The sequence below is a fragment of the Giraffa tippelskirchi genome, chromosome X, assembly GCF_054371585.1.
Source record: "Giraffa tippelskirchi isolate mGirTip1 chromosome X, T2T-mGirTip1v1.2.pri, whole genome shotgun sequence".
Classification (NCBI taxonomy): Eukaryota; Metazoa; Chordata; class Mammalia; order Artiodactyla; family Giraffidae; genus Giraffa; species Giraffa tippelskirchi.
In genome coordinates, this window is record NC_137289.1 from 3,918,873 (window position 1) to 4,207,230 (window position 288,358).

Sequence of the window (288,358 nt, forward strand, 5' to 3'; positions counted from 1 at the left end):
CCCCCTTCCCCCCAAAAAACACATCTCCTTAGCCTGGAGCACAAGGTCTGCTATAATCTCCAACTTAACCCTCTAGCTTGCCCCTCATATACCTTCATCAGCCATTCCGAGATCCCCATCTTTCTCTCAGCCCACTCTTTTTCACTGCTTCATGCGTTTGCTCATGTTGTTGACTCACCTAAAAAAACTTTTGCTCCTTCTTCACCACCCAAGTGATGTGCATGCATGCATGCTCAGCTGCTTCAGTCATGTCTGACTCTTTGCGATTCTATGGACTGTAGCCCACTAGGCTCCTTTGTCCATGGGATTCTCCAAGCAAGAATGCTGGAGTGGATTGCAATGCCCTCTTCCAGGGGATCTACTTGACCCAGGGATAGAACCTGCATCTCCCGTGTTTCCTGACATTGAAGGTGGATTCTTTACCGCTGAGCCACCAGGGAAGCCCACCCAATTGACGATCTCCTATAAATTAAGTTGCTGAAAAAGACTGCTCATCCCCCAAGACCAAATCAGAAGTTGCCTCAAGCTAACGTGGCAGAGGAATAGGATGGGGACACCACTTTCTCCCTCACAAATTCATCGAAAGAACATTTGAAAGCTGAGAAAATTCCACAAACAACTTCTGAAGGCTGGCAGAGACATCAGGCACCCAGAAAGGCAGCCCATTGTCTTCAAAAGGAGATGAAGAAGTCTTGAGGCTACTGTAAGTATAAGACTGAAAACCAGAGTCAGGAGGCTTAAGTCCGAAACCTGAGAAAACCAAAGAACTCCTGACTCCAGGGAGCACTAATCGATAACAGCTCATCAAAAGCCTCCATACCTACACTGAAACCAAGCACCACCCAAGAGCCAACAAGTTCCAGAGCAAGACATACCACGCAAATTCTCCAACCACACAGGAACATAGCCCTGAGCTTCAATATACAGGCTGCCCAAAGTCACACCAAACGGATTGATATCTCAAAACTCACTACTGGACACTTCATTGCACTCCAGAGAGAAGAAATCCAGCTCCACCCATCAGAACACTGACACAAGCTTCCCTAACCAGGAAACCTTGACAAGCCACCCATCCAACCCCACCCACAGTGAGGAACCTCCACAATAAACAGGAACCACAAACTGCCAGAATACGGAAAGACCACCCCAAACACAGCAATATAAACAAGATGAAAAGGCAGAGAAATACGCAGCAGGTAAAGGAACAGGATAAATGCCCAGCAAACCAAACAAAAGAGGAAGAGATAGGGAATCTACCTGATAAAGAATTCAGAATGATGATAGTGAAAATGATCCAAAATCTTGAAAACAAAATGGAGTTACAGATAAATAGCCTGGAGACAAGGATTGAGAAGATGCAAGAAATGTTTAACAAGGACCTAGAAGAAATAAAAAAGAGTCAATATAAAATGAATAATGCAATCAATGAGATAAAAAACACCCTGGAGGGAACCAACAGTAGAATAACAGAGGCAGAAGATAGGATAAGTGAGGTAGAAGATAGAATGGTAGAAATAAATGAAGCAGAGAGGAAAAAAGAAAAAAGAATTAAAAGAAATGAGGACAACCTCAGAGACCACTGGGACAATGGTAAATGCCCCAACATTCGAATCATAGGAGTCCCAGAAGAAGAAGACAAAAAGAAAGACCATGAGAAAATACCTGAGGAGATTAAAAATTAAAAATTTCCCTAAAATGGGGAAGGAAATAGTCAACCAAGTCCAAGAAACCCAGAGAGTCCCCAACAGGATAAACCCAAGGCAAAATACCCCAAGACACACATTAATCAAATTAACAAAGGTCAAACACAAAGAACAAATATTAAAAGCAGCAAGGGAAAAACAGCAGATAACACACAAGGGGATTCCCATAAAGATAACAGCTGATCTTTCAATAGAAACTCTTCAGGCCAGAAGGGAATGGCAGGATATACTTAAAGTGATGAGAGAAACCTACAGCCCAGATTACTGTACCCAGCAAGGATCTCATTCAAATATGAAGGAGAAATCAAAAGCTTTACAGACAAGCAAAAGCTGAGAGAATTCAGCACCACCAAACCAGCTCTCCAACAAATGCTAAAGGATCTTCTCTAGACAGGAAACACAGAAAGGGGGTATAAACTCGAACCCAAAACAACAAAGTAAATGGCAATGGGATCATACTTATCGATAATTACCTTAAATGCAAATGGGTTGAATGCCCCAACCAAAAGACAAAGACTGGCTGAATGGATACAAAAACAAGACCCCTATATATGTTGTCTACAAGAGATCCACCTCAAAACAAGGGACACATTCAGACTGAAAGTGAAGGGCTGGAAAAAGATATTCCACGCAAATGGAGACCAAAAGAAAGCAGGAGTAGCAATACTCATATCAGATAAAATAGACCTTAAAATAAAGGCTGTGGAAAGAGATAAAGAAGGACACTACATAATGATCAAAGGATCAATCCAAGAAGAAGATGTAACAATTATAAATATATATGCACCCAACATAGGAACATCGCAATATGTAAGACAAATGCTAACAAGTGTGAAAGGGGAAATTAACAATAACACAATAATAGTGGGAGACTTTAATACCCCATTCACACCTGTGGATAGATCAACTAAACAGAAAATTAACAAGGAAACACAACCTTTAAATGATACAATAGACTAGTTAGACCTAATTGATATCTATACAACATTTCACCCCAAAACAATGAATTTCACCTTTTTCTCAAGTGTACATGGAACCTTCTCCAGGATAGATCACATCCTGGGCCATAAATCTAGTCTTCGTAAATTCAAAAAAATTGAAATCATTCCAAACATCTTTTCTGACCACAATGCAGTAAGATTAGATGCCAATTACAGGAGAAAAACTATTAAAATTTCCAACATATGGAGGCTGAACAACACGCTGCTGAATAACCAACAAATCACAGAAGAAATCAAAAAAGAAACCAAAATATGCATAGAAATGAATGAAAATGAAAACACAACAACCCCAAACCGATGGGACACTGTAAAAGCAGTGCTAAGGGGAAGGTTCATAGCAATACAGGCTTACCTCAAGAAACAAGAAAAAAGTCAAATAAATAACCTAACTCTACACCTAAAGCAACTAGAAAAGGAAGAAATGAAGAACCCCAAGGTTAGTAGAAGGAAAGAAATCTTAAAAATTATGGCAGAAATAAATGCCAAAGAAACAAAAGAGACCATAGCAAAAATCGACAAAGCCAAAAGCTGGTTCTTTGAGAAGATAAATAAAATTGACAAACCATTAGCCAGATTCATCAAGAAACAAAGGGAGAAGAATCAAATCAACAAAATTATAAATGAAAATGGAGAGATCACAACAGACAACCCAGAAATACAAAGGATCATAAGAGACTACTCTCAGCAACTTTATGCCAATAAAATGGACAACTTGGATGAAATGGACAAATTCTTAGAAAAGTACAACTTTCCAAAACTGAGCCAGGAAGAAATAGAAAATCTTAACAGACCCATCACAAGCACGAAAATTGAAAGTGTAATAAGAAATCTTCCAGCAAACAAAAGCCCAGGACCAGACGACTTCACAGCTGAATTCTACCAAAAATTTAGAGAAGAGCTAACACCTATCTTCCTCAAACTCTTCCAGAAAATTGCAGAAGAAGGTAAACTTCCAAACTCATTCTATGAGGCCACCATCACCCTAATTCCAAAATCAGAAAAAGATGCCACAAAAAAAGAAAACTACAGGCCAATATCACTGATGAACATAGATGCAAAAATCCTCAACAAAATCATAGCAAACAGAATCCAACAACATATTAAAAAGATCATACATCATGGCCAAGTGGGCTTTATCCCAGGGATGCAAGGATTCCTCAATATCCACAAATCAATCAACATAACACACCACATTAACAAATTGAAAGATAAAAACCATATGATTATCTCCATAGATGCAGAGAAAGCCTTTGACAAAATTCAACATCCGTTTATGATAAAATCCCTCCAGAAAGCAGGAATAGAAGGAACATACCTCAACATAATAAAAGCTATATATGACAAACACACAGTAAACATTATCCTCAATGGTGAAAAATTGAAAGCATTTCCCCTAAAATCAGGAACAAGGCAAGGGTGCCCACACTCACCACTACTATTCAACATAGTTTTGGAAGTTTTGGCCACAGCAATCAGAGCAGAAAAAGAAATAAAAGGAATCTAGATAGGAAAACAAGAAGTACAACTCTCACTGTTTACAGATGACATGATCCTCTACATAGAAAACCCTAAAGACTCCACCAGAAAATTACTAGAGCTAATCAATGAATATAGTAAAGTTGCAGGATATAAAATCAACACACAGAAATCCTTCGCATTCCTATACACTAACAATGAGAAAACAGAAAGAGAAATTAAAGAAACAATCCCATTCACCATTGCAATGAAAAGAATAAAATACGGAGGAATATATCTACCTAAAGAAACAAAAGACCTATATATAGAAAACTATAAAACACTGGTGAAAGAAATCAAAGAGGACACAAACAGATGGAGAAATATACCATGTTCGTGGATCAGAAGAAACAATATAGTGAAAATGAGTACACTACCCAAAGCAATCTATAGATTCAATGCAATCCCTATCAAGCTACCAATGGTATTTCTCACAGAACTAGAACAAATAATTTCACAATTTGTATGGAAATACAAAAAAAAAACACCTCAAATAGCCAAAGCCATCTTGAGAAAGAAGAATGGAACTGGAGGAATCAACCTGCTTGACTTCAGGCTCTACTACAAAGCTTCAGTCATCAAGACAGTATGGTACTGGCACAAGGACAGAAATATAGCTCAATGGAACAAAATAGAAAGCCCCGAGATAAATCCATGCACCTATGGACACCTTATCTTCGACAAAGGAGACAAGAATATACAATAGAGAAAAGACAATCTCTTTAACAAGCGGTGCTGGGAAAATTGGTCAACCACTTGTAAAAGAATGAAACTAGAACACTTTCTAACACCATACACAAAAGTAAACTCAAAATGGATTAAAGATCTAAACGTAAGCCCAGAAACTATAAAACTCCTAGAGGAAAACATAGGCAAAACACTCTCCGACATAAACCACAGCAGGATCCTCTATGACCCACCTCCAAGAATATTGGAAATAAAAGCAAAAATAAACAAATGGGACCTAATTAAAATTAAAAGCTTTTGCACAACAAAGGAAACTATAAGCAAGGTGAAAAGACAGCCTTCAGAATGGGAGAAAATAATAGCAAACGAAGCAATGGGCAAAGAATTAACCTCAAAAATATACAAGCAACTCCTGCAGCTCAATTCCAGGAAAATAAACGACCCAATCAAAAAATGGGCCAAAGAACTAAACAGACATTTCTCCAAAGAAGAGATACAGATGACTAACAAACACATGAAAAATTCTCAACATCACTCATTATTAGAGAAATGCAAATCAAAACCACAATGAGGTACCATTTCACACCAGTCAGAATGGCTGCTATCCAAAAGTCTACAAGCAATAAATGCTGGCGAGGGTGTGGAGAAAAGGGAACCCTCTTACACTGTTGGTGGGAATGCAAACTAGTACAACCACTATGGAGAACAGTGTGGAGATTCCTTAAAAAACTGGAAATAGAACTGCCATATGACCCAACAATTCCACTGCTGGGCATACACACTGAGGAAACCAGACTTGAAAGAGACACGTGTACCCCAATGTTCATCGCAGCACTGTTCATAATAGCCAGGACATGGAACCAACCTAGATGTCCATCAACAGACAAATGGATAAGGAAGCTGTGGTACATATACACAATGGAATAATACTCAGCCATTAAAAAGAATACATTTGAATCAGTTCTAATGAGGTGAATGAAACTGGAGCCTTTTACACAGAGTGAATTAAGCCAGAAAGTAAAACACCAATACAGTGTACTAAGACATATATATGGAATTTAGAAAGTTGGTAATGATAACCCTATATGCGAGACAGCAAAAGAGACACAAATGTATACAACAGTATTTTGGACTCTGTGACAGAGGGTGAGGGTGGGATGATCTGGGAGAATGGCATTGAAACATGTATATTATCGTATGTGAAACGGATCGCCAGTCTGGTTTCGATGCATGAGACAGGGTGTTCGGGGCTGGTGCACTGGGATGACCCAGAGGGATGGGATGGGGAGGGAGGTGGGAGGGGGATTCAGGATGGGGAACACATGTACACCTGTGGCCGATTCATGTCAATGTATGGCAAAACCACTACAATATTGTAAGGTAATTAGCCTCCAATTAAATAACTTTATATTAAAAAAGAAGTTGCCTCAATTATTCAGCTTTCTTAATAACTTTTTATTGAGTATCTACTATGTGCTATATACTCTTCTAACTACTGGAAGCAGAGTTGAACAAAACAAATGAAGCTTTTAGCTTTAGTGAAAGAGAGAGATATAGATCAGATGAGCAGACCAATAAAGACAAATGACATCTGGGCTTAGAGCTATGACAGGAGCATCTGGGATGCAACGAGAACACATAATGGAGAACTTGATCAAGTATAGGAGGTCTAGGAACTCTTTCTTGGAGAGCTAATGCATGAACCGAGACCTAAATAGGAGGAATTACCTAGGTTTTAGCCAAGGAGACCAATATGTGCAGATGCTTTGAAGTACAATGCTCATCTGTGTTTCAGAAAGAGCCAGGGAGTCAGTGTAGCCAGACCATAGTGGAGGATGGGGAGAAAGGCCAAACACGAGGTCAGAGAGGTAAGCAGAAGCAAGATTAAGTAGGGTATGGAGGCCAGGAGGAAGAGTTTAGTCTTTATTCTTCATGACATGGAAAAACTGGAAAGTTCTGAACAGGAGTTACAGGCTATGTAGAGATCCTCCTGGCTGTGGTATTGGGAGTAGACTTTGAGAAAGTTGGCAAGAACAGAGGCAAAGAGACCACTTAGGAGGATAGTGAGTCATCCAGATAAGAGATGGTTGTAGCTAGGATCAGGATGATAATAGTATGGATGGAGAAAAGGAGATATTTAAGAATTAGAGTTGACATAATTAAAAATATATTGGGAAGTGGATGGGATGTGGATGGTAGAGATATTTACTGAGTGGAGAATACAGGACAGGAGAAACAACTTAGAGAAGAACTTGAGTTTTGCTTTAGGTCAACTGGAATGGAAAATGATCACATTAGCTAACAGGTCCTTTGTGCAGTAGAGGACATTCTGTGTTCCAGGTTCCTTTTTCTCATTTTGCATGTCTTACCTCATTCCTTCTCAAACCCCTTAAGGTACATGATGACTATAATGATGGTGGTGATGAGTTTCATTTTTTGATGAGGTAACTGAGTCCTATAGATTAAATAATTTCACAGCTAGTCAGTGAAGGAGAAAAGATTTAAACTGGGCAATTGGGCCCAGGAGTCTACAGCTATGTACAAGGCTCAGGTGCTATTAATACTGAGTTTGTTGCCTTACAAGGTCCAGCGGGTGATTAGAGCTATGGATCTGGTGATCAGAGGAGAGGTCTTGGCTGGAGCTAGAGGATTAGTAGTCAAAGACACAGAGGTAGGTCATCACTGAAGCCACAGAAGGCAGATGAGCTGGCCTAAGGGAGAAATCACCAGTATACCTTGCCTTCAGCTTCCCCTTCCCAGCATCTGCACATCCATTCATCCAAAGATCATTCGAGAGGACCATTCAGGGCATGTGTCTGATAAGACACCACGATTATGGACATGAGGGAAGCCAGGTTCCTGCCCTCAGTATACTCACAGTCTGCTGGGGAAGACAGCAGAACTCACAGCCAGCTTGAGTAATGCTTCATGGCTAAGAACATTGGCAGCGGGGGTGGAGTTGAGATGTGGTCCCAGAGGATAGAGATATAGAGATACTGATTCTGTTTCTCTGGTAGAATCCTTTAGATAGATGATTGACTGATAGGTAGATTGATGGATGATAGAGAGATAGATGTAGATTTATTGAAAGGAATTGGCTTACTCAATTTATTGCAGTCAGTTTGTGACTCAGTTGTGGGGCTGGCTAGGCAAGTCTGATAGCCATATGACAGGCCATCAGGAAGAACAGACTGGAAACTCTCAAGCAGGAGCTGATGCTGCCATTCATAGGTGTGACTTCTTTCTCACAGATACCTCAGTTTTTTCTTGAGGCCTTTCAACTGATGGGTTGCGGCCCACCAAAATTATCAAGGGTGATCTCCTTTACCTCAACTCAATTAACTGCAGATATGAGCCACATCTAGAAAACACTTTCACAGCTACACCTTTACTAGTGTTTAATTGAATAACTAGAGGCTATAGCCTGATGAAGTTGACACATAAAACTGCTCAGCCATCACAGTCCCCACATTAGGGACATTAAAGAGCTTTTATTCAACAAATATTGAGTGGTCTTCAGGCACTGAGCACACATTAGTAAACAAGCTAGCCCTCATGGAGCTGACAGCCCAGCCTGGTCTATGCATTGGCAATTGTGCCCTGTTAGGGATATTTAATATAATTTAGTTTAAATTAAAAGATGCTTGCTCCTTGGAAGAAAAGCTATGATCAACCTAGACAGCATATTGAAAAGCAGAGACATTAGTTTGCGAACAAAGGTCTGTCTAGTCAAAGCTATGGTTTTTCCAGTACTCACATATGGGTGTGAGAGTTGGACTATAAAGAAAGCTGAGCACTGAAGAATTGATGCTTTTGAACTGTGGTGTTGGAGAAGACTCTTGAGAGTCCCTTGAACTGCAAGGAGATCCAACAAGTCCATCCTAAAAAAATCAGTCCTAAATATTGGTTGGAACGACTGATGCTGAAGCTGTAATAATTTGGCCACCTGATGCGAAGAACTGACTCATTGGAAAAGGCCCTGATGCTGGGAAAGATTGAAGGCAGGAGGAGAAGAGGACAACAGAGGATGAGATGTTTGGATGGCATCACTGACTCAATGGACATGGGTTTGAGTAAACTCCAGGAGTTGGTGATGGACAGGGAGGCCTGGCGTGCTGAAGTCCATGGGGTCTCAAAGAGTCGGACACAACTGAGTGACTGAACTAAACTGAGGGATGTTTATTTTCTTTCTCCCCATTGGACTGTGAGCTGCATGCATCTCCAGACTTGGGGCTATGTGTGATTCTTCACCTCCCTCACCAGGGCTCAGCACAGGGACTAGCAGCTAGAAGATGCTAAGTAAGTTTTAAGGCGATGAATTTGTCTCTGTGGCCATGGGAGAAAGTGTACATAGATCAAGCATCTTAGCCAACAGCCTGTTTGAACCATGGAATATTCAAGTGGTACAGAGCCTCAGCGATCACTGTGGCACATTCCATTCCTTTGACATCAAATGGCCCATGTCCCTCAACATAGTCTTTCTTTGGCCTGCCCTAGGAGCTTTTGTGCAGCTGTCATTCTGTAGTAAAGCCCACCCAAAAGCTCTTCCACCTTCTGGAACATAGCCTCTGGAAGGCAGTCAGAGAAGTTGAGCCTCTGGTTTGGGAATTCCACTTTGGAATTCATGATGTACCCGTTTGGCCCAGGCCAGGTCTTTGAAAAGTCAACATATGCTTTGTTTATCACTTACAGTGCACAATGGAAAGGTCTGGGACCCCTCAAAGAAAGACTGGATAAGCATCTTGTTCCATTGCTCTTTGAGCTTTTAGGAAGGAATTATGGCAGCTGCTCCCTTCACAGAGAGTGAAGAGGAAATTGAGGAGCCAAGACAAACATAGAGCCAACTGGATCCTCAGCGGGTGGACCAAGCCCAAAGGCCCTTGTCCCAGGGAGCCTCACAAATTGGAGTAGAGGCAGGACAGCTTTTGCTGATCAGAAGTAGAGGCACAGTGGCCTCGAACCTCCAGGCTGGCCATGAGCTCTACAAGAACGTTTCACATGCTAGTGCTGATTCCTAAGTACAGCAATAAGAGTAGGTGTCTAGGTACTGTTTTAGCAATTTGACCTGGCTACAACAGAGAAAGGTGAGATTTTGTCTTTTAGAAAACATTTGTTGTTGTTTAGTCGCTAAGTCATGTCTGATTCTTTGCGACCCCATGCCAGTTTCTGCAGCCCATGGGATTTTCCAGGCAAGAATACTGGAGTGGGTTGCCATTCCCTTCTCCAGGGGATCTTCCCGATCCAGGGGTCGAACCTGCACCTTCTGCATTGGCAGGCAGATTCCTTACCACTGAGCTACCTGGAAGCCCTTTGTAAAATATACCTTGTGACAGAGTAGAGATTGAAAAACTAGTCTTTCCATCCCAGATAGTTTGAGAAGAACTGCTCTAAACTAGAGGCTCCCCAGCCTAGGGGTGGACTCAGCAGGATAGGAACTGGCATCTGAGTTTTTAACCCACTCCCAAGTGAGTCTGAAGTCCACCTGTGAACCAGTGGGCCAGTGTTGTAGAACCATCTCCACCTCAAACATATGTTCAACCTCCACCTTCCTGTGGCCACACAACAACTCCTTGCATACCTCCAGGGCCAAGGAGGGTACCCATTCTGAGACAGTGGCCCTGACCTTGAAAAAGTGCTTGCTCAGATGGAGCTGGATTGCTGATGGGTAGCTGGGCCCTGTCAGACTCCACTGGAGTGATATCTATGGTCATAGGGTGCCTGGGTCAAGTCTTTCCACTGACCTGCTGCTCAGGCTAAGTCCCTATTTAGATTCCTAGCCCCTCTTCAAGGAAGTCCTGCTGTGCACACCACCTGTGCCTACAGAGCCTACTGCTGGTTTCCTCACTGTAGTCACCAGAGCCACCATGTCCTTTTCTCCCTCCTTCTGACCCATGCTTCTTGCTTGTCTGATAGAATGTGGGAAAATTTGATGTATAAAGATTCATTCAACTGCAGTGTTCACTGAGTTGCCATGGCCACTCCTGCAATGTGCCCACATCTGACTCTAGAACTATTTCCACTGTCTCCCAAACCATCCTCTGCTTTGACCACAGCCTCCTAACTATGCTTGATGACCTCCTTTGAAATGCCTATTGGTTTTCAGCTCTGTCTCCTTCAAAGCAATTCTGGTTTTACCATCCCCTTACCTTGTCTATCTGGGTGGAGACTGAGTGGCAAATGTTTGTGCTTTGGAGCCTGAGTTGTCTATGGTCTTTGAACACCGTGTGTTAGCATAGCATGGTGTTCATAGACAAGGACAGGGGCTCAGAAAGCTACCACCTGACTAACTCACTGGGCATCTCTGGAAATCCCTACCCCTCTTTAAGCCTCAGTGTCCTCATCTGTAAAATGGGGCTACCTTCCTCAGAGACTTCTTTAGGGTTCTGAAATAAAACAAATGGCTTGAAAGAACTTTATCATGGTTGAAGTATTAGTTGCCATTAAGGAGTAGCTCTCCTCAGGACCCAAGAGGAAAGTGGTCTTTCCATTCTGCCAATGCTGTGAATTTGTTTATATGGGAATTAAGAAGAAATTGACAGAATAAAGGCCTCAAGAGACGTGTCAATTTGTATAGAAGAACAAAGAGAAAGACTCATCTTAATAGAGCAAAGAGAAAGACTTGTCCTACTAGATAAGATATAATACAAAGTTAAAGCAAATTTTTTAAAAAGCAATCTGTACTGGTGTAGAAAAAAAAATGATCCCAAGGAAAATAATAGCAATTTAATATATATGTTAAAGTTGGAACAACAAACCAATAAGCAAAACAAGGGTTTTTAAGTAAATAGTGCTGAAAAAAATGGTTACATTCCCACTTCACACCACAAATAAAAAGTGATTTCTGATGGATTAAAAAACCTAAATATAAAAGGTAAAACCAAAAAGATATTGAAAGAAAATGTAGAATACCTTTAGGTCTAGGAGAGGATCAGACTGAAAATAAAACCTTCAAGCCTTACAAATTGATAGGTTCAATTAAATAAAAGTAAGGATTTCTACTCATAAAATGATATCATCAGGAATAAAAAGATAAATGACCAAGAGGTGAATATATTTATGATGTCTAAAACCAAACCAACAAGAGGGGATTGTTCAGAAAGAAGACAGGAGTTCAAATTTTAAAAAAAGGAAAGAAAATCAGAGAAAGTATTTAAACAAGCAATTTGCATAATAGCCAACAAACCTGGGGATGGATGCCCAAACTCACTAGTAATCAAGGATACGCAAATAGAACATACAATAAGATTCTCTTAGCCCCTATCAGTTTGGAAAGCATTAGAAAGTTCAAAAATACCAGATGTCAGCAAGGACTAGGTGAAACCGGAGCCCCCGTGCCTTCCTGGTGGAACTATAAGCTGAACTACCTTTTGACACATGTGCACCCACGGCTGATTCATGTCAATGTATGGCAAAAAACACCACAATATTGTAAAGTAATTATCTTCCAATTAAAATAAGTTAATTAATTATTTTTGAAAAAAGAAAGAAAAGTAAGGATCATAATATCTACCTCACAGAGTTACTTTTTTTTTAACTGAGAAAAGGACATGTATCTAAAAACTGTAGAAAACAAAAATGAACTAAATGCAAAAAAATTAATTTTTATTGGAGAGTAGTTGATTTACAATGTTGTGTTAATTTCAGGTATACATCAAAGTGAACCAGGTATACATATACCCACTCTTTTTTTAGATTCTTTTCCCATATAGGTCATTACAGAGTATTGAGTAGAATTCCCTGTGCTATACGATAGGTTATTCTATATATAGCAGTGTGTATATGTCAATCCCTATCTTCCAGTATATCTCTCCCCTACCTTAGTCCCTAGAAACCATAAGTTTATTTTCTACATTTGTATCTCTACTTCTGTTTTGTAAATGAGTTCATTTGTAACCCAATTTAGATTCCGCATATAAGTGATATCATGTTATTTGTGTTTCTCTGTCTGACTCACTTCACTTAGTATGATAATCTCTAGGTTCAGCCATGTTGCTGCAAATGGCACTATTTCGTTCTTTTTTGACCTACTCTTTTGGAGAGAAAACCAACAGGGCTTAGTAGCATTAAGTACATGTGTACTCTGATCCACTGAGCCCATATCTGGGGGTCTATCCCAATGCAGGTCCCATTGGAACATGTCCAAGGAGGGCCATGGCATGAAACTGGGGACAGGCCATTTTTCCATCCACAGGAGAATGGATAGTATAAATAGAATTCTAAGCAGCAATTTGAAGTAACCAGATGTATGTGCAACGTAGAGTGATCTCAAAATTATAGCACTGGTTTTTTTTCAAGCAAGAAACAAGACAAGATTTATAGCACAATAATATTTATGCAAATTAAGAACACATACACAAAACAACACTATATTTTACAAGAACACATACATATTCAGAGATGCATCTCAAATACATTAGAGTGGGTGTCCATGAAAGGGAGGAAAAGAGGTGAGGATCTGAAATAAAGGAGAAAAGACATAAAAGGAGAAGGGGTCCTCATATACTCCTTAGGTGATTTTAGTAGCCAGCCCTGAAATGAGATATACATTTAATTCAACTCTCTACACCTGAAGTCCACAATAAATCTCAGTAATAAGTTTTTTTTTTTAAGTGAAAAGAAGGGAGAGGAAAATTGGGGATGGATGCTTCATGAATGTGAAGTTTACTTTGGGGGTGACAAGAATGTTCTAGAACTAGACACGGGTAATGGTTGTATAACACCATTACCATCAACACATGAATGTACTAAATGCTAATGAAGTGTATACTTCAAAATTGTTAAATGATGAACTTCATGCTATGTGAATTTTACCACAATACAAGCAAAAAAAGGGAGGTCAGAAGAAGAGCAGAAAGGAAGACAAATCAGCCATTCAGGGCTCCTTAGAATGCAATCCACTGCCCTTGACTCTCCTAACTAAAACCCTGTGTCCAGTCCACTGGTGCTCAAGGCCAGTTGCCCCACTGCAGCACAACAACCTCTTGGGCCTGGGCCAGGGCCTGTGCAAAATTGACGGCTGTGCCCTGGGCTTGGGGCAGGAGGCCTGGCTTCTGGCCCTAGCTTGGCCAGTGCCTCCTTGGGGAGCTAGTCCTGGCCCTGTTTACCTCGCAGGCTATGGCAAAGCTCAGGTGGACTGAAGTGTGGGAAGGCACTCAGCACCTGATAGAGAGCTGCACTGGTGTAAAGGATTATTGCGGATTTTTATGACCATGCAGAATTGCTCACAATGCAATTTCCTCTCCCTTATACTTTCTTGATATGGCAGCCAATTTCCATTTCTGTGACTTGGGACTTTGAGGACGCAGTATCGCAATCCTTACCCTCTTCCCTAGGGCTTTCCAAAAATTTGGTCATTCTCCTGATGTCAAAACAACGACTGAAAGACACGCGGTTCAGGGGGGTGGTCAGGGGCCAGAGCTCAGAGTCCATCCCTCAGACGCAGGACGGAGCTCTGAACCTACAGCATGTGTTTGCAGGTTCACGTCCGTGCACTAGGCTGCATGCCTTCATCCTCACCCTGCTCAGAGATGACCTTAGGGGGCCAGCTCTGGTAAAGTGGGACACTTCGAGGCTATAGGACAAGCTGCTGAGAGGTGAGGATATTTCCTTTCTTTAGACGGGTGCTGACACATCAGAAAAGACCCTGATGCTGGGAAAGATTGAAGGCAGGAGAAGAAGGGGACGACAGAGGATCAGATGGTTGGATAGCATCATCAACTCAATGGATATGAGTTTGAGCAAGCTCCGGGAGATGGTGAAGGACAGGGAAGCCTGTCGTGCTGCAGTCCATGGCGTCGCAAAGTGTCGGACATGACTGAGTGACTGAACAACAATAAAACCAGCACTTGCGGCTCTATATTTGTTTGGAGGTCCCTACAGTTCCCTCACTGGTGCTACTGGGGCTCAGGGTGCTTAAGAAAGCAGCCCTCCCCAAGGTCTTGGTGTTCAAGTCCAGAACCTCTGGTCGGGGAAGATCAAGGCTGGAGCTGGTAATGCTAACATTCTAACGTGTGCTTCTCTTACTAGAAATGTCTGGTCCTGTCTTTCTGCCTGGACAGGTCCTAACCATCCTTCAATACTTCCCCTAATTCTCATAGATAAGGTTGGTCCCTGCTTCCCTGGGCTTCATAGCAACTATTCACTGAGCCCCTACTGGGTGCCAAGCACAGTGCCAGGACCTGGGAGTACAAAAGGGATCCAGATGTGGTCTCGCACTCACAGAGCTGGCAGTCTAGTTAGGAGAGAGAGAGAGAGAGATGGCATAAAGGAAGAAATAAAAGAGGACAATAGAAACAAGCAGTGCTGGCTGGAAAATTAAGATGGGATGATGAAACAGAGTGGCTAAATGGCCACTTTAGAATGGGTGGCCAAACATAGTGACATTTAAGCTGAGGACTGAATATCAAAAATAAGCTGGTAATGTACAGATTGAGAGCAGAGGATGCAGACAACGGGAACAGCAAGTGATTAAGCAAACATTACAGAACCTCTGCTACCACAAAACAATGATAAAACACACAATGCCTTGGGCAAAGTACCCTGCCGCCCAGCTTGTAGCAGAGATGAAAAGAAAACAGCGGTCAAAAAGCCACCCCCTCCCTTCAGGGCTTTGGACGTCTGCCCCCTCGGGTTTGCCTTTTAGCTCATCCATTTGCTTCTGGTGGACAAGAACTCAGAGTGCTGGAGCCCTGGCCCTCCAACAGGAAGTACCTTGACAGAGCTGGCGAGGGAATGCAGAGACAGTAGACCCATGTGCCAGGGGTAAGGTAGTAAGTCTGCTACTTACTTGCCACACATCTGTGACAGATCACTTAAAGGTCCTGCACCTTGGTTACCGTCTGGGCAAAACTGGAAACCAGCTTGTTGAGTTAACGAGAGGCTTCAGTGAAAGCACATATGTATGAATATAGGGCCTGAAGAAAAAGGCACCTTGATGAGCCAGTGTTACCCCAGCCGAAAGACCATGGAAGTCTGTTACTCTGCTTAACATGAGGACCCCGAGGCCCAGGCTTGCCAAGTGTCACCCTAGATTTGCTGTTGGTCCCAGGTCTCGGACAGCATAGGTGTAAGCCCTAGTTGGCCTTCAGTGTCCCCTGTACAAGAGGCTTGAGACTGTGTTTGTGCAGCCACCTCCACCCCCGCTCCTTTGGGTCCTTTTTGAGTCAACAGAATGCTGTTGCCACTGTCCTCTGGCAGGGCTGGGCACAAAGACAGAAATGCACGCAGTAGGTGATGTGTGAGCTACGTCCACAGGAGCTCCCCTGGGCCCTGGGGGGCTCTCTGTGAAGAGCAGAATCCTCGTTTGGCTAGAAATGTAGCTGTAGGGGTCCACAGCTTTTCCTGCTCTGATGCAGAGCTCGGGACTGGGTTGTTCTAGGGTCCCCACCACCTTTAGGAATCCCCCGTCCCCCACTGCCTCCTTTATGGTGAACAGCAGAGGAAGTAGCTTCCCAAGAACGTGTCCCCTACTGCCCCATGCCCAGCTGCAAGCAGATGGACACAGTAGCAAACTGAATGGAGGCGGAGGACAAGGTAAGCGGGAAATGGAGGGCCGGGACATGGGCCTCAGGGCTAAGAGATACAGGCAGGGGCAACGGGCAGCTAAGGATGTAGGATATGGGCAAGGATGGCCAGGCCCTATAGGAAGAGGCTGGCACGGAGGGCCGTCCACCCAAGGGAGGATCCTAGAGACAAAAGGGTCGTTGTACACAAGATCTGCTTACAGCTCAACCGTGCTCCTGCACAGATGGCTCATCTCTGGGGTTGCCATCAGAAGCAACTCCCATTGATGGCACATTGACCAGGAACCCACTAAAACCTAGCAACCTTCAAGGATCCCCTTCCCCGTTGTCTGGGCTACAAGCATCAGCAGCCCCATATGGCACCTCAGCTCTGAGCCGGTCTCCCCCTCCTGCCTGACTCCCAGGGCTTGCTGTTTCCCCTGTGCCCCAATGAGTGTCCCTGAGGCAGTGCTTAGGACAGTTAGGGGGGTGGAAGAGGGCTTAGCTGCTCCCAGGATTCTGCCACTTGGGATGCTGGGAGAAGTAGAGGGGAAAGAGCAGGCAGGGGTTCAAGAAACAGGAAAGGAGAGACAGAGGAGCACAGGGCAGGGAGAAGGAGCTGGAGGGGCAGCTTGGTGGAGAGAAGAAAGATGAAGAGAGTTTGATGGTGGAGGGAAGAGCTGTGAGGAGGGAAAGACAGATGGTGGAAGGCAGAGAGACCAACACAGAGCAGTAGGAACAATGAGAGGAGAGGAGCAGGAGGGGAGAGACTGGGAAAGGAGGGCAGAGAGTTTCTGAAAGAATGACCAAAGGTGAGCAGACGAGGGTAAAGGATTCTGAACACAGGGATATGGAGAGGAATAAGAGATGGGGAGGAAAAGGAGAAAAAGGATGGGATGAGGAGTGGAAAACAGGGATGACGACAAGAGTAAGGAGCGGAGAGCAGCCTTGGGGGAGACAAGGAAGGAGGGGGAGGGAGGCAAAGGGGCAAAGAAGAAAGGAAGGAGAAAGAAGGAGCAGGAGAGAGGCAGAGGAAAGGCCAGAAGGTGCAGGGACAGCATGAGAGCTATTGAGGGAGAAAGAGGGGAGGAGGGAGGAGGGGCAGGAGAAGCAGGAGAAAGAGGGCAAGGGGCGCAGGGACCGGGCTGAAGAAGGGAGGAGGGAGACAGCAGAGGAGAGAGATCCAGGGAAAGAAAGCCAAAGAGGGTTAAAGGCAGGGGAGGACCACTTCAAGTGGCACCTGGGACCTGGGTGTGACGGATGACTGGCCAAGCCTGTGAAGACCCATTTCAAAGAGGATGTGACCATGGCCAGCTGGCCAGGCTCCCGGGAGACACCATGGCATTCCCCAAGAGTAAAGCCAGCATACTTGCACGAGCTGCCAAGATTGTCTCCACTCCAGAGTGACACTTGCACCACTCCTCCCCTTAGGGTGAGCCCCACCACCCCGCAGAGCTGTGCACTCAGCGCTGGGTATTGGGTGCTGCCTGGCTTCCGAGGAAGTTAAGTTGTGCCAGCTGTCATCATTGTGACCATGAGTCACCAGAAGTCTCCTGCCTTCTCCTTCCCTCCCTGTCTCCTTCTCCCCTTCTTTCTTCCTCCACTCAGAACTGGCCACAGCCTGACCTCCCCTGCAACTCCCTCCATGCCCCAGTGAGCCTCACAGTGGAAGCCAGGCAGAACCCAGTTGTGTGGGGCATGCTTCAGAGCTGGCCACCCCCTGCAGCCCCCACTCCTCTGTGTAGCAGGGGCAAAGCTGCCTCCAGCTCCAAGTTGTGGCTTTGCAGGGCCACGAGACCAAAGGACTACATGTCCCCAAATGCGAGGAGGGCATGACACAGAACTAGCTGTGGTCACTGGCTATAAAAAAATATCCTTTTGAAATAACAGGCAAATATGAACTAATGGGTGGGATTTATGTGCCATTAAGAAATGACTCAATGCATGGCAAGATTTGAAAATATAAAGTGGAAATTTTTTTTTTCTTTTTAAAGAGGCAAAAATCAAATTCCAGGCAGATTCAGCTCAGAATCTTCAAATGTCACCCATTAGTGCTTTCTCCATGTGGCTCAGATGTTATCTCCGCACTTAGGTAAACAACCCATCAGAGACCTGGGTTAGGGGGCCACTGTGAGGTGGCGGGGGAGGGGGCCCAGGAGCAGCTTCCAGGTCACATGCCCTCAGCAACCAGGGCACTGACCTGCCCACACCACAGGGATCTCCTGTGGAGAGCGTCGGAGCTGTCCCGTAGCGGGCACAATTAGCTCTCAGCACGTCTGCACACCACAGTCACAGCCTGCCTTGTCTCTGGGTCAAGGGAAGCTGTTTTCTGTTTCACAGGGTCAGAACTGAAAAGGAAGCACAGGAAGGAAGAGCCTGTGAAATAAGCTGTGTTCCCGGGACTCTTTGCAGGCAAATTTCCTCTTTCCCAGACCCTGTTTGCCACCCCACCAGCCCCTGCCCCCACCCCACATCTGCACAGAACTGGTTTATCTCCTGAAACCACTCTGTGCTATGTATACACTGGACACCCGCTTGTTTCCTAAAGGGCCATCCATTTATTTCCTAGGTTTAGAAGGAAACACAAAGCCAAGCACGTTCAAAAATAGAGAAATACAGTGGTTTCTTCATTCTGACAACCAATATTCATTGGCATCTACTCTGCACCAAGCACTCGACAGAGACAAGGAGATGGAGCCACAAGAAGGGACTCAATTCAGTGGGGCTGGGGGATCCCTGGAGCCCCCCAAATCAGGGTAGCTTTAGGGAAGGTCAGTTTCAACTTGAAAACTGGGGAACCCGTACCAGCCCTTGCAAAAGAGGGGTAAGGAGGGAAAGGACAAGGGCCCTGAGTGGCTTCTGTGCCCAGCAGGAGGAGGCAGCGATCCTGGCCACCATGGTGCACCCCAAAGAGCTCCATGGTCTGCAGGGAGGGCTCTACTCTGCCTCTCTTTCTAAGCACATTGCCCATCCAAGTGCACTGCGATGAATCGATCGGCAGAGGTGACTCACAGGCAGACAGCCAGCGTGGTCACCAAGCCCCGTCTGCATTCCCAATTTGCCTGTTCGGGGTTGTTGTCTTGCTAATGTTATTTACCAAGCCCGATGCCCCGAATGCCTGTCCCCGGGCCCCTACGAGAGCCCTCCAACCATTGCCTCCGGACGCCTGTCACGCCTTGTCACGGCCTCCCTGAGTTCAACAGGTCTGGGTAGCCTGTCTACAGACTCACTCTTTGGGCCGCAGGAGCCAGGAAGGCAGCTTAGTGACCCCAGCCCCACCCTCTCAGAGCAGGTCCCAGAGGGGAATAACCCCCGGCTACCTCCCCCCTGCCTCTCCTCGGCAGGAAGCGGGTGTCGACAGGGAGGGAGAGAAGGGGCGAGGGGCGAGGCTCGAAGGGATGGGAATGCGGAGACCTAGGGCGGGCGCCCGGGGAGACCTGCCATGCTTGGTGCCTACGGCTGCCCATCTCTCAGCACCCAAACCCCTTCTCGCCCGGGGGTCTTGGGGTATCCGCGCTCCCGGGAGTCCAGGGCCAGCAAAAGTGTTCCTGCGACGTGGAGGGTGGCCAAGGGCTTGGAAAGCGCCGCGGCGCGCTCCATCGGCGGAGCGAGAGCGCCCCCACCATGCCTTGTGACCGGAGGTGGAACAGCAGCGGGGCGAGCGGTCCTGAGCCCAATGCAGCCTGGCCAGCGGGGCACCTCTCAGACCGGACACCTCTCAGGGCTAGCCCAGGCGGCTGCCCTCCCAATACCAGCCTCCTGCCCACCGCTTCTCGCTGGGCCTCCAAGACCTGGGTCCCAAGGGCTGTCTCCTCCCAGCACTAGAGGGACCAGCTATATCTTGGTGGGACTGGGGCAGTTCCACCTCCCCAGAACTAGAGTGTTGCAGAGACCTTACTGGTGGTACAGATAAGAAAACAGAGGTTGCAGACTCAAGGCAAGCCTTTGTTCGTGGAGAATGCCAAGAACATCTGATTATTACCATGTCACCATTGCCCCCATTCAACACTAGCCCTAAACTCTCTAACCACCCAGCTTGCACTCTTAGACCAACAGAGAGTCCAGCTAGACTGCAGGCACTCAGACCCTCAGGAGTATTACGGACCCCAGTAATACCCACTCCTCCAGCTGGCTTCAGATTCCACAGCTCCAGAAAGAAATTGGAAGGACTTGGATGTGGCACAGGTCCAGATTATGAAACTGAGTTGGCATTTAAATGACCTAATAACAAACTGCCCAAATTTTATTTGCTTACTCAATTCAATAAAAGAGAAAAAAGAAAGCCCATCTAATTAAATACATTGATCTGTAGAAACTGGCAACTCTGAAAGTCTGCCTGAATGTTAGCCGTTTGACAAATTTGAGTGATGCAAGGGTATGAGTGGAAATAAGACAAACCCATTCTCCTCCCACCCCCAGAAGGGCTGCAGGGGGCCCTGAGAAATGCATTCCTTAAAATAAGTTGAAAACTGAGCCCAAAAGGGGAAGAAACTTGTCCAAATTCAACCAGTGAGGCCAAGTTAATTCTAGGGTCTGTGAAGCCCAAAAGAGCATTCATTGGGTTCATGCACCACTCCAGCAACAGACTGGGACCCTTGCCTTGCTCTTCAGCATCCTTCCCCCATTAGCACCTTGAACCTCGACTGGCATATCACCTTGCTGGCCCAAACAGCTCCTATGCATCTTTCAAGACCCTAGGAAAATTTCAGGTTCTCCAGGACAAATCTGTCCATGGAGGACAAAACAGCAACTTGCTCAGACCCCCTTAGAGCACTGTCCAGTTTGACTCACATGCGTACAACTAAGTGGAAGGTTCTGGAAAAGGACAGAACCTCACCAAGCCTGGAGGAGCCAAGAAAGGATGATTTGATTGGAAATAAAGACAGTGTCTTCTTCCTCAACTTCCCCGCTGTGGGAAGCTCCAGGTTTCGAAAGGTAGACATTTGCAGGTCCCCAGCACATTCCTGGACACCCAGGCCAGTGCCACTATCAGGCCCTCCACAGGCACGGCCCTAGTTCCAACCAGAGCACTGAGCCTGTTTGGACTTGTGCTTAGCAAACCTTTTAGCTAGAGATGCATTTTCATCACCCTCCTAATCGGGGCTAGCTGGTGTCAAGCCCTAAATCAGGACTGGCTTGTCTTTCTAGGGAGATGTCTGCCTAGAAGCAGACTAAGAAGCAAAATCATTTAGTCCTTGGCAGCTCTGTCCATGCCAGGGGGAGGTGACCTGCAGCTGAACCCACAGCCAGTATGGCAAGCCATTGCTCATGGTGGGACCAGATGGCACCCCATGCCTGCCTACGCGCACTCCCTGTTTAGCTGAGCGGATTTCAGTGCGGCAACAAGGATACCAGTGTGGAGGTGACTGTGGCCATCCAGGAGAGAGCTGGCAGTGTCCCAGACTCAGGTGGGGCTGGTGGAGGTGGGAGAAGTGCATGGATTCTGATTTTATTTTGAGAGTAAAGTAGAGAGTGTTTCCAGGCTGATTGGATATGGTGGATGAAGCAAAGAGGGGAGTTCAGGATGGCTCCAATGCTTAGGCCTGAGCAACTGAAACGGTATACATGTCATGACTGATGTGGGGAGGGTGGGATAAAGCTGGCTTGGAGAAAAGTAATTAAAAGGTGAGTTATGGCCATCTTCATCTTGAAACACCATCATCCATGCTTCACCTTCATGGGTCATTGGAATAGTTATTTATGTAATCCTTTAAATCGTCTTAAATCAGCTCTCTTTTTTTAGCTCCATGCTAAGGAATAATATCCATAACAATGAGTGTTTTGTGGGTTAGTAGTATTTTTTCTGAATACACATTAAAATAGTAACAACCAGGCCCCCTTGCAGTTCAACCCTGATATTTCTTCTATACCCAGCTTCTAGCCGGGTCTGGGCACCTGGCACACACAGACTTGGACAGAACCATTGGCTTTGAAACCCAGGACCATCTGAGGGCATCTAAAGGGATCACAGCAAGGCATTTAGGGAGACAGATGTGGTCATACAGCTCAGAAAGGCTCCTTGAGGAGCCACCTAGCTGCCTCCGCGGGCACCCCTCAGCCCTCTGCTTGGTTAGGGGTTCACAGAGGAGAGCCCACCACCCTTTCCTGAGGTCCATGCGCCCTCTGGTGGCCCGGTCCCTTGTCTCTGTGCACCGGGGGCTTCCTGGCTCAACATTTCCAGAAGAGGGGAAACTTCTGCCTTGCCCACTGCCACCCCCCCCACCTCCCCCCGCCCCGAGAAGAGGGCAAGAGATCACACTAGCTTTAGGCTCCAGAGTGAGGGACAGATAGATGGTGCTGAGTCTGGGACTTGGGCTGGGCCAACGTGGGGGTGGCAGTCTGCTAGCCAGGCAGGAGCCACTGAGGGTCAGACCGAAAGGGGAGGGAAAGTGGTGGGCAGGAGAAAGGGCTTTTGTTTTCTATAGAAGGTCATCAACGCAGAGAAAAGCAAATTCATGACCATATACCAAGAGGGCAATTTACCTTCGTGGGTATGTTCAGAGGAAAAGAAAAAACATTCCAATTTAAACATTTTTTAAGAGCAGGGAACTTCAGACTGTGCTGAATAAAAATGACACATAATGGAAAATATACTTCAGTTCTTATATTACAGCCAGTTATGGGAGAGAAGCGGGGGTGGCGGCCAGAGACAAGCAGGAGACAGTCACGTTGCTGCAGAGAGAGGAACTGAGGAGGGAGCTGGGCAGGCTGACAGGGCACACAGAGAGAAACGCTGTCTGCCTAGGGTCCACACCCAGGTGCTCACAGCGGCGTCCACATGGGGCTTAACATAGGTGCCCATATACACACATTCACACGCTCACATGCCCCGAGCTGCACGGATATTCCTGCTGTTGCTCCTTCAACCTTTTCTCAGTGAACAGTTGGTAAAAAATCTGCCTGCAATGCAGGAGACACCGGTTCGATTCCTGGGTCAGGAAGATCTGCTGGAGAGGGGATAGGCTATCCATTCCAGTACTCTTGGGCTTCCCTGATGGCTCAGCTGGTAAAGAATCTATCTGCCTGCAATGTGGGAGACCTGGGTTCGATCCCTGGGTGGGGAAGATCCCCTGGAGAAGGGAAAGGCTACCCACTCCAGTATTCTGGCCTGGAGAGTTCCATGGACTGTATAGTCCAGGGGGTTGCAAGGAGTCCGACAGGACTGAGCCACTTTCACTTTACCTGTGAGAGAGGTTGTCTCAGCCCTGCCCACAGAGATCCCACAGTGGAAACCAGATGCATCAAAACAGACCCCACCAGGTGATAAAGAGCCAGGACTGAGACTCACGAGCAGCCTAGAGCCTAGACTCACGATTGCCTAGTGTGGGAGCTGATTCAGACAAGGGAACCTTCTCCCAAAATGTGGTACCTGAGCTGAGAACAGAAGGACCAGTAGGGCTTAAAGTGAAAGTGAAAGTGGCTCAGTCATGTCCAACTCTTTACTACCTCATGGACTATACAGTCCATGGAATTCTCCAGGCCAGAATACTGGAGTGGGTAGCCTTTCCCTTCTCCAGGGGATCTTCCCAACCCAGGGGTCGAACCCAGGTCTCCCTCATTGCAGGTGGGTTTTTTTTACCAGCTGAGCCACAAGGGAAGCCCAAGAATACTGGAGTGGGTAGCCTAGCCCTTCTCCAAGGGATCTTCCTGACCCAGGAATCAAACCAGGGTCTCCTGCGCTGCAGGCAGATTCTTTACTAACTGAGCTATGAGGGAAGCCCTGGTAGGGCTTAGGCAGGCAGCAAAAAAACAGCAAAGGGGATTCCAGGCAAAGTCCTGGGTAAGGGGAAGAGAGAAATAAGGGGAAAAGAGATGGGTTGGGAGGGAGGAAGGGAGAGAATCTTAATAGCAGAGTGGAGCAATCACCACAAAGAGTTCAGAGGAATTTATTAACTTGTAAGCGTCTCTACTGCAGATGTTAACTTGAAGAGTCATCCACCCAACATCAGCCTCAGGGCCTCCTGAGAAACGCTCTGCATGGAGGGGTGATGGCCAGGCTCCTGCCCACCGCCTTCTCCAGGTGCCTTGCCTGCTGGCCAACTGCTAGTTCGTCACTCTGTGCCCTGGGGTGGACTGGAGACCAGGAGCATCCTCCTCCCCCTGGTCCAGAGAAGACCACAGGGCTGCCACTCTGGGTTGGCAGACAGACAGAGGAATCAGCAGAGCAGGACTTGGAGTGAGCATCTCCTACCTGCCCCCCTCCACACCTTTTTCCTGCCTTGGGAAAAAGACACTGGGACCCTTGCTAGGTGTCTGCAGCCAGTGTTCGAACTACATACTACTGCAGGAAAAGAACCAAGTGGGAGGTAACTAGAAGCAAAAGAGCCTGGAGAGATGCTCCTCTTCTCTTCCTTCCTCAAACTTAGACAGGCTGAAGCTTCTGGAAGCCGAGCTAAGCACAGTCTGTGTCCTGCACAAGATTTTGTTAGTTGGACTTGGAGGAGGGCTTCTGGATGATCGAGCCCTAACCTTCCAGCAGAGAGAGGCTTCTGGGAGAATTCAAGGGGATGTGGTAATGCATATATATGTGGGGACCTACACAGCTCTTCCAGTCCTGGGGTCAAGGCCAAGGCTGGAGGGGCAATTGGGCCAAGCCATTATGGCTTCTCGGCAGGTGGCTCTGGGCTGTTCATCCCATCTGACAGGTAGTCATCCTCATTATTCTGTTTCATCTTGGTTTCCAAAACTGTGATGCGCTGCTTGAGCTTCTGCTGGGCTCCTGTGTACTCGGCCAGCAGGCGGGCAAAACGAGTGTACAAGGTGTCCATGTTGGTCTCCAGCTGTTCTAGCTTCTCCTGCACATCTACCTCCATGCTGGCTGCCACCTCATTCTCATCCAACAAGCCCTCCTTCATCAGAATCTCCCGGCCTCTCTCCTCCAAGACCCTCTTGGCATCAGGGTACTCAGTCACAGCTTCCATAAGATCATCCTTGGACAAGCAGAAGAGATCAGAGTAGCCAAGACTGCGGATGTTGGCTGTGCGCCGATTGCCCATTTTGCTGCCCTTAATATTAAGGATACTGATCTCTCCAAAGCAACTCCCAGCCAAGAGCAGGGCATACTGAGTGACACCATCATCAGCCACCACTGCCAATTTTCCCTCCTTGATTATGTACATCTCCTTCCCAATATCCCCCTTGCGGCAAATGTAGTCCCCAGGGCTGAAGACCTGAGGCCGGAGCTTTAATACCAGTTCCACCAGCAGGCCAGCCTCACAGTCCTGAAAGATGCGCACTTTCTTGAGTGTGGACAGGTGGACATTGATGGCTATCTCAGCCCTAAGCTTGGCTGGCAGGTTTTTGAGGACTTCTCGCTCATCCACACTCTTCTTATTGGTCCACAAGTAGTCAAACCACCTAATGACCTTGGCTTCCATTTCCTTGCTGACCTTTCGGAACTGCATATAATGTTTGACAGCATCAATCTTGGCCTGGAACTCAGCCCGGGTGGCATTCATGTTGGAGATCATGGAGCCCACATTTCCCACGATGGTGGCAAAGATGAGGACACCAATCAGGAAGTCAAAGATGACAAACAGGTACTCCTCGTCCTTTACAGGGGGTGGTGTCTCCCCAACGGTGGTGAGGGTCAGTGTAGACCAGTAAAGGCAATAGATGTACTCCCTAGACAGGTAGCCATACTCAGGGTCAGTGATGTTGGGGTAAACCCAGGTGTCGACCCCAAAACCGATGGACTTGGAGATGGCATAGTAGATGCAGGCATTCCAGTGGATGATGACCAAGATATAGAGGACCAGGTTGCTGATTCGGAAGATGTTGGGGTAGCTGGTGCGTGTCTCAGTGCGGTCAAAGAACTCAAACATGCGGGCAAAGTGTAACAGGCGGTTGAAGCGCACCTCAGGGTTGTGGATCCCCACAGCAAAATAGACCAGGTCCGTAGGGATGACAGAGGCCACATCCAGCTTGAACTGCATGGTGTGCATGTACTTGTCCCGCAACTTCTTGGTGTCTGTCACCAGTAGCCCCTGCTCCAAGAAACCTAGTGGAGACACGAGCCAATGTATATCACCTCTGACTTCATACCTGTCCCTCCTAATAGACTAACGCTCAGGAAGGAGCATATGATCACTGAACCCTCCTTCCCAAGGAGGGTATAGGAGGCTCACACAGTATAGCTGGCCATAAGTATCCTAAGAGATCACCCCCAGATCCGAAACTCGCTGAGCATGTAGGGAAGTTGAGATTCAAAGAGGGAAAGGCTTCAGCCTGTGTCCCAGCCAGAGAGTTGAGGCTAACACCGTGCCAAGGGGATTTCCTGAGAATTTGGATTCAAGCCTGTAGACTCAGGGGTCATGCTCCTGCCTAGGCATCCCAGTTATCACTTACCTGTGCGCAATCGGATGAAGAGGTCTGCGATGTAGACCACATCTGAGATGTAATCCAGCACCAGCCACACTATGTAGTAACCTTTCTGCAGGTCACTGAAGCAGGCTCTGCAGGAAAACAGTGCTGGGCTTCACCCTCAAAGCCATCCAATGACTCCTGAAGTCCCCAAACCGATTGCCCACCACAAGCATGTCTTGGGAGGGCCACCAGGGGCACTGATGAGTCACAGTCAATCTGCTGCCCAGAAGACACGGATTCACAAGCAACTCCAACCCTTATTATACAAAGACTTTGCTCTTGAACATTACTTGTCTATCTGACCCATTGGACTGTGAGCTCCATGGAGACAGAGACCACCTCTTAGTCCTTACAACATACCTGGTGCCCCATGTGCTAGCCCAGAGCACATCTCAGCCCAGGATTCAAGTGCTCAACAGAAGTGAGTTGAATGAAAAATGAGTCATTGGAAGAATGCCCACAATACACAGCTGACTAGCCTCCATGTTTGGCTCTTCAACACACAGCTCCTGAGAACCCAACATGAAGCACTGGCCAACCCACCCAAGAGAGAGTGGTAGCTGGGCTTAGACTCGAGGCCTTGGGAATGAAGAGAGGTTGGAGACTGCAGGAGAGTGTTAGGAGGAATTGAGTCTTGATGCCTGGGTGGGTAGGGGCCACGGGAGAGGGCAGAGGAAGGGATAGAACCCAGAACGACTCAATGAGTGTACAAGTCAAAGGTAGGAGCACTTAACTCTGACTACTTGGTTACACTTCGAATGAAACCCATCCCTCCCCCTGGTGCACAAAGCCTGCAGTGCTGGCCTGGGCCTGCCTCTCCAACGCTTTACCTGCAGTCCTCCAAACCCTCTCTCATCACTCAGGTCTTAGCTAAGGCACCACCTCCTCAGAGAGGTCCACCCTGACTACCTTTTCTCTAGTATCAGTAGCTCCCTGTCTCCAGTCCCTGAAGTCAGCTTGGGCACTGGTGTATTCAGGTTCCCTGTCAGTGTCCTCATGAGCCTGCGAGCTCCAGGAGTGCAGAGACCATGCGTGCCTTGTTCACACATGGTCCCCAGTCCTGAGCACTGAGCCTGGCACCCATTAGGTGCTCAGTTAAATCCCTGGTGAATGAATGACTGAGGTAGGGTGAACTCTGTGTCCACAGCTGGACCAGGTTGCTCAGGCCACCCCCTCCCAGACCACTTTCTGCTCACCTGGCCACCAGTATGCACCAGTTGTAGAGGACGGGCAAGGCAATGAGAAACAGCCAGCGGTAGTACCAGTCCCCGGCTGGGTCCAAGACAAAGAATTCAAACTTCTTCCTGAGGAGACACACAGAGACCAGGCTTGGGAACCAGCTCCCCAGGGTGGCAGCACCCTGTCTCCCAGAGACCAGAGGACCCTGAAAATGCAGTGCCTGGCGGGATGCCCAGGGTGAAGCATGGGTTTTCTTAGGGCCTCATTTATGAGGAAGCCACAGCCTGGCATTGTGCATCTAACTAGAGCTTGGTGGGTAAGAAACAGCCTTCTTCTGATTCTGACCCTACATGGGCCCGTTGGGAGAAGGCAATGGCACCCCACTCCAGTACTCTTGCCTGAAAAATCCCATGGATGGAGGGGTCTGGTAGGCTGCAGTCCATGGGGTCGCTAGAAGTCGGACACGACTGAGTGACTTCACTTTCACTTTTCACTTTCATGCATTGGAGTAGGAAATGGCAACCCACTCCAGTGTTCTTGCCTGGAGAATCCCAGGGACAGGGGTGCCTGGTGGGCTGCCATCTATGGGGTCGCACAGAGTCGGGCATGACTGAAGCGACTTAGCAGCAGCAGCAGCAGCAGCAGCCCGTTGACTCTTGTGCCCTCTGGAGGCCTCTTGACGAGAGGGTACATGAGGGAGAGTGCTGTCGCTGAGGCAGGCCTTGGGCCCCAGGGAGGGACTTACACAGCATGGTGATGAGGGCTCAGGGCAGGTCCCCACATCCCTCCTGGGAAGAGAGAGGGGCTCTGAGCAAGTGTGCTTCCTGCCTGTCCCCGCTGTTTGGTCTGGCCTCCAGCTCCTGAATCACTTTTCCAGATGCCGGGTCCTGCCTTGGCAGGAACGCTTTTCCTCTACTGGCCAGAGGTGGGGAATGTTGGCCTGGCCAGACATCCCCTGTCGCCTACTCCTTCCTCAAAGTACAGGCCCTCCAGACCTGCCTTCTCTGGCCTCCCTACTCACTCTGTCTTGCTCACTTTTTTCGGGGCCTCCCCCTCCACCAGCCAGGCAGCCCCCAGCATGGCCTCTTCACACCCCCACTCTGCACTCACATGGGTGCTGGGGTTGACATGGGCTCCACAGCACTCTCTAGTTGCACCCTCCTCTGCACCCTTGGCTGAGTCCTCTTCCCACCCACATCCACGTGCCCTTGCCCCTTGCTTCCTGAGCAGCAGGAGGAGCTCTGTGAATCGGTGGCGAAGGTGAGAGGAGACAGCAGAGGATCCCACGGCCGGTGGACCACTGGCCATTAGAAAGACTTTGGGCACAGACCATGGAACATTCTAGAGTTGAAAGCCCAGCAGGCCTCCCTGGCTGTGGTCTGAGGAACTCCACCGAGCCCTCCCAACGCATGCTTGGGGGGCCCTTCCCATCCCTCAGGCTGGACTGCTGTACTTGGTGCCCTTGCCCTCGCCGTCCTTGTCGCCTTTGCCGTCCCCTTGCTGTGTTGTCACGGTGTGGAGCTCAGGCCCCCGGAAACGCTCAAGGAACGAGTCAGGTCTAGGCTCCTCCTCACGGAAGTTCCTGTTAGCCCACTCTCTGAGGACTCCCACCAGACGGGCAATCCTAGAGCAGAGAGAGGGAGCATGAGGCATAGGAGACCTGCGCTTTGGAGAAAGGACCCACGCCCAGGACAGGGGATGGGGCTTGGGCGTGACTCAGCCCAGCAGCCTGAAGAGGCTACTCTTGGAAGACTTCCTGTAGGAGGTGCCATTTCTGTCCATTCTGAAGAACAAACACGGGGTCTCTGGGGCAAAATGGAGATGGAGCTGAGGGAGGACAAGTCAGGAGAAAGATTGCTTCTGGCTTTCTGATTTCTGCATGGAGCCTACAACCCTTGGCTGGAGACCTCAGAGCCCTCCACCTGAGCCCCGCTGCTGGGAAGACAGTCTCCTCCTGACACTGCCACAGACAAGTCTGAAGAGAAACCTCCACCGGCCCCTCAAAACTTGCTGACAGGAGCCTCCTCTAGAGGGAAAAGTTGAGCTAGGGCAGGGCTGACAGGGCTTCCCAGAGGTCTTGTTAGAAAGGCCCCCTGGGACCTAGAGGACCCCATGATCTGACAGGCCTCGTGGGAGGGAGGGGATAGTAGCAGGGCAGTGGTGAGACCCACCTGCGGAAGCCACCCCTCCTCTGCGGGGGGGCGTCCATCTCTGCCAGTCGCTGTAGCTCTGAGGAGGTATCATCGTCAGCCGCAGACTGTGGCCTGTAGAGGAAGGAGCAGAATTGACTGAAGCCTTTTTTTGTTTGTTTGTTTTTTTCTGGGCATGCTTCATCTCCTATTAGCCCTCCCCCTTCCTGGGAGATACCTAGAAATCCCATGGTCCTTTTAGAAGCTGCACTTGAGCCAAGAATTGTTTACTCTGTGACAATGAGGCAGAGCTGGGAGGAAGTAGCAGGCTCAAGGCCATCTCTGAAATGATCCAGCCTCAACAGACTCACCGGCTACTGGCCCTGTGGTCATCTTTGCCATTGGCCTTGATGGTAGGGGGGGCATGGTGGTTGTGGTTATTGGCTGGGGAGCTCTTCACGCCATTGGCTTTTTCTGTCATCCTCCATGTACAACCAGGACCCTCACCTGCCAGGGAGAAGCCCAAAGAAAGTTCACAGAAGACCCCAGTACCCACCTAAGAACCTCAGGTGAGCACTGAGAACAGCACCAGGGCCTGGTACCCCGGCTCCCCACAGTATTGCTATGGTGGTACAGGGCAAGATGCTGGTGCTCTCCCCGCCCTGACAGGTTATTTAAAAGGCAAACTGTGCTAAACTGCAAGGTGTGTTTCTTTTCCTTTTACTGGAATGAATTCTCTGACGTGTGAACAAAGCTAAAACAAAACAAGCAAAAATCTGTTCAGCCATCTTCTGGCGACCCTGTTTGCAGCTATCTGGCAGAAACTGAAGCCACTGAGCACCTCCAAACCAGTCACTGCCCCCGAATTCCTGCCCTATGAGAGGAGATGTACCTCCTTGGCCCAAAGAAGCTGTCACTTGCCTGCTCAGCTCTCTGGTTCTCCTCAGGTGAGAGTCCTGCCTCTCACTGACTTCTTCACCAGGGGCGTGGACTCTGGGGGCCCTTCCTTTAAGCTTCAGTCACATTCTTTCAAGCACCCTGAAGCTGAGGAACAAACAGTGGATGGGGCAGAGGGTGAGACGAGAGAAGGGAGAGCAACCACAGGCTCTATAAGAAGTGGTATAAGTGAATACTTTCTCCTTTGGGCTATGGGGAGCTTTGTAAGGGCTAAGCAGGAGCATGACAAGGACAGTGTTATATTAGAGAAAGAGCCTTCTGACTGCTAAGTGGAGGCTGGCCTGGAGGGAGTAGAGAGGTGGAGGGATGTGCAGTGGAGAAGTCTGGAGAAGACGGTGCAGATGAAGCCCGAGAGAAGGAAGAAGCCACTGGGGGTAGGGATTGAGGGAGAACAAGTAGGCGAGGTCACACAGGAAGGGCTCTGGAGAACACCAACATTTAAGAATTGAGCAGAGGAGGAGACAGCCACAAAACAGACCGAGAAGGAGCATCCTGAGAAGGAAAAGTCCAGAAGAGAGACCTGGTGTTCCACATGTGTCTTGCACGGGGTCAGGGAGGTGGGACAGCCCTTCCGCACTGAGGCTGCCCTGCCAGATTTGCTCAGAAAGGATGAGCACACCCCACGGATGACCAGTGGCCCCAACTGCTGGAGCTCCTACTGGAGCCCAGCCTTCTCCAGCTTCGGAAGCGGTCTCCATGGTGATGGCAGGTACGTCAAGCTCTGCAGTGAGTGGTAATAACAAGCAGCCTCAGAGCCTCTCACCCACTGCTCCCTGTGGGAACACGTCACCAGGATGCTAATGAGGGCACCTGAGGGACAGGAACTGGCATCCCTGTGTCCTCACTTGGACCCGAGAGGTGGCCAACCATGGCGACAGAAAGTTCCAAGCAATGCAAACAAAGCTGGGGCCACCTGCACTAAGCAGGCTTTTGGGGCTGGCCTCCTGGAAGCCTGAAGCTGAAGAGGGGCTGGAATACAGGCTCAAGAGTGGTATTCAGTAGAGCCCTGTTCAGTGGCTGAATGGCTGGGGTGGAGCAGTGGAAGTAATGGTTCCGTCCATGGCAGGGGTGTAGAGGACACTGATGTGGGAGGTGGGACCCAGAGTACAGAGTGAGCTCTGCTTATAGGAAGAAGGCAGAGGAGGCCAAGGCCAGCCCAGGGAGGCTGCAAACCCCAGGCCGAGGAATCGGGATAGCTTCTTGCTGATAGAGAACCAGCATCGGCCGTGTTTGCCAGCACTCGGACCCCTCCCATCCTTCCTGGTCATCTACAATAGCAGTGGCCCTGAGCCCACAAGGGGGGGCAGCCCTGGGGGCACATGACAAGTTGTATGCCGTCTCTGAGTTTCTGGCACCAAGACAGATTCCTCTCCCATGATCTCTGCTTCTTCTCTGCTAGAAACAGACTCTTCCCTCCATCTGGCTGCCACCTACCCTGCCCTTCAGGAGAACTGCCCCTTGGGCCACTCACGGGGAGCACCTGGGCGGTCAGCTATCCACGGCCCACAGGTAGCTAGGCCAGTGCTTCTGGTCTACGTGCTCACTCCAGAAAGTTCATCTAGTCCCAGGCTTCAGTTACCATCACGTCCCCACCCAGGCGTCTCTTCCAAGGTGCCCACCCATCTCTCTAGTTTCTGCCGGGCCTCTTCTTCTTTGAGGTGCCTCAAACTCAACCTAGCTAAAACTCAACTTGACACCTTCACCTACAAATTGGCTTCTCCTCCAATTTCCCCACCTCAGAACATGGCCTACCCTCTACCGAGTCACCCAAGCCAGAAACCTTCAGTCACCACCTCCAAGCAGTTTCCTTCTCAGTTGATTATCCCCTCTACAAAGTGTCAAAAAATCTTTCCATTCACTGCCCTCTGTCCCCAAGACCCCGGGCTAGTCTCAGCATTTCCAGTCACCCTCCAGGCCTGGGGCAGCAGTCTCTGAGCAGCCCCGTGCTCAGTGGGGTCTGAAGTGGAGGGGAGATGTGGACACCATCAGGGTTGCTGGCAGTTCAAGCTCTCAGAGAGCATAAGAGCAGAGGAGGAGGCTGAGGGGAGAGTTCTGAGGAGACTATGGAGGACAGGCCCCAGGAGGAGTCTCATGAAGGGAGGAGCCTGAGATGAGAGCTGGAGCGGCCCTGTGTCAAATGCTAGGGGCCTCACTGGCTACCTCATCAAAGGCAGAGAGGGCATGTTTGCAGGGTTTCAGATTGAATGGTAGGAGGTGAGGGAGACAGTGGGAACTAGGAGATGTAAATTTGTAAACTTTTTTGTGTTGCTATTATTGTCACCATTGTACAGAAAGGACATAGGGAAGAAAGTGAAAAGGTTTGAGGAGGGATTCGATAGACCGTGAAAATATCTGTGCTCATAACCCCAGTAGATGCTACTGGTAAAGAACCTTCCTGCCAATGCTGGAGATGAAGAGAGGAAGGTTCGATCCCTGGGTCAGGAAGATCTCCTGGAGGAGGAGATCTTAGTATTAATACTAACCCACTTAGTATTCTTGCCTGGAGAATCCCATGGGCAGAAGAGCCTAGAGGGCTACAGTCCGTGGGGTCGCAAGGTGTCAGACATGACTGAGCGACTTAGCACACACCTAACTACAGTTAGGGCTGGAGCTCATGAAAGATGGATAGAATGGGTGTGTCCAGGGAACAGAGGATGTGAGAGGTGACTTATGAAGAGCACGGAGCAGAGGGGCTGGATGAACAGGCCGGAAAGGGGAGGAGGTGACAAGCAAACATGTTAGATGCAGCTAGGGAAGAGTGAGAGACAGGTGAAGAGGCTCTCTCATGCCAACGCCCAGCATTCTCAGCCAAACGGGAAGGGTTTCATCTTCAGAGGCATCAGGCAGCAGTAGATGCACTGGGGAAACCGAGCAAGTGTCTGCACAGGGCTAAGCTGCGTGAGGAAGACAGCAAATATAGTTGGCAAAGACAAGAGATGGATAGCGAACGTAGACAGGAGGGAGGTATTCAAACCAAGAATATGTGCATGCATGTTAAGTCACTCAGTCGTGTCTGAGTCTTTGAGACCCTGTGGACTGTAGCCCACCAGGCTCCTCTGTCCATGGGATTCTCCAGGCAAGGATACTGGAATGGGTTGCCATTTCCTTCTCCAGGGGATCTTTCCAGCCCGGGGATCGAACCCAGGTCTCTTTACGTCTCCTGCAGGTTTTTTTACCACTAGTGCCACCTGGGAAGCTCCAAACCAAGAGTAAGTCACCCTATTTCCACAAAACAAACAAACAAACAAAAAAACATCAATCGTGGTGCACTTCTGGGTCTCTTTTCTCCTCATCCACAAGTTGAACATCCAGCCCAAGACTTTTACAGAAACCCCAGCCTGGTCCCAATAGTCTCTCGGACCCTGGCTGAAAGCATTCTGAGGCTGATTCCTTCAGAGATGTTAAGACCAGGAACAGAAGAAACAAGTTAGAAATACAGCCAAGGCTAGAAGCCAGAGCTACTACCTTCCAGTCTGTGGCTCATTCAAGTCCCACTGCTGCCCAGTGCCCTTTTACCCATTCATCCATCCCATGCATATGGCCAAGACACCTGCTGTGCACCAGGCCTCCAAGGGGCTGGGGTGAGAAAGATGAGTCTGCAGAGTCTCTGACCTCAGTATTTCTCCGAGAATAAAAGGGAAAGCCATGAACACAGTTCATCCTCAGAGTGACTTCTCTGTCCACATCTAGTCATTTCTCAGCAGCATTTGGCACAGTTTAGACACTCTCTCCTTGAAGTAATGGGTTCCATGCTCTTGATTCTCCTCCTGCCTCACTGGCCACTTCTTCTTAGTGCTTTCTGATGAAGCTTCCTCCTCTTTCTTAGTTCTAAACTTTGGAGTGTCCTGAACTCGGTGTTTGAGTAGATGCCTTATCTTTTCTTTCTTCATCATTTCTTCAACTGGTCTTCTGGCTTTAAACACATCTGTATACTGATGACTTGCAAATTACAACACCTGTCCAGCCTCTCTCCTGGACTCCAGTTTATCTCCCTGACATTACCACATGAATAGACATCACAGGCCGAATATGTCCAAAACTGAATAGTTGATCTTTCCCCTCCAAATCTTATCCTCCAATACTCATCTTCATCTCAATAAAGGTGATGCTGTTCTCCCAAGTCAAAAACTGACAAGGACCTACTGTATAGCACAGGGAACTCTACTCAATATTCTTATATCTTATATGAGAAAAGCATCTGAAAAAGAATGAATATATGTTATATGTATAACTGAATCACGTTGCTGTATACCTGAAACTAACACAACATTGTAAATCAACTATACCCCAATAAAAATGTTTTAAAATACCTTACAGTCATACTTCACTCCTCCCTTTCTTTCATACCTTCTGCTGCTGTTGCTGCTAAGTTACTTCGGTCATGTCTGACTCTTTGTGACCCCATGGACCCGCCAGGCTCCTCTGCCCATGGGATTTCCCAGGGAACAATACTGGAGTGGGTTGCCATGCCCTCCTCCAGGGAATCTTCCAGACCCAAGGATTGAACTGGCATCTCCTGCATTGGCAGACGGGTTCTTTACCACTAACACCACCTGGGAAGCCCCTTCATACCCTCACACCTATGCGATTCATCTGGTCATATGCAATTCATGTTGTCTCTACCTTCCAAACATACCCTGTATCCAACCACTTCTCACTGTCTCCACCATTAACACTTTAGTCCAAGCTACCATCTTTTCTCAGTGTCTGGCACATAGTAGATGCTCAATGAATATTTGCACTTTCCCTGTCCATTACTCTGTCTCTCTACTTCTATTACTCAGATTAGACCTCTGCTATATCAATTTGTTGATTTTAAAGGAGTATATGACAGTTCTGCTTCTGAAGAAGATGGAGTAACAGGGGTCAGATATACCCTCCAGAATGAAATTCATAATGTGTTGCAACCACTTAAAGTTTACCAGGTATACAAATAATTTCTCCAAAATAAAGATCAAACTACCAACCAAAATAAACCCCAAACTGACACAAATGCAAAATTACTGGACAGGGGTATTAAAACAGTTAATATAACTGTATTGCATATGTTTGAAAAGTTACATAAGGGTATAGAATATATGAAAAGACCCAAATCAAACTTCTAAATACTAAAACTATAAACTATGAGATAAAAAATATACTAGAGGAGATCAACAAGAGATCAGCTATTTCGCAAGGAGCTATCAGTGAACTTGCAGACAACACAATACAACTATTCAAAGGGAAGCACAGAGGGGGAAAAAAAGAATAAGAAAAAGAAAGAGCAAAGCATCAGCAAATTGTGGGAAAATTTCAAGTGGCTTTAATAGAGGTATAGTTGAAGTTTCCAAAGGAGGGAGAGGTAGAAAATGTATTTAAAGACATAATGGCCAAAATTTTTCCAAATCTGATTTTTTAAAAAAACTACAAATCCACAGATATAGGAAGCTCAATGATACCCAAGAGCAAGAAGCATGAAGAAAGCTACCCCAAGGCACATTGTAATCAAATTGCCCAAATCCACTGATAATGGGGAAATCTGAAAAGCAGCCAGGGAAATAAAACACATTATTCATAGTCACAAAAGTAAGGATGGCATCCACTGCCCAGTACTAAAGATAAGGATAACAGCAGAACCTCGTTGAAGAGCTTCAGGCTTTCCTTCCAACTCCCAGTTGGAATTGGTCCCTTGGACAAGGACAGCTTACTTTGTCCCAAATCACACTCAGTGCATCGCCACTGTCGGCCTTTAAATATTTGTGACTGACTGAGCCTTCAGGCCTTCAGCTTCTGGCCTTCAGTGCAGCTTGGCACTCAAACTTCTCCCCAAAGAGTATGTCCATGCTCATTCTCCCCATGAACCACTTTGCCAAGATCTCAAAGTCCTGGGATGAAGCCCGAGTCCAGACTATGCCAGCCCTCTTGCCAGTACCCCCTGGAGAGGTAAAAGCACTGCCCAGGACAGGCATCAGCGTCTGCTTGTGATGCTCTGTATCCCTACACAGCACTGGGGCTGCCTCCTGGGAGCCGCTCCATACATACCGGTGGAGGGAAGAAAGGCAGGCAGGGAGGTGGGGAGGGAGACATACAGGCTAAATCTTGGTACAGCTGAGAAATCTTAGCAAACAGAGCTCAGAAGAGGGAACTAACTGCTGGTGGGTGACACTGGTTTCAGTGGATCTTCCCAAAAGGCTGATAAAACCCTCCGGGTGACCAGGTTTCTCAGCTTCTTTTATAATTCAGGCCATCCTGGCCTCAGATTCAAGATAATACCAGCCAAAATGTTTCCACTGTGACTGAGAAGGGAACTCTTCCATGGCAGACAGCCCAGAGAAGCAGACGCTAAGTCCCAGCCAGAAACTAGTGCCCCAAATAGTCAATTCTAGCCAGTGCAGTAGAAAAAATCCTAAACAGCAGGCAGAGAACAGTGCCAAGGGAAGGGTCATGTGCATCACGGGTGGCTGGGAGGTGGGCAGGCAAGCAGACATTGACAAAGAGAAACAAGAGGAAGCTAGAAGACAGGTGGGGTGTAGGGAGCAACTTCTTGTTCAGGAAGCAGCTACCATGGGCTACTAGCACTTGACCTAAGTTGACTTCTTTAATTCTCATAGCAATCTGACAAAGCTAATGTCATTACTATCCCCATTTTACAGATTCACACCTAAGCAGCATGGCTCCGAAAGCACACTTAACCACAGGGCCAGCCTGGAAGGGACTTGGGCCTGAGTACTAGGAGGAGACCTGTTCAGTGCTGCAGCGGGCACAGCAGTGACCCTTGTGCCCCAGGTCTGGAGGGACAGTTAGAAGGGGTTCAGCTGTGGAAAGGTAGCCCCAAGCTGGGGGTAGAGCAAGGGCTTGGCACTCAGTGGGCAGGCATGGGTCCTTGGTGCCAATTTGCCTCTGGCTATCAGCAGCCACCCTGCAGTCAGGCTCCAGGCTAGCACCTCCTTGGAAAAGATGCTTGACAACTATCTGTTGAATGAATGAAATCTCCAGTGGGACACAGGGAAAACAGGGCTCTGCCCAACAGGTCTGGCAGAACACCATTCTGGGTCACTTCTTTGACAAGGGACTGGAGCCTTTAGTGTGGACACCATCACATCAGAAACTTTCTAAACTTGGACTGCTTTTGCCACCTGAGGCGTTATTTCTTTATAGATCAATATGGAACTGGGGCAGTGTATCTGACACCAGTCATAGTCAGCCCCCACCCCGCAGGATACACTGGACCGTAGAGATAGCAGCCCATGCCCCTAGCCTCTGCTGTCCTCACTGAGAAGCCCTTCCTGAGCTCTACCCCCCCCACAGGTGCCCACAGGCCAGCTGTATCTCCTAGAGGCAGTCACTGGGCCCCTAGACTCAATGTGTCCCAAACTGACATGACTCTCTGACCTCAGCCCCAGCCCCAGTGCCTTATCTTGAGAAAAGCACATCTCTCCCTATCTATGCTCAATCTACAAACCTGCTGCTGCTGCTAAGTTGCTTAAGTCGTGTCCGACTCTGTGTGACCCCATAGGCGGCAGCCCACCGGGCTCCGCCGTCCCTGGGATTCTCCAGGCAAGAACACTGGAGTGGGTTGCCATTTCCTTCTCCAAACCTAGGTAGGAGTCATTCTTGACATTTCCTCCCCATCCTCAAATCCTATTGGTTCTACTGCTGAAATTTCTCTCCAGTACCTTCTTCTGTGTCTATCCTGCCTGCTGATGCCCCAGGTCTAGCCTCAACCCTGTCATAGTCTTCTGACTCATTGCTTCTTTGCCTTCATATTCCCAGCCTGTTCTCTCCTCTACCTTCCATACCGCCAGGTTGAGTTCAGTAAGTCCACACCCAGATCTATGTGTCACTCCTGCTTCTAAAACCCATGGACAGAAGCCCTCACCAAAGAAATAAACTTCATCAGGGCAGGGGCTTGTCTGTTTTGTTTCATCACTAAGTCTCAGAGCCTAGCCTCATGGCGAGCACGTACATATTCTGGATGTGTTAACGAATGAATGAATTCCCTAAACTTGCTCTGCACATTCCCAATCCATGCCTTGTTTCGTGTTTGCTTTTCCCCACTTTATTTGCATCATAGACTTATCATGTCCTGCTCACAATTTCCATGCTTTTCTGTCCCTGGTGAGATGATCACATCCATGCGAGTAGCGACCAGGAGTACCTTGTTCCCTGTTGGGTCCCAGAGCCAAGGAGAGTGTCAGGTACTCATTGAATGGATTGAAAGATCATCTACATAAAAAAGACAAACTCTGTATTTGGACACTAAAACCCCTTCCTGATCTGACCAGAGCCATCTTTGAAGCTTCATCTCCTGTGAAACCATCTCATGTTGGAGCCTGGTGGTGGGGGGAGGTGGCTGGGGCAAGCACTGGCAGTTTTGAGGCCAAGGGCCCACCAGGCACACACCATGTCAGCCACAGATGGGACTCAATTCCATGCACATGTGCACAGCGCAAGAACTCAGGGACCCTCCCTCTGGAGAAGTCAGCCACCATTTGACAAGTGATACTAAAAGTTCTATGCGTGCTCCACCAGCAGCAGGGCCCAGACACTGGCAAGAGATAGACTGAGCTGGCTGTCCACACTAGCTGCCTCCTATGACCACAGTCTGACATGGATGGAGCAGACACTGGCTGGTCTGAGCTCAAAGGGACATGCAGGGCAAGCTCAGCTGGAGGGCCAAATGGGGAGCCTATCCCTGCCCCAGGCCTGCAAGCTGGTTCTGGAATCTTCCGTCAGGCAGAAGCTGTAATGGGCTTCACTGTAGAAATATCTGCCAAAATGGCAGTGGGGCTGGCTCCCAAAGCCTGAGAGACCCACAACGGGTGCCCTCCTTCAAGGATCTCCTGAGGATGGCGAGGTACAACTCAAAGAGCTGAAAGCAAAGGCTGCAGTCCCAGCAGAGACTATGGGAGAAGCGCCACATGTACATTGCCCTGCCCTACATCCATTACTCCTCACATGCAGGAAGCCAGGGAGCTCCCAGCGGTGCAGTCCCCGTGCTCTGACCTCGGATGCCCATAAACGCCCTGGGCAGGCTGGCAGTGGAAGCCGATGCAGCAGGTGAGACCCACAGACTCCCCCCTTTCTCCCACCCCACCCCTCCTGGCCAGGTGCGCTCTTGGCCCCTATATTGTCCCCTAGGAGGTGGCAGGGTGGTTAGAGCACAGGCTTAGAGAAGGCCTAGCCTCACACATACTCAGTGCCTCCATACCCCTAAAGCACCCAGGGTTTCATTCATGCACTTGGACAAGGAACAAAGTCCCCCCACACAGCCACTTTCTCTCAGCTCCCAGGACAGGCCAGGCACACAAGGGCCCATGTCAAGTCCAGCTCCAGGATCTACACACATAGGGCTCCAATCCTGACCCTAAGGAGGCCATCGACCTTTCCTCACCAGTCAGATGGCTTCTGAGGCAGGGTGTCCCTTGGCCACAGTCAGCATCTATAGGTCTGTCCAAGAAGCTTCCAGTCAGAGACGAGCCCTTGGGGGTTCATCAGCACCAAGGGACAGTAGAGACCTCCCAAAGCTCCTGTTCCCAGACCAGGGGGATCCCTGAACCTCCACGCAGCTTCTCAGCCTCTCAGTCAAAGAGCCGCCTCCCCTGCCTGACGTGAGCAGGGGAGGCTGGCAGTGGCCCAGAGGAGCCCATGCCCACAGCTGAGGCGAGGTTGAGGCCTCGGCCCAGGGCAGCACTTGCCCACTGGAGAAACAGTTCTGCCCACTGGCTGGATGCCTGACCCTCTCACTGTGGGGCCCGCACACGCCAGGCTGCCAGCAGGTGAGAGCTGGATGCTAGGCTGCCTGGCTGTGGAAGCTGCTCGTCTGCCCAGACCCAGGAGCCAGCCCCTCCCAGGCTCCCTGAGGAGCCCTCCCTTACATGGAGCTCGTACCGCTCAGGGCTTTGTGTCTGGGGACCCAGAGTCACCAGCTCACCACCCCCAGGCACCTGCCTCCTGGCCTTGTTCACAGTCCCAGCCCACCTACCTGGCCAGAGGGCAAGCCAGGTGGAAACTTGGGAGAGACAAGAGGTACTTGGGGTGGGGCAGGGTGGGGGGGAATCCATTCCTTCCCCTCTAGGGCTCCCTGGACTTGGCGTCCAAGAGGGGCCGGAGTTGGGGAAGCGAAAGTGGGCCAGAGCCCTTAAGTGGCGACTCAAGAGGCCCGGATTTCTGGCTGTTGCCAGGTACACAGAGCCCCTCCACACACCCTCCCACCTCCCACCCCACTTGCCCGCCTCTCCCAGCTGCTGAGACAAAAGGACCCGGAATATGTTGAGTTCCAGCTTCTGGAAGGGCTGGAGGGGGTTTGAGGGCCAGCCCAATGGAACAGGTTTATAGCTTTCCCCACGTGCACACACGCGGTAAACAATCCACCCATGAATACAAGAGACATAGGAGAGGTGGGTTCTATCCCTGAGTTGGGGAGATCCCCTGGAGAAGGAAATGGCAACCCACTCCAGTATTCTGGCCTGGAGAATTCCACAGACAGAGGAGCCTGGTGGGCTCCAGTCCATGGGGTCCCAGAGAGTCGGACACCACTGAGTACACAGGAAAGGGACGCGTAGCTGGGGGGCCCAGCCCCTCTCCAAGGGCTGCCTGGGATGGCTTGCACGGCTCCTCTGCACAGAGCTCAAGGCATGCACAGGGACACATGTGTCCACATGACAGTCAGAGTCTGCTGGGGTGCACACCAAGCCAATCATGGGACTTACCTCCACGCAGGCACTTGACAGGACAGGGGCTGTGGGGGAGGACAAGGGGCTTTGTTAGCTGCATGTGCCATGCTTTTTGCCTGTTTCTGGAGGATGTAGTGAAGCAGGACTCGTGTGATCTAATACCTTAAAAACACAGTGTGCTGGCTCGTAGTGGGAGTGCTAGGGGTAGTAAAGGTACGAATGGACTGAATTTCCCACGGGTTTTCCACAGAAGGCCAGGCCCCTGTGAGCAAGGTGAGGCCAGACCTCCCTTCGGGAGGCCATTTGGCCAGAATTATTCCCTGGAGACCCTGGTCAGAGACCACCCTTCCAGCCCTTCACTTCTGCTGGGTGCCAGGTGAGGAAGGCAATGGAAGATTGCCCCCCCCCCAAGCAGCTCCTCATCCAGAGGGGGAATGGCCGTGGCCACCAAGCCTGGGGCACTCGTGGGAAGTAGCACAGCAGAGTGCTAAACGACCTGCTGCAGAGGAGCATCCCCCCACCCCAACTATCAATGAGTCAGTCTCCTCTGCACTGGCCCAGCTTGTCCATGGGGAAGTTCAAGGTGAAGAAGGGTTGGGCACCTGCTGGAGTGCTTTGGCAAGGCCAGGGCAGCTTGACAGGGAAATATCAGCAAGGGGACAGATGTTCCAGGTGGACTAGGGCCGGAGGGCCAGGCAGACCACGCCAACCCCCACAAGAGGACCCCTGTGGTGTCCTGCAGAGGAGGCCAGCCTGGAGCGGACATGGTGCAGGCAGGCAGCGCCCAGATCAGTGAGCAGTCACTACGAAGGCTGGAGGGGCGGCCTCCTGGCCCAGGAGGCGTTTCTCCAGGGGCCGCTGCACTGTTTGTTTGCATCGTAGCTAAATTGCTCCCAAGGGTGAACCTTTGTTTCACAACATATTTTCAACCAGACTTTTTCTGCAAACATGTCTGTGTCCACTCGCACACATGCACACCGTGTCCCAGAGGCTAGGCCCAGCCCCGCCCTGCAGCACCTTCCCGCCTCTGAGCGTGGCCATGGCCCAGTTGGAGTAGAAGCAAGGAGCACCTTCAGGAGGGCTGGGGAGCAGAGGGGTGGCCTCCTGGTCCTCCCTGGGCCTTGTGGCCAGGCACTGCCTCATCCCCATTCTGCAGGGCTTTTCCTCTGGCACCCCAGTCCCACCCCTCTGCTCTGGGACCAGAGAGGGAATCTTCCAACGGTTTCTTCACCAAATGCTCTTATCTCTGTTCTCAGCAGAGCCCACGCTCCAGTGGTCACGTGCATGGGATGGCACAGCGCTAACAGGAGACCCACACTCCACTCTCAGAAGTACTGCAAGCCCCCGAGTGTCAAGAGAGGAGGAACCCCCCCTCACTGTATGGGGCCAATGAGGGCCAAAGAGGGGGTGGGGCGGAGTCAGAGCAGGCTCCAGGACTCAATTTTCTTCCCCTCACCCTCCCTCCTCACTTACACACACACTCTCTCTCTCTCTCTCACACACACACACGTCGTCATGTTTATTGTATATCTAGTGACTAGCACACTCTCTCACCTTTAGAGATGGAGAAGCCTTGACCGACCTGGGGACTGGGATAAGCTCTGTTGAGCCACTAAAGCCAATAACAATGTAATGATCCAGGTCCTTGCCCGCGGAGAAATGTGTATTTAACCCTTGGTCCCAGAGAAAGGGCAGCAGTTCTTCTGATGGCCTCCTGGCCCCCAGCACATTGGCCCTGAAGCCAGGCCCGAAGCAGTGACACTCCTGCCCTCTTAGGCCAAGTCCCAGTACCCTAATCAGCACTGTGTCCTGTATGAGAACATTTCAGAGCTGTGGACACAGAGGAGAAGGGTTCAAAGTCCCTCTGTGTGATCTTGCATCCAGCCTCCAGAGCCGAATTGGGGCTGGTCCTCGAGTGATCTGTTGGAGGCAGGCCAAGCCCTAGACCCTAGATGGGGTCAGGAGAACCCATCTTAGATGCATCCCTGTCTCGGTCTTGCTGGATGACCCCGGGGCCATGTTTCCCTTCTTTGGGCCTCAATTTCCTCCTGAGCAAATGGAAATGTTTGTGGTCCTATCCAGGAGATTTCTCTGATTGAGTCCCTGTAATGCCCAACCAGGACAAGCTGCTGCTGCAAAACTACGTCCCCATAAGCATTTGCTGGCGGGAGCCCCACAGGAAGGGCTTTGCCAAACTCTGTCCCTAAGGAGTGCCTCCCCCACCTGGGCTGGGAATGGAGAGGCAGGATGAGCCTGGGAAGGAGGAACCAAGGATTTTGTTCAGAGGGGCTGTCCCCACGTGAGTCCTGGATGCAAGAAACTCAGTCACCAGGGTTTGCTGCTATAACTGAACTTTTATTGAGAACATTCTATGTGCAGAGCCCTAAGCACAACATTGAAGAAAACAGGGAAGACACAGCCAAGCCCCTGCCAAGGATGGAACAGAAGAGACACTGAGGGCCCAGAGGCAAGGTCTAGCTCCAAGATGGTCACCATGGAGCCCTGGCAGGGAAGGAGGAAGCACCTACCACTGCTGTTACTGTGGGGACCAGAAACCACCATACTCTCCCTGCAAAGGGGCTGGATCTCAGCCCATTCTGACCTTCGTGATTCTACACTTCCTCCACCTCCCAGCAGCTAGGGCCTCCCTCAGGCAGAGGTGGAAAATAGTTGCGATGCTGTTGAAGGCTGCTGAAAGTTAGAAGGCGGATGGGCAGAGGTGGCTGAGGGAGAGAAGGGAAGAAGGGGAGGACTGAAGGGCTCCAGCTGCACGACGGACTGGCAGGAAGCATCACTGGCGTGTCCACAGCCAGAGGTTGGCGAGGCAGGAAGACAGCAGTATGGTGAATAACAGCACCTCCCGTTGGCGCCAGGTGGCTCTCTGGTCCTCCAGGTCACGCACACGCTCAGTGATCATGAACAGCTGCAGAGAGACCAGAGCTGGCTGGTGAACAAGGCTCTACTAGGGAAGTCCACAGCACACCAATGGGGGGGAAATATGACTTTAGACCAAGAAGGGCCTCTGCTGCGCTTTGGGAGGAAAAGGGCCTCTGGGCAAGAAGCAGGCAGAGCAGCTGACCAGGGGCTGGGGGTGGGCTCAGTGGAACCCAGAGACTGGGTTATCTGTGTTTTCAGTCCCCGCCACCTTGCCCCCCACCATCACCAGTTCTTCCCATTGTCTGGAAGAAGCCAACCCATCCCAGTTGTGCTGGTGGGAGCCAGGGAAGGGGATGGGGACAGCAGCACCAGAGTGAGGGCCTCGGGATGGGGTGACATGCAAGGCCAGAGAGGGCCACCAGGGAAGACATCCCTCCTGCCCACGCCCATGCCTGCTGGGGTCTCGAACCAAGGAGACCTGAACTTGGTCTGAATGAACATGACCCCTGGCTCAGACCTCTTGGCATCACTCTCTCTGAATAAACTTCTCTTATCCTCTGATGTCCCCGCTTCCTCCTCTTCTCCTCCCTTCTCCCTTCCCACATGTCAGGCAGAGAGATGGGGTTGAGTCTGGGCCTCAAGATAGGACACTGGAGACAAGAAGGCTGGGTGAAGGGGAAGCAAGCCTGACCTTGCCCCCACTGCTAGCAGGTGAATACAATTGGAGAGGGTGGGTATCCTCAAGGTGGGTGGCTCCACCCACCCAAGACACCATGATTCTGCCTCCCACCTTCAAGTGGGTCCCTGGCAATCAGACACTCACCTGTCTTCTCATGATCTCCATCTCCAGCTCATTGAGCTCTTCCAGACCAATCTCAGCCAGTGTATTTAGCTCTCGGCTGCTGGGAGATAAAACACAGAGAGTCAGAGCCTCTGGTGGTCCCAGGAGAGACATAAAGGTGGATGGGTAAGGTTGTGGACTCCTCTGGACCATGAGTCTGTTCGCCTGGAGCTCTCCCCTTCTCTGGTCGCAGGTCCTGTGGCCTGAGGGCTGGGAGCTGGCCCAGCTGTGGGATGCTAGGAGGCCCTGAACGGGCAAGGAGCCAGGGGGCTCTATGGCTGTGGCGAGGAAGCAACAGAGCCCCCATACTCCAAGCATGGCCAGCTGTTCACTGTTCCCTCCTGGGCAGTCTGCTTGCCAGGTCCCCAAGTCCCTGCCCAAAAAGCCCCAGCCTTTCTCTCCCGCAGGGTCCATGGGGTCCTTCTTACCGCTCATACTGGGACCTCATGCCCTGGCAGCCGCCAGGATTCTCCTGGAGTCGGGCACCACCATAGCCTTGTTCTCCCATCATTCCAAATCCCCGCAGCTGCAGCCCCTAGGGAAAGGAACCATCAGTCAAAGTATCCTGCTTGGGCCCACACTTTGTCTGGGAGCATCAGTGCACCCCATTGGGAGTCACGTGGCACCTGATCCTCTGGAATCAGAAGAGCCTGGGAGTCACACAAGTTGGCTGCCTGCCACCACCCCACCTCCACCAGGCTCCTCTGGCCACGGGGCTCTCCAGGCAGGACTTCAGGAATGAGTTGTCATTTCCTACTCCAGGCAATCTTCCTAACCCGGGGATCAAACCCACGTCTCCTGCATTGCAGGCAGTAAGATACCTCAAAAACAGCATTAAAAGGACAGTGTGTGTCAGGAAGACTCCAGGACTATAAAGAAAAATTAGATGGAGAGTCTCTCCTAGAACAATTTCCACACCACCCCCTTGATTTTCCTATAGATTGGGATCAGAAGGAGAAAATGCTTTTTGAGAGAGTTGAAGGCAAAATAAGGATGAGTGAGTAGGATGTGTTGTTTGTTCATTTGTTTGAGATAAAACATTTTATTTTTAACACGTCAATATCATAAGAATTAATTTAAAAACATATGCAAGCCTGATGATAACTTGTGATCACCAATCATGTGACAGGTCTAACTGTCCGAAGGAATTGTCTTTTTGCTCTTTTATTTTTAATTTTAGAAACTCTCTACTTAGAGTTATATACATTGCAAAACATCAGATTTTTATTTACATTTGATGGGGATTTTAAAAATCTATGAATTGCAGCAAGTCCAGCTCCCCTCTGTCAATTATTTCCAAAAGTGTTATTTTTATTTTCATATATTTTTTAAGGCACACTACATCTTTTTTCCCAAATGGGCAGAGTAGTATTATGATTTTTTTGTTCTTTCATGTTGTGGTTCTCTCAGAGGCAATAGCATTCCATTAACATTTTACTCAAAAATAAATGATGAATAAATATATAGAATTGATACATTTAATTCTAAATGTCTAAATTTAATTTCTAAAATCAATATAAGGACTCCATTTTTAAAGGTATATTTCTCTGGTCCTAACAGGCAACTCTAATTAATCTAGAGATTGATTAAATCCCCCTCAGTGCCCCCAGCTTCTACATCAGAGTTAGAACATAAGCAGCTTGCCCACATCCAAGGTGAATGTAGCTAACAGAATCAGCCACAGAACTACTAGACTTAAGTGATTTCATGGAACAATCAGGTCTCCCTCCTCCTCAAAATGGCTGCCTTTTCCCCATATTTAATGCAACAACATGGCTACCATTTTCTCTACAACATTCCCTCGTTACAATGGAACAAAATGTAACTCAGCTGATTTTCTAGAACATCAGGTCTCCCTCCCTCTCCAGTCAATTTGCCTTCCCTCCACCTCCTATAACCTTTGCAACAGAATAGCAACCATGTTTCTAAAATTGCCCTCATCTGCAGCAAAAGTAGCTTACTTATTAGATGGGCTACAGAACATGAGACTCACATGATTGCCTGGAACAGTCGGGTCTCCCTCCTCTCCAAAGGTGTTGCAATGGTATAACAATCGTGTTTCTAAAACTTTCCGTCACCCAAGGTGAATGTAGGTTAAAAGAATTGGCTACAGAAGGATGACACTCAGGGATTCGTGCCATTCCAGAGAAGAGTCAGGACTTCCTCTTCTCCAAAATGGCTGCCTTTTCCCAGTATCCTTTGCAACAGTATAGCCACTATTTTTTCTAGAACATTCCCTCACTTATATAGAATGTAACTTAAAGGATTAGCTACAAAATGCTCAGATTCAATTAACTGGATTTCCTAGTAGCCAGAGAGCATAGGCATTTCACTTGCCTTACCCTAGTCCCAGCCCTAAGATAGATATAGATACATGTATATCTGTATTTATATATGCTGGGAGATATATATACAACCCTGAATATTCATTGGAAGGAAGGTTGCTGAAGCTGAAGCTACAGTACTTTGGCCATCTGATGCAAAGAGCCAACTCACTGGAAAAGACCCTGATGTTGGGAAAGATTAAAGGGAAAAGGAGAAGGGGGTAGCAGAGGATGAGATGGTTAGATAGCATCACTGACTCAATGGACATGAATTAGAGCAAATTCTGGGAGATAGTGGAGGACAGGGAAGCCTGGCGTGCTGCAGTCCATGGGGATTCAAAAAGTCAGACACAACTTAGAGACTAAATAGCAACTATATATATATATATATATATATATATATATATATAATAATTTTTATACTTTTGCATATTTCTATGTAGAAATATATATATAGAGAGAAGTAGACATAACATATAGATATATACAGATATACATATAGAGATTCAAATATAGATATATTTACTCATTTATTAGTAAAAGAAAGTAGATATGTACTCCCCAAGCAATGTGTGTTTCGGACATTCTGGACCCTCAAGGTTGAACTAACAAAGAATGGCCGTGATCTCTTGCCAGACCTTGCTGCCCTCGTTTGCCTGCCCAGTACACAGGAGCTTTGTCCTTCCCCCAAAGTCAACATCTGCCCTGCTTGACCTACCATCTTCATACCAGAGCTGCTACAACTGGTACCCCCAAACTCAAGCTAGCCACCAAGTGCCATACAGTACCACTTTCTTGGGCTGGTTTGCAGCCATATTCCAAACCGCAGCAGAGCCAGCAGCCTTTGGATCCACCTTCTGCTGCCGCTGAGAAGTACGCAGCAACTGAGATATATGATCCTTCATTTCTAGGGAGAAGAACAGAGGCCCCAGGAACACCCATGGAGGCTATCCCAAGGCTTCATGGGAACAGAACACAACAACAAAAAAAGGATAGGGTCCCCCAACATCTTAGGAAGCACTCAACACCCATTCTCTGACATCTACTAGCTAATCTCGGGTCTCAATTTCTTCATGTACTCAAAATATAGTAAGTGGTTACTGAGTGTCAAGCTCTGGGCCAGGTTATTAAAGAGCAAGCAATGGCAAAGAAACAAGATCACAGCAATCAAAAATTGATTGTCTGTGTGTGTACAGAGAAAGTAGTGGCGGGAAGGGGGTTTACAGGAAATAATCCATCAGTGCAAACCAAGAGATGCATGCTCCCAAAACAATAACAACCGAATAACAAGACATAAAGAAGGGGCTACTTCTAGAAAAGTCAGAAACAACATTGAGGCAGAGACCTGAAAGAGAAAGAGTCCAGCCATAGAAAATCTAGGGAAAGAGGGAACACCTAGTGCAAAGGCTGTGAAGAAGAAAGTCTTGGGATGTTATAAGACAGGCTTAAAGGCACTGTGGACTGGGTCAGCATGCCACAGAAGGACGTATATTGAGGAGATGACCTTGTATGGATCTTGTAGATCATGATAAGGAGCTTTACTCTAAAGGGCAGAAGAAGGTACTGGAAGGTTAGGAGAGAGAATTTCTTTGAAAGATCTTATAAATTGAGCCCACTGAGTGTTTTGCAATAAGACCCCCTGGTGGCTTGCAATTGGGGGGGGGTGTTCATCCAACCTTCGCCCTCACACCCTACAAAAGGCTCACTTTATCAATCCCATTACCCCACACACAGGTACCCACAAATAAATGCAAACACACATGCATGCTTCTGCTAAGCCACACCTGTTCATTTTCTAACATACATGCACAGGTGCAGACACCCAAGGGAAGGGACATTACGGGGGATCCTCACCTGATGTCACTGAACGCTCTTGGTTATCTCGAAAGCTTCCAAGAAGCAGGTCTTCATCCTTTGGCACTTGCATCTTTTCCTTGAGATTCGGGACTACTCCTGCCATCACCACCACTTGTAAGCAATGGCCAAGAATGCACAGGGACCAAGGCTCAGAGGAGGCTTGGGAAATCAGCTCTCTGAGGAAAATATATCTGGACACGGGGGTGGAGCCAGACTCCCACTTTGAGTTCAAGCCTTGAACCCGGCACCTCCTGTTCCTGCTGTATCTTGCCGGCTGGGTTCGAGATCTTCTTCTCTGCTGCTCTGTAAGCAACTTAGGAGAAGCGATAAGGCTCTGAATCTTTGCCTGGGAAAACTGCCCTGGATCTCAGCTCATCTGATTTGACCTCATTTCTAGATAGAGGCAGGGGCTGGCACAGGACTCCAGAGTCGGTCAGTGGCCAAAGCAGGTTTAGATCCCATCGTGGTTTCTGCAAGGCCAGCTCTGGCTAGTAGTCCAGGCCACAGCCCCCTTCAGAAAGCGTCCTCTGCAGAGTGCATCCTGCCTTCCCCCATCCAGAGTTGCCAGGCAAGGGACGTGGCTTTTGATGCCTTGGATCAGCCTGGACAGGAATCATGAGAACCAAAGGGGGGATGTGCAGTAGAAGAGGGGCCTGCTTACTGGAGCCCCCAGTGTCCCCATCCCTGCACCCCCTATTCTAAGTCCAATTTTCCCTCAGCTTCCCTATTGACTAGACCTCGGTGGTCATGTTTATGGTCCACGTGGCTAGCCTAAGGTCTCCAATTATTCCATCAAGTGCTGGTCTAGATGTTGCTATCAAGGCATTTTTTGTAGCTGTTGATGTCTATAATCAGTGGACTTTAAGTAAAGGACATGTGTATCCTTGATACTGTGAATAGGCCTCATTCAATCAGTTGTAGGCCTTAAGAACAAAGACTGAGGTTTCCCAGAGAAGAAATTCTGCTCAAGACTACACTCAACCCCTCCCTAACATTCCAACCTGCTGACTTGCCCTGTAAATTTTGGCCTTGCTAGCTCTATGATGGCATGAGCCAATTTCTTTAAATAAAATTTTCTTTATACACATATATATATGTGCATAGTGGGTCAATGGTAAAAAAAAAATCCACCTGCCAGTTCAGGAGACCCAGGTTTGATCCATGGGTCGGGAAGATCCCTTGGAGAAGGAAATGGCAACGCACTCTAGTATTCTTGCCTGGGAAATCCCACGGCCAGAGGAGCCTGGTGGGCTACAGTCCATGGGGTCGCAAAGAGTCAGATATGACTCAATGAGTGAGTGCAACAACACATATACATACACATACATAAATCCTATTGGTTCCACTTCTCTGGAGAACTCTGACTCATACAGCCACCAAACGTGAACCCTCAGCCCTTGGGAATAGCCTCAGAGCTCCTGGGGAAGAGGAGGCTATTTGTAAAGAAACCAAGCACAGCTGGGGCCAGGTAGGAGGGAGAGGAGGATAGGGGGGCTGTGGGTGGGGGAAGAGGAAGGGAGGAAGGAAACAGTGAGGAAAGCGAGGGGCCAGCTCCCTTAGAGAGGGTGGCTGATCTGGGTTGCCTAACCCCCTCCCTGGTCCCACCTGTCCAGTGCTAGGAACAAGCTCTCTAGAATAGGGCTTACAAAGGCCCTGCCTGCATTCCTGAGGGCCCAGGAGAAGCCCTTTCCAGCTCCGGTGGAGCAGCTGTGATGAAATCTGAGCTTTCCGAAGGGTCACCTTAGGAGAAAGAAGTGTGCTCTGTGGGACTTAGGAGCCTGCAAAGCAGGAACCAGCCATGGGTTTCTGGCAGGCCTGGATTGCCAGATTGAACAGATAAAAATATAGGATACCCACTGGCTTTGAATTTCAAATAAACAATGTTTTTTTTTTTTTTCTTTTTTAGCATAAGTAAGCAACATATGGGCTTCCCTGGTGGCTCAGATGGTAAATAATCCACCTGCAATGCAGGATACCCGGGTTTAGTCCCTTTCCTTCACACTCACACTCACACATGCGACATTTGGGAAGTACGTCCACTAAAAAAGTATCCTATTTAATTGGGTACCCTGTATTTTACGTGGCAGCCGTATGCCCTGCCTATCTTCCACACGAACTCAATTCTTTGGACTTTAGTCTCCCCACTAGAAAATGGAACTAATAGTCTCCTCCCTACAGGGTGGCTGATCTTGAGAGCGGTCAAGTCAGCAGACCTGAATAAGTACGGACATGCACGCATGCTAAGTTGTTTAGCTGTGTCCAACTCTTTGCGACCCCTGGACAGTAGCCCATCAGGCTCCTCAGTCCATGGAATTCTCCAGGCATGAATATTGGAGTGGGTTGCCATTTCCTTCTCTGGGGAATCTTCCTGACCCAGGGATCAAACCACATCTCTTATGTCTCCTGAACTAGTGCCACCTGGGAAGCACTAGGTATGGGCATGACTTTGCACTACTGACCTCAGATCAGATTCCTCTCTCACTACCAACTGGCCTTGACCCTAGCCCCTGGGTCACTTCCGGGCCCTGGGTGCCTGGGTCACTCCTGGGCACTGGGTCACTAGGTCCAGGTGCATGCAGAAGAACTGTCTCCTGGTGGCAAAGTACCCTACCACCTAAATCCAAGCAAAGGGGGTGTGGAGACGTTATTCCCAATCCCTACGCCCCCAGTGCCATCCAGAAACCTTGGCATTTCACCACCTTAACGTGTCTGCCTCTCTTGGGTTGGGCACCAATACCACAGTTTCCTTCTGAAATTGCCCCAAACTCTCATTCCAAACACTCCAGAAGCCCCGCTCTCTGGCTGGACAAACTTAGGGGCCCAGAGAGTGAGAGCACCCCGAGTACAGAGCGATCTTCCAAATCTTAGCGGGGCCAGGAGCACGGCCCAGGGCCAGGTGTGAGTGGTGGGCTGTAGAGACCTCAACCCTAGTGGAAGGCTTCCAGACAAGAGAGCCAGGGAGCCCAAATATCTCCCCCAGCCATCGGTTAGACTGATGACCTGGGAGCGGGGAGGAGGGGTGCAGAAAACATCTGGCTTAGATGTGTGTGTGTGTGTGTGTGTGTGTGTGTGTGTGAGTGTGTGTGTTTGTAGTGTTTTACACAAATGAGATCATACATTTGCGGTACGTGCTGTTCTGAAACTTACTTTTTGAAGTGAACAGTGTGCCTTGGGGATCTCCCGTGTCAGAACAAATCTGCCTCACGTCATTTGAACACAATACAGTATTTTGCTGCATGGCTGCACTCCTGTTTATTGACATACTCGCGGGCAGTTGGGGTATCTAGAGCCTTTCTCTCTTATAAACAATGGAGCAAGGAACATTTCTGGATATGCCTCTTTGCAAACGTGTTTTTGTAGAGCTGGTGCCTAAGAGTAGAATTGTGGGGTTCTGGGGTGCACATGCTGACAGTTTTGAATGCTGTTGACACTGTTCCCTCTGAAGAGGCTGGAGCAAGTGGGACCTCAGCAAGGGGAAGAAAGTGCTGGTTTCTTCACAGCCTTGTCAGTGGAAGATATTAGGAAACTTTCCATAAGGCATCATTATGATGGGTGAAAAATTATCTCTATCTCGTTGTTTGAATCTATATTGCTTTAATTATGAATAAACCTGAGCATTTTTCATATGTTTATTGATCTTCTGTATTTCTTTCCTGTGAACTGTCGGCTGGAGGGCTTGAATCATTATTAAAATAGGAGTTGTTTTATTAACAGAGAGGGTTGGGGTTGAAAGCTCTCCCTCCCTTCAAGCTAAGCATCTCCAAAGAAAACATATCATCTTTTTCCCTGAAGGTGATCCTGAGCGTGGAGCCTCCGCTGGGGAGCAAACAAACCCAGTTAATTGCATACAAGTTCATGCTGAAATCTAGGCTGCATCCAATCCCACCCTCCCCACAGAGCAAGTGTTCACCTCAGGTTGTTTCCTGCATGTCTGCCTGTCTGCCCTCGTCTTGTGTCTGTCTATTTCTCCGCCTGCTCAACCACCTGCCCCCACCCAATAGTTTCCAGCCACTAGCCTCTCCCAGCCGTTCAGCCAGCCATGCACTCTATAGAGAGATGCCTGAATGGTTTGAGGTCTGATAGCCACGGCCGCTACTTACTCCCACCTCCCTTGCAAGCAGAAATGGGAGATGGTGAGAACCCAGACCTGCGGTCAGTACACCTGGGAGCATCTCCTACCTCTGACCCCGGAGCATCTTAGGCAAATTGCTTCCTCTGTGCTGAGCCTCCGTTTCCCATTGCACATGGAAGATGGGGCTAAAATCCAGCTTCCCACTGTTTCATGTGTTCAGGGAAGTGTGGTTGGGGTTCTTCCAGCCTCTCTTCACCCAGAACAGTGCTCTTTAACCCTTTTCTTAAGTTGGGATTCTATGGAGAGGCCATTCAGACCCAGGGGGCATGACAGTCTGCTGCCCTCCGCTCCATGGACAGCAGTTCAGTTCAGTTCAGTTGCTCAGTCGTGTCCGACTCTTTGCGACCCCATGAAACGCAGCACGCCAGGCCTTCCTGTCTATCACCAACACCTGGAGTCTACCCAAACCCGTGTCCATCGAGTCGGTGATGCCATCCAGCCATCTCATCCTCTGTTGTTCCCTTCTCCTCCTGGCCCCAATCCTTCCTAGCATTAGGGTCTTTTCCAATGAGTCAACTCTTCACATGAGGTGGCCAAAGTATTGGAGTTTCAGCTTCAACATCTGTCCTTCCAATGAACACCCAGGACTGATTTTCTTTAGGATGGACTGGTTGGATCTCCTTGCAGTCCAAGGGACTCTCAAGAGTCTTCTCCAACACCACAGTTCAAAAGCATCAATTCTTCGGCGCTCAGCTTTCTTCACCGTCCAACTCTCACATCCATACGTGACTACTGGAAAAACCATAGCCTTGACTAGACGGACCTTTGTTGTCAAAGTAATGTCTCTGCTTTTTAATATGCTGTCTAGGTTGGTCATAACTTTCCTCCCAAGGAGTAAGCGTCTTTTAATTTCATGGCTGCAATCACCATCTGCAGTGATTTTGGAGCCCAGAAAAATAAAGTCAGCCACTTTTTCCACTGTTTCCCCATCTATTTCCAATGAAGTCATGGGACCAGATGCCATGATCTTAGTTTTCTGAACATTGAGCTTTAAGCCAACTTTTTCACTCTCCTCTTTCACTTTCATGAAAAGGCTCTTTAGTTCTTCTTCACTTTCTGCCATAAGGGTGGTGTCATCTGCATATCTGAGGTTATTGATATTTTTCCAGCAATCTTGATTCCAGCTTGTGTTTCTTCCAGCCCAGCATTTCTCATGATGTACTCTGCATATAAGTTAAATAAGCAGGGTGACAATATACAGCCTTGACACACTCCTTTCCCGATTTGGAACTAGTCTGTTGTTCCATGTCCAGTTCTAACTGTTACTTCCTGACCCGCATACAGTTTTCTCAAGAGACAGGTCAGATAATCTAGTATTCCCATCTCTTTCAGAATTTTCCATAGTTTATTGCGATCCACACAGTCAAAGGCTTTGACATAGTCAATAAAGCAGAAATAGATGTTCTTTTGGAACTCTCTTGCTTTTGTGATGATCCAGCGGATTTTTGGCAATTTGATCTCTGGTTCCTCTGCCTTTTCTACATCCAGCTTGAACATCTGGAAGTTCACGGTTCACGTATTGTTGAAGCCTGTCTTGGAGAATTTTGAGCATTACTTTACTAGCATGTGAGATGAGTGCAATTGTGTGGTAGTTCGAGCATTCTTTGGCATTGCCTTTCTTTGAGGATGGAATGAAAACTGACCTTTTCCAGTCCTGTGGCCACTGCTGAGTTTTCCAGATTTGCTGGCATATTGAGTGCAGCACTTTCACAACATCCTCTTTCAGGATTTGAGATAGCTCAACTGGAATTCCATCACCTCCACTAGCTTTGTTCTTTAGTGATGCTTTCTAAGGCCCACTTGACTTCACATTCCAGGATGTCTGGCTCTAGGTGAGTGATCACACCATCCTGATTATCTGGGTCGTGAAGATCTTTTTTGTACAGTTCTTCTGTGTATTCTTGCCACCTCTTCTTAATATCTTCTGCTTCTGTTAGGTCCATACCATCTCTGTCCTTTATCGAGCCCATCTTTGCATGAAATGTTCCCTTGGTATCTCTCATTTTCTTGAAGAGATCTCTAGTCTTTACCATTTTATTGTTTTCCTCTATTTCTTTGCGTTGATCACTGAGGAAGGCTTTCTTATCTCTCCTTGCTATTCTTTGGAATGCTGCATTCAGATGGGAATATCTTTCCTTTTCTCCTTTGCTTGTTGCTTCTATTCTTTTCACAGCTATTTGTAAGGCCTCCTCAGGCAGCCATTTTGCTTTTTTTGCATTTCTTTTCCATGGGGATGGTCTTGATCCCTGTCTCCTGTACAATGTCATGAACCTCTGTCCATAGTCCATCAGGTACTCTGTCTATCAGATCTAGTCCCTTAAATCTATTTGTCACTTCCACTGTATAATCATAAGGGATTTGATTTAGGTCATACCTGAATAGTCTAGTGGTTTTCCCTACTTTCTTCAATTTAAGTCTGAATTTGGGAATAAGAGGTTCATGATCTGAGCCACAGTCCACTCCCAGTCTTGCTTTTGCTGACTGTATAGAGCTTCTCCATCTTTGGTTGCAAAGAATATAATCAATCTGATTTTGGTGTTGACCATCTGGTGATGTCCATGTGTAGAGTCTTCTCTTGTATTGTTGGAAGAGGGTGTTTTCTGTGACCAGTGCGTTCTCTTGGCAGAACTCTATTAGCCTTTGCCCTGCTTCATTCTGTACTCCAAGGCCAAATTTGCCTGGTACGCCAGGTGTTTCCTGACTTCCTACTTTTGCATTCCAGTCCCCTATAATGAAAAGGGCATCTTTTTTGCGTGTTAGTTCTAAAAGGTCTTGTAGGTCTTCATAGAATCGTTCAAGTTCAGCTTCTTCAGTGTTACTGGTCGGGGCATAGACTTGGATTACCATGATATTGAATGGTTTGCCTTAGAAATGAACAGAGATCATTCTGTCGTTTTTGAGATTGCATCCAAGCACTGCATTTCGGACTCTTTTGTTGACCATGATGGCTACTCCATTTCTTCTAAGGGATTCCTGCCCACAGTAGTAGATATAATGGTCATCTGAGTTAAATTCACCCATTCCAGTCCATCTTAGTTCACTGATTCCTAGAATGTCGACGTTCACTCTTGCCATCTCTTGTTTGACCACTTCCAATTTGCCTTGATTCATGGACCTAACATTCCAGGTTCCTATGCAATATTGCTCTTTACAGCATCGGACTTTGCTTCTATCACGAGTCACATCCACAGCTGGGTGTTGTTTTTGCTTTGGCTCCATCCCATCATTCTTTCTGGAGTTATTTCTCCACTGATCTCCAGTAGCATATTGGGTACCTACCCACCTGGGGAGTTCCTCTTTCAGTGTCCTATCTTTTTGCCTTTTCTTACTGTTCATGGGGTTCTCAAGGCAAGAATACTGAAGTGGTTTGCCATGCCCTTCTCCAGTGGACCACATTCTGTCAGACCTCTCCACCATGACCCGTCCGTCTTGGGTGGCCCCACACTGCATGACAGCAGAGTCTCAGTAAACTCCACATCAAGCCCCAGCGATTGAGCCTGATTTTGGCTGCAAACCCAGTTCTTCCAGGAATCTGGGAGCTTCCTCTCTACTTGCTAATGAAACTTAGGAACCTGTAAACAATTCTGCTTCCTGCTTCTGGAAGCAGCTGGTACTGAGGTCATGCCTGGAGCCCCGGGGCCCTCCCCAACCAGAACCTGGCAGATGTCCCTCCATTCCTTAAAAAGACAGGAAGGACAGAAAGCAAACTTCAAGGATGGTAGCTGGCCCAGGGAAGGAGGGCCATTTCACTAGCAGAGAGAGGGAAATAAATGCCAGGGGACACAGTCATCAGCGGGAAGCAACAGGGAGCTCCTTGGTTTCCACGTGTGGGCTCCTTTCATCCAGAAGGATCGTCTTGAGAAAGCCTGCATGCATGCCAGGTGCTGGGGCTAGGGGCCAGGTCCCCATCCTCATGGGGCTCCTGCTCTCAAGGGCAGATAGAAACCGATGGGCCAGAAGTCCATGGCTCTATGGGGACAGGAGCAGGGCATTGCTTTGTGTTGGTCCTGCCCTTAATCCTGCCATATTCTGCTTCCCTGGGAGTGTGGTGGAAGCAGCCCCAGCAGAAGTGAGTTAAAGACACTGACACAGGCCCAGACCTGGTTGATGAGCCCACCTGCAGAACAGGACCACTAAGATGCTCTGGGTCCCTTGAGCTCCTCCTGTGAGGGGCGGCCACCTGGACAAGTCAGGGGGAGCTGCAACCACCCAGTTTAAGGTGATAGCTGCTGGCTAATGGCCCAAAGAGTAACTCTGGACTGCCCTGCAGGTGGAACAGAAGCAGGACCAAGAGCAAGCGAGATGACAGGAAGCCCACTCTCTACCCCCTTCCCCCTCTGCCCAGCATAGCAGCTGCTCACCCTGCAGCTCCTTCTTCCTTTCCATCTCCCCATTGGCCCACAAATCCCTTCCACTGGAAGCTGGCAGTAGATTCCAAAACCCAGAGGGCATAGACAACTACCTGTCAGTCCCTTGGGTACAGGGAACCCTTGTCATGGGTGGGGAAGGACTTGTCTCCTGATTCCCAAGGGATGAGGTTGGACCAGGTGACCTCACAGAGTCCTTGGCCTTGCCTGCCAGGTAACTCCTCACAGAGCGCTGCACCTGCTTTCCATCATTTCCATATCCAGTGAGAGAAATGTGATGTGTCTGTAGAATTCAGGACAGTCAGGGGCCAGAGGAACATGGCCCACAATAACGGAGAGGTGGAAAAAGTGCTGTAAAGACACAAACGCTGAAGCCTCAAAAGCACATCCAGCAGCAGCCCCTCTGACCTGGAGGAAGACACAGAGAGGATAACCCTGGGTGAGTGAGAGAGAGGCCCAGCAAACTAATGACAAGGTCTCCAAAGATCCACAAAGCCGATCCTCTTCCCAGGGTCCTCCATTTTACAGACAGACAATCTGGGGCCCTTGACAGACCAGGGTGTGAGTCAGTTCACATAGCAATTCATAGACAGGGCTTAGATGCAGATCCATAGGACTATGTCCCTGCCTTTAACTCAAGGACCCTGGGACAGAACAGGAGGAGGTCCAAGGGAGGGAATGACTCACAAGAGTTTCAGGAAATATCCTCTTGCCCCTGACCCACTCTACCCTGCCCTTTACTCTTGCAAGACAGGGCCAGCAGGCAGGTCATAACACAAGTAGGACACACCAGGGAGGACAGGGTGGGTCAGAGTCCAGGCTCTGTGGTCCCGCTGCTCTGCCCCTCCTGCCATGGCTCCTCAAGAGTGGCTGTGTGACCCTAGGCAATGTACCTCAGTGATCCCACTGGAAAATGGCAGGGAAGGGGCCGTGGACTGTGAAGAACTCAGCTTCTAGCAGAGTTCTCACTGGAAGCTGGCACCGTGGGATTTGCCCACTGCCTGCAAGGCCGTCCTTGGCAGGGCTGGTGACCCTCGTGTTTGTGCCCAGCTTCAGCTCTCTCAGGGACTTATCTCTGCAGCTTCCTGGGCGTTTGGCTACTCCCTTCTCCAGGATCACTCTCTTCAGCACAAAAATATAGCCACATCCTCTTCAGCGTTTGATAGCGGTTCCGTGAGGGCAGAGACCTTGTAGGCTTTGCTTGCTTCTCTCTGTCTCCCCCGCACTTACTGCACTGTGTCCCTCATGGTAGAAACTCATAATTGTTGAATAAAAATGACCTGAATGGTAGACAAACAAATATTAAAGTACCCAACTTTCCTACCATGGTGTTTTGTCTCACTGGTGCCACTATCTTTTCTCAACTCCTGGAAAAGTGAAGTCGCTCAGTTGTGTCCAGTTCTTTGCGACTCCATGGACTCCAGCCTACCAAGCTTCTCCATCCATGGGATGTTCCAGGCAAGAATACCAGAGTGGGTTGCCATTTCCTTCTCCAGGGAATCTTCCTGACCCAGGGATCAAACCCCGGTCTCCCACATTGCAGCCAGACACTTTACCCCCTGAGCCACCCGGAAGCCTAACTCCTGGAAAGTGTTGCCCCAACTCTGTCTCCACCCTTTTACCTCCCAGACGTTCCTCGCCTTACCTGACTCTGGCCCACCACTCAACTAAAAGTGCCCCAGGCCAAGGTCACCAATGCCCCCCTGACAGCTAGATCCATCTTACTCATCTTACCCAACTTCCTTGAAGCATTTTGTATCACTGTCCTTTCTCTTCTGCTAAAAACACTCTCCTCCCTTGCTTTCCAGGACTTTATACTCCCATGGTTATCTCCTGCCTGCCTGGCCCATCGAGCCCATACCCAGACTTCATTTAGCATGTTTGTGGTACCTCAGTTGACTCCAATATCTGCTCTTTCAGCCTAGACTTCCCTCTTTCATTCCCCTAAGACACTCCACACCACACACTCAACATGCCACAACCTACTTTTCCTCCAGTGGAAGTGAACCAATTCAACCTTCTAGGAGAATGGCTCACCATCTAGCCTACTGTCTGAGCCCCCAAACTCACATATGAGGGTCCTCCCAACTGTCTCACAACCCAGTCAGTCACTGTACATGGTTTTGTTCCCTCTATGAAGGTTAATTTTATGTGTCAACTTGACTGAACTACAAGGTGTCCAGATATTTAGCTAAAAATGAATTCTGGATGTGTCTGTGAGGCTGTGTCCAGATGAGATCAACATGTAAATTGGTAAACCAAGTAACACACATGGCCCTCCCCAATGTAAGTGGGCATTATATAATCCATGAAGGGCCTACATAGAACCAAAAGGCAGAAGAAGGAGAAACTTGCCCCCCCCACACACACACACACCTCTCTTCTTTTCCCTCTCTCTCTCTGCCTGAGGACTTGAGCTGGTACATTGGTCTTCCCCTGCCTTTGAACTAGAACTCACACCACTGGCTTTCCCAGGACTCCAACTAGCAGAGGGCATACTGTGGGGGACTTCCCAGGCTCCATAATTGCAATTGCATGAGGAGATTCCTTAGGATAAATCAATATCTTTCTATATCTCTATATGTATAGACAGATAATATTTATATTCGTAAAACTTTATCTCCTATGCATTCTGCATCTGGAGAAACCTAATACAACTTCTTAAATATATAATTCAGTGTTGGAGCAAAATTCTTCCCAGTGGTTTACTTCTGTCTGTCTCCTGTCTCACCAACCTAGACAATCCCACTGCCATGTGGGATTTACTCTGGCGTAGTCTTTACTCTGGCGGTAGTGGGAGCAAGAGGCCATGAGCAAGCTTATTTGAAACAATCTCTCTGCCTGCTGTATGGAGAATGGGCTCAACAGGATCAAAGAGATAAGGTAGGAGGCTATGGCTATCATCCAGGGAGTAAAGACTACAATGCAGAGTGTGGCGTAGGGGGGCCTGGGTGGACTGGCTTCCCTCTATCTTTCCAGTCTTGCACAAGGGAAAGACAGCTTTCCCTTTCTGCTGTCCTGGCTTCCTGTTTCCTTAAAAACATGATGGCCTTGTTGGCCTTCAGGCCTCTTCACGTGAGGTCCCTTTGCCTGGTTTTGTTGTCTTTCATGCTCTTTGTCTTACTGATTTATACTCATCCTGTAAGCTTTAGGTTGGATGTGGCTTCTTCAGGAAGATTTTCTCTGGCATCTTCCACCTCCAGACTCATGGCTGCCCTGTAGCAGAAAGTTCTACATGCTCTGCTGCTATCTCTTGTCTCATGCCTCCCCCACCAAGCTAGGCCCAAAGTTCCAAACAGGTAGGGCCCTTCTTGAGTCCCATGGCCAGAGTGGAAGCAGTGACACTCCCAGGTTGGCAAACATTGCACTCCACCAGCACCCCTCCCCTATGCCCAGTGAGTCCCGGGACTCTGGGGTGCTGGCATCCACCAGCCCACCCACTGTGCTCCTGTGATTAAGTGTAACCAGCATGATACGAATATTACCCAGCCTCTAGAGCCTCTATTTTTACAGCACATAAAGCCCAGTGAAACTGAATCCATCACGCAGTTTGAGCTCTTCAGAGAAATTGTTGAAAGCCACTGTTAACTGGAGCTGCTAGGCTTGTGATTCATGAAAACAACTTTTGTCTATTTAAAAAAAATCTAAAAGGGCACAAATATTTTGTCTATTCTTTAGGCTTTCGGTCTGCCTATCACTCTCCACAGAGGAACCCTGGGAAAACCATTCTGAAGCCCACATCGCCTCTCCCAAGTCCGCCTGCCCTGTGGGGACCTTTGACAGCTGTTCCGAGTGCACCATCTGTGGCAGGGGAACATCTGCTCTGGGGTGTGGTTTGAGAATGGCAGGGTACCCCTGTGTTCGCCAGAATCTCAGCAGAGTCGTGATGCCCACCCCCAAGCTTTTCCAGAGTGTGTATGATGCACTCAGGGTTGGGAGAAGGGGCAACAAAGACTCCTATCTGCCATGAATAGAGTATTATGGGATGAAGTGTATCCCCTCTTGAAATCCTGACTTTCGGTACCTCAGAATGTGACTGTACTGAGAGGTAGGGTCTTTCAGTTCAGTTCAGTTCAGTTCAGTCACTCAGTCATGTCCAACACTTTGCGACCCCATGAATCGCAGCACGCCAGGCTTCCCTGTCCATCACCAATTCCCGGAGTCCACCCAAACCCATGTCCATCGAGTCGATGATGCCATCCAGCCATCTCATCCTCTGTCGTCTCCTTCTCCTCCTGCCCCCAATCCTTCCCAGCATTAGGGTCTTTTCCAATGAGTCAACTCTCCACATGAGGTGGCCAAAGTATTGGAGTTTCAGCCTCAACATCAGTCCTTCCAATGAACACCCAGGACTGATCTCCTTTAGGATGGACTGGTTGGATCTTCTTGCAGTGCAAGGGAATCTCAAGAGTCTTCTCCAACGCCACAGTTCAAAAGCATCAATTCTTCAGTGCTCAGCTTTCTTCACCGTCCAACTTTAAAGAGGTCATTAAGGTTAAATGAGGTCAATAGGGTGGTCCCTGATCGAATATGACGGGTGACCTTATAAGAAGAGGAAATTAAGATACAGACATGAACAGAGGGGAGACCATGTGAAGACACGGGAAGAAGATGGCCATCTACAGGCCAAGGCAAGAGGCTTCAGGAGCAACCGACTTTGCTAAACCTTTGATCTCAGACTTCCAGCCTCTAGAACTGGGAGACGATATATTTCTGTTATTTAAGCTATCAAGTCTATGGGACTTTGTTACAGCACCCTGAGCAAACTAGTACAAGGAGCCTGAGTTATGACTGGAGAATAAAATCACTCAACCCATTTTTTTTTAATTGAACACTGAGTGTGAGCCAAGCACTGAGCTGAGTTCTGGTGAAGAAGTGATGAGAGCAAAAGTTATCCATGGTCCCTGCCCTTGTAGAATTAACAGTTAGGTAGAAAGAGGTGGAGGGGTGGGTGCTGGGAGGATGAACAGTCAACAAGAACACAAAAGCAAAGTGATCACCAGAGGAGAACAGCAGTGCAGTACAATTGGCCAGGGGTGGGACAATCTGGACAGACCTGGGTTCACATGATGAGGTCAGCACTTCTCTCAGAGGCCTTGGTCAAATGGCATCTTTTTGGTCCTTGCTTCTCCCAGACATCACAGGTTTCTTGGGAGGATCGTCTCAGTTAATGCTTCTACAGGGCCTAGCATACACTAAGTGCTCAATAAGGGCTGGTTATGATCATTTCCAAGCCCAGTTTGTGACCCCTCTCCACTGTCCTTCAGTGCCTTCATTCTGTGAGATCTCAAGCCAGCTGCTCTAAGGGTGTGGCCGTGGTACAGGAGGGGCCTGGGGAAAGGGGGAAGCTTGCGTGTGTTAGTTTCCTTGTGTGGGCTAGGCTGGGACCCTTAGTGGCTCCCTAGAGTGCTAGTTTCTAACAAATGGAGCTTGAAGTTCCAAACCTATGTCTAGAACATGACCCCATCTGTGTGCTGGAGTCTGCCTGAGGAGTCTTCATTTGACTGCCCAGCATCTTCAGAAGGTTGGCATCACTCAGTAAGTCAGCTTGGGATAAGAAAAGAACCTAAGGCCTCTGGCTGTCATTCTTGGCATTGGGCCTCCACATTCAATCCTCAAAGGAGGCCATGAATGTCACTGCCATTGTCTCATCACTGCTATGGCTTTTTGTATTAAAGGATGGATTACTTTCCTTATGGGGGACAGGCACAACTTTCGCCAAAAACTTCCCTTGGCCCCATCTCACTCCAGACAAACAGCTGGCAGTGTTCCAGGCTAAGATCATGCTTCCTCCAAGGGGAGGATAAACTGTCAGTGCCCACTGAATAGTCTCAGACTCCTGCCACCTTCAGAACTCAGGATGCTGAGCCAGGGCAAAAGCTGAGGATTGCATCTCACCTATGTAGAGCTCCAAAAAATTTCTCCCTCCCGCCCCTCCCCCAGCTCTGAAACCAAGCAGAACATCTTTTCTAGAAAAGGCCACCTCGATGAGTAACCAGGGATCAGGCGACAGGGAAGTTGTTAACATGATTTGTGGCAGACCTTACTAACCTCCTCCCACAGGGATGGGTCGGCAGATCATCTTACACATAGGGGACCAGCTCTAGGACCCAGGACCTCTCGGCTTCCTGCTTTTAAACTGGTTCGGGCTGTTTCCTTATCTACAGTCTGACTCCTGGAAAAACAAGTTTGGCCCACAACCTTCCATATCCCAAGGAAGTTAGAGTCAGCAATGATCCAAGATGGGTGAGGAGAGAACACAAATGAATGCCATTTGCTCTTTATTATTATTCATTATCTTCTGGTACAGAAAGAGACGAAACTTAACAGCTAAACTCAACAATTAGAGAGAAAGAAATCAGAAGTACAATTGTTTGTTACCCCAGGCTCCAGTGAAATCCTGACATATGAGTGAATGTACAGATTTGCCAGCCGACATGGGTCAACGCGCTAATTATGAGCACAGTTTAAAGTGATACCAAAATGAATCCATTTCATAGTAATCACATCTAGAAGCTCTGTTGCACATATCAGGGTTTCCACTGTTACAGAGTCACAATCACAGAGTGAAACAGCAGGTGTGTTCAAGCCTGGGAAAGTGGCATCCTTACAGGGAGACAGACGGGGAGGCGTAAAAAGCTATGGGACTTGTCCCCATCTTGAATATCTGTGTTAATGCTCTGGCTGGGGGCGGGCTGGGGCAGGCACTGGGCGCCAGTCACATAGCTCAGGACAGTGGGACAACTGTTGAGGCACTGAGCCTGAGGGGGTGGGCTGCGCTGTTTGGATCTCTTTGTCAGGGAAATTCTTGCTCAAATGAGCCTCACCACCCACAGGCTGGGAAAGGGAAAGCTTGCTACTTTTGAATATTTGGGGGTGAATGATGGGAGTGGCCGGACTGATAGCGAAATATCTGCTTTACAGACTATTGAGCATGATACACAGTTATATCACTTTAAATTGCAACTTAGTTCACAAACTATTTTATTCACAGAGCAAATACAGAAGGAGAATGAAATGCTGCCATACCCAGCACGCACACAGTAGAGACAGAACAGAGGTCATCATGTACATGAAGAGCCTGACATACGAGAACTGCTGAAGGCACAGTGAAGGGATCCATCATATCGTGAGCCTTTTATTGGGAAAAGGGACTCGTTTTAAACTAGATCCCTCTTACACATATGAACCTGAAAATTGACTCAAGGGAGGAATATTGGGAATATTTCTACAGAGGAAGAATCGCAGATACCATGCATTATCTAGAGTTGTGATTTTTTTTTCCTACATTTTGAATTAGTGGGCTTTGAATTAATGGGCTTTTACCACAGTTGCAGGCAGTTTGATTACAGTACTTTTAAATTAGCTAATAATACTGATTAGTATGACTTGAGTTCAGTTGGGAGGATGTGCTTGTTTCTGAATTGGTGCAATCCTGAGATGGAGCTGTGTTCCTTGTCATGCTGAAAAGCAGCCTAGACAGCAGCTTGGCTACCCAGCTCTCCATCTTGGCCTTGAACGTGAGGGCACACACATGACATAGCACACACACGCACACTCCTAGAAAGACAGAGCACAGGTGAATAAGAGAATTTCTCTTAGTAATCTCTCTGTGTCTATCTCTCTTGGACAAAGGAACAATCTAGAGGCAGTGTTGTTTTTAGTTCTTCTTGTGTGATGCCATTTGGTTGTGAAAAGATCAACCCCCAGCCAGAGAGGAACCATCTGGCTCCAACTCCTTAGCAGAAAGATGCTTTTGTATCCCAGATCGGTCATCTTCAGGCTAGCAGAAAGACACAGTCCAACAGATTGGGCAGGTTCCTATTTTCCGAAGCACCCAAAGGAATTCACACTAATGGCAGTGGGATTCGCAAGTTGAAGAGGAGGCCCCTGGCCTCTGGGTAAGACGGCACAGTGCCGCGTGTCCGTCAGCCAGGGCACAAGGCAGCTGTCCTGGGGCCACACACACTTCTGCTTGTGCTTTCGTTTTGGGAGTAGCAGGGGAGGGACAAGATAGTGATGTTTGTTTCAAAAAGTCTTAAAAAGATTTTGGTTGAAAACACGCGAAAGTCACATTCCATGGAATTTGTTAAAGCCTTTTTGTTTTTAAATGAAAAATATCTAAATAACCAGCCCACCATACCCCAAAATCAACAGTCACACATCTTTCCGCCAAAAAGAAAAAGAAAAACCAAAAAGGCCCAGGAGTGCTCAGATTTCCTTCCGTTGTTGACATCCACAGAACAGGAGCTGAGGTTGGGGGCACTGCTCCAAAAGAGTGTGTGAGTCGGGGATCTCACAGGAGGGAGGCCCACAGGATAGAGCTGCTTCATCCTCTTCCAAAAGCTTTAGTGAAGGAGGGCAGAAGGTGGCAACTCTGAAGGGCTCGCTCCAGCAGCTCATCTCAGCTTTCCTGACTCAGGGTCCTGTCCTCAGGCTGCCTAGCCCTAGGAAGCGACATTCCTCCCCTAAGACCGGAACCCTCCTGGTACAAATATAGCCACACGCCAGCTATTGTTTCAGATAAGCATGTGAGAAAAGGCAACGTGCACATGTGTATACACACATACACACACACACACCCCAAGTCCAAAAGCAACAAAAATGTGGCTATCGCAGATTGAGCATTGTATCAAATCGACATCCATACAAAGACAGAGTTGGAAAAGATATGTACAGGGCGTTCTTAAAGCCAAATGTGCACCGCAAGGGAGTTATGACCATGGTGTACTGTACATACAGTCTTTTTGTCTAAGATAAGCCGTGAGAAATGTCCCGGGGACCACGGGACCCCATGTGGAAGAATGCTGCGAAGGCCAGGAACCGGAGAGCTTGGCGCCTACAGGACGCAAGCTGGTCTCCGCCCCAGGCTGGGCTCCCGGGCATCACTCCGGCTCCCACCTCAAACTGGCTGCAAACAGTGAGCAGCTCGGCAGGAAAGGGCTTGACAGGGGCCAATGGGAGCAGGCACTCCCCGGCGTCCTCCCTCTGGCTCAAGTCCATGGGGCCCACTCCTGGCTCTCTGCCCAGTGGGGAGGAGACACAGAGGGCTAAGTGTCCTCTCCCATGCTCCTGGCTGACACGCAGGCACGGCCCCCGAGAAAACGCGGGGACAGCAGGGATAGGCCCCGGAGCCTCACGCTGCCCTGGGTCCTCCAACATGGCTGAAGAGGATAGATCCCAGCATCCCTCATGGACAAAGCAGGGGCAGTGTACACCCAAAATGCCTTTGGAAGGAAGGGAAAGAGTGCAATGCTGGAGGCCAGAAGGAGGAAAAGAGGGAGGAAGGAAAGGTGGGATGCCACCTGGTCAGCACCTCTGGCATCAGGGAGCTCTCGGGGTGGGGTGGGTGGGGAGAGAGAGGGGAGGAACGGTCTAACTGGCAGGAGACTGACTCCCCAGGTTGAGACTTGACTTCACAGTCCTACGAAGACCTCTGCTAAAACGGGTGCCTCATGATCTACATATGTCTAGAAGAATCTTCCTAAGGGCAAACTGCACTGAGCTTTCTGGTGTCTCAAGCACTGCACAGGCATTAGCTCAATCAGCCTCCAGCAGGCTTGTGAGATAGGGGAATGATGGAAAACCTGGGCCACAGGGTTGAGTTGGCCAAGCTGGTGGCCTCGCTGGGGTAAAAAGACAAGCCTCCTTGCTTGAAGCATGTTCCTAGGTGAGTGCCCAGGACCGGAGGGGCCTCCAGAAGTTATCTGTGGCCTCTAGGCAGGGCCACATTCAAAGAATGAGGCATAAGGCCTGCCTTGGAGAGCTGTTTAGACAGAGAGAAGCTTATCTTCTCAGTGGGTTTTAAACTGCTGTGGTTGCCAATAGACCCTGGCTGTGCACTCTTTTGGGCCCCACAAAAATTTGCTACATTTTTTAAAGCACCACAGAGGAAAAACGGCTTGGTGCTGAGGCCAGGAGGATGAAGACGGACGGGTGGGGAGGCAGTGTTGACAGTGTCTTTTGCATGGTCACTGACACTTAAAGGGCAGGTCACCTCTGCCCCACTGCTGTCCAAAGCCTCACTGAAATGGAGAGGTGGACAGCTCCTGGGCCATAGAAAAGGGTTGCTAAAAATGGACCAGCACCTGGCAATGACAGAGCATATCCCAGACAGGCCCTCAAACCCAGGTCACGGGCTTCCCCATCTCCCCCAAAAAGAAATTTCTAAAAAGGGACACTTTCAGATCTTCTCCCCAGGTGGGCACCATCATTAAGAAGAAATCAGCCATCTGAAATTCAAGTTCATCTCAACACACCTACTCCCAAAAAAGGGTAGTTGCCTAAAAGTTTAAGGCCAGAAAGCACAATGCTGAGGAAACCGAGTTTGTGGGTTTAATCATCCAACGGGCCAAGCTCACAAGGAGAAAACTTCAGCTTTCTACCCCAGCCTGTGGCCCAACCGTTCATAGGCCACAGGGTCCACAGGCAGGGTTAGCGGTATCTGTTCTCCCAAGGGCATGATATGGCTCAGACCAATAGGGAGCGGCTTTTAGCACAGCTGAAAGAGAGCCTGGAGAGTCAAGTTCTGAGGGAGGCCAAGCACAGTAGGACCAGAGCTCCCCTCCAGATGACCACGTCCCCAATGTGGAGGGGGTAGCTTGGCCAGCCAGGCCCCAGCCCTCATCCTTCACACAGGCTGTCCTCCTCTCAGGTGGCTCCAGACATTCCTTTGAACCTGGTCGGGAGTGTGGGGTGGGTATCGGGGGGTGTCACCCATCTGTGAAACTGATCTCCCTTGAACCCCTATCAGTGGCCCGGGTGGTATCATTTTGTTGTCTTGTGTTCATTATGTTACTACTACTGTTTTTGTTCTGTCCTTGTCCTTGTCCAATGTGAGTGAGGACAGAGAGCACGGGGCTAAGTTAGGGAAAAGGGCGCTGAGGGCTGGCTTCTCTCCCTCAACTCTGCAGTGAGGCTTCGGACAAACAGGTCTCCGGCCAGCTGCAGGGTCCCAGGGCTCGAGCCTGGGGCCACAGTCAACTGCATGGGGTGATTCCTTTGGCATAAGAGAAGTCAGTCCCTGACAGGAGGACCAGATGGCAGGGATGTGGGCGCTTCTGGAAGAGCTGGGCTCTCTGGCCCGTGGCTCTCGCCAGGGGGTTTCCATGCATGCGTGATCCCTACCCGCCTCCACCTGTCTCTGACAACTGACTTCCTACAGATCCACGGTGAGGAAATTATTTGGCAACGAGGAGGCTAAGGCTGTTTTGTGGTGGCACAGTCTTTAAAAAGTTAAAAAGGAAACAGGAGGCCCCTGAACGAGGCGTTCACATGGGACAAGACACGCATCCCACTACTTGTCTGAGCCAGGGTTGGCCGCCACGATCTCCTCATACTTCGGGGGTGGGTCACTGTAAGACACGCTCGCCTCCTCGCTGCTGCTCTCCTGGGGAGCGGTCACCTCCTCGTAGGACGGGGGAGGGGTGGCGCTGGACAGTCTGGAGAGAGATAGCTCGGGAAGGTAGAGGGTGCTCTCGAGCCGGACGGTGGTTCTGCCCCCCCGACTGGGCCCCAGCACCACCTGTGGGTGGCTCCCTGTCTCCCGATGCCCGGAGGCCTCCCCCTGGCTGTGCACCGTGCCCCGGTACACCATGACCCGGGGGAGACTGTGCCCTGCGCGACTCGCTAGGTACCGGTTCTGAGCATATGAGGGGTGATGACGGGTGGCTTTCTGCAGCTGGCACCTCCAGATGATGAACAAGGCGATGACGATCAGCAACGCCACACCCAGAAGGGGCACCACCACGTACATGGCATCTGAGCTCTGTGCAGGGTCTCGGACTGAGTAGACTGCATTCGGGTACCCCTTCCAGAACTCCATCTGCAAAAGAAGGGCAAAGGGTGGCTGACACTCACACGTAAGCAGTCTGACTTCGGCAGGTCGGGATCATGTTCCACAGGGTCTGTGCCTGCCCCCACCCTGACTGGCCTCTGAGAGCCACTGATGAGGCTGTGGAATGCCCTGAGGATCAAGAACATGGCCATGAATCTGGCAGATGGGGCTCTAAGGACAGGTGAGCTGTTCTTATAGGGCCCCAGCGGCCCTGTCCTGGACTGGGCTGGCTTCCCTTCATTGCTTCTGATCCATCTGAGATCCCAGGGCGGGCTCGGCTTATTCCTGAGGCTAGCTGTCCTCCCAGCACCCAGCCCCAGGGCGGTACGTGCCGTTTTCTCCTTGTCCTCGAAAACCTCCTTGACCTCCTCGTAGCTGCAGACCTCTTCCATGCACTCCCGCTCGATGGTGCCCTGGCGCAGCTCCTCCAGGAACTCATTGGCACGAGGGAAGCGTTTCAGGACCGAATGGGCATTCTTGGCCTCCAGAAACACTGAGGAGAAAGTTGTGCTGACGGCTGGAGGGTGGAGGGGCCCAGAGGCTCCTGCCCACCAGACTCAGCTTGGGCACAGAGGCTCAAGGATGGAGGGAAGCAAGGCAGAGCCAGCAGGTAGGACACCCTCCCGGACATGTACAACAGATGGGAGGGCTGACTTTCTCTGATATCATGCTGTATCTGCCAACAAGACTCTGGAGGACAATGGGGCCCTCGTAAGAAGGAAGTGTGTGTTGCATGAGAACCTTGCACATGACACATCTTGAACGTTATAGTCACCGGTGAATACGTCCCCAGTATCTTCTGCCTCACCTCCAAAAGAGAAAATCAGAGCCTTTATCATAAGGATGCATTTCCCTGTGAGGCTGATGTTGGCATCCCCCACCTGAATGGCCACCTGGGCTGTTGGATGGCCTGGTATCAAGAGTCTTGCCCTAGACGGTCTAGTACAAACCCTGCTGCAGGAGATCCAGAGACTGGACACATATGAATCTGAGAGGGACTCTGGGAAGAGGGGTAGCAGGCTTGAGATGGAGAATCTAGGTCTTTGGAAACTGGGCACAGATGGCCTCTAGCCAAAATGTCACGGAGTGGGAGCCATATCCTCTTATTCCCAAGGGGAACCCCCAGTTCCAGCTGAGCTGACTGGCACCCCCAGAAACCTGAGCTGAGACTTTGGAAGATGAAAGAAGAGGTGACATCTGCTCCTAGTGTGCCCCTAGAGTTGGGGTTTCTTAGTCCTCATGTCAAGCAGGCCTTCTTGGTCCCAGGCAGGCATCCCTCCCTAAACCTCCATGGCCTGCCATGTTAGCTTCTCTCCGAGTGGCCTGGGTAGGCGCACCTCTCCAGGGGAGTCTGTGCTCCAGAAGGGAGCCAAAGAGTTGAGAGTGGAAAGATGAGACCCAGACAATTGGACAGCAGCCACGGGAACACCCTCAGTACGATGAAAGCTGGAAAGGCCTTGAAAGGTAGGCTAGCACTTTTCCATGAGCCCTAGGCACGGCCCTTCCCCACTTGGCCAGGGCCCAGACAAACTCACCTGCCATGGCTCTCCGTCAGATTCAGTGTGTCACTCACCTGGCAAAGGAGGAAAGCAGAGTCATGGTGAAATCACACCCCCAAACCTACAGGGCACCCTCTCGGCCCTGGGATGTGACCCCGCTCACACTGGCCTGAGCAAAGGTCACAGCAGCTTCTCATGGTGCACATCACCCTCTGTGCAGCCTCTCCCAGCCCTATCACTCTCATCCTTGTCCAAGCTCTCCTCTGGAGCTCCCCGAAGCGCAGCAGAGCCCACAGCAAACCTTCCAGCTATTTCCCCCAAGAACATAGTCTGAGAGTCTAGACCTAAGGCTTGACATTTTCTTTAAAAAAAAAAAGAAAAAAGAAAAACTCCTACAGTCTGAGGTTCTGCCTTCCTCACTCGACTCGATGAACGTCTGCACTTGTGACTTGGAAAACACCCCAGAGAAAAGAGGGGCACTTAAGGAAGGTCCAGCAAGTCAACAGTGACAGAGACAGGACCTGTTTGGGGAACAAAGCTTGCTCACAATGGCAAGTTGCACATACCTCTAATGACAAGCATGGTCCCTGAAACTAGGCAGTGCGTGTTTAAGAAGTGGGCACTGGCAACGCTTCCCACAGCCACAACAACCATCTCCAAAGTCACAGCCCAAGCCCAGAGGACCTGCTGTGTTCCTCTTCACCAGACAGGCTGGCAAGGATCTCCGAAACAGAGTCATCTCTCCTCTCTGTGCATTAAACAACACAGCAGCAAAGGACCTAGACATGGATGGACATGCTCAAAACAGCCGCTGTCTAGATGAGACTGTTCATTCTAATCGGAGCTATTAGCCGAAAGCGCAGGAATTATCCAGCCAGTATGTAAACCATGGCGGCAGCACACTGCCCCTACTCACAATGTACACTCCCACTCACACGCATATTCCAGAGCACTGGCCAAGCTGTCCACATCTGGGAGCAATTACCCCACGGCTCCCCTCCCCAAGCAGAAGCTCTGGTTTTATGACTAACTGGATGTTAGACACAACGGTGTCACCCATGGGGCTACCCTTTTTGCCTAGGCTGCCAGGAAGTTCAGTGTTAACATTAACCATAAAGTACAGGCTCTCTGGAAGTCTAGCTATTAAACACATGTGCTTTCTCCCCTGTGACATGGAATCCACTTTTCTCCTTATGTTTTCAATCTTATGTATATTTAAAATATATCCTCTAATCCTTTTGGCAAACAGGTAGAATGTGAATCATAAATGCAATGAAAACCGAAGGAAAAAGAGCAAAGCTAACATCCATCTATAGAAACACCATGTGGAGGGTCTCTTGTGCACCCCACAACAATCCCACCCAAAACTCTTAACATGGGAATTTGTCCACAGACGGGCCTGCCATGGTGAGAAAAGTTGACCCTTGGTGTTTAGAAGAGAGAAGATGGAATATTATCTCAAAATCCCGCTTCCATTCTGCATCTCTGAGGTTCCCCTAAGGCCACTGCCAGTCATGTGTCTAGGGTGTGGGTGTGGCGTGCCTAACAGCAAGGTTTTTGATTGAAGAAAAATGGAGCTGTTGTGTCAGGAATTGAAAAGAATGAGTAAAGGCTTACTAATAAGTGACGACAGAAAAATACATGTCTCATTGCTTATCAATGAGAACTGCAGTGTTGTTTTGTACGTTTTTCTTCTGTGCAGAAATTACGTAACAGCTTCTAGATAGCTATGCCTTGTCCCAAGAGTGTGGGTGTGCGTGGTGGACGCACACCCACAGGTTATCAAAGGCCGACTAGGTTAGCTTGACACCTGCGTAAGTCATTAGTTCATTTTTAAGCTTCAGACAAACCAGTAACTCTCCCAAACAGCTCCCGGGCATGGCCCACTCCATTAACAATTCCGTGACCGCCCTCACTGCTGCTGCCTGAGGCCTCCTCCCCCTCCTTCCCCAAAATTTAGCGCCTGCTTCTTCCCTATAAATACACCATCAATAGGCCGTTACTATGGCAACAGTGAGGAAGCGCGAGGGCTTCACGACAGAGAATGCTGCGGCAGTCACGCACGTATATGTCCCTCCTGCCCCTGGTGGATACTCTAAGGCTGACTGTAGGCCGGAGGAATTTTTAACCCACTCCCCACAGGAACTCAGCTGAATCCTGAAGGCCTGGAAAGGAAGGAAGGCAGGGACCCGCCACCACAAAGACCTTCCTTAACCCCTCCCCGGACCGCAGCTGCCCCATCCCAGCACTCTGGGACGTCGGCTCTAAAGTCCCTCGCATGGGGACCGGCAGCCACAGGGGCACCCAGTGTCCCAAAGGTGGCCTCAAAAACACTTCTCCAAATCCCAGCCCTCCTCATTGCCCTCACTCAGAACTGATCACCAGGAAACCCTTCTGTGATCCCCAAATCTCATGACTCATCAACCCACCCGGTGACACGGAACTCCCAAATGACCCTCCAACTCAAACTCTGGGCCCTCCTCGTCCCCTCTCCACTCATGCCAGCCCTGAAGGTGCCTGTCCTCGCCCACCATCGCCCGCCACCAGTGCCCGCCACCGGCGCGCTGCCCAAGAACTCCTGCTTCTGGCCCAGCAGCTGGGTCGGCTGCAGAATCCCTGGCGCCTTGGCCCGGCCAGGCCTCCAGATTCTCCCCCCACAGTGCCCAGCGCCCGGCTCAGGGGTCCTGGACGCGGAACCGTGCCCTCGGGGCCGGGGCGCCCAACCCCAGCGGCCTCACCGTTCTCCGGGCCCAGGAGGCGGCCGCCCTGTTTGTGCACGCAGCCCGCCACCTCGCTGCGGCGCCTCTTCCAGCAGGGCCCCTGTCCCCGCCCACCTGCTCCCCGTCGGCCAAGCCCCCCGGCCCGGCCCCGCCGTCTCCTCCCACCCTTCCTCCCCGCCCCGCTACCCCCGGGCGCCCCCGGGCTCAGCCCGGCCCGGGCCGAAGTGCGCCTGGAGCTCCCCGCCCCTCGCAGCCGGATTCCCAGGCCCTACCCATTACCTCTGTACCCCCCTGGCCCTGCTCTCCTCTGGGGGCTCCGCTGCTGCCCGCCCGCCCCCCACTCCCTGCTGCGCCAGGTCTGGCCTCGAGCCCCGCGCCTGGCGCGCCACCCTCGAGCGCCACGACCCCTCGCCCCGAGCGCCAGGCCGCGATCGTCGCGTCGCACCGCGCGCGGGGCCGCCAGGCCGAGGAGAGGAGAAGGGGTGGGGGGCGACGCGAGCGGGCTGAGGGGGTAGGGCGGGCGGGCGAGCTGGGCCGGAGGGGCGGCGGCGCGCACCGAGCACCGCGCGCCCGCGCCCCACTCCGCCGGCGCCGCCCCTGCCCCCGCCCGTGCCGCCAGGGGGCGGGGCCTGGTCGGCGGGCCCGGGGCGCCCCCGCGACCCTCGGCCGGAGGCCCTGGCCCCGGCGTACCCCCGGGCGCCAGCCTGCGGAAGCCCCGCGCCGCCTCAGGCTAGGGCGGCCGCACCCAAAGCCGGCGCGCCAGGTGGCCCCGCGCAGCCCAACCCCCTAAGTGTCCCCAGTTCTGGCTCACCTGCCATTCCGGCCGGCCCGCCCTGTCTGCCCGCGGAGCCAAGAGGGGCGCGAGCCGGCCGCCCCGACCTGCCTCGGCCGGGTGCCAGCCGGCCTGCAGAAGAAGGGCCGGGTCGAGGCCACGTTCCGCCGCCCATGACTGGGTGACCTTGGCTTCGTCACTTACCCCCACCCCCCACCCCTGCCCCTTCTTTCTGGTCAAGTCTGGGAAATGGGAAGAATCCCGCCGCCCTTGCGGGGGGCTGCCGCGAAATAAAGGAAGAGATGCGCTTGGGGACTCTTGGGGTGCAGAAATGGGTGAGGATGGAATCTTCTGGGTCTTCCAAGGGAGCGCCTGGTGGGGGTGGGGGGCCCTCAGGAGGCCGCCCTGTGGGAGGTTCAGTAGGACCGACTGGACGCTGGTGGCAGAGGGCTGACACGAGTGCGGGGAGAACCCAGGAGAGGTGGGTGACTGACAGACGGCAGGCCAGTTCTGGGGCCCAGGCTGCCAAAGCCTCCCAGGAGGGGCCCATCAGGCCTGCTGGATTCTGGAGGGGGCTCTCTTTGTTCTCTGCACCTCTGCAGCTCATCCCCACAAGGGAGTTGACACATCCCCCTAATTTGGTGTTTTGGGGGCATAATGAGCCTGGAAGACATCCCCCGGAACTACCCTCGCCCCCCATTCCAGGCAGAGAAATACCTACTTGCCCTGGCAGGAAAGCTTCCACCACCCAGATGCTTCTGGTTCTGCCCCTCGGTGGGGGGGGTTGGGGGGCTGGAAATGGCAGACAGCAGCCTTGGTCAGGGCCTCGGTCCCCCTCTTCCTCCCCTTCCCCCACCCCAGTGGTGCTTTCCTCTCCATCCCTGCCTCCTGTTTGCAGAGTCCTCCCCTGGCTGGCTTGCTCTTCCAAGGCTGCAGAAGCCTTCTTTGCTCAGCACAGCCATCTGAACCCTCCCCAAGGAAGGCAGCAGGGCCGGCTCCCTGGCCTGTTGAGTGGGGTTCCACGGAAAAAATCAAGTTCACCTAGGATTGTGAATGGAGCTCCTTCAGGGCCCAGAGGGCTATGTATGTTTTCAAGGCACCCTGAGTTCAGGGGGTGAGATCCTGGGCCCTGGCTCATGGGGAAATGGTCTGGGGCTCTTCAGGACTGCACTTCTGGGGTCCCCTAGTCCTCCACTGTGTCCCCCATCCTGATCTTCACAGATGACTTTACAAGCTTTCAGGATGAGGTGACGGTCCATGGCTTTCACCTTCTTCCGGCAGCCCCAGCTAAGCTTCTGAATGCAGCAAAGCCAGTCTACTTGTAGTTCCCTCTCTGCCCAGAATTCCTTTCCTCCCACTGTCAGCCTCTGTGCACTTGTATTCATTCTTCCCAAGGAGCTCAGATGACATCTCTACTCTTGAGGTCTTAGGGATTTCCACCCCCGCCTTGTGTTGATTGTTCCATTCACAGCTCTCTGTCTGCAGAGACTATAAATGTGGGGCCTTCTGTGGGTGCCAAGGGCAAGAAGGAATAAGAGCAGGGTGTCTGCAGCATGCTGCCTGTGTCATCTCTTGGCAGTACCACAGATCAGTTCTCAGCAAGTGACTTAACCTGTCTGCATCTCAGTTTCCACATCTGTCAAATGAGACTGATGATAATGGTACCTGCCTCAAATGGTGGTTGTGTTAGTTGCTCAGTCGTGTCTGACTCTGCGACCCCATGGACTACTCCAGGCAAGAATACTGGAGTGGGTTGCCATGCCTTTCTCCAAGGAATCTTCCTGACCCAGGAATCGAACCCAGGTCTCCCACATTGGGCAGATTCTTTACCATTTGAGCTACCTGGGGAGCTTTCCAATGGTGGGGAAGAGGGCAAATTGGGATAATCCCGTCAAGTGTGCCTGCTGTATGAGTCTGACACATGCTAGCTTTTGCCCACATCCAGCTGTGCTGTGTTCTTTGGTTGCTCACTGGTGTTGCACACTTGCCTCTTCTATCTTGAGGTTAGGGACCTTGTCTGTTCATGTGTCCCTAGCATCCAACAGACAGCCACATCCACAGCAGGCTCAGTAGATTCTTGCAGAGATGAGGCAGGAGAGGCTGGGGTGCAGTGAGAAGCTGGAGTGGGGGTCAGCCTTAAACTTACTACCAAGATATTGCCCCAAGAGCACCAGCAGCCCCAGCCCCTGTATCCTCCCTGTGGGAGCCTGTGTCCTGACTTATAGATTTTGTCTCCCTCAGAAGGCTTTCCATCACCCCTCAGGATGGTTCCAGGCTCTCCCAAGGACTGGCTGGGGAGGGCTGCAATCTTCCCTCTGGCCCCATTTGTAAATTGTGGTCTGAACAGCCCCTCTGCACCAGGATGGCAAGGGCTTGGATACTGGTTTCTCTGCCTTGGCCAGGCACTGGGCAGTTAGATGCACTTCGAGGGGTTTTCTTTTTCCAATCAAATCACAATTCCTTTATAACCTCCCCCAGGCCACTTGTACAGTTCAGATCTTCATTGCCTGAATTCTAGACCTGCTCTGGTCTTCTTGTGCACATTCACTTCTCCTCCATCTCCATCAAATCCAATGAGCAGCCTCGCTTAGTACGTTGGTGATCTCAACAAACACACCTTGGCACACATGAAAATCACATGTGTAGGGTACATCGTGGGATGACCCAGCTTCAAAAAAAGTGTACGGTACAGTTGCTAACAAGACACAAAGATGGCAAAAGGCAGATCATATAAAACTGCCCAATACAATGCAAAAGGCTAGATCTTCCACCCCAGCCTGATCCAAGCCTTTAAACTGTCTCCATTTCTGATCCAGAGCCCATCTGGCAGGACCAGGTACATGGCTGTTGGACCAATGGAGTTGGACAGGGTTCAATGTCTAGAAGGGTTCCCTATGTTTGGTTCAAGGCTCTGCTGTCACCATTTAAAATTATTAATACTTTTTGAGTAAGAGATCTGAATTTTTCACTGGGCCCATCAAGGAATATGGATGACCCTGCCCATCAATGACATTCCCAACATCCCCGAGGGTCCTATCCCAAGGTCTCAACCACCCAACCAGTCTTTGACTCCTTCCCTCCTCCCTTCTGCCCACATTGGCCAGTCTCTCCTTTCCTCACCCCTCAACTGCATTGACTCCATTGTCTTCTTCGCCACGGCGTCTTCCTTTGGCTGAGAGGAGTACTCTCTTCCAACCTCATTCAACCCTGGCACATCACTCTCTACCCCATTGTCATCCAGCCCAGAATTGAGCCCTCTTATGAGCTCTGTTGCCAGCCAATCGCTTATGTCCTCACCAAGCCTTGCTGTGTTCCTGAGCCTAACACTGATCCTTACTCCGTCAGTGTCTCAATCCATCTCTGTACATTGATCAGTAAATTAATCTAGTATTATGCACTGAATTACCCCCCACTCTCAAATTCATATGTTGAAGTTCTAATCTCCTCAGAAGTGAAGTGAAGTGAAAGTCACTCAGTTGTGTCTGACTCTTTGAGACCCCATGGACTATACAGTCCATTGGATTCTCTACACCAGAATACTGGAGTGGGTAGCCTTTCCCTTCTCCAGGGGACCTTCCAAACCCAGGGATTGAACCCAAGGCTCCCGCATTGCAGGCAGATTCTTTACCAACTAAGCCACAAGGGAATCCCCTCAGAATATGACCATATTTGGAGACAAGGTCTTTGCAGAGGCAATTAAGGTAAAGTGAGGTCTTTAGTGTGGAGTCAACTCCTATCTGACTGTTGTCCTTATAAGAAGAGATAGTCAGACTTCCCAGAGGGCTCAGTGGGTAAAGAATCTGCCTGCCCATGTAGGGAACATGGGTTTGATCCCTCGTCTGGGAAGCTCCCACATGCCAAGAAGCAACTAAACCTGTGCACCGCAACTACTGTGCCCATGCACCCAGAGCCCGTGCTCTGCAACAAGAGAAGCCACCCCAATGAGAAACCGGAGCACTGCAGTGAAGAGTAGTCCCCTACTCTGCGCAACTAGAGAAAGCCTGAGCAAAGCAATAAAGATCCAGTGCAGCCAAAAATAAATAAATAAATCAATAAATAAAAGTTTTTGTATTTGTTTTTGTTTTTTTAAAAGGATGATCAGGACACAGACACACACAGAGAGAGACCATGTGAGAACACAGGAAGAAGGCAGCCGCTAACAAACCAAGAAGAGAGACCTCTGAATAAATCAACCCTGATGACATCTTGATCTCAGACTTCTGGCCTTCGAATCTGTGAGAAAGCAAATATCTCTTGTTTACGCCACCCAGTCTGTGGCACTCTGCACACTAAGATGTCAGGTATTCACTCAGTGCTAATATGTACCAAGGACTGTTCTAGAATGCAGGATTACAGAAGCCAGCAAAATAAACATTAACTCTTACCCTCATGGAACTGAGACAAAAAATAAATAAAAAGAAAAACTCCAAAGAAGTCAAATATACAGGATATTGGGTGTTGAGAAAAATGAAGCAGAGAAGAGTCTTGGCTCAACTGCCATCTTCTCAGTGAAGTCTTCCCCAACCACTGTACGTAAACACCCTCTGCCCTGAAGCCACAGTTTTCACATATCCTAGGGTCAACCAAGAGGTCAGTGTGCTGAAGTAGAGCAAGTGAGAGAGGAAGATGGTAGGGGATGAGGTCAGACATGCCACGACGGGGGTGGCGAGCAATCATGCAGGGCCTTGAAAGCCATTGTAAGAACTTTGACTGCTAGAGTGATATAAAGAGACAAGGGCAGAAGCAGACTATTGAGGGACATACTAGATTAACTGAAATAATCCAGGTGAGAGGTCATGGCGGCTCCCACTAGGTGATGCAGCAGATGTGGCGGGAGGTAAGCAGATTCTGGGTCCATTTTGATGGTAGAGTACTAGAATTTGATGAGAGATTGGTATTGGGCTATGACAGAAAGACAGGAGTCAAGGACAGCTCTCAGGATTTTATTCAGAGAAACAAGAAGGATGGAAGTGCATGAACTGAATTAAGGAAGATGGCAATGGTGTTGTTAAGATAGAGAAGCCTGGAGTTCAAGGGTGACATCAAGGCTGGAGATATAATAGGAGAATAATTAGCATCTAATCCATATTAAAAGTCATGAGACTGGATGAGATCAAGAAAAGACGGAGTGTAGACAAAGAAAAGCAACCCAAGAACCAAGCCCTGGGCAGGCAAACATCTAGAGGGGCAATAGCTGAGAAGGAATCAGCAAATAAATGAGTGATCAGTGAGGTAGCGGGGGAAACCAGGAGAAGATGGAGACAACTGAAGAAGGTGTATCAAGAAGGAGGGACGCATACGTTCCTCAAGTCCTATTGACCAGACAAGTAAGAGGAGGACAAAGAATTGCAGCAACATGGAGATCAGCGGTGACCTTTAAGAGCAATTTCCAGAGAGGCATGGGGAAACAAGGCAGCTGAGAATGCTTTCAATCTACAGTGGAAAAAGAGAAATGCCAGTGAGAAGCAACTGGCAGTTCTTTTGAAGAGTTGTGTTGTAAAGGAGAGCAGAGAAGTGGGAAACTGGTAATTGTAGGGGTACATGGGGACCACATGAAAGTGTTTTTTTTTTTTTTTTAATATGGGAGAAATTACAGCATAGCAACGTGTGTGTGCTAAGGAGCCAGTAAAGAGGGAACAATTGTTGATGCCAGAGAGATGTGCCAAGATGCACGTAGGTGGGAGAGGTGATGCTGGAGCTCAGAGCAGCTCTCTTGTGATGCATCCTATTTTCTCATTGAAACAGGAAGCCAGGCCACCAGCTGGGAGTAAGAGTGGGAGACAGATGTCAGCAGTTGATGGAGAGTTGGATGTTCTATGGAACTATAACATGATTGCTGGGTGGCGTTAAGGGCTCACTTGAGGTTTAATGACCATTCATTTAAAGTGAGATTACTCAGCATGTCTGCATGGTTTTCTCCAGTCATGTTCAACTTCACAGAGTAGCTGGAAAGTTGGATTTTATCAGGGCTGAGTTTTGCTAGTTGAGTACAAAGAAATGGCAGTGGGACATAGGAATTTCAAGTGTATTCAAGAGAGAGATTATGATGACTGATCTTGGATTGTAGGCTGGGTAAGAAGGGAAGGGAAGGATAGAGTCAGGGTCTGGTAAAAGGCAGTAGGAAAAAAAGTATGGCTGTCTGAAGGGTCCCCGGTGGTGGCTGGAGTTGTAGGATTGTTGCAGTTCTTGTAGAACTAAAAGGAATGAGCTGGCTTTGGGACAGCAGGATATAATGGCGATTATGGAAGGGTGGTGGTGACAGATAAGGCAGGGTATTAGGATATGACCAGAGAAGTAAGTGGCTGTGATAGGTAGAGAGAAGAGAAAGAGTCAATGGACTGAGAGACCAAGGAGTTGAATCATCTACGTGGACACTGAAATCAGCAAGAAGGCACATATTTAAGGAGCTCTTGTACCATACCTTGAAGCCTTACCTCCTCCCCAACACCTCACTTTATTCCTTGGACTCTTTGTGAACCTGAGGGGCACCCCACTGTGCCATTCAGCTCTTCCCAGGGCCTCACCCCTCCTTCAAACTCATTTGTTCTGGAGATCACCCCATCTGAGCCTACACTCTAGGGAGAGCCACACCCCATGTTCTAGTCCATCATCACTCCCCTGAGCCTTGCCCCTGAGCATTTATTGAGCACCTATTGTGTTGCATGAATTCTGCCTCGTGCTGATGACATAAAGGTGAATCAAACAGACTAAGTCTGTGCCCTGATTCCCTTCTGGTTGGAGGAGAGAGACAATGAACTAGCAAACATGGAAAAGACCTAACAAGACAGTTGGTAGAGGTGCAAAGCTGGGAAAGGGGACTGTGACACTGACTGTTACCTCATCCTGATTCTAACCCCGGCCTGGTGGGGTTCTCACTCCAAGCCAGCTCATGGTGACACTGGAGAGCACCAATCACTCCCCCGGAGTCTCCCCATTCCAACCCCAGCTCTGACCTTCACCTTCTTCCTGGCCTTGACCTCAGAACAGCCCCTGATGACATCCATCATATTCCTCAACCCTCAGCTTGTCCATGATCTATTCCTGAGTCCCACCCCAATACCACCCATCACCTCGCTCAGACTGCACTCCATCTCCTGTCTCCTCCTTCCTCCTCACCAAGCTTCCCCTCTAGCTCCTATTCCTGACCACTTACATCCTCCTCAGCACCTTTGCCTGCTCCTCACTTCATCCTGCTCTGGAGTCAGACCGTCTAGGTTCAAAGTCAGCCTTTCTACTTGCTAACTGTGTGCCTTGGGCAAGTAAATTTACCTCTCCAGGCCTCAGGTCTCTCATATAAATAATGGGAATCATAATCTCAGTTTCAAAAATCCTTGTCAAGGCTGACTGAGACAATGAAAGCCAAGAGCTTAGCACAGAGCCGGGTTCAACAGAGTCTCAATCAACACCAGCTAAAAAATTACACTAGTCTGGGGCAAATGTTGCAGCGCAGGGGGTGCTTCTGGGTTGATTTCTTTCATCCAGCCTGGAAATATGCAAACCATCACAAGGGAGGTTCTACCCTTACCAGCACTTCCCTCACCCTGGACTTTGGAACATTTCCGGCAAGCTCTGATGTCCTTTTGACTAACTCTGGCAGGGGAAGTGGAAAAAGAAGAGAGTTTATTGATCCTGAACTTGCAGGTCTAGGGCTGTCAGAGCAGCTTGTGCCTCTCCAGCTGCCTCTGAAAATCTTCCTCCATGTGGCCCAGAGTGGTCCTTGAGGAATCCAGGGTCTGATGGTCCAGAGTACTGGGAGGTTGAGGGCGCTGAGGAACTCTCTGGAATTAGAGGTTGGTCCTCTTGTGAGAGGAAGAAAAGGATCCCTCAGTGACTGAAAGGTCCCCAGCACCCCTACCCTGGCAGTGGAATTTCCTCCCTTTCGTTGAGCAGTCATTTTCCCTTTGATCATCTGTCCCAGCTAAGGGTAGAAGAACCCCAGACCAGGATTTCTCAAAGACTATGATGCACAAGAATTCTCTAGTATGCTTTTTGATCATGGCAGTTCTCATGTCTTGCTCTGTATCCCATACAGAAGCAGTAGGCCTGACGGTGAGCCCAAAGTCTGCATGCCACCATCCAGTGTGCTGGTGGCTCTATGATGTGGATGTGGGCCCCTGGGTGAGCCACACTTTCAGAAACACAGCTCTGATCTTGACTTTCTGTTTGAGAAGTGCCCCCTGCCTCTCCTTTTCACACCCCCCTCCCCCAGCAGATGACTCCGAGGATGGACTGTAAGAGGAAGCAGCCTAACCTCAGATTTGGCATGTGAAGTAAGTAAGCACATGTGAAACCCTAGGAGCCTACAGAAACCCTAGGATCCAGCAAGAGCATCTCAAGCCCTGGGCCAGGGGTCCTGAGAGGTCTGAACAGGGTAACCTGGGTTGACCAGGTTGTTCAGGGCTGAGGAACCAAAGCCAAGGCTGGATGGCCATTATATGGCTCATCATATCCACACATCCTTTTTGTCCCAACCTTGGACAGGAAGGAGATCAAACCAGTCAATCCTAAAGGAAATCAACCCTGGATATTCATTGGAAGGACTGATGCTGAAGCTGAAGCTCCAATACTTTGGAGAAGAGGATGGCAGAGGATGAAATCATTGGATGGCATCACCGACTCAATGGACATGAGTTTGAGAAAACTCCAGGAGATAGTGAAGGACAGGGAAGCCTGGCGTGCTGCAGTCCACGGGGTCGCAAAGAGTCCAACACTGAACAACAACAACAATAACACACATACAGCCTAAGCCAGGAAAGTGCTAAGGCAGTAAGCTCCCAGAGCCCTTAGCCCTATTGCCCTTCATTTTCCCCGCTGCCCTCTCCTGGACATTGTGGGCAGGGTACCTGCCACTATGATCCTTGGCAAACACACTTCTTTCCTCTCTGGATACCATGATCATACAAGTTGTGAAAACCATGCTTGAGGACTCCAAATTCAAGTCCAAATACATTCCTTGCCTCTGATTCTGATGATTGGAAGTGGGGCAACAGAATCATGCTTTCAGAAAGAATTGAGCCTCCTGGAGCCACTACCTTTACAGGAATGCTCACCAAGCATCAGAGGTGTCACTTGCCACCAGCCTCTCGTCTTCAGTAGACACATCAAATCTAAGATGACATCAATTGCATGACCTAGAAATTAAGCCATACCTCCAATTATGATACAATACTTTCTCAGCACATAATTTTTTTATTTTGTACTTATTGGAAAAGCTCTATTAGACTTCATCAGATGATGATTTTTCTCATAGATCTTTCAGGCATTTATAGAAAAAGAAAAATATAAGTAAAATTAAAGTAAATTTGATTCCGAGGCCAACTCTCCTGAATGACTTTTTGTCTGAGACTTGCGGACGGCACTGTTTTCCCATACAGCATCTGAGGCTTCAGGCATGTTGGGGATGGGGCCTTTCTTTAAATAATGATTTTTTTAAAAGCCTGTAGGGAGGAAGGGAGGATTCAAGATGGTGGAATAGGATGATATGGAATTCGTCTCTCCTCAAAAGTACATTAAAAATACATCTACAAATGAAACAGTCTGCACAGAGCACCTGCTCAACATTAGCAGAAGACTTTGGACACCTGAGAGGATAAGATCAATCCCCCTGCAACCAAGTAGGTAAGAGAATTCAGCACCACCAAACCAGCTTTACAATAAATACTAAAGGAACTTCTCTAGGCGGAAAACATACGAGAAGGAAAAGATCTACAAACACAAACTCAAAACAATTAAGAAAATGGTAATAGGGACGTACATACTAACAATTACCTTAAATGTAAATGGATTAAATGCTTCCACCAAAAAACATAAACTGGCTGAATGGATATAAAAATAAGACCCATGTATATGCTGTCTACAAGACACTCACTTCAGCTCTAGCGACACATACAGACTGAAAGTGAGGGAATAGAAAAGTATATTCCATGCAAATAGAAATCAAAAGAAAGCTAGACTAGCAATACTCCTATTAGACAAAATAGACTTTAAAGATTACTGAAAGAGACAAGAAAGGACACTACAGAATGATCAAGGGATCAATCCAAGAAGACGATATAACAATTGTAAATATTTCTGCACCAAACATAGGAGCACCTCAATACAGAAGACAAATGCTAATAGTCATAAAAGGGGAAATTGACAGTAACAAAATAACAGTGGGTGACCTTAACACCCCACTTACACCAATGGACAGATCATCCAGACAGAAAATTAATAAGGAAACACAAGCCTTAAATGACACATTAGACCAAATAAACTTAGTCGACATTTGTAGGACATTCCATCTGGAAGCAGAAGAATGCACTTTCTTCTCAAGTGCACATGGAATAGTCTACAGGATAGATCACATCTTGGGTCACAAATCAAGCCTCAGTAAATATAAGAAAATTGAAGTAATTTCAAGCATCTCTCCCAACCACAGTGCCATGAGATTAGAAATCAATTACAGGAAAATATCTGTAAAAAGCACAGACACATGGTGGCTAAACAATATGCTACTAAATAACAAAGAGATCACTGAGGAAATCAAAATACAATGAAAAAATGGCAACAAAAACATGACAACCCAAAACCTATGGGATGCAGCAAAAGCAGTTCTAAGAGGGAAATGAAATGAAATGAAGTCGCTTCAGTCATGTCCGACTCTTCAGGCTCCTCCACCTATGGGATTTTCCAGGCGAGAATACTGGAGTGGGTTACCATTTCCTTCTCCAGGGGATCTTCCCAACCCAGGGATTGAGCCTGGGTGTCTTGCATTGCAGGCAGACTCTTTACCATCTGAGCCACCAGGGAATAGTTCTAAGAGGGAAGTCTATAGCGATACAATCCTACCCCAAGATACAAGAAAAATCTCAAATAAAGAACATAACCTTATACCTACGGCAACTAGAGATAGGAGAACAAAAAAACCCAAAGTTAGTAGAATGAAAGAAATCATAAATATCAGAGCAGAAAAAATTAAACAGAAATAAAGAAGAGAATAGCAAAGATCAATGAAACTAAAAGCTGATTCTTTGAGACGATAAACAAAATTGATAGACCTTTAGCCAGACTCATCAAGGAAAAAAGGGAAAGCCTCTTCAATAAGTGGTGCTGGTGAAACTGGGCAGCTACATGTAAAAGAATGAAATTAGAATTCTTCCTAACACCATACACAAAAATTAACTCAGAATGGATTAGAGACCTAAATGTAAGGCTAGATACTATAAAACTCTTAGAGGAAAACATGGGCAAAAGACATTTATCTTAAGACATAAATCACTGCAAGATCCTCTTTGACCCACTGCCTAGAGTAATGAAAATAATAACAAAAATAATCAGATAAGACCTAATGAAACTCAAAAGCTTTTGCACAGCAAAGGGAACCATAAACAAGACAAAAAGACAACCCTCAGGAGGGGAGAAAATATTTGCAAATGAAGCAACTGAGAAAAGATTAATCAAAATATACAAACAGTTCATGCAGCTCAGTATAAAAAAAAACTGATTTAAAAAATGGGCAGAAGACCTAATATACATTTCTCCAAAGAAGACATACAGATGGCCAACAACATGAAAAGATGCTCAACATCACTAACTATTGGAGAAATGCAAATCGAAACTACAATGGGGTGTCACCTCACACTGGTCAGAATGGCCATCATCCAAAAAAAAAAAAAAATGTACAAGAGATAAATGCTGGAGAAGATGTGGAGAAAAGGGAACCCTCTTACACTGTTGGTGGGAATGTAAATTGATACAACCTCTACAGAGAACAGTATAGATGTTCCTTAAAAATATAAAAATAGAACTAATATATGACCCAGCAATCCCACTCCTGGGAATACTCCCAGAGAAAATCATAATTCCAAAAGATACACGCACCTCAACGTTCACCGAAGCACTATTTGCAATAGCCAGGACATGGACATAGCCTAAGTGTTCATCAACACAGGAATGAATAAAGATGTGGTGGTGGTGGTTTAGTCGCTGAGTCGTGGCCAACACTTGGTGATCCCATGGACTATAGCCTGCCAGGCTCCTCTGTCCATGAGATTCTCCAGACAAGAATACTGGAGTAGGTTACCATTTCCTTCTCCAGGGGATGTTCCCCGCCCAGGGATCAAACTTTGGTCTCGTGCATTGCAGGCCGATTGTTAACCAAATGAGCTACCAGGGAAGCCCAAAGATGTAATGCATACATACAATAGAATATTCTTCAGCCATAACAATGAACAAAATTGTGTCATTTGCAGAGATGTGGATGGACCTGGAGACTGTCATGGAGAGTGGAGTAAGTCAGAAGGAAAAAAATAAATATCATATATTGACTCATACATGTGGAATTTAGAAAAATAGTATAGATGATCTTATTTGCAAGGCAGAAATAGAGACACAGATGTAGAGAACAAATGTATTGGTTCCAGAGGGGGAAAAGCAGGATGCATTGGGAATTTGGGATTGACACAGGTACACTACTACGTATAAAAGAGGTGAGTATAAGAACCAGCTCTATAGCACAAGAAACTCTACTCAGTGTAGTAGTTACCTGAATGGGAAGTAAATCCAAAAAAGAGGGGATATATGTATGTATACAGGGCTTTTCAGGTGGCACTAGTGGTAAAGAATCTGCCTGCCAATGCAGGAGATGCAAGAGACATGGGTTCGATCCCTGGGTTGGGAAGATCCCCTGCAGGAGGGCAAGGCCACCCACTCCAGTATTGTTGCCTGGGAAATCCCATGGACAGAGGAGCCTGGCAGGCTACAGTCCATGGGACCACAAAGAGTTGGACACAACTAAAGTGACTTAGCACACACGTACATGTATACTTATCGCTGACTTACTTTTCTGTATGGCAGAAACTGACACAAAGTGTAAAGCCACTAAACTTCGATAAAAATTTTTTTAAAAAGGCTGCAGGCCCTGAAGCGGGCTTTGTGACTCCCAGAACTTGGCCAGTTTGGACTGCTGCTCAGGGAATGTAGTTCATCTCACTGATCGTATTTGATTTACTGCCTGGGCACCATCTCCTCACCTGGTCCCCATAGACATTGGTTCCTAGAAGTTAAAGGAGTTGCTCATCTACTTTCCTGGTTCTGGTGAGGGATTGGAATCTTCCACCATCCCCCTCCCCCCCCACACACCCCCTTGCCACCTTAGGACCCAGCTTCAAGCTATACAACTGCTTGGCTGTGGTATGGAACTGGCTCCTCCAAACAGAGTGTTCCATCTCTGTGCTGGCTGCCTGATCCTCACGGAACTAGGGCCACGAGGGGGTGACAGGACCTCAGTGTGGAGGAGTGGGAGAAGGTGAGTTTGGATGAGGCCACCTCTCCCCACTCTGGGTTCCTTCCCAATCTCTGGTTTCTTGCCTTCAGAGCATTTGCCGATGTGCCGTTTTGCTGATTCATTCATGTTTCCTGGTGGTCTGTCTGCCTCCCCAACCAAATCCTCTCTGTAGCTTCAGCTCCTTCCTGCCTTTCTCATCTCATTTCCTACCATTTGGCCCAGGAATTGTACATATTTTTCTCAGTTCTGATTATGAAAATAATATGCCTCCATTGGGCAATTTCAGAAAGAACCAGTTGCAGTCCCACCAGATAGAGAAAGCCACTATTAAAATTTGCATTTATTGCCCTCCTGTTTTTCACTCTATAAATCCAATTTTACATAATTTAGTTTATGTGATGTAAAGATTTTTGTTAATTTAAAGAACATTTTATTTGATTATAAAAGTCATAGTATGCACATTATAAAAACATTGAGGTAAAACGTGTATAAACAAGAAAGTTAAAAATTACCCATAATTTCATTGCCTGGTGAGAATCATTTTAGTAGTTGGGATTTATTCTTCTGTATGCTTTTTTCCACTACTTTTCTCCCTTAACAAAATCTCATGACCCAGCGGGCATCTTTCTTTGTCAGCATGAGACAGAGTATGACTGAACCAATACTTCCTTATTTCCCACTTCTTTCTGATTCCAATTTATATTGCTTTCTTTCCATTGTCAACAACACTGTCGTGGCCTCATTGGTACACATGTCCTTGGCATCTGACCGTGTTCTCGTTTTGCTTTCATCCTTGCAAAGGCTTTCTCCATCCTCAACATTTCAAAATAAATGATTTGTCACCATTTTTGCGTTTTCGTTAGTGAACATGTACATTTTTAATCTGTCCAGAATTGAATTTGGTTTAATACTTAAGCTCAGGATTAGCTTTATTTTTGTAATTGTTTAATCTGTTTGTGAAATATCATCATTTCTCCACCTGAGTTGGAGAGAAAGGGCAGCTAATGGATGTGAATTTGAGCAAACTCTGGGAGATAGTGGAGGACAGAGGAACCTGGCATGCTGCAGTCCATGGGGTTGCAGAGTCAGACACAACTTAGCAACTGAACAACAAGGGGACTTGAGCCCCTACAATATCTATCAACTTCCTCCCCCCAATATATATTTTATGTGGCCAATTAAGATTCCCTCAGCCTTCAAGAATCACCACCTACGCCTACTAACTAGAGAGCCATCCTGAAGATTCGTCTCTAAAGCAAGTCTGAAGCCGCAGCTACACCACACTGAGGTGCCAGTCTTGCCATGTCTATATCATATATCCTTGCCTCTGTTTCTAGTGTAGCCTGTCTCCTCATGCCAGCCACACACTGCTAAGACCAGTGTAATTCCAACACACCTGGAATATAGGCTAGGGCAAGTACCCTCTCACCCTTTGCCCCCAATCGTATTTACCTCTCTCCCCCAGTAATTTCATTATTAGTGATTTACTCTTCTATCAAAACTCTGGAATAGTTTCATAAAGTTACAAAAGAAAAATAACAGCATTGATATCACAGTTGTAATTGCATTAAATTTGGAGAAAACTGGTATCTTTATAACATAAATCTTTTCACTCAAGCTAATGGTATTTCCTTATATATGTATGTTTTTCATTTTATTTATTTGTTGATTTATTTTTAACTGCCCTGGGTCTTCATTGCTGCACTTGGACTTTGTCTCGTTGCAGCAAGTGGGGTTTACTCTCTAGTTGTGTTGAGTAGTTTCTCATTGTGGCGGCTTCTCTTACTGCCAAGCACAGGCTCTAGGCATATGGGCTTCAGTAGTTGCAGTTCCTGGGCTCTGGGTGCGTAGATTCAGTAGTTGTGGCACATGGGCCTAGTTGTCCCGCAGCATGTGGGATCTTCCCAGACCATGGGTTGAACCCATGTCTCCTGCATTGGCAGGCAGGACCACCAGGAAAGTCCTGGTACTTCTTTTGATTTTCCTAAACCTTATGTGATTTTTCTCAGCAAGTTTTTTGAGTTTTGTTCTTATAAGTCCTACATATGTTTTAATATTTTATGTATACAGTGTGTATATAAATATATAGCATATATGTTAACATGGCAAAGCTATGACAAATCTAAATAGCATAATAAAAAGCAGAGACATTGCTTTGCTGACAAAGGTCCATATAGTCAAAGCTATGGTTTTTCCAGTAGTCATGTATGGATGTGAGAGTTGGGCCATAAAGAAGGCTGAACATCAAAGAATTGATGTTTTCAAATTGTGGTGCTAGAGAAGACTCTTGAGAGTCCTTTGGACAACAAGATCAAACTAGTCAATCATAAACGAAATCAAGCCTGAATATTCATTGGAAGAAGTGATGCTGAAGCTGAAGCTCCAATACTTGGGCCACCTTATGTGAAGAACTGACTCATTGGAAAAGACCCTGACGCTGAGAAAGATTGAGGGCAGGAGGAGAAGGCGTGACAGAGGATGAAATGGTTAGACAGCATCATCGACTCAATGGCATTGAGCAAACTCCAGGAGATAGTGAAGGCCAGGGAAGCCTGTTGTGCTACATTCAGTCCATGGGGTAGCAAGGAATTGGACATGACTTAGGGACTGAACAACAACAAATATGTTAACATATGTTATACAGTGTTATATGTAGAATATAACATATACATGACATGTTATTATTAACATTAATTACATAATGTATAAAGTATATATATTTATTGCAGTTGTGAATGGAATCTTTTTTTCTGGCTAATTATCGTTGGTTTATGAGAAAGGTGATGATTTTTATATAATTATCTTGTACTCATCTGTCTTGCTAAAAATGCTGCTTAATTGTGTAGTTTTCCAAGTAGGTGACATAGAATTTGCAAATGAGAATAAATGTGTCTCTTTTTTCCAGATTTCTCCCATTTGTTTCTTGTTCTGATCCCACCACAATGTCCTGCTCTTGGCTGTCATGGCAACACTGCTAGGGATTCACTATGCATACTGATGTTTCATTTACCACTGGTTCAGATATATTTAATACATCATGTTGACGAAGAATCCTTTTATTCCTGATTCACTTGTATTTGTTATTTTAATCAGAAATGGAAGTTGAATTTTATTAAATAACTTGTGTTGATTTGCTGTATTTCTTAATGAATATGGAGGTTTCAAAATGCACCCAACCATTCTTCAGGGAATTGGAGGCTTAGATTTTTTTTCCAACTGTCATTACTGTAAATGATGCTGCAAATGAATATCTTTAAAAAAAATAACTATGCATCTTTTTTTTTTTTTTTTTTTACATGAGCAGGAAGAAAAGCAAGTGACCAAGATTGTCGAGCATCTCCTCTGGCTCTAGTACTGCGGTTGGTCTTTCAAATCTGCTGGTCTTTCTGGTTCACCCATGTTTGAATTAGTTGGGGGACACTTCTACCAGCTAAATTTTAGTGAACGAGCGAATGAGTAGGAGGCACCTAACACAGACAGAGGAGTCTAATTATTCTTTTTTAGACTTCTATTTATTTTTCAGCTTAATCCAGCTTAATCAATACATAACCCCTGAGTGCTTCTTGTGAATCAGAGATGGTGTGGATTAAAGGCAGACTCTACTTGCCCTCTGCCTTTAAGGGTCTCTTAGTCAGCACATCCTCATGTAAATGAGAATACGGATCTGTTTCTTAAAAGTAGAATCATGGAGAAGTCCCTGGTGGCCTACTGGTTAGGATTCTGGGCTTTCACTGCCATGACTCAGGTTTAGTCCCTGGTTGGGAACTGAGATTCCCACAAGCCTTGAGGCATGGCCAAAAAAATAAAAGAAAACAAGAACAAAAGCAAATCACGGGTCCCTAGCTGTAAAATTGGCTTCCCTGTTGGTTCAGTGGTAAGGAATCTGCCTGCAATGCAGGAGCTGCAGGAGTCATGAGTTCAGTCCCTGGGTCGGGAAGATTCCCTGGAGGAGGGTATGGCAACCCACTCCAGTATTCTTCCCTGGAGAATCCCCATGGACAGAGGAGCCTGGTAGGCAATAGTCCATAGGGTCACAAAGAGTTGGACGTACTGAAATGACTTAACATGCACTCAGAGCAGTAAAATCATTTGGTCAAAAAATTTGAACATTTACAGGGTCTGATTCTGAGAACTGAGATGCTATACAACAAGGTTGGTCTAAATCTCAGTGTGCAAAAGTATTCACCTCACTTTTGCTAGCAAAAAACATGGTAGTTTAATTTTCTTTACAAAGCTTATTAAAATATTCCATCACTTTGTGGTCATAGTGGTTTAGTCGCTAAGTCATGTCTGACTCCTTTGTACATATTTACACTCTCACTTGCCTTCTATTAATGCTTATCTTCTTGTTTATCCTTTGTGATTATTTCCATTTCTTTTAAACATAGAAAATCTCACCTATCCAAGGGTATTAAAGATATTTTATACATTTTTTTTCCTTAGGTTTTTTACTACTTAATTTTTTTCAGTCACTCAGTCGTGTCTGACTCTTTGCAACCCCATGGACTGCAACGCTCCAGGCTTCCCTGTCTTTCACCATCTCCTGGTGTTTCCTCAAACTCATGTCCATGAGTTTATAGTCCATGAGTTTTAAGTCATGACTTCATGAGAAAGTCATAAAAAATAGGAAAAAAATAAATCTCCCAGGCCTTTGCTATGGAGGTTTCCTCTCCCTGTAATGTACACCAGCCCCCCTTCTCCAACTCATAACATTCATTTGGAGCTGAGACCCAGGATAAGCTTTCCCCGAGACTCCTCTTACAGCTAGGAAGGGTCATGTCATAATTTTTACCTCCACTCAACAAACATGCTTCCATTAGAGCACCTCCATTTCTTTCACTTTTTTCCCCCAATATATATCTAACGCTTGGCCACCCTGTTTCCTGGTCTTGGGAGAGAGTAAGGAATCAGTTTGACCCCACTCTATGACACTAATAGTTCAGAAATAAGGACAGAAGCTAAACAGTCATTTATTCAATGTGTTTAATCTATTAAATAACTTATTTATTCAGAAAAATAATATATAAGTACACATGGAGATAAATTGTGCTGTTATGAGCATTTATGGGAAGGGAGAGGATTTAGTTAAAATAATATAGTAACATTAGAATAAGAAACAAGAGACATACATACTGAAAATAATACATTGTAAAAGTGTATCATTAATAGCAAATTCTATGATTGCTTACTTAGAAAGCTAAAGATGATTAAGAAATCTTTTTAGGAAGGCAGATGGATACAAGACTATTTTATCCAAAAAACTTAACCTTTTTATTAATCAGCCACAAAATAGAATGGAGAAAAATACCACTCACAGTTGCAACTTCCACTTTGAGGAAGAGATATTTAAACAGAGACCTAAAGCAAAAGATGAAGTCAGCCATGTAAGGGGCTGTTAAGGTAGACGCCTTTCTAGCAGAAGCAATAGCAAGTACAAAAGCCCAAGGCACGAAAGTGCTTGATGTTCAACAGCCATAAGGGAGGCTGGCGTGGCTGGGGCATATGGCGAGCAAGGGTCGGGGGCACACACAGGAGGTAAGTTCAAAGAGATGGCAGGGCCCTAGAGTACTTTGCAAGGGGCTCACAATTTCTCTAAGTATGATGGAAGGTGTTGGAGGGTTTGAAACAAGCAAGTGACATGCTCAGTTTGATATTTTATAAAGACCACTCTGAAGTTGTATAGGGAATGGATAGGAGCAAGAATGGAAGTAAGGAGACCAGTGAAGAAGACATGGGAGAGACATTGCTGGGAACTTGCAGGTGAAGAGCAGCAGATGGATTCCAGATACATTTTGGAGGAGATCTTGAGCCAACAAGATGCTGCTGTTGAGTGGATATGGAGAGTTAAGGAAAAGGAAAAGGTTAGGGTTGGTCCCAAGAGCATTAATACCACAAATTGGGTGGCTGTCTTCGTCACCTGGGGCTGCCATAACAAAATACCACAGGCTGGGTGGGCTTAAACAATAGACATCAATTTTCTCACAGTTCTGGAGGTTGGGAACTCCAAGGTCAGTTCAGTTCAGTTCAGAGTGCTGGCAAATAAGGTTCTTGGTGAGGGTACTCTTCTTACTTGCAGATGGCAACCGTTTCACTGTATCCTCACATGGCCTTTCCTCTGTGTGAGTGCAGTGAGAGAAGAATCTCTAGTGTTTTTTACTCTTCCTCTAAGGTTACCAGTCTTATTGGATTAGTTATCCACCCTTTCAACCTCATTTAACCTTAATTACTTCCCTAAAGATCTCGTCTCCAAATACAATCCCATTTGGGGTTAGGGCTGCAACATACAAATTTGGAAGGTGGGCATAATTCAGTCTGCAACACTGGTTTAAGTAAGAAATTCATTGTCTCACAGCTCTGCAGGCTAGAAGTCCAAGATCAAAGTGTGGGCAGGGTTGGTTCCTTCAAAGGCTGAGAGGGAGAATGTGTCCCAGGCCTCTGTGCCAGCTTCCAGTGGTTTACTGGCCACCTTGTGTGTTCCTTGGCTTGTAGAAGCATCACCCCATCTGTCTTCATTTTCCCATGCAGTTCTCTCTCTCTCTCTCTCTCTCTCTCTCTGTGTGTCCACATTTCCCCTTTGTATAAGGACACCAGTCATGGTAAATGAGGGACCACCCTGCTCCAGTATGATGCCTCATGTGCACTCATTACATCTGCGTGACCCTATTTTCAAAGAAGGTCCCATTTGGAGGTCCTGGGGGTTGGGACGCCACTATGTGAATGTTTGGAAGATACAACTCAGCCCATAACAGGAGATTTCTGCCTTAGAGAACTAGGTTAACAAGGAGCTCCATCTACCGAGAGAGGGAAAACTATGGGGCAGGCAGGCTTGTGGGGGGTATCAAAAGTTTTGTTTTGAACATATTATATTTGAAATGCCAAGTGGGTATCTAAGTTTTGGGGTGTAATGTCAGCAGTTGTGTATATGACTCTGGTTCGGTAAAGAAATGTGGTGTGGCTGGTATATTTAAAATGGATAACTAACAAGGACCTACTATATAGCACAGGGAACTCTGTTCAATGTTGTATGCCAGCCTGGATGGGAGGAAAGCTTGGAGGAGAATGGATACATGTATATGTATGGCTTAGTCCCTTTGCTGTCCACCTGAAACTATCACAGCATTGTTAATCGGCTATACTCCAATATAATTTTTTTTTTTTAAAAAGAAATGTGAGGTGTATGTGTGTGTCTTTTATAGTTAGGGGACTGGATGTGATCACCGAGGGTATAAAAGAGGTGCAGAAAAATCCAAGACCCAACTTTAGCAGTCAGGAGTAAGAACCAGCAAAGGAGAGTGAGAAGGAGTAGCCAGTGAAGTAGTAGATGGGGAAACAGGAGTGAGGTGTCCTGGAATCTTAGAGAAGGGGAGTGTTTACAGGAAAGGCTGTCCAGTGACTCAACAGTGATGAGAGCTACAGTAACACTAGGACAGATAGGTGAAGGGTGAACTTGACAACACGGAGTTCATAGGTGACCATGGTAAGAGTTATTTTAGTGGACTGGTGGCAGCTGAGGCTGGATTCAAGAGTGTTGATGCCTACACTGGGAAGAGAGAGGAATTGAAGACAATACCTACAAACAAGTGCTTTGAAAGGAAGCAGGAAAATGTGGGGAAAGAAGATAGGAGTCAAGAGATGATTATTTTTTTTTTTTTCAGCTGGTGACAATGACAGCAGGTTTGCATGGTGTGGGGATGGTCAATTAGAGAGGGGAAATTCAGTGATGCTGGACAGAGGGGCAAGTGGGAAGGATGGGATCTAGGGTGCAGAGAAGGCATCAGCCTTAGAAAACAGAAGGGAGGCATCTGCTGTTTTAGCTTGCAGAAAGGAGGAAAGTTTGGTTATAGAGGAAGGCAGGTGAATATGCTTGGCGATGGTATGATGAGGGAGTTTCCATTCCATATATTCTAATTTCTAAATTGAATATGGACAAGGTGAGAAGGAGAAAAGTGGGAAGACATGGGGACTTTGAGGAGAGAGCAAATCACCATTGTAAGAATGGACTGGAAAAACACAAGACACAGAGGTCCTCCTGCACAGCGAGGTGTGCCCAGGTGATGTTGGAGAGCCTAAATCTATAAGGCTGTGCAATGTGCCAGCTTGTATGATTCTTTCTAGCAACACAGAGATGCTTAAGTGCAGGCGCACAAAGCATAAATATTTGGGTTCATCCAATGTTGGGGATTTGCCAGTCAATTGTGAAAGAAGGCAAGAAGGGACAGGGAGTGATGATATGATGGTTCATGACTCTAAGGGCACTTGGAGAGTAGAGATGGGAGATATAAAGAGATCTGATCAAGGGCTAGATTGAAGTCTTGAGAATAAGGTTCTGTTCCACGTGTCGAGTCTGGCCCTATGTAGGTGCTCAGAAAATATTAATTGACTTGGTGACAAGGGAGGACACCGGAGAGCTGCAATACTGTAACCATACACCAGGGGGCAAAAGACGACAAGAAATGAGTCTAATCAAGCCCTGCCTAAAGTCTGGGGGCTGTGTGGCCAGAGCTCCAGGGCCCCTCCTGCCTGCTCTCAGCTTCCCCTGGCAGTGGGGGCAAATGATACTGCGTATACAAGCTGGAGTCTACTGAAGGTACCACCAGGTGGCTGGTGGTGGAGTGTGTGAAGCAGGAACAGAAGAAACCATGATCCCTACAACAGAGATAAGAGGACCTTCATGCGTGCCTGTCCTGGGCTCTTGGTCCATGTCTGGGCTCTGGACAATGCCCCAGCCCTGAGCAACCACAGGAAGCAGACTCAAAGTGTTCTTGTCCCAGGGGATATAGCCTCACATGCTGACTCGACCTAGAGGGGCCCTAGAGCTACGTGCCCCGAACCCAGAAAGGTGTTTTGCTGAAGCAGGGGTCTGGGGAGCTTCTGGAGGAGAGGAAAGACCATTGCTCAACACACTTTCCATATGTGTGCTCAACACGCCTCCTGGATGCCCAGCCCATGTTGGGAGCCCAAGACAAGGTTGACTCTCCAGTCATCTGTTCACCCATGTGCTCCGTCATTTACTCAAGCTTTCCCTGCCCCTACTGTGTGTTAGTGGAGGTAACAGACAATTATGCCCAATACGATAGACCACAGAAAGGGAGGTGTCAAGGCCAATGTCTGACTACTGGCAGGGGTTACTGAGAGGAGGAAGGTGCCTCTCCCTGAGTGGAGACCTGGTTTCTGGAGATGTTGAAGAACCTTTTTGGCTGTATCGACCTTGATGTGCCCAGAGGACACCCATGGGTGGTGGTTTAGTCGCTAAGTCATGTCCAACTCTTGTGGCCCCATGGACTGTAGCCGCCAGGCTCCTCTGTTCATGGGATTCTCCAGGGAAGAATATTGGAGTGCGTTGCCATTTCCTTCTCCAGGGGACACCCATGGGGAGACATATAGTACATAGATGGGTCTAAGGGCCTGGAAGCCAATGGGGAAAGAAGGGTGGGGTATTGGGGTTTGGGAGTCACATCATTTCCCAGGTAGAGGCTACAGGCTGTGGAGGGGTTAGCATGGGCATCAAAGATGGCGGTGGGTCTGAAGGGTGGCTGCCTGGGGCCTGCTGTCCTGAACATGCTTGTAAGCTGAGCAGAAAGGACTCAGTGGGACTTGGGGGGAGGTCCTCACAACAAGGAGGGGACAGCCTCTGAAGTTTTGTCCATCTTCTCAGGGACCAGGCACTCCCTCTGAATCTTCATGAGAACTAAGGGGGGGAGGGTGCGACACAAGGGCCAGATCAGCAAGGATCAGACTTGTGTTTACTTCTTCATCCATTGGTCCCTCAATCCAGGAGGGCGCTTCATTCTGGCCCCATTCTGAAACAGGCCTCATATCCTTCCCCTGCATTCTAGAGGTCTGACCAGGCACATGGAGGTAAAACAACTTGCTCACGGTCTCAGAGCAAGTGGGTAGCAAGTGAAGCCTAAAATAAAAGTTTGATGTCCTGCCTTCCTCAGCCCCATGTCCGGGTTGGGAAGTGGTAGGCATTGTTGTGTGTGGGTGAGGCTTAGTACCAAACTGCAAGGCCCTGGCTCCTTCCCATGTGCCCTGCTGTCCACAGGCCCCTCTTTGCACGAAGCCTGCTCTTCCAGTGGACCACATGCTTCAAGGTTCTGGGTGTGAATCTCCCCATGAGCTAAGCTCTTTTCCGGAGACCTGCACCCTCAGTTGAAATCTCACCCTACTTCAGCCAAACTTCCAACCCCTCTTCCCCCAGGGCTGGTGGGCTAACTTCTAAATAGATTACACAAACATTTGAACGCGTGATTCTAAATACTGCAATTTGTCTGTCCTGTCTGTTGACCTTTGCTTCCATCCCTTTGACATGTTTTGATTCTCCAGGGTTGTGGGTTTTGTTTCATCAACAAGGTGACCATGTGGTTAATTACCCTTTGACCTTCGGGGTCAGGGCCTCCATCTGGGCAGGAAACACCCAGAGCTCCAGGAGTTTCTTGGCATTTAGTTGTCACTGCCAACAGTTCCCATGCTCTCCCCACCACCACCCCACCTCCCTGCAGTGTTCCCGCCTGTCTCTCTCATCCACCAAGCCCTCCCCCAAGTCCCACCAAAGGCCAGGACTTTTGCCCCACAGCAGCTTCGGCCCATCCTCATCTCTGAGTCCCTTGTTGAGGACGAAGTCTGAGGCAGGGTGGCAAGATGACTGGATGAGGATCAACGGCTTAAGAACACCAACATCTGAGCTAAGTGTTAGGTGCACATGGGAAGCCGCCTTCCTGGGGCCCAAGGCTGAGAAAGTGGGCTGCCTTGTGCCCTAGGGATGGCCTCCCATGAGTTAGCCCTAGAAGGCTCGAGGGCCTCACCTGCTTGACTTGTCACTTGAAGATCCTGTGTCAAGCAGCTGGTTTTCTTTGTGAAATGTTCTTCGGGTAGCTGGATGGCCCTTGGTGGAGGACATTCATGGGAACATTTGTAGAGAGAAGGTTCTGGGGTTCCCAACGCCTGCCCCTGAATCTCAGCCTAGAGGAGGCAATGGCATGTGTGCAGCAGGGGCTGAGTAGAGACACATGGGCTTCGGTGAGGCCCAGGTGGGGCAGAAGGAAGGGGAGCAGAGAGCCTTCCGGCCGGGCTCTGCTTCATGGGCAAGGATCAGAAATCCAGAGGTGAGATGGAAGGATGTTCAGGGCATGGAGAAGAGGGACAAATCCATGAGGGCAGGAGAACCAGGACTTGTGCCCAACCCCGTGGTTCCACAAGGCCGGGGCGGAGTGTATGAAGGGTGGAGGGCCATGCAGTCGGGGAGGAAGGGTGAGGCCAGGCCACCAGGCCAGACTAAGATCTTGGTTTTATTTGAGAAGCAGTGAAAGCCATTCCACATTGTCTTGCTTAGCCATGAAAACAGAAAAACAGCACAATGCTTTTCTATGCCCTGTGGAACATTTAATTGAGTCATGGCAATAAACTGGAGTCTTTGTTATGGTTGTTGGGGGCTGTTTTGAGAGATGGGGATGGAATCTGCGGCAGCCCTAAGCACCCCAGGCCCACACTGACCCCTTCTCTTCTGCCCGACATTTCTCCCAGGGATTTTGGCAGAAGTGAACAACACTCACATCCCAGAGGCTGCCTTCACTTTCACTACCTTCAACTGGAACCCTTGAGATGCCATGCAGGGCCTTGGCTGGATGGTGTCCCACTGATGCAGATGAGGAAGATCATGGAGCAGGGCTGCCCCAGGCTCTTCCTTCTTTATTGCTTCCCTTGTGGCTCAGCTGGTAAAAAATCTGCCTGCAAGGTGGGAGACCTGGGTTCAATCCCTGGGTTGGGAAGATCCCCCGGAGAAGGGAAAGGCTACCCACTCCAGTATTCTGGCCTGAAGAATTCCATAGACTGTATAGTCCATAGGGTCGCAAAGAGTCAGACACGACTGAGCAACATTCACATCATCACATCACACTCTTTTTTATTATCAAAGTCATTTGGGAACAGGAACAGTTATCAATTTTTGCTGACCTACAAATTACATGAATATTCAGCTCGTAAAGTCTGCGCTTGGAATATCTTATTATATCCAGACTGAGGCTTGGTCAGTCTGAGGAAGCTGTGCCGCCCACCTGGGGATGAGCTGACAGGGGCAGGGGTGGTGGTGGCTGTGTTGGGAAGGGTCTGCCGTGCAGGGGCTGCTGTGTCATGTTCCTCCAACTTCCTCTGCCCTCTCCCACCCACAGAAAACTACAACTCCAGTACTTTTCCGGACAAGAGCTACCAATTTGGCTTTGTGCTGGAGGGGTAAAGAAATCCTCGCCCAGCCACCAGGGGGTCTTCTGGGGTGGTTAGGCAACAGTAGTCTGGGTCAGGGGCCACTCTTGCTGACCTCCTTACTAGGGGTGCACACTTTACATCTTGGGGCTGCTGGTGGTACTGCTGAAGGAAGGCAGGCCAGGGTCTTGGTCCTGGATCAAGTGTGTCTGGGCCCCCTTCAGCTGTAGGAGCCCTGTGCCCACAAGATCACAGTGCTCCTGTCACTCTGTGCCTCTACCCCACCCCCACCCCAACATCAAAGCTGGTGGGGGCCAGGCAGCTGTGGTGAGGTCAAAACTGTCCAGCAGAAGCAGCAAGGCCAGGAAACTTAGGGTAAGCTGCCCCCATGTCTCAAGCCCTATGCCCAGCCATTGAGTTATATGTGGGTCCCGGTGCTCAGGGCACCACCCAGTAAGGAGAGCCACGTGGCTGAGGCTGGCGTGCTGGGCGTGGGCATCCCGGGAGCAAGGCTTGCTTGGCCTTTGGATGGAGTCTCCCTCCCAGGCCCTTCCCTGACACGTGCCTGCCCTTGGGCTGCTGGAAGAACCTCTCGTCTCCCTCAGAGAGGAGTCTGGGAGGAAAGATGAGCTGGCTGAGTGTGTTGTGTACTGTATGTGTGTGGCCTGTGGGGCCCAGAAGGAGGGTGATGGACAGAAAAGCTTTGTCTCATGTCGTTCCAGGTGTAGCTTCCATTTGTGGCATGGGCTGCAGAGCCCCCAGCACCTCCTGGGGCAGTTTAGCACAGACCATGGGGACAGCCATAGCTATTTCTGGGTGGAGTTGTGGTCTGGGAAGCTTGGCCCATGATCAGTCTTCTTGACACAAGTCTCCTTCCCTGGGCAAGGCTGGGACAGAACCGCCCCCTCAGTTCATGATGCAAAGTGCATGCAGGTCTCATTCCTTTTGTGCTAAAGCTACCCCTGACCCTCATGTGGACACTGCCATCTCTTGGCCTGGTCACTCTGTCTCTCCAAGCACCTGACATCAGACAGCTTTCTCTTGGGCTACAATCATCAGGAGACACTCTGAAACTGGGAGAATTAGGGCTCATGCCTGGGAAAAGAAGGGAAAATAAAGTACCAACTGATCCCGTTTAAAGCCATCAGTCTGCCCAGGCAGACAAGTCTAAGGTCTCAGCCAAGAGTGCCAAGAATGCCTTGGAGCAGTAACTGGGCCTAGAACTGCCTAAGAGACCTTGCTCACTGTGTTTTGCCTGCAGTCACATCCAAACCAAACTCATGCTGAACCAGCTGGCGCATGAGCACTGGTTCTGGGGTTTTAGCCCCGTGCCCTCCACTTTCCCCATCCTAAGATGGGGTGACACTGTAGGCCCAGGCAGCTGGCCCCTCTGACCCTCTGGCCACCTGGCTTGGGGGCTGAGCTGGGAGCTGAACTGTTGATCAAAGTAGAGCCTGAGGGAACCACAGACTACCTCAGCTCAGGATCCTTGTCTGAAATCCAGAGGGTGGTGAAGCCAGAGTTATCTGGGTCAGATGGGGCAAATCCTGGCCCAAGAACACCCTAAACATCAAATTCAAATAATAACCCCAACTGGATGCCTCTGGTTGAGTCAACCTTTGTAGTGCCCCTCTTGAAGGCTCTACAATGCTGTTAAGGATCATCTGCTCTTGGAGCTATGTAGAAAAGGCACCGTCTCCTGCTCCCTCCTTTTTTTTCTGATGGATAAACAGAGGCCCAGAGGGCTTCAGTGACTTGTACAGCAGAATGAGGCCCCAGCTGCATTATCTTGGGGAGTGTGCTGCTCTAGGGCCTGCCTGACCACCTCTCCGTTCTGTGTAAAGGGGAAAATACTATACTCCAGGAGTTGGTGATGGACAGGGAGGCCTGGCGTGCTGCAGTCCATGGGGTCACAGAGTCGGACATGACTGAGAGACTGAATTGAACTGAACTATAGTTGGGGAGGGTGGTTGCTTCAACGGATTTTTATTTCTCACAGATCTAGAGGCTGTCAAGGAGATCAAGATCAAAGTGACAGCAACGTGGGTTTTATTATGAAACCTCTTCGATTGGCTTGTAGGTAGCCACCATCTTGTTGTGAGCTGATATGAGTGCCTCTTTGTGCACACAGCATGAGGGAGCAAGCCCTTTGTGTCTCTTCTTCCAGGTGCACTAATTCTATGAGGACCCCACCTTTATGACCTCATCTACAGCTAATCACCTCCCAAAGGCCCCACCTCCAAATACCATCCCATTAGTGAGAGAGCTTTAACATATGAGTCGGGGCGGGGGGGCAGGCATTCAGTCCACAGCATCTTGGTAGAGATCTGGCTGCCTGGCAAATGTCAAGCTTCTCCTGTGGGTCTGTGGCCTCACTGCTCCTTCAACTTACCACTGGGGATGGGGGCTTCCTTTGCCTTATTCCAGCAATGGCTCAATAGTTTAAGCCTGACATTCACAGCACCTGATGACCTCAGGTTGGGTTATCCAAGCACCCTCTACCCCTTCTTCCCCTCCCCATTGCACACATCTGGGAAGATGCTCTCCTTGGTGCTTGACTGAGAGCAAATCACTCTTCCTCCAGGGAGTACATTTGCCCGAAAGAAGAGAAGGAACCTGGGTGTAGATCAGATGGGCACTGTGCCCTTGAGCAACAGGCTCACCTCTGATGGGCTATACCGGGCACAGCCACAGTCTACAGAGAGAGGGTAGCACCAGGCCAACTGTGTCGGGCCTCAGCTACCCAGAGGGCTTGGGCACACGGCCACTTGGGAAGGTAGGTGCTATTTCTAGGTTCCCAAAGTCAATTCTAAGTTCACAGAGAGTTGTAGTCAAAGATAGTTTTTATTAAGCAGCAGAACTGTGATGATTTTAGCACAATTTGTTGACCTATTTCAGCTTCCCACAGTTGGATTGCTATTTCCCATGGGTTTCCCCAGCACAAATGTGGAGGAGGTGCAGGCCTCGATGGTTGAATCCAAGGCCTCGGAATTCTCACAGCTTGAGATGGAACAGCTGCTTACTAGATTGCAAACCGTGCTGGAAAATATTTCTTGGCAGAAAAAAGGGTATTCTAAGCCAAGCAGACTGCAGCCTGCCTGCCCATGGTAGAATAGGTAAGCGCAACACTGGGCAGCAAAATTTCCAAGACACAGGTTGTGAAGAACTAACAATGAGAACAGAATGTATTAGGAAAGAAAACCAAGTCTTCAATCCCCACACTCTACCCCCCACCCTCCACCCCCCACCCCCCAGTCCAGGGAACCTGGAGGTCCCCTGGACATGCAGGCCTCATTGGCCTGTATCCCCTGCCCCTTCTCTCAAGGCCTGAGAGAAAAGTAGAGCTGGTGCGGCTCTACGGATCCCAGTGGGACTGCTAATGTGATGTAGAGGAGTTTAGCTGGTTCGGCCCATTATTCCCAGAGGCTTGGACAATCTCCAGTCCTGAAGAATGCTGGACTTGTTCAGTGGGCGCCGCCTGCTGAGAGAAAGGGGACAAGATGGAGTCCTTTGCTAGAGTTCCTGGGCCCATTTTGCAGTGGTGTGAGGATCCCTTTGGTCTGAGCCAGTAAGCTGCTGAGAAGGACGTCTTTGGAAAACACAAGCCTGCAAGGTGCAGGTAGAAGCTGGAGCTGGGGAAATGAGGTCCCCCCCTGCTTCTCTCTCCCAACAGCATAGTAGCTTAAAGAGCAGCAGAAGTAGGCCTGGGCTCTCCAGAAACTTGTCTGAATGCCTAAGGCTACCAGATTCCCTGTCTGGCTTCCCCTGGCCCAGCTCCCGACCAGCCATGAAGGTATTAGAAGGTCTCTCTGGCCTCTCCCTGCCTCTACCTTTAGGTCTCACCATTCTACACAGACTATATGACTTCCATGCAGAGCCTCACTGGCAGCTACCTGGCTCACTCAACATGACACGGAGAGTTAACAACCCATTCTGGCCTGCGGACAGGGGAGGAAGGATGGACACGCTGATGGCATCACCAAGAGTGGACTATGGGGCTCTTTGTGCTGGAGAAAGAGGGACCCTTTGGGCTGGTTTTTGAAGGTGATAGATTTCAATGAGTTGAACTCAAGGGGGTGGAGGGCAAGGCTGGGGAAACAGGAGGAGCAGGGCTGGGTTATGGGCAGAGGCTGGAGGTGTTGGAGGACCTGGGGAGAGCAAGGCTCCAGAGCATGGAGAAAAGGAGCCAGGGCAGGGTGTGGGACCCCCCGCAGTCTTGTGGACAGGGAGCATCTGACACGGTCCTCCCCTTGGCTGCTCCCCTGGTTCCTCTCCCACCTGTGTCACATCCCCGGGTCCTCCTTTCTCCACTAACTGGGCATCTGCCTCTCAGGGTAAGTGCCTTGAGAACACGCACTGAGGGTCTCAGCAGAGTCTGGCTTTCTAAATGAACCACAGCGTCCACTGACCATCTGATGGCATCGTGCAGGCTGTCCCTCTGATGGGCCACCTTTCTGGAGGGCTGGTGGCTCAGCTGGTCAAGGGGTGTTTGTGAAATGAATCATACCATTTAAAATACTCAAACTCCTTCATTCTGCCTTAGTTTACTGGATTTTTGTTGTGGTTATTTTTTTTAAGGGGTTAAGCTCTTTTAAGATTTCTAAAGCCAGAACCCAAACATCCTTTGAAAGTGGCATTAGTCAGATTGAGAGTTAGTGGTCCCCAAGGGGACTGCTGGGAGTGTACCTGGGAGCCAAACCTGCTATGTGACTGTGGTCTCAACCAGCTCCCATCCCTTCCCTAGCAACATGGCCACTGCAGATGGTCCCCAAGGTGGGGTTTGCCCTGCCAAATATGGGGCACTCCATGGTTGGATGCCAGGCACTCATCAGAAGGACTCCTGGTTTATTTTCAATATGAGGAAATGCACCCACACCAGGCCTTGGATTTTGTAGCAGAACTAAAGATACAGAAGTTCAGAAAGGTATCCCATCTAGGGCATTGGATTCAGCATATGGCAAGACACTCTGCCCAGGGAACACATTTTTGAGAAGTTTCCAAGTAGGACTGCATTTAATATCTATGAGAACAGCTCACTTTTTCATGGAAGCCTAGAGAGTCTTTTTGCTCAGCCGTGACCCCCATGTGGGTACCCATCCTCAAATTTTCTTGTGCTTTAAAGTGTGGATTTCACACACGGAGCATATGCAGAAGGGGTGTAGCCCTGTGCAGAACCTCCAACCTGGGTCAGGGGCAGAGAAAAAGGGAGTGCTATACCTGAGCACAGGTGGCTTGGCCCAGGGTGGCCTGCTCATTGGGAGCCAAATTACTCACTTGGACTGCTTGGTAAAGATGATTCTGCGGGTCTTGAGGCTGTTGCCAGAGGCGGACATAGTCCTGTGGAGTCTCCAGAGTAACAAGCTGTGGGTTGTGGGTGATGGCAGTAGTCTGAGGTGGGTTGGTAGAATAAACGGTATGGGACCCTGGGCCGTGGGTCACAGAGAAATGACTCATGCGGGGCTGATGTTGGTTTTCAGGAAAAAATCTGTAATAGAAGAAACATGTTACAGAGACATGGGTCTAGCAATGAGGCCCAAGAGACAGAGTCTTGCTCATTAAGAGGTGCTCAAAGAACCTTTGGTTTGGGTCGCCAAATCAGGAGTCACTTGCTTGGACTCTCACTTTGGCCTGAATAAGACTCAGTTCTCCAAATTAAGGCAAATGGAAACACAGAAAATTTAGTCATTTGTATCAAGTGGTATTGTTGCTATTACTTGGACGGTCCTGCTTCTTTCAAGATGGTGATCTCTGTGTAAGTCACTTCACCGACTCTGAAGTCAGGGACTTGCCCTTCATCAGTGAAGGAGCCCAAGACCCAGAGGGGCTACAAGTCCACTTTCTCCTCTAAGTCCAGGGCTCCTCTATCACCCTTGATACAACTTGAGGGTTGTGTGATAAACAGAGATTTCTGAGCATCACCCTAGACTCTGAATATGCACTTTCAACAACCTCCTCAGATTAATTCTGATAATCAGGCCAGTGGGAAACATGGCACTAACCCATCCCACACGTCAGGGTCACTGTTCCTAAAGGAATACCCAGAAGGAACTCAGGAGAGCTTTAGGAGACCCACTCAGAGACTGGCATTCATTCAAAAATAAATATTGGGCGCCAAGACTATGCTTACTCCACCTTTCATTGCTGAGCAGAACCTTCTTTTTCTGGCATTGAGACCAAAGTTTTTATCCCTAGGCAGAAACTGTGTTCCTGTCCTCATACTGCCTCCCAGGACTTGGTCTTTCTGTGTTCTTGGCTCTTTAGGTATCCAATGCCATACGGCTTGTCAGTGCCATGGAGACCCCTTCACCTGCTCTACTGTGACCACAGGATCCCAGGAAAATGGAAGCAGGGAGTTAGGAGCCAGGAGTCACTCAGCTGGGGATGCTCAAGACTTCCTGATAGACCCCCTGTGCTGTGAGACTGGGTTTGCCTAGAAAAAGTCAAGCAATTTCAAGATCGGCATGCTACTTCCCTAGCTTGGAGACTTCCTGATCTAGCCTTCTTATTTTCATGGAGACACCTCTGTTCCATCAAGGCATGCTCAGCTATGGATCATGCCAGCAGAGGCAGAGAGGCCACAGAGCAGGATGAATGGGAGCACGTTGCTCAGGATAAGGGGACTTTGGGTGCCCATGGGCACGTCGCCCATGGTCTCGGTCGTGATGTCCAGCCACCATCGGAAAGCAGTGACCTTAGACCTTATGACCATCTCACATCCTTCTTACCTGAGTCTACCATTTTCTCGGCCATTGAAGTTTTCAGCGCGATAGTAGCCAGGGGCATTGACGTTTTCAGCACGATAGTAGCCAGGGGCACTGAGGTTTTCAGCACGATAGTAGCCAGGGGCACTGAGGCTTTCAGCACGATAGTAGCCAGGGGCACTGAAGTTTTCAGCGCGATAGTAGCCAGGGGTACTGAGGTTTTCAGCACGATAGTAGCCAGGGGCACTGAAGTTTTCAGCACGATAGTAGCCAGGGGCACTGAGGTTTTCAGCACGATAGTAGCCAGGGGCACTGAAGTTTTCAGCGCGATAGTAGCCAGGGGCACTGAGGTTTTCAGCACGATAGTAGCCATAGGGCTGCTGTTCAGCTACCATTTTGAAAGGAAGAAATGTGGGTGGTGGTGGTGGTGGTGGTAATGGTGGTAGTGGTGGTAGTGGTGGTGGTGGTGGTGGTGGTGGTGGTGGTGGTGGTGGTGGTGGTGGTGGTAGGGGTAGGGGTAGGGGCATGAAGTTATTGTTGTAGCGTAACATGGAGGAGTTAGGTTGGCTTGGCAGGACTACCTGCAGCACTTGGCTCTCCCCAGTGATATTATACTGTTGTGGCTGCTCGGGCAGCTGCTGCTGCTGCTGCTGCTGCCCCTGCTGCTGCTGCTGCTGCTGCTGCCCCTGCTGCTGCTGCTGCCCCTGCTGCTGCTGCTCCTGCTGCTGCCCCTGCTGCTGCTGCTGCTGCTGCCCCTGCTGCCCCTGCTGCTGCTGCTCCTGCTGCTGCTGGTATTTCACCTCCTCCTGCTGCCCCTGCTGCCCCTGCTGCTGCTGCTCCTGCTGCTGCTGGTATTTCACCTCCTCCTGAATGGGCACCTGCATCCACAGGAAAGAGAGAAGAGCAACTCAGTGCCTGCCAGAGCCTCATACATGGAACAAACTCTCCATCCTCTGCGGCAGAAGGCAACAGGAACAATTCCTCTTTGGGCGCCCTGGCAGTTTGGTGACTCTCCGCTCCTGGGTGTGAGAAGCTATGGTCCAGAACCCATGCACACGAACGCATGCATGTGTGCCCAGGTCCAGCTGGCCTGGACATTTTGTCTCAGGCAAACAAACTGCACCCAACCGGGAAACCACCACTCCCATCAGAGAAACAGGGGAGGAGCCCATGCTTTCATGAGAATGAACTCTGCCTTTGGCTACAGCGATGAAAGCAGCCTGCCGTACCTGGGAAGATGTGTCAAAAGTCTGCTGAAGCTCCTTGGGGAGCTGGGAAGAATATGGTAAGCATGAATCACTGACAGATGTGGCCTCCGAGATATCGGAGAAGGGACTCCTTGTTGCCTCAGAGCGTGGTTTCTTGGGCGCTGGCTCCAGAAAATCGGGACTGTGAACACGGACTGGGATAGACTGCAGCACCTGTAAGGACACAGTATCACAAAGGTCTTACTCAGGGGCCACAGCTTTCCTTAGGACAGAAGGCATGCTGGTCATGGAGCAAGACTGCCTACAGGCCAGCTCACAGAAAGCCTTGGCCCATCTCAGCTCCTGCAACTAAGAGAAAAGGAGCAAAGCTCTAAGTCCCTGCTGAAGATCATTCTAGATGTGCCATGCTGCCCTGGAGGCAGCTGCCCTCACTACTAGCAGGCCCTATCAACTAACCCCTTGAAGGCTGTCCAGGTCCCTTACTCGTCTCCCTTTTGCCACTGGCATAGAACTGGTCTCTGACCTGTGGCTTGCAATCGTTCATCTCTTGGAGCTGCTCCTTCAAACTTTCCAGGGAGCTCCTCTGGTTTTTTATTTCGGTTTGCAGTATCTGTGTCTGCTCGTTCAGCTGCTCCTGGAATTTCTTCATCATTTCCTCCTCCTGTCTCTTGATGTATGATGTGATGTGCGGTGACAGCCGTAGGAGCTGTGGGGAGACATCATTATGGTTCATATATGGGGCCACCAGCTTCTCCAAATTCTACCACATTGTTTCATTCCCAAGCTTTGGCACACTGAGAATGTGAACAACACCCCAACCCTGATTTCATTCACTACTAGAAAGTGTGAAGAAATGGTTAGGGAATCCAGAAATCCTATAATCAGAAAAGATTATGGGGAATGTTTAGTCTAATTTTCCTCAAACCTAAACTATGGGATTAACTCAGAGACATGAAATAACCTTCCCACAGTCCTTAGTGAAAGAGTCAGAGTGTAGCAGGTCAGATCACAAATGAGACATGTGGAAATATCCATCAAAGCTCCTGCTAGTGACGTAGGAAGAAGAAGGAGGCTCAACTGGCACTTCCTTTCATCCAGGCACTTGTCTAAGCACCATCAGAATCCACAGATCTGACTTTCACACAACCATGGTGGCCACACACAACTATAGTACTTGGAGGAACACTCTCCCCTTAGCCCTGGAAATCTAATTTTAACTTGAGTATCAGCCTCAGATCTACCAATAAACAAATGTATATGTGTGCTTAGTCACTCAGTCGTGTCTGACTCTTTGTGACCCCATGGACTGTAGCCCACCAGGCTCTTCTGTCCATGGGGATTCTCCAGGCAAGAATACTAGAGTGGGTTGTCATGCCCTCTTCCAAAGGATCTTTCCAACCCAGAGATCAAACCCAAGTCTCCCACATTGCAGGCGGATTATTTACTGCCTGAGCCACCAGGGAAACCCGAGAATACTGGAGTGGGCAGCCTATCCCTTCTTCAGGGGATTTTCCCGACCCAGGAATCGAACCTGCATTACAGACAGATTCTTTACCAACTGAGCTACCAGGGAAGCCCAAACAAACGTATAGGTTGATAAAATTAGAAACTGTGTTGCAGGACAAACTAATGCTTTGCATTGGCAGTGAAGAAGGGATGAGGCAAGTCACATTTGAAAGGGAAGCTGGGAAAAGAGCCTTGTGCAGACCATACACATTTAGGTGGCCAGGGAACTTAAATGCTGCTGCCAGGAGGCATGTTCTAAAGCACAGATTTGATTGGGGAAGTGACATGCTCAGATCAGTGCTGTAGAACATGTCTTCGGGCAGCAGTGTGGAAGATGAACTGACAGGACAAAGTAAGTCTAGAGTCAGAAAAAAACCTAGTGAGGAGGCTGTAGAGTTAATTTAAGATAGAGATAACTGGGACCTGAAACAGATCAGAGACAGGACACAGACAAAAGAGTCAGGGGAGTGTCCAAGATGGAAGAGTAGGAAGGCCCTGAGCTCATCTGCTCCCATGGGCACATCAGAATTCTATCTACTGAGCAACTATTGATGAGAAAGATCTGAAGACCAGCACAAAAGATCTTCTACAACTACAGATCTTCTCTACAGAGAAGGAACCATGAAGAGATGGGTAGCAAGACTGGAGTTGCACGATAGTACAGACACATACCCTAGGGTAGGTGACCCACAGACATGAGGACAATTACAATTGCAGAGATTCTCCCCAGGGTGTGAGAGGTCTGAGCCCCACATCAGACTTGCCAGACTGAGGGTCCTGCCCGGGAAGCTGAGTTCCCAGATCATTTGGCTTTGAAGGCCAGTGGGACTTACTTTCAGGAGAGCCAAGGGGCATAGGAAATAGAGATTTCACTCTTACAGGATACACACAAAGTCTCACATGCTCCTGAATCCAGGGCAGAAGCAGTAACTGGATAGGAGGCTGGGTCAGACCCACCTGCTGATCATGGACAACCTCCCAAGAGGCAGAAGGCAACTGCGGCTCCCCCCAGGGCCCATAGACACTGACAGTAGCCACTTTTGGAGGTCATTCTCCTATGTGGACACTGGTGTTGGCAAGGGCCATTGTGGGATCCTCTCTAAAGCTTATTAGCCCTGGGACCCAGCCCTGCCCTGGCCCAACAGTCTATAGGTGCCAGTTCTGAGATGCCTCTGGCCAAGCAAATAGCCATACAAGGATACAGGCCCACCCACTAACAGGCTGGCTGCCTCAGGACCACCTGAGCTTTCAGCTACCTCTGGACCCGACCAAATCCACCAGCAGGCTCAGGACATGGACTTGCCCACCAGTGAACTGGCACTACTCCTGGGACCTCCTGGGTCCCCACCTTGCTCACTAGCTGGGCAACATCAGCTCTGGGACCCCAAGGGCTCTGCAGCCAGAGATATCAGGTCCCAGCTCCATTCACCAGGTGCTGGCACTGTCCCCAAGACACCCTGGGTCCCAGGCCAATCCACTGGCAGGAAGATACCACCTCCAGGACCACAGTAGCCCCACAGATGGCCCTGTCAGGACCTCGTCTAAAGACATCACCAAAAAACTACTAGAATTTATAAATGAATTTGGTAAAGTCGAAGATACAAAATTAATATATGGAAATCTGTTGCATTTGTATACATTATCGACAAACTATCTGAAAGATAAATTAATAAAATAATTCCATTAATAATTACATCAAAAACAATAAAATCCTTAGGAATAAAGCTATCTAAGGAGTTTAAAGACCTGTACTCTGAAAACTGTAAGACACTGGTGAAAGAAACTAAAGATGACATGAACAGATGGAAAGTTATACTGTACTCATAGATAGAAAGAAATAGTGTTGTCAAAATGACCATACTACCTGAGGCAATGTACAGATTCAAAACAATCCCTATCAAAATACCAATGGTGCTTTTCACAGAAGTAGAACAAATAATTCTAAAATTTTGTATGGAAACACAAAACACACTGAATAACCAAGACAATCTTGAGAAGGAAGAACAAAGCTGGAGGTATCATGCTTGCTGACTTCAGACTATACTACAAAGCTACTGTAATCAAAACAGAATTGTACTGGCACAAAAACAGACATATAGATCAATGGAACAGAAGAGAGAACCCTGAAATGCACCCACACTTATATGGGTAATTAATTTACAACAAAGGTGGCAAGAATATACAATAGAGAGAAAACAGTCTCTTCAATAAGTGTTGTTGGGAAAACTGTACAGCTAGACACCAAAGAATCTCACAACATACATAAAAATAAATTTAAAATGGGTTAAAGAGTTAAATGTAAGCCTTGAAGCCATAAAACTTCTAGAAGAAAACATAGGCAGTATGCTCTTTGGTATCAGTCTTAGTAATATTTTTTGATATGTCTCCCCAAGCAAGGGAAACAAAAGCAAAAGTAAACAAATGGGACTATGTCAAACTAAAAAGCCTTTGGACAGCAAGGGAAACTATCAACAAAATGAAAAGGCTGCCTACAAAATGGGAGAATATATTTGCAAAAGAAATATCTGATAAGTAGTTAATATCCAAAATACACAAAGAACTGATACAATTCAACATCAACAAACAAATAAACAGTCCCCAAATGGGCAGGGGATCTGAACAGATATTTTTTTCCAAAGAAGACATACAGATTCCCAACAGGCAGGGAAACATATGTACACCCATGGCAGATTCATGTCAATGTATGGCAAAACCAATACAATATTGTAAAGTAAAAAAATAGATAAATTTTTAAAAAATCACAATGAGATGTCATCTCACACCTGTGAGAATGGCTATTATCAAAAAGACAACAAACTGGAGCCCATTATACAGAGTGAAGTAAGCCAGAAAGAAAAACAACAATACAGTATACTAATGCATATATATGGAATTTGAAAGATGGTAACGATAACCCTATATGCGAGACAGAATAAGAGACACAGACGCATGGAACAATTTTATGGACTCTGAGGGAGAAGATGAGGGTGGGACGTTCTGGGAGAATGGCATTGAGACATGTGTATTGTCATATGTGAAACAGAGCACCATTCCATGTTCGATGCATGTGACAAGGGCTCAGGGCCGGGGCAATGGGATGATCCAGAAGGATGGGATGGGGAGGGAGGTGGGTGGGGGGTCCGGGAAGGGGAACACATGTAAACCCATGGCTGATTCATGTCAATGTATGGCAAAAACTATTACAATATTGTAAAGTAATTAGCCCCCAACTAAAATAAATAAATTTATTAAAAAAAAAAAAAAAAGACAACAAATAATCAAAGTGTTGGTGAAGATATAGAGAAAAGGGGGCCCTCCTGCATTGGTGGTGGGAATGTAAATTGGTACAGTCCCTATGGAAAACAGTATGGAGACTCCCCAAAAACTTAAAAATGAAACCAGCATAAGGGCCAGAAATTCCCCTCCTGGGTATTTATCTGAAGAAAAGAAACACACTAATTAGAGAAGATATATGTAACCCTATGTTGACTGCAGCACTATTTACAATAGCCAAGATATGGAAGCAACGTAAATGCCTATCAAAAGATAAATGAATAAAGATGGAGCATATATACAATTGAGATTCCCAGGTAGCACAATGGTAAAGAACCCACGTGCCAATGCAGGAGATGCAAGAGACACAGTTTCAACTCTTAGATCAGGAAGATCTCCTGGAGAAGGAAACGGCAATCCACTCCAGTATTCTTGCCTGGAAAACTCCATGGACAGAGGAACCTTGTGGGCTACAGTCCTTGGGGTCACAAAGAGTCAGACACGACTGAGAAACTGAGCACAGCACAAACATATAATTGGAATATTATATGTTATATGAAATATATATTCTCAGTCATTAAAAGGAATGAATCTTTGTCATTTGCAGCAACATGGGTGGACCAATAGTTAAGTCAGAAAGAGACCAACACGTGCTGCTGCTGCTGCTAAGTCGCTCAGTCGTGTCCGACTCTGTGCGACCCCATAGACGGCAGCCCACCAGGCTCCACCGTCCCTGGGATTCTCCAGGCAAGAATACTGGAGTGGGTTGCCCTTTCCTTCTCCAGTGCGTGAAAGGGAAAAGTGAAAGTGAAGTCGCTCAGTCGTCCGACTCTTAGCGAACCCATGGACTGCAGCCTACCAGGCTCCTCCGTCCATAGGGTTTTCCAGGCAGGAGCACTGGAGTGGGGTGCCAGTGCCTTCTCTGGACAAACACATTGCTTTCACTTAAATATGGAAAGGCAAAAGCAAAACAAATGAACAAGTAAGACAAATCAGAATCAGAGTCATAGATACAGAGAACAAACAGGTGGCTGCCAGAGGGGACAAGAGTGAGGTGTTAGAGGAAAAGATGAAGAGACTAAGAAGTACTAACTTTCAGCTGCAAATTAAACAAGTCACAGATGTGAAAAGTACAGTGTGGGGAACATAGTCAATAATTATGTATCTGTATGGTGACAGGTGGTAACTAGACTTATTGCGGTGATCATTTAAAAATGTATAAAAATATCAGACCACTGTGTTGTATACCAGGAACTAACATAGTGTTCTAGGTCAATTACACTGCAAAAACAAACTCATAGACAAAGAGATCAGATTTGTGGTTTGCACAGGTGAGTGGGGGTGGTGGGGAAATGGATGAAGACAGTCAAAAGATACAAACTCCAAGTTAAAGATAAATAAGTTACAGGGATGTAACATACAACATGATAAAAATATAACTAACACTATTGTATGTTATACATGAAAGCTGTTAAGAGATCAAATCCTAAGAGTTCTCATCACAAGGAAAAAATCTTTTAAAATTTCCCTTCTCCAGCTTTGCTCTCAGTCTTCTGGGTATACTCCAGTCTGTCAGTCCATGGCACCCAGAAATAAGCCTATTACACTATCACAGGCAGAGCCAGGCTACACACATTGCTGATTATTTTGACCATTTTAAACAAAAAGTATATTTAAAGCTTAAAAAGAAATTAACTCAAAGGAGAAGAGAAAGCTATCATCAGTGAAAAGGGAAGCACAACTTTCTAGCACGATAGGGACATAAACAAAGACAAATGTATTTCTTCAGAAATTTTCTTTTAAATAGCTCAAAGAATTTTCAGAGCAGTCTAAAAATCCCTGTAAGGCAAGCAGACCATTTCAGGTGGAGAAACTGAGGCTCAGGGATGTGCCAAGGTCACAGTGCTGGGGCCAAAAAACAGTTGTTTTCTAGCCCTCGTTTCTTCTCATTAGAACAGCATGCCATCTAATGAAGAGACTCACCTAACGCTCAGTAGCTATTGCATACAATTCCACATAACAGACCATAAACTCATTATCTTGGCTGCCAATCCTGATGACAATAATCCTGTCTAATATAATCACCCAAACCTGTGATTATGTAGATAAATTTGGGGGTAGAACAACAGAGTCATGAATCCAACTGTTTTGATTTGGCCTTGAACCATACATTGGTGCTGACCGTTGAAAGTGGGATATATCTAACATTCTGATAATCCCATTGGGGAAACCTAGCTTGTGGTGGGGACAGTTAGCATCTCCTCACAGATAATGAGCAGAGCGCTTAAAAACAGCCTCTTTTGTTAGTAGTTAAACTTCCTATTTGACTCAAACTTTCTCTCAAGCACAGAGTGTCTTTGGATATTTCACGTTAAGAAGAGAACAGTACTTTGTCTTACTTCAAGAACCTCCAATCTCCCTGTTGGCTAGGGCCCATTGGATTCTCAGCAGCATCAGAAAATCCAGTACAACAGAAATGGTGATACAGTTTAAAAAAAACAAAGATGTGTGCTTTCTGCAAAGTTAAATTGAGCACAAGAGTGGAAATCTGGGGCTTTGCAGGGATAACAGTACAGACAGATATGTGGAGCAAGACTCCCAGAGCACCCGATCTCTGATATCAGCAGCCAAACTAGAGGACCAGTCTTTTGCTCCACCTGGTTCGCCTGGTCTTCCTGGGTCTGCTGGTACTGCTCATACTGCTGGTACTACTGGTCCCCCAGGCCCTTCTGCTCCACCTGGACCACCCAGCCTACCCGGTACTCTTGCTCTTTCTGGTCCTCCTGGTCTTCCTTGTCCTCTTTGTCTTCCTGGTCTTCTTGATCCTCCTGGTCCTCTTCATCTTCCTCCTGGTCCTCTTCATCTTCCTCCTGGTCCTCTTCATCTTCCTCCTGGTCTTCTTCATCTTCCTGGTTCTCCTGGACTTCCTTGTCTGACTCTTCTGTCTCATCCAGATCATCCAACTTGTGTATACGCTTCGACTCACACACATAAGTCCTACGTCTCTTCTTAGGTTCTGATTCAGAGCTCTGCACTGAGTACGTTTCTGAAGAAGAAAAGATTGGAATTCATGATGAAAAAGGCTAAATTACTAACATCCCAAAACAGATTACACAGATTTCTCTGTATATTTCTTGTTATATATCATAGAAACAGGAAAGTACAGTTTTATTCTATGTTATGGATTAGATGCACCAGGTACCAGGATTAATTCAGAACATTATTTAAAAATCTATTCACATTTGAAAATGAAGTAAAAGGAGGGAATGTCTCACTTTACCTTCATACACCCAAGCATAAGCAGGCACCCAACTCATTCACGTTGTGTCTTTTCACTATAAAAGTTCTTTTGGCTCTGCTACTTGAATTTGGTACATTTCAACTAATAAAACCAAATCAAACCTAGTCATAAAGCACTTCTGAGAAACTAGGTTCCCAAGCAGACAGGATCTTGGGTCTGCCTGAAGTGCTCTTGCAGGTGGTGTGACATGACTTTCCTTCAGCAGCCCCCAAAAGAAAGTGGAGAACATTAGTTGAATAATGCAAAATGATAGAATCATTTCAGTACAGAGTTTGGCAGTTCTCCTTACACACACTTCCCATAGGACCCAGTAGTCACACTCCCAAGAATTTACCCAAGTGCTTTAAAAGTGTATAGGGACGTTCTGAGAGAATAGCATTGAAACATGAATATTATCATATGTGAAACAGAACACCATTCCAGGTTCGATGCATGAGACAAATGCTCAGGGCTGGGGCAATGGGATGACCCAGAGGGATGGGATAGGGAGGGAGGTGGGAGGGGGTTCAGGATGGGGAACACAGGTAAACCCATGGCTGATTCATGTCAATGTATGGCAAAAACCACTACAATATTATAAAGTAATTAGCCCCCAACTAAAATAAATAAATTTATTTAAAAAAAAGTGTATAGGCACACAAAAAACCTCTATGCAAATGTTTATAGTAGCTCTACTTGTGATCACCAAAAACTAGGAACCAATCCAGATGTTCTTCTTCAGATGCATGAATTAAAAAAAAAAAAAATAAACCACCACGGTGCATTCAAAATGAAGTACTACTCAGCAAGAAAAAAAAGGAATGAACCATTGATTCACACGTTTGCATCTTAAATGCATTTTGTTAAGAGACAGGCCAAAAAGGCTAGACATTGTATGATTCCATTTACATGACATTCTGATAAAAGGAAACCAGAGATGGAGTACAAATCAATGGTTGCCAGAGGATGGGGGGCAGAGTTTGAGTTCAAAGGGGCAGCACAAAGGAATTTGGGAGGTGGCAGAGCTGTTCTGTTTGTACTGTGGTGGTAGATGTATGACTCTTTGCTTTTGTCAAGAATTGTACACCTCAAAGAGCGGATTTTACTTGTGTGTAAACTAAATTGGCCTTACACATTTTCAAAATCACAATCATGGGTTCAGGGACCTTGCCCATGCTCCACCAAAAACAACTGTTTAAAAAGGATTTTTTTTCTTCTTTTTAAAAAAAAATTAATTAGAAGGTAATTATTTAACAATATTATGATGGCTTTTGCCATACATCAACATGAATCGGCTATACATATACACATGTCCCCTCCTTCTTAAATACCCCTCCCACCTCCCTCCCCATCCCACCTCTCTAGGTTGTCGCAGAACACCACAGAGACTTTGGGCTCCCTATGTCATACAGCAAATTCCCACTGGCTACCTAGTGTACATATAGTGTATGTATATGTATGTATATGTTTCAATGGTATTCTCTCAAATCATCCCACTCTCTCCTTCCCCCAAAAGTCTGTTCTTTATGTCTGTGTCTCCTTTGTTGCTCTGCAAATAGGATCGTCAGTACTATCTTTCTAGATTCCATATATATGTGTTAATATATGGTACTTGTCTTTCTCTTAAAAGGATTTTTTTAAACAAAGCTTTGAGATTGACGGAAATACTGGAAGAATTTTTAACTAGAATATTTCAAAAATACAGGCATTACTTCTATATATGGGGAGTCTACAAGTTATCAATGATAAGATCAGCTCATCAGAGGGCAAGGTTTGCATCTTGCCTCCACCGCTGTTTTGTATTCTATTTTTTATACCTAAATTGTATTTATGAAATGTCTTTAATATTTAAACTTCTGTAGTAAATATCACTGTTTTTGAGAGACATCACTTCACTCTTTAGTAACAATTCTTACAGTACAGTTTTTTTAAAAAAAGAGGTTTCTTTGGACTGCAATTAATATACCATAGCAGCAAAGGCTGCATAAGTATGGAAAGATAAGGTGCTACTCCTCCAAGGACTGAGATCTAGCACCAATCTTTAGATCAAAACTAAATGGGAAATTTACAATGCTGGTTAGTTCAGGTGTAAAGCAACATGATTCAGTTGTGTGTGTGTATATATACATACATACATATATATATATATACACACACACACACACATATATATATATATACACATATATACATACTTACATACATATATATATATATACATATATACATACTTACATACACACATACATATATATATATATATTCTTTTCCCATATAGGTTATTGCACAGTATTGAGTAGAGTCCTCTGTTCTATACAGTAGGTTCTTATTAGTTATCTATTTTATCAATAGTAGTGTGTATATCTCAGTCCCAATCTCCCAATTTATCCCTTCCCCATGCTTCCCTTTTGGTAACCATAATTTTGTTTTCTATGTCTGTGAGTCCATTTTTATCCAGATTCCACCTACTTCAATAAAAACTTAAAAAAATTAAGCTGGGGATAATAATACCATTCCCAAACACTTGAACCATTGCTGAAATATTCGTTTGCACTGCTCTCAAATCATCATTCAAAAGAAACTTACAGACGATGAAGAAAGTTACAATTCACTTTTGTGATTTCACACCATTATAAACAGAACACTATCTTCATTTGAAAAACTGTAACTACTCTGTTCACTATTTTTCTTTTGAGAATCTCCATCTAAATGTCAAAATGTACCCACCAGGTGATGCAGATGTGCTTGGCGAGGATACTCTGTTGGAGTCATCAGACACAACGGGATTTTCATTAGAGACGTCAGCAGAATCTGGTGATTCAGAAAGTTCAGTCGCTATAGCATTTACTGGTTCCTAGGAATTTCCAAAAGGGGAGGAGAAGATGACATCTCAATTTGGTATCAAAGAGATATATAAAATGACAGGAAATACAGGTAGAACACAAACTTTGATATATTTCATATGATTTCTAACATTGTTTCAATAAATTGAGCACCTAACAGAAAATTATCATGAAACACGTACTTGAAAAAAATTGCTGGAAGGTAACAACAAGCAAAGATTATGGGTGTCACATGCTATCCAACATCAAAACTCAGAAGAGAAATATGGTATAGATGTGGTAAAAGCACAAGCATAAGAAAAATGTGTACCAATCGAAGGCTGTTGCTATATGTATATGTGTGTGTGTGTGTGTATGTGTGTGTGTGTGCAAGCACATTTCAGAGGTGTTGGTAGCATGCTGGTTCAGAAAAGTGGGAAAGCTGTAAGAGAACTACCCTCCACTGATGGGGCCGTTTTTCTGGAGATCTCCACATGCAGACTAGGTTTAGAGAAAGGAAAGGACAATTGGGGGCTGTTTAACCACTTCTCTCTTTTTTATACAAACTAAAGTTGAAAGTATTATTAACAAAAGTACCTTTACTATATAGTAGCAGAGAGTCAGCAATGACCCTGGGGAGCTTCTAGTGCAACCTCCCCATTTGATAGTGTCAAAAAGGAGAAGGTCATACAGCAAGTGAGGAGCAGAATGAGTGATATACTCCAGTGATTTCAAGCTCAGTCTAAGCTATCTGTTGCTTTAAACCATATACATTAGATTCACACTTAGTGATCCACTTCCACTTGTGTAACAACTGGAATCTTTCTGAATAGTCTTGGGCTCACTGTTCATATGAAATTTAAGTACCTGGTTTATCAGTGAAATTTTGGAAATCTCTGCTAAAAGATTGTGTATGTGTTTTTGTGTTTGTTTTGGACTAGATTAACACATAGACTCATGCTCATTTTTCCTTAAGGAAGCTGTTTATTGGAGCACGTTCGTCCAGATCAGGTCCCAGCATTTGAACTTAAGGAAACTGTGCAACTTCACTGTTCAAGTACGCTGTGTTTTGTACTCTTCAAAATGAGCAATATGTTTCTGAGGGTGTGGAAATCTTTTCATTACACTGAAAAAGATATTCTGCTGGGGAGATATTCATTAAGATATGATATGACCTCTCTTTTTCTGTCCTCTTGCTTCTGCTCTTTATTGTAGCTATATATCAATTTAATCACTAGATCTTTGCTTCCCAGGTGATTTTCAAGGGAAATATATACACTTGGATGTTAAGATGTCCATTTTTGCACATTCATAATTTTTAGCCCATCAACAGAAATGCAGTGAGTTTAAGTGATCTTTTTCTTAAATTTATTTATTTTAGTTGGGGGCTAATAACTTTACAATATTGTAGTGGTTTTTGTCATACATTGACATGAATCAGCCATGGGTTTACATGTGTTCCCCATCCTGAACCCCCCCTCCCACCTCCCTCCCCATTAACTATACTTATCTTGTTTACCTAAATCTATCTCCTGTTGGAATGTTCCTCCAGAACAGGAATTTTTCAGTTTTGTTAACTGATGTATCTACTGCCCTCACCTAAAACAGCATCTGTTACAAGGTAGGTGTTGACTAAACATTTGGTCAATGAATCAATAAATGAACCTAAAATGGCCTTTAAAACTAAGTATGTTTAAGAATTTCAAAAATATAAAGAAATGAACTTATGAAACAAAGAATAGGACAATGTGAGAAATCAGAGAGCTTTGCTTTGAAGGTAGATGCTTCATTGTGTAGTAAGAAATATAGATATTGGAACCAGATGGGCCTCAGTTTGAATCTGGGCTCTGCCACTTATTATGTGACTTTGGGCAAGCTTTTCAATAGCAAGAATCCAAGATTCACCATCTGTAAAACTGGAACAATAATGCCTCATAGAGTTGTTGTGGGGGTGAAGCACCTAGCCCAAAGCTTGATACATAAGAAGTCCTCAATAAACTTTAATCATAAGTACCGGTCCTCCTCCCACTCCCTGCACCACTAGAGTGAGTTTCGGCTGACTTTCTTAGGCTACTTTTCTGGACACAATAAGTATCTGTTGAATTAACACATAATTAAGTACCTATCACACTGTAGCTGTATGTGAACCGTGAAATTCCAGATGTTTAAGCTGGATTTAGAAAAGGCAGAGGAACCAGAGATCAAATTGCCAACATCTGTTGGACCATAGATAAAGCAGGAGAATTACAGAAAAAAACATCTACTTCTGCTTTATTGATTACACCAAAGCCTTTGACTGTGTGGATCAAAACAAACTGGAAAATTCTTCAAGAGATGGGAATGCCAGACCACCTTACCTGCCTCCTGAGAAATCTGTATGCAGGTAAAGAAGCAACAGTTAGAACTATACATGGAACAACAGACTGGTTCCAAATTGGGAAAGGAGTATCTCAAGGCTGTATATTGTCACCCTGCTTATTTAACCTACATGCAGAGTACAACAAGCAAAATGCCAGGCTGGACGAAGCACAGGCTGGAATCAAGATTGCCAGGAGAAATATCAATAACCTCAGATACACAGATGACACCACCCTTATGGCAGAAAGTGAAGACAAAATGAAGAGCCTCTTGATGAAAGTGAAGGAGGCAAGTGAAAAAGCTGGCTTAAAATTCAAAATTCAAAAAACGAAGATCATGTTATGCAGTCCCATCACTTCATGGAAAATAGATGGGAAAACAGTGGAAACACTGACAGACTTTATTTTCTTGGGCTCCAAAAATCACTGCAGATGGTGATTGCAGCCATGAAATTAAAAGACACTTACTCCTTGGAAGAAAAGCTATGACCAACCTAGACAGCATATTAAAAAGCAGAGACATTACTTTGCTGACAAAGGTCCATCTAGTCAAAGCTATGGTTTTTTCCAGCAGTCATGTATCGATGTGAGAGTTGGACCATAAAGAAAGCTGAGTGCCGAAAAGTTGATGCTTTTGAATTGTGGTGTTGGAGAAGACTCTTGAAAGTCCCTTGGACTGCAAGGAGATCCAACCAGTCCATACTAAAGGAAATCAGTCCTGAATATTCATTGGAAGGACTGATGCTGAAACTGAATCTCCAATCCTTTGGCCACCTGATGGGAAGAACTGACTTGTTAGAAAAGACCCTGATGCTGGGAAAGATTGAAGGCAGGAGGAGAAGGGGACAACAGAGGATGAGATGGTTGGATGGCATCACCAACTCGATGGACATGAGTTTCAGCAAGCTCCAGGAGTTGGTGATGGACAGGGAAGCCTGGTGTGCTGCAGTCCATGAGGTCACAAAGAGTCAGACACGACTGAGCAACTGAACTGAAGTGAACACTGTAGCTGTAAAATCAGTGGAAGAATCTTTCATGATTACTCCCTGAGTCAGGTTTGTCCTGTCCTCCTCATTAATACATAGCTTGGGCAAAGAGCTTCCAAGTCTCATGTACACTATGGTTCTCCTGCCCTACCCAGCCCCTGGTACAGGCTCAAAGCCAGCATCTTCTGAAAAATTGCCTGACACCTCCAGGCACAATGGATTTGAGTGGGAAAGCATCCTGAAAATGTACAAGCTCCAATTTTGCCAAAATGCCTGTGTAGTGTAACACAGTCCAGGAACAACAGATCTCTACGGATGGGTGACAGAATGTCAATAGCTGGCAACAGCTCATCTAAACTCATCGTTAAAATAAAGTCTTTGGGACAGAGTCAATTAGGAAGAATTTGCTTTGGATTAGCATTGATGCTACTACTTAAAGCCACTGCTGTTCACACAGTGAAGTGATGGTTTTGTGGAGAGAACTTTGTTCTCAATACTTTGCCTTGTTCTCAATTCCTTGCCAGTTAGAGAAGTGAAGTGGAAGTCACTCAGTCGTGTCCAACTCTTTGAGACCCCATGTACTATACAGTCCATGGAATTCTCCAGGCCAGAATACTGGAGTGGGTAGCCTTTCCCTTCTCCAGGGGATCTTCCCAACCCAGGGATCGAACCCAGGTCTCCCGGATTGTAGGTGGATTCTTTACCAACTGAGCTATCAGGGAAGCCTTTTAGTAGCTGTTCTCAACAGAACCTGCTTTATTAAATATAACATAGTCAATAGTAACAGCTGACAGATCAAAATATGATGATACCTGGCAGGGACCAGGGTATGCTTTGTGTGGTTTTCTTCACTCTTCTTTTGCTTAGGTTCAGTTGAGATCCTTGAATCTCTGGGTTTATGGCTTTTATCAAATGTGGACAAATCTCTGGCCATTATCATTTCAAATATTTTTTCTTGTGCTTCCCTCTACATTTCAGAGACTACATTTACATGTACACTTGGCTACTTAAAAAGTTTCTAACAGCTAATTGATACACTTTTCTTTTTAAACTGTTTTTTCTCTTTATTTGGAGAATTTCTATTATAACATCTTTAAATTTCCCAATCTTCAAAATCTGCAATGTTTAATCTGCCATCAGTCCCATCCAGTGTTGTTTTCATTGCTCGAATTTTAACTTGAGACTTTACCCCAGCTTCCACATCTCTACTTGAAATTTTGAACATATGTTAACACATATGTTAATATACCTGTCCACTAATTCTAAAACCTGTATTGGATCTGGGTGAGTTTTTATTGATTGAGTTTTCTCTTCAATAAGAGTTACATATTATTGCTTTTTTAAATGCCTGGTAATCTTTGACTAAATGCCAAATATTGTTAATTTTATTTCTTGGGTATTGGATGATTTTGCATTCCGAGAAACATTTTTCATCTTTATTTTGGAATGTAGTTTAATTACTTGAAAACAATTTGACCCATTTGCTGTTGTTGTTCAGTCAATCAGTCATGTCCAACTCTTTGCAACCCCATGGCCTGTAGCACACCAGGCTTCCCTGTCCTTCACCATCTCCCGGAGCTTGCTCAAACTCATGTCCATTGAGTTGGTGATGCCATCCAACCATTTCGTCCTCTGTCGTCCCCTTCTCCTCTTGCCTTCTATCTTTCCCAGCATCCATTTCTTTTCTAATGAGTCGGATCTTTGCATGAGGTGGCCAAAGTATTGGCGCTTCAGCTTTAGCATTAGTCCCTCCAATGAATATTCAGGGTTGATTTCCTTTAGGATCCCTTTGGTCTTGCCTTAATGATTTGATAGTCAGAACCAAAGCAATAGTCAGCCTGGGGCTAACTTTCCCCCATAACTGAGGCAAGATCTCTCTGTGTACTCTTATGCCTCGTGTCCTGTGTATTATGAGAATTTCCAGTGTGGCAGGTAGAAACAGGAAGCATTACCAACCCTGTATGAATGCTGGCATTGTTCCCTCTAATCCTCTTGTGTGGTTCTCTCCCCTCACAGATCCCCACAGCAACCTTCATCCATGCAGCCCTCTCCTCTCTGGTGCTCTGCTAGCAACTCTAGACTATCTAGTCTCACCTCAGTCTCCCCAGCTCAGGAATTCTCCTGGGATCCCTGTGTGTCTTCCCTCTTGGCTACATGGCCTGGAAACTTGCTAGGTAGTAAGTTATGGCAATTGCAGGGCTCATTTCATTCATTTCCCATCTCTTAAAAGTCCCTGTCTTTTGTTGCCTTCTGTCCATTATCTTGAAAACTGTTACGTCGTGTTTTTTGTCTTTTATTTTTGGCTGTTTTGGGCTGGAAAGTCAGTCTGGTCCCTGCCGCTCCATCTTTATTGGAAACACAAGTTCCCCAATACCATAGTATATTGTCCAGTTACTGAAATGACTAAATTTGAGACTGTCCAAAGACAGACTTTAGCAATAAGTGATAACCAAAGGAAATGGAGTAGCAGGCAAGCTATCATTATAACAAAGTCAAAAACAGATGTGATGGTAGACCGAGACTGAATGGAAATAGCAAAATTAAATAGCAATTGTGCCATTGTGATAAGATTATGAGATTCTTTTAAAAAAACAAACTTACCTTTAAATGTTAAAATTACTTAGGTTTTATAAAGTTTCTAAAGTGAGAGTTTTTTTTAATCCAACTTTCTTCAAAACACTAAGTTGAAGGACTGGATTCTTCACACACATCACACAACAGATCCTGGGTAAATAGGCTATAGGCTATAGGCTATATAACCTCTGATTTCAAAATGCATTCACAAGTCAAAAAGACTTTGAACGATGTCTGGCACAGAGGCTAGCTTAATTCTTTTTAAAGCTACTATAGGGACCATTCCAAGCATGGCTGTTACTGCTCCCAATAAGAAATAACTATAAAATGGCAACTGTGGAATACCACTCATGTTCTATGTCTATATGGGATACTTCTTGAAATTAAAACCTTTATATGTAGGTCAAAGGAGGCTGAATTTGCCACCCCAAAATATGACTTGTTGGCATAAGGGTTATTTTGAGCTGGTTATTTCTAAGAAACAGCAGGCAGAGGAGGAGCTCTGAAAACCAATAGAAGTTACCCTTTTGTAAGATACATTTATATTTATAAGGGAAATCTCCATTTATAAGCATGTCTCCTTTTCTGCACCAGGTAGAAAACGATGACTCTCAGTTTCTAGAAACTTATTAATGCAGAAGGCCAGGACTTAAATCTGCAGAAAAACTTTACCCTTGTTTACTGTGTCCCCACTACTGACTCCCCGCTTCCGACACCTTCCTTTTTTTTTTTTTTTCATTTTTTCCTTTTTATTTTCTTTTTATCTATTCTTTTTCTTTACAGTATTGTATTTGTTTTGCCATGCATTGATATGAATCCACCATGGGTGTACATGTTTTCCCCTTCCAGAACCCCCCTTCCCACCTCCCTCCCCATCCCATCCCTCTGGGTCATCCCGGTGCACCAGCCCCGAGCACCCTGTATCATGCATCGAACCTGGACTGGCGATTCGTTTCACATATGATAATTTACATGCTTCAATGCCATTCTCCCATATCATCCCGCCCTCACCCTCTCCCATAGAGTCCACAATACTGTTCTATATATCTGTGTCTCTTTTGATGTCTCGCATACAGGGTTATCTTTACCAATTTACTAAATTCCATATATATGTGTTAGTATACTGTATTGCCAACACCTTCTTTTATCTTAGCTGAAAATGGTATTTAAGGTGGTGGCTTGAGTCGTTTCAGAAAGTTATTCAATATTCTTGGGTCTCTCCCATGCATGTAAGAAATATATTAATACCCATTACTAAGCTTCCATTCGTCTTTCTCCTGTTAATCTTGTCTTTGAATTACAGGGGCATCTCACCTGAGAACCTAGAAGGGTAGCAGGAAAATTCTTTTCTTCCCCCACCTTGACCACACACATTAACTAAACAGTCAACATTATGGAAATAAGGCATGACTCTATGTACTCAGTGTACGTACTTCTGCATCAACAGTTTCATGTTCTAAGGATTCCGTTCCAGAACATCTTTCCTCTTGAATGCTCCTATAAATAGGTGAAAAGAGAGACAGTAAACACATCTCACTTGCCACTAAATTCTCTGTAATACAGTAAAAATGAGGTTCTGTTAAGAAAAAAAACCAAATACCCCAAATGGTATCACTTGTGCTAAAACCCATGTTACCAAACCCAGAATTAATGCCTAACCTAACTGTAGTCTCAGCCTTTACCAGCAGTGGAATCTTAATCAACCAGCTTGGAACTTCCTAGTCAGCACCAAATAGGTAATCTGTCACATGGTCCTTTATATCCCCCAAAGGAAGAACAATGTCCTGGCCCCAAAATAATCCTTTCTTTTCTTTTGTTAGTAATTCCCTGACCCCACTCCTCTTCCTATAAAAAAACTTCCATTCTATATAATTCTTGGGATGCTGCCCAATTCATGAATCACCTCATAAAGTCAATTAGATCTTCACATTTACTCAGTTAAATTTTGTTTTTTAACAGTTCAAACAAGAAAAAAAAATCTCTTTTATTTTTATTTTTTCTCTTTTTTTAAATTATGAAAGTATGATAATACATTTATAGGTGAGTTGGAAAATATAGAACAAAGTTACATATAGTTCTACCATATATTACAATTATTTTGAAGTAGATAAATTAAGATTTTTAGTTGGAGTTTCAATATTATACTCTCAAAAGTTAATGGAATGGATATATAGAAAAGTAGAAGGATATAGTAGACCTGAAAAGCACTGTAAACCAATTAATTCAACACAGTTAAGATTTATACCATTTTCACACCAGAGTAGGATACAAATTCTATTTAAATTCCCATAGACTATAAACTAGGAGACACTGGAACATATCCAAGGAAGTAAAACTAGGTGGTCTAAAGGTATTGAAATCATAGAGTCTGTTCTCCTATCACTGTGGAATTATGTTAGAAATCAGTATCAAAAGATATTTGAAAATAACCTATATATTTTCAAGTGCAATGTGACATTTACCAAGAGAGATCTTTGACTTAGCCATTGAAAGCATCAATAAAGTTAAAAGACTGAAAAAACACAGAGGGTGACTGCAGAGAAGAAAGCATTTAAATGAGAAATTAGCATCAAAGATACTTTAAAAAAAACCCATGTATTTGGAAATTAAATGTCCACTTTTAAATGATGGGTGTATCTAAGAAGCCATAACAAGGAAAATTAGATCTGAGAATATAAAGAAATACTATTCATAAAAAAGGAAATTAACATATGATACACTAATATTAACTCTCTTATTTTTCTTAATACATAACATCGTCAATCTTTGAGGTGTCACTTTTCCCATAGAGAAAGTAGTTCTGCACCATATTTATAATAAAGTAAGGCATCTGGACCAGCATTAGAATGAAGTTTACTGTAGGTCTCAGTGGCTCTTTTTGACACTGGTAAGCAAAGCAAGTTAAAAAAAAAAAAGCCAACATGTATGAATGAATGTTCTTAAATTTAAGACATTACGAAAGAATGTCTTCAGGCCAAATTCAATTTTGTTTCCTATAATTAGAGAAACTCTCCATTCTCTGATAATTAATGATTAATTTCTATCAAAATTAGAATTTTGATGCCCGGGGAGAGAATGAAGCTTCCTGGTCCACTCAAGTCTAAATACCAGCTTGCTTTTCACCAAGTAAGTGGAAGATGAGAGAGAAAAAGAAAGTGGGAGAGACAGAGAGAGAGAAAGAAGAATCACGACTCTCACTTTAAATCAAAAGCTAGAAATGATTAATCCTAGTGAGAAAGGCATGTCAAAAGCTGAGATAAGCTGAAAGCTAGACTTCTTGCACCAAACTGCTACCAAGTTGTGAATGCAAAAAAAAAAAAAAAAAAAAGAAAAGTTCTTGAAGGAAATTAAAAGTGCTACTTTAGTGAACACACAATTGATAAGAAAGCAAAACAGCATTATTGCTGATAGGGAGAAAGTTTGAGTGGTCTAGAGATAAGATCAAACCAGCCACAACATTCCCTTAAGCCAGAGCCTAATCCAGAGTCTAAAAACCTTGCTTATTTTAACTTACATGCAGAGCACATCATGCGAAATGCAGGGCTGGATGAAGCACAAACTAGAATCAAGATTAACAAGAGAAATATCAATAATCTCAGACATGCAGATGGTGCCACCCTTATGACAGAAAGCAAAGAGGAACTCTTGCCTCTTGATGAAAGTGAAAGAGGAGAGTGAAAAAGCTGGCTTAAAACTCAACATTCAAAAAACGAAGATCATGGCATCCAGTCCCATCACTTCATGGCAAATAGATGGGGAAGCAATGGAAACACTGACAGACTTTATTTTCTTGGGCTCCCAAATCACTGTAGATGGTGATTGCAGCCATGAAATTAAAAGACGCTTGTTCTTGGAAGAAAAGCTATGACCAACCTAGACAGCATATTAAAAAGCAGAGACATTACTTTGCTGACAAAGGTCCATCTAGTCAAAGCTACCGTTTTTCCAGTAGTCATATATAGATGTGACAGTTGAACCATAAAGAAAGCTGAGTGATGAATAATTGATGCTTTTGAACTGTGGTGTTGGAGAAGACTCTTGAGAGCCTCTTGGACTGCAAGGAGATCAAACCAGTCAATCCTAAAGGAAATCAGTCCTGAATATTCATTGGAAGGATGGGTGCTGAAGCTGGAACTCCAATGCTTTGGCCACCTGATGCAAAAAACTGACTCGTTGGAAAAGACCCCGATGCTGGGAAAGATTGAAAGTGAAAGTTGCTCAGTCATGTCTGAGTCTTTGCAACCCCATGGTCTATACAGACCATGGAATTCTCCAGGCCAAATACTGGAGTGGGTAGCCTTTGCCTTCTCCAGGGGATCTTCCCAACCCAGGTCTCCCGCATTGCAGGTGAATTCTTTACCAGCTGAGCCACAAGGGAAGCCCAAGAATACTGGAGTGGGTAGTGTATCCCTTCTCCAGTGGATCTTCCCGACCCAGGAATCGAACCGGGGTCTCCTGCATTGCAGGTGGATTCTTTACCAACTCATCTATCAGGGAAGACCTGGGAAAGATTGAAGGCAGGAAGAGAAGTGGATGACAGAGGATTAGATGATTGGATGGCATCACCAACTCAATGGACATGAGTGTGAGCAAGCTCCGGGAGTTGGTGATGGACAGGGAAGTCTGGCGTGCTGCAGTCCATGGGGTGGCAAAGAGTCAGACACAATTGAGCGACTGAACTGAACTGAACTGAATCCAGAGCAAGGCTGTAGCTCTTCAATTCTATGAAGGCTGAGGGAGGTGAGGAAGCTGCAGAAGAAGAAAAGTCTGAAGCTGGCAGAGGGTGGTCCATGAAGCTTAAGGAAAAAAGCTCTCCCCATAACATCAAAATGCAACGTGAAGCAGCAAGGGCTGATGTAGAAGCTGCAGCAAATTATCCAGAAGATGTAGCTAAGATCATTCATGAAGGTGGCTACACTAAACAACAGATATTCAGTGCAAATGAAACAGCCTTCTATTGGAAGAAGATGCCATCTAGGACTTCCATAGCTAGAGAGCAGAAGTTAGTGCCTGGCTTCAAAGCTTCAAAGGACAGGCTGACTCTCTTGTTAGGAGCTAATGCAGTTGGTGACTTCCAGTTGAAGCCAATGCTCACTTATGATTATGAAAATCCTAGAGCCCTTAAGAACCATGCTAAATCTACTCTGCCTTTGCTCTATAAATGGAACAATAAAGCCTGGATGACAGCACATCCATTTATATGGTTTACAGAATATTTTAAACCCACTATAGAGACTTACTGCTCAGAAAAAAAAGAAAAGATTCCTTTCAGAATATGACTACTCATCAACAAAACACCTGGTCACCCAAAAGCTCTGATGGAGATGGACAGGAAATTAATGTTGTTTTCATGCCAGTTAACACATCACCCATTCTGCAGCCCATGAACCAAGGTTTCATTCCACCTTTGAAGCCTTATCTTTAAAGAGATACATTTCATAAGGCTAAATAACTGCCATAGATAGTGATTCTTCTGATGGATTTGGACAAAGTAAATCCAAAACTCTCCAGAAATAATTCACTATTCTAGATGTCATTAAGAGCATTTGTGATTCATGGGAAAGTTAACGGGAGTTTGGAAGAAGTTGATTTCAACCTTCATGGATGACTTGGAGGAGTTCAAGACCTCAGTGGAGGAAGGAACTACATATGTGGTGGAAATGGCAAGAGAACTAGAATTAGAAGTGGAGCCTGAAGAGGTAACTAAACTTCTGTAATCCCATGATAAAACTTTAATGGATGATGAGTTGCTTCTTATGCATACACAAAGAAAGTGGTTTCTTTGAGGTGGAATCTACACCTCATGGAGATGCTGTGAAGATTGTTGAAATGACAACAAAGGATTTAGAATACTACATCAACTGATAAAGCAGCAGCAGGGTTTGAGAGAGTTGATTCAAATTTTTAAAGAAGTTCTACTGTGGATAAAATGCTATCTAATAGCATTGCATGCTACAAAGAAATCGTTTGTCAATCCACATGGCAAACTTCATTGTTGTTTTATTTTAAGAAATTGCCACAGCCACCCCAGCCTTCAGCAACTACCATCTTCATCAATCAGCAGCCATCAACAGCAAGGTAAGACCCTCCACCAGCAAAAGATTACAACTTTCTGAAGGCTCAGATAGTGGTTAGCATTTTTTTTTAGCAAGTAAGTATTTTTAAATTAAGATATGTATATTCTTAGACATAGAGCTATTGCACACATAATAGACTTCACTATAGCATAAACCTTAATATGCAGCACTGGGAAACAAAAAATTGTGTGATTCACTTTATTGTGGTATTTGCTTTACTGCAGTGGTCTGGAACCAAACCTGCAATATCTCAAAAATGTGCGTTTACAAAGCAAACAGAATAACTGGATTATTCTGCATGGTTTCAAAAAGTGAATACTGTTCCAATGGAGAGAAAATTTCCATTTTATGTTTCAGAGGATGCAGCCAAAAAGTCCATTTTACTTATATCATTTATTTATAATTGTAGAAAATTATGAAAAAAATTAAATGTATATTTTAGTATCAAAATATTTTATTTAGAAGGTAATGATTTAAATAGCAACTAGTTAATGAGCTAATTGGGTCATTTGTATATGTGTTTATCACTGCTTTGACTTTCAGCATCAAGTAACTTAGACCTAAGCAGAGTTACTTTTACAGTTAACCCTACATTATTTAAAGATATAAGTCCTAAAATATTTTTTGTTGTTGTTTACTCACTTAGTCATGTCCAACTCCTGTGACCCTATGGTCTGTAACCTGCCAGGCTCCTCTATCCATGGGATATACTTCAAGCAAGAATACTGGAGTGGGTTGCCATTCCCTTCTCCAGGGGATCTTCCTGACCCAGGGATAGAACTCAGATCTCCTGCATTGCAGTCAGATTCTTTACTGTCTGAGCCACCAGGGAAGCCCCACCCACTAACTACATAGTGGCTAAATTAAAATAAAAATGTAATAAAGTTTAAAATTTAGTTTTTCAGTCACAGCTGGCACATTGTAAGTGCCCCACTGCTCCATGTAGCTAGTGGCTACTGTATTACACAGAACAGACTAAACAGCATCTCTGTCATCATACAAGGTTCTGCGGAATAGTGTTATATCAAAGGCTGTGGTGGGTGTTACTTGACAAGCCACTAACCTTGTCAAGAAAACATTATGAGGCAATTAGGTTTTGCTTTAAATGTACTGGCTTGAATATAAAAAATAAAAAAGCAAAGTTTTCCAAATTCTTCCATGAACTTACATTTCATGCTCTTCTATATGTCAATATAGATGGCAAATATTTGCTTAAAATCAGAAAGTACAAATAACCGATAAACATACATTGTCAATGAAAAGCACAGAGAGATGGGATAGGGAGGGAGGTGGGAGGGGGGTTCAGGATGGGGAACACATGTAAACCCATGGCTGATTCATGTCAATGTATGGCAAAAACCACTACAATATTGTAAAGTAATTAGCCCCCAACTAAAATAAATAAATTTATTAAAAAAATAAAAATAAATATAAACCTAAAAAAAAAAAAAAAGAAAAAGAAAAGCACTGATGAGCCTTTCATACCTAACCAGTCTATGCAGGTATAAAATAGAGTCACATCTATTGCTGGTCTTTGGTTAGGAACAGATACAAACAGAACTTTCCTTTTCCAAATTGTATCAGTTAATCTTCAAACAAAAAGAAAATGATCAAAGAACACTTTCCTAGCTGTATTTACAGGAAAAGAACACTTTCCAAATTTACGAAGAAAAGTACCTCTGTCTCATTATGTAAAATCTCAAAATGTTACTCCTAAATTGGGCCGTTAATGTTTTTTACTCTTTATTTTAAATCTTTCCTCAAGGTTTGATATTCATTAGTAAAGTACTCAACACTGCTGAATTACTTTTAATGGAAGGTTGTTCTTGGCTCAAAAACCCATCTACTTCTACTTGCTACATAAATGAAACTGTAAGCATGAAAAATAAGTCCAATGAATACCATCCTTTCATACGTCAATGCAGCACAAACTAAGGTGTGTTTTGATCCATTGTGGCACAGAGTCAGGAAACTGATGACAGTAAAGATATAATCCTAAATCTCTCTGCTTGTTTAACTTACAGCTGAGATGATCTAATCTGAAGTGATGGAAGAAAGGGGAACCAGATTTCCCTTCTTGCTTGCAGGTTGCGACCAAAGTTTAAGGAGTTAATTTTTCAGACTATTCTACCCAAAGAGGAAACCCACTACCACTTTGTGTCTGAAATGTGAAATCATGGGTCAAGTTGTAGGCATCCTTTTTCCCTTCAGGCCCAAGTGTCTCTCAGTCATCCCTGGCAACTGCATTGATACTAGCGTTTCCAGACCTACCTCTCCCTAAGACTCACTATGCACTTAACAGGCTCCTCAGGGATCATGCCTGAAACAGCCTCCTATTTTGCCCAGTCCCCACCATTCTGCCTAGCACATCAGAGCTGCCATGGAAGATGGACAGGATTAGGGGTTCACACACACTTGGGCTTTCAAACTTCAGCTCTGCCATTTCCTAGCTGTGGGACCTAGAGTAGCAAGTCTCTTAACTTCCCTGAGCCCCAATTTCCAAGCGTTCACTTTATTTTCTTATTTTATGTGTTTTTTATCATTTTCACTTTACAGATGAGGAAAATAAAGCTCCATAAAGTGAATGATGTATAAGGTCTGTAAAAATTAATAAACAGAAACGTCAATTAAATAGTCAGGAGACCAGGAGGGAGTGCTCTCATGGCCTGTGACAACAGCAGAGCCCAGCGGGAAGAAGAGAGTTCTCTTCTTTCCCGGCAAGGACTCAACCAATCAACAAAAAGCTGTGGACTCTGTTTACCATAGCCTTCCCCACTTCCTCTTCCCCTCTGTAAAAGCATTCTTCCCTTGCCGTGCAGGGACTTCTAAGTGGCTTATCATGGTTTCAGATTCTGAATTGCAATTCTCTACTGATCCCAAAGAAATGAATATTTGCTGAAGAAACATCTGGCAGTCTATTTGTTTCAGGTCAACACTTTGCTGGTCCCTGCAGGGACCAGAGAAGACTCCCAACAGCTCCAGGACTGGTGAGCAAACGGCTGTGGTACCCACAGAGTGCACAGTTGTTCATTGCTTTACTCACCAACCATGGAGTTTGAAGGTGTGTCTTTCTCTGGGATCTGGGCTCACATCCTCTTTACATTTGACACTCTCCAGGAATTATTCGGGATCTATTTGAAGGTTTCATTTTTCAGGTAAAGGCCTTGTTCTGCATGCAAGTATTCATTTGGCACTTAGGTCTGATCTGGAGATCAGATTGCTTCAACCAAAGCTGGATGAAAATGCTTCTGGCCCAATTCCAGAAGGAAGCTGCTTCAAATAAAACTGTGCAGGTTCAGCCTTCAGCCTATTCCTTTGAAAGGGTTGTCTTTCAGAGAGTGGCTTTTAAAAACACCTTCAGTCCAGCTCCTCCAACACAAGATATTTCCTTAAGATTGGCTGCAATTAGCTTGCAAGCTGTTTGAATTGAGCCATTTGTACTATAAGCTGTTTAAGCTGTTTGAAAAATATTCTTTACTCTAGAGAAAAAACCTCTAGGAAATGGGTCCCAGTTATCTAAGTATTTTGAGGGCAATTCACTGGTGATCCCAAAAAAACCCATCTTTGCTGGAGAAACATCCGGCAGTCTATTTGTTTTAGGTCAACAGAAGGATATAGTCATTGAATATATTCAAGAATATAGCCATTGCATAAAATTAAAATCAACATATTTGTGTGAAAAAATACAAATTATTTGAATACATAAGGGCCCAAACTATAGTCTGTGAGCCAAAATTGGCAGCAGCCTGTTTTCATATGAGGTAAGAATGATTTTTACTTTTTAAAAAGGTTGTAAACAAACAGAGAATATACTATAGAGACTTTATGTAGTTTGTAAAGCCTAAAATATTTACTATCAGGTCCCTTTCAGAAAAATGTTTTTCAACCTTTGGAATATATTCAAGAAAAGTATTTCTTAAGACATGATTTTGATGAATCAATGAGTTTGGGTAATTTTTTTACATTGGTCATTCTATGGATTATTTTTGGATGAACTAATTTTTGGCAACTTGGCCACTAGATAAATTGACTATTTAGCCAAAAAATTTTTTAAGAATTTGTTTTTGATGAATTCACCTGGGGCTGGTCATGACTTCTTCCAAATGAAAGACTATGAATAAACAGACATATCACAATTTGAGAAAAACACAAGTAAGTGAAAGATTTCTTTCCCCCCAATGACTATGGAAGCCAGTGGAAAACAGAGTCCCATCAAAGAAGTCCTGTCTAGTCTCACCTGGGAAAGATCTTGATGGATCTGAAATTGTTAAAGGATTATAGTTTCCTGAGAACAAAAAGACAACAAATTCACCCTCCCTTTAAAAAATTTTAGCATTTGAATATAGAAACACTTTCTGAGTGGCTGCTTCCAGAAATATTTTTGGATTAAATGATCATTTTCAGTGTCAGAAAGTTTTTCTTTCTTTCTTTTTTTGATGGGAAGAGCAAAATATGATATTTTATTCAGATATTCTGAATGGAAGGAGTACGTTATCTGAATCTACGAGACTTCTCCAGTAGACAAATTCATACCACTGACTACTATATTAAAGGCCCTGGCAGATTTTAGGTTCAAGCTCTGGCAAAAAGGATATGCATTTTCTGACCCATCACTACAGGGTCAAAAAGAGTAGAGCAGGAGAATGTTTGGGCTATGTATTTGTGTGTATGTTGGGGGGGGCATTGGGAGATAGGTAGAAAATGAAATAAGATGGCTTGAAAAATAATTGACTCTTCTCTCAGATTCTCTCCTCTGAGCACCACATCCCTCACTATTCCCTGGCCAAAGTGCAAAGAGGATTGGTGCCCATTAGAGGATGACATAGGGTCTGCAAGTCAAATAACACATTCCATTCTTCCTTCTCAAGACATGGACATGGATTCTAAGGGCTTTAATAATTGTATTGTTTATGTGGGTTGATTTTATATATATATATCATAGATATATCTGAGGCTAACATATGTAAGCTGACATTATAATTGAACTTATATAGAATATATAACTTCTTATATATTATAGAATAAGTAAGGTCAGTCTTGGAAGAAAAGCTATGACCAACCTAGACAGCATATTAAAAAGCAGAGGCATTACTTTACTGACAAAGATCTGTCTAGTCAAAGCTATAGTTTCTCCAGTAGTCATGTATGGAGGTTAAGAGTTGGACCATAAAGAAAGTTGAACACTGAAGAATTGATGCTTTTGGACTGTGGTGTTGGAGAAAACTCTTGAGAGTCCCTTGGACTGCAAGGAGATCCAACCAGTCCATCCTACAGGAAAGCAGTCCTGAATATTCATTGGAAGGACTGATGCTGAAGCTGAAGCTCCAATCCTTTGGCCAGTTGATGCAAAGAACTGACTCACTGGAAAAGACCTTGATGCTGGGAAAGACTGACGGCGAGAGGAGAAGGGGACGACAGAGGATGAGATGGTTGGATGGCATCACCGACTCAATGGACATGAGTTTGAGCAAGCTCTGCGAATTGGTGATGAACAGGAAGCCTGGCGTGCTGCGGTCCATGAGGTCGCAAAGAGTCGGGCATGACTGAGCAACTGAACTGAACTGAAATTCTGTCTATATAACTGAACTTATATAGAATAGTCCAGTTGATTTTACATATTAGAATATGAAGACATAAAACAAAATGTTGAGTTTCAACTTTTTAAAATATGGGTCCTTTTAAAATTATCTGGTAGGTAATTACTTTTATCACATAGCTAAGAAAACTCAATCCCTGTTTTAGTTATATGTTAAGGCTTGCTTTCAAACACTGCTCATATACAACTAAAAAGGAACAAAACTCCAATGCTCCAACCCTCCTATATTTCGATGTTTTACAAAGGATGGAGTCCAAATGGGCAGGTTTCCAGCAAAGGCTTACTCCATCCATTTCATAGAAAACATCACTCTCTCAAAGGCCAGTCTGAACTTCTCTAATGTGTTTTTTTGATTATGCCAGTTTTCCACAAACACATCAAAAGAGGAAAAACATCTAACGGCACTTGGTATTTCCTCACCAGAATGGAAAAATAAGAAACGCACAATATTCATAACACTTTGAAAGTACAGACAATCCATCAACATGGTAAAAATCTTAGTCTGATGCCCCCTGTACCTTAAAGGGTAAGTAATCTATAATGAGAGATGCTGTGATGTCAAAGAATAAAAAGAAAACAGACAAATGTCAATGAAACAAGAACCCTATTGCTATGAAAATATGGTAGACCATCAATCACCAAAAATTTTCTTTGCAAGGTTTTTATCATCTTGAAAAGAGCATTGCTGTTATTGGCCTCTTCTGAACAGCGCAGAAATACTAAGCAAATAAGAAGGCACCTTTAGAATCTGATTAGAATTCTGTGGTCTGCCCCTCTTTCAAATGTAGAGAAGGTGACATATACTGTTGGTTGGTGAGTCACTGGGACATATCTGGAACCCAGCCTGGATGGCAGCTGCTAACACTAAAGACATTCATAGGCAGAATGAATGTCAAGGGCACACAGTTCTCCCTCATACATTTGTGGAAAATTCATTCCAGGAGAAATTCATAAATCAAACTAGAGACTATCCCAAGACCAGCACTGTGTGGTAAGATATAGAGTTTGCTCTGTTCCCCACTAATAAGCCCTTTAGGCCAAGCCTTCCAGCAGAAGATAGAGGGTTCTACAGGGGTGCATCCATTCCTCAAGAGAACACAATATTTGAAAGACTAGAATTTACAGCTCAGATGTGTTTTTATTGTTCATCTGCTGCCATACTTACTTGCAGACATCATTACTTTCATATTATCAAATATGTGATGATCAAAAATTTTGATCTACTATCAAACATTTCTTCTAGCTTGAAATGGTCTAAAAATTGTTTTATAAATTGAGGTTCATCACTCTTCAGTTAAAATAACTCCCTTGATGTAGCACTTCAAAGGAAGGAAACACATGCAACATTTCTACATCTCAGAGCAGAACCAACTTTTTTTTTCAATACAGACAGTGGCTCCAGAGGGCCTGGCCTGGGTACATATGTTCATGGTAAGGTTTTGCCTAATAGCCCATGTTTTATATGGCATTCCAATCTTCCTACTTTACAATCCACTCCCTCAGTCATTTTTTGAAGGTGACATCCTGTGTGCTTCTTCTGTCACTTTTATAGGACTAGTATTGAACCAGTTGTGGAAATAAAGAAACAAAAACCATCAAGTCCCAGTATATATTAAAAGAAAAAAAAAAAACCTTTTTATGTCTTTGTTGCTTATCAAATACTTAGGCTGCAGTCTAAGTATTGGTTGTGTAGATATGAAATCTGACTTCAAATTGGGCCTTCTTTTCCTTTTTCATCCTGTAAATCAGACCCCTTGGCTCTTAGTAGCTAAGTGGACAGATGGGTTATCACATGCTTGTTTCCCAGAAATCAGAAAGTGAGTTAACTGGATAAGACTAGCTCTTCTCTGAACTGAAGGAGACACAAGCTGAATGCACTTTGGATACTTCTGTCTTGGAGCTTTTGATTCTCTGAAGAAGAATTAAGTCAGTCCCCATGATAGCAAGGCACAGTGGAGAGTGTCAGCAGGAAAGTAGAGAGCAAGATGGGAGAGCTGGTCCAACCTGGATGGCAGGAAGGACTTTTGAGAGAAAGAATGACCTGGCTCCTAAATGGTGAAAAGGATGTGAGCAAACAAAGCACCGAGGGAAAAGACATGTTATCTGTGCAGAAAACAGGAACAAAGATACAGTGAAAAGAGTCCGATGGCACGTCCATGGAATGGGGAATTCACTATGGTTTTTGGTTTACTTGTCCATCTCCATCCACACTAGGCAGTAAGTTTTATGAGGGCAGGCGCAGTGCTGGACATGGAGAATGCAGCCTCAAGGAGCATACAGTTTCATAGGGAATCCACACAATGAACAAATAGCCCAAAGATAACTGTATTTTTGGCAAACTGCAAAAAGCCTGACAAAGTAAAAGGGCAGGGTGCCATGGGAACAGAACTCAAAATGGACCTGGGAGAGCACCATGCCAAGCTGTGACAACACAGTTGAAGAGTGTTTCAGGTTGAGGACATAAGTGTGCACACAAGCACTGCACTGGAAAAGAGCTTGGGGAATTCACAGAGGCCAGGTGGCCAGTGAGGCTGGAGGAGAATAGATAAGAAGGCATGTGGCACAAAATGAGATGTGAGGACTAGACAGGCACAAGAGCAGAATGCCTCACAGATTGTACAAAAGGACTGTGGATTTTCCTCTAAGAGCAGGGGGAAATCACTGAAATCACTCCTCCTTTTGAGCAGGAGATCATATTGATCATATTTCAACAAGTAATTTTGGAACAACTGGAAATCCATATGGTAACAAGTACAAACTTCAACCTAAAACTCACAGCTATGGACACAAACTGGATCACAGACCCAAATACAAAACTATAAAACTTTTGGGGAAAAAAGAAAATCTACGTGAGCTTTGCTTTGGCAATGAATTCTTAGACATGGCACCAGACACAGCAGGATCCATCAAATGAAAAAAAAAAAAAAAGGTAAAATCATCCTCCTTCACAACTAAAAACTTTTGTTGTGCAAAAGAACACTGTTACTGGAATGAAAAAAGAAGCTACAGGCTTGAGAAAGTACTCGCACGTCACATATCTGACAAAAGACTTGTATCCAGAATATATGAAGAATTCTCAAAGCTCAATAATAAGAAAATAAACAACATAATTTTTAAAATAGGCAAAACATTTTAATATCCAAATGATGAAAAGATAGTCAACATCTTTAGTCATTAGTGGAATGCAAGTTTTGTTTTGTTTTGTTTTGTTTTTCCTGGGCTGCACTGTGCAGCATATGGGATATTAATTCCCTGACCAGGGATCAAACCCATGCCCCCTGCAGTGGAAGTGCAGAGTCTTAACCACTAGACTGCCAGGGAAGTCCTGGGATGCAAGTTAAAAGCATAATTCAATACCCTAGAGAAGTGAAATAAAAACTTATGTCTACACCAAAAACTTGTCCAGGAATGTTTATAGCAGCTTTACTAATAATTGGCAAAACTCATCAGTAACCCTGATGTCCCTCAATAGGTGAATGACTAAACTGTGAGACATGCATACAACGAAATGCAACCCAATAGTACATAGTTATTGATGCAACAACTCAGATGAATCCCAAAGAAACTACACTGAGGGAAAGAAACCAGTCTTGAAAGATTATTTACTGTATGACTGTTTATATGACATTATCAGAAAGATGAAACTATAGAGATGCAGAATAAATCAGTGGTTGACAGAGGTTAGGGGTGAGGTGAGATAGGACAGACTATAAAGGGATGCACAACGAACTTTTAAGGGGGTGTGATGGAACTGGTCATTATCTTGACCATGGCCATGGTTACACAAATCAATGAATGTGTTAAAAACCATAGAACTGTATACCAAGAGAAAACAAATCAATTTTGCTGTATATTTGAACAAATAAATGTGCTTAATAATTTAAAAATGAAAATATGTGTTCACAAACATACTTGTAAAAGAATGTTCATTGCAGCTTTATTTATAGTAACTGCAAACTAGAAATGAAGGTTCATCGAAAGGAAAATGCCTAATGAATTGCGGTCTATCCATAGAAGAGAATGCTCTACAGCAACAAAAGGGAATGAACTACTAAACCTGCGACATGACGCATCTCAGGGACATTTTGCTGAGTTTAAGAGGGCTGACTCAACAGACTATAGATCATGCGGTTCCATTTTTATGAAGTTCTAGTAAAGGAAACTTGAATCTACAGTGAAAAACATCACAACTGGGGTTGCCTCTAGGTGCAGGGATAACAGGAGAGGGTACAACACACCTATCCAGTGTTTTGAAAATATTCCATGTCTTGACAGGAATGTGGGTCCCATGGGTCTATGCATTTGTCAAATATACTTAAGATCTGTGCCTTTCATTATGTGTACATTTCGCCTTAAAATGTAAATATTAACTCATTTGAGGAGGTTTGCTTTTCACGACGACAGGACTTGGCAACCCTACAGTTACTTTATGTGCATTCCAGACTTGAGCAATAAGTAAATATATGGAGGATAATGGGCCCAGGCCTCTCTGACTAGTGAGAAGAGTGTTGCAAAACTGGAAAGTGGGAGGACTGGAGTGAACCTTCTGGTGCTGGATTAAGATGGAGGTATCGGTATGAAGTCATGGCTTGGATTTGTGGATATACACCCATGCACAAAGGTACACATACATGTAGATGGGTAGGTACGGAAATAAATACAGATATAGATCTTTATGCCTATGTATACGTGTGTGTATTTGCTTTCCAGTTCAGAAGACACCTATACATCAGTAACAATGAGTACAAGTAGCACCCAGATCACCGTTTCTAAATAGCTGTGCTTAAGGAAAACAGGGCTCCCCTTTGACTAAGTCTTAGAAAACCAGCTGATTTTGTGGCTGAGGCAGAGAAAGTACAAAATGAACCTGGAACATCATTCAGTTCCTGAAAGGAAGGAATGCTGCAAGATGTTGGGAAGCATCAAAAAGACACAAGAGCCAGATCAAAGGGGCTGTCACTGGTTGGTGCGAGGACAATCAGAGCATTGAAATAAATAATATTAGCAAAAGATTAAAATCCACTGGATGGAAAAATGAATAAATAATGAATGAATGAATGAAGCAGACGGGAGGGGAGAGAGAGAAAGAAGAAAAGGGAGAAAACAGGAGGAGAGGGGAGGAGAGGAGACTGGACAGAGGAAAGGAAGGGCAGCAGTTGGATGGAGGGGGAAGAGGAGGAGACGATGATAAAGCAAATGGGGCAACATGCGAACAGTTGTGAGTAAAGAGGATGCCAAGAGGCAAATAAAAAGTTTCAAGGTTAAAAAAAAAAAGTTTAATGGAGCTAACGCAAAAGAATATCCTGGAATTTTTTTTTTTAAGTAAGGCATTAGGGGTTTGGGAGTAACATACACACACTACTATATAGAAGATAGATTAACCAGGACTTCCCTGGCAGTCTAATGGTTAAGTCTCCACACTTCCACTGCCAGGGACACGGGTTTGATCCCTGCCTGGGGAACTAAGATCCCACATGCTGCACAGAATGTCAAATAAATAAATAAAATAGATAGTTGACAAAGTCCTACTGTAGAGCACAGGGAACTCTACTCAATATGAATCTTAAAAAGAATATAAAGCAAAAAGTATTAAGTCAAAAGAGAGCAGGATCCTGCCCCACTTATTCAGATGCCTAATACACAGCCTGACATCTTCATTACAGGATGACAAATGCAAATTACCAGGAAAAAAATACTACATTCTTCATTGTCTGAGTAGAACAAGCAGCTGCCAGCATATTTCTCCAGAACTACTTTTCATAAAGAGGCTGATACTCAGAAAATTCATCCCAGATTTTTGTAAACTTTGATACTTATTAAACTTCTTTTCATTAGTGTCTAAACCTTCAGTTATTCCGGGGGTTGGTTCCATGGGTTTGGAGTGCAAAACTTACTTAAGAGCTTTTCAAAAAATATTAACATGGAAATTGCTCTTATCAATCATAAATCTAATAAGACAGTCAAATGATTTTATGCTTTTAGATGATCAAAATAATTAGTCACATAGCTGAGGATGGAAGATGGTTTGGCTAGTAGTCACACAAACACAATGAAATCTAAAACCCAGAATTCTGAGACTGTACCCTTTCTTTTATCTTTTATTTAATGTCTGACCTTCTTAAGGACAAGATCCTTTTCACACCAATAGGACAGGAGAAGTTAAATAGCTCATGGGCTATTTCCTTCAACGCCAGGCTGCTGCAAAACCCCAAGTCCTTCCCTTACCTGTCAGTGCCCTGTGGCAGTGTGTGTGTGTGTGTGTGTGTGTGTGTGTGTGTGTGTGTCTCCCAGGTGGGTGTGAGGTCCCAGGATCAACTGACTGCAAGCTGAGAATTCCATCACGGTCAGACTGGGTCACACCTCCTCCACCCAGCAAGGAGGCATGGATAGTTTACATGGAATAGTTTGGGTGTTAATGACTCTAGAACTCTAAAAAAGACAGATGTTTAAAAGGTACTGGCTTGAAACAGAAAAGGAGAAAAATCTTATATTAATAGAAAACATTAATAAGAGTATTAAAGAAATCACCAGACACAGATTTCAAATCTTGTCTATAAATCGGGTTAACAGGTAGCTCTTTGCACTTAATAATGTGTTTCTAGCTCAGTAAGGATTAACTACAGTTGTTTTTTGTTTTGTTTTGCCATGTGGCTTGTGGGATCTTAGTTCCCTGACCAGGGATTGGACCCAGGCCCTTGGCACTGAAAGCCCAGAGTCTTAACCACCGGACCACCAGGGAATTCCCAGGATTGAGTACGGTTTTAAACTGTAACTATTCTATATTTGTAAGTATTTCCTAGTTGATAACAACTTGACTGTGTATAGTATTTTACAAAGCATATAGATTTCACTTACTTATCAAAGGAGATAGATCTCATTTCCTGAGTTCATAGTCATGCACATTCTGCAGTAATTATCCTTACCATTTATAGATAAAGAGCATGAGACTTAATGAGGCTTCACTAAGATTACACAACTGTAATTGGCCAAGGTAAGAAAAAAAGAAAAACAAATATTGTAGCTTAAAAAACCCCAATCCCATGTTTTGGTTTTGGTTTCTGTCTTGCTATAACTATATCACAAGACCTCCACAGTATTTGCCAAAAGGGACAGGAGGCAATGTGGAGTAGAATTAGCCAAGTGACCTGCAGAGGAGGAGGAGAAAGCCCGCACCAAGGCTTCACGAGGCAGTGAGAGACAGGAGGAAACAATGGTAGATGACTCTAGCATGGCCACCTCCAGCTCCTCCACCAGCTGGTGTGCTCCCACTTCCTCCCCCACAGCTGCTCACACCTCTTGGTTGGAGTCTTCCCCGAGTACAGTGGGTTCTAATCCTCCAATCAGCTCCGCCCTCCTTTCCTTCCAGCCGTCCCCTGCTGAACCTGTTCCACACTGGCTTCTTAAACACACCCAATGTGCCCCTGCCTCAGGGCCTTTGCACCTGCTCTTCCTTCTCTGGAATATTTCCTCCCAAATCCATCTCCTTTCAGGTGGTAATTAAAAAGCCACCTTCTTGTTGAGGCCTTAGATGACCACCCTATTTATTATGTTAACCAGTGGAAATTGCCAATATTGTATCATCTGTTAAAAAAAAGAATGTCAACTGCATGTGGTAAAGTCTAATACAATTTTACTTTCCCTTACAAGCTTCCCTATGTCTCTTCAATGCTTACTATTTTCCCTTGGCCCTCCTCACCATCTAACCTATTCTGATATGTTGTTTGATTTTCTATCTCCTCCACTAGAATATAAGCTCCCCAGGAAGATAAGGATTCTTGTTCACTGTCCTATCCTCAGAGCCTAGAACAGAAACTCGCACATAGTAGGTGCTAAATATTTGCTGTATGAATAAGTTTCATTGGGTTGGAGTGATGGGACTAGGCAAGCTAGATATAAAGTGCTAGAGAAACCGAAGCAAATGGCATGGGATACAATGGGGTACAGGGCACTTTCCCTGGTCGAGATGAGGCAGACACAGGGATGAAGTCAGTACAGAACAGTACAAAGGCTCCATACAACAAAATATCACTAATTAGGACCCTGTACAAGCTGTATATTGTCACCCTGTTTATTTAACTTATATGCAGAGTACATCATGTGAAACGCTGGGCTGGATGAAGCACAAGCTGGAATTAAGACTGCCGGGAGAAATATCAATAACCTCAGATATCCAGATGACGCCACCCTTATGGCAGAAAGTGAAGAGGAACTGAAGAGCCTCTTGATGAAAGTGAAAGAGGAGAGTGGAAAAGCTGGCTTAAAGCTCAACATTCAGAAAACTAAGATCATGGCATCCGGTCCCATCACTTCATGGCAAATAGATAGGGAAACAACGGAAACAGTGACTGACTTTATTTTCTCGGGTTCCAAAATCACTGCAGATGGTGACTGCAGCCATGAAATTAAAGACAGTTCCTCCTTGGAAGAAAAGCTATGACCAACCTAGGCAGCATATTAAAAAGCAGAGACATTACTTTGCCAACAAAGATCTGTCTAGTCAAAGCTATGTTTTTTCCAGTGGTCATGTATGGATGTGAGAGTTGGACTGTAAAGAATGCCGAGTGCCAAATAATCAATGCTTTTGAACTGTGGTGTTGGAGAAGACTCTTGAGAGTCCCTTGGAAAGCAAGGAGATCAAACCAGTCAATCCTAGAGGAAGTCAATCCTGAATATTCATTGGAAGGACTGATGCTGAAGTTGAATATCCAATCCTTTGGCCACCTGATGTGAAGAACTGGCTCATTGGAAAAGACCCTGATGCTGGAAAGATTGAAGGCAAGAGAAGAAGAGGGTGAAAGAGGATGAGATGGTTGGATGGCATCACCGACTGGATGGACATGAGTTTGAGCAAGCTCCAGGAGTTGGTGATGGACAGGGAAGCCAGGCATGCTGCACTCCATGGGGTCAGAAAGAGGCAGACAGAACTGAGCAATTGAACTGAACTGAACATCTTTGCAAGATTCTCCTCACAGTTCTGTACAAGATAACACTTCACCGAAACAAGCTGAAAGGGGAATTCACCAGGGACATTCTTTCTGGTGCAGTTGCTGAGAGGTGGAGTCTCCCTGGGGACTGCCTTCTGCAGGAGAGTTCCTGAAAACTGCAGACAAAGGGAAGAGCTACTAGAACTCTTGGACATACTTGTCATCTGATTTTCCAGTGTTACCTACTCTACCTTTGGGGGAAAAGATACTACCTTTGTCGAAAATGTTTGGGCTAATTGATGTGATCTCCTACCATCTCCTACCATACTAACTCCTCTCTCTCTCTCTCTCTCTCTCTCTCTCTCTCCATTTCAGAAGACATACATTAAAAGAAAAAACATTTTCTCAAAGTAATGTCCCTAATCAAGTATTTCCCAAAGACTCCTGGAGTTTTCTCCTTGGAAGCCCATACCAGCCACAGCGCCTGAAAGTGACGTCCTAACAGGAACCAGCCCAGGAGAATCTGGGTCCCCATCCCAGCTCTACTGCTTAACCAACTGCATGGCTTTGGGCAAATCACGTGACTGCACTTTCTCATCTTTACAATGAGTCTAAAATCTATGCTAACAATTTGTGAAGAGTAAATCAATAAACATGAGATCACATCATGAGGAATAAAGTACAAGATGCACTTCTATTAAGATGATGTTATGACATAACTTTGGGCCTCACTGATATGTAGAAACTAAGAGCACTAACAGTAGTTCAGTGCTTCCTCTGACTGTAGCAGTAGGAAGATGGGAAAGAGCCACACAGTATTCAATTCTGTGCCTATTCCTCACCAGTTCTGAAGTATCCGTTACTTTTCTATGTTCAAGCAAGACCTTCTCCTCCAGTGTATCTGTAGCTCTAATGGAAAACCCAACCACTGAGTCCCTCTCCTGAAATGAAAAGTTCTTTAGTCTCAGATCTGAAACATGCAAGGACAGGACATCTTGCCTGGAAACAAATCCTTTCTTCTAAACATTTTAAATTTCCCTATTTTTCTTTCATAAGCACAAACCTTTCAAGCCTCTTAACAGGATGCTTCTTGCCTTTCAAAAAAACACTGAAAATTACCAAGGGAAGTTCCAGAAGCATCTGGGGAGCTCTAGGTCCCTATGAACTTTGTGCCTGATTACTTTTTCAACCATCCCGCAGACCACAAAAGGGGAACAGATTATCAATTGCCGCTCAGGGTGCCTACAAACTAATGCCTGACATGTAACTCTCTTCTTGTTATCTGAAAATATCCAGAGGACAAAGAACAAGTCTATGAAAAAAATAAGGCAATTATGGTTCACACTGAGCTGTATCAATACTGTACTGTATTTGTGAAGTCTCATGACATAGAATGGATTATCATTTTGATAGGATCCATCAGTGAGTCCCTGAGCAGATGTTCATTTCTGCCTGCTCAATGTCAAGCTCTGTGCTAAACAGGGATGAGACTGACAGGTCCTCCTTTATAGACCTCAGACTAGTGGATGAGCCAGGTCCACCAACAACCCATCATGTGAGACCTAAGGTGGTTGGACCTGGAAGAGCAGCTATAGTGTTGGAAAAGAGAGGGATATGAGAAGGAAGTGAGGGCAGCTGGAATTAAACAGAATTTTCTTCATCAAATCCATCAGTTATTTCTTGTCATGTTTTTATCTTACTGTCTACATGATGAACAATCTATTGCCTAATATTTGAAGAAGCTGTAGGCATATTTATGAAAGTATTAAAATATATAACATTATGGTGCATCCCTCCAATAATGATAATTTCTCACTATATTAGAAAAGATATGATTTTAAGCCTTTCCTTATATTGAATGGAGACCAAGTGGCACAGATGTAGTAGCTGGCTTATTTCTGCATCAGAATATTTTTCATTCAATTAAGTTCCACTTAAAAATAAAATGCAGGTCTCCTCAGTCTCTGAACTCTCACTCTTTGAAGATTTGCCATAATCATCTACTAATTGACATAAAATTCATTACCCAAACCTACTAAACAAACCTGCTGTAAGTTGCATGCAAGAATATGTTCAAGTCATGTATCCTCGGGTGAAAGGATATGGTTGGCTGCTGTTGTAGCTCAGGTGTTCTCACAGAGTAGTGCCTAGAGCTCCTGTTTAAACACTGTATGCTTTATAGATATCCTCTCTCCCACCTTATGCAGTAAAAGGTATTCTAATAAAGTAGAGGAACTAATGAAGGAGATGGGTAAGTCTAAGAGGCCCAAAGAAGCGCATGCACTACAAGAAACAGTGAAGTGTTTGATAGAGCACATTAAGAATTTTGAATGGCTGTTAGTCTTAAACTTGGCCATGCATGTGTCCCTAACTCCTATGAACCATAAATATAGTGATGATTATGTACAAGAAATTTGAGATTCTGCAAAAAAAAAAAAAAATCTTGCTGGGGCACATGAGTGTGATGGTGGCATGAGCAGACCTGGGACACAATTACAAACTCGGTCATGTGTTAGCAAGAGTTGTAGGGCACCAAGCAAAGGGAATGCAAACAGACTGCCACCACGAGCTCTGGTTTTCATCCTGTGGCTCTGTGTGTAGCTTTAGACAATGGTTCCTCACCAAACACTTCTGAGCTCTCCTGCCAGAAAGGGAAGATTCTCCCCTGTTCCTCAGATCCAGACACAGATGAACCTCAGACATTTCCTGTTTAACTCAGTTCTTTACCAGCTCTTTCTTCCTTACCTCATTCCATCACCAAAGCCTAACAGAGACCACAGCCTCCAGCTCCCTCCTCCCCCCACCAGACCTCACACAAACATGCCTTCTATCAGAAGAATCCTCTCAAAGCATCATCTTGTTTATTTTATTTTGCTAACTTTTACTGCATCTAGTGCTCATCTTTAATGTATTATTTTGCTATTTACATCTCCACGTATACTACAATGTAGAAGGAATATGTAACCCAGTCTCAATATCCTACACTGAGCAATGTCTACTACTATGGTTTACTACATATAAAATATCTACTAATGAGTTTATCAAATATGAAGTGACTAGATAGTATTGTAAACAATTTCTATTTTGTAAAAATTCTTGGTAGATTGTTAAATAGGCGAATCAAGGGGTTTTAGTGATATTTAGCAAGTTGGCATTTTCCTATAGGTTAGGAGTGCATTTTTATTTTTCCCAGTCAAAATAATGGAATTACTCCCTTTGTTCTATGAAAATTTGTTAACAAACAAATGGTAAAGAATAGATTAGATTCACAAAAAAGAGGGACACCTGTATAATAGCAGTCACTACAATGCTTATTTTGTTCTTCTACCATTTAAAGTGTTTCAAGAAAAAGAAGCAATCAAGTCTATGTGTACAGGTTTTGTCTTAATTTGAAAGTAATTAAATGTCTGTGTCAGTTAAGGTTGCTCTGTTTATTGCTTTATTTCTTTTATAGAAAGCCAATTACTTGTATTTATATTCAGTTAGAAAAAATATGAATTATACTAGCTGAGAAAGGAAATTCAAACTAGTAGATTGCTCATCTGGATTCAATTGTTTTTGTTTTTTTTCCATTTTGATGGAAAAATAGACATAGATGTGATTTCTCTTGTTTCAGTTTTGTTGGATAAAAGTGTACCCTAGTTCCCCATTACTTACAACATTAGCCTCTCACCTGTGGTCCTCAGATGGCCTATCTTCACCCGAATTTGGGACCAATGGACCAGCTCCATTAGACGCATTTATACTGAAAAAGCCCTGCAGAAAAATCGGCATTTTAGATACTTAAAATGTACTTACACAGTAAAAACATATGACATATTTGTATAGGTTGTAGTAAATTTGAAAATCCAACTCATCTGTATATCATTGTGAGAAAGGCACTCGATTTTACAGACATGAAAATTGAGGATTCGAGAGCTAGGATGATTTGGTTAAAAATGTACAACTAGCAGATGCAGGATCAAGGTAGGTCCACTTCAAAGTTGAACTCTTGAGTTCACCACCCTTCCACTGCTACACAGCCACCCTGGGAACAAAGTCTTCCTCCAAAAAAGTCCTCTTTTCTCCAAGATTCGTTCTTTGAAATGACCACTAATATGAAACAAATATCCCAGAAACCCAGAGAAAAACTGGCATAGGTCACAAACAGAGATCCTTGTGCCAAGAGGGAGCCCAGGGTGAGGGCACCATCTCAAATGAGATTTTTCTTTCTCAGATGAGGAAGTAGATTTGGGGATTGTTGATGTTTTAGTCACTCAGTCATGTCTGACTCTTTGTGACCCCTTGGACTGTAGTCTACCAGGCTCCTCTCTCCATGGGATTTCCCAGGCAAGAATACTGGAGTGGGTTGCCATTTCCTCCTCCAGGGGCTCTTCCCGACCCAAGGATCGAACCCACGTCTTCTGCATTGGCAGGCAGATTCTCTACCGTTGAGCCACCTCTAAATGGGATGTCTGCCTTCTCATGGCAAATATGAGAGCTCAAATCCCAAAGAACTGTTGAAGAGGGATACTGAATGGGGCCAAGAGACTCAGCAACTTACTTCAATTGCTTTTCTCTTGACCAATTTTCTTACTGTCTTAACTTTAGGGGGAAAAAAAAAGATCACGTAGATCACTATTCTAAATTGAGTGTAAAGAAGTCTCTCACAGCTTCTGAAATGTGGTCAGTTAAAGCCCAGATTTTAAACCAGAGAGGAAAAGTAAAGCAGATCTTTTGCCCCCTCTGGGTTGTAATGATACTAATAATAATGATAAAAATGACGATGATGATCATGACTGTAAGGACTCATATTTACTGAGTGCTAACCATATACCAAGGGATGTCTTATTTGCACTTCACAACAACCCTCAAAGAGGTACTGTTTTCGCCATTTATAGAAAAAGAACCTGAGGCTAAAAGATGTAAGTGACTTGGGTAGGGTCTTATAGATAGTAAGAAAGGTTGTGAACTCTGGATCCAGAGGCCTCTCATGTAACGCAGCTGAATGTATTGTATGTTACAACGTCATCACAATGTTAACAACTTTGTCTAGTCATATGACGGTCTTTGTTCCCTGGAATTCTCCATGCGAGTTACTACCTCAAGACTTTTACAACTGTTGAACCCTCTACTTGGACTGCCTTCCTTCCTTTCCTGGGTTGGCATCTTACCGTTATTCATAGTCTCTGTTCAAAAGGCATGTCGTCAGAGAGAGACCTTCCCTGACACTCTACTGGACTCCCACTCCCACCAGTCATTAGCACACAATTCTGTTTTATCATCTCCATGACATCTGTTAAGGTTACTTGTCTACTGTTTTTCCAGCACCGAGCACAGTGCCTGGCACATAGTGGGTGCTTGCTAAGTACGTCACTTGGCAAATAACTCATTAGTCTGAACCAATCAGATGAATCTAAAGACTAAAGATTTCTCCTTTTTTTTGTTGTTTTTTTGAGACAGAATCTGGGAATTTTCTATTAGAAAGATACTAAGTGAGCAACGGGCAGACAGAAGAGCTGCTTCAAAACTCACCTGGTGACAGAGCCTTCTTTTATCTACCTGCCAAAATGATGACTTCTCTTACTATGTCCCAGCCCCCAGACCCTGTATACCTGTTTAATATTATATCAAAACCACTTGTGAATGAGTGTGCATCTCTTTGGGGTGTTCATCTTCTGAAACACAGGAGCTGGTCTTTTCTCACTCACATATCCTAACACAACCCTCTGCACACACTGGGTGCTGTAGCAGTGCTGTCCAGCAGCTGAGAGACCAAAGATGACATGTCCCTTTAAAGGAAGCCTGCATTGCCACACGGGGGAGACACACACCCAACATACTTACCTGTAGAGTCTGAGCTCTAAGGACACAAATGGTCCCCACCAGGTAAAAGGAATCCTCCAAAGGAATATTTACGGCAGGTGACCCACTGACATGTCTGGGGAAGATGCTAAGGAACAGCAAAGGAGACTCTAAGGGAGAGAGAGACACACAAGTGACAATCTAATAGAAAGGCGGGCCAGGTACACAAAAGAACAGTCACCTGTCCCATCCGTGTGCCATTTATCAACCCATTGAGAATTTTCAGAATTCTGAACCACCAATTTTTCCTGTCTTCCTTCCATTCCAACCCCCCTCCCCACCCTGGTCTCCACCAGAACATGGAGTAATTACTGGGAAATAATTGTGAGTTCAGGATGATTTTTCAGTCTTCCAATCTTACCTCGTAAATGGACATTTTAACTCCAAAAGAAATTTGCTCCTCTTATTTATGCAGACCATGTGGGTATCAAATATGTGTAATTTGTATGTACATGGAATCAAGTATTTTTTAAGGTATTTGACTTTTAGTTTCCAAGGCATGTGACAAAGATACCTGACAACCACTGTGTGAGCTAATTTTCATTCTTTACTTACCCATTCATTCATTTGTTGTATTTTCAGACCTCAGTAGCAAAGAACTGAGTTAATTATATTCTTAGTTCATGGCATATTATGAACACAGATAAAATTCCCACTCTCATTTTTATTTATTTTTTCTCTCTGTCCCTTTCCCACCCACAGGCACACACTATTATCTACCACCTTTAACATGTGGTCAAACATACCACCTTGTCCAATATGTGCTAAGTTGCTTCAGTGGTGTCCAACTCTTTGCGGTCCCACAGACTGTAGCCCACCAGGCTCCTCTGTCCATGGGATTTTCCAGGCAAGAATACAAGTGGATTGCTGTGCCCTCCTCCAGGGGATCTTCCCAACCCAGGGATAGAACCCACATCTCTTATGTCTCCTGCATTGGCAGATGGCTTCTTTACCACTAGCGCCACCTGGGAAGCCCCAGTCAAATATGTACCCTGGTTCTATGTACTATTATGCTTTCACAATTTACAAAAGTTGTCTTGTGCTATAGATCTCATTGTTTCTCAATGAACAACATGGTTTTAAGATCTAACTGTGGGGTATTATGTGTATCTAGAGTTCATTGGTTTTAACTACTATAAAGTTTTCTATATTGTATATTTCCCCCACATTTTACTTGTTCATTTCCCTAATGATTACACCTAGGCTGTGTCTCCAACTCCCTCCTAGTACAAACAACACTATGACATACACAGTGCGAGTCCCCTGAGACACAGATCTCTGCAGCTTCACCTCTGTGGTATCTCCGTCCAGTGATAGGATTACTGAGTTACAAGATAACTGACTTAAGTTCACTCTGTTTTCCAGGACCGCTTCATGAGCTTACATCCCTCTAGACACTGTATTAGTGTTTTCATTTCTCACACCCTCACCGATATTTGGTATTATTCACACTCTTAATTGTTGCTGTTCTGATGTGTGTACATTGCTACTCATTGGTTTTTCAATTTTTCATTCTTTACTTACTAGTGAGTTTGGACATCTTTTCACATATTTGTTGGGCTATTTACTTCAGATTCAAGCCCTAGATCTTTGAATGGTCCCAAGACAGTGTTTATATTAATTTATCAGCATTTGGTTCCTGAAACCTTGAGAATTTCAAATTCTGATCCTATATTCACATTAAGACACACAGATTTGGGTTTTGATTTCCTCTAAATAATACATATTTTTCCATTCAAACTCTGAGAGAGATAACACACTTATTCTTCATCTAAGCCAATGGGCAGAATTTTACTGATCATTTTAAGTCTCTAAGTTTTCTGTGTTGGTCCTGGAACAAGTGTTAGTACTCCAGTCAATGGAATCAATGTATGACTTAAAAATCACTTAGGCCCAGCACAAAATCAACTCCTTCTTATCACTGTGTCCTGTACTTTATCCTTTCTTTTAAGGTTGTCTATGCAATAAACTCCTTAGGTCATGTTGAAACGATAATTTTTTTGTTTTTTGTAAGAAAGAGCCATCCTTATCAGCTCAGTCTACCATATTACCATGTGACCTCACCTTGTAAATTTTGCTATAACTTTTTAAAGTCTAATTAATGTTTGTGGTCCACCAAAACCTGTGATCACAGGGGTAGCAGAGAGAGTGCCAACAGTAGAAGGGCATTCATATTACCAGTGAAGGGCTGCATAACTCATGAATTTCATATAAATAAGATTAAAAACTCTATTGATTACCATTAGAAACATCTTTCACAGTCAGGATGACTTTAACATATTCATAAGCAGAGGTGTTACTGGATTCAGTGTCTCCTCTTTTGAAATGACAGCAAAAGTCAATGTGCTTTCCAACTGAAAAAAAAACAGACACAAAACAAATTTAATTTGTATTTAACTATATTCTGAAGGACTATTTCATATTACTATTGTCTTACTTGGACTAGATTTCTAAAATATTATTTTCTTTTCATGAATATTAGCACTTGCATAGCTATCTATGTTGTATCTATAGAGTGGTTCAGTTCAGTTCAGTTGTTCAGTCGTGTCCGACTCTTTGCGACCCCATGTACTGCAGCACGCCAGGGCTCCCTGTCCATCACCGACTCCCGGAGTTTACTCAAACTCATGTCCATTGAGTCGGTGATGCCATCCAACCGTCTCATCCTCTGTCATCCCCTTCTCCTCCTGCCTTCAATCTTTCCTCTACCCCTATAGAGTGGGGTATCACCTAAAACATAATTTACATAATACTAATGCAATTATACAAAAGCTGAAAAACTCAAGGTTCATGATAAAGAACAAGATTTAATAGTGGAGAGAGTTTAATATTAGAAATAAAATTTGAGAAATTATAAGTTAAATTAATATATGATCGACAGCTATATTGGCTTTAATGTCTTTATTTTTATTATTCCTCTAAATGATTGTTATCTGTCTCTTAAAATCTAAGCATTTACTATTTGAAAAAAAATCTGTACCTGAACTGGACACAGGAAGGCTGAAAGCCATCTTTGAAAATACTTCCTTTTTCTCATCATCCGGCAGAAGGCTTAAGAAGCTTTTACCCATGATGTCATTCTCAAGAGGGAAAGAGGGAATCAATTTTGTTATATGCATTACTGACATTTAATTTCTCTATCTCCTTAGCTCCATTAAGCTTATCACCTGCCCCACCTCAGCCATCTTATAGTCAGACCTGTTAAACTTCTAAAGTCTCAATTCACATTGACCCATTCTATGACCATCACCTCCTACCTTCCCAGTGTGTTCGTGCAAGTATTTGTTTATTTGGCTGTGCTAGGTCTTAACTGTGGTATGTGGGCTCTTTGCTCTTCCTTCCACCATGACAGGCCCCCTGCATTGGGAGCTCGAAGTCTTAGCCAGTGAACCACCGGGAAAGTCCCTCAAAAGTATTTTAAATAGCACCAATTCCCTGACATTCTCTTCCTGTCTTTTTTTACACTACTTATCACTACCTGACATCATAGTCATAGGTATAAAATATACAATATAAAATAAAATAACGGATAGGGTTCCTCAATAAAATATAACTTGCATTAAAAGAGAGACCTTGACTGGCTCATTTACTGCTACATGCTCAACACCTAAAACACAGTCTGGCATGAGTGAGCACCAATAAATATTAGTTGGATGAATGAATAATGCCATACCATGTAGTTGAAATGTGGTGACATGAATTAACTGAATATCAAACATTAAGTAAAGAGTTTTTAATGTGATAGAAACAAAATAATAAGCAAGTACCCTTTGTAGTTTAATGATAGCTTTGAGTGATGAACTACAAATTAAAATGATTTTAATTGATTAATATTAATAATCTACAGTCAAAATTCAGATATATATTTTTATGGTCCATTTGTATAAGCCAGCCTACGAATTGCCCAATGCTCAAATTAGCAGATGAATCCTGTCTCAATCAAGAAAAATCTTGGCTCAATTCAGAGCAGAAATATAACCCTAGTTTAGCAAGGAAAACATGAATTAATAGGCAATAGGTTTTGACAATGAAAGTCACATAGCAAGAAACTGACTTTTCAAAAGAAAAGGATGTTTTTCTTTCAACTTAACTTTTTCAATGAAAATACCTTATTGATTTAGTTATAAAATACACTTTAGGTACCAAACCAAGTTATCTATGATCAGTAGAGACCACTCATTCATTCCTTCACCTGATTAACAACTGCTGCATGCCAGAACATTGCTTTTGGTAATGTATTTCCCCCTACCTCCCATCTTTGCCCCCTGAGGGTGGCAGGGCAGCAGCATACCAAAGAGACATGCTGCTGAATTCCAGAGGCGCCCAGGTGAGTAAGACCCCTTGTGGACCCTATCAAAAGTGAGCAGTTTTTTGATCATGTACATTCTCTTGGATGGAAATAGCAGCCGTAAGTTACTTATTAATTAACTACATTCTTTAAGGAAGGTGACAGTGACAATGCATGCTTGAGCATGCTCAGTCGTTAAGCTGTGTCCAACTCTTTGCAACCCCATGGACTGCAGCACATGAGTCCTCTGTCCTCCACTGTCTCCTGGAGCTTGCTCAAACTCATGTCCATCCAGTCAGTGATGCCATCCAACCATCTCATCCTCTTTCACCCCTTCTCCTCCTGCCTTCAGTCTTTCCAGCATCAGGGTCTTTTCCAATGAGCCAGTTCTTCGCATCAGGTGGCCAAAGGATTGGAGCTTCAGCTTCAGCATCAGTCCTTCCAATGAAAATTCAGGACTGATTTCCTTTAGGATGGACTGGTTTGATCTCTTGCAGTCCAAAGGACTCTCGAGTGTTTTCTCCAAAACCACATTTCAAAAGCATCAATTCTTTGGCACTCAGCTTTCTTTATGCTTCAACTCTCACATCCATACATGACTACTGGAAAAACCACAGCTTTGACTAGATGGACCTTTGATTTTTAATGAAATTGTAGATTCCTGGAGCTGGGCAGATGCTCCAGAAATGGCTTGATCTCCATATTTATATGAGATGGGTGATTTATAAAATGAAATTTTAAATCAAAGCTTGGGGAAAAAAATCACATGCTGTTAAAAACTAAGAGTTAGGATTTCAACAGAAGTGTGAAACTGTGCCCCAGGTATGGTCCTTTTCAACCCTGTTTTAAAATAATATGGGCTTCCTTTGTGGCTCAGCGGGTAAAGAATCCGCCTGCAAGGCAGGAGATTTGGGTTCGATCCCTGGGTTGGGAAGATCCCCTGGAGAAGGGGAAGGCTACCCACTCTAGCATTCTGGCCTAGAGAATTTCATGGACTATATAGTCCATGAGGTCACAAAGAGTCGGACACGACTGAGTGACTTTCACTTTCACTTAAAAGAATATATAAATTCATTTCCATTTAATGTTTATGTACAGAGTAATAGTTATAGCTTTAAGTACACCAAACTCACATTACCACATACCTGGTTTAAGATGAGCAGTTCAAACCCATGTCCCAGACACCTCTACCTTAGAGTGACTCTGTGTGTGTGTATCTGTTACCTCAAATGTTGAACGGTGAAAGAGTCTCTTAAGAGTGAAAGCTCTGAACCAAAATGCATAATGAATCAAGGATAACAGTATAAAAATCCTCATAGGAGGATCCTCAGGAAAAGTCACTGGTCTCAGTCAATGGCCAATTTGCTTTATGTAATATTAAATATTATAAGAATTTGGGTAGTTTTCTGATCTTCACTATAACAAACTTTAATGAATGATGTATTATATTCATATTCTTTCTTTTAAGGTACATTTAATAAGACCATTCTCCTTCTATGGTAAGACTCCTCTAAAGTCCAAGGCAATGAATATCTCTAACATTTGCATTTTATTCAGCTGTTTTGGTGTCCTGTAAATATAAGCTGAATTTGGAAATGTAAATTGCTTTCTAAAAGAAAGGAAGAAAATGAGGAGTTTAGAAATGGATACAGGTATCTTTAAATAAAGAGAAAAGAGGAGAAAAGCTCTCTGAGTTTCCAAGTGGGCCGTAGAACCTGCTGGCTGGAACAGTATAACTACTGGAATAAGTATGTAATCCTCTTTGAACTTAACTAAAGAATAATTTAACAAAAATTCTATTAAAGTGTGTGGTTCAAACTTGAGTGCTACAGATCTGTGGGTGAGGGTGTGTCAGGTTCTTCAGACAATTCTGTGGGGTGAGGAATGTGCAATGAAAGCAATGATCCAGATATGACTAACACAATCAGTCAAGTGACAGAGATTTGGGAGTGGTGGTGGTAGTGGATGTACGCTACACAGCTCCTTTTCACACACAGGCATGCATGCAATATGAAGGTTTGCAGTCCTTTCATGTTTAAGTGATATACGCAGTGGGTATACAGCCTGAAAATCCAGAAAAAAATTTAGGAAATCATATGTTCTAAGTCAATGGTGCTGGGAAGATTGTAGAAAGCTCTCCTGAGAGGGATATAGTGACACCAAAGGACGCAGGAAGAACTAACTATTTTGACTATCTGATACTCTGACTATAATGTATGTGAGTGTCTCTCCAGCAATATGTACAACATTGCTAAATTAGGCAATCATTTATATTTTTTCCCAAATTAGATCATGGCTTGTTCTTCAACATAAAGAATCAAAAAGCAAATCAGACCTGGAAATGGATGCCACGAGCTAGCATGACCAAATCATGACAGTCATTGTTTAGTCAGTATGTGGTAGACCCAAATGTACAAAATCAGACACATCCATCTGGTTGAGGGCTGCCCAGCAAAGCAGTCACCTTGGGGACCATCACCTTCAAGGGCAGTTTACAAACCACACACCAGTGCACACCCAGTGTTTCATTACCTTATATCAGAGTTTGTTTTTTCTAGCTTTAAAACTGAAACCAATGGAGAGGACAATAAAACAGGTGCATATTTTGACAACGTTAACAATGTCTTCTCTGATGAGTTGTGTGCTGCTAAAAACAAATAATGAAGCCCTACACAACAAAGCGAATGATCCTTCCCCCAAACTGAGAGAACTTACAGGTAAATAGCCAAGAAGAGAAGTGATGCTCTGGGACACGGAAATTATCATTCCATCTGTGCTCACTATTATCATAAATCCATCCAATGACTAATGAAAAGAGAATAACAATGTAATTAAATAGTGGAACAATAATAAAATGATAGCTTTATTTCTAAATGCATAAACAATTATAAGCACACACTGAAAATGTATTGTGGTCCTTAAATATCAATAAAGCAAGCCCAGAATTACTTAAATTCCATTATTCTGCCTCCTACACAGACTCTACTTAACCTTAAGCATGAGATGTTTATTAAATGATGTCTCACTTAGACAAACACATTTCAGTGTACACCCAATTAACACAAAACTCTCCAACACAAGCTAGGAAGATTCATTTCCATGTGTTGGTTATTTCACACTTAATTCAAAATTAATTCCAAAAACAGTAAGAATATTTTGGAGGGCATTTTCATTTGTAGTTAGCTTAGTCATCTATTTATAAATATGGCTATTGCCTTCACTTTCCTGCTATATAATGGAATAGATATCCAGACAAATGCCTCTTGGTAAAGAACACCTAAAATGATGGATAAAATATATAAAACAGGGAGAAGCTTATGGTAAAGTATGGGAAACAATCTGATACAAAAATGACTAAAACATGAGAAGTCAGAGGATATCAAAGCTTGCATATGCCTCGGGAGCATCTATGCAACATTGATGGCATAGAGCCGGGGGGACAGAAAACAAAGCTTGGACCCACACAAGGTGGGGATTGCAATCAAAGGCTCCTGTATCAAGCCAGGAAGGGAACACTCTCCGCAGACAAAAGAGATAGATCTTATCCAACAAAGAGAGCCAGGGAACTCACAACCTGTCTGTCTTGCCTCAGCCTCAGCTCAGGCTAGAAAAGGAAAAGAACTGGTCTCTTCTGGGAATTGCAAACAGAAGCCTGCACTCACACTAACTACCTGTGTAGCCCTCAATACCCCAAGCCATTATTTACTTTCAAATGGTCCTGACCCCAAATATCTAGGAAAAAGAAATTGAAATCACTTCTTGAGAATGATTTTAAAACCAGGGCTCAAAGAATGTAGATAAATTTCCAAATGACATAAGTTTGTCATAAATGATTAACAAACACAGGAAAAACATGAAACATGAACAAGAGGCAGTGTAAACAATAAAATGCAGAATGAGATTTAAAACTTCAGGTACGAGAAATATCAGAGATAGAATAAAAATAAGTAAAATAAGCATGCTTAAAAACAACTATACTGCAATAAAAATTAATAAAAATAAATAAATGTATATACCCCAAACATGCTTAATATGCTTAAATAAATCTTAAAAGGGTATTGAAAATATAATGAAGGAACAGGAGACTCCTAACTGACTAGGCAGATGTGAAAAGTAATCAAATTGTCTAGAAATGATATCATCAAAATAAAAACTCAATATGTAGGTCAAATAGCAAGTTAGAGCATAGGGGGAAAGATAAGTTTCTGAACTCGAAGGCAAAGCTGAGGAAATGACTCAGATGCAACACAAAGAGACAAAGGAATGGAAGATAAATGAAATGACACAGAGAAGAGCGGGAAAGTGCACTAGACATTTTACACATGTTCACTTTACTCTCACAACCACTCTGTGAAAGAAGTCAAAGCTGAGAGATGGCAATTCTCCCAAGGATGCATAACAAGTAAGTGATAAAGGCGCAGTTCATATCCCTATCTATCTGACTCAAAGGATCGTGGTTATTTGGGCTTTAGTTTGTGGCCTTTGAACTCAGTGAAACCTACCAGTTCCTTTGGAAGTAGAAACCATAAACATCTCATGTCCTTGAGGGGAAAAAAGTAAGGAATGAAAAGGCTTAATCTGTAGAATCTAACAACCCGTGTTGAATGAGTCTACCAGATAATTAATTAACTTGCCACTAAACTATGCAAACACTTGTTCATTTTTGTTGTCACTGGAGATCGGTGGGTTCAATTGGCATAAGAAGCATCCAGGCAGCCTGCTAGACATGAAGGCTCCTGGCCTTACCAAGATAGAGATTCCAATTCAAACAGTTTAAGGTGGGTTTCAGGAATCTGTGTTTTTACCAAGTTCCCTAGGTAATTCTGAAGGTAGAGTCCCCTAGCCACACTTTGAAAAACAGTATTCTGTATGTTTTACTGCATGCATTCTACATATGAAGCAATTAGACGATAAACTCCCTCCTACTTGTAGTGTCTTCTGGATAAAATCTTCATAGCTTTGAAACGATGGAGTCCAATCAGGCATCTCTGTAGAGGTTTCTGTAAGGAAGAAAGGATAAAAAATGGTCACATTAAAATGATTAGCTTATGGGTATTAGATTTTTCAAAGTTATAATCAATTTTATAGAAAAGACTCTCATGAGAAAATGCTGAGTGCTAATGAAGAATCTGAGGTAGACTAACTAATTGCTTATAAGCTATCATCAACAAAGAAGTGTTCGGAATTGAAAAAGACCTTGAAGATCACCCATCTCAATTTCTACTGTACGCAGGATGATCTTTCTAACAATGGTATGATCTTCAACTCCCAATTCTTTCCCTTTCTTGACTTCTTTAACTCTTCCAAATTCTATCCAAACCTAATATTCACAATATACCAGATAAGGTACAGGCTGTTGAATGCTCCAGGTGTATTAAGACACTGAAAATGTCCTCAGTACCTGGCTAACATACAGAATTCCATGACTGTTTCATCAAATTAAGCTTTTAGCAAAGGCCCTCAACTAGAAAATCCTTAAGCTGTATCTCGTAATTCTCCAAAGCTGTGGACACTCTTCTGTCTCCCATACCCCCTTCTCCATGCCTCAAGGTTTTCTGGTTTTCCCAATGAACAGCTTCAGCTCCTGAACTCACTCAGAGCCTTTGCTGTCAACATCCACCCCGCTTCACCTCCCCCAATCCCACCTGTTCCACTGACTTCACTCACCCGGGGACCTCACTAACACAGCCCTCCAATCTCCAGTTATTTGAATGTATGTCCATAAATGTTTGTCTCTTCTCCTCACAAAAATGGTGAGGAGACCCATAAAACTGTAATGTCTATTCAAAATGTTAAATCCCTAGACAAAGGCAAATCTGACAGCAGCACTCGCTCTCTTGGTGGGCAGGAGTCTCAGGTCCTTTTCTATGAGTGAACAAGAAGGGGCCCAGGCATGAGCAGAAGAGCTCCTGAACCCTCACTTTAGAAGGGATGAGAGGAGGGCGTCTAACTAGGTGGGAAGGAAGAAAAATATGAAACCTAAGCCATGCCGGTTGCACAACCACCTCACAATCACTGTTCCTGACCCCTGTCCCGGCCTGGAAACTGAATTCTGGTCACAACTTCTCCAACTCAGAAAACAAACCATGCCCCTCTCCCAAGGCTGATTTCTGAGGTCATCTCCCCACTTTCACCTCTACCTAGTGACTTGCATCTCCTATACTCCCTACAAAGAAATACAAAAGACAAAAGATAGTCCATATATTTCCGGAAAATAAAACCTATGTATTTTATAAAACAACCATAAAGGGCTTTTCTACATTACTGTATTACCCATGAACTTGTCCTTGTTTTGTTTCTAGGGAGGGCACCATATACAATTCTTCACTACAACCCCGGTGTCCAGCATAGTACTTAACTCACAATAGAAACCTGGCAATTCTTGTTAACCTGAACCTCATTCATTCATTTAGTTCAAATACCATGTACTGGGCTCCTACTATGTATCCTACTCTGTTTTAGAGGCTAAGGATAGAGCACGAACAAGACAAATAAAGTGACCATTCTTTTGAATCTTACAGACCGGTAGGGAAGGTAGACAGATAACCAACACATAGACCAGGGAAACGGTCATTGCATATATCTTGAAGTACAATAATTTCAACTGGGTGCCCAGGGAAAGCCTTGCTGAGAAAGTAAAAAGTGGCAGGAAGAGAGCCATGTGAAAATCCGGCAGCAAGGAAAGCATCTCAGGCAGAGGAAGCAGTAAGTACAAAGGGTGACAGGAAAGATTGTGGCCAATTTAAATAACAGGAGGTCAAAGGGACTACTGTAGGGTGACCAAGGGATAGAGCAATGGGAAATAAAGTCTGAGAGACAGGCAGGACCACATTATTTAGTGTACGTGAGGGAGTCAGCATTGTTTTGAGTGGAACAGCATGTGCTTTCAAGCAGGAGAGTGACATACGGTTTTTTTCTAATATTTTTATTAGAAAATATATTTTTTCTATATTTCGTTGAGGCAAACGTGAATGAGTTCCCTGACCAGGGGCCCCTGCATCGAGAGCACAGGGTCCCAACCACTAAACCACCAGGGAAGTCGCTTGACATATATTTTTAAAAGATCATTACGGCTGTTTATGAAAAATGGGTCAAACTAGGCAGCAAGAGTGAAGCAAGGGAGCCTCACTGGAAAGTGTGTTCAAATGGAATAGATGGTGGTGGCCTGGATTAGGTTGGTCCACCAAGGCTATGGGAGTGGCAGAGTGAATGGATTTGAGATCTACTTCAGAAGCAAAGCTAAAAGGATTTGCTGGTGGATTGGTGGAGGACACAAGAATGACAGCTGGAGTTTATTTTGAGCTGCTAGAAGAATGATGGTACTTTTACTGAAACTGGGAAAATCAAGGCTGAGAGTCTGAGAGGAATTGAGAGGTCCTGTATGGTGATGTTACTTTTCCTGTTAGACATCCAAGCAAAGAAGTCACCGAGGAAACTCTCTTGCTGATTTAATAATGAGTATGATTCTCAAGGAGAAGGCAATGGCACCCCACTCCAGTACTCTTGCCTGGAGAATCCCAGGGACGGGGGAGCCTGGTGGGCTGCCGTCTATGGGGTCGCACAGAGTCGGACACGACTGAAGCGACTTAGCAGCAGCAGCAGCAGCAGCATGATCCTCAAGTATGGAGGTAAGGGAGGAGGTTTGGGCTGCAGATAGATTTTAAAAATGGGAGGCACTGACATCCAAGTACCCCTTCAAATTAAGGGACTGGATGAGATTACCTGAGGAATGACTGTAGACAGAGAAGACAAAAGGTCCTAGGACTGAGCCCTAGGGCACATCCATGATTCAAAGTTGAAAAGGGAAAGGGAAAAAGAGAGAGAGAAGGAATGGTCAATAAGTTAGGAGAAAACCCAGAATCCAGTTACCCAAGTATCCTGGAAGCTGAGAGAAAGATGCTTCAAGAAGGAGGGAGTGGTCACCTGTCCAATGTTTTTGAAATATCATGAAAGATGAGGATAGTTAAGGCACCAAAGACCTCAGCAATGTGGCTGCTGCTGCGCTAAGTCGCTTCAGTCGTGTCCGACTCTGTGCGACCCCATAGACGGCAGCCCACCAGGCTCCGCCCTCCCTGGGATTCTCCAGGCAAGAACACTGGAGTGGGTTGCCATTTCCTTCTCCAATGCGTGAAAGTGAAAAGTGAAAGGGAAGTCACTCAGTCGTCTCCGACTCCTAGCGACCCCACGGACTGCAGCCCACCAGGCTCCTCCGTCCATGGGATTTTCCAGGCAAGAGTACTAGAGTGGGGTCCCATTGCCTTCTCCGTAACCAATGTGGAGGCCACTGCTATTCCTGACAGAAGTAGTTGTCCTGGAGTGGTGAGAGCTCCAGGCTCAGTGAAGTGGGTTTAGAAAGGATGGGGCATGAGGAAGTGAACACAGGGTCAATACAATCATTTCGAGAAGTTTTGTTGTGAAGGGGGCACAGAAATAGGGCAACAGCTGAAGGTATCATGGGGCCAAAAAAATATTTTTAAGGTAAGAGAGATCTTCTACAGCATGATTGCATGCTTGTGAACGTAACCCGCTCAGATGTTTTGAGTTAAATATACTTAAATATTATAGGTACTATTTGACACCCCTGGGGCCCTGTTTCCCTTAGCAACATTTACATAAGCTTTCAAGTGCCTAAGATACAGAAATCTGCACTACTGTTGCCCAGAATACTTCTACTAATTCTCATTTCCTTATTCCACTTTTGCATGAACCTCAATAATGTTATCAGCATCGAGCATAAGAAAATTATAAATGGAGAGAAGCTAAATATCTACATAATAGAAGTTGCTTCAGGAGATCATCTCATCATTGCTGCTGCTGCTGCTGCTACTATTTAGTCGCTCAGTTGTGTCCAACTCTTTGTGACCCCATGCACTATAGCCTACCAGACTCCTCTGTCCATGGGATTTCCCAGGCAAAAATACTGGAGTGGGTTACCATTTCCTCCTCCAGGGGATCTTCCCAACCCAGGGATCGAACCCGCATCTCCAGCATTGGCAGGCGGATTCTTTATCACTGTGTCACCAGGGAAGCCCCATCTCATTATTAATCCCACACAATGATGTTTGAGGTAAACAGAGAGTTCCAGTTGTCCCACCCATAGCTAATTTTCAATATGGCTAAGCTCAGCTGAAACCTGTCTTTTGTGAAAGAGTAGAAATACCCTGTGATTTTTCCACTTTGTGTTTCTTCACAGGAGAGCCATGCTTCTGCAAAAATGCACGTAGTCTTCCGAGGGTAGAATTGATGTGCTCCTTTTTTTGATCTTCAGTCAAATCTGAATATCTAATTGGCAAAAGACAAAGAAGGTTATTCATAAGGGTACATGCATGCTAAGTCGCTTCAGTTGTGTCTGACTCTTTGCAGCCCTGTGGACTGTAGTCTGCCAGGCTCCTCTGTCTATGGGATTCTCCAGGCAAGAATACTGAAGTGGGTTGCCCTGCTCTCCTCCAGGGGATGTTCCCACCCCAGGGATTGAACCCATGTCTCTTACGTCTCCTGCATTAGCAGGCAGGTTATTACTAGCACCACCTGGGAAGCCCTTATTAAAGGGTAGGACTGAGAATTCAGATGATGGAACAATGGATGGGGAGAAATAAGGAGAGAGAAAGGGAGATGTTATTGTCAACATCTGGGCAAAAATCTGGTCCTTTGATAACTCACATAACAAAACTGTCAACACTAAAATAAGAATTTTTGAAAGCCAATCTCAGGTCCCTCAGACTCTGAGGCTGTTGAGAATAGGTTGAGACCATATCTGTCTCCATGTTTCCCATAGCAAAGCCCACACAGTGTCTTGTACAGTGGCCTATGAATTATATCAAATAAGTCCAAATTAATTTGAATATAATGGTGGCTCTTTGTTCTACTATATAATCTTACCTGCTTTTTCAGAGTACTTCTGATTAAAGAAAACTATTTCTAAATCATCTCTAATTACTGAAGAGGCTTTCTTGAAGCCAATGCTCCGTTTCACAGAGAAAGTTTAGCAATGAAATGCTAATTGAAATTTTAATTTTTAACTTTAAAACACAGACCATTCTGAAAAATTATGACAAAAACTTCTTGACCAGTAGGATGGAATTTACTTTAGATTCTCAGACTGGAGAAATAACATTATTAACCTTCTCAAATGTACATGAATTTCTACTCTAGGCAAGCCAAGGCCCCCAAGCAGACTTTTCAACTGATCATGGAGTATAAAGCGTTTATTCAGTGTCAGCTCTGAGCAGCCACTGTGCAAGGCATGGAGGGCACAGTTTGATGAGGGAGGTCGTCAGGACATAGAGAGAGAGCGTGCATGCTCAGTCACTCAGCTGTGTCTAACTCTTGCGACTCCATGGACTATAGCCTGCCAGGCTCCTCTGTCCATGGGATTCTGCAGGCAAGAATACTGGAGTGGGTTGCCATCCCTCCTCCAAGGGATCTTCCTGGCCCAGGGATCGAACCCGAGTCTCTTAGTCTCCTGCATTAGCAGGCAGGTTCTTTACCACCAGCACCACCTGGGAAGCCCATAGGAAGCCTACAAAGTATTATAATACAATTAGGGTGAGGGATATGAAGTACCCACCAGAGAGGTCATATTTCTCTGAGTTAGTCAAGTTTCCCAGAGGAAGGAGAATTTTGCAAGATGTGAAATAGGAAGGGAGGACAGGAGAGGGGTCTTTGAGGAAAATATCAGTTAGGAATTCATACCGCTTCCTTTTTCTTCCGCCATCTTCATCCATTTTTCAGTGATATAACAAAGAACCCTGAAATCAAAGTAGAGCCACATTTTACTAGGAAATCAGTCTATGATGAATCACAGAAAGCGATAAGATTAATCAAAATTCTCAATTTCCCTTGAGGAATGCCTACTTCTTTTAAAGAGAATCTTATTAAGTACCAATAACCTCATTCACACAATCTGTAGATGTTAAAGACTTGCTTTACTGTGTGATCCCCAGTGAATGTTTGTCACAATAATACTACAAATGAATGTATTTGGAAAAAGTTGCAAAAACACTGTGAAGTTACACAACTTAATCCCAAAGTCAGGTACTTGTTAGTTTCATTCTGTACCCTTAGATTCCTTTAACTTCCACTGATTTCATGAACACAGTGAAACAAAGACAGATGTAGACTGAAAACTTCATACCTAGCCACAATGTCATGCCACACTAGACAAAAGCCTGCATTTATCATTGATATCACAGAAATCGGCATAGAAGAATGACCTTGACAACACCAGAAGTCTCTGCTTTGAATTGTGTAATTAGACTCACACACAACCTCAAGGTTGAAAACTCAAGATAGAAGTCAATCACACTCAAATACATGTGCATTAAATAAGAAGGCACTGTTAAAATGTAGCAAACATCTTCTAAATGCTCTCAAGAAAATAAGAGAAAGCTCAGGTGTCAAACCCTGGGCAGATACTGAGAACAAGCTGGTTAGTTCACGAACCTGTGCTGCTGGGGAGATGACGAAGCATAACTTACATCCTTCACATCTAGCAGAGTGCTGGGAAAAGACTGAAGAAATGAACAGAGCTTTCGGATGGGATAACATCAGGCAATCTAAAATATAGGTAACTAGATTTCTAGAAGGGAGAAGAAAAGTAATATTTGGATAATGGCCAATTGTTCCCATACTGGATGAAAAACATAAATTCATATATTCTTGAAGCTCAATGAATCCAAGAACTAAACACCATGAAAAGCTTACCAAGGCACATCATAAATAAACTGCTGATAAGCAATTGCAAAGAGAAAATCTTAAAAGCAAACAGAAATAAAAGATACATTTAATACAGAGTGGGGAAGAATGTCCTCTGTCTGACTTCTCATCAGAATAACCCAAGCCAAGAGAAAATGAAGCATCTTTAAAGTTCTGGGGGCAAACAAATCAACCTAGAATTCTATATCCATTAAGAATGAACCCTTCGAAGAAGCTGAAGGTAAAATAAAGACACCTCCAGATGAACAAAAAATGCAAGAAGTCAAGGCCAGCATACTACCATTATCAGAAATGTTAAAGGAAGGACTTCAAATAGAAGGAAAAGGTTGCCAGATGGAAAGTTATATCTACATAAAGAAATGAAAAGAACTGGAAATAATATGTACGTGAGTAAATATAATATTTGCATCTTCAATTTCTTTAAAAGATAACTGAAATAAAAGCAAGGAACTGTAAGGTTTACAATGCATATTGATATCAAATCTATTACAATAATAATACAAAAGACAGGAGGGTGGAAAGCAAAAATCTACTGTTATGAGGTCCTTATATTATACATGAAGTGGCACAATATTAATTCACATCAGACAGTAATAAATTAAAGATGTATACTATAAACTGCCTAGAGCAACAAATAAAGCACACATGAGATTTAGATTATAAATCAAAAGAGATAAAATGGACTATTAATTACTCATTTCATCCAGAAGCAGAAAAAGAAGGCAAAGAAAACAAAGATCAAATGGGACAAACAGAAAACATATAGAAAGATGGTAGACTTAAACCTCACTGTATTAATAATTATGTTAACTGTCAGTGGACTAAAGGCACAAATACAAAGCCTAGGAGTGTCAAAATGGGACAAAAGTAAGACCAAACTATCTTGTCTACAAGATACTCACTTGAATTATAAAGTCACAACTTATAAGTAAAATAACAGAAATATATATATACTATGTAACCTTAATGATGTAAAGCTTAAGTGGCTAATTAATATTAAAGATTCTAGGTAAGGAATAGTCTTAGAGAAAAAGAGGGACATTTCATTATGAGAAAGGAGTCAGTCAAGAAGGTAAAACAATCCTAAACGGGTATACTCCTCATTACAAAGTTTGAAAATGAAGTAAGAACTAAAAGGAGGAATAAACAAACCCACAATTACATCTGGTGAGTTGAAACACTCCTCTATCAGTAATTAATGGGCCAAATAGGAAAGAAGTAGGGACACTGGAGACTTACTAGCCTGCCAACAGACTTGTCCTCATTTGATGACAGAGTACTGCGCCAAGCAACTGTAGAACACTCGCTTAACATTCCAACTGTCATGATGATTCAAAATGTACTGGGCCATGAGACCAGTTTCAGTGACTTTAAATCATTAAAGGCATACAGACTATGTTCTCTGATGAAAACAGAATTAAATTAGAAATCAATAATAAATAGATAAATCCCTGGAAAACCCCCAAACATTTGGAAATTAAACAATATCCCTGTAAATCATTTCTGAATCAAAGAATGAACCTTTGGAAAAGGTTTAAACACAGAAAATCAGACAGTATTTCTAACTGGATTATAATGAATATTAATGTTAAATTCCAAAATATTTAATAACCTAATTATAACTTATTAAAATTGCATTATATGTATTTATGGTGTTATATAATTCCATCAAAAAGAGCCAAATCTCTATAATTACTCAAATCACCTTTTGTGTTCTTAAATAACACATGATTCTTCATATATATAGTAAAGGAAATGATACAGTGCTAGGAGCTAATTTAACAAAATGTGCAATATTATTATACAAAAAAGAATGTTTTTATTGATTAACATAAAAATATCTAAATAAATAGAAAGATACATCATATCCCTGGACAGGAATTTTCAGTTTTATCAGAGCTACCCAACTAATCTACAAATTAACTCTGATCAAAACCCAGTAAATTTTTGCTTGGGTTTGGTTTTCTATATATTTTCACAAGTTAATTACAGAATTCACATCAAGATCAACAAGTCAGAAATATCTACAATAATTTTGAAGACTAAAAATGTACAAAGATGTGTTCTGCTAGACATCAAGACTTCTTGCAAAGCTACATACCTTTGAGGTAAATAGATAAGGGTACAAAGCATAGGACAGAAGAGACCCATTAGAAACAGTTCCATGCATAAACAGAAATTTGATTTGTGACAAAAAAATCATTATAATTTTGAAATTTCTACTAAATCCCTTAGGATTATACAGTGAAAGTGAGAAATAGATACAAGGGGTTAGATCTCATACAGGGCCTGAAGAACTATGGACAGAGGTTCATGACATTGTACAGGAGGCAGGGATCAAGACCATCCACAAGAAAAAGAAATGCAAAAAGACAAAATGGTTGTCTGAGGAGGCCTTACAAATAGCTGTGAAAAGAAGAGAAGTGAAAGGCAAAGGAGAAAAGGAAAGATATACCCATTTGAATGCAGAATTCCAAAGAATAGCAAGGAGAGATAAGAAAGCCTTCTTCAGTGATCAGTGCAAAGAAATAGAGGAAAACAATAGAATGGGAAAGACTAGAGATCTCTTCAAGAAAATGAGAGACACCAAGGGAACATTTCATGCAAAGATGGACACAATAAAGGACAGAAATGGTATGGACCTAACGGAAGCAGAAGATATTAAGAAGATGTGGCAAGAATACAAAAAAGAACTATACAAAAAAGATCTTCACAACCCAGATAATCACAATGGTGTTATCATTCACCTAGAGCCACACATTGTGGAATGAGAAGTCAAGTGGGCCTTAGGAAGCATAACTATGAACAAAGCTAGTGGAGGTGATGGAATTCCAGTTGAGCTATTTCAAATCCTAAAAGATGATGCTGTGAAAGTGCTGCATGAAATATGTCAGCAAACTTGGAAAACTCATTAGTGGCCACAGGACTGGAAAAGGTCAGTTTTCATTGAAATACCAAAGAAAGGCAATGCCAAAGAATGCTCAAACTACCGCACAATTGCACGCACCTCACACACTATTTAAGTAATGCTCAAAATTCTCCAAGCCAGGCTTCAACAATACATAAACTGTGAACTTCCAGATGTTCAAGCTGGATTTAGAAAAGGCAGAGGAACCAGAGATCAAATTGCCAACATCCACTGGATCATCAAAAAAGCAAGAGAGTTCCAGAAAAACATTTACTTCTGCTTTATTGCCTTATTTAACTTATATGCGGAGTACATCATGAGAAAAGCTGGGCTGGATGAAGCACAAGCTGGAATCAAGATTGCAGGGAGAAATATCAACAACCTCAAATATGCAGATGACACCACCCTTATGGCAGAGAGCGAAGAAGAACTAAAGAGCCTCTTGATGAAAGTGAAAGAGGAGAGTGAAAAAGTTCGCTTAAAACTCAACACTCAGAAAACAGATCACGGCATCTGGTCCCATCACTTCATGGGAAATAGATGGGGAAACAGTGGAAACAGTGACAGACTTTATTTTTGTGGCTCCAGAACCACTGCAGATGGTGATTGCAGCCATGAAATTAAAAGACGTTTGCTCCTTGGAAGAAAAGTTATGACCAACCTAGACACCATACTAAAAAGCAGAGACATTACTTTGCCATCAAAGGTCCATCTAGTCAAAGAGATAGTTTTTCCAGTAGTCATGTATATGGATGTGACAGTTGAACTATAAAGAAATCTGAGTGCTGAAAACTGATCCTTTTGAACTGTGGTGTTGGAGAAGACTCTTGAGCATCCCTTGGACTGCAAAGAGATACAACCAGTCCATCCTAAAGGAAATCAGTCCTGAATTTTCATTGGAAGGACTGATGCTGAAGCTGAAACTCCAATCCTTTGGCCACCTGATGCGAAGAGCTAACTCATTTGAAAAGACCCTAATGCTGGAAAAGATTGAAGGTGGGAGGAGAAGGGGACAACAGAGGATGAGATGGCTGGATGGAATGACCAACTCAATGGACATGAGTTTGAGTAAACTCTGGGAGTTGGTGATGGACAGGGAGGCCTGGCGTGCTGCAATCCATGGGGTCGCAAAGAGTTGGACAAGACTGAGCGACTGAACTGAACTGAACCATAGAGTATGTGTGTATGTGTGTTTTCATATAGCCCTTTCTATATATTGGGACAACAAAGTCTGTTTGCAAGCTATTTAAATACACAAGTCTAAAATAATAAAATTAATAAATAAAAATACCTCAATAACAGAAGAGTTGTGTGACTTGCCTGGCCGTCCAGTGGTTAAGACTCTGCCAAAATAAATACATACATACAACATATAAATAAATACATATAACCGTCATGCTTTATATGTCTCTGTTATTTCCAACAGCACCCAGCTCTACACAGAGAAGACACTCAAAATACACCATTAAATTTTCCTGCCAGTGCTTGCTTCAGTAGCACATATACTAAAATTGGAAAGATACAGAGAAGATTAGCATGGCCCTTGTGCAAGGGTGACATGCAAATTTGTGAAGCGTTTCATATTTTTTGAATGGATAAAGAAGTTGTGGTACATATACACAATGGAATATTACTCAGCCATAAAGAGGAACACATTTGAGTCAGTACTGATGAGGTGGATGAACCCAGAACCTGTTATACAGAGTGAAATGTGTCAGAAAGAGAAAGATGAATATCGTATTCTAACTCATATATACAGAATCTAGAAAAATGGTACTGAAGAATTTATTTACAGGGCAGCAATGGAGAAACAGACATAGAGAATAGACTTATGGACATGGGGAAAGGGGAGGAAAGGGTGAGATGTATGGAAAGAATAACATGGAAACTTACATTACCATATGTAAAATAGATAGCCAATGGGAATTTGCTGTATGGCTCAGGAAACTCAAACAGGGGCTCTCTATCAACCTAGAGGGGTGGGATGGGGAGGGAGATGGGAGGGAGTTTCAAAAGGGAGGGGATGTATGTATACCTATGGCTGATTCATTTTGAGGCTTGACAGAAAACAACAAAATTCTGTAAAGCAATTATCCTTCAATAAAAAATAAATTAAAAAAAAATGTTCCTGCCAGAATCTCCAAATATATTCTCAGATTATATAAATATAAGGGGCAGTATTTCATACTGTCTCCACTATTGATCACGCAAGTTAAACTAAGTTTCAATCTCCTTGCTTGGAAAAGGGGGATAATAATAGTACCCACCATTTCATAGGCTTGTTGTAAAGACTGAATGAACACGTCTCTTTGGCATAGTGGTAAATGCTAAATAAATGTTAATTATTATTTTTTTAAAAAACCCACACCACTGAATATCCAATGACTTCCCTTAATCACTGGACAAGGTCGTTCCAGGCACCTGTTAATTACTGATCTGTTCCACTCAGTAACTCATTCTAAAACAAAGACTTAGAAACTGACACAGGGAAAAGAATACACAAAGAGTGAAAAAAAGAATACAGTTCATTAAAAGTTCTCAGGCCAAAAGTAACCAGCAAAGTATTTTCCTATGCAATGTAATAATTATTTTCTTTCAGAATAGCAGAGTTGTGTGTTGAATGGCTTTTTCCAAAATCAATGGGAAATCACCTAAAAAAATCTCATCAAATTTTGCAAAAGTTGCTCAGTCGTGTCTGACTCTTTGCGACCCCATGGACTGTAGCCCAGCAGGCTCCTCTGTCCATGGGATTCTCCAGGCAAGAATACCAGAGTGGGTTGCCATTCCCTTCTCCAGGGGATCTTTCTGACCCAGGGATAGAACTCGAGTCTCCTGCATTGGCAAGCAGATTCTTTACCATCTGAAGCATCAAGGAAGCAAAGATCAAAAAAGTCAAGTGAGTCATGCTTGCAAAGATTTCCTATTTTGTGGAGGCAAAGCCACTTCCAATTTTCTGGTGTGTGTACACAGATACACACACATTTTGTTTTAGTTCACGAGCGAACACACTGAATAGATGGATTATGATTACTCTCTGTGGTTGAGAATCACTGATGCAGATACTTTCTAGTGTGATGATCAGGATGGCATAGGTTATCAACGTTCAGTTAGGATAAGATGCACAGTCAAAGGAATCTTAACTCAGTTTCGCAGTCTCATAACTGCCAAAAGCAAATAAGTCAACACAGTCACGGTTCAGGCTCCAGGGAAGCACCAGTCTCTGGATGTCAGTCTAGGCTTCTGCTGCTAATGCTCTTGCAGCACGTTGCAGGGGCCATGTCTGGGGCCCATGTGACACACATAACATGTGCACACACAGTTTAGGACTAAATGACACTAAAGTCTTAATCTTGAATGACAATCAAAGTGAACACATCCTGAGAACTACTGGACAACTCAGCTAGGCCTACTGTGTTGTCTCCCATCATCCCTGGACATCTTCAAAGAGTCTCAACATTTTAACACTCTGCAGTCGGGGAAGCAGAGAAAATGGGCTGATGAGCAACAGAACAGCAAGAGCAGGACTTTTTCTGGATGCACATCTAGGGGAGAAGAAAGCCTATGCATAAAGACTACAACACTGTAAGGAATTTACTTACACATCTCAGGGTTGATGACCTTTCCAACAAACTCTCCACCAATTCAGATAGATTCAAGGACTCAGCCACCTCGGCCTGTTCTGCCTGAGCAGTTATAGAGTAGAATTTTAATGAAGTGCCATGTGGAATGTCTACACTGGTTGCATTCTTCAATTTGAAATAGGGTAATATTTGCCTGGGACTAGGAGTTCAAACTCCCTTTATCCATCCTCCCAAGACTGCGTTTCTTATTTCGTGGAAAGTCTCAGCATTTGTGATGCTCTCCAGTGACCTTTTCATATGTTTTTTAACCAGTGCAGAGGCAGTATGGAAAGTATGTTTGTGAAGAATCTGTATTATGAAAAAATAATTATTATAATACTAGCTGGAAAAGGTAACAATGTTGTATAATATATATCAGTCCAATCATTTAAACCATGGTATACAGATGAACAAATAAAATACTGTGCAGAAAACAGGACTGGGGGCAAGAAACATTCAGAGGTGTCTTTGGATCATGAAATTTTGGGAGGTTAAATATTTTTTCTTGCATGTTTAAAGTTTGCTCTAATTAGTATGTGTGGCATTCAAAATTAAGAAACACCTCTCAAAAATAATACAAGAGGGCTTCCCTGGTAGTTCAGTGGTAAAGAATCTTCCTGCCAATGGAGGAGACACAGGTTCGACCCCTGGTCCAAGAAGACCCCACATGCCATGGAGCAACTGAGCCTGTGCACCAAAACTATTGAATCTGTGCTCTAGCGCCTGTGCTCTGCAACAAGAGCGGCTGCTGCAATGAGAAGCCTGAGCACTGCAACTAGAGAGTAACCCCCACTCTGTGTAACTAGAGAAAAGCCCATGGAGCAACGAAGACCCAGTGCAGCCAATAAATAAATAAAACTAAGAAAAAGAATATGAGAACTGGTGTTAAACAGTGTGTTAAACAGTTAACATTTGTAAGCCCAGTTGAGTGGCATTAAATACATTCACACTGCTATGCAACCATTACCGCTCTTCATTTCCAGAAGTTTCTCATCATCCCAAACTAAAGCCCTGTCCCTATTAAACTGTGTCCCTGGTAACCACTATTCTGCTTTCTGTCTCTTATCACACTTTGTTTATAGGCATTTATTGTGGTCTTACTCTGTATCCGGCACTCGGGTGAGCACTTTGATATCCAGTATGCCAGTGAATTTTCGCAACAGCCCTGTGAAATGGTGCTAGTATTATTCTTATTTTACAGATGGGGACACAGAGGCTCAAAACGGTTAAGTAACTCGCCCAAGATCACATGCTAGGAAGCAGTAAGGATCACTTGATATAACCATGACCTTTAACCTTGGTGCCCTTACTCAGGCTCTGTTTTATTCCTCTGATGTTCTTTCCACCCACTGGTTGAAGGTGTCTGTGTCCATTACACAACAATCTTTGGTACTGCCTTCTGTGAAGCTTCTAGTCCTGCAGTGCTTATTCCCTGGCCTTGAATCAGTGAATTTACGTAGATATCAGCCGTAAATCTGTGTGCTTCTAAGGAATAGCGCAGACAGGGATTAAATGAATTGCAAAATTTCAGAGGGGTATATAGACAATCCACAGACGTAATTGAAATAAGACTAGGATTAGGAATTTAATGGATTGCAGATCTCTTTCAGCGCCAGTTTTTACTGCACTGTACAGAAACTTGAACCATTCTGTCAGAATGGTGAAGGATGGAAGAACCTTTTGCCTTTTAGTATTCCTCATTGCCTCAGGGTAAGAGACCTGGAGACAGCATTCCCCCAAAGTGCAAAACCAGTAAGGGATACACTTTGAACTTTGAGACTTTTAGTTTTCTCTGCAGATCTGAAGTTTCCTTTTTTTTTTTTTTTTTGGCCAGTCTGTCTTTTAGGAACCAGATTAACTGGGTGAAAGTTGTTTACCAGCATTTTGGCAGGCAGGACTTGGTGTTTTTTCATTCATTCTTTTATTCACCAAACATTTATTCAGCATGCATTTTCTGCCCGGAACAGTTGTGGGATGCTGGGAATATAACAATGGACACAGTTGACCTGACACTGTCCTCAGAAAGGGACACAAGATATGCTGAGAACAGACCTCAGCTTCGATCTCGGAAGGAGTGGACCTTTGACCTGTTGCTGTGTGTGCACCTGTGCTATGGGGCTCATTGTCTTCATTGCCTGGCTTGCCCACCACCTCGCCCAGGCCAGCACTCAGGCTGATGCAGGGAGTGCCTGTGAAGGAACTCATGTTCAAGAAAAGAAAAGCCACTCTTTAGGGACATCCTGAAGGAATTAGGAAGCCTGATTCTGTTTCTGGGTCTCTTTTGCAGTGTGGTTTTGCCACTTGCCCATTCTTGACTTTAACCATTGCAAAATCATGTTTCCTTCAGATGGATGAACAAGTGATGACATATAATCTTGTGAGTTATAATTTTTGAAGAAAGTTTTGATTGAAAATAAATTGGAAAACCCCACTGACTGGGCTGATATATTTATGCCATACAGATTTAATGACATTATTGTCTACATGAGAATTGTAAAGATTTCATTCTTCCTCGCTGATTAAATATATTTAATAAACCTTATATGAATGAGAGAAGATGACTTCAAATTAATGAACCATGCCATCATGCATTTCTTCCTATAAACTTAAAAAAAAACAGAATTCTGTTGAAATTTCAAAGACCATTTTTTTGAGCAATTGTTTATAGAAAAATGTGTGTGTCTCTCTGTAGAAAGACAGAGTTGATCCCTGATGATGTGCAGCAAATTTTATAACTCCAAATACACGTTGTGATTGTCTTCCACAATGTCATTTTAAATACTTGGAGCTTTTTACTTGCAAAAGAAACAAATATATGGAAACCACAGTTAGAGCCAAAGATGCATTCACCTCTACATTCTGCTTTTCTTCAGACCCTCTCTGGTTTTCTTTCCAATTCCACATAAACATTTGAAAAGATGTTTACACGAGCCAAACACTTTCTGGCCATTATTGCACGGTGGAGGTCACAGGGGCTTCCTTGTCTCTGTCAGCTTGGCTGAGCTAACTGACCGACTGGCAGGAGGAAGGTGGGGGAAAGCCCAGAGCAGTTCGGCTTGCTGCTGACACAGGACTAAATCCGATTGACTAGCTCATGAGGCCTCCCAAGAACTGCCTGTGGTTCAGGCAGCCCCGCAGAGAAGGCAGTTTTTCCTTGGTGATCGAGTGCTTACTAATTAACTTCAGCCCCTTCAGGGGTGTGGAAAGGTGAAGAGCTGTGCATGCTCTCTCTCTCTCTCTCTCTCTCTCTGTGAAACAGTATTTTTCATGATGGCATATTTGGTATTACCGGAAACCACCAGGGACGTTTTCCTCCGGCTCCTCCCCAGCAATGCCCCTTGACCCCTCTCTCCCATTGCCCTTTCTGTGGCACATCTAGGAGCCCTCCTCTTCTCCTTCCTCCAGTTCATTCCAGCCACTTGACTGCTATCCTTTCCTCTCTGTGAACCTCCCCGCTTCCATCCATTCCCACAGCATCTTTACTAGTTCATCCTTACATTATGGTCCCAGACTTCAAGTATGTTTTCTGGCCAATATCCTTGTCTTGGTGCTCAGAAAGATGCCCAAGAAGCATCAATCTGATCACCCTCCTCCTCCATTGCTACAGACGGGCAGCTGCGCTCTGCTAGAGAAGATGAGGCTTCTGTGTAGCTTGGTACCACTACGGAGCCAGGCTCTTTCCCCTGACATTGCTGATGATGGGCACATCCATTAGGTATCCTCATGGCCCAACCCTACATCCAGACCTGAGATACCACTTGTCCCTGGCATGTTAGATTTCTGCGGCTGGCCGACTGCGTGGGACTTGATCTCAGGGTTCTCTCCTTCGTGCCCCAACAAGCAGCATCAAGAAATCACTCTGTAATGCCAGTTTTTTTTTTTTTTTTTGCCATTGCTTCCCTCTCTGAAAAGATTGCACCTTCCTCACAATCCTTTTGACTTTACACTGCTGTTAATATATCTCTAATGTAAGCTACCACTTATTGAGTGGCTACTCTGTCCCACTTTCTATATGTTAATTCTCACAAAAACCTTGACATGTCAGTATTATAATCCAGATTTTACAGTTGGGATACTCAAGACTTATAAAGGTTAAGGAACTCAACAAAGCTCACACAATTATAAAGAGGTAGAATTGGAATTTAAACCCAGGTCCCATTGACTGCAAAGCCCAGACTTCCCAGTGCAAGGGGTACAAGTTCAATCCCTGGTCAGGAAGCTAAGATCCCACATGCCTTGCAGCCAAAAAAAAAACCCAAAACATAAAACAGAAGCAATACTGTAACAAGTTCAATAAAGACTTTAAAAATGGTCCACATCAAAAAAAAAAAAAAAAAAGATTGAAAAACAATTTTTTTTAAAAAATTAAATGTGGTTCCCAGCTCGGCAAAATGGGTCCTACCTGAAATCATAGTCTCAAGCTGCACCAGATCTGCTAAATAAATTTCAGTGCTGGATCTCCAGGTGATGCTTATACACAATGACCTTGCAGAGGCACTGGGCTAGAAGACCCAAGGAGTTGGGCTGGGAGAGGCTGAGGGCTCCAGCAGAGTGGAGCCATAATTTTATGGAGTTTACTCACACATAGCTCGGTGTCAGTATTTCATGAACCACCCTTCATTCCTCACAACAGCCCGGTGTGTAACATACTATTACTCTCACTTCCCACGTGGAATATCATTCAGCCATAACACAGAAGGCAATCCTGCCATTTTTGACAAGGATGGATCTTGAGGCATTACACTAAGTGAAATACATCAGATGGAGAAAAAGACATACTGCATGATGCCACTCATATGTGGAATCTAAAAACAAGCAAACAAACCTCATAGAAACAGATTAGGCGCTGCCAGAGGTGGGGCATGGAGGGGAGATGGAGGGGGAAATTAGTGATAGTGGTCAAAGATACAAACTTTCCGTTTTAGTCAATAAGTTTTGGGGAGGTGATTTACAGCATGGTGATTATAGTCAACGATACTGCATTGTATATTTGAAAGCTGCTCAGAGAGTAGATCTTAAAAGTTCTCTTCACAAGGGGAAAAAACTAACTATGTGAGGTGATAGACATTAACTAAATGTGTGTGTGTGTATATATATATATATATATATATATATATATATATATATATATCTCAAATCGTTATGTTATACCCCTAAACTTACACAATGTTATGTGCCAATTATATCTCAATAAAACTGGAAAGAAGTTTTAGGATAGCAGCTAACGTAATTTGTCTGAGGTGCTAGTGGTAAAGAATCCGCCTGCCAGTACAGGAGACACAAGAGATGCAGGTTCAATCCCTGGGTTGGGAATATCCCCTGGAGAAGGAAATGGCAACCCACTCCAGTATACTTGCCTGGAAAATCTCATGGACAGAGGAGGCTGGCAGGCTACAGTCCATGGGGCCGCAAAGAGTCAGACACGACTGAGCATATCAACACAGGACACAGGTAAGTACCTGACAGAAGTGGGATTCAAATGAGTCTTTGCACATGTGCCTCATCTCCTCTATATTGCTTTTCAAACCTCAGCAAAAATATCGTGTTACACCACCCACTTTATTTATCTTTCATTAAATCCTGAGATGATTACTCTGAAAGCTCTCTAAACTATTTTGGAGGCCCAATTGTTGGAGAAGACAGCATCTGAATAAATGGGACACTTCTGAGTTTTCTAGCCACCCACCACTCGGACGCAGCTCTCTACATCCTATCACCCAGTCTTTGCCTGGCTTGTACCTGAAGTCTCGAAGTAATCTCCATCCTCATCCACGGTCAAACTGAGTGTTCCTTCCACAACCCTGTTCTCCTGATCCCAAGGCTACCTAGGAATCCGGCTGATCAACAGCAAGGAGGTGACCTAAGGTTTGTTCCTACCCTTTCCTCATTCATCAACAAACCCAACATTTGCTTCTCTTGGTTGCAAGATATTAGAAGAGAAAAATCCCAGTTGTATGACCAAACTCCTAAGCATGACCATCATCAATCTAGTCCTGCAAACGAAGGTTGCCAAGCTGCCCTCCATAACTCTCTTGTTTCTCTGCCCCCATTTGGGCCAGTCTGATCAGCACCTGCCTCTGCACTGGGGCTCATGCTTGCCTGCTTCTGTTGATCAACCACACAAGACCTAAAGTTCAGTCCCTTTCATCTCAAACCCTGCAACCACATCTCCCTCGTCCAACTACACTCTTGCCCCGCTCCACTCCATCCTCACCTCTCAGACAGCAGGATCCAATCCACCAACCCAATCCTGTCCCTCCTCCTAAGCCCTCCCCCTGGGTCCTCTGCTATCCCAGACTGATGGAGAGGCCCCGATTTCTACAGTAAGCAACTTATTTGCTTCTCACAACATTGCTATGAGGTCTGATCTGATGTTATCATCTGAGTTCCTCAGGAAACAGGCGCAAGAAGGTACCCTGAGATCATCCAGGTAGTAAGTGGTACACCAGCGATTTGAATCCAAAGAGACTAGTGTGGGAGTTCAAAACTATATCCGACTGCCTTCCAGTCTTATGTCATCCTTTCTAAGAAGTCTTCCCAGATATCCCCAAAGTCTTTCCTTTCAAGACCCTGATACACACTGTCCCTTGTGTGTATTAGAATGTAAGCTTTCTCGGGCCATAGGACTCTTACCCTGCTTTCTGTACGTTAAAGCACCTAGAACTCCTCTCCAGACACACAAAGCACTGGGTACTTGTTTAATCCAATTAAATGTGTACAAAATACAATATAGAGAACTTAGATATATTGTGAGAGTGCTGGCACAAACTAATGTTAACAACTCTCCCTTTTCTTTGCAAGGTTCACAGTCTCATACACCCAGTGACAGAATGGAAGAAATGGGAATTTTGAATGTCAAAAATCAAAGGAATGTGGTCCCTAGGAGTCCTAGGATTTTAGAGAATAAGTACTGCTCAAAAAAATCCAACCCATTCAATGTCCAAAGTGAATTTTGTGTGAGGCTTACCAATCCTAGCATATCTTAAATGGTTTCAAAGGGGTAGAGAATGGGTAATGGCCTATGAAAGCACTTAAAAAATAAATGAATTCCAAGTGTCTGGCATTTTTAAAGTGCTGGTTCACAATAACTTTAACTGTCCAGGGCTATCTCCACTCCATGACAGGCAAAAAGAACTGCAGCCTCAGTCTGATTTCCACTAAAAGGACAAAACATTCCCTAGGACTTCATTTCTTGGAAAAGCAGAATTGATCCACCGTCTCTGCTGCTCTGATGTGCCCGATTTGTTTGCTAGTCGCTGTAGCTGGACAATGAAAAAACTAGCAAATGAGCCTTGCAGGTATCCAGGTGACAGACTAGATTTTTAAGATTTTAACTAGAGTTCAGTCAGCCTGTAGAACTTAATGTTTTCCATTATTCCCAAAGCATGTCCTAGAATTAAACCTAGATATCAATCCTTAGAAGCTTTAACCCCTGAGAGGCAGAAAAGGAGCTCTAATGATGGAAGATTCACGGGGACAATACTGCTGTTTTGCTTCTGGATGACCCGTCTGGCACTTCCTCCCCAGACCCATCCTTCAACCTCTATTATTGAGGCTAGACTTCACTTTGCAATGAGAGTCATCTACTGTGGGGTTCGGATGGGAGTTCTGTTTTTTTCCCGAAATAAATTTCTATTTTTTATTTATTGTGGTATAATTGACAAATAAAATTGTATACATTTTATATATGTATAAGCTATAAAATGATAACCACATCAAGTTAATTAACACATCCATCACCTCACATAATTATCTTTGGTGTGTGTGTGTGTGTGTGTGTGTGTGTAGTGAGAACAGAAGATCTACACTCTTAGCAAACTTCGAGTATGGCATTATTAACTATCGTCACATTGTTGTACATTATTGGAGCTCCAGAACTTATTCTGGAAAGTTTGTACTCTTAAAACTATGTTTTGTGGTCCCTATACTTCAAGCCATGGCACTGAATATCAACCTTGGTTTTCTATTAGTCCATGAAATTTGTAATCTTCTGACTGACATTTAAAAAATCTAGCTGAGAATGAATATAAATCTAGCTGAGAACGAATGTAAATCTAGCTGAGAACGAATATAAAGCAAAACTACAAATATTTTTGTCCTATCTCTTCTAGATTTTCATCTGATTTCCCCTAGACTTCAACTGAATTCCTTTAGGACTTGGACATATGAAAGCACCGTAACTTAAAAAGCTAAAGGACTACATTTATTCAACATGCATTCAGACTGCCAACATCACACCCCAGACTTAGGAATCCAGAGATGGGGATGACGTACATAGGCTCTGCTCTGGTAAAGTTCATAGTCAATAAGGGGAGGCATTTAAAACATTAATTGTAAGCCTTCTATTAAAAAGGATTTCATCAAGTTACAATCGTCTGAGAATTTTTTTTTCAAGTGTAGAACTGAAAAATACTGCAAACTTTTCAATTCAACTACCGAGAGTATATTGCTGTCCTTTCTATTTGAAATCACAAAGAAACTAGGGTAGGAATCTGTCTTCAGGCCCCTTGCCATAGGAGATCCTTGGAGATGAAAACATCTACATTATGTTATTCTTCTCCTTAAGCAATAAACCTTCTCTGGGATCGGGCTCAGATTCAACCATATCTACTGAATTGTGGTTTAGTCACTAAGTCGTGCGCGACTCTTGTGACCCCATGGACTGCAGCCCCCAGGCTCCTCTGTCCATGGGATTTTCCAGGCAAGAATACTGGAGTGGATTGCCATTTCCTTCTCCAGGGGGTCTTCCTGACCCAGGAATTGAACCCAGGTCTCCTGCATTGTAGGCAGATTCTTTACTGACTGAGCTATGCGGGAATTATGCTTTATAACTGTAGGAAGATAGGAGACTTTTCAGAAAAGTTAAACATAGGAATAACATTAGGTGTCATTTATTAAGCACTTACTACATCCCAGGCTCTATTATTACAATATCTTTTCCATTTTATATATGAGGAAAATGGGGTCTAGAGAGGCTAGCTAACTTTCCCAGGGCCACCCTGAGACTCCACGGCTATGTCTGAGCATTCCCTCCCTAGTACACAGCCTCTCCATGACTTAGCACTAGCCCTCTTTCAACACTTCACTCGTATGAAATGTCAGGCATCATATCCCAACTACCCTCCTCGCACCCTCGCCTCCATTCTCCATCTGTGATCTTCCAACTGACTAGGAATAAGCCTGAACATCTCATGTTTCTCCCAATTCTGGTTCCCTTGCCCAACAACAAATTACTTTGAAGCTCTGTAGCAATCACACATTTATGTCCAATAACATTTCTGCAATTGATCATGCCCTCAAAACTCACCAAAAATTATAAATATGCTGACAGACTGTCTAAACACATCAATGCCCTTTGCTGAAAAACAAAGGAGTTTGGTTTCTATCTTAGTGAGTGCCCAGTCCTTTGACAGTGATTTGTGAGACACAAGATTGGAGTATTTGAGAATCTCTGGTCTATAGCAAAGAGTGACAGTCCAGTGTACTTCAAGACTCTAGACAGCATCAAGACTGAAGCACAGCAGCACCCGAGCTTTGTAGGTGGTAAGAATCTTGAAGTGTGTTCCATTCATTCCTTCCCACCTCTCCTTCTTCCAGTGGTTGGAGATGATGGGTCCCAAGCCCCTGCTACACCTCTCTCCCACCCAAGAGACCTCCTAGAGCCCATCTGGCTGTTTGCTGCTGTCATTATCCAAGTGGACCACGGCATCAAACCAAGGCTAAAGCCTCTAAGACTCATTCAGGTCCAAGGACACATTGTTGAGAACAGTTCCTGAGGTCTCCTAGAGTCAGATATTTAAACAGAAAAATGTCCTGGTGACTCAGATGGTAAAGAATCTGCCTGCAATGCAGGAGACCTGTATTTGATCCTTGGTCAAGAAGATTCCCTGGAGAAAGGAATGGCAACCCATTCCAGTAACCTTGCCTTGGAAATCCCATGGACAGAGGAGCCTGGAGGGTACAGTCCATGGGGTCACAAAGAGTCAGGAACAACTGAGTGACTAACACACACAGTACCCTTGACACATCACAACTCTGTCCCATTTAAGTTAATCACTAATGCTGTGCAAAATTGAGCTAGCAGAGCTGGTTGGGTGTCACCTCTCTTTTCAGGTTTAATCAATGGACACTTTTTCCCTCTACCTTATTATATTCCACTCCCTTTTTTCATCCATTAGTCCCCATGTTCCAATATTGGTTTGTCATACCAAAAATTAAAAATGAGAAACACAAAAAGTGTAATAGATAGTGCATCTGTAAGAAACAGTGTAAAGGTAACATGTTAAATGGAAAAGTTCAACAAGAGAAAATTCTACCTCCTAATCTTCTGGTTCTCTTTAACAGCTCTTATGGAAAAAAGTAGAGACAGCTTTGGAAGCAAAGGTAAGTGTCCCCTCATCGGATAACACATCTTTCCTGAGGAGTTGTGTATAAGTCGAATCCCATTTATTCATTTGACATTTGACAGATGGTTTCTAGGTGTGGACTCTATGGAAGACACTGGGAGATAAAGAGATGAAGTTGCTGTGGACTCTACCTTTGGAGAGATCAGACCTGTAAATAGATGACTAACTACAAGGTCAAAAGCACGCAATTTAAATTCATACCAAGTGCTCTGGGAGTTGAAAAGAGGAAGCAGAGACAAGGCGCACAAAGGGAGCACAGGACTAAACAGACACAGAAGCTGGAATCGAATGTCACAAATAGCAAGGGAGCACCTGGGTGAAAGGAACTATACATTTTCTTAAATGCAACCCCCTGAACTCTGCCACTGTGAAGCTTAGCATTCCCTGACTAATGGAAAACTCAGGCTGCCACTCTTAGAACCACAGAGAAAGCGGACTTGAAACTGGGAAAGAGGAGAGGAGAGCAAATCATGACCAAAGAAAAGCTATTTTGATCTGTGGTATTTCAACAGAACTTCAACTTCAATCCACTGAGGAAAACCAATGTGCATAATGTTGTCTAACCATAAAAACATTGTTAAACACTAAAGTACAGCCTTTTCACACTGTTCATGAAGAGTATGAAAAGGCAAAAAGATAGGACACTGAAAGATGAACTCCCCAGGTCGGTAGGTGCCCAATATGCTACGGGAGATCAATGGAGAGATAACTCCAGAAAGAATGGAGTGAGGGAGCCAAAGCAAAAACAATACCCAGTTGTGGATGTGACTGGGGATGGAAGCAAGGTCCAATGCTGTAAAGAGCAATATTGCATAGGAACCTGGACTGTTAGGTCCATGAATCAAGGCAAATTGGAAGTGGTCAAACAGGAGATGGCAAGATTTTGTGAACGTCGACATTTTAGGAATCAGCGAACTAAAACGGACTGGAATGCAAAAGTAGGAAGTCAGGAAACACCTGGAGTAACAGGCAAATTTGGCCTTGGAGTACAGAATGAAGCAGAGCAAAGGCTAATAGAGTTTTGCCAAGAGAACACACTGGTCATAGCAAACACCCTCTTCCAACAACACAAGAGAAGACTCTACATGTGGACATCACCAGATGTTCAACACTGAAATCAGATTGATTATATTCTTTGCAGCCAAAGATAGAGAAGCTCTATACAGTCAGCAAAAACAAGACCAGGAGCGGACTGTGGTTCAGATCATGAACTCCTTATTGCCAAATTCAGACTTAAATTGAAGAAAGTAGGGAAAACCACTAGACCATTCAGGTATGACCTAGATCAAATCCCTTATGAGTATACAGTGGAAGTGACAAATAGATTTAAGGGACTAGATCTGATAGACAGAGTGCCTTATGATCTATGGACAGAGGTTCATGACATTGTACAGGAGACAGGGATCAAGACCATCCACAAGAAAAATAAATGTAAAAAGGCAAAATGGTTTTCTGAGGAGGCCTTACAAATAGCTGTAAAAAGAGGAGAACTGAAACACAAAGAAGAAAAGGAAAGATATACTCATTTGAATGCAGAGTTCCAAAGAATAGCAAGGAGAGATAAGACAGCCTTCCTCAGTGATCAATGCAAAGAAATAGAGGAAAACAATAGAATGGGAAAGACTAAAGATCTCTTCAAGAAAATGAGAGATAACAAGGGAACATTTCATGCAAAGATGGGCTCAATAAAGGACCTAACAGAAGCAGAAGATATTAAGAAGAGGTTGGAAGAATACACAGAAGAACTGTACAAAAAAGATCTTCAGACCCAGAAAATCAGGATGGTGTGATCACTCACCCAGAGCCAGACATCCTGGAATGTGAAGTCAAGGGGGTCTTAGGAAGCATCACTACGAACAAAGCTACTGGAGGTGATGGAATTCCAGTTGAGCTATTTCAAATCCTGAAAGATGATGCTGTGAAAGTGCTGCACTCAATATGCCAGCAAATTTGGAAAACTCAGCAGTGGCCACAGAACTGGAAAAGGTCACTTTTCATTCCAATCCCTATGAAAGGCAATGCCAAAGAATGCTCGAACTACCACACAATTGCACTCATCTCACACACTAGTAAAGTAATGCTCAAAATTCTCCAAGCCAGGCTTCAACAATCCGTGAACCGTGAACTTCCAGATGTTCAAGCTGGTTTTAGAAAAGGCAGAGGAACCAGAGATCAAATTGCCAACATCCACTGGATCATCAAAAAAGCAAGAGAGTTCCACAAAACATTTACTTCTGCTTTATTAATTATGCCAAAGCCTTTGACTGTGTGAAAGTGAAGTGAAGTCACTCAGTCGTGTCCAACTCTTTGCGACCCCATGGACTGCAGCCCACCAGGCTCCTCTGTGGATCACCACAAACTGTGGAAAGTTCTTCGAGAGATGAGAATCCCAGACCACCTGACCTGCCTCTTGAGAAATTTGTATGCAGGTCAGGAAGCAACAGTTAGAACTGGACATGGAACAACAGACTGGTTCCAAATAGGAACAGGAGTACCTCAAGGCTGTATATTGTCACCCTGCTTATTTAACTTATATGCAGAGTACATCATGAGAAATGCGGGGCTGGATGAAGCACAAGCTGGAATCCAGATTGCAGGGAGAAATAACAATAACCTCAGATATGCGGATGACACCACCCTTATGGCAGAAAGTGAAGAAGAACTAAAGAGCCTCTTGATGAAAGTGAAAGAAGAGAGTGAAAAAGTTGGCTTAAAGCTCAATATTCAGAAAACTAAGATTATGGCATCTGGTCCCATTACTTCATGGCAAATAGATGGGGAAACAGTGGGAACAGTGGCAGACTTTATTTTGGGGGGCTCCAAAATCACTGCAGATGATGACTGCATCCATGAAATTAAAAGACACTTACTCCTTGGAAGAAAAGTTATGATCAAACTAGACATCATATTAAAAAGCAGAGACATTACTTTGCCAACAAAGGTCCATCTAGTGAAGGCTATGGTTTTTCCAGTAGTCATGTATGGATGTGAGAGTTGGACTATAAAGACAGCTGAGCACCAAAGAATTGATGCTTTTGAACTGTGGTGTTGGAGAAGACTCTTGAGAGTCCCTTGGACTGCAAGGAGATCTAACCAGTCCATCCTAAAGGAGATCATTCCTGAATTTTCATTGGAAGGACTGATGTTGAAGCTGAAACTGCAGTACTTTGGCCACCTGATGCGAAAAACTGACTCATTTGAAAAGACTCTGATGCTGGGAAAGATTGAAGGTTAGAGAAGGGGACAACAGAGGATGAGATGGTTGGATGGCATCACCAACTTAATGGACATGAGTTTGGGTAAACTCCAGAAGTTGGTGATGGACAGGGAGGCCTGGCATGCTGCAGTCCATAGGGTCACAAAGAGTTGGACAAGACTGAGTGACTGAAGTGAACTGACAGAAAGTACAGCCTCCAAAATTCCAGGAAAAGAGCAGGTCTTTTTTTCTTCTCTGTGTTGGGGTCCCCTGGCCCCAAGAAGATGGCTTGCTGGCCATGAGCAACCCCTGTCCACACAGGTTTACAGGTCCATGATGCCTGAAGACTGGTGTGCAAGGGTCTGAACCACGTGGGATCACACTGTGTGACTCAACTTCCAGGCTCCCCGAAATTGGTCACCGGGGTCTGGAGCCTGTAGGGATAGGCTGGGCCTCGGGTTAGGGACTTCTGGGGCTGACTCAAGCCTGCCGGTCCACCCTGCTCCTAAAGTGAATTGCTAATAAAGAAGCTCTTTCTCACTGCCCACTTGGACCGCCCCTCCTCACTTTTTCCCCCAAATTGTTTCTGGATGAGTGAACAAATGAACAAATGAAGTAATCATGCTTTAATATTGGTTAAAGCACTGGAATTTGCAAATGATTATATAAGTAATTAGTTGAATAAAGATTATCCCCATGTTACTTTCATGTCAATTTTGTGTGCCTCCTTCCCTAAAATGTCTAGGGCTTTTAGATTTTCTACATAATCATTCCTCTGCCCCTTAAGAAGTTGAGTAATCACTTGTCCTTTGACTTGGATATTACAAATCTGTGTAACACTTTCGCTTCCATTATTACTTGGGTAGGGATGCAAGCTTATTGCACATTATATTAAAATTTATAGAAACTAAAGATTATATTAATTACTCACCTAATTCAAATATTACATAAAATGACCGAGATACACCACAATTAAATAAAGGCTTATGTTTAACTTTCAAGTTTTTTACTAATGAGGTTTTACTGGCTCATAAGATAAACATGTGGTATGAAACTGTCCATGTCATGTCTACTTTATATGCAATATATATGCAATATCTATGCAACAGATGCTGACTTTTAAAAATTCTGTATTAAATAGAATTCCAATCATATTCATTGAAAAGAAAAGTCACTGAAACTTGAAGCCAAGCATTTCAAAATTCCGCAGTATGGGAAAATTATTTTTTATTGTTTCCTTTTAAAGAAAGTTAATTTGTCAAACCATAGGCAAACTCACTTTTCTACAGTGGAAAAAGATGGGTTCTCAGCAACATGGAATTGGGATTTGGTCTGTGGCTCAGCAAATGATTCTTTTTTAAAAAAATCAAGTTAACTCTTGGTATTCTGAAGCTCTTTTCTTTAACTCTTCTCCAAAGCAACACACCTTCCTGGCTTCACTGGAAGAGGAGGCAGTCTCTTTGCTTGCCACAGGCGTGATGCTGGCCCCCTCCTCTCCAAAGACACGGACCCAGTTACCAAAGTCCATCCTCTCAAAACTACTGAGTGGAGAGGGGGAGGGGAGAGATCCCTAAGTAGCAGCATCTAAGAGCAGAGGGGACCCTGTCAACAAATCCCATTCTTGGTTTGGGGAGCTGGAGTTGCTTTTCACCCTCATCTCAGCAGCAGAGAAAGTGCTAAGCCTAGTAGAGCAGTTTCTGGAACACATTGGAGATACCCTAGCAGTTCCTGCTCCCTTCAAACCTGCCAGAGCCTAAATCAATGCAAACATTCATAGGCTGTTGTCCCAAGAGTTGCAACTCACTGCAGATATCCTTCTTGCTCAGAAATGGCTGGCAAATCTTATTCATCAGGAGTTCCAGAATACCAAGGGCAGATGCCATCACTCACATATGTGAAAGAGTCTAGTGCAAGTCACCCAGGCCTTCCTAGAGTCCATTATTCCCACAGAGCACTAGCACCAAAGGGTGTTAATAGGTTTGCAGCAAAAGTCAAAGTCAAATTTCCCTTGGTTGGGTACATTTGGAAAAGGCTGAGTTAAATATAGTGAAGCAGATTTCTTGATTACAAAACATCTCAGGGCTTTTCATAGGTATAGGATCACTGGGAACATGTCTTTGTTTTGATTTATCTCCCATCCTCAAGCCCCTTCGATGGCCAAGGGAATTCTAACTTAGGAATGACCAAAAGGAAAATCTGAAACTCTAACAATAAATATTGAATGGGCTCTGGGATAAAAATACCAGTCTGGGAGCGCCCCTCCCTCAAAGTTTGTAAAAGGGTCCAGGGAAAGATGAATGTGGTAACTACATAAGTCACTTTTAAGTAGTTTACTGATTTCAGTCCCAGGTACTCCCAAAAAGGTGTGCAGCACAGCCTGCACTATAGATAAAAGACTCCCACTTAACCTTTTCTTTCGAAGAACCATCGCAAGGAGCATTTGCTCTGCCAGCACATATTCTAAAATCGGAAAGATACAGAGAAGATTAGCTTGTTTAGCTCAGTTGGTAAAGCATCTGCCTACAATGTGGGAGACCTGGTTTCAATTCTTGGGTCAGGAAGTTCCCCTGGAAAAGGAAATGGCAACCCACTCCAGTATTCTTGCCTGGATGATCCCACGGACAGAGGAGCCTGGTGGGCCACACTTCATGGGATCGCAAGTGTTGGACATGACTTAACGCTATCTTTTGCAAGGACGATGCACAAATTTGTGAAGCGTTCCATATATTTTACATGTTGGTTATGCTTAAATAAAGCTGATTTTTTTTAAAAAAGAAGACTTTCTTCAAACATTGACAAAAAGCAATTGCAATGATTGTGCACGACATGTTTCTCTCTCAGAATTATCTATGTAAAATAACGTTCTCCTTTTTGCAAATACTATGAACCGTAAATTAATACGACCTCAATGTCTGACATCTAAATAACTTACAAGAACCAAGGCAAAATCTGTTCAACAGGCATATCACCACATTGGAATTTCTATACTAAGGAAATATTCCCAGTATGGAATTTCAAGGATGCACAAGAACAACTTTGTGTATCTATTGAGATATTTTTAAAAATGAGAAACCTGGCATGAGAGACATCAAAGTCCCATGCAATTTTTGTAAATATATTTATGGAACTGACCAGTTTCATACTTGGGAAAATGCCCTCTTTGGAAGAAATGGATGAGAATGAGTGTAACTGTTACATCTTAAGATTTATGATCTTATTTTTCATATCACTTCACATTCTCATTACGGAAGTAACCAAGTTTCCAGAGAACCTAAGCACCAAATTATATTTACTGCAAGAACAATAAGTTTTATTTTATACATCACAGTTCAAAGGAAATATGTAGGTTGATTTTTCATCTATGAGAATATATTATCATACGTATACCTATATAAATATAAAATTAGAAGCAAAAAAATTAACATTCAAGCTCAGTTTTATTTGTATTTGTTCAACAATTGAGTTTATATGCATGCATACACAAACACACATACAAACACACATATCACTGATCTGAAATATCCAGTTTACCATAACTAAGACATCTTTTCTTTCCTTCACTTGATTTTAAAATTCTCTCAGGGAAATGGGTACAGTGTTACCTTTAGAGTGTCCAAGTAGAATAACATATGATTTGCATTTTAAGTTTGTAGGTGGTAAAAATCAATGACATCTCTAAGCAGATACTTTTATTCCTTGTGCTACACAATTTCATGTGTGTTAAGAGTTGATTGTGACTACTTGAATGATGTTACATCTTGACCTGTGCTTTAACTTAATTGAGGACATCTTGATTGTATGAATTACTCATTAATTCAGGTGTTACTATTATTATTATTTTAAAATATGTCTCATTACTCAGATTTCCCCCCAGTCAGTTAGAGCTTGCCAATCAGTTTCAAAACACAGAGGACTCTTACTTTCATTAGGTTACAAGCACACAGTATAATATAAAAAGTAAGCATAAAGGAAAAACCCAAAAGATAAAGACGTTTTCTTACCCAAGAATAAGAATTGAAGAAACTGTGAGTGCTGTCTGTGGACACTTATAGTCTATCCAGCTGACTTTTGAAAAAAGACATATTTCTAGATCAAAATAGGCTTTCTAGCAACACCATGGAAGCCAACAATCATGTACATTTAAAATAAGGATGTGTGCTGGGTGCTAAGTCACTTCAGTCGTGTCCGACTTTTTGTGATCCTATGGACTGTAGCCTGCCAGACTCCTCTGTTCATGGGATTCTCCAGGCAAGAGTACTGGAGTGGGTTGCCATGCCCTCCTCCAGGGCATCTTCCCAACCCAGGGATTGAATTCTTGTCTCTTGGCAGGTGGGTTCTTTACTACTAGCGCCACCTGAGAAGCCCCAAAATAAAGATAAGAGAACCCTTTTCAAGATCTAAGACTTCCCAGGTTAGAAGTGACTTTTTCCACAATGCTATGATTCTCATACCAATGCCATGGGCTGGAGAAACTGGGACTGCTCTTCATCTAAAAATGTTCTTAAACTGCTGCCAGCTTCTACATGAAGTCAAATTTCCCGAGTCTCTCCCTAATTGTAGCCCCTCTTGAATCACAATGGCAGCCTACTTGACCCAAGGCACTGAGCTTTCTTAGGCTAACTTGACCCGTCTGCTTGGTAAGAGCCCAAGAGATGAAGTGAAGATCTGCCACTATAGAAACTCTCCTCTTAGTGCAATTAGAGAAAAATGTTTATTTGTAATACTTTACTTGGTTTTTAGATACAGAAGTGATGCTGACATTCAGGAATTTCTTCTATCAAGTGTGATGGATTTTCTTTGCACTAAACAAGGAGTGTCCCTGCCTTCTCTGAGGGACACATAATCCTTGTACTATCTGGATGGTACTAAGGATAAAGCCAAATAGCATGGTCCTCAAATAAAAATCTGTTTCTGATGTTTGCCAAACATACTTCACAGCATCTATGAGGCCTGAAGGTATCTGGGGGTCTGGATTATATGAATTTGTGTCAAAGAGATACCATTTTTCTCAAATTTTTCCAGAATCACGCCCACGCTCTCCCCAGATTTTTCCTCCTTGAGCCCTCTAGAGCTCACTGTCTACTTCTCTTTCAAGGCACTTGCCACTTTCTAGGATGTCTGATCACTATTTGAGTCCTTGTCTATCCCCCCCATTGGAGTATGAGCGCAAAGGCAGAATCTGGTCTCCTGACTCCTTGTCCCCAGCACCTGGCACTGAGGGGCAGTTCAAGAAGCACCCACTGAAGGAAATCGGGGGCCATTCCCAATATGTGACCTCAGTACACACTGGCCAAAGAACATCTGCAAGAAGCCAGCTGGCATTCACACACAATACTTACTCCACTGGTGACTGGCATCCAGAACTATTTGGTCCAGCTCTGACCTCAAGGAAGAGCCTCTAACAAAATTTGTCATGTGAAACCATTATGAAGCAAGCAAGAGGAATAATGTGGACCCTGGGCCCCACCTTAGTTAGGTAGGTTTGAGTTTCGCTTCATTTACTAGGCCGATTCCATGTCACTTCACTGCAGATAAGATTACGTTAGTAAGGGGAGAATATAAGAGGTTCCATATGTTTCCTGAATGTGGGTATCATACATGGTTACACGTGTTCTCTTCGCAGCTTGTCACCCAAGGCCCTCTAGAATATGATCCACTTCACCTCTTCAGCCACACCATAGCTTACATCTTCCTGAATTCCAGGAAGTACGCACCATGCCCAGTCACACACTCCTTTATCCAGACCCATCGAGTCTTCCTGCCTAGAAGGCCCGTCTTCATATTTTTAATGACTGAAGCCATATCTATCCCTCAAGGCACTTTCCCCAAAGCATCTTCTCCAAGGAACCTTTTGTCATTCCCTCTCCTGCCCTCCAAATGGCACCTGCCCTATCTGGCAGTGTATGAAAGTTCTTATGTTGTCCATTTTCCCCCAAGTGCAGGAAAAATGTTAGTTCCTCCTTACAACACACGGTTGTCTGAACCTAGCCTGCAAAACTGTGAAGAGTAGGTCGTAGTCAGCTGGTTAAGGACTGTGACAAGAAATTTCTCTTTCTCCAGAGACCCTAAGATGAAGCACAAGCTGGAATCAAGATTCCCGGGAGAAATATCAATAACCTCAGATATGCAGATATCACCACCCTTGTGGCAGAAAGTGAAGAACTAAAGAGCCTCTTGATGAAAATGAAAGAGGAGAGTGAAAAAGCTGGCTTAAAACTCAACATTCAAAAAACTAAGATATGGCATCCTATCCCATCACTTCATGGCAAATAGATGGGGAAACAATGGAAACAGAGACTGTATTCTCTTGGGCTCCAAAATCACTGCACATGGTGACTGCAGCCATGAAATTAAAAGATGCTTACTGCTTGGAAGGAAAGCTATGACCAACCTAGACAGTATATTAAAAAGCAGAGACATTATTTTGCTGACAAAGGTCCATATAGACAAAGTTACAATTTTTCCAGTAGTCATGTATGGATGTGAGAGCTGAACCATAAAGAAGGCTGACCATCAAAGAATCGATGCTTTTGAACTGTGGTGTTAGAGAAGACTCTTGAGAGTCCCTTGGACTGCAAGGAGATCAAACCAGTCAATTCTAAAGGAAATCAGTCCTGAATATTCACCGGAAGGACTGATGCTGAAGCTGAAGCTCCAATCCTTTGGCCACCTGATGCAAAGAACTGACTCATGGAAAAGACCCTGATGCTGGGAAAGATTGAAGGCAGGAGGAGAAGGGGTGAAAGAGGATGAGATGGTTGGACGGCATCACCGACTCAATGGACATGAGTTTGAGTAAGCTCTGGGAGTTGGTGATGAACAGGGAAGCCTGGCATGCTGCAGTCCACGGGGTGGCAAGGAGTCAGATGTGACTGAGCGACTGAACTGAACTGACTGAGAGACCCTAGGATTCATGAAAATAATAGTCTAAGATATAGAAAAAATGTAGGAGAGATGACTTAATATGTAGATAGCCTTCTCTCTTTACATAAAGGTGTATTTTAAGTTAACCATAGAAAGAAATCTTAGCGAATCATGTAAGACTCTGGAGACTTCTCTGGCAGTCCAGTGGTTAAGACTCCAAGCTCCTACTGCACAGAGCATGGTTTCAATCCCTGGCTGGGGTACTAAGATCCCGTGAGCCACACAAAAAAAGAATCTGATAGGTAAGTTTTCTCTGTTTTCAGTCCATTTTCAGTTTAAAACTCTGAAAATGAACAGGTGAAACAAAGCAAGGAAAATTATACAGAAACTCTTCATAGCAGAACTTTCTAGGAAATCACATATACAAACACACAGAAATACTGAATTTGAGTCAAGAACCTGATACATATTACACTGGAGTATTAGGCCACTCTTGGTCCATATTTCTTAAGGTTCACTCTATTTGACTTCATAAGAAGTTACCAAGGGGGCAAGAATTCTGTTTTCAGGACACTGAGTCCTGTGCTTCTGTTGTCTGGGCAAACTGAGATGTCTTCAGCAATTTCAAATGCTTCCATGGATTTAGTTAGTTGTTCGTACCCCAAATAGTTATCGACTATGGGCAAGGAACTGTGCTGGGTTTTTTTTATTGCTGTTATTGTCAGTCTTAAAGCTAAAAGACCTACAGAGAAACAACAATTATTTCAAAGAGCTACATAACTGCCAAAATAATTATCTAAAAATAAAGAAGGTAGAATATTGAAAAGTATAAGAATCAAATGGGGAAACTGATGTTGTCAGATAGGTTATGTTCTCTAACTGAAGATGTTAACATTTTAATTTAATTTGCAAGCTAACTGGGCACTATAGCAAATTTCTGAGAAGGGACTAATAGGATCAAAGCAGCTTTAAGAGGGATGATACCAGGAGCTGAGCGGACAGGCTGAGGAAAGGCTTGAGTTTAGGAGGTCAGCAGAAGGAACAGAAGAAAGCTGTAAGAGAGGATGGATTTCCAACACGGTTTAATGGAGGCAGGTGAAAAGGAGAAAAGACAAAGAATGAGTTACAAGGCAGAGGCGACACTGCCACTACAGGCCTGGGGCAGTAAGGGGCTGAAGGGGCTGAAGGTCACAAGGCCAAAGGTGTCCTTTACTGGAGGGAAACTGGGTTATGGAAGAGTCTGGAAAGAAAAATCACCAACTGTGGGTTCTCTTGCACGTTCAGGCATCAATGAAATATGCAGGAAAACCTACTCTCTATTTGATAAGAATGATCAATCTGACCATGTAGATAGATAAGAGCAATAGTTGGAGGCATGACTTGGCGATCTCTTCTAGTCCATTCTATGAGACACACACAAAAGGGAGAAGGAGAGGGTGGGATGCTTTGAGAGAATAGCACTGAAACATATACATTACCATATGGAAAATAGATAACCAGTGCAAGTTTGATGTGTGAAGCAGGGCACCCAAAGCCAGTGCTCCGTGACAACCTGGAAGGATAGGGTGGGGAGGGAGATGGGAGGGGGGGTTCAGGATGGAGGGCACACATGTACACCTATGCAGATTCATAATGATGTAGGGCAAAAGCCATCACAATACTGTAAAGCAATTATCCTCCAATTAAAATAAATGATTTTTTTTTAAAAAAGAGAACATTTGAAATTTGACGCATCACTATGAGTGCTCCAAGGGAGTGACCTGAGGAAGGGAAAATAAACCTTGGAAATATTCAATGAGAAGGATGGAGGGAGTGAGCAGCAACCAGGGCAGAGAAGAGAGCCCAAGCAAGTGAGGAGACCAGGCAGCTTCTCCACCCTGGAGGAGGAGGAATAAGCCCAGGATCAGGAAAGAAACCAGGAGAGAACTGGCAAAAGCACATACAGACGTTATCAGTTTTGCATAATGTCAGAGCACCATAATTTCTGCCTTCCCAGACTCTATACCACTTCTGTCTGTTCCATCTGAGGAATCACTTGTTTCTGATCAATAACATCTCAAAATATAAGATTTTTTCCCCAGTGTTCAATTTATTAGCACTAGCATTTTACAAAACGTTGTGCTTTTCTTCCTAGAAACACCTAACCTGGGCAAGCTCCCTCCCAGCCCTGCATGGAGCCTATCTGCCCAGAAGGGCTTAGTTGGCCTCTGTCATGGGGCCTCTGGACAAAGAAGAGGGATTTGCATAAAGGTGGTCAGCAGAGTACAGCCCCTCTTGAAGGCCTTGCAGCGTTGAAAGGGCCATTCTCCAACCTGGCAGCATAATCTTAATGGAGAGCTTTAGTGCCCAGGCTGTGGCAGGCTGCTTTATTCAGCTGACAATCCAGTGAAAGAAGGAATGATCTGCCTCCTTTTGGCAAAGCTCAGGCAGCTGGCAGCCCACAGGCTGGACAGCTTACCCGATCAGAGGCAGGACAATTGTCAGCTTCAGCTCCTAAAGGTGCTCCGCAAGGCACAGACCATTGCTGGTGCGCCTGGCTGCATGCTGGGTGCTCTTGCTGCTCAAGACAAAGGTCCGGGAGCCTGATCTCTGCAGAGGAGAGGGGCTAAGGGACCTGCTATTCCCTACAATACTTCCTGAAGAGATTGAAATCTATCAGCACGGCACAGCCTTTTTGACAGTTTTGTGGCACTTTATGTAATTTCCCATTAGAAGGCTGGGAAAGAGTCAGGTTTCTGGTTTCTTTTGTGATTTCAAAAATTTAAAAAGAAAAAAGAAACCTGATTTCCGTTTTCCTCTTTTTGAGACTGTTAGATTTACAAAATAGAGCAGAGACTCAAGGCAACAGAATTCTACCACTCAGAGGCAAATACTGCCGTTTCGGATGATTTCTTCCCAGTCTTTTTCAATGTAGCTTTGATAATTCTATAAATACAATTTGTTCTCTGACTGATCTCTATTATTCAACTAAGGAATAATAAGCGAGGAAGGGGCTAAGATGGCGGAGGAATAGGACAGGGAGACCACTCTCTCCCCCACAAATTTATCGAAAGAACATCTGAACGCTGAGCAAACTTCACAAAACAACTTATGAACGCTGGCAGAGAACATCAGGCATCCAGCAAAACAGCCCATTGTCTTCGAAAGGAAGTAGGACAAAATATAAAAGATAAAAGAAGAGACAAAAGAGTTAGGGACGGAGACCCGTCCCAGGGAGGGAGTTGTAAAAGAGGAGAAGTTTCCAAACATCAGGAAACCCTCTCACCGGCGGGTTTGGGGAAGTTTTCGAATCTCGGAGGGCAACATAACCGGGAGGAAAAATAAATAAATAAACCCCACAGATTACGTGCCTAAAGGCAACTCCCAGCAGAGTATCCCAGACGCTCGCATCGACCACCAGCAAGTGGGGGCTGAACGGAGAGGAGCAGGCGGCATTGCTTAGGGTAAGGACCGGGCCCGAATGCCCCGAGGGCAATCTGAGGGAGCTAACGTGAGATAGCAACCTAAGCTGTGGGATAGCCAGAGAGAGAACTATCCTGTGAAAAGCCCAAATCTAAGGCACTGCCAGCCCGCTCACAGAACAAAGGCCTGAGCAATACCACAGAAGAGCTAGCCAGCTGTGGACTGTCCCATCCCCCGCCAGACGCAGCGGGCAGGCGGGGCCAGCCAGAGCTGGAAAGGGGCAAACTCAGCCCCAGAGAGCAAAGACTTCTTGAGATTCCGGAGGGTTGACATCCGCCGGGAGGGTCGCAGACAGAGGCCAGCTACCCAGAACTGACACAAGGCACACCGGAGCCAGGCGCACCCAGAAACCAAGGCTGGGACCAGGGAGGTGGTAAGTCGCACCGCCCCAACAGGGGAGAGCGCGCTTGCCAAACTCCTGGCTGCCTGAGCTGATCCGACCGGGATCAGCACAAACCGCGGGCCCAACCAAGAGTCTGCGCCTTTGTGGAGTACCCGAGAACCTGAACCTGAGCGGCTTAGACCTGGGAAGTGCATGCATCTCAGGGCCCACTCCCGGGCAGAGTAACCTGAAGCCTGAGCAGAGTAGACTGGGAAAGCACACACGCCGTGAGCGGGGGCAAACCCAGTGCGGCGGAGACACTGCAAGTTCTCCACGTACACACGCCAGTGATATTGGTTTGCAGTGTTCCTCCCTCCCCACAGCACGACTGAACAAGCGAACCTAAAGAGACCACCTCCACCCCCTTGTGTCAGGGCGGAAATTAGACACTGAAGAGACCTGCAAACAGAAGCCAAATAAACAGAGGGAACCGCTTTGAAAGTGACAGGTCAACAGATTAAAATCCCTGTAGTTAACACCAACTACATTGAAAGGGGCCTATAGATCTTGAAAAGTATAAGGAGGAACAAGGAACTATCTGAAACTGAACTGACCCCACACTGCTCGCAATAGCTCCAGAGAAAGTCCTGAGTACATTTTTACTATTATATATTTTTTTTAATTTTTAAATTTTTTTCTTTTTTTAAGTCCTCTATTACACCTTTAATTTTCATTTTTATAACCCACTATTACCTTGCAAAAATTTTTAAAAGACCCTATTTTTAAAGCAAACTGCATACATATATCTTATACTTTTTGTGATTTTGGTTTTTTTTAAATATTGTATTTTTTTTAAGTCTAACCTCTACTCTAAATTTTTAATCTTTGTTTTATATTATTTGATATAAATTTTGTACATTTAAGAACCCAATCTTTAGTACCCATTTTTACTCAGGAGTGAGATTACTGGCTTGATTACTCTCTCCCCCTACTGATAATCTTTCTTCTCCCCCACGGCACCTCTATCTCCCCCCTCCTCCTTCTCTTCTCAACACAATTCTGTGAATCTCTGTGGGTGTTCTGGGCACCGGAGAACACTTAGGGAACAGAGTACTGCCCAGATCTCTCTCTCTCCTCTTGATTTCCCCCTTTCTACTCATGCTCATCTCTATCACCCTCCTCCCTTCTCTCTATGTAACTCCGTGAACCTCTCTGAGGGTTCCAGACTGTGGAGAGCACATAGGGAAGTGCTTACTGGCTGGATTGCTCTCTCCACATTTGAGTCCCCCTCTTCTCCTGGCCACCTCTATGTCCCTCCTCCCTCTTCACCTCTCCATGTAGCTCGGTGAATCTCTCTAGGTATCCCTCACTGTGGAGAATCTTTTCACCATTAACCTAGAAGTTTTATTATCAGTGCTGTATGGTCCTGTCCAACTCTGTGACCCCATGGACTGTAGCTCACCAGGCTCCTCTGTCCATGGGATTCTCCAGGCAGGGATCCTGGAGTGGGTTGCCATGCCCATCTCCAGGGGATCTTTCCAACCCAGGGATCAAACCCAGGTATCCCCCATTGCAGGTGGATTCTTTACAGTCTGAGCCACAAGGAAGCAGTGTAAGTCAATATAAAATGCTTATTACTATACAGATTTTGGAGTATTTCAAATCTTTGCTCTTAAAAAGAATTTCTAATCTAGATATCAAAGTAATAAGTAAACAGTAAAAGTAGTATAATTCATAGTTGTTAAGAATAAATATTAATTACTGGACTTTGAACAGTCAGATTAGCATATGATTTGGTGATGAGAAAAATCCCAAGTTAGGACACAGTCAGTCATTCAACTGAACGTTGACAAAGGGCTAGACTGCAATGAACAGAGAATGATGCACATGAAGTGGAAGAATGGCATGAGTATTAGGGCAGGAGTGGGAAAGACCGTGATGTGTTTTGGAGACAGTGGATAGATAGGGCTGGAGATGTTAAGGAGATAAGGCTAAAATGATGAAACTGAGATCCTTAATTGCCTGTTTAAGGACTAGAATTTTCCCTTCCAAGACAGAGGAAAATGTTGTAATTTTAACACAGGACAAGTAATTTGCAGGGGTGTACCTAGCCTTTCCTGGTAGCTCAGCTGGTAAAGAATCCGCCTGCAATGCAGGAAACCCTGGTTCAATTCCTGGGTCAGGAAGATCCCCTGGAGAAGGGATAGGCTACCCACTCCAGTATTCTTGGGCTTCCCTGGTGGTCCAGATGGTCAAGAATTCGTCTGCAATACAAGAGACCTAGGTTTGATCCCTGGGTTGGGAAGATACCCTGGAGGAGAGCATGGCAAGCTTGCATGCTGATGTTATTGGCTACGTCTAGCCTTTATATTGATCTGATTTGTTGTCTTATAGCAGGTACTTTGCTCTGACTGGCTGACTTCTACCTCACTTTGCTCTGATTGGCTGACTCCTGGTCTGTACATTGCTCTGATTGGCTGACTTCTAGCCTCCATTTGGCTCACCTCAAGCCTGTACATTGCTCTGACACCTAATGGCTCACCTCTAGCCTGGACATTTCTCGGATTGGCTGACTCCTAGCGTGAACCTTGCCTGACCTCAGGCCTGTACTTTGTCCTGAATGGTGGAATCCTAGCCCATACTTTGCTCTGATTGGCTGAGTCCTGGGTACTTTGCTCTGACTGACTTCTTCTTGGACTGTCCGTATGTATGATTGGCTGAATACTAGCTCATACTTTGCTGTGATTGCCTGAATCCTGGCCAGTACTTTGCTCTGATTGGCTGACTTTTAGGCTGCACCTCTTGTTGACTGGCTGACACATAAACTGTACGTTACTATGTTTGGCTGATTCTAGCTTGTATGTACGTTGCCCTGATTGGCTGACTCAAAGCCTATACATTACTCTGATTGGCAGACCTCTAGCCTGTACTCTGAGCTGATTGGCTGACTACTAGCCAGGACCTTACTCTGATTGGCTGACAGTAGCCCGTAATTTGCCCTTATCAACTGACTCCTAACTTTTATATTGCTCTTATTGGCTGACTCCCAACCTATGCATTGCTCTGAGTGGCTAACTCCTATCATGCATATTGCTCTATTAAAGACACTTAGCATTTCCCTGCACTGATTGGCTGACTTGAAATTGCAAACTGCTCTGACTCTGGATGGTGCATTGTTCTGATTTGCTTACTCCTAGACGGTGCCTTCAGAGAAGGCAATGGCACCCTACTCCAGTACTCTTGCCTGGAAAATCCCATGTACAGAGGAGCCTGGTAGGCTGCAGTCCATGGGGTCGATAAGAGTTGGACACGACTGAGCGACTTCACTTTCACTTTTCACTTTCACGCATTGGAGAAGGAAATGGCAACCCACTCCAGTGTTCTTGCCTGGAGAATCCCAGGGACGGGGGATCCTGGTGGGCTGCCATCTATGGGGCAGCACAGAGTCTGACACGACTGAAGTGACTTAGCAGCAGCAGCAGACTGTGCCTTACTCTGATTGGCTGACTCAAGCTTGTACATTGCCTTGATTGGCTGCCTCCTATCCCCTACTTTCTCTGATTGGCTGACTCCTGGCCTGTATTGCTCTGATTATCAGAGTACTGGCCTATACTATGCTCTGATTGGTTACTACTTAGTCTGTTCACTGCTATAATTGGCTGAATACGAGCCCATAGTGTGCTGAGATCGCCTGACTCCTGGCCAGTATGTTGCTCTGATTGGCTAATTCCAAGTGCATTATTTGCTCTGATTGGCTGACTCCTAGCCAAGTCTTGGGCCTGATTGGCTGAATCTGACCCTGATCTTTACCCTAATTGGCCGAATCTGAGCATGACATTTAGCTAATTGACTGACCTCAAGCCTCTTATTTGTCCTAATTGGCTGAATCCTAGCCTGTATTATGCTCTGATTGGCTAACTCCTATCCAGTAGTTTGCTCTGATTGGATGACTTCTGGCCTGTACTTTGCACTGATTGGCTGACTCGAAGCTTGCATGCTGATGTTATTGGCTAAGCCTAGTCTTTACATTGATTTTATTTGCTATCTTATTGTATTATGGTCTGACTAGATGACTACTACCCCACTCCAGTACTCTTGCCTGGGAAACTCCATGGACGGAGGAGCCTGGTAGGCTGCAGCCCATGGGATCGCGAAGAGTCAGACATGACTGAGCGACTTCACTTTCACTTTTCACTTTCACGCACTGGAGGAGGAAATGGCAACCCACTCCAGTATTCTTGCCTGGAGAATCCCAGGGACAGAGGAGCCTGGTGGGCTGCCGTCTATGGGGTCGCACAGAGTTGGACCCAACTGATGCGACTTAGCAGTAGCAGCACTGATGGAGAAGTCTTGGGGCTACTGCAAGAATAAGACTGAAAAACAGATGAAGGAGGCGTAAGCCCAAAACCTGAGAACACCAGAGAACTCCTGACTCCAAGAAACATTAATTAATAAGAGATCATCCAAAAGCCTCCATACATACATTGAAACCAAGCTCCACCCAAGAGCCAATACGTTCCAGAGCAAGATATACCACGCTAACTCTCCAGCAACACAGGAACATAGGCCTGAGCATCAATATACAGGCTGCCCAAAGTCACACCAAACCCACAGACTTCTCAAAACTCACTAATGGACACTCCATTGCACTCCAGAGAAAAGAAATCCAGCTCCACCCACCAGAACACCAACGCAAGCTTCCCCAACCAGGAAACCTTGACAAGCCAGTCATTCAACCCCATCCACAGGGAGGAACCTTCACAATAAAGAGGAACTTCAAACTACCAGAATACAGAAAGGCCACGCCAAACACAGCAATCAAAACAAGATGAAAAGGCAGAGAAATACTCAGCAAGTAAAGGAAAATGATAAATACCCACAAAATCAAACAAAAGAGGAGGAGATAGGAAATCTGTCTGAAAAAGAATTTAGAATAATGATAATAAAACTGATCCAAAATCTTGAAAACAAAATGGAGTTACAGATAAATAGCCTGGAAAGAAGGATTGAGAAGATGCAAGAAATGTTTAACAAGGACCTAGAAGAAATAAAAAAGAGTCAATATATAATGAATAATGAAATAAATGAGATCAAAAACACTCTGGAGGGAACCAACAGTAGAATAACGGAGGCAGAAGATAAGATAAGTAAGATAGAAGATAGAATGATGGAAATAAATGAGGCAGAGAGGAAAAAAGAAAAAAGAATCAAAAGGAATGAGGGAAACCTCAGGGGACCTCTGGGACAATATGAAACGCAACAACATTCGAATCATAGGAGTCCCAGAAGAAGACAAAAGGAAAGGCCATGAAAAAATACTCGAGGAGATAATAGTTGAAAATTTCCCTAAAATGGGGAAGAAAATAGTCAACCAAGTCTGAGAAACCCAGAGAGTCCCAAACAGGATAAATCCAAGGCGAAACACCCCAAGACACATATTAATCAAATTAACAAAAATCAAACACAAAGAACAAATATTAAAAGCAGCAAGGGAAAGACAACAAATAACACACAAGGGGATTCCCATACGGATAACAGCTGATCTTTCAATAGAAACTCTTCAGGCTAGAAGGGAATGGCAGGGCATACTTAAAGTAATGACAGAGAATAACCTACAACCCAGATTACTGTACCCAGCAAGGATCTCATTCAGATATGAAGGAAAATTCAAAAGCTTTCCAGACAAGAAAAAGCTGAGGGAATTCAGCACCACCAAACCAGCTCTCCAACAAATGCTAAAGGATCTTCTCTAGACAGGAAACACAGAAAGGGGGTATAAGCTTGAACCCGAAACAACAAAGTAAATGGCAATGGGATCATACTTATCAATAATTACCTTAAATGTAAATGGGTTGAATGCCCCAACCAAAACACAAAGACTGGCTGAATGGATACAAAAACAAGACCCCTGTATAAGCTGTCTACAAGGGACCCACCTCAAAACAAGGGACACATACAGACTGAAAGTGAAGGGCTGGAAAAAGATATTTCATGCAAACGGAGACCAAAAGAAAGTAGGAGTCGCAATACTCATTTCAGATAAAACAGACTTTAAAATAAAGGCTGTGAAAAGAGACAAAGGACACTACATAATGATCAAAGGATCAACCCAAGAAGAAGATATAACAATTATAAATATATATGCACCCAACATAGGAGCACTACAATATGTAAGGCAAATGCTAACAAGTATGAAAGGGGAAATTAACAATAACACAATAATAGTGGGAGACTTTAATACCTCACTCACACCTATGGATAGATCAACTAAACAGAAAACAAACAAGGAAACACAAACTTTAAACGATGCAATAGACCAGTTAGATTTAATTGATATTTACAGGACACTTCACCCCAAAACAATCAATTTCACCTTTTTCTAAAGTGCACACGGAACCTTCTCCAGGATAGATCACATCCTGGGCCATAAATCTAGCCTTGGTAAATTAAAAAACATTGAAATCACCCCAAACATCTTCTCTGACCACAATGCAGTAAGACTAGACCTCAATTACAGGAAAAAAACTATTAAAAATTCCAACATATGGAGGCTAAACAACACGCTTCTGAATAACCAACAAATCACAGAAGAAATAAAAAAGAAATCAAAATATGCATAGAAACGAATGAAAATGAAAACACAACAACCCAAAACCTATGGGACACTGTAAAAGCAGTGCTATGGGGAAGCTTCATAGCAATACAGGCAATACCTCAGGAAACAAGAAAAAGTCAAATAAATAACCTAACTCTGCACCTAAAGCATCTAGAGAAGGAAGAAATGAAGAACCCCAGGGTTAGTAGAAGGAAAGAAATCTTTAAAGTTAGGGCAGAAATAAATGCAAAAGAAACAAAAAAGACCATAGCAAAAATCAACAAAACTAAAAGCTGGTTTTTCAAAAAGATAAAGAAAATTGACAAACCAATACCCAGACTCATCAAGAAACAAAGGGAGAAGAATCAGATCAACAAAATTAGAAATGAAAATGGAGAGATCACAACAGACTCCACAGAAATGCAAAGGATCATAAGAGACTACTACCAACAGCTATATGCCAATAAAATGGACAACTTGGAAGAAATGGACAAATTCTTAGAAAAATATAACTTTCCAAAACTGAACCAGGAAGAAATAGAAGATCTTAACAGACCCATCACAAGCACGGAAATCGAACTGTAATCAGAAATCTTCCAGCAAACAAAAGCCCAGGACCAGATGGCCTCACAGCTGAATTCTACCAAAAATTTAGAGAAGACCTAACACCTATCTTCCTCAAACTCTTCCAGAAAATTGCAGAAGGTAAACTTCCAAACTCATTTTATGAGGCCACCATCACCCTAATTCCAAAACCAGACAAAGATGCCACAAAAAAAGAAAACTACAGGCCAATATCACTGATGAACATAGATGCAAAAATCTTTAATAAAATTCTAGCAAACAGAATCCAACAACACATTAAAAAGATCATACATCATGACCAAGTGGGCTTTATCCCAGGAATGCAAGGATTCTTTAATATCCGCAAATCAATCAACGTAATACACCACATTAACAAATTGAAAGATAAAAACCATATGATTATCTCAATAGATGCAGAAAAAGCCTTTGACAAAATTCAACATCCATTTATGATAAAAACCCTCCAGAAAGCAGGAATAGAAGGAACATACCTCAACATAATAAAAGCTATATATGACAAACCCACAGCAAACAATATCCTCAATGGTGAAAAATTGGAAGCATTTCCCCAAATGTCAGGAACAAGACAAGTGTGTCCACTCTCACCACTACTATTCAACATAGTTTTGGAAGTTTTGGCCACAGCAATCAGAGCAGAAAAAGAAATAAAAGGAATCCAGATTGGAAAAGAAGAAGTAAAACTCTCACTGTTTGCAGATGACATGATCCTCTACATAGAAAACCCTAAAGATTCTACCAGAAAATTACTAGAGCTAATCAATGAATATAGTAAAGTTGCATGATATAAAATTAACACACAGAAATCCCTTGCATTACTATACACTAGCAATGAGAAAACAGAAAGAGAAATTAAAGAAACAATACCATTCACCATTGCAATGAAAAGAATAAAATACTTAGGAATATATCTACCCAAAGAAACAAAAGACTTATATATAGAAAACTATAAAACACTGATGAAAGAAATCAAAGAGGACACCAACAGATGGAGAAATATACCATGTTCATGGTTTGGAAGAATTAATATAGTGAAAATGAGTATACTACCCAAAGCAATCTATAGATTCAATGCAATCCCCATCAAGCTGCCAATGGTATTTTTCACAGAACTAGAACACATAATTTCACAATTTGTATGGAAATATAAAAAACCTCGAATAGCCAAAGCAATCTTGAGAAAGAAGAATGGAACTGGAGCAATCAACCTGCCTGACTTCAGGCTCTACTACAAAGCCACAGTCATCAAGACAGTATGGTACTGGTGCAAGGACAGAAATATAGATCAACGGAACAAAATAGAAAGCCAAGCGATAAATCCATGCACCTATGGACACCTTATCTTCAACAAAGGAAGCAGGAATATACAATGGAGAAAAGACAATCTCTTTAACGAGTGGTGCTGGGAAAACTGGTCAACCACTTGTAAAAGAATGAAACTAGAACAGTTTCTAGCACCATACACAAAAATAAACTCAAAATGGATTAAAGATCTAAAAGTAAGACCAGAAACTATAAAATTCCTAGAGGAAAACATAGGCAAAACACTCTCCGACATAAATCACAGCAGGATCCTCTATGACCTACCTCCCAGAATATTGGAAATAAAAGCAAAAATGAACAAATGGGACCTAATTAAAATTAAAAGCTTTTGTACAACAAAGGAAACTATAAGCAAAGTGAAAAGACAGCCTTCAGAATGGGAGAAACTAATAGCAAACGAAGCAACGGACAAACATTAATCTCAAAAATATACAAGCAACTCCTGCAGCTCAATTCCAGAAAAATAAACGACCCAATCAAAAAATGGGCCAAAGAACTAAACAGACATTCCTCCAAAGAAGACATACAGATGGCTAACAAACACACAAAAATATGCGCAATATCACTCATTATTGCTGCTAAGTCGCTTCAGTCGTGTCCGACTCTGTGCGACCCCATAGACGACAGCCCATCAGGCTCCCCCGTCCCTGGGATTCTCCGGACAAGAACACTGGAGTGGGTTGCCATTTCCTTCTTCAATGCATGAAAGTGAAAAGTGAAAGTGAAGTCGCTCAGTCGTGTCCAACTCTTAGCGACCCCATGGACTGCAGCCTGTCAGGCTCCTCCATCCATGGGATTTTCCAGGCAAGAGTACTGGAGTGGGGTGCCATTGCCTTCTCCGGCACTTATTAGAGAAATGCAAATCAAAACCACAATCAGGTACCATCTCATGCCAATCAGAATGGCTGCTATCCAAAAGTCTACAAGCAATAAATGCTGGAAAGGGTGTGGAGAAAAGAGAACCCTCTTACACTGTCGGTGGGAATGCAAACTAGTACAGCCACTATGGAGAACAGTGTGGAGATTCCTTAAAAAAACTTGGAATAGAACTGCCATATGACCCAGCAATCCCACTGCTGGGCATATACACCGAGGAAACCAGAATTGAAAGAGACACGTGTACCCCAATGTTCATCGCAGCACTGTGTATAATAGCCAGGGCATGGAAGCAACCTAGATGTCCATCAGCAGACCAATGGATAAGGAAACTGAGGTACATATACACAATGGAATATTACTCAGCCATTAAAAAGAATACATTTGAATCAGTTCTATTGAGATGAATGAAACTGGAGCCCATTATGCAGAGTGAAGTAAGCCAGAAAGAAAAACACCAATACAGTATACTAATGCATATATATGGAATTTGAATGATGGTAACGATAACCCTATATGTGAGACAGAATAAGAGACACCGATGTATAGAATAGTCTTATGGACTCTGAGGGAGAAGGTGAGGGTGGGACGTTCTGAGAGAATAGCATTGAAACATGTATATTATCATATGTGAAACAGAACACCATTCCAGGTTCGATGCATGAGACAAATGCTCAAGGCTGGGGCAATGGGATGACCCAGAGGGATAGGGTGGGGAGGGAGGTGGGAGGGGGGTTCAGGATGGGGAACACATGTAAACCCATGGCTGATTCATGTCAATGTATGGCAAAAACCACTACAATATTGTAAAGTAATTAGCCCCCAACTAAAATAAATAAATTAAACAAACAAACAAAAAAAAAGGAATAATAAGCCCTTTCGAAGTATAGTGGTTTCTCCTAACTTATTTTAATTCCCTTGCCTTAAGGTAATTCCACAGCCCAATCCCCAGTTTTCCTGAATCCTAGTCCATTCTTTTGTGTATACTAGGCTGCCTTATCCAAAAAAGGAGCGAAATTGTCTCCCAGAAGCTGCTGAACATTTTTTTAAAGGGGGTCATATTCACTAATGAAAACCCATATGCAACAAAAATAATTTAAGATCAATATATGAATTATGCTTCCTCTGTGGCTCAGCTGGTAAAGAATCCGCCTGCAATGTGGGAGACCTGAGTTCAATCTCTGGGTTGGGAAGATCCCCTGGAGAATGGACAGGCTACCCACTCCAGTATTCTGGCCTGGAGAATTCCATGGATTGTATAGTCCATGGGGTTGCAAAGAGTCGGACACGACTGAGTGACTTTCACTATTTCACTATCACACAAAAGATTTAAAAAATCATACATGTATTTTTATTACATCAAAACATAATCTATTCCAAATAAGTATCTTAGGTTTTACTTTTGGAAATGTTTAGTTGTTCAAAACATTTTTTATTTTTGATTTTCAGAACTTAGAATAGTTGCTCAACTTAGAAGGAATACTGTTTAACTACAATTCAAAAGTATCCTTAAAAAAATGGCATATGTTTGTTGACATATGTTGATTTTGGAAGGAAAATGCAACAACTGAATAAGAATATTATTAAACAATTTTTCATAACCCAGAAAAGAAAAATATTTACTTTATTCCTCTTTTTATCTGCTATTATGTTTTCTCTAATCACTTTATATTTTTTTAGTTTTTAAAACTGACTCTTTATTCTATTATATGTTTATTAATTTCTCTTTGGCAGATCATTCTCATTGTCTTAAAATCTTTTTTTATTAACTACGGTGCCATTTTTTTTAGAAATACAACCTTCTGGGGTGAACTATCAATTGGTTATGAGAATGTTAATGTTCTATAATTTTGCCACTTAGCTGTACCATGATTTTGAGAAATTAAGAGATGACAGAGTATGACTGTTTATGTCGCTCAATGAGGAATTTATTTGGCTATTTTTATGATATTTAAATAAAATTGCTAAGGACAAACAACATTTTGATTTTTAGTAAGATTACTAAAATAAATACTTCAAACTGCTATTTACATTTTAGTGAAAGTGGCTCAGTCATGTCCGACATTTTTGCAACCCCATGGACTGTAGCCAACCAGGCTCCTTTATCCATGGGATTTCCCAGGCAAGAATACTGGAGTGGGTTGCCATTTCCTTTTCCAGTGAAAAATTTAAAAATACATACCACTTTAGTAAATTCATTCTTTATTAGCTAAACAGTTCTCAAATTAGAAAGAGGGGCCAAAGAAACCTTCCATTTCCTGAATGAAAAACTGTATACCTCCTCACTTAAAATGATCTCCTTCATTGTTGCTGACTCTCAGCTGTGCCCATGCCAGACATCCTCCTCCCAACTCCACTCTTGGACAATCCTTTTCTTGGTGCCGATGGTTGAGACATGGCCACATGAAAGGGATGCTCAAGGAATTCCTTGGCTGACAGCTGCAATATCCTCCCTGCTCAATACACTTCAAATACCTTCTGGAACTTTACATAAAAGGTTCCCACTTGCTTCTTGTGGAATGCACAGAAAAATGAAACAGCTCGCACTGAAAGTTTCCAGAGTCTTCATGTTGATTGACTTTGTTTGTGAATTTCACCTCAAAGTACAATCCTTTTGTGAAGACAGACCCTTCAGTTTCCCAGGCAACTCCTGCCTGTGACTTTCAAGTGTTCTTATTTCCAAGCACTGTGTGGTCCTTGCCATACAACAGAGCTCGCACCTAAGTATCCTGAGAAGATCGGCAGACACAGCTGATGCTATAGAAGGCAAACAATAGACAGATTTAAGTAAGCTCAGTCTGCATGGTACCCAGGAATGTTTCAAACTGGTCTTGACCCAGCCTAAGAAGGAAAATGAAGCTTTCCACAACTTATGCCCAGACTAAGGGATATATGTATTGCTTTCTATGAAGAAACAACTGACTTACAAGTTCATTTTCCCAAATGGGAGATCTGAAGTTAGAGTATCAGTTCAGTTCAGTTCAGTCGCTCAGTCGTGTCCGACTCTTTGCGACCCCATGAATCGCAGCACGCCAGGCCTCCCTGTCCATCACCAACTCCTGGAGCCTACCCAAACCCATGTCCATTGAGTTGGTGATACCATCCAACCATCTCATCCTCTGTCATCCCCTTCTCCTCCTGCCCCCAATCCTACCCAGCATTAGGGTCTTTTCCAATGAGTCAACTCTTCGCATGAGGTGGCCAAAGTATTGGAATTTCAGCTTCAACATCAGTCCTTCCAATGAACACCCAGGATTGATCTCTTCTAGGATGGATTGATTGGATCTCCTTGCAGTCCAAGGGACTCTCAAGAGTCTTCTCCAACACCACACTTCAAAAGCATCAATTCTGTGGTGCTCAGCTTTCTTCACCGTCCAACTCTCACATCCATATATGACCACTAGAAAAACCATAGGCTTGACTAGACGGACCTTTGTTGGCAAAGTAATGTCTCTGCTTTTCAATATGCTATCTAGGTTGGCCATAACCTTCCTTCCAAGGAGTAAGCGTCTTTTAATTTCATGGCTGCAATCACCATCAGCAGTGATTTTGGAGCCCAAAAAAATAAAGTCTGACACTGGTTCCCCATCTATTTCCCATGAAGTGATGGGACCAGATGCTATGATCTTAGTTTTCTGAATGCTGAGCTTTAAGCCAACTTTTTCACTCTCTTCTTTCACTTTCATCAAGAGGCTCTTTAGTTCTTCTTCACTTTCTGCCATAAGGGTGGTGTCATCCGCATATCTGAGGTTATTGATATTTCTCCCGGAAATCTTGATTCCAGCTTGTGTTTCTTCCAGCCCAGAGTTTCTCATGATGTACTCTGCATATAAGTTAAATAAGCAGGGTGACAATATACAGCCTTGCCGTACTCCTTTTCCTATTTGGAGCCAGTCTGTTGTTCCATGTCCAGTTCTAACTGTTGCTTCCTGACTTGCATACAGGTTTCTCAAGAGGCAGGTCAGATGGTCTGGTATTCCCATCTCTTTCAGAATTTTCCACAGTTTATTGTGATCCACACAGTCAAAGGCTTTGGCATAGTCAGTAAAGCAGAAATAGATGTTTTTCTGGAACTCTCTTGCTTTTTCGATGATCCAGCAGATATTGGCAATTTGATCTCTGGTTCCTCTGCCTTTTCTAAAACCAGCTTGAACATCTGGAAGTTCACGGTTCACGTATTGCTGAAGCCTGGCTTGGAGAATTTTGAGCATTACTTTACTAGCGTGTGAGATGAGGGCAATTGTGCGGTAGTTTGAGCATTCTTTGGCATTGCCTTTCTTTGGGATTAGAACGAAGACTGACCTCTTCCAGTCCTGTGGCCACTGCTGAGTTTTCCAAATTTGCTGGCATATTGAGTGCAGCACTTTCACAGCATCACCTTTGAGGATTTGAAATAGCTCAACTGGAATTCCATCACCTCCACTAGCTTTGTTCGTAGTGATGCTTTCTAAGGCCCACTTGACTTTAGTTAGATAGAGTATAGCAAGCCAAAAAACAACAACAAAAAAATGCTTTAGTCCACACTTTAAAAATTGCTGCTCAAGTGGCTTAGTGAAAGTGAAAGATGCTCAGTCGTGTCTGACTCTTTGCGACCCCATGGACTATACAGTCCATGCGGAATTCTCCAGGCCAGAATACTGGAGTGGGTAGCCTTTCCCTTCTCCAGGGGATCTTCCCAACACAAGGACTGAACCCAGGTCTCCCATGTTGCAGGCGGATTCTTTACCAGCTGAGCCACAAGGGAAGCCCAAGAATACTGGAATGGGTAGCCTATCCCTTCTCCAGTGAATCTTTCTGACCCAGGAATCGAACCGGAGTCTCCTGCATTGCAGGCGGATTCTTTACCAACTCAGCTATCACGGAAGCCCCCAAGTGGCTTAATAAGATCACAAAATTAGTGGAAATCAGACAAGCCATCAAGATGGTGGAGTAGGAGGATGTGGAGCTCACTTCCCTTCACAAACACAACAAGGTGACATCTACATGCAGAGCCATCCTCAATGAAACAAACAGAACACTGGCAGAAAGACTCTTCTACGACTAAAGCCATACATATCCATAAGAAGTCAGGTAAGAAGGGAAAAGAAGCGAGCGGGTTGGGACCCGTTCCCTTAGGAGGAGACATGGGAGAAGAGGGGGACATTGGGCACTCAGAGACCCTCCCTGGGGAGTGAGCTGTTCGAAGACCTCTTAGCTGGTTTGAAAATCAGTGGGACTTACAAGTGGGCTGCAGGAAACCTAGACTCTGCTCATGAAGAGTGTGCACAAAGGCCTGCTCACTCCTGCACCTGGAGGGTATTATGCTTAGTGACACCAGTCAGACAGAGAAAGACAAATACTCTATGATCTCACTTATATGTGGAATCTAAAAAACACAAGTGAACAAATGTAACAAAACAGAAACAGACTCACTGATACAGAGGACAAACTAGTGGTTACCAGTGGGGAGAGGAAAGAGGGAGGAGCAAAAAGAGGTAGGGGATTAAGAGGTACAAATTATTATGTATAAAATAAATAAGCTACAAGATACAGAACAGAGAATATAGCCCATATTTTATAACATTAAATGGAGTATAATCAATAAAAATATTGAATCACTGTGTTGTCACCTGAAACCTATATAATATTGCAATCAACTATACTTCAATAAAAAGTTTAAAAAAAAAGTGGAAATCAAAAACATTCTTGAAGTCAGAATGCTTAGAATCCAGTCCTAGCTCTGCAGTAGTTTTGTGACCTTAGGCAAGTCACCTTCCATCTCTGAGCACCTATAAAATAATGCTAAAGCCCTGATGCCACAAACCCGTACAATCATTCTAGAGAGCATCAGATACCATAAAGGAGGGGCAGTTCCATGGAAAGTCTAAGGTTCACATTAATAAGGAGACAAACAGCAAGAAGACACACCGGGAATTCAACACCTCTTGGCTTCCTCCTGAAACAACAGCCTTCACGAATTCAACAAATACTGCAGTAAGTAAAACATACATTGCTAAAAATTAAAAACAAAAAGGAAAAATCTTGGAACATTGTGTGCATACATATATTATGGTTAAATAGCAATGAAGAGAAAGAATGCTAATCAAATTCATGGATTTATGCTTTAATTTCCAAAGCTAAATATTAGCTTCATTGAGTAATATCTAGTGTGCCTTGAGCTCAGGTATTAGCATATGAAAGGCTGACTGCACTTAGCTCCTTGCCCTCTCAGCGGTGCCACTTGTATATGTAAATATGGAGTACATTTATTAGTGGTCATGCTCACTCTACAAGTAAAGAACAACCTAGAGTTGTTCTTATATAGTATGCATACTTATATAGTATGCCCAATTATTAGAAATAGAATCAGAAGAAAAACTCATCAACCCTCAAAGTACCCTTCCCTCCTGGGACATTTGTTAGACTTGAGTCAGGACAGACTCCAAATGTATCAAACAACAAGAACAATATTTTCAGGGACCTCCCGGGAGGTCCAGTGGTTAAGACTCCTCCTTCCAATGCAGGGAATGCAGGTTTGATCCTTGGTTGGGGAACTAAGATCCCACATGCTGCAGGGTGCAGTCAAAATTTTTTTTAAAAAATGAAGAAATAACAATATTCTATTTCTCATAAACAATATTTGTAAGTCAATTTAATATTTATGTAATGTTTTGGAAAAGCCTGACAGAGTTCTTAAGCTCTTGATAAAGGCAAAGGGAAAATGCAACATTTCCTTGCAGAGTCTAAATGAGGAGACCTACTTCCAAGGAGGTTTATGTGCTCTATTACAAAACCTGACAATTATTTGGCTCCTCAGCTTCCCTGATAGCTCAGTTGGTAAAGAATCCACCTGCAACATGGGAGACCTGGGTTCAGTCCCTGGGTTGGGAAGATCCCCTGGAGAATGGAAAAGCTAGCTACCTACTCCAGTATTCTGGCCTGGAGAATTCCATGGAATGTATAGCCCATGGGGTCTCAAAGAGTCAGACACAACTGAGTGACTTTCACTTTTCAAGAGACTGATGCTTTGAGATCATCACCTTGCAAACCCAGTGGGAACCTTTGCCACACGTGGCTTGAACCTATGGACATTCAGACATAGCATAAGTCACCAGGGCATGACAGAAAGAGTAGTTTTTACAGCTAGAGCAAGTAGGTGTGACTTTGTTTTCCCACACCAGAGCCATTATCCCACACTCACTAAGAGTCCACAGAAACCTCGAGGACTCTGGGTCTTCATTTCCAGTTCAGTCTACTCTGGGACAATGGAAGGGTCCAGTTCCCCCCCCAACCCCCCCTACAAGTGCCAGGCCCAGGCTCAGAGGCAGGAATCTCCTTGTGCACTGAATGACTGATGAGGGGTTGGTGCCCAGGCCTTCTCATCACTAAGTCCAAAGGCCTCTCTCACCTGGCCACACTGGCCCAAGGACTTTCAAAGTCATGGGTCAAGTGTTTTCCGACAATTCCCTGGAATTTCATGAAAGGATCCTCTTTGGAGGTCTGGTGTGGCCATGCCTCAATCCTTCCTTTTCTTCTAGAACAGCTGGAGAAATAAGCAAAACAAGACTATGTGCTTCAGACACAACTGGACTGTTTTCTAGAGCAAACACTTATGTTGACAGTATTTATTCCTAAATGTGATCACTGTTCATGTCTATTATATAAACTTACTAAGTGTTAGTCGCTCAGTCATGTCCAACTCTTTGCGACCCCATGGACTGTAGCCCACCAGGTGCCTCTGTCCATGGAATTCTCCAGGCAAGAATGCTGGAGTGGGTAGCCATGACCTTCCCCAAGGGATCTTCCTGACCCAGGGATCAGACCTGGGTCTCCCGCATTGTAGGCAGATTCTTTACCGTCTGAGCCACAAGAGAAGACCCATATGCCATGTTCTCGTCCAGGGGATCTTCCCAAACCAGGGATCGAACCCAGGTCTCCTGCCTTGCAAGCGGATTCTTTACCATCTGAGCCACCAGGGAAGCCCAAGAATACTGGAGTGGGTAGCCTATCCCTTCTCCAGAGGAACTTCCCAACCCAGGAATCAAACCGGGGCCTCCTGCATTGCAGGTAGATTCTTTGCCAGCTGAACTATAGGGGAAGCCCAAGAACAAAGCCAGAGATATCACACTTCATGATTTTTAATTATAAGTCACTCAGTCATGTCTGACTCTTTGTGACCCCATGGACTTTACAGTCCATGGAATTCTCCAGGCCAGAATTCTCCAGAGTGGATAGCCGTTCCCTTCTCCAGGGGACCTTCCCAACCCAGGGATGGAACCCAGGTCTCCTGCATTGCAGACAGATTCTTTACCAGCTGAGCCACCAGGGAAGCCTTCTGGAGTAATTAAAATAAACTGGCTACCTAGCTGACAACAGAATTGCTTAATTTTATAAAGCAGGAGGGATCTGTGATTACTCAGGAAATGACATTTTCTCCTTTGTCCACCTGCAGCCCTGGTTTGGAAAAGACCTACTAAGAGGCCTTGCCATTCATTGTCTGGGATGGACTTTCAGCCTGAGAATTCCCTCTACCATGAGATTTGGAAGTATGCAGCTAATTTCAAAATAAGGGAGAATAAGTAGGATTAAAGCAAGTGTTTGTTCCATTAAGAGCAACGGGGGAGAAATTTATTGCTTTGCTATTTCATTTACCTATGAAGATACACTGCACATCAAAACCTTTCATAGCACTGTTCAAAAATGTATTTTCCTGATAGAAATAGCAACATTCACAAGGAAAGGACCAAAAAGAATCATTTAGTGGAAAAACAACCAGTTAAGAATAGAAAAGTGAACTATCACTCCCACCCACAACTGGCCTCACCCACCGCCCAAGGTTCCCTGCAGGGAACACTTGGAGCCACTGAAATATACAAGCAAAGGGCCTCTTCTTTTAATTCAGTTACACATAAAATAACCCCAGCTGTCCTATCCAGACACCTGGATGACTCACTGGCCTGCCTGCTCACACTGCTCTCCCAATATCAAGCAATTAGAACTCTGGGGCTCCTCACCAGCCATTTAAAACAAGGAAAAAATCATACTCTTTTGAGGGGTGAGTCACTATGTGAAACACTGATCCTCTTATTTTGTTTTGTTTAAAGAAATAGGTTGAAAAATAATAATGCAACATTTCCCTAATGAGTATGATGAAAATTATCCTTGCTTTCCAATTCCTTCTTCATGTTTTGCAGTCAGAGAACTTAGTAATCTACTGCTGAACAACACCCAGAAAAACACAAGCAAACTATACAGACCTTGCCCTCTCCTTTTCATCTCTTCTCTTTCTCTCCCTGCCTTGCCAAATTTCACAGCTTATCTATTCTCTTCTTTTTCAAGTTTTGCTTCTATCTGAGAAAGAGCAAAATTCCTTGAAATGTTACAAATCCTGGCTTCTCCTACTTGCTTACAAACTCCAAATTACTTGGCACCTTTAATCACACTTCCCCAGTTTGCTTGCCACTAACCTTGTTACCGCTACCACTGCAGCCAACATCATTCCTGCCTGCGATGGCATCTAGACACCCCTGTTTTAAAATATTCATGACTTGATCACATTTCATGGGAATTTTTTTTTTTTGGATATTCCCATTTTCAAACTCCTGGCACATGGCTTCATGGTAGTTTGACTTTCAGAATTGTAAACTATATCACTATTTACAAGCAGAATTTGAATTTATAGAACGAAGCCAGTATGTGTTTGCCAATAATAAAGTCAGGGACCACTGAGAAAATAACTAATTAAACTTCTCTACCTATATATTGAGCCCATCTGGTTGCATTAGTAAGTGAAAACTCCATTTTAAAAATTCGTGTAAGAGTTAAAAGTCAAGCCAGTGCCCTGCCCCACATAACGAGGTCAAGAAAATGCCATTCTTTCTTGACAAAGAGTTAACTCAAACTTTCAAGAGTCCCCTCTCTTAACCAATTTGACTATATTCCTCAAAGAAAGAGCAGTTTTAAAAACATCAATTTAAAGACAATAAAATCATTTTAACATAAGTTGTTCTACCAACCATAAAAGATTTCCCTCAAACTGAGTTGTTTACTTAAGTTTTTGTTGCTTTTTTTTTTTTTTTTTTTTACTTTGGAGTGGTCCTATTTACTTACTGCTATAGGAACATTTGTTTATATTCATGAAGGCTTCAGTCACATATACTACAGGCTTTTAAGTATATGGATGTGACTTCAGTTTGTATGTTGGTATTACTCCATTTTACAAGAAAGAATTTTCTGTAGCCAGGCATTCTATGCTCTCAGTGTTGATACACTCACACACACATCCCTATGCCAGCACATTCGAAAACTAAAAACCAAAAATCCCCACTAATATGAAATGATACTTGCACATCAATTTCCATAGCAGCACTATTTAAAACGGCCATGACATAGAAGTAACCTAAGCGTCCATCAACAGATGATTGCATGAGGAAGATGTGGTATATATATATATAATGGAATACCATTCAGCCTTTAAAAAGAATGAAATAATGTCACTTGCAGCAACATGGTTGGAGCTTGATGTTATCATACTAAGTGAAGTAAATCAGACAGAGAAAAACAAACAACATACGGCATCATCTATATGTGTAATCTTAAAAAAAATGATACAGAAGAACTTATTTTAAAAACAGAAAAAGATTCACAGATATAGAAAACAAACTAGAGGTTACCAAAGGGGAGGGCGGAGAGTCAAATAGGGAGTATAGGATTAACAGATGCAAGCTACCATGTATAAACCAGGTAAGCAACAAGGATGCGCCACACAGCACAGAAATTACACCCATTATCTTGTAATAAGCTCTAATAGAGTATAATCTGCAAAAATAATGAATCACTATGCTGTACACACAAAACTGACACAATGTTATAAATCCACTATACTTCAATTTTTAAAAACCACTTAAATGATAGAATATCTTAAATTTTAATATTAAAAAAACACGGAAAATGAACAAAAACCCTCATGGGGATCCTTTGAAAAGCTACCTTTGCAACATGGCCCTCAAAATCAGAAAATGTGCAGACTCACAGCACACAACTGCTCTGTCTCTTAAAGTCAGCTGGTCTCTGGCTTTCCATTTCACGTCTACTGTGCTAATGGAGGCCCACCAAGCCCACCTGCCCAGGAAAGCCTCTGACTCTGTTCCTCACTCACTGACTTCAAAAAAAAATATTTCTAGATTTAGGTTGATGCTAGAAACTTTCTCGGGAGAAGGCAATGGCACCCCACTCCGGTACTCTTGCCTGGAAAATCCCATGGACGTAAGAGCCTGGTAGGCTGCAGTCCAGGGGGTCGCTAAGAGTCGGACATGACTGAGCGACTTCACTTTCACTTTTCACTTTCATGCACTGGAGAAGGAAATGGCAACCCACTCCAGTGTTCTTGCCTGGAGAATCCCAGGGACGACGGAGCCTGGTGGGCTGCCGTCTATGGGGTCGCACAGAGTCAGACACGACTGAAGCGACTTAGCAGCAGCAACAGCAGAAACTTTCTCAAAATTTCTGAAGAGGCACAGAGTGTTTCCCACCATGATACCTGTGATGGGACCTCACTGCTGCTGCTGCTAAGTCACGTCAGTCATGTCCGACTCTGTGCGACCCCATAGACGGCAGCCCACCAGGCTCCCCCGTCCCTGGGATTCTCCAGGCAAGAATACTGGAGTGGGTTGCCATGTCCTTCTCCAGTGCATGAAAGTGAAAAGCGAAAGTGAAATCACTCAGTCGTGTCCGACTCTTCGAGACCCCATGGACTGCAGCCTACCAGGCTCCTCTGTCCATGAGGTTTCCCAGGCAAGAGTACTGGAGTGGGGTGCCATTGCCTTCTCCAATGGGACCTCATGGAGGACTCCAAATACAAGGCTTCCCACTGGCCTTCCAACCAGCCCTCTCTCCTGGGATGTGCAGGAAGACGAAGACCAGGGGTAGATGTCTCGCCAACAGAGTCCCATAGTACGGAGCAAAATGGCTCCCCGCCACCCAAGTTCTTTTCCCTTAGAGTAGCCCTTACCTGCAGGGGTGCAGTTCATGCCGCTCCCACAGTCCGCTGCAAATGCGCACAGACACATTCACTGTGAGCAGGGGGCTGGGAGGCAGGTGTTTATATGAGAGGGGGGCGGAGCAAAGGCCTTGAAGCTCCTCCTTAGTCCCCAATACTCACAAAAAAAGCCCTGAAATTTAACTTAAAGAGCCGCCTCTGACAGATTATTGAAACAATGAAACCCGCAAGGGAGTGAGGCCCCCAGGGTGCAAAGTGGAGTCCAGAGCATTTTCACCCAAAGAGCCTGAGGTTTTGGGACGCCGGGACCACTTACATACCTAGCGCCGGGGAAACTCCTTCCACGTCAGGCCCTCCGCCCTTCTTAGATTCTAGGGCTCTTGGCCAGCAGCGCCCAGTGAGAGGCGTGGAAGCAGAAGGTGGAGGTCGTCCGAGTCCAGTCTGGGCTTTAAGTGGAACTGAACAAGATCAGGTCTCATCCCAATTGAAAGGGGGTGCAGGATGAGGCTGCTCAGCAGGCATGCTCAGTGGTGCCAGGACCCCCTAGAGTTCAAACGGAGAGCAACTGAGGAAGTGTGTCTTGACGTGAGGTAAAATGTAACTATCCCTCCAAATGGCAGCACGATTTCTTTCACCCTCCCCAATCCTGCCTCCTTTCCTGCCTTTCCCTGAAGAAACTCCCACCAGAGCTTTGCATGGTTGCCCTATGTTGCATGATCTGTTTTCTTAAGCCTGTTTCTAAAGATTCTTTAGGGAAGACAATTCTCCATTCTCCCTCAGCCGCTCATTCCAGAATGGAACAATCCTCACTGAGGAAGAGATTTTACACTACATGTTTTCCCAAGCTGGCAAATTTTCTGAGAAGTGAAAAGGACCTTCAGTGTGTTAAAAGATGGAAAGCCAACTTTAATTCAGATCCAGCACGCAGTGCAGGATGAACAAAGGAAATATGAATTTACCAACACCATTAATATTAAACTTAATTCATAAGGAGGATGACCCTTGCCCTTCAGACAAGGAGGATATGCCACACAAAGTTCTCTGGAACTTTCTATCTTCAGTGCAATCCTTCTGATTTCAAAACTGGATCACTCAAGGGAATTCCCTGGCAGTCTAGTGGTTGGTGCTTTCACCACCAAAACTCGGGTTCCACCTCCTGTTCCTGTCGAGAAACAAGCACCCCTCACCCACCCTCACTAACTAGAAGAACCGTGCTGCCAAAAAAAAAAAAAAAAAAAAAAAACTGGATCACTCAATCATTTCACAATATATACACATATCAAAACACTGCATTAAAATGGCATTTTAAATTTGTGAATCATGTCTCAATAAAACTCAGGGGTATAGGTGGACCACTCTGTGGGTCCCCACTCCACGAGGTAGTCTTTGGATGTATTACTTTCTCTATACTAAAATTGAAGACAAAAATCCTAAACGTTTATGGAGTTTAGAAAGAAGCTCCTGAACTCAGTTTAAAACAGCATGAGTCCTCCTGAGGTGTATTTTAAGTAGACCATTCTGATTTGTAACCATATTACACCTTTCAGGCACTACAAACAAACTCTAATTCTTAAGTTGAAAAGCTTCAATATGGCATGACATGTGAAATAACCAGGAAATGATATAACAAAACGCTGTTTAGTGAGGCAGGCATTTGTGTAACAATTCCCAAATCCTAAAGCATAGTGTGGGATGGGGTAAGAAAACTCAGGTCCCATCTTTACCAACTTTCATGTTCTTTTTATCCTTAAACAAATGGATTCTTTCAGAGCCAGGCTGCATGCAATGGGGCAATGACAGCACGCATATGTATGTGATGCTTGTCATTTGTAGAGCACATCATCAGCGTTAATTAACTTTAATTATGCAATTAGTACTGAGTTGTCAGAGACAACATTCAAAAGAGAGGCATTATTAAATGAATTCATACTAATAACCATCAGCATAACTTCCTCAGAAACGAGGCATAACTCTCCCCCACTCCACCACTCCCAAGCAGAGGGATTAGCAGCAACAGAGCAGGAGAGCTTGGGCTTAAGTATAAATCCTGCCCAGTCCTAGAGAGGTTAATTAGCACCTCTGAAGCCATGGTGTCCTTCTCTGCGTGGCCCAATAATAAATAATACCTGCCCCAGGACTTCCCTGGCGGTCCAGGGGTTAAGACTTTGCCTTCCAATGCAGGGGGTGCAGGTTCGATCCCTGGTCAGGGAGCTAAGTTCCCACATGCCTCGGGGCCAAAACCTCAAAACATAACACAGAAACAATATTGCAACAAAATTCAATAAAGACTTCAAAAATGGTCCACATCTAAAGCAATCTTTATATATATATATGTATATCCTTGCCTCATAGAGTTGGGAGGATTCGCTAGGATGATGCATGCAGAATGCCTGGCACTGGGTCTAGGAGGAAGGAGGCCCCAATCAGTGAGGCTGTAATTCCCATCAGGAATCACAGAAGCAGGGAGAGTGTCCATTCCCCCCTGAACACAGCATGTACAGGATTTGAGGGACTTTCACTGCTTGTGCTTGGTCTGGTCTTTCTCACAGGGGACCTGCCAATATCGGAAAGTAGCTAGACATTGCTCAGCAAAGAAAGGACAGTCATGAGTAGGCTCTATAGCAAGCCCCCAAATTCCATGGAAGTCTCCAAAGAAATTCCCTGAAAGACGAAAAACCCAGTGACGTAAGGTTTTATCTCTGTGTGGCCATCAAACTTCTGGTTGTCTGCTTCATCCCCAAAGGAGTTATCTCATTTTCACATCTCTTAAAGGAAAAGATAACATGTTTGTACACAACCAACATCAAGTCACTTCTGGCCTGTAAGGAAACCCACACCCTCATCCATCTCCAGTTCACTCAGAGGCCATTTTGTGGAACTGTGGTAATATTTCAACTACATCTGAAATATACTGATCAGTGTGTGATTGGAGATTCCATTAAAAGCCCCCCATTTTTCCTGGTATGATATTATAGTGGTATACCTTAATGAATTATGGTCTATTTTGCTTTTCAAAAAAATCAATGATAAATACAGAGAGGAATTTAAGGAGTGCTATTTTAATTCATTTTGAACTTTTAAAAATCTATCGATGAATTCTGGAAGGATCCTCCTTTAATGTCCTGATGCTTTTCAGTTCTATCTATCAAGTAGAAAGTGGACAGCCTCTATGTTGCTACCTACTACATTCTCCATTAAGCCAGGAGTATGTGCCTGAAACATGATCTGCTTCTAGATGCCAAGCATCTTCTATAGAGCATTTGTTGTTGCTCCCCGGCAAAAACTCCAGAAACAGAGTCATACTTTCTGGTACTAAAATTGCTCCTTAGGCAAAAAAGGTGTGTGAACTGGCCCCCCCTTTTAAGTCCATGTCAGCAGCTCTAACCTGCACTCTTAACTAGAATCCTCAATTCCCACACTCTCAGCTTCTCCAAAACTGTTCTCCACCCAGCAGCCAGCATGGCCTCTATTAAATGTTCACGTCACATCATACCTATTGTCTAGATATTGTCAGCTTCCCAATCACCATGGCTATTGAGGAAGGTCCAAGCCCATTCTCACCTCTTCTAATACCCTCTCAGTTGTAATGGATGCTTTTCTGTCCTCACGTCTCAACAGTTAGAATATATATATATATATAAAATCTTGTTTGTTAGAGAGAGAGAGAGAGAGAGAGAGAGATAAATGACCTTATATATAATAGGATATTATATACATCTTATTTTATATCTATAACTTTGCTATAACTTTTACTAATTATTTTGATTTGAGAAACTATGGAAGAGATGTATTCTGACATTGGAACCATGAAAAAACAAAGAAGATCCCTTCTGGGAGATCATTAACTGAAAGGAAGATGTTGAAATATGTTCTCAGAGAGCCTAAGCACCTATGCTTTGTTCTTCCTCTACACTCAAGAAGAATCCGTTTAGAACATGGAAATTACCTATGTTCTCCACCTTCAGAGTGTTCGTGAAACTCCCAAGGGAGATGTGGACGAGTGGGAGTAGGGAGCTTGCTGGGGCCCCTGCCTTGGTGACCCCGGCACATCCAGGCTGGCCTTCCTAGATGGTCTGGCCCTGATCCTCACTTTTTAACTGAGGACACTGAGGCCCACTGAGTCCTGTGAGAAGGACTGTGCAAAGTCTGAGGGCTAGAGCTCGGCTGTGCCCAGATGGCAAACCCGGGCCAGGCTGCTTCCACTTTATCATATCAACATGTATTTTGCCCCCACAAAAAGGTTGCTTTGAAACAGAAGGTGAACGGGCTTCTGAAGCTCTCCCTAAATCCCCGATAAATAGAAAGATCAATAAGTACATTAAATGAAAATAGTCTAAAAACCTCAACTCAAGAATTGTCAGACTGGAGAAATAAAGCAAGGCTGACCTCTACTCTTTTCTACAGGGAAGACATTTAAATACAAAGATGAAGAGCATTTAAAAGTTAAAGGCTGAAAAACTAGATAGCCTGCAAATTCATTAGAATTTCCTATGATTACTTAGGAAAAATGAAACGGCTGCATTCATATTAGATGATGTAGACTGCACACCAAGTAATACTACCAGAGATAAAGACTAAGATTCCATAACAATAAAAGACCCGATTTAAGAAGACATAATAGAAAACAATTCCATTTACAATAGCATCAAAAAGAACAAAAATACTTAGAAACTTAACCAAGAAAGTCCCCCTTCCGACATACCTGTCCCATGCATCTCTCTCCTGTGGCTGTTTCTGATCATATTCTTTTATAATAAACTTATAATCTAGCTTAAAAGAAAACAAAAGAAAGAATAGAAGGACATGTTCCTGGGACATCTGCAAGAGGGAACACTCTGGTTCAAGTTGACCAGAGAGTCTCTGGCTCTATGCCATGGACACCATGTTTTCCTGTTACTGGAATCTAAGAAGACTTTCATAAGGGTACATGGTGTGTGCGTGCCCATGCTTTGCAAGGCGGTCAGGGATCTGGGGGAGTTACAAGGGAGTTGAGCTTCATGTAGCAAGATGGGTCGCCATCACAATTTCCCAAGGCCAATCTTTCTTTCTTTTCTTTCTTTCTTTCTTTTTTTTTTTTAATAAAGGTGCCAAAAAGTAAAAGCAAGCAAGTTTTACTTGTTTTTTTTTTTTTATTTGCTTGTATTTATTTGTTTTTTTGCCAAAACAACAAAAAAAAGATAAGCAGTTCTTCAGGAAGTTCTTAGGTAAGGAAATAAATATGCTGGCCACAAGACCCCTCCCATTCCAGTGCATTCCAGTCATTGCCCTGGACCCCTGTGGTAGCCCTCTGCCCTGGACTGTGACAATACTTCTTTAACTGTCCTATCTTTCTCTGGCCTTTCCAGCCATCCAAACCAGTGGCAGGGGCTGGCGGGGAGAAGGGGGGTGCTTCCCTTAGCTTGACAAGTACTGGACTTGATAGATGTTAGTTCATCTTCGCCTCCCCAAACTGGCTCAAGGCCACCTCCCTTCCAGCTTCCTGTCTGCTGCCTCCTGCAGTGGCACCATCTCTGTCCTGGTCAGGCCACTTTCTTCACTTGCTCAAGGCTTCTCCCTCTGACCCTCTTTCATACCACCACAATCATCTGGCAACTCCAGAGGGCAGGGATCATATGGGAATTTTCAGCATGGTGCGGGAACAGGATAGGGTGGGGTGCGGGGGTGAGTTGAATGTGTGATTTGATGCTACAGTAAGTCAAATAAATTTCTCCTCCAAGCAGCTTCAGCATTCCACCTTTCATATTTCCAAAACACCCATGTAGTCTTGCACAACCCTGAGACTGAGAGCCTCCTTAAATTCTGTGTCTTAGGCATCTCCCTTGCCTTACTCTACTTAGTTCCAGCCTTGTTGGTCTCTTCTTTTTTATGAGAGACCTCGGTCAAGTTGGGCCATCGCTGACCTGTTTCATCTTTTTAAGGTGGTCGATATAAGACCCTAGAGCTAACTCCCTTCCCCAAGTAAAGAGACATGGGACTCCACCCCTCTCTGCTGTAAGGCAGTTACTAGCCATCTTGGAACAGCTGAAACCAAAAGCATAGGCTTCGGGTGCAGAACCTAAAGACTGTGAGTGAGTGAGCCAAGCTTTTGCCTCTGGTCATCTCTTTTTTTTCAGCATTCAGTAATTATTTGTAGCTTCTGTTGCTATGGAAAGAAAACACCACTTCCATGACAACTGTAGCAACTTAAGGTGCACAGCTTGTGTCAGACCATGAAGCTTCAAAAATACTGAAACGTGAAGGGGTTTCATGTCCCCCCGCCACCGCCACCTCTTAAAGTATCAACCAAATGTTCTTCTCTCTGGAAAAGTCACCGGAGTATTCTCTACTTTCTTAGTGTTACCTGTCATGAAAAAAACAGAGGGCCTTAACAGGGAATACTCAAGGGCTGAAGTCAAAGGAAGTTTTAGTATATCTTCAATTTTTAAAGGGTTGGTAAGAGTCAAAAAACAAATAAATGGAGATTTACTGTGTACCTGTTCTGCACCAGATCTGTGCAGATTTTTTCACATACATTTAACGTGAGTGTAGTTCAACTTCTTTTTTTACAGAAAAGATAAACATCCCCAGGAAAGATAAATAACTAGTCCCAAGAGACAGAGGTGAATTTCAAACCCAGAGTGGACTGGCTTCACCTAGTCTACCGCAAGCAATGCAATCACCTGATGACTGTAATCAGTCAAAAACTAAGGGTGCAGAATGAGCTTTTCAAAAAAAAAAAAAAAAATAGAAAACAGTTCTTGTTTTTTTTAAAAAAACATTATTTATTTAACTGCATCTGATTCTAGTTGTGGCATGCAGGTCCTTCACTGGGACACATGGGCCCAGTTGCTCTGCAGTATGTGGGATCTTAGTTCCCCTAGCAGGGATCGAAAACCTGCACCCAGCACTGCAGGGCAGACTCCTAACCACTGGGTCACTAGGGAAGCCCCACCCCGCCACTCCCCCCAAAATAGTTTTGATCCAATTACTGGCCTTCTTGTCAATATACCTTGGAAACAGCTATAGTTCCCTCTCATCTGGCTCCCTGTGCCCTGGGTTAGATCAGAAATTATGAGGTTGGGTGGTGGGTAAGGAAGTATTGTTGAGAATGTGGATAAATTAGAACCTTCATACACTGCTGATGGGAATGTCAATATAGCCACATTGGAAAACTGGTAGTTCCTCAAAAAGTTAAACAGAGAGTTGCCATAGGACCCAAGCAGTTCAACTCCTAGGTAGGTATTTGCCCAGGAGAATTGAAAATATATGTCTATATAAAAATTTGTACATGAATGCCCATACAGCAATAATCACAATAGCTAAAAAATGGAAACAAGCTAAATGTCAGTCCACTGATGATTGGATAAATAAAATATGTAAAATCATACAATGGAATATTATTGGGCCATAAAAATGAGTGAAATACTAACTGATGATACAAAATGGATGAAGCTTGAAAACATTACACTAAGTTAAATAAGGTGCTCACAAAATAAAATATACTGTAGAACTCCACTTGTATGAGTAGTCAAATTTATATAGACAGAAAGTAGAATGAATGGTGGGCTGGTTGCCAGAGGTTAGAGAAAAGAGGAAACAGAAAATTGTTGATTATGGGCTTCAGTTTTGCAAGATTTAGGGAGTTCTAGAGATTGGTTCAGCTGGTAAAGAATCCGTCTGCAACATGGGAGACCTGGTTTCAATCCCTGGGTTGGGAAGATGGACTGGAGAAGGGAAAGGCCTCCCACTCCAGTATTCTGGCCTGGAGAATTCCATGGACTATATAGTCCATGGGATCGCAAAGAGTCAGACACGACTGAACAACTTTCACCAGAGACTGGTTACACAACAATATGAATGTACTTTTACACTAGTGAACTGTACACTTAAAATGGTTAAAGTTTTTATGTTATGTGTATTTAACCACAATAAAAATAGATTCCACTTATAATGAACTGTCTAGAATAGGCAAACCAATATAGACAGAAAATAGATTAGTGGTGCCAGGATCTGGGGGAAGGGACAATGGGGAATAACTGTTAACGGGTAAGGGGTTTCTTTGGGAGTGGACCAAAATGTTCTAGAATTACATAATGGTGGTGTTTGTACAACCTTGTGAATATATCTGAAAAAACATTAAAGTGTACTCTTCTCAAGGGTATATTTTAGAATAAGTGAATTATTTATCAATTACAAATTTGCTATGATAAAGTAGAAGTCTAGGAGTGGGAGCTGGTGTGCATGGCAGACATGAAAGTGAGAAGAGGGTAGGAAGTTGGTAATTATGCCTGACTACAAAGATACCATATTTTGCCTGCACACAGCCATGAACCACAGTTGGCTTGTACCAAGGGTGGGCTTCACTCATCTGGAGATCAAATATTTGAGCAAAATATATACACATCCTTATGATTACTTTAAACATGACACAAAAACACTATAAAACACAATTTATAGTATTTGTAATGGCTAAGTAGAGGATACAAAAATAATTATAATATGAATATATGCTAGTACTCTATTTGAAATCACCTGAAGGTAATTATATACTCTGACCCTATGTCTTTCAAACAAGACCCACTTCATTCTCATTATTTGTGTTGGATAATAAAAATCTCGGTGGACTACTAATGGGACGCTAAGGTAAATTAACAATAAGCATCATTTAATTAAGCTATTTGGAACATCTGGTTGCTACCAGATTACTCAGAACCGCATCAAAGCCTTGATTTATAGCAATTTATAGCATAAGTTCCTGGGTACCTCATGGGGAAAGGAATGGCCACAAACTTCTTATAATTAAAGAGAGTGAAAAAGAGTGAGGAGGTTCTTGGAAACTGAACTGAGCTTTCAACTCTACAAGGAGCCTTTCCTTGGGACTCATGGCACACTGGAGTGGATATTCTTCACAGTGTGCCTAATTATTCCCCAAAGGTGTGCCGTCTACACTGAATTCAGCAGGTGAGCTTCTTCTCAGGTTTGTCTTGCAAACTTGGCTTGCTTTCATTCTTTTTTTTGAGGAAAGTGATTATTTTCCTAGCCCTGAAGAAAATGACCAAGGGGAATTCATATGGAGCCAAGCTAAAGCATTGCTAGAGATAACTATCAAATTTAAGTAGGCCATGGAATAGAACAAATAGGGAGAACAAGGCATAAATAGAATCATAGGATACAGTAAAAGTGGCACCACAGATTATGGGAAAGGATAGATTATTTGGTAGATGATGCTTGGAAAATCGTCTCATTATGGGCAGAAAAATCAAACCAGGTTCCCATCTAACAACCTGTATGAAGGATAATCTCAGATTGTTTCAAGAATAATAATGAAGAAAAGAGCAATAAAATAAAAAAAGATATTATAATTTTTTTTATCTTGGAGTAGGGAAGGATTTCTTAAATAAGACTCATGAAACCAAAGATGTGAGGTGAAAATTAACTGATTATATTAAAATTAATGATTTCTGTTCAGTGAAAGACACCATGGACAAAATTAAAGACAGATGGTAGAATGAGAGAAAATATTTGCAATATTTAGAACCAACAAAGACTAATATTTTAAAAGTATTACAAAAAAGACAGGAAGTTTAATAGAAAATGAGCAAAGGATAAAGGAACAGGGCATTTTTAAAAGAAGAAACTCTGAAAGTGTACATAGAAGAAGTTCCTACTAGTTGATTAATGCAAATTAAAATATCTATGTGATATCACCTGTTGGCCTAGAAAAATTAGAAAGCTAAAGATTACCAAGTGTTGACAAAACTGAGAAATTTTGAAATCTTCATGTTTTGCTGTGGGAATACAGAATAGGGCCAACCATTTGGAGAGCAGTCAAGTATCACTCAGTTAAGTTAAGTATACACAATGGCCTAGCAATTTTCCTTTTATAGATATGTTTTTATGCATTTATATGGTGTATGTATATATGTGTGCATACATATGTATATAAAATCTCAACTTGTGCACACATAGCAGCATTATTCATAACAGTCAGCCTAAATGTCCATCAACTGATGAATGAACTTTTTAAATGCACTTTATCCATACAATGTAATATTATTTAGCCATAAAATGAAGTATTGACTCCTGCTACAATGTGGATGAACCTTGAAAACATTATGCTAAATGAAATAAGCCAGACAGAAAAAGGCAAATGTTGCATGATTCTATTTAAATGAGATATCTAGCACAGGCAAATCAACAGAGACAGAGAACAGACTTATGGACACAGGGACTTATGGAAGGAGAGGGTAGGATGTATGGAGAAAGTAACATGGAAACTTACATTACCATATATAAAATAGATAGCCAATGGGAATTTGCTGTTTGACTCATGGAACTCAAACTGGGGCTCAGTAACAACTTAGAGGGGTGGGATGGGGATGGAAGTGGGAGGGAAGTCCAAGAGGGAGGGGACATATGTATACCTATGGCTGATTCATGTTGATGTTTGGCAGAAACCAACACAATATTGTAAAGCAATTATCCTTCAACTCAAAAATAAATAAATAAAATGCACTTTAGAAAAGAAAGAAAGCAAGTTAATGGTTACCAGGTGCCAGGAGTAGGGGGAGATAGAACTTGACAGAAAATGGCTATGGAATTTTGGGGTGATGAAAATGTTGTAAACTTAGGTTGTAGTGATAGTTACACAACTCTGTAAGCAAGGAATTGTACAAAGAATTTGTGATATGTGAATTATATTACAATAGATCTGTTATTTTAAAAAAGAATGCATAGAGAATTCCCTGCCAGTCCAGTGGTTAGGACGTGGCACTTTCACTGCCAGGGCCTGGGTTTGATCCCTGACCAGGGAACTAAGATTCTGTCAGCCTCATGAAGTGGCCAAAAAAAATTTTAACTAAAAAAGTAAAAGAGGAATGCATGAATCCTTGACATAGATAAATAAAAATGTAAGGGGGCGGTCCTAAGATGGTGAAGGAATAGGACGGGGAGACAACTTTCTCCCCCACAAATTAATCAAAAGAACATTTGAACGTTGAACAAATTCCACAAAACAACTTCTGAATGCTGGCAGAGGACATCAGGCACCCAGAAAGGCAGCCCATTGTCTTCGAAAGGAAGTAGGACAAAATATAAAAGATAAAAACAGAGACAAAAGAGATAGGGACAGAGATCTGTCCTGGGAAGGGAGTCTTAAAAAAAGAGAGAAGTTTCCAATCATCAGGAGACACTCTCACTGGCGGGTCTGTGGGGAGTCTTGGAATCTCAGAGGGCAACATAACTGGGAGGAAAAATAAATAAATAAATAAATAAATAAATAATGAAAACCCACAGATTACGTGCCTAATGGCAACTCCCAGCACTCGCAGCCACCACCACCAAGTGGGGGCTGAACAGGGAGGCACGGGCTGCATTGTTTAGGGTAAGGACTGGCCCGAATGCTCTGAGGGCAATCTGAGGGAACTAACGTGAGATAGCAACCCAGATTGTGGGATAGCCAGAGAGAGAGAGAGAAAAAAAGAGAGAGAGAGAAGTATCCTGCGAAAAGCCCTAACCTAAGACACTACAAGGCCTGGTGCTCACAGAACAAAGGACTGAGAGAATACCAGAGAAAACGACAGGCCAATATCACTGATGAACATAGATGCAAAAATCTTTAACAAAATTCTAGCAAACAGAATCCAACAACATATTAAAAAGATCATACATCATGACCAAGTGGGCTTTATCCCAGGGATGCAAGGATTCTTGAATATCTGCAAATCAGTCAGCATAATACACCACATTAACAAACTGAAAGATAAAAACCATATGATTATCTCAATAGATGCAAAGAAAGCCTTTGACAAAATTCAACATTCATTTATGATAAAAACCCTCCAGAAAGCAGGAATAGAAGGAACATACCTCAACATAATAAAAGCTATATATGACAAACCTGCAGCAAACATCCTCAATGGTGAAAAATTGAAAGCATTTCCCCTAAAGTCAGGAACAAGACAAGGGTGCCCACTCTCACCACTACTATTCAACATAGTTTTGAAAGTTTGGGCCACAGCAATCAGAGCAGACAAAGAAAAGAAATAAAAGGAATCCAGATGGGAAAAGAGGTAAAACTCTCACTGTTTGCAGATGACATGATCCTCTACATAGAAAACCCTAAAGATTCTACCAGAAAATTACTAGAGCTAATCAATGAATATTGTAAAGTTGCAGGATATAAAATTAACACACAGAAATCCCGTGCATTCCTATACACTAACAATGAGAAAACAGAAAGAGGAATTAAAGAAACAATACCATTCACCATTGCAATGAAAAGAATAAAATACTTAAGAATATATCTACCTAAAGAAACAAAAGACTTATATATAGAAAACTATAAAACACTGATGAAAGAAATCAAAGAGGACACCAACAGATGGAGAAATATAACATGTCCATGGATCGGAAGAATCAATATAGTGAAAATGAGTACACTACCCAAAGCAATCTATAGATTCAAAGCAATCCCTATCAAGCTACCAACGGTATTTTTCACAGAACTGAAACAAATAATTTCACAATTTGTATGGAAATAAAAGAAAACCTCAAATAGCCAAAGCAAACTTGAGAAAGAAGAATGGAACTGGAGGAATCAACCTGCCTGACTTCAGGCTCTACTATAAAGCTTCAGTCATCAAGACAGTATGGTACTGGCACAAGGACAGAAATATAGATCCACGGAACAAAATAGAAAGCCCAGAGATAAATCCATGCACCTATGGACACCTTATTTTGACAAAGGAACCAAGAATATACAATGGAAGAAAGATAATCTCTTTAACAAGTGGTGCTGGGAAAACTGGTCTACCACTCGTAAAAGAATGAAACTAGATCACTTTCTAACACCATACACAAAAGTAAACTCAAAATGGATTAAAGATCTAAACGTAAGACCAGAAACTAATGCAAACTAGTACAGCCACTATGGAGAACAGTGTGGAGATTCCTTAAAAAACTGGAAATAGAACTGCCATACGACCCAGCAATCCCACTGCTGGCCATACACACCAAGGAAACCAGAATTGAAAGAGATGCGTGTACCCCAATGTTCATTGCAGCACTGTTTACAATAGCCAGGACATGGAAGCAACCTAGATGTCCATCAGCAGACGAATGGATAAGGAAGCTGTGGTACATATACACAATAGAATATTACTCACCCATTAAAAAAAATACATTTGAATCAGTTCTATTGAGATGGATGAAACTGGAGCCCATTATACAGAGTGAAGTAAGCCAGAAAGAAAAACACCAATACAGTATACTAATGCATATGTATTGAATTTGAAAGATGGTAATGATAACCCTATATGCGAGATAGAATAAGAGACACAGATGCATAGAACAGTCTTATGGACTCTGAGGGAGAAAGTGAGGGTGGGACATTCTGAGAGAATAGCTTTGAAACATGTATATTATCATATGTGAAACAGAACACCATTCCAGGTTCGATGCATGAGACAAACGCTCAGGGCTGGGGCAATGGGATGACCCAGAGGGATGGTATGGGGAGGGAGGTGGGTGGGAGGTTCAGGATGGGGAACACATGTAAACCCATGGCTGATTCATGTCAATGTATGGCAAAAACCACTACAATATTGTAAAGTAATTAGCTCCCAACTAACATACATAAATTTATTTTTTAAAAAGAGAAAAATGTTTCAAATTTTCAATAGCATGATTCCATCAATAGAATGAAAGTATTTTGTTGTAGTGAATAATTAAAACAAACAAACACATATATTTCCAAGTCTAAAAAAAAAAATAAACCTCCTAGAGGAAAACATAGGCAAAGCACTCTCCGACATAAATTACAGCAGGATCCTCTATGACCCGCCTCCCAGAATATTGGAAATAAAAGCAAAAATAAACAAATGGGACCTAATTAAACTTAAAAGCTTTTGCACAACAAAGGAAACTATAAGCAAAGTGAAAAGATAGCCTTCAGAATGGGAGAAAATCAGAGCAAATGAAGCAACAGACAAAGAATTAATTTCAATAATATACAAGCAGCTCATGCAGCTCAATTTCAGAAAAATAAATGACCCAATCAAAAATTGGGCCAAAGAACTAAACAGACAGTTCTCCAAAGAAGACACACAGATGGCTAACAAACACATGAAAAGATATTCAACATCACTCATTATCAGAGAAATGCAAATCAAAACCACGATAAGGTACCATTTCACACCCGTCAGAATGGCTGCTATCCAAAACTCTACAAACAATAAATGCTGGAGAGGGTGCGGAGAAAAGGGAACCCTCTTACACTGTTGGTGGGAATGCAAACTAGTACAGCCACTATGGAGAACAGTGTGGAGATTCCTTAAAAAACTGGAAATAGAAGTGCCATATGACCCAGTAATCCCACTGCTGGGCATACACACAGAGGAAACCAGAATTGAAAGAGACACGTGTACCCCAATGTTCATCACAATGCTGTTTATAATAGCCAGGACATGGAAGCAACCTAGATATCCATTGGCAGACGAATGGATAAGAAAGCCATGGTACATATACACAATGGATTATTACTCAGCCATTAAAAAGAATGCATTTGAATCAGTTCTAATGAGGTGGATGAAACTGGAACCTATTATACAGAGTGAAGTAAGCCAGAAAGGAAAACATCAATACAGTACACTAACGCATATGTATGGAATTTAAAAAGATGGTAACAATAACCCTGTATGTGAGACAGCAAAAGAGACAAAGATGTATAGAACAGTCTTTTGGACTCTGTGGGAGAGGGCGAAGGTGGGATGATTTGGGAGAATGGCATTGAAACATGTATATTATCATATGTGAAACGGATCACCAGTCCAGGTTTGATGCATGAGACAGGGTGCTCAGGGCTGGGGCACTAGGATAACCCAGAGGGATGGGATGAGGACGGAGGTGGGAGAGGGGTTCAGCATGGGGAACACATGTACACCCATGACAGATTCATGTCAGTGTATGGCAAAACCACTACAATATTGTAAAGTAATTAGCCTCCAATTAAAATAAATAAATTTATTTTAAAAATAATAAAAAATAAAATATAAATAAATAAAAAATTAAAATGTAAGCAGGGCTTTGCATAGATTTGTGATGAGAATGTGCCCAGAATAGTGTTATTAATTCAACCTTTTACTCTGGTTGTACCTGCTTCCTTTTTTTCTAACTGCTAATATTCCTACATATTGTAAAATGTTTTAAACATATTATGTTCTCCTTTGACTTACTGCAGCTCACTGTGTCCAGGTCCTTAGCTCCTGTTCACATGCTGGAGCCAGGCTGGGCCTTGGTGTGAACCACACTGCAAATTCTGTAGGCCAATCAGAACCCCGTGCAGATAGAGGATATTGTAAGCAACTTATGATTCCCACTTCCGAGTATTCATGACCTGTGCAATCCTCTGCCCTGTAAGTTTGGGCTGGATATAGTACCTTGTTTCTCACAGAACTTGGAAAAGTGATGGGATGACACTTCTATGACTAGATTACAAAAGACTATGGCTTGCATATTTCACCTTGCTAGCTCTCTGTTTTTCTCTTTGTCATTGTGACTGTCTCCTGCCCACTTGCTTGCTTGCTGCCATGTTGTGAGATGCTCTATGGAGAGGAACATGTAACAAGGAACCAAGAGAAGCCTCCAGTCAACAGATCATGAGGAGCTCAGGCCTCACTCCAACAACCTATAAGGAACTGAGTTTCGCTACCTACCCATGTGAGTGATCTTGGAAGCAGATCCTTCTTTGGTTGAGTCTTCAGATAAGACTACAGCCCCAATTAACACCATGATGTTAGCCTTGTTAGAGACTCTATAGCAGAGACTGCATCTAAGCCATGCCTGGATACCTGACCCACAGAAACGATGAGCTAACAAACATATCTTAAGCCATTAGTTTTGGGGGTAATTTGCTATGCCATAGTAGAGTAGTTGCTAACTAATCCAGAAGCTAAGTCATGTTAAACATGCTCCTTCCCTGTCACCAGAAATTTGGGACTGGGTCTCCCTTGCATTTGGATGAGGTCATGTATCTGGCCCCATAAAAACATCTCTACTTGGTGATTTGTTTGTACAGCTCAAAACCCTCCCTTGACTTCCCAGTACCCTCAGGATAAAATCCAAAAGAAGTGCTTACTGTAGTCTGTAAAATCCTCTTTGATCCAGAGGACTTCTGGACGCATCCTACTCTTCCCCTCACCCTCTTTGCTCAAGCCACATTCGTGTTCTTACTGGTCACTGAATCAAACATGGTTTCACTCTGGGGGCTTCACCCTTTGCTTTCTACATTTAGAAAGTTCTTCCCACAAGACATCTGCCTAACTTATTGCCTTACTTCCTCTGGTCTCTGATCAAATATCACTTCTTCAAAGAGTTCTTTCCCAACAACCACTAAAATAGGCCTCAATTCTCAATCTCTATGTCCTTCTCCTACTTTATTCCTTGTACTAGGATTTATCACAACCTAAAATCATATGCATTTACTTGTATATTTATCTTGTCCCCTCCCTCTAGACAGTCAGTTCCATGAAGGCAAGCAGTTTGTTTTCTTCATTGCTGTAATTCCAGTGCATAGAACAGTGCCTGATGCCTATAGCCAGATCACAAAAATGGCTATTAGAAGAGATGACAAGTCACTTCCCAGAGACTTCTGTAATGTGAAGCAGAAAAGGGGGATTTTCAGCAGGCAGAGGAATAGGTATTCAGAGAGCCTCAAACCTGTCCTGAGTCCCCAGAAATACCTGGGGGAAGCCATGGCATCCAGCATAGAGGGAAAGAGTTTCTAGCAAATGCTCCCCTTAACTGCAAAACTAATTTCATAAAAAAAGCTGGCTAGAAAATGTTTTCTTCACGAGGGCTACCTTTTCTAAGTTTTCTCTATTTGCATTTTTTCCTTTTATGCCCAATTATCATGCATAATTTAACTGCATGATTTAATTAATTGCCAAATTGAAAAAGTGCAAAATTTTATGTACAAATAATTAGTGACATAGGGAAACTCTTGCTACTTTAGAACGAACAGCTGGTAGCTAATTGTGCTCACAATTACCTAATTGTAGGTTTAGCAACTTCTGGACTTGTTTTATATTCAAACTGGATTACATCTTTTTTAATTAAAAATTTTTGTTCTAAATTTAAAAAAAGAGAACATATAAGCTAAAGGTTATAATATGATTTTGTAAAACACGCAGAGAAATACTATGTGGAATAAAGTCTAATTAGAACACTAATTAATGTACCTTTGAGAGTAGATGAGATGGCGTTTAGGACTGTGTTTGTTGTCAAAGTGAACAGATTCCATAAGATTGACAAAATCTGATGGGAGAAGATGTGAAAACATTCACAGGAAATAAAAAACAGGAAAAACAATGTGAAGTAGATGAATGCATGCCTGATGATTCTATATATCCTGGAGGCACAAATTAGGATGAACCAAAACAAAAACAAGTAAAGAACTGGGAGCTAAAGAAAAGTATACAGCTTAAGTAAGGATTTGGATGCCCCAAGTATACAAAGTTGGGGGAAATAAAATATATCTTGTATCTCTGTGTTGTGGCTGACCAATGGATGACTCATTCTGCCAGCAAGTCAGTCAATACTCAGAAAACATTATGGTGGCGTGTATGACACAGTCATCTCCTTCATAATCATAATTTCCACAGAAACACAAATGTAAATCTAAAACTACTCATTATAGTTTTCCACACTGTATGAATGAATCCAGGAATGAATAAAGTAAGATGAATATACAAAATATATAGATGAGAACTTCCCTGGCAGTCTAGTGTTTGGGACTTTGTTTTCCAATACAGGCAGTGTAGGTTCGATCCTTGGTCCGGAAGCTAGGAGCCCACATGCCTCCTGGCCAAAACCACAAAACACAGAACAGAAGCAATATTGTAACAAATTCAATAAAGACTTTAAAATTGGTCCACTCAAAAAATTTTTTTAAAAACAAAATAAATAGATGAAGTTATGAAAATTTTAATAAATAAGGAAAATTAAAAGCCTGCCTTAGTATCATGTTTGAGGTATTTTCAGAAAGCAGCTAAAACCAGTTTAAAAGTTCATGTCATTTCTCATACTGAATGTTCTACTTTGACATAAGAGGAACAAGAGTTTATGTACATCTTGGTTAGAGGCAAGGCAAATTTTTGGCAATTTTTTGTTCAAACATACTAATCAGCATTATTTCCTAATTCAACTATACAGTTTTAAATGTTTTGAATGAAATTGAACTAAATATATTTGAAAATGTTTGATTTTTAGGATTAACATGCATATTATTGTTTCAAATCCTGGTGTGTTTTAGACAAACCATATATTTGAGGCACAGTTTACCTGCCCCCCAAATACATGAATTTTTAACAAATCATATATAATCTTTATATATATATATATATGTATATCTTTTACTAACTGAAAAACGAAAACTATACCGCAATTCATAAATTAATGCCTAGTATTATTTACTGAATATTTGTGAAACTGAGTCCCTTTCTTCACTAATTTTTTCATAACCGTACAAATTAAGCTACTGGCTTTAATTCTCAATTCAAATTCTATAAACACATATTGTCTCTCTACTATACATAAAGCTGCATATTTTATTAGGAACATTTCATCAGAAATATTTCAGCAACAGTATTTCAGACTTATTTCCTCAGGGAAATATATAGCTTGCCAAGATTATAATTGCCACTTTACATACAATGATGTTTAGGTTGCTGGAGTTATTTACCTATCAATCAAATGAAACGCCCCATTCTTCAACCTCTCCGTGATTCCCCACCCCACTTTGCAATTTCTAGTCAAAAGAAGGTATTTTTAAAATCGGAAGGAGCATCATTTTTTTTCCAGATATTTGATATAACTATTCATTTTGTGTCCACATTCTCAACTTCCTTTAAATCTATTTGTTTCATCTCCTTAATTAAAACCCTGATCAATTTTGTCTACCACTGATTTTTGCTCTTCTCTGACGTTTTAAAAATTGAAGTGTAGTTGATTTATGTGCTTCCACTATGGCTCAGCGGTAAAGAATCTGCCTGCAATGCAGGAGATGCAAGAAACATAGGTTTGATCCCTTGGTTGAGAAGATCCCCCGGAGGAGGAAATGGGAACCCACTCCAGTATTCTTGCCTGAGAAACCCCATGGACAGAGGAGCCTGGTGAGCTATGCTCCATGGGGTCACAAAGAGTCAGCCACAACTGAAGCGACTGAGCACAAGCATAGTTGATTTACAATTTTGTGTCAATTCCTTCTGTGCAGTAAAGTGATTGAGCTATAAATAGGACTTCCCTGATAGCTCATTCGGTAAGGAATCTGACTGCAATGCAGGAGATCCAGGTTCGATTTCTGGATTGGGAAGATCCCATGGAGAAGGGAATGGGAACCCACTCCAGTATTCTTGCCTGGAAAATCCCATGGACAGAGAAGCCTGGCAGGCTGCCGTGCTTAGAGTTGCAAAGAGTCAGACATGACTGAATGACTAACACTTTCACTATATATACATTCTTTATTGGACTTCCCTGGTGGCTCAGCATCCGCCTGCAATGCATTTGATCCCTCGGTCAAGAAGATCCTCTGGAGGTGGGCAGGGCAACCCACTCTAGTAGTCTTGCTTGGAGAATCACATGGACAGAGGAGCCTAGTGGGCTACGGTACATAGGGTTGCAAAGAGTCAGACATGCCAAAAGCGACTGAGCACGCACATACATTCTTTGTTATATTCTTTTTCATTATGATTTACCATAGGATATTTAATGTAGGTTTCTTCTTCTCTGACTTTTAATATCAGTCTTCTGTCATACATATGTTTTTGTACTGAATAATTGATTTGTGATCACAAACATCCTCTTAGACTTACTTTTCCAGCTAGATGGTAATTTTGCAAGAAATGGGGACCAGGCCTGTTAATTCAATGCTTTTTTTTACTGTTTGGGATGTAGCACAAAAAGTAAATGGGTATTGATTGCTTGATAACCCTGCAGTATAATCTGCAAATAAGCTACTTCAAGCAACTGATATACCTGTTAACTCTTTAAAAATTTGGAAAAGCGATGAAAAGTCATTTAAACCTGCAATCAAGTCTCAGAAGTCCTAGCAGAGGCTGGGAGTTGCCCTAAAACATTCAAAAGTTGAGCTTAAATAATATATGAAAAAAGTCAAAGTGTCGGTTGCTAAGTTGTGTCTGACTCTGTGACCCCATGAACTGTAGCTGGCCAGGCTCCTCTGTTCATGGAATTCTCCAGGCAAGAATACTGGAGTATGTTGCCATTCCCTTCTCCAGGGGATCCTCCTGACCCAGGCCAAGGATCGAACCCACGTCCTGCACTGGCAGACAGATTCTTTACCACTGAGCCACCAGGGAAGCCATATATATATATATATATATATATATAATTTAAAGTATATTTTAAAAGATAGATACTTTCCTTACTTCTATGTTCACCAGCAACACAACTGGAGATGAGAAAGCAATTACCAGGAGTTTGCACCAAGTAGAGACAGGAATGCTATGCCAACAAAATGCTACTCCCTTAGAAGTAGATGTTTTAAATTCACTTTAAGACTAGGTACTCCATAGTTGTGTTCACCCACGTCTCTTCCCTACTGTCCCCCATCACAAATCCAGAATGCCTAAATTAAGAACTTGTAACATTTGAGTGTAGAAGAAACTCATGCCCAGTCAAAAATGTCTCCAGGGGGCTTAACTTCAGTGTCTCCCCCCTCAAGGAAAATGACCAAGTCCTGCCTAATATCAGCCCCAGGGAAAGACTTCAGAACCAGGAAGGATTTACAAATTTCTTCAAATTGCCCTCTGTTTATACTTTAATTTTGAAGACTCAACAATGCCTGTAAATTCTGCTCAGTGCCTTAACTGGAGTGTTTCCATATTGAAAGCATTAAGCAGAATAGCCTCTGGCTGGAAAAATACAAAGTTTCCATTATCTCCATCACTAGGAACCAGAGAACAAGACCCCACTCTGCCTGGCAAACAAGCAATTAGCTTCTTGAATTTATGCAGCTAGTTAATGAACTTGCTCATATTCATGGCCTGTTGATGAACAAGCTGATCCCTGGGATCTGCAGATGCCCCAGGAGCAGTGGAAGCTCGCCCTCAGATTGTTTCAGCACCCTGGATCCCACTATTTTCAAAAATCACTTCATGGTCTGTGAGAGAAGAACATTCAATAATAACAAGCATCTCAAAAGCCAGAAGCTGTCCAGTGCATCCGAACAATAGGGCCCTTCAAAACAGGGCCTGAAACAAAATGTTAAGTCTTCCGTGGGTCAGGACCCCCTTATACTTCACAACTTTACATTCCTTAGGATCCACTCAACTTCCCCTTACGAGACTCTAAGCTTTATCCTTTTGTTAAATGAATCCCCTCTTCATTCACACCTATTACTTGAAAATGAGCTTGTGTGCAGCATTGGACCAGGTGACTGGATAATGTTCTGTGTCAGGCCAAAGACTGGAAAATGATTCCTTTTGGCTCTTTTCAAATTGTATACTTCCTTACTGCTATGGTCAAATAAGCTCTAATTTAGATGGCGCTTCTGGATAATGTTGCCTGTTGGTTTGTTGTTGAACATTCACGTATCTCTTTTCAACTCTAATTCTTTGTTTATTTGAACTAGTCTTAGCTACGGTTGGTGGTGAAAAGCAAAGGGCTAGTTTCAGCAGATGTCTGAGGGCATCGAGGCTGAGAGCTCTGCAGGCAGTCTGTCCCTAGACAGACCCCTGTGGAGGATGAGGAAAAGGAGCTGGGGGTCAGGGTCATAGGTAAACGGGCACTAGCTTCCAAAGGAGTGAAAGCAGAATCAAGCCAGGGTCTGGTCCTGGATTGAGAAAGGTGTCACCCAGAGAGTTAGAAGGTTGGAATAGAACACAGACGAAGGAGGTGATGAAGGGGGTGAGAGCAAAGAGACACTGAAACAACAACTAAGTGTACAGATGGGCTGAGAACAGGGCCAGATCAAGCTTGAATGTTAGTGGGTTGGTACGGTCTATGACAATGAGGTACAGGATGTAGGATGTGTGCACTGTTTCCCAGGGAGTGATCACTACGCAGATACTGTCAACATACCATGTTGGAAATGCACCTCCTTGAACCAAAAACAAGTCAATTAGAGAATAGGCAGGTTGCATGTGCCTCCATATATCCACACGTCTATCTATTTGTCTATTGCTGGACAAATAGAACATACTGTGTATGAGTCAGCAGTACCTTGCACATGAAGGGCCCTTCAGTTCAGTTCATTTCAGTCGCTCAGTTGTGTCCGACTCTTTGCAACCCCATGGACTGCAGCACGCCAGGCCTCCCTGTCCATCACCAACTGCCGGAGTCTACCCAAACCAATGTCCTTTGAGTTGGTGATGTCATCCAACCATCTCATTCTCTGTTGTCCCCTTCTCCTCCCACCTTCAATCTTTCCCAGCATCAGGGTCTTTTCAAATGAGTTAGTTCTTCACATAAGGTGGCCAAAGTATTGGAGTTTCAGCTTCAGCATCAGTCCTTCCAATGAATATTCAGGACTGATCTCCTTTAGGATGGACTGGTTGGATCTCCTTGCAGTTCAAGGGGCTCTCAAGAGTCTTCTCCAACACCGCAGTTCAAAAGCATCAATTCTTCGGCATTCAGCTTTCTTTACAGTCCAACTCTCACATCCATATATGACCACCGGAAAAACCATAACCTTGACTAGACGGACCTTTGTTGGCAAAGTAATGTCTCTGCTTTTTAATATGTTGTCTAGGTTGGTCATAACTTTTCTTCCAAGAAGTAAGCATCTTTTAATTTCATGGCTGCAGTCACCATCTGCAGTGATTTTGGGGCCCACAAAAATAGTCTGTGACTGTTTCCACCGTTTCCCCATCTATTTGCCATGAAGTGATGAAGGGCCCTTAGAGCATTCATTTCCAGACTCATCTCCTCTGCATCAGCTCAGAAAGGACCCTTGCCCCTTTGTTCACTTCAAAATAGATTGATCTGCATCTGAGAGATGCAACTATCAAATGGGGCCAGATGATTCATCAGCTAATTCGTGAGCTATTAAGGCAGCTAGGACCACAGAAATACAAAGAGTATTCAAATGAAGGTAACCTTTCTGCCGTAAAGGGTCCCTGCCAATTAAAACTTGTGAAAGTTGTCTTTGTTCCCTGGTGGAATAGCCTGATTGTTAAATAGGTGCCATTCCATTGTGTTGAACTTTAAATTGAATATTGAAAATATTTACATAATACCTCTCCAAACGAACTTGAAATTTTCAAAAATACATATATTTCAATTACACTCTCATTGTGTGAAATTAGAGGACATGAACAAAATGTTATTTTTGTTAGCAAGTGAACTTTTCATGTAGTAATTTCAAAGGGTCACTTAATCAGCAGAGAGATCTCTGGGTTTTTTACCAATATTACCCCAACATTGTATTGGCAACTGTGTGAAGACTTTACATTGTGCTTTTTGAAAACAGGGACTAGTAGGAATTGCTTTCCCTATAAATAATACATCAGAAAGAAAACATGGCCCTTTTCACTATCATTGTCAAGTACCTTATTCCAATCATTTTGAAACAATTGAACATACATCATCTTTGTCTCTTTTAATGATTATAAAAGCACTGCATGTCTTTGTAGAAAAATGAAAAGTTTGAAGAACATGTTTAGAAAAACAATCTCATCAGGCAGAAGCAATCATGATCCTATCTTGGTACATTTTCTTTCATTTATATTTCCTTTACATAATTGAAACCACATTGTGCATAACAATGTTACATTCTGCTTTTAGAAATTAATATCACGATAGATTTCTTCTTCATGCAGTTGAATAACATTCCAAAACCTGATTTTAATAGCTGCATAATAACATATTATACGAAGGTATCATAGTTTATTTAAAAATACACCTATTATTGGACATTTACGTTGTTTCTGCTTTTCTTTATTATAATGTGATGATTGCCTTTGTGCGTGAGATGATTGATTTAGAATAATGTCAAAGAAATGATTTGCATGAAACTACTTCTTTAAAATAGAATCAAAGAAATGAAATTAATTGTGAGGTCGAGAAAAAACTTATGGCTCTCGATACACATTGTCAAACTAACAATGAACAAAACAATGAACTGAACTGAAAATGACTAAAACTATTTTTCATTATTAAATTCTTCACTTAGATTTTTCTCTGGCCAGTTCTTCAGTAGAATAGAACTTGAATAACTTTAAAAGAAAGCATATTTACTTACAGTTGAGCTTTGTTTTTCTTGTTTAGTCCTGAACTTCCTGCCATCAAAAAATCAATAGCCTAATACATATGAGAGTATTGCTAGACTTCTGGATAGTCGGGCATTGGGAGGCATCTTGGTGAGCATCTCATTTCAATCCCTTTTACAATAGGGGATTTGATGAGCAAAGAGAGCATGGGACATGCCCCAAGTGACACAGGGAATCTTGACACAGCTGAGACTAAACTGTAAATCTCCCTAATCCCAATCCAGTGTCCTTTTCACAGTAATGTACTGTAAGCCAGGGTTTTATTTTAATATTAAAAATATCTACAATTTTAAATGTTGACCAACCAGTCCATTAGCATCTCTCTATTTCAATAACAAAAGCTAGAGATTTTTTTTATCACTAATAATCAAAGATTTAACAGAGCAAGGGCTCTGGAATGGGATATATGTAACATGAGTGATCACTTTCTGAAACTCTGTTGATCCATACTGTGCACTTTTCTCTAAGTATGTTATACTGAACACATTTAAAAATCATATATTATATAGAGGCAAGAAATCTCCAACTCAATAAGTCAGGTATGGGACCAAAAGTATTCTCTCATATGCAAGAAAGAAAACCGTCTATACATTCACTGGAAGATAAAATAGTTTTATATTTTAATTAAGAAATAATTGCAGCCACCTGAAAATTGAAGGAGTTAGAAGAACTCCTTCTCCTTGTAGCAAGGAGAGATAAGAAAGCTTTCCTCAGTGATCAATGCAAAGAAATAGAGGAAAACAATAGAATGGGAAAGACTAGAGAACTCTTCAAGAAAATTAGAGATACCAAGGGAACATTTCACGCAAGTTCAGTTCAGTCACCCAGTCGTGTCTGACTCTTTGCGATCTCATGAACTGCAGCACGCCAGGCCTCCCTGTCCATCACCAACTGCTGGAGTCCACCCAAACCCATGTTCATTGAGTCAGTGATGCCATCCAACCATCTCATCCTCTGTCGTCCCCTTCTTCTCCAGCCCTCAATCTTTCCCAGCATCAGAGTCTTTTCAAATGAGTCGGCTCTTCGCATCAGGTGTCCAAAGATGGGCTCAATAAAGGACAGAAATGGTATGCACCTAACAGAAGTAGAAGATATTAAGAAGAGGTGGCTAGAACACACAGAAAAACTATACAAAAAAGATCTTCATGACCCAGATAATCACGATGATATGATCACTCATCTAGAGCCAGACATCCTGGAATGCAAAGTAAAGTTGGCCTTAGGAAGCATCACTACGAATAAAGCTAGTGGAGGTGATGGAATTCCAGTTGAGCTGTTTCAAATCCTAAAAGAAGATGCTGTGAAAGTGTTGCACTCAATATGCCAGCAAATTTGGAAAACTCAGCAGTGGCCACAGGACTGGAAAAGATCAGTTTTCATTCCAATCCCAAAGAAAGGCAATGCCAAAGAATGCTCAAGCTACCACACAACTGCACTCATCTCACATGCTAGTAAAGTAATGCTCAACATTCTCCAAGCCAGGCTTCAACAATATGTGAAACATAAACTTCCAGATGTTCAAGCTGGATTTAGAAAAGGCAGAGGAACCAGAGATCAAATTTCCAACATCTGCTGGATCATCAAAAAAAAAAAAGAGAGTTCCAGAAAAATATCTACTTCTGCTTTGTTGATTATGCCAAAGCCTTTGATTGTGTGGTTCGCAACAAACTGGAAAATTCTGAAAGAGATGGGAATACCAGACCAACTGACCTGTCTTTTGAGAAATTTGTATGCAGGTTAGGAAGCAACAGTTAGAACTGGACATGGAACAACAGACTGGTTCCAAATAGGGAAAAGAGTATGTCAGGGCTGTATATTGTCACCTTGCTTATTTAATTTATATGCAGAGCACATCATGTGAAACTTCAGGCTGAATAAAGCACAAGCTGGAATCAATATTTCCAAGAGAAATATCAATAACCTCAGATATGCAGATGACACCACCCTTATGGCAGGAAGTGAAGAAGAACTAAAGAGCCTCTTGATGAAAGTGAAAGAGGAGAGTGAAAAAGCTGGCTTAAAGCTCAACATTCAGAAAACTAAGATCATGGCATCTGGTCCCATCACTTCATGGGAAATAGACAGGGAAACAATGAAACTGTGGCTGACTTTATTTTGGGGGGCTCCAAAATCACTGCAGATGGTGATTGCAGCCATGAAATTAAAAGACGCTTACTCCTTGGAAGAAAAGTTATGACCAACCTAGGCAGCATATTAAAAAGCAGAGACATTACTTTGCCAACAAAGGTCCATCTAGTCAAAGCTATGGTTTTTCCAGTAGTCATGTATGGATGTGAGAGATGGACTATAAAGAAAGCTGAGCACCGAAGAATTGATGCTTTTGAACTGTGGTGTTGGAGAAGACTCGTGAGAGTCGCTTGAACTGCAAGGAGATCCAACCAGTCCATCCTAAAGGAAATCAGTCCTGAATATTCTTTGGAAGGACTGATGCTGAAGCTGAAACTCCAATGCCTTGGCCACCTGATGCAAAGAACTGACTCATTTGAAATACCCTGATGCTGGAAAAGATTGAAGGTAGGAGGAGAAGGGGATGACAGTGGATGAGATGGTTGGATGGCATCACCAACTCAATGGACATGAGTTTGGGTAAACTCCAGCAGTTGGTGATGGACAGGGAGGTCTGGCGTGCTGCAGTCCATGGGGTTGCAAAGAGTCCGACACAGCTGAGCAACTGAACTGAACTGAAGAAGAACTCACAGTTAGAAGTAGCAAATTAAAAATTATAAATTGCACAAGAATGGAAACCAATACACTTAATATTGAATCTATGAAATGTATCCAAAGAAGTTTTCAGAGGTAAATAAATGCTGTGTAATATTTTTTAAAATTTTAGTGAAGTATAGTTGATTTACAACTTTGTGTTTAATTTTTGCTGTACAGCAAAGTGAGTCAGTTATCATTTAAAAAGTGAAAAGAAAATAAAAATTAATTTTAAATTAAAAAAAATAGGGGCTTTCCCTGGTTGCCTATTAGCTAGGATTTTGGGCTTTCATTGCTACGACCTGGGTTCAGTCCCTGGTTAGGGAACTGAGATCCCCTAAGCTGCATGGTGCAGTCAAGTAGAAAAATGAAATAAAATTTAAAAATAAAAATAAGTGACTTCCTTGAGTGATCCAATGGTTAAAACTCTGTGCTTCCAATGCAGGGGGCATGGGTTTGGTCCCTGGTCAGAGAACTATGATACTGAAGGCCATAGCTGATAAACTGAAAAACTAACTAACTAACTAAATAAATAAATAATAAACAAAATGAGGCAGTATGATATATGCTGTAAACCTGGGCCCTAGAATCAGGTGGCCACACCCAAATCTCAGTGCTATCACATTCACAGCACTAGGAGTTGAGCAGGCTGTTTCACTTCTCAGAAATTTAATATTCTGCTCTGAAAAAAAAAATCAAATTAGTGAATATTTTCTGTAAAGGACCAGACAGTAAATATTTTAGGCTTTGCGGCCTACATACAGTCTCAGTCTCAAATACTCCACTCTGCCATTGTTGCACAAAAAGCAGGGTATGTATTAATGAGTGTAGCCATGTTCCCATGTTTCATTAAAACCTTATGTACAAAAACAGGCAACTAGAGGCCAGATTTCGTCCCATGTGGGCCATGATTTCATGACCTCTAAATCACAGTGTTTTGATGATAACTTAATTAAATATATAATAAAATCTTTGAAGTACTCTACTGAGAAAATTAGAGTAGTGTAGAAAATACACAGATATACGTGCTTATAGGGCTTCCCTGATAGCTCAGTTGGTAAAGAATCTGCCTGCAATGGAGGAGATCCCAGTTTGATTCCTGGGTTGGGAATATCCACTAGAGAAGGGATAGGTTAGCCACTCCAGTATTCTTGGGCTTCTCTTGTGGCACAGCTGGTAAAGAATCCACCTGCAATGTGGGAGCCCTGGTTCACTCCTTGGGTTGGGAAGATGGCCTGGAGAAGGGAAAAGCTACCCACTCCAGTATTCTGGCCTGGAGAATTCCATGGACTGTATAGTCCATGGGGTCGCAAAGAGTCGGACACAACTGAGCAACTCTCACTTCACTTCACATATATATTTCAAAGATATTTATGTTCATATATATATACATATATATTTGTGTGTGTGCATGTGTATATATATGTGTGTGTGCGTGTGCGCTCAGTTGTTAAGTTGTGTCCAACTCTTTGTGACCCCATGGACTGTAGCTTTGCCAGGCTCCTCTGTCCATGGGATATTCCAGGCAAGAGTACTGAAATGGGTTGTCATTTTCTTCTCCAGGGGAGCTTCCCGATTCATGGATCAAACTCACATCTCCTGCATCCCCTGTATCTCTTGCACTGGCAGGCAGATCCTTTACCACTGAGCCACCTGGGAAGCCCAAGTGTATATGTATATATGGTGGTGGTGGTTTAGTTGCTAAGTCATGATGGACTCTTGTGACCCCCATGAACTGTAGCCTACCAGGCTCTTTTGTCCATGGGAATTTCCAGACAAGAATACTGGAGTGGGTTGCCATTTCCTTCTCCCAGGGGATTTTCCTGACCCAGGGATCAAACCCATGTCTCTTGCATTGCAGGCAGATTCTTTACTGCTGAGCCATATATGTATATATCATATATATATACAGACACACACATATATAAACATATCAGTGTATTCCCACTCTAAATCCCATTTAGTCATGGAATATAATCTTCTATGTATGTTACGGGATTCAGCTTGCTATCATTTAGTTGATGTTTATAGCATTAACATTCTTAAAGAACATTGGTCTGTAATTTTCGTATTATGCATTTGTCTGGTTTTGATATCAGGGTAATGCTGGCCTCATAAAATATGTTGGAAAGTGTTCCCTCATCTTCTATTTTCTGGAAGTTTAAGAAGGATTGGTGATAATTCTTCTTTAAATGTTTGGTACAATTCAGCCCCGTGAAGCCATATGAGCCTGGTTTATTCACTGTGATAAATTATTTGAGTTATGAAATTCAACCTATTAACTTTTTAAAGTCTACTTAGATTTCTTATTTCTTTTTGAATCAGTTTTGATATTTTGTGTCTTTCTAGGAATGTTTCCATCTCATCTTGGTTATCTAATTTGTTGTCATACAACAAGTTCCTAGTATTCCTTTATAATTTTCTTTTTGACTGACTGCATGCCATGTGAGATCTTAGTTCTCTGACCAGGGATCGAACCCAGGTCCCTGCATTGGGAGTGCAGAGTCTTAACCACTGGATGACCAGGGATGTCACCCACTTTATTGTTGTTGCTGCTTAGTTGCTAAGTACTGTCTGATTCTTTGTAACATCATGGACTGCATCACATCAGGCTTCCCTGTCCTTCACCATCTCTCAGAGCTTTCTCAAACTCATGTCCATTGAGTCAGTGATGACATCCAACCATCTCATCCTCTGTCGTCCCCTTCTCCTCCTGCCTTCAGTCTTTCCCAACATCCGTGTCTTTTTTCCAATGAGTAGGCTGTTCACATCAGGTGGCCAAAATATTGGAGCTTCAGCTTCAGCATCGGTCCTTCCAATGAATATTCAGGACTGATTTCCTTTAGGATTGACTTTTTTAATCTCCTTGCAGTGCAAAGGACTCTCGAGTCTTCTCCAATACCACAGTTCAAAAGCATCAATTCTTCAGCACTCAGCCTTCTTTATGGTCTACCTCTGACATCCATACATGACTACTGGAGAAACCATAGTTTTGACTATACGGACCTTAGTCGGCAAAGTAACGCCTCTGCTTTTTAATACACTGTCTAGGTTTATCATAGCTTTTCTTCCAAGGAGCAAGTGTCTTTTAATTTCATGGCTGCAATCACCATCTGCAGTGATTTTGGAGCCCAAGGAAATAAAATCTGTCACTGTTTCCACTTTTCCCCCTTCTATTTGCCATGAAGTGATGCGACTGGGTGCCATGATCTTCGTTTTTTGAATGTTGATTTTCAAGCCAACTTTTTCACTCTCCTCTTTCACTTTCATCTAGAGGCTCTTTAGCTCCTCTTTGCTTTCTGCCATAAGGATGGTGTCATCTGCATATCTGAGGTGATTGATATTTCTCCCAGCAATCTTGACTCCAGCTTGTGCTTTACCCAGCTTGGCATTTCTCATGATGTTCTCTGCATATAAGTTAAATAAGCAGGGTGACAATACACAGCCTTGATGTTCTCCTTTTCCAATTTTGAACCAGTCCATTGTCCCATGTCCAGTTCTAACTATTGCTTCTTGACCCACATACAGGTTTCTCAGGAGACAGGTAATGTGGTCTGATATTCCCATCTCTAAGAATTGTCCACAGTTTGTTGTGATCCACACAGTCAAAGCCTTCAGCATAGTCAATGAAACAGAAGTAGATGTTTTTCTGGAATTCCCTTGCTTTCTCTGTGATTCAACGAATGTTGGCAATTTAATCTCTGGTTCCTGTGCCTTTTCTAAACACCCACCATATAATGCTTTTTATTCCTATCATATCAGTAGTGATGTTCCATCTTTCATTCCTGATTATAGTAATATGAGTCTTCTCAGATTTTCCTTGGTCTACTTATCTAAAGGTTCGTCGATTTTATTGATCTTTTCAAAGAACTAGTGTCTCTGGTTTTTCCTGTCCCCTCTCTTCTCTGAGCTCTAAATCTCTAAACATGGAGCTGGGTAAGAAATGGTAACAGCCTGCTTCCCCTGGGGAGAAATCTTAGCCCTTGGTCCTGAACTGCAGCCCAGAGGATTTGAGCTTCCTACATGCCGAAGTGAGAGTTGGATAAGGGAGCTGTTCTTACTGAGATTTAGTAGATTTTTTTAAAAAAATAAAGGTTTCCCTATTTGCCAAGTACTCTTTGAACTTTCAGAGATTTGAAATGGTCGTGTCCTTCAGAAACATTCACCTTTATGGCTGTTTCCCTGGGAAGAAGGAACAGAGCTCTTCATGTCGCCATTTTATACATTTCTGCTCCAGCCTGGCATTCTTTTTGATACCCAGATGAATCTCTTCCATTTTAAATGAGCTCCCTTTCTTGTGCTGGGTCCTCCCTGAACTTGTTCAGCTCTCTGTATTCTCTTTACCTCAGTGTGTTGTGAAGGCATGAGCCAGCAGAGTCCCTAGTTTGTTCCTGTCAGCGTGAATTTGGTGACAATTTGGTTCTCTTTACTTGGGTCTTTACTAAGCTGTCTTTCCATTCTATTCTTCTTGATGCTGCTATGTAGTTTCTAAAGTGGAATCTTCCATGCTGCAGGAGACTACCCCCGGCCATGATAAGCCAGTTGAGGAGGGAGTGATGTAAGGTCCAACTTCTCGCCAACTAAGGACATATAAAGGCAGTTCAGTTAACATCTATGTAGTCACCACTGTCTCAAAAAGCATAGGTATTTCTTCTCAGGAAAGTAGGAAAACTCAAAATATTACATTAACACATTTTGAAAACATTTTACTAATGAAACACTTCACATTGTCCTGTGGTTCATGGATGGTCACACAGCAAGCACTGGACCATGTGAGGTCATTCTGGAAGTACTTAGCTAAAGAACATATCTGACTGAACCCTCAGCTCCCACCCTCCCCCCATCTTGCCGCAATAACTGCACCACGGCTCTCCTAGCGCCACCTCCCCTGTGCTCTCTGGCACATTCTTATAATTAGACATTTATTGACGATGAGTTGGACTGCCTTACAAGACAGTGATCATCCTAAAAGCAAGGATCCCATCTTCCTCATCTCTGTGTGCCCAGCCAGGAGCAAGTGCTAGGACTGGCAGAAAGTAGAATCTCCACAAATGTTTGCTGAATGAGTGAATGGATAAGTGAAGGATAAGTGAATGAATTGTTGCCCATTGTCAGAATCATAAAATCAGCTTCTTAGCTGGTATCGGGGCCATCCTAATCTGGCCGCTGCACCATGTCCTACCGATCTTATCATTGTAAACTCTCCTTCCCAATGTGGACTCCATTCCAGCCCAACCAGTCTGTTCTCTGATCCTCAGAAATGTCTTACATCATCTCATCTTGCCCACAGCTCTGCTTCTTGGATGGTCTTCCTCCTCTGCTTATGACCACTCTTGAGCCTGCCAAGACCTTTCACAGAAGTGGATGTCTCCTCAGAACAGACCAGGCCTATTTCCACAAGGGCAGGCAGAGAACCTTCCAATGCCATGAACTGGTTCGTTCACCTATGGTGTTAACAGAAATCGTGATTTAGAACAATGACAGAGACTAAGTTTTTGATCAGCTCAGTTTGGGAACAGATGCCAACCAGCCTTCAAAATTACCCGGTCTTTAATTTCTGGAACTTGCCTTGTTTTGTTTATGGAAAAATCAGAGTAACTTTTGTTTCTTTCAAGTCTCCTCCTTTATGACTCTGCAAAGAAATTTGTTTTCTGTTCAACAAATATTTAAATGACCATCATAAGCTAAACAGGTGCTGCTGTTACAAATTGCATGTTTGTTATTCCATCTAAAAATTCATCAGACCTAGGGGGTGGATTGCCTCTGGGCAAAGGGGCTTTGATCCTTGGGAACTACTAGTTATTCTCTGACCTTTGTCTCCGTAAACCTGGGTTGCAAATCCCCCTTTACCGGGTGGGATGGTTGAGTCTAGCTCTTCTACGATTAGATGTCTCCTGGAGTCTGTGTCATGTGTAACAAATGAACACCCTTGTGGCATGATGCATCCTTGGAGTTTGACCACTGCCCACTTTCAGCCATCAAGGATGAGCTGTTAGTCCATCTGGGCCATCTCTGGGTTCATCATAAGCATGCTGCCATAGAAACAGTGAACTGTGGCTTCAAAATGTCCCATCTTCTGTTAAACTGCTATAATCTAGTATTTCAGGAAAGAAAAACAGCATGACCTACTCCAGAAGTCTGAGTCAGATTGGTCCATGTGCTTCCTCTAATAAGCACCCCCTTTGGCTGCACAGGAAGCAACCAACTCTCTCCAGGGTCCAAAAGCATTGCACAAGGCTTGGCGTTGAGGAGCTCTGAGAAAATCTTTGATGGCAATAACAGTAACAATTGGGGCAAAAACTTAATAGCAATAGCCACCTTGATGTACAACTGTATCATTATTTATAAAGAGCCATAAGATATCTCATATCACTTAATAGTCATCCCAGTACTGTGAGGTAAGCAGGACAAGAATTACTCTTTCCATTTATCATAGGAGGAAACTGAGGTCCAGGGAGGCAAAAGCCTTATTTAAGATCCCCAAAATAGTAGAAGAGCTGGAAGAAGAATCTAAGATGTTTGACCTTCAAGCCAGAGCTCAGAGAGAGAAAGGCTTCCTGGTGTTATGGAACTCGGGTCCAGCTGCTCACAACTCAAAAATCAATACCCCATAGGCAGTCGTTTGTAGAGAGGAAAGTTGCTTTTAATCAGGATGTCCAGCAGTCTGGGGAGAAGGCAGACCCGTGTCTCCCAAAAACCAACTCCAAAGATTCTGCTCAGCCATGACATTTTTTTAAAGGGAAAAGGGGAAGTAATCTCAGCTAATCACTGGGATAGGGGGTCAGAGTCAGCGCCACACTCCACAGCATGAAGACTTATCAATTCCTCATGATCTTTCTTTAGATGCTATCATGTTCACACAATTTGTTCACAGAGCTTGTTCTTGAGGTTACTGAAGGGAAAGCTGGGGAAGAGATCTTGTCATCTGTTAATTACTTATTCTTCATTTCTACTTCTTTAAAGAAAGAACCAACAGGTTAGGCAAGGTATTGTGTGATCAAAAGATTTGAAAGGTGTGCTAGGGCCAAAGATGAATAGAGCATGAGGGCACCTGGTTTAAAAGTTAATTACAGTATAGCTTTGCTTAACAAGAAAATGGATTTCCTGCTGAGGGCAGTTTCCTACAAAGAGCTGTGTACATGGTGATCTGCCTTCTGGCTGAAATGAAACTGCGAGAGCCCTGAATACCGTGAATACCTGGGTAATGGCGGGTAACCCCAAATAGTTGCTCTTGGGTATCCACATCTAGGACTGATATTTTTCCTGAATTGCAAATACAGCAGAAAATAAAAAGCAAATACAGTTGCTGATGTCCTAGAGCTTATAGCCTAGTAGAGGAGAGATCCACTGAACAGAAAATTATCAAAATAATTACAAATTGTGATATGTGCTATGAAGGAAGAGTTTAGGCTGTTACAAAGCAGAATAAAGAGGGAACCTGATCTAGTTTGGAAAGGTCAGAGAAGACCTCTCTGATGAAAGAATATTTAACAAGTTAAAATCTAAAGAATGGAGTAGGAGTCACCTCAAGATTTGGTTCAGAATGGCCAGGTAGCAGGGTGAGAGGTGAACTAAGCAAATGGAACAACAGGAATGAAGCCCCTAAGACAGGACTGAGCTTGGTGCAATAGAGGAAGTAAGAAAAGACATATGTGGCCAGCATGAAATGAGTGAAGAGCAATTGGAGAAAGATGAGCCTGGAAGGTGAATGGAGGCCAGATCATGAAGGCTAGGGACAATCTCCTTTTGAGCCAGCTTTGAATGTACTTGACTGAGACCTAGATTCCTGAGGGCTCTGTGAATGCTTCAAGATTCATTATTCAGGCCTTGTCCCATTCATCTTAGATCCTCTGGGGCCACCTAGAGGCAAAACACAGTGCCCAGTGGGGCCATTAAGAATAAGAAAGGCAGAGAGTGTTTCCTACTATGAAGAGAGAAGGTCAGTGCTTGCATGGAACACCAGGGTTCACTGGAAGCTGCCTGGCAGTGAAGATAGAAAAGGAAACTTATTGAGTTTTATGGTGTGTGTTCTCTAGCACCAAAAAATCAAAGTGAAGACAACTGAGCAGTTTCCTAGGCCAATGAGATTTAAACCTCAGTTACACAGAGAGGTCTTCACTTGGGACCTGAATAAGAGTATACTATGTCTTCAGCAAGTTGCCCAAATGACTAGTAACTCTGCTCGTGCCTGTGGCTCTATCAAGCCTGCAAACAAGGGGCTACACCCTGCAGGAACAGGGGGATGGAGACATTTCTGAAAGCTGGGGAGATCACAGGTTCACAAACCCTCTTCTCTGAGGTCCGTGCTTAAGGGAGGAAAATAAATATGCACAATTTGATGATGGGGGAATTCATGTGTCCATTAGCTTGCTTCTTTCCACTGGATGATCTAAACACATATAGAAGAGGGCTGCTTCTATATTGTGGGTACTTTCTAATAGAGGCCCCTGAGAACTGTTGATAATGTGATCCATAGTTGGAAACCCAAACCACTTGATGAATAGAAGAGTTCAACATTTTCATCCCTACATGATGAGTGTCATATGGACAGAGCAGCAAGTGGCCCAATGTGTCTGTGCCTAAGTGGCTAAGAGTTCCAGCTTAGGCAGGATGGGTGTTTCTGGCAAGGACTGGAGGCTGAGAGCACACATATCAGGCTCAGTGATGAATAGGGCTCCTTCCCAATGGCATATCTGTATTCCTGGAAAGGTGGAGATAGCTAGAAAGCAGGCAGGAGGTGGGAGAGCAAGGTGGACATGTTTCAGGTTGGCTCAAGTCATCAGAGGCTCAAGGGGTGCTTAATGATAAAATAATAAGGAAGGAACTCCAATATCTTCCTCAAGGAATGAGCTGCCTTTGGCCAAGAGGTGACTGCATACTGGGCCAGAGGCCCAGGATCTGGGAGAGAACCTAGCATCTTGGAATTCTAAGTGCCCTTCAGGCTCTGAGATATAATAGATGGTATAAGGTTTAAAGAATTTAGAATGAAAGCAAGACAAACAGAGGTCTGGAGAAGAGTCTGAGCAAACAGAATTACAGCCTGTCCTAAAAACACTCTGCCCTCTTTTTGGACAGATAGGGCCTGGGCTTCCCTTGTGGCTAAGACGGTAAAGAATCCACCTGCAATGCGGGAAACCTGGGTTCGATCCCTGTGTTGGGAAGATCCCCTGGAGAAGGGATAGGCTACCCACTCCAGTATTCTTGGGCTTCCCTTGTGGCTCAGCTGGTAAAGAATCCATCTGCAATGTGGGAGACCTGGGTTCAATCCCTGGGTTGGGAAGATCCCCTGGAGAAGGGAAAGGCTACCCACTCCAGTATTCTGCCATGAGAATTCCATGGACTCAGAATTCTGCCCTGAGAAGTCCATGGGGTCAAAAAGATTCCAGCATGACCGAAGGGCTTTCACTTTCAGAGCCTGGAAGCCGAGGGAGGGGCAAGGGGCATACTGAAGTCTCACAAGCACTCAACGGCAGAACCAGGGCCACCACTTGAGGATAGGTTCAAGTATGCTCAGGATAAATAAGGCTCACTTAGCCAAAGACTATCAAGATGTCCAGGGGTAAATGGCAAATTATTTGGCTGGACTCAAACAGGACAGTATCTGAACACCAGGAAGAGTTGTGGGCAGGAGCCTGGGCATGCTATAATTTAAAGGGCAGGCCAAGGAAGAGTTCATTAGACCCTACAGTCCTTCAGGGCACGAACTGGCTCACTCTTACTACTGCATCTTTAACAAATAGTATGACACTTTGCACACAGTAGGTTCTCAAGAGTTATTGATGGACAAAGAGGAATCCACAAAGAAGACGGAAAAAAGACACAGAAATGTGAAGAGAATCAGGATGGTGCAGTGTCTCAGTAGTTAAGAGAGCAGAGGGCTGCAAGAAGGAGGCAGAGGCAACTGTCAAATGTAACAGGGTCAGATGAAAACATGAACATGTTGCATGTGACAACGACGTCCAAGCTACTGGGCTCCCAAATAGTGATCTCTAGTTCACTGCTGACCACCTCTACCTTGACATCCATCCACAGATAGAACTTGTTCTGCCATGTGCTATGTCTCCAGATAAGTATAGTATCCTTCTTCCAATTCTTGGCCTTCCTCATCTGCTCTCTATTTTATAAACGGCAATACTGACTGGTTAACAAACTAGAAACCTAGGAGTCATTCTAGACTCAGTGCACTCCCACTGAGACATGATTAATCAATCACTATACATTGATGTTTGTTTTATCTCCTTAGAGCTCTCAAATCTGATTCAATTCCTCTGTCCCTAACCTGGCCCAGTCTACCTGTGCCTTTCAGTGAAAAACTGAAAGAACTTCTTAGAGAAACTGGCTTACTCACACCTGCCCTTGCTCCTTCACAAGCTTTTACCCAGAAACAACCTGGAGGGATTATTTTTTCAGTTTATAATGTTTATAATTAAAAGTTTTCTAATTTACACAGAGTCATGCCACACTACCATAACCAAGCCACAGAACAGTTCCATAACTATTCCCTGCAAAGCTCTCTATGCTACCCCTTTGTAATCAAAGTTCCTGTCACACACACATAACCCCTGGCAACCACTGACCAGTTCTCCACCCCATAATTTTACCATCTCCACTATATCATAGGAATGAAGTCACAGAGTATGTAGCTTTTTCAAAGAGGCTTCTTTAACCCAGCATAATGCATTTGAAGTTCACCCACGTTATTGTACATATAGATCATTTGTTCTTTTTATGACTAAGTAATATTCCATTTAGAACTAGACATGGAACAACAGACTGGTTCCAAATAGGGAAAGGAGTACGTCAAGGCTGTATATTGTCACCCTGCTTATTTAAATTATATGCAGAGTACATCATGAGAAATGTTGGGCTGGATGAAGCGCAAGCTGGAATCAAGATTGCAGAGAGAAACATCAATAACCACAGATATGCAGATGACTTCACCCTTATGGCAGAAAGTGAAGAAGAACTAAAAAGCCTCTTGATGAAAGTGAAAGTGGAGAGTGAAAAGGTTGGCTTAAAGCTCAACAACATTCAGAAAACTAAGATCGTGGCATCTGGTCCCATTACTTCATGGCAAATAGATGAGGAAACCGTGGAAACAGTGGCTGACTTTATTTTTGGGGGCTCCAAAATCACTGGAGCCGTGAAATTAAAAGACACTTGCTCCTTGGAAGGACAGTTATGACCAACCTAGACAGCATATTAAAAAGCAGAAACATTACTTTGCCAACAAAGGTCCGTCTAGTCAAGGTTATGGTTTTTCCAGTGGTCATGTATGGATGTGAGAGTTGGATGGTGAAGAAAGCTGAGCACTGCAGAATTGATGCTTTTGAACTGCGGTGTTGGAGAAGACTCTTGAGAGTCCCTTGGACTTCAAGGAGAACCAACCAGTCCATCCTAAAGGAGATCAGGCCTGAGTGTTCATTGGAAGGACTGATGTTGAAGCTGAAGCTCCAATACTTTGGCCACCTAATGCGAAGAGCTGACTCATTTGAAAAGACCCTGATGCTGGGAAAGATTGAGGGCAGGAAGAGAAGAGGATGACAGAGGATGAGATGATTGGATGGCATCACCGAGTCAATGGACATGAGTTTGGATAAACTCCGGGAGTTGGTGATGGACAGGGAGGCCTGGCGTGCTGCAGTCCATGGAGTTGCAAAGTGTCGGACACAACTGAGCGACTGAACTAAACTAAACTAAACTGAGTATTCCATTTAATGGATGTGTAACAGTTTATTTGTCCATTCCCTAGTTGAGAGGTATTTGAGTGTTTCCAGGTTTTGTATGACAATTATGAATAAAGCTACTCTAAACATTGATGTACAGGTTTTTGTATGAACATGTGGTTTCATTTCACTTGGGTAGATACCTAGGAGTAGGACTGCTGGGTCATATGAGAAGTGTATGTTTAACTTAAAAAACTGCCGAAGTGTCTTCCAAAGTGGCAGTACCATTTTGCAAATTAACACTGTATCAGGTTCTAGTAGTTTTACAGCCTCACCAATACTTGTTTATATCTTCCACATATCTTATTTGATACATCCATATATCTTCTTTGATGGTGTGTCTGTGTATATCTTGTCTCCATATTTTTATTGGATAGTTTGCTATTATTTTTGAGCTATGAGAGTTCTTGCTAAATTCTAGATACAAGTCCTTTGTCAGACATGTGATTAACAAATATTTTCTCCCAGTCTGTGGCTTACATTTTCATTCTTTTTTATATTGTCTTTTGAGGAGCAAATGATTTTAATTTATACAAAGTCAAATTGATTATTTTTTCTTTTATGGATTATGCTTTTGATATTAGATCTAAAAATCTTTTGTCTAGCCTAATGGCACACAGATTTTTTTCTCATGTTTTTATCTAGAACTTCTATAGCTTAAAACTTTTCATTTAGGACTATGATCCATTTGAGCTACCAGGGATCAAACATGCACTCCCTTCACTGGAAGGCAACTGCTGGACCACCAGGAAAGTCCTTTGAGCTATTATGTATACATTTAAGGTAAATCAACATTTTTGCACATGGGTGTGCAATTGTACAAGCACCATTTGTTGAAAAAGCCATTCTTTCTCCACTGAACTTCCATTGCTGCTTTGTCAAAAATCAATTGGCCATGTTCATGCAGGTCAGTTTTTAACTTTTACAATCTTTTGTCATTGCTCTATGTATCTATCTCCTGAACGATATCACACTGGTTTGTTTACTGTAAATGTGTATTGTCTTAAAATCAGGTAGTGTGAATCCTCCAACTTTGCCCTTTTCACAATTTTTTTTTCTATTCTGTTCTAAAAGGTTTTCCATATAAATTTTCAGAATAAGTTAGTGGATATCTGCAAAAATGCTGTGATTTTTATGGGGACAGCATCCATATATCAATTTGTAAAGAACTAACATTTTAGAAGCTCTATACAGTCAGCAAAAACAAGACGGGGAGCAGACTGTGGCTCAGACCATGAACTCCTTATTGCCAAATTCAGACTTAAATTGAAGAAAGTAGGGAAAAACACTAGACCATTCAGGTATGACCTAAATCAAATCCCTTATGATTATACAATGGATGTGACAAATAGATTTAAGGGACTAGATCTGATAGACAGAGTGCCTGATGAACAATGGACAGAGGTTCATGACATTGTACAGGAGACAGGGATCAAGACCATCCCCATGGAAAGGAAATGCAAAAAAGCAAAATGGCTGCCTGAGGAGGCCTTTCAAAGAGCTGGGAAAAGAAGAAAAGCAAAAAGCAAAGGAGAAAAGGAAAGATATTCCCACCTGAATGCAGAGATCCAAAGACTAGCAAGGAGAGATAAGACAGCCTTCCTCAGCGATCAATGCAAACAAATTGCAAAGAAAAACAATAGAATGGGAAAGACTAGAGATCTCTTCAAGAAGATTAGAGATACCAAGGGAACATTTCATGGAAAGATGGGCTTGATAAAGGACAGAAATGGTATGGACCTAACAGAAGCAGAAGATATTAAGAAGAGGTGGCAAGAATACACAGAAGAACTGTACAAAAAAGATCTTCAAGACCCAGATAATCACGATGGTGTGATCACTCACCTAGAGCCAGACATACTGGAATGTGAAGTCAAGTGGGCCTTAGAAAGCATCACTATGAACAAAACTAGTGGAGGTGATGGAATTCCAGTTGAGCTATTTCAAATCCTCAAAGATGATGCTGTGAAAGTGCTGCACTCGATATGCCAGCAAATCTGGAAAACTCAGCAGTGGCCACAGGACTGGAAAAGGTCAGTTTTCTTTCCAATCCCAAAGAAAGGCAATGCCAAAGAATGCTCAAACTACCACACAATTGCACTCATCTCACATGCTAGTAAAGTAATGCTCAACATTCTCCAAGCCAGGCTTCAACAATACATGAACTGTGAACTTCCAGATGTTCAAGCTGGTTTTAGAAAAGGCAGAGGAACCAGAGATCAAATTGCCAACATCTGCTGGATCATCGAAAAAGCAAGAGAGTTCCAGAAAAATGTCTATGTCTGCTTTATGGACTATGCCAAAGCCTTTGACTGTGTGGATCACAATAAACTGTGGAAAATTCTGAAAGAGATGGGAATACCAGACCGCCTGACCTGCCTCTTGAGAAACCTGTATGCAAGTCAGGAAGCAACAATTAGAACTGGACATGGAACAACAGACTGGTTCCAAATAGGAAAAGGAGTGCGTCAAGGCTGTATATTGTCACCCTGCTTATTTAACTTATATGCAGAGTACATCATGAGAAACTCTGGGCTGGAAGAAACACAAGCTGGAATCAAGACTGCTGGGAGAAATATCAGTAACCTCAGATATGCAGATGACACCACCCTTATGGCAGAAAGTGAAGAACTAAAGAGCCTCTTGATGAAAGTAAATAATAAAAGCTATATATGACAAACCCACAGCAAACATTATCCTCAATGGTGGAAAATTGAAAGCTTTTCCCCTAAAGTCAGGAACAAGGCAAGGATGCCCACTGTCACCACTACTATTCAACATAGTTTTGGAAGTTTGGGCCACAGCAATCAGAGCTTAAAAAGAAATAAAAGGAATACAGATAGGAAAAGAAGAAGTAAAACTCTCACTGTTTGCAGATGACATGATCCTCTACATAGAAAACCCTAAAGATTCTACCAGAAAATTACTAGAGCTAATCAATGAATATAGTAAAGTTGCAGGATATAAAAGTAACACACAGAAATCCCTTGCATTCCTATACTCCAATAATGAGAAAACAGAAAGAGAAATTAAGGAAACAATATCATTCACCATTGCAACAAAAAGAATAAAATACTTAGGAATATATCTACCTAAAGAAACAAAAGACTTATATATAGAAAACTATAAAACACTGATGAAAGAAATCAAAGAGGACAGAAACAGATGGAGAAATATACCGTGTTCATGGATTGGAAGAATTAATATAGTGAAAATGAGTATACTACCCAAAGCAATCTATAGATTCAATGCAATCCCTATCAAGCTACCAATGGTATTTTTCACAGAACTAGAAGAAATCATTTCACAATTTGTATGGAAATATAAGAAACCTCAAATAGCCAAAGCAATCTTGAGAAAGAAGAATGGAACTGGAGGAATCAACCTGCCTGACTTCAGGCTCTACTACAAAGCCACAGTCATCAAGACAGTATGGTACTGGCACAAAGATAGAAATATAGATCAATGGAACAAAATAGAAAGCCCAGATATAAACCCACGCACCTATGGACACCTTATCTTCGACAAAGGAGGCAAGAATATACAATGGAGAAAAGACAAACTCTTTAACAAGTGCTGCTGGGAAAACTGGTCAACCACTTGTAAAAGAATGAAACTAGAACACTTCCTAACACCATACACAAAAATAAACTCAAAATGGATTAAAGATCTAAACGTAAGACCAGAAACTATAAAACTCCTAGAGGAAAACATAGGCAAAACACTCTCCAACATAAATCACAGGAGGATCCTCCATAACCCACCTCCCAGAATATTGGAAATAAAAGCAAAAATAAACAAATGGGACCTAATTAAAATTAAAAGCTTTTGCACAACAAAGGAAACTATAAACAAGGTGAAAAGACAGCCTTCAGAATGGGAGAAAATAATAGCAAACGAAGCAACAAACAATTAATCTCAAAAATATACAAGCAACTCCTGCAGCTGAATTCCAGAAAAATAAATGACCCAATCAAAAAATGGGCCAAAGAATTAAACAGACATTCCTCCAAAGAAGACATACAGATGGCTAACAAACACATGAAAAGATGCTCAACATCACTCATTATTAGAGAAATGCAAATCAAAACCACAATGAGGTACCATTTCACACCAGTCAGAATGGCTGCTATCCAAAAGTCTATAAGCAATAAATGCTGGCAAGGGTGTGGAGAAAAGGGAACCCTCTTCCACTGTTGGTGGGAATGCAAACTAGTACAGCCACTATGGAGAACAGTGTGGAGATTCCTTAAAAAACTGGGAATAGAACTGCCATATGACCCAGCAATCCCACTGCTGGCCATACACACCGAGGAAACCAGAATTGAAAGAGACGCATGTACCTCAATGTTCATCGCAGCACTGTTTACAATAGCCAGGACATGGAAGCAACCTAGATGTCCATCAGCAGACGAATGGATAAGGAAGCTGTGGTACATAAACACAATGGAATATTACTCAGCCATTAAAAAGAATACATTTGAATCGGTTCTATTGAGATGGATGAAACTGGAGCCCATTATACAGAGTGAAGTAAGCCAGAAAGAAAAACACCAATACAGTATACTAATGCATATATATGGAATTTGAAAGATGGTAACGATAACCCTATATGCGAGACAGAATAAGAGACACAGATGCATAGAACAGTCTTATGGACCCTGAGGGAGAAAGTGAGGGTGGGACGTTCTGAGAGAATAGCATTGAAACATGTATATTATCATATGTGAAACAGAACACCATTCCAGGTTCGATGCATGAGACAAATGCTCAGGGCTGGGGCAATGGGATGACCCAGAGGGATGGGATGGAGAGGGATGTGGGAGGGGGGTCCAGGAAGGGGAACTCATGTAAACCCATGGCTGATTCTTGTCAATGTATGGCAAAAACTACTACAATATTTTAAAGTAATTAGCCCCCAACTAAAATAAATAAATTCATTTATAAAAGAAAAAAAAATTCAGGAGGGGAAAAAAAAAAGAAAGTGAAAGAGGAGAGTGAAAAATTTGGCTTAAAGCTCAACATTCAGAAAACTAAGATCATGGCATCTGGTCCCATCATTTCATGGGAAATAGATGGGTAAACAGTGGAAACAGTGGCAGACTTTATTTTTGGGGGGCTCCAAAATCACCACTGATGGTGATTGCAGCCATGAAATTAAAAGACGCTTACTCCTTGGAAGGAAGGTTATGACCAACTTAGATCGCATATTTAAAAGCAGAGACATTACTTTGCCAACAAAGGTCCGTCTAGTCAAGGCTATGGTTTTTCCAGTGGTCATGTATGGATGTGAGAGTTGAACGGTGAAGAAAACTGAGCGCAGAAGAATCGATGCTTTTGAACTGTGATGTTGGAGAAGACTCTTGAGAGTCCCTTGGGCTGCAAGGAGATCCAACCAGTCCATCCTAAAGGAAATCAGTCCTGGGTGTTCATTGGAAGGACTGATGTTGAAGCTGAAACTCCAATACTTTGGCCACCTCATGCAAAGAGCTGACTCATTGGAAGAGACCCTAATGCTGGGAAGGATTGGGGGCAGGAGGAGAAGGGGATGACAGAGGATGAGATGGTTTGATGGCATCACCTACTCGATGGACATGGGTTTGGGTAAACTCCAGGAGTTGGTGATGGACAGGGAGGCCTGGCGTGCTGTGATTCATGGGGTCGTAAAGAGTCGGACACGATTGAGCAACTGAACTGACTAAACATTTTAACAATATTGAGTTTTCCAATTCATGAATTGGAAATCTTTCTATTTATTTAAATCTTATTTAATTTTTTTCACAAGTATTTTGTAGTTTTTGGCATACATGTCCTGCACATATTTTTTTTAGATTTATATCTAAACATCCCATTATCTGGGGCTACTGTAAATGATGGCTCTTTTCTATATTATTCTAAGTGATATAAGCCAGTCACAGAAGTAAAATACTGCATGATTCCATTTATGTGAAGTATTTATAACAGTCAAACTCAAATAAGCTTGAGTAGAATGGTGGCTGTCAGGAGCTGGGAGAAGAAGAGATGGGGCATTTTTATTTGATGAGTATAAAGTTTCAATTACTCAAGATAAATAAATGTATTATAGTTTTGCTATACAATATTATGTCTAGAGTTAATAATGCTGTGTGGTACACTCAAAAAATTGTAAGAGGGTAGATGTCATGTTAAGTGTTCTTACCACACACATAGAAATAAAACATGAAAATTAATAATGAAGGAAAAAAAGGAAACTTTGGGAGGTATTGGATATATCTATTATTTTGATTATCATGATGGCATTATGGGTGTGTGTGTGTGTGTGTGTGTGCTCAGTCTTTCAGTTGTCTCTGACTCTTTGTGACTTCCAGGTTCCTCTGTCCATGAGATTCTCTAGGCAAGAATATTGAGTGGGTTGCCATGCCCTCCTCCAAGGGATCTTCCTGACCCAAGGATCAAACCTATGTCTTCTGCTTCTCCTGCATTGGCAGGCAGATTCTTTACTACTAAGCCACCTGGGCCCCGTGATGTGCGTATACATATGCCCAAAATCATGAAATGGTACACGTTAGACACATGCAGGCAAAATTAGACATGTAGATCAGTGGAACAGAATAAGGAGTCCAAGAATAAACCCACACACCTACAGTCAATTAATCTATAACAAAGGAAGTAAGAATATATCATGGAGAAAAGATAGTCTCTTCAATAAGTGGAGCTGGGGAAGGTGGACAGTCTCATGTAAATCAATTAAGTTAGAACATACACTCACAGCATATATCAAAATAAACTCAAAATGGCTTAAAGACCTAAATATAAGTCATGACGCCATAAACCTCGTAGAAGAGAATGTAGGCAAAACATTCTCAGACATAAATTGTAGCAATCTTTTCTTAGATCAGTCTCCCAAGACAAAATAAATACAAGCAGAAATAAACGAATGGAACATAATCAAACTTAAAACCTTTTGCACAGCAAAGGAAACCATAAACAAAATTAAAAGATAACCTATAGAATGTGAGGAAACATTTATAAATGACGCAAATGACAAGGGATTAATTTCCAAAATATACAAATGGTTCATACAACTCAATAGAAAAAAAAATCAAACAACCTTAAGTTTGTTTCCTATGTCTGTGAGTCTGTGAACTTATTTACAAAATGAAAATAGGCTCACCGACATAGAAAACAAACTTATGTTACCAAAGGGGATAGCACAGTAGAGGGGATATAAATTAGGAGTTTGGGATTAATGTAAACAACAAGGACCTACTATATAGTGCAGGGAACTCGACTCAACATTCTGTAACAACTTACATGGAACATATAAAAGGATCCTCTCCACAGGAACGTGTAGGTGGGATTGTGAAGCCTCATTGGGACGACACATCTCAGGGCTACTGACAAGGGCTGATTTGAAAGGAGGCATTGTGAATACAAAGAAAGGTTGCAGCCATTTTCCTGATGCTGTGTCCAATATACCCAGAATCGGAAATCATAGAGTCCCAAAAAGAAATTAAAGGTCATTTTGTCATCTTTAAAAAAAAGGAATATGACTTTTCAGGTTACCTGTTTCTTGTGACTTCTTGTTAGTTTGTATCTTTCAGGGAATTTGTCCATTTTATCTAAGCTGTCAAACTTATGGGCATAGATTTATCCATATTATTGCATAATCATCCTTTTAATGTCCATAGTACCCATAATGATATCCTTTCTTTTATTACAAATTTTGGTAATTCATGTTTTCTCTCCTTTGCTCAGTCCATCTGGCTAGAGTTTTATCAATTTTATTGATTTTTATAAACAACAAGGTTTTGTTTTCATTGATTTTCTATTTTCAATTTTTTAATTTATGCCTTTATCTCTTTTTGTTGTTGTTAACATTTATTTATTTATTTATTCGGCTGTGCTGGGTCTTAGTTGCAGCATGCAGGACCTCCAAACTTCGTTGTAGCATGAGGGTTCTTTAATTGTGGCATGCAAACTCTTAATTGCAGCATGTGGGTTCTAGTTCCCTGACCAGGGATTGAACCGAAGTCCTCTGCATTGGGAGCACGGGGTCTTAGCCATTGGACCACCAAGGAAGCCCTGATTTATGGATGGTTTAACAGAAATTTATTTCTCATAGTTCTGAAAGCTAGAAAGTTCAAACTCATGGTGTCAGCAGATTTGGTTCATGGTGAGGGCCCTCTTCCTGGTTAGAAGACAAATGCTTTCTTACTGTATTCTTACATAGCAGACCAAGCTTGTTACCCTCATCTTCTTATAAAGGCACAATTCCATTATGATGTCTTTACCCCATGACCTGATCCAAACTCAATTACCTCCCAAAGGCCCTTCCTCCAAATACCATCACACTGGGGATTTAAGGTTTCAATAAGTGAGTTTTAGGGGGACACAAACATTCAATTCATAACAGGAAGGAAGTGAATGTCTCTCAAATGGCAATGTGAGGCTTCACTTGATGATGGTAATGTTCTGTATCTTAACTGTATCAATGACAAAATCATGGTTGTGACACTGTACTATAGTTCAAGAAGGAAGGTGTTACCATTGTGGAAAACTGGCTAAAGGGTCCATGAGATCTAGCTATATTATTTCCTACAACTACATGTGAATCTAAAATTATCTAAAAATAAAAACAATAATTAAAAATGTGTTTGCAGACTAGGCTCCCCTTTACTGCCTGCACCAAGGAGGCAATTCCCATTCCCTGCCCCACCCTCGGTAGCCAACTGTTCCATCGCAAATATTCTTAACAAGTGACCTAATCAGTGCGGGGTCTTAGCCTCCAAACACTATTCTTTTCTTGGAGGTGTTGTCCATGACTTTTAGTGGGGTGAGTCTTTCTGTCCATTTGGAGGCCTTTAGCTGCTTATAGCACAGGGTGTTATGCTTAGTTGCTCAGCTGTGTCCGACTCTTTGTGATCCCACGTACTGTAGCCCACCAGGCTCCTCTGTCGGTGTTATTTCCCAGGCAAGAATACTGGAGTGGGTAGCCATTCCCTTCTCCAGGGGATCTTCCCAACCCAGGGATTGAACAAGTCTCCCACATTGCAGGCGGATTCTTTACTGTCTGAGCCACCAGGGAAGCCACACAGGGTAGGATGCACCAAACATCACTGTGTTGTGGCCTAGAGGTGATTATTGGATGTATTTTTCTGCCTTTGGGGGTAGGGGCCAGTGACACATTTCACCTAATATAGGTTCCTGCAATCTCTACCATGACGTGATATGACTACTGTCCACCCCTCTGCAAGCCCATGCAGAAACCCCAGGACACATCCCCTTGCCTGGGAGATAGTGTGAAGAAATTTGTCTTTAGCACTCAGACCTCACCTCAATTTCTGGCTAACTGTAGACCTCTGGTCCAATCCCCAACCTCACAGAACCCCACCTTCGTCTGTCTCACACCCCTGCCTCTCCCCTTCTTCCCTCCAGACCATCAGAGAGCTTACAAAGACAGACACAAATCTTCAACAACAGGTTTTTATTTTTCTCATAACCATGAGTGTACCACATTGATGCCTAGTTTGGTCTCTAAGTAACTAGCCATTTCTCATGAGGTAGACTTTAAAGATTCTGCAGGGATTTCTGTGGTCTCCGCCACCACTCCCAAATTCTGCCTGCCCTGGTCATCCCCGGAAATGGCGGGTTTCTTCGCAGTCTCTTGATTTTTCTTTGGTTCAGTTTGATTTTCAATTTGTGAGTCATTTGTCCTGGGATGACAGTTGGTTAGTGCTGGCTCTTTTTCTTTCTTAGACTTAATTGAAGGAACAAGAAATTTCAGAAAGCGCCTTCTCATATTCTCTGCACGACATCTTCTCACTTGCATGATTCTCTTGGCCTTCTGGAAAGACAATACAATCAGCAAAGAGGGGCCATGGTTTGGGGAGAGAGTGTGGGGGATAGACGAGAACAGGGGCTTTGAGAAAAGGACTGCAGGCTCAGAAGGGGCATGCCAGGTAAGGCCAGGGTAAGACTCTTGTGGGAATATTAATGGGGAAGAGGATGAGGAGTTTGAGAGGGGTCATCTCACCATCACACGACCTCCAGACCTATACTCAGAGGGCATTTTATTCTTCCTTGTTTCGGTGTTTGAGATCTGCTGTTCCACAGAAGTGGTAGGTGTTTGTGATTTCCAGGTCTCCTTCTCCATATTGGTGCTCCCAATGCTCCACCAGTCTTCCTGATCTGCCTATAATATGCCTCTTCCCAGAATAAGGAAGAGCCACACCCTTAGGCTTTGTTTGGTCATCCGGGCTCTCTTCCAGCCAATGGTAGCCCTGGAGGGCTTCGACATCACAAAGCACCATCCTGACACATTCATGGAGGAGGGGGAGATGCTGGCAAGGCCAAATCACTCTGGTGGGAGAAAGGGGTCATTTTTAACACTCTTAAATGGCCCTTGAAACTGACCTATCACCCTCCTCATCTCCCCATGTCAAGTCTGGTGGATTCCATGGCAGGGAGAGGGTGTCTCCTCCAAACATTTCCCCAGAACCACCCTATTCAGTGGTATGCTCTAGTTTCTCTTACCCTTCAACCTTACCAAGGGTTTTTGCTATGTCTTACCTTCAATCCATCCAGGGTAACATGAAAATATTTAAGTCTGTGTGGATGGGAATCATCTCATTTCCCTCCTACAAATATCTCTACACACTTTGAAGACCCACTCACTTCTTGGCTACTACCAAGGAAATTTTTCATCCTACCATTTTTCCCCAGTGTCTATACAACTCTCCTCAGTTTTCTGTTTTCCAGTCTTAAATCACTGCCTTCAGGCTGTCAAGACTTCAGTGAATAAACTTGCTCTGTTGGGTGTCCCAATTTTGTTTCAAATGTTGGGGCTCTTGCTCATCTCAATAGGTGCACTACACAGGCTTAGGTTCTAACAGTTTAGGGAGGATGAGGCTGATCATATAGGCTGCAAGTTGTGCTGGGTGTTTGCATGCAAAAAGACTACAACATAAAAGTGAAGAATGCATGTAGGGAGGGGCTTGGCTTAACCAGATGGATGTGTTACTTACATTAAAAATTCTTCTTAACATGTATCCTCACCTGCAGGACACTTTTATCACTTTATTTTACTGTTGGAATTGATAGCGTCCTAACTCTTTTCCTTCTAAAGAAGCCTTCTGGAGAAATACACCTTACCTTCCTGGAGGGACACTGGTGGAATTCTCTTTTTATGAACAGCTGTAACAAGCTTCCAGCTTCTTGGTGGAGACACTTTGTGATCAGTTTCATTCCATTTACTTCCCTAGGTAGAAGGTCCCTCATTTGAGTTTTGCCCCTGTACTAAAAGAATGATGGAGTTAGCCATAGGCCAGAGTGGCTGTATTCACATTAGAAAAAGGAACTTTCAAATGAAAGAGTATTATCAAAGCTAAAGAAGTCATTTCATAATAATAAAATTGTCAATTAATCCAAAGAAGAAAAATTCCTTAACATTTTGCTCCTAATGGCAGAGCTTCAAACTCTATTAAACAAAAACTGAAAGAACTGCAAGGAGATTTCAATAACCATAGAGATTTCAACATCCTTATTTTGATAAGTGAAAAAAACAAGTAGAAAAATCAGTAAATATATAGAAAATATGAACTATAATATCAATTCAATTAATCTAGTTGACATTTACAGAATAATCTCAGTAACATGAAAATTTACATTCTTTTCAAGTTCACATGTGACATTATCAAGATAGATATAATATTCTGGTCATAAAGCAAGTCTGAATAAATTTGGAAGGGTTCAAGTTATGCAAACTTTATTCTCTGACCACAGTGGAATTAAATTTGAAGTCAATAAGAGAAACATGTCTGGAAAAATCCCCAATTACTTGGGAATTAAATGATGCACTCCTAAATAACTAATGGGTCAAAGAAGAAACTAAAGAGAAATTACAATATATTTTAAATAGAATAAAAATGAAAACACAATAGAAGTTATGTGATGCCACTGAAGCAGTATGTACAGGGAAATTTTATATTGCTAAACGCCTATGTTTGAAAGAAGAAATACCTCCAATCAATGACCTTAGCTTCTCTCTTAAGAATCTATAAAAAGAAAAGCACATTAAACTGCAAAAAGTAGTTGCAAGAAAATGATAAAAACCAAATAATATTAATAAAATAAAAAATAGAAAGACAATAGAGAAAATCAATGAGCCCAACAGGGGATTCTTTGAGAACAGCAATAAAATTGATAAAGCTAGCCAGACAAATGAAAACAAAAGCAGAAAAGAGACAAATAGCTGATATCAGGTAGGGGAAAGGTGACATAACAACAGGTTCTAGGGACGAAAAATAAAGGAAAATAGTATGAACAATGTATGCCGATAAATGTGACAACTTTAATGAAATAGACAGATTCTATGAAAGACACAAACTACCAAAGCTCACAAAGGAAGAAATACTTTTCAGTTACACCTGAGCTTATGTTAACTCTTGGTAGACTCTTATATAAGTTTCAGCAAGGAGGCTGGTTGCCAGAGGAACCAACCATGTGGTTAGAAGGTTAGAGCTTTCAGCCTCCCCCTCCACCTTTGGAGAGGGGTGAGAGGGTTGAAGACTGAGTAAATCACCAATGACCAATGATTTAATCAGTCATACCTATGTAATGGAAGCTATGAAAGTGAAGTCACTCAGTCGTGTCTGACTCTTTTCGACCCCATGCACTGTAGTCCACCAGGCTCCTCCATCCATGGAATTTTCCAGGCAAGAATACTGGAGTGGGTTGCCATTTCTTTCTCCAGGGGATCTTCCTGACCCAGGGATCGAACGTGGGTCTCCCACATTGCAGGCAGAGGCTTTACCATTTGAGCCACCAGGGAAGCCCTGGAACCTCTATAAAAACCCCTAAACAAAACAGTTTGGGGAGCTCCCAGGTTGGGTAACACTTCAAGGTTCTGGGAGGTTCACACACCTGAAAAGGGCACAGAGACTCCATGTTCCTTCCCCCATACCTTGCCCTATGCATCTCTTCCTTTTGACTCTTTCTTTGATTTATCCTTCACTTTATTTTTAAGTAAAAGAAAGAGGAGGAAAAAGGAAGAGAAGGACAAGGAACATAACCCAAATAGCTCTCATTAATGAAATTTGAAGTTGTAGTTAAAAAATATCCATGGGAGAAAGTTTCAGGTGCAGAAGGACTTGCTAGTGAATTAAATCAAATATTTAAAGAAGAATTAGCACCAACTCTTCATGTGTGTGTTGTGTGTGTGTTAAGTCACTTCAGTCGTGTCCGACTCTGTGCCACCCTGTGGACTATAGCCCGCCAAGCTCCTCTGTCCATGGGATTCTCCAGGCAAGAATACTGGAGTGGGTTGCCGTGCCCTCCTCCAGGGAATCTTCCTGACCCAGGGATTGAACCCGAGTCTCTTACACCTCCTGCATTGGCAGGCGGGTTCTTTACCACTCAGTTCAGTTCAATTCATTTCAGTCGCTCAGTCGTGTCCGACTCTTTGCGATTCCAAGGACTGCAGCATGCCAGGCCTCCCTGTCCATCACCAAATCCAAGAGTTTACTCAAACTCATGTCCGTTGAGTCGATGATGCCATCCAACCATCTCATCCTCTGTCGTCCCCATTCAGGACTGATTTCCTTTAGGATGGACTGGTTGGATCTCCTTGCAGTCCAAGGGACTCTCAAGAGTCTTCTCTAACACCACAGTTCAAAAGCATCAATTCTCCGGCACTCAGCTTTCTTTATAGTCCAACTCTCATATCCATACATGACTATTGGGAAAAAAAAAATAGCTTTGACTAGACAGACCTTTATTGGTAAATTGATGTCTGATTTTTAATATGCTGTCTAGGTTGGTCATAACTTTTCTTTCAAGGAGCAAGTGTCTTTTAATTTCATGGCTGCGCTCACCATCTGCAGTGATTTTGGAGTCACAAAAAATAGTCTCTCACTGTTTCCACTGTTTCCCCATCTATTTGCCATGAAGTGATGGGACCGGATGCCATGATCTTAGTTTTCTGAATGTTGAGCTTTAAGCCAACTTTCTCACTCTCCTCTTTCACTTTCATCAAGAGGCTCTTTAGTTTTTCTTCACTTTCTGCCATAAGGGTGGTGTCATCTACATATCTGAGGTTATTGATATTTTTCCTGGCAATATTGATTCCAGCTTGTGCTTTATTCAGCCTGGCGTTTCGCATGATGTGCTCTGCATATAATTTAAATAAGCAAGGTGACAATATGCAGCCTTGACGTACTCCTTTCCCTATTTGGAACCAGTCTATTGTTCCATGTCCAGTTCTAACTGTTGCTTCCTGACCTGCATACAGATTTCTCAAGAGGCAAGTCAGGTGGTCTTCATAAACTCTTCATAAACTCTTCCAAAAATAGAAAAGGAGAGAACACTTCCAAACTGGTTCTCTGAGGCCAATATTGTCCTGAAACCAAAGCCAAAGACATTACAGAAAAATAAAACTAAATGCCATTTTTTGTTATTGTTTAGTCACTAAGTCATGTCCAACTCTTTCGCAACCCTGTGAAATGTAGCCTGCCAAGTTCCTCTTGTCCATGCGATTTCCCAAGCAAGAATACTGGAGTGGGTTGCCATTTCCTTCTCCAGGGCATCTTCCCAACCCAGGATCAAACTCAGATCTCCTGCATTTGCAGGCATGTTCTTTACCAATGAGCCAGCAGGGAAGCCCAGTGAACCAAATCCAGTAATCTATAAACAGGAATATACCCCATGACTATGTGCAATTTATCCCAGGAATTCAATATTGGTTTAACATCCAAATATCAATCAATGTAATATACCATGTTAATCGGCTAATTTTTTTTTTTGGCTGCACCAGGTGGCATGCCGGATCTTAGTTCCCTGACCAAGGGTGCGACCATGCCCTCTGCAGTGGAGGCACAGATTCTTAACCACTGGACCACTAGGGAAGTCTGTAATTGATTAAAATTTTTAAAATACATGATCATTTCAACAGACTCAAAAAGAGCATTTGACAAAATCTAATACCCCTTGTGGCTCAGCTGGTAAAGAATCTGCCTGCAATGTAGGAGACCTGGGTTCGATCCCAGGGTTGGGAAGATGTCCTGCAGAAGGGAAAGTCTATCCACTCCAGTATTCTGGCCTAGAGAATTCTATGGACCGCATAGTCCATGGGGTGGCAAAGAGTCAGACGCGTCTGAGAGACTTTCACATTCAATATTCTTTCATTATAAAAGCACTCAACAAACAAGGAATACAAGGAAAGTTCTTCAATCCGATAAAAGCAGCATATAAAAACAACACAGCTAACATCATACTTCAGTGGGAAAGATTGAATGCCTTTTCACTAAGATCAGGAACAAGATAAGAATATCCATTCTCACCATTTATATTGAACATGGAAATTAGGCAAGAAATAATAATGAAAGGCATCCATGTTGGAATGGAAAAAATAAAATTACCTTTATTCACAGATGACATAGTACTAAAACTAAAAAATTAGCTTAGCAACATTGTAGATAACAAGATCAATATGCAAAAATCAATTTTATTTCCATATGGTATCAATGACCAATCAAATACTGAAACAAAAATATTTACAATAGCAACTAAAAATAAGATAAGCTAAGAGAAAATTTTAACAAAACGTGTGAAGGACTTGTGCAATGAAAACTATAAAATGTTATCAAGATAATTAAATCAACAAATGAAGAAATAGAGCCCTTGTTAATTGGTCAGAAGACAATATTACTAAGATGTCAGGTATTTCCAAGTTGGTCTACAGATTCAGAACAATCCCAGTCAATAACTCATCAGGTTTTTGTTGTTTTTTTTTGTAGAAACTGACAATATGGTTTTCATTTTTATTATTTTTTTATCACAAGTTCTTTTAATATTCTTTAACATTAATTGAACATGCCCCTTTTTTCTCAGCAAACAACTACAAGTTCATTATCTGATGAATAGACACAATGTAAATGAAATCTGTTAAAATGACTTAATCATTGATGTACCATCATTATCACTTTCAAAATGTTCTAAGCTTTTTGAGACGTAAATTACCACTTGTGCTTTACAAAATACTCAGTTCAATTTATGATTGTACCAGGATACTTCTACTCTATATTATTTCTGGGGGAAAATTTGTATCATTATCCTAAAAATTAATTAGTGCATTTTGACATACAACTTTAGAAATATTCAAAATTGTTTTAATAGAAAAGTTTAAAAAGAATACATTCGAATCAGTTCTAATGAGGTGGGTGAAACTGGAGCCTATCATACAGAGTGAAGTAAGCCAGAAAGAAAAACACCAATACAGTACACTAACAGATATATATGGCATTTAGTCAATCGGTAAAGATAACCCTGTATGCGGGACATCAAAAGAGACACAGATAAATAGAAGAGTATTATGGACCCTATGGAAGAGGGCGAGGGTGGGATGATATGGGAGAATGGCATGGAAGCATGTAAATTATCATATGTAAAACGAATCGCCAGTCCAGGTTCAATGCATGATACAGGGTGCTCGGGACTGGTGCACCGTGATGACCCGGAGGAATGGGATGGGCAGGGAGGTGGGAGGGGGGTTCTGGAAGGGGAAAACATGTACACCCATGGTGGATTCATGTCAATGTATAGCAAAACAAATACAACATTGTAAAGTTAAAAAATAGAAAATAAACTAATTGAAAAAAAAGAAAAATTTGTCTTGAAACACCTATAGATATTTTCCTATTTAGTATTTTTTTTCTTTTTTTAAATTAATTAATTTATTTTGATTGGAGGCTAATTACTTTACAATATTGTAGTGGTTTTTGCCATACATTGACATGAATCAGCCATGGGTGTACATGCGTTCCCCATTCCAAAACCCCTCCCACCTTCCTCCCCATCCCATCCCTCAGGATCATCCCAGTGCACCAGCCCTGAGCACCCTGTCTCATGCATCGAACCTGGACTGACGATCTATTACACATATGGTAATATACATGTTTCAACGTTATTCTTTCAATTCATCCCACCCTCGCCTTCTACCACAGAGTCTGAAAGTCTGTTCTGTACATCTGTGTCTCTTTTGCTGTCTTGCCTATAGGGTTATCGTTACCATCTTTCTAAATTCCATATATATGCGTTACTATACTGTATTGGTGTTTTTCTTTCTGACTTACTTCACTCTGTATAATAGGCTCCAGTTTCATTCATCTCACTAGAACTGACTCAAATGCATTCTTTTTAATAGCTGAGTAATATTCCATTGTGTATATGTACCACAACTTTCTTATCTATTCGTCTGCTGATGGACATCTATGGTGCTTCCATGTCCTGGCTATTGTAAACAGTGCTGCGATGAACATTGGGGTACATGTGTCTCTTTCAATTCTGGCTTCCTCAGTGTGTATGCCCAGCAGTGGGATTGCTAGTTCATATGGCAGTTCCGTTTCCAGTTTTTTAAGGAATCTCCACACTGTTCTCCATAGTGGCTGTACTAGTTTGCATTCCCACCAACAGTGTAAGAGGGTTCCCTTTTCTCCACACCCTCCCCAAAATTTATTGTTTGTAGACTTTTTGATAGTGGGCATTCTGACCAGCGTGAGATGGTACCTCACTGTGGTTTTGATTTACATTTCTCTGAAAATGTGTGATGTTGAGCATCTTTTAATGTGTTTGTTAGCCATCTGTATTTGGAGAAATGTCTGTTTAGTTCTTCGGCCCATTTTTGATTGGCTTGTTTATTTCTCTGGAATTGAGCTGCATGAGCTGCTTGTATATTTTTTTAATATATATATTTTTTTATTTTTAATAGAGTCAGATACAGTTTCAAAGTATTCAACATCCTATCTCGAGAAAAAAAACATATTCCTTAAGAAGTAACTTATCTAAGATCTCAAAAAAAAAGAAAAGCTGTAAAGTTGAATATCTTGACGTAAAATCTTATCAGTCAGTCAGTTCAGTCACTCCGTCATGTCCGACTCTTTGTGACCCCATGAACTGCAGCACGCCAGGCCTCCCTATCCACCATCAACTCCCGGAGTTTACCCAGACTCATGTCCATTGAGTCGGTGATGCCATCCAACCATCTCATCCTCTGTCATCCCCTTCTCCTCCTGCCCTCAATCTTTCCCAGCATCAAGGCCTTTTCAAATGAGTCAGCTCTTTGCATCCAGTGCCAAAAGGATTAGAGTTTCAGCTTCAACATCAGTCCTTCCAAAGAACACCCAGGACTGATCTCCTTTAGGATGGACTGGTTGGATCTCCTTGCAGTCCAAGGGACTCTCAAGAGTGTTCTCCAACACCACAGTTCAAAAACATAAAATCTTATAGTTAATACAAATTCTCTCAAGAGGCTCTGGCCTGGGATGCAATTTTTGAGAAGCAATAAACCCCTCTCCAATGATGAACTTTATCATTTATTTTCTCTTTTGCTAAAAATGTATACTCTATTTCCAACAAAAGTGTTTGGATATATCATACATGCATGATATACAAACCATATATGATATATAAATATGTACACATTGACATTATTTCTTGATATTTAGAAATAAACTTTATATATATATATATATATAGTTTGTGTATATCTAAACTATATATTTTAACTCTTTTTTTAATTAATGTATTTATTTTATTTGGAGGCTAATTACTTTACAATATTGTAATAGTTTTTGCCATACATTGACATGAATCAGCCATGAGTTTAAATGTGTTCCCCATCCTGAACCCCCCTCCCACCTCCCTCCCCATCCCATCCCTCTGGGTCATCCCATTGCCCCAGCCCTGAGCACTTGTCTCATGCATTGAACCTGGAATGGTGTTCTGTTTCACATATGATAATATATATGTTTCAATGCTATTCTCTCAGAACGTCCCACCCTCACCTTCTCCCTCAGAGTCCATATGACTGTTCTATGCATCTGTGTCTCTTATTCTGTCTCGCATATAGGGTTATCATTACCATCCTCAAATTCCATATATATGCATTAGTATACTGTATTGGTGTTTTTCTTTCTGGCTTACTTCACTCTGTATAATGGGCTCCAGTTTCATCCATCTCAGTAGAACCGATTCAAATGTATTTTTTTAATGGCTGAGTAATATTCCATTGTGTATATGTCCTTATCTTCGACAAAGGAGGCAAGGTTTCTTTAACATCCACAAATCAATCAATGTAATACACCACATTAACAAATTGAAAGATAAAAACCATATGATTATCTCAATAGATGCAGAAAAAGCCTTTGACAAAATTCAACATCCATTTATGATAAAAACCCTCCAGAAAGCAGGAATAGAAGGAACATACCTCAACATAATAAAAGCTGTATATGACAAACCCACAGCAAACATTATCCTCAATGGTGAAAAATTGAAAGCATTTCCCCTAAAGTCAGGAACAAGGCAAGGATGCCCACTTGCACCACTACTATTCAACATAGTTTTGGAAGTTTTGGCCACAGGAATCAGAGTGGAAAAAGAAATAAAAGGAATACGGATAGGAAAAGAAGAAGTGAAACTCTCACTGTTTGCAGATGACATGATCCTCTACATAGAAAACCCTAAAGATTCTACCTGAAAATTGCTAGAGCTAATCAATTAATATAGTAAAGTTGCAGGATATAAAATTAACACACAGAAATCCCTTTCATTCCTATACACCAATAATGAGAAAACAGGAAAAGAGATTAAGGAATCAATACCATTAACCATTGCAATAAAAAGAATAAAATACTTAGGAATATATCTACCTAAAGAAACAAAAGACTTATATATAGGAAACTATAAAACACTGATGAAAGAAATCAAAGAGGACACAAACAGATGGAGAAATATACCGTGTTCATGGATTGGAAGAATTAATAGAGCGAAAATGAGTATACTACCCAAAGCAATCTATACATTCAATGCAATCCCTGTCCTACCTCCTTTTAAAGTCTATGATCTGCCTTTCTGTGTGTCTGATGTCCTCTGCCAGCATTCATAAGTTGTTTTGTGGAATTTGCTCAGCGTCTAAATGTTCTTTTGGTGAATTTGTGGGAGAGAAAGTCGTCTCTCCGTCCTATTCCTCTGCCATCTTAGGACCACCTCTAGAACACTTTCTAACACCATACACAAAAATAAACTCAAAATGGGTTAAATATCTAAACGTAAGACTGGAAACTATAAAACTCCTAGAGGAAAACATAGGCCAAACACTCTCCGACATAAATCACAGGAGGATCCTCTATGACCTACCTCCCAGAATATTGGAAATAAAAGCAAAAATAAACAAATGGGACCTAATTAAAATTAAAAGCTTTTGCACAACAAAGGAAACTATAAGCAAGGTGAAAAGACAGCCTTCAGAATGGGAGAAACTAATAGCAAATGAAGCAACGGACAAGAATTAATCTCAAAAATATACAAGCAACTCCTGTATCTCAATTCCAGAAAAATAAATGACTCAATCAAAAAATGGGCCAAAGAACTAAACAGACATTCCTCCAAAGAAGACATACAGATGGCTAACAAACACATGAAAAGATGCTCAACATCACTCATTATCAGAGAAATGCAAATCAAAATCACAATGAGGTACCATTTCACGCCAGTCAGAATGGCTGCTATCCAAAAGTATACAAGCAATAAATGCTGGTGAGGGTGTGGAGAAAAGGGAACCCTCTTCCACTGTTGGTGGGAATGCAAACTAGTACAGCCACTATGGAGAACAGTGTGGAGATTCCTTAAAAAACTGGGAATAGAACTGCCATATGACCCAGCAATCCCACTGCTGGCCATACACACCGAGGAAACCAGAAATGAAAGAGACGCGTGTACCCCAATGTTCGTCGCAGCACTGTTTACAATAGCCAGGACATGGAAGCAACCTAGATGTCCATCAGCAGACGAATGGATACGGAAGCTGTGGTACATATACACAATGGAATATTACTCAGCCATTAAAAAGAATACATTTGAATCGGTTCTATTGAGATGGATGAAACTGGAGCCCATTATACAGAGTGAAGTAAGCCAGAAAGAAAAACACCAATACGGTATACTAATGCATATATATGGAATTTGAAAAATGGTAACAATAACCCTATATGCGAGACAGAATAAGAGACACAGATGCATAGAAGTCTTATGGACTCTGAGGGAGAAGGTGAGGGTGGGACGTTCTGAGAGAATAGCATTGAAACATGTATATTATCATATGTGAAACAGAACACCATTCCAGGTTCGATGCATGAGACAAATGCTCAGGGCTGGGGCAATGGGATGACCCAGAGGGATGGGATGGGGAGGCAGGTGGGAGGGGGGTTCAGGATGGGGAACACATGTAAACCCATGGCTGATTCATGTCAATGTATGGCAAAAACCACTACAATAATGTAAAGTAATTATCCCCCAACTAAAATAAATTAATTAATTTAAAAAAAAGAATGTTAAAGACATAAATCTACAATATGTTTTGACCATTTCACTCCTAGGTGTTTATCAAAAGAAATGAAACCATGTGTTCACAGAAGGATTTGTAAACAAATGGTCATAGTAATTTTGTTTGTAATAACCACAAACTGAAAACTGTAGAGTTTCCATCAACAGATGAGTAGATAAACAAATTGTATTGTTGATCTATATTAAAATTATATATGTGTAACTAAATCACTGTGCTCTACCCCTAAAACTAACATAACATTGTAAATCAACTATACTTCAATTTAAAAAGAGAAATGCATTTTATTAATTAGTGCTTAAATGTGAACTGATAAAGGTGAGAAGAGGTGCATACATTTAAAAAATCATATAATCTGATTTTGTTATAAATGATGTTTTTGTAGCCCACATTTTATTAGTTACTTTTTCTACCCACACGTGAAAGATGAATAATTGAAGACTAGCAATAGATCATCTGCTATATCTTATTGTCAGTTTATTGTTGAACTACCATTGTTTTTGGTGAGAATATTTAATTATAAGGTGACATTTATGTAACGATCATTATGAAAACACTTTAATGTAAATAATATATCATATCACATGAAATAATGAAAATACGGTATCTTTATCCTTATTCAGATTATACTACTTGAATATGATGTATTTGGGTTATATTAATCGTTTTTACTGAGCCTTCAGATAGTAATGTCTATCATGTTTAAATCAGCTGGTGAAAGAAAATGTTTTATGAAGAATGGTTCTGCAATTCGTTTAAAACTTCTAATAAGATAACACCCTGAATGTTATTTCTGTCATTTATATGATAGTTTATACAAAAAATTTATAGAAATGTAGTATTTAATATCAGGAAGAGCTTAGTAGAAACAGAACATCTCAACCGGTCTGTTTCCTTTCATCAGACAAAATTCTGTAATCTTTTATAGTGTTCATTTCCCCTTGGCAGCCAGGAACCAAAAAGCCACATGGATGGAATGATTACTGGTAAGAATTATTTTATTTGGGCTCTAGTACAATTTGTTTTTCTAAAATTTAAATTCTTTTAATTATCTAAGTACTACATGTATAAAATATCCTGTTAATTTTAAAATTTTGTAGATAAAAGTAAAGATTCTCCTTACAGCTTACACTAATCCCAGATGGTGACCAAAGTTATCTCTTTAGTTATTGTTCCAGAATTTATCTCTTGGTACATTTGTAGGAAACTTTAGATTCTGAAATATGAGGTCAAATATTTTAAAAGCCAATGAATGCTTCCAAATTGCCTTTAGAGTTACTACAATTTATCCATCCATCCATTCATTCATTAAATATATATGTGTGCTGTGTGTGTTATGTGTTTAGTCAATCAGTTGTGTTTGGCTCTTTGCGACCCTTTGGACTGTAGCCTGCCAGGTAGCCTGTCCATGGGATTTTTTCTGGCAAGAATACTGGAGTGGGTTGCTATTTCCTCCTCCAGGAGATCTTCCTGACACACGAATAGAATCTGCATCTCCTGTGTCTCCTGCATTGTAGGCAGATTCTTTACCCTTTGAGTCGAAAGGGAAGCCCATTAAAATATATATATTTAAAAAGAAAGAAAGACATTGAGGCTCAGAGAACTTAAGAGACTTTTTCAAGGTCACACATTAATAAGAAGTAAAGAGCCTAGATTTGAGTCTAGGTCTGAGTCTAGGCTCATTGCCAAGGTCATCACACTATTTCTCTTCTTCTTGTCATTTCTCCACTGCCTCCACACATAAAATGCCTTTCCCTCTCTCACATGTATCCAGAGCACATGCACCCTAAGAACTGTTTCTGCCTCCCAACTGTAACCTGAGGACCAGATTCCAACGGCACAGTAGAGGTGTGAGATAATCAGATGTTCTGATTTTTCTAACAAAATCAGCTGGATTCCTTTTGACACCCCAGTTCATATCTTGAAACATAAGGGAGAAAACAGTTTGGCAAGTATAGGATGCACTTCTGAAATGACAACTCTCAAAGCACACTATTTTTCTGAAGAGCAAATTGCTGCCCCTATTTAAAGCACTGCCTTGGCTCTCCACCTGTGTCATAGTGGCCCAACAGAGAGTCTGATGCAGGAGATCTGCAGATTTTCAAAAGCTTCCCAGCAGATTCTAAGTTGTGGTTTGGGTCACATTTCACAGGGTAAGACGCCTGGTGTGAGGGAGCAGGGTTACGCCTTTCCTGAAGCAGACTTGTAGAAGTCAGCCTCTCACACCTTTGAATCCCCTTTCTGCCTCTCCAAAATGATGTGATTCTAGGACTCTATGTGGGGCGTTGCTGAGCCTTTCCCCACATCGTGCTCACCATTTTCCACAACCAGACACAAGGTCCTCAAATGCAGAGCCCATGCCTTGCTTGACTTTGTAATCCTTCCTGTGGCTGACCCAATGTCCAGCACATAGTAGGTCTTTATCCATTTGTGATTGCACACTGAATTTTAGATCAAACAAAAAAGAAATCAGATCTTTTTTGGCTTAAAAAAGTTCTTATCACTTTATAATGATCAATTTCACTTTGCAAGGTTCATGGAGATGATGGTATTGAAACAAGGGAAGGAAAGGAAGAACTTTGCTGTGACATTGCCTACTTGAAAGAAAGAAAGTTAGTTACTTAGTCGTGTCCAGCTCTTTGTGACCCCATGGGCTGTAGCCCAGCAGGCTCGTCCATGGGATTCTTCAGGCAAGAGTACTGGAGTGAGTTGCCATTTCCTTCTCCAGGGGATCTTCCCGACTCAGGGATAGAATCCAGGTCTCCCGCATTGCAGGCAGATGCTTTACCAACTGAGCCAACAGGGAAGCCTACCTGAAGCATGGGTAATACCACTTAGCATTCACATTGTTCATAGTCAAAAATAGTCAAGATGGTTTGAGCTTCAGACTATACCAAGAACAGAAGAAAAGCAATTTATTTATTTATTTTGGCTACACGGCTTGCAAGATCTTAGTTCCCTGACCAGGAATCAAACCTCAGTCCCTGGCAATGAAAGCCCAGAATTCTAAGCACGAGAAGTCCAAAATTTTTTTTTTTTTTTTTTTTTTTTTTTTTTTTTTTTTTTTTTTTGATTTTATTTATTTATTTATTTATTTTTATAAATTTATTTATTTTACTTGGGGGCTAATTACTTTACAATATTGTAATAGTTTTTGCCATACATTGACAAGAATCAGCCATGGGTTTACATGTGTTCCCCTTCCCGAACCCCCCACCCACCTCCCTCCCCCTCCCATCCCTCTGGATCATCCCTCTGCCCCGGCCCCGAGCCCTTGTCACATGCATCGAACATGGAATGGTGCTCTGTTTCACATATGACAATACACATGTCTCAATGCCATTCTCCCAGAACGGCCCACCCTCACCTTCTCCCTCAGAGTCCATAAAATTGTTCCATGCATCTGTGTCTCTCATTCTGTCCCGCATATAGGGTTATCGTTACCATCTATCAGATTCCATATATATGCATTAGTATACTGTATTGTTGTTTTTCTTTCTGGCTTACTTCACTCTGTATAATGGGCTCCAGTTTCATCCATCTCAGTAGAACCGGTTCAAATGTATTTTTTTTAATGGCTGAGTAATATTCCATTGTGTATATGTACCACAGCTTCCTTATCCATTCATCTGCTGATGGACATCTAGGTTGCTTCCATGTCCTGGCTATTGTAAACAGTGCTGCGATGAACATTGGGGTACACGCGTCTCTTTCAATTCTGGTTTCCTCGGTGTATATGCCCAGCAGTGGGATTGCTGGGTCATATGGCAGTTCTATTCCCAGTTTTTTAAGGAATCTCCACACTGTTCTCCATAGTGGCTGTACTAGTTTGCATTCCCACCAACAGTGTAAGAGGGTTCCCTTTTCTCCACACCCTCTCCAGCATTTATTGCTTGTAGACTTTTGGATAGCAGCCATTCTGACTGGTGTGAAATGATACCTCATTGTGCACTTCCCTCTGTGCTTTCCACAGTTTGGAACCCTCAGAGTGATTCACAGAGATACATAGAGAGGGGGGAGGAAGGTAACAGAGGTGAGCATGAGTAGAAAGGGAGGAATTAAGAGGGGAGAGAGAGATCTGGGCAGTATCCTGTTCCTGAAGTGTTCTCCGGTACCCAGAACACCCTCAGAGATTCACAGAATTGGGTTGAGAAGAGAAGGAGGAGGGTGGGAGATAGAGGTTCCCTGGGGGAGAAGAAAGAGCATCAATAGGGGGACAGAGTGATCAGGCCAGTGATCACACTCCTGAGTAAAAATGGGTCCTAAAGATTGGGTTCTTAAATGTACAAAGTTGATATCAAATATGTAAAACACAGATTAAAAATCTAGAGTAGAGGTTAGACTCTTATAAAACTTACAATCTAAAAAAAAAAAAAAAAAAAAAAAAGAAAAAAAGAAAAAAGGGAACAGTGTAAAAAGAAAAAAAACCAGTAAAACAGTAAAAAAAGAAACAGTAAAAAAATGTAGAACAGGAAAAAAACATTAAAAAAAAAAAAACACAAAAGGTATAAGATATATGTATGTAGTTTGCTTCAAAAATAGGGTTTGTTTTTTTTTGCAAGTTAATAGTGGGTTATGAAAATGAAACTTAAAGGTGTAATAGAGGACTTGAAGAAAAAGGAAAGAAGAGAAAAAAAAATTTTTTTAATTAAAAAAAAATTAAAAAAAAATTAAAAAAAATAATAATAGTAAAAAATATATATATCCCGGACTTTCTCTGGAGCTGTTGTGAGCAGTGTGGGATCTGCTCAGTTTTAGATAGATCCTTATTCCTGCTTATACTTTTCAAGATCTGTAGGTCCTTTTTAATGCAGTAGGTATTAGCTACAGGGATCTTAATCTGTTGGCCTGTCCCTTCCAAAGCACTTCCCTCTGTTTATTTGGCTTCTGTTTGGAGATCTCTTCAGTATCTAATTTCCGCCCTGCATCAAAGCGGTGGAGGTGATCTCTTTAGGTTCGCTTGTTCAATCGTGCTGTGGGGAGGAAGGAACACTGCAATTCTGGCGTGTGTGTGGTAAGCTCGCAGTGTCTCGGCCGCACTGGGTTCGCCCCCGCTCACGGCGTGTGTGCTTTCCCCGTCTACCCTGCTCAGGCTTCAGGTTACTCGGCCGGGGAGCGGGCCCTGAGCTGCGTGCACTTCCCAGGACTAAGCCGCTCAGGTTCAGGCTCCCGGTTACTCCACAAAGGCGCAGACTCGATTTTGCCCGCGGCTTGTGCCGTTCCCGGTCGGAGCTGCCCAGGCGGCCAGGAGTTTGGCGAGGGCGCTGTCCCCTGTTGGGGCGGTGCGGCTTATCACCTCCCTGGTCCCCGCCTCGGTTTACGGGCGCGCCCGGCTCCGGTGTGCTTTGTGTCGGTTCTGGGGAGCTGGTCTCTGGCTGCGACCCTCCCGGCTGCTGTCGACCCTCCGGGACTACTACCAACAGCTATATGCCAATAAAATGGACAACTTGGAAGAAATGGACAAATTCTTAGAAAAGTATAACTTTCCAAAACTGAACCAGGAAGAAATAGAAGATCTTAACAGACCCATCACAAGCACGGAAATCGAAAGTGTAATCAGAAATCTTCCAGCAAACAAAAGCCCAGGACCAGACGGCTTCACAGCGGAATTCTACCAAAAATTTAGAGAAGAGCTAACACCTATCCTGCTCAAACTCTTCCAGAAAATTGCAGAAGATGGTAAACTTCCAAACTCATTCTATGAGGCCACCATCACCCTAATTCCAAAACTAGACAAAGATGTCACAAAAAAGGAAAACTACAGGCCAATATCACTGATGAACATAGATGCAAAAATCCTTAATAAAATTCTAGCAAACAGAATCCAACATCATATTAAAAAGATCATACATCATGACCAAGTGGGCTTTATCCCAGGAATGCAAGGTTTTTTTAACATCCGCAAATCAATCAATGTAATACACCACATTAACAAATTGAAAGAAAAAAACCATATGGTTATCTCAATAGATGCAGAAAAAGCCTTTGACAAAATTCAGCATCCATTTATGATTAAAACCCTCCAGAAAGCAGGAATAGAAGGAACATATCTCAACATAATAAAAGCTATATATGACAAACCCACAGCAAACATTATCCTCAATGGTGAAAAATTGAAAGCATTTCCCCTAAAGTCAGGAACAAGGCAAGGATGCCCACTTTCACCACTACTATTCAACATAGTTTTGGAAGTTTTGGCCACAGCAATCAGAGCTGAAAAAGAAATAAAAGGAATACAGATAGGAAAAGAAGAAGTAAAACTCTCACTGTTTGCAGATGACATGATCCTCTACATAGAAAACCCTAAAGACTCTACTAGAAAATTACTAGAGTTGATCAATGAATATAGTCAAGTTGCAGGATATAAAATTAACACACAGAAATCCCTTGCATTCCTATACTCCAATAATGAGAAAACAGAAAGAGAAATTAAGGAAACAATACCATTCACCATTGCATCAAAAAGAATAAAATACTTAGGAATATATCTACCTAAAGAAACAAAAGACTTATATATAGAAAACTATAAAACACTGATGAAAGAAATCAAAGAGGACACAAACAGATGGAGAAATATACCGTGTTCATGGATTGGAAGAATTAATATAGTGAAAATGAGTATTCTACCCAAAGCAATCTACAGATTCAATGCAATCCCTATCAAGCTACCAATGGTATTTTTCACAGAACTAGAACAAATCATCTCACAATTTGTATGGAAATATAAGAAACCTCGAATAGCCAAAGCAATCTTGAGGAAGAAGAATGGAACTGGAGGAATCAACCTGCCTGACTTCAGACTCTACTACAAAGCCACAGTCATCAAGACAGTATGGTACTGGCACAAAGATAGAAATATAGATCAATGGAACAAAATAGAAAGCCCAGAGATAAACCCACGCACATATGGACACCTTATCTTCGACAAAGGAGGCCAGAATATACAATGGAGAAAAGACAATCTCTTTAACAAGTGGTGCTGGGAAAACTGGTCAACCACTTGTAAAAGAATGAAACTAGAACACTTCCTAACACCGTACACAAAAATAAACTCAAAATGGATTAAAGATCTAAACGTAAGACCAGAAACAATAAAACTCCTAGAGGAAAACATAGGCAAAACACTCTCCGACATAAATCACAGCAGGATCCTCCATGACCCACCTCCCAGAATATTGGAAATAAAAGCAAAAATAAACAAATGGGACCTAATTAAAATTAAAAGCTTTTGCACAACAAAGGAAACTATAAACAAGGTGAAAAGACAGCCTTCAGAATGGGAGAAAATAATAGCAAATGAAGCAACAGACAAACAATTAATCTCAAAAATATACAAGCAACTTCTGCAGCTGAATTCCCGAAAAATAAATGACCCAATCAAAAAATGGGCCAAAGAACTAAACAGACATTTCTCCAAAGAAGACATACAGATGGCTAACAAACACATGAAAAGATGCTCAACATCACTCATTATTAGAGAAATGCAAATCAAAACCACAATGAGGTATCATTTCAAAATTTTTAAAGTAGGTTACAAAGTTCAAAACAGAACAAAGCTCGAATTAGGTTCTGACATAAAAGTAGATGACATTTTGGATTTTGTTTAATGAAAAAGGAGAATCAGACCAATACTTCAGTAAGTAATTTTGACTGTGCTGACAAAAATAACTATCACTGATTTCTGAAGTGGCTGAAACTTTCTGAGTGTGTCTGTATCAGACACTAACTTTCCTTATCATGAAAATCTCTTTTAAAATTGAGAAGGTGGAAATATTCCTTCATTTTCTCTAATAATTTTATTAACAGTTCTTCAAAGAATAGCATTGATTTTAAAAAAAAAGATATTCAGAGGAAGCCAGCTAAAAGTTCAAACTGCAAAAATGGAACTCCAAAGAAAATATTCATCATCACCAGTGTCCATATAATTTCAAGAAATAAGAAAATGTCATTGCTTCTTTTTGCAGTCAAAATTGCTCACATTTTCAGTGTAAACTTGACTACTTTACAGGGCAGGGACCAGGTTTTTTTTTTTTTTTTTTAAATCGTTTCATCTCCATCTTCCTTCTTGAAGCAGATGGGAATGCCCCTGATATCTTATAAATGTGATAATCCAGATGGTTAAGGAGAGAGATGGAGAAGTATATCTTTGAACAGCAAGTCTAACTCATCACAAGTGATATTTGTTTCAACAGACCACATATACTAAGATTCCCAGCTGGATGGGACCTGGGACATCAGCTTGCTCAACATCCTCATTTCCTCAGAAGGAAACTGTCTGTGGATAGGCAATCAGTGAAGAGCAACAAAATGGGCCCTTCCAGTTGAGTAAACCCCACTGTAATCAGGCCTAGGATGTGAAGTCAAAACATCTGGATAAAAGACAGATAATTTGAATGACTTCTCTATGGGCCCAAACCAAGATCTCATTCCTAGTCCCAGTGAGCAGGTCACTCTTGGCTGAGTCCCCACACATGAGTGTCAAATGCTGTGTCAAAGCCTACAAATGATCTCTCTAGGACTCCATGGCTGGGGTAGTGCACACACGTTGGTTTAATGACCAGATGCTGAGTGCTAGCAGCCCAGTTTC

At 43.4% G+C, this 288,358-nt stretch overlaps 4 protein-coding genes, 1 long non-coding RNA gene and 1 other non-coding gene across 25 annotated transcripts; 1 reads left to right on the forward strand and 5 right to left on the reverse strand.

Annotated features, from left to right (window-relative positions):
- Window positions 1-24,279: 24,279 nt before the first annotated feature.
- On the reverse strand, window positions 24,280-30,581 carry CNGA2 (cyclic nucleotide gated channel subunit alpha 2). Its single transcript, XM_081567526.1, has 6 exons — window positions 30,452-30,581; window positions 30,123-30,215; window positions 29,405-29,575; window positions 27,969-28,076; window positions 26,755-26,861; window positions 24,280-26,407 (listed from the first exon to the last, which is right to left on the reverse strand). Exons 1-6 carry the CDS (start codon window positions 30,559-30,561, stop codon window positions 25,005-25,007), a joined length of 1,992 nt encoding a protein of 663 aa, XP_081423652.1. The 5' UTR covers window positions 30,562-30,581; the 3' UTR covers window positions 24,280-25,004.
- A 13,445-nt stretch (window positions 30,582-44,026) lies between these two features.
- Window positions 44,027-49,714, reverse strand: FATE1 (fetal and adult testis expressed 1). 4 transcript variants are annotated; one of them, XM_081567534.1, is made up of 5 exons: window positions 49,589-49,714; window positions 48,523-48,641; window positions 45,839-45,936; window positions 45,393-45,468; window positions 44,027-44,615 (listed from the first exon to the last, which is right to left on the reverse strand). In XM_081567534.1, exons 1-5 carry the CDS (start codon window positions 49,692-49,694, stop codon window positions 44,484-44,486), a joined length of 531 nt encoding a protein of 176 aa, XP_081423660.1. In that variant the 5' UTR covers window positions 49,695-49,714; the 3' UTR covers window positions 44,027-44,483. The 4 variants fall into 4 exon arrangements, with proteins under 4 accessions (XP_081423660.1, XP_081423659.1, XP_081423658.1 ...); XM_081567533.1 differs by having other exon boundaries at window positions 45,393-45,471; XM_081567532.1 differs by having other exon boundaries at window positions 45,839-45,945.
- A 14,640-nt stretch (window positions 49,715-64,354) lies between these two features.
- On the reverse strand, window positions 64,355-74,750 carry PRRG3 (proline rich and Gla domain 3). 4 transcript variants are annotated; one of them, XM_081567529.1, is made up of 5 exons: window positions 74,425-74,746; window positions 71,992-72,204; window positions 71,462-71,499; window positions 70,259-70,419; window positions 64,355-69,914 (listed from the first exon to the last, which is right to left on the reverse strand). In XM_081567529.1, the coding sequence occupies exons 3-5, from the start codon at window positions 71,466-71,468 to the stop codon at window positions 69,387-69,389; spliced, it is 696 nt and encodes a 231-aa protein (XP_081423655.1). In that variant the 5' UTR covers window positions 71,469-71,499; window positions 71,992-72,204; window positions 74,425-74,746; the 3' UTR covers window positions 64,355-69,386. The 4 variants fall into 4 exon arrangements, with proteins under 4 accessions (XP_081423655.1, XP_081423654.1, XP_081423653.1 ...); XM_081567528.1 differs by lacking the exon at window positions 71,992-72,204 and having other exon boundaries at window positions 74,425-74,750; XM_081567527.1 differs by lacking the exon at window positions 71,992-72,204 and having other exon boundaries at window positions 74,164-74,749.
- Window positions 74,751-103,207: 28,457 nt separating this feature from the next.
- On the reverse strand, window positions 103,208-224,527 carry PASD1 (PAS domain containing repressor 1). Of its 14 annotated transcripts, none has more exons than XM_081564594.1 (19): window positions 224,388-224,527; window positions 220,006-220,228; window positions 171,733-171,784; window positions 166,511-166,566; window positions 164,979-165,100; window positions 160,745-160,818; window positions 158,534-158,623; window positions 154,511-154,610; window positions 153,771-153,884; window positions 151,513-151,640; window positions 149,360-149,442; window positions 126,523-126,586; window positions 119,078-119,204; window positions 115,827-116,116; window positions 108,815-108,997; window positions 108,313-108,504; window positions 107,108-107,961; window positions 105,657-105,867; window positions 103,208-103,860 (listed from the first exon to the last, which is right to left on the reverse strand). In XM_081564594.1, exons 4-19 carry the CDS (start codon window positions 166,540-166,542, stop codon window positions 103,759-103,761), a joined length of 2,766 nt encoding a protein of 921 aa, XP_081420720.1. In that variant the 5' UTR covers window positions 166,543-166,566; window positions 171,733-171,784; window positions 220,006-220,228; window positions 224,388-224,527; the 3' UTR covers window positions 103,208-103,758. The 14 variants fall into 14 exon arrangements, with proteins under 14 accessions (XP_081420720.1, XP_081420713.1, XP_081420725.1 ...); XM_081564587.1 differs by having other exon boundaries at window positions 103,208-103,863; XM_081564599.1 differs by lacking the exons at window positions 220,006-220,228; window positions 224,388-224,527 and adding exons at window positions 179,419-179,520; window positions 219,698-219,762.
- Window positions 171,923-172,029, forward strand: LOC145537349 (U6 spliceosomal RNA). Its single transcript, XR_014076368.1, has one exon. It is a non-coding gene; the product is annotated as a U6 spliceosomal RNA (small nuclear RNA).
- Window positions 224,528-267,847: 43,320 nt separating the features above from the next.
- On the reverse strand, window positions 267,848-268,593 carry LOC145535488 (uncharacterized). Its single transcript, XR_014075437.1, has 2 exons — window positions 268,411-268,593; window positions 267,848-268,221 (listed from the first exon to the last, which is right to left on the reverse strand). It is a non-coding gene; the product is annotated as an uncharacterized LOC145535488 (long non-coding RNA).
- Window positions 268,594-288,358: the final 19,765 nt, after the last annotated feature.

Bases quoted from the DNA above. Each gene is read 5' to 3' on its own strand.
- FATE1 (XM_081567531.1), bottom strand. From the start codon at position 49,694: ATGGCAGGAGTAGTCCCGAATCTCAAGGAAAAGATGCAAGTGCCAAAG. The intron at 45,472-45,838 runs GTAAGAAGGACC...TTTATCTCCCAG, and splicing joins ATGAGGTCCCAGTATGAGCG to CAGCCGAGAGCTAAATACAC. The intron at 44,616-45,392 runs GTGAGTGTCTGA...GTCTCTCTGCAG, and splicing joins TGGAGATCATGAGAAGACAG to CTGTTCATGATCACTGAGCG.
- PASD1 (XM_081564589.1), bottom strand. From the start codon at position 166,542: ATGGATGAAGATGGCGGAAGAAAAAGGAAGCG. The intron at 153,885-154,510 runs GTACAGATTTTT...TTTTTTTTTCAG, and splicing joins CCTTCCTGTGTCCAGTTCAG to TTGGAAAGCACATTGACTTT. The intron at 116,117-119,077 runs GTGGGTACATTT...TTTCTTCTTCAG, and splicing joins AAGCACATCTGCATCACCTG to AAACGTACTCAGTGCAGAGC.
- PRRG3 (XM_081567528.1), bottom strand. The intron at 69,915-70,258 runs GCACGTACCGCC...CTTCTTTTGCAG, and splicing joins TCGAGGACAAGGAGAAAACG to ATGGAGTTCTGGAAGGGGTA.
- CNGA2 (XM_081567526.1), bottom strand. From the start codon at position 30,561: ATGACAGAAAAAGCCAATGGCGTGAAGAGCTCCCCAGCCAATAACCAC. The intron at 30,216-30,451 runs GTGAGTCTGTTG...CTTCCTCTACAG, and splicing joins GACCACAGGGCCAGTAGCCG to GCCACAGTCTGCGGCTGACG. The intron at 26,862-27,968 runs GTGAGCAGAAAG...GTTTTCCTGCAG, and splicing joins TGGTGCATACTGGTGGCCAG to AGCCTGCTTCAGTGACCTGC.